Source organism: Lichenostomus cassidix, chromosome 2 (assembly GCF_008360975.1).
Source record: "Lichenostomus cassidix isolate B80296 chromosome 2, HeHo_3.0, whole genome shotgun sequence".
Taxonomy (NCBI): Eukaryota; Metazoa; Chordata; class Aves; order Passeriformes; family Meliphagidae; genus Lichenostomus; species Lichenostomus cassidix.
In genome coordinates this window covers 140065830-140307998 of record NC_139482.1, presented here as the reverse complement: position 1 = coordinate 140307998, position 242169 = coordinate 140065830, and the positions used below count along the sequence as shown (strand labels likewise).

At 43.0% G+C, this 242169-nt stretch overlaps 9 protein-coding genes, 1 long non-coding RNA gene and 1 other non-coding gene across 30 annotated transcripts; 7 read left to right on the top strand and 4 right to left on the bottom strand.

Moving 5' to 3' along the window:
- Window positions 1–5141: 5141 nt before the first annotated feature.
- On the top strand, window positions 5142–17889 carry KLHL38 (kelch like family member 38). Of its 6 annotated transcripts, none has more exons than XM_085053521.1 (4): window positions 5142–5401; window positions 5951–7426; window positions 8814–8919; window positions 14682–15018. In XM_085053521.1, the coding sequence occupies exons 2-4, from the start codon at window positions 6080–6082 to the stop codon at window positions 14774–14776; spliced, it is 1548 nt and encodes a 515-aa protein (XP_084909647.1). In that variant the 5' UTR covers window positions 5142–5401; window positions 5951–6079; the 3' UTR covers window positions 14777–15018. The 6 variants fall into 6 exon arrangements, with proteins under 6 accessions (XP_084909647.1, XP_084909649.1, XP_084909646.1 ...); XM_085053523.1 differs by lacking the exon at window positions 14682–15018 and adding an exon at window positions 16819–17889 and having other exon boundaries at window positions 5144–5401; XM_085053520.1 differs by having other exon boundaries at window positions 5149–5371; window positions 10451–15018.
- Window positions 17890–41628: 23739 nt separating this feature from the next.
- Window positions 41629–65266, top strand: FBXO32 (F-box protein 32). 2 transcript variants are annotated; one of them, XM_085053515.1, is made up of 9 exons: window positions 41629–41989; window positions 45057–45169; window positions 46879–46928; window positions 47595–47687; window positions 54692–54785; window positions 55622–55806; window positions 58036–58218; window positions 59354–59497; window positions 60170–65266. In XM_085053515.1, the coding sequence occupies exons 1-9, from the start codon at window positions 41874–41876 to the stop codon at window positions 60257–60259; spliced, it is 1068 nt and encodes a 355-aa protein (XP_084909641.1). In that variant the 5' UTR covers window positions 41629–41873; the 3' UTR covers window positions 60260–65266. The 2 variants fall into 2 exon arrangements, with proteins under 2 accessions (XP_084909641.1, XP_084909642.1); XM_085053516.1 differs by lacking the exon at window positions 41629–41989 and adding an exon at window positions 42144–42829.
- Window positions 65267–77976: 12710 nt separating this feature from the next.
- On the bottom strand, window positions 77977–90512 carry NTAQ1 (N-terminal glutamine amidase 1). Of its 3 annotated transcripts, XM_085053512.1 has the most exons (7): window positions 90371–90512; window positions 90230–90331; window positions 89957–90056; window positions 89225–89275; window positions 87035–87183; window positions 86575–86699; window positions 77977–78274 (listed from the first exon to the last, which is right to left on the bottom strand). In XM_085053512.1, exons 2-7 carry the CDS (start codon window positions 90301–90303, stop codon window positions 78141–78143), a joined length of 633 nt encoding a protein of 210 aa, XP_084909638.1. In that variant the 5' UTR covers window positions 90304–90331; window positions 90371–90512; the 3' UTR covers window positions 77977–78140. The 3 variants fall into 3 exon arrangements, with proteins under 3 accessions (XP_084909638.1, XP_084909640.1, XP_084909639.1); XM_085053514.1 differs by lacking the exons at window positions 90230–90331; window positions 90371–90512 and adding an exon at window positions 87638–87695 and having other exon boundaries at window positions 89887–90026; XM_085053513.1 differs by lacking the exon at window positions 77977–78274 and adding an exon at window positions 81844–83209 and having other exon boundaries at window positions 90230–90474.
- A 39-nt stretch (window positions 90513–90551) lies between these two features.
- Window positions 90552–121012, top strand: ATAD2 (ATPase family AAA domain containing 2). The gene is made up of 28 exons (XM_085053501.1): window positions 90552–90913; window positions 94946–95085; window positions 95597–95646; window positions 97030–97183; window positions 98492–98588; window positions 99029–99077; window positions 99418–99534; window positions 100004–100082; window positions 100860–100952; window positions 101880–101988; window positions 102188–102303; window positions 103022–103196; window positions 103829–103917; window positions 104264–104423; window positions 105790–105880; window positions 106306–106620; window positions 107587–107692; window positions 109008–109191; window positions 110694–110879; window positions 111843–111978; window positions 112126–112322; window positions 113569–113728; window positions 114090–114212; window positions 114307–114444; window positions 115629–115979; window positions 116640–116764; window positions 118460–118588; window positions 120067–121012. Exons 1-28 carry the CDS (start codon window positions 90707–90709, stop codon window positions 120103–120105), a joined length of 3915 nt encoding a protein of 1304 aa, XP_084909627.1. The 5' UTR covers window positions 90552–90706; the 3' UTR covers window positions 120106–121012.
- Window positions 121013–122083: 1071 nt separating this feature from the next.
- On the top strand, window positions 122084–151540 carry ZHX1 (zinc fingers and homeoboxes 1). 9 transcript variants are annotated; one of them, XR_014850242.1, is made up of 6 exons: window positions 122084–122384; window positions 123209–123314; window positions 140799–143214; window positions 144038–144205; window positions 146939–147043; window positions 150683–150704. XR_014850242.1 is itself a non-coding variant. In XM_085053508.1 (5 exons), exons 3-5 carry the CDS (start codon window positions 141041–141043, stop codon window positions 150696–150698), a joined length of 2295 nt encoding a protein of 764 aa, XP_084909634.1. In that variant the 5' UTR covers window positions 122084–122384; window positions 123209–123314; window positions 140799–141040; the 3' UTR covers window positions 150699–151540. The 9 variants fall into 9 exon arrangements, 8 of the variants coding, with proteins under 8 accessions (XP_084909634.1, XP_084909633.1, XP_084909636.1 ...); XM_085053508.1 differs by lacking the exon at window positions 144038–144205 and having other exon boundaries at window positions 150683–151540; XM_085053507.1 differs by lacking the exon at window positions 146939–147043 and having other exon boundaries at window positions 150683–151540.
- LOC146442391 (uncharacterized) lies at window positions 148180–157380 on the bottom strand. Of its 2 annotated transcripts, none has more exons than XR_014850244.1 (3): window positions 156908–157380; window positions 152878–154392; window positions 148180–152164 (listed from the first exon to the last, which is right to left on the bottom strand). It is a non-coding gene; the product is annotated as an uncharacterized LOC146442391 (long non-coding RNA). The 2 variants fall into 2 exon arrangements; XR_014850243.1 differs by having other exon boundaries at window positions 152878–154389.
- A 471-nt stretch (window positions 157381–157851) lies between these two features.
- C2H8orf76 (chromosome 2 C8orf76 homolog) lies at window positions 157852–166593 on the top strand. The gene is made up of 6 exons (XM_085053511.1): window positions 157852–158115; window positions 158499–158594; window positions 161263–161406; window positions 162190–162707; window positions 165075–165207; window positions 166311–166593. Exons 1-6 carry the CDS (start codon window positions 157996–157998, stop codon window positions 166503–166505), a joined length of 1206 nt encoding a protein of 401 aa, XP_084909637.1. The 5' UTR covers window positions 157852–157995; the 3' UTR covers window positions 166506–166593.
- Window positions 166594–172961: 6368 nt separating this feature from the next.
- On the bottom strand, window positions 172962–187697 carry SACK1A (scaffolding CK1 anchoring protein A). Of its 3 annotated transcripts, XM_085053498.1 has the most exons (7): window positions 187353–187697; window positions 186800–187082; window positions 185954–186138; window positions 185259–185868; window positions 182305–182472; window positions 180703–180827; window positions 172962–175770 (listed from the first exon to the last, which is right to left on the bottom strand). In XM_085053498.1, exons 4-7 carry the CDS (start codon window positions 185832–185834, stop codon window positions 175224–175226), a joined length of 1416 nt encoding a protein of 471 aa, XP_084909624.1. In that variant the 5' UTR covers window positions 185835–185868; window positions 185954–186138; window positions 186800–187082; window positions 187353–187697; the 3' UTR covers window positions 172962–175223. The 3 variants fall into 3 exon arrangements, with proteins under 3 accessions (XP_084909624.1, XP_084909623.1, XP_084909625.1); XM_085053497.1 differs by having other exon boundaries at window positions 185954–187082; XM_085053499.1 differs by having other exon boundaries at window positions 186057–187082.
- Window positions 187698–187731: 34 nt separating this feature from the next.
- Window positions 187732–187804, top strand: TRNAM-CAU (transfer RNA methionine (anticodon CAU)). Its single transcript has one exon. It is a non-coding gene; the product is annotated as a tRNA-Met (tRNA).
- A 1379-nt stretch (window positions 187805–189183) lies between these two features.
- Window positions 189184–214017, bottom strand: TBC1D31 (TBC1 domain family member 31). The gene is made up of 22 exons (XM_085053484.1): window positions 213495–214017; window positions 210987–211133; window positions 210314–210429; window positions 208250–208428; window positions 204700–204851; window positions 204116–204275; window positions 203679–203879; window positions 202315–202491; window positions 201406–201485; window positions 201160–201306; window positions 200756–200889; window positions 199645–199778; window positions 198887–199066; window positions 197679–197911; window positions 196917–197069; window positions 195697–195832; window positions 194688–194780; window positions 192821–192961; window positions 191809–192003; window positions 191243–191393; window positions 190222–190338; window positions 189184–189537 (listed from the first exon to the last, which is right to left on the bottom strand). Exons 1-22 carry the CDS (start codon window positions 213569–213571, stop codon window positions 189401–189403), a joined length of 3240 nt encoding a protein of 1079 aa, XP_084909610.1. The 5' UTR covers window positions 213572–214017; the 3' UTR covers window positions 189184–189400.
- A 31-nt stretch (window positions 214018–214048) lies between these two features.
- On the top strand, window positions 214049–230132 carry DERL1 (derlin 1). The gene is made up of 8 exons (XM_085053496.1): window positions 214049–214396; window positions 216412–216523; window positions 219680–219744; window positions 222286–222312; window positions 224321–224416; window positions 225080–225132; window positions 226293–226403; window positions 227476–230132. Exons 1-8 carry the CDS (start codon window positions 214244–214246, stop codon window positions 227612–227614), a joined length of 756 nt encoding a protein of 251 aa, XP_084909622.1. The 5' UTR covers window positions 214049–214243; the 3' UTR covers window positions 227615–230132.
- The last annotated feature ends 12037 nt before the right edge of the window (window positions 230133–242169 follow it).

The window sequence follows — 242169 nt, the reverse complement described above, 5'->3', positions numbered from 1 at the left end:
AAGCTGTATGAGTGGTTTCTGTGAAACCTCCAGAAGCTCAGCACTCTTTAAAACAGCTATGTCCTTATTTAATGTGAAGCACATAACTTTGGCAGCCAAATTTATTTTTGCCTGAAGACTGTTTTAATTAACGCTAGTAGGTCATTCTGACTAAAGAAGAGTACAATTGCTTTCATCTTAATCTTTCACTCTTTAATTAGAGATTGGCCTGAAACCAAGCCAGGAGCCCACACATCCTCACACCCACGTATACTGGGCCAAAGTCATTACTGAATTACATGCTATATCTATCTGTACAGAAAACAGTGATTCTTGGGAAATTGCTTTCTGACTCCAATGCTGTAAAACTTGTCCCCATGCCTCTATAAGTTTAGGTCAGGGGTTCAAGACCAGTATCTATGGATGTAGCCTGTAACCCTTGCCTACAAAATCAGAACCAAACCCAGATTCTTAAAATAAGTCTTAGTTCAGCATTAAGTATCATACCAATGTGAATGGAAGCTGTGGCAATAGCACTCAGGGAAATCATGTTTGCTGAGCAGCTAAATAGAAAATTGATAATGCAATAATTACAGAGGAATGAGAGAGAAGGATCATATGGATCTCTGGACTTGAAAGAATAGGAAGAAGATCAGATAGCTGGCAACTCACAGCAGCAGAAGGAAGTGAGCAGACTTTTCTGTGGGCAAAAGACAGCATTCACAAATTGCAACAAAGGAAATTCCTACAGATGTACGGAAGCAGGTTGTCCAGAGCAGTTGTGAAATCTCCATCCTTCGAGATTTCAAAAGTTCAACTGGGCAAGTCCCTGGGCAACCTAATGTAACTCTGAGGTTAGTGCTATTTATGAGCCGGAGGTTACACTGGAAGAGCTCCCAGGGTCTTCCCAAGCCAATCTTTGAATGGCTTGCAGAGAATTAAGTCGTTTGTGTGCAGGAGACCATTCCAATTTCCCATATTCACACTGAATGTCTTGTCCACTACTTCCTAAACTGGGGAGTTCTGTTGCCTTCAGGGAGTTTCAGGGCCTTCAGTGAATCTGAGATGTCATCCAGGGAGGTAGAAGAACAGAATCAAAGAGCCATTTTCCCAATCTGGTGAAGCAAACAGTAAATCCACACTGGGCTCCAGCTGAGCATGGACAGGAATCAGGGAGACTGCTGCACTGGCAAGTATCAGGATGAGCCCATATCTGCACATGTGGAGTTAGGTCTCCTGGTGGTGTTATCAGCTGGGTGAGATACAGACATATGTACTGAACAGAAAGGTCCCTATCTATGCTGTCTTTGTCATAATTTGCTTGTATAGACAGAGCTTTGCTCTTCCAAAGCACATATTCATTATGTATATTTACATGCATGTGTAAATATACAATACATAAATCTAATGATTCCCCAACACATTAGTCTTCCTTTCTGCTCCCATATTTCTTGCTTATAAGCAAAATGATGTTAAGTGCCCATCTTAACAAAATTATGTCAAGGCCCACCAACCAAGCTCCACACTGCCAGGGCACACAGTCTGCTGTCCCAGCCTGGGCTGGGGTGTCACCCCAACCAGTCACCACTGGTGCTTGAGGCATCTTCCCATCCACTCCACAGCATCTGATTAATTATGATCTCTGTACTGTAACTGTCTCTTCATACAATGAGGAATGTTAATCCTGGGTTTTGTTCCCTCTCCCAGTTTTATTAAGACCGTAATAAGGAATATTTTTTTCTTTTCCCCTGTCAATTTAGACTGAAAATTTGGGTAAAGGGATGATCTATCTCTTGATTACTGTGGGGGCTGGTAGTCATCAAGACAGCACACGTAACACTGAATAAGCTCAGTGAAGTCTCTGCCTTGAAAAATCCTTTTTCTTTATCCATATTTGTTCATTTTCACCTGAATTGTAATAGGATCAGTGTATGAGTTTTAGAAGTTGTCTGACATCACCAATCTCTGTGCACCTGCCTGCTGGCTGGTCAGATTACAGCTTTTTTCCGCTCTGTTGCTTAGTGCATGATAATAGACATTTCATCATCCCACTGCATTAAAACAGAAGAGCTGCTCTGGGTCAAATCAAAGATTCAATCACCATAATTCCAAAACTGAATGACCCTAAACACTTAAGGAGAAAGAGCAGAAGGAGCAGGTTCAGTATATAGCACTGCAACAACATGTTCATTCTTTGGTAGATGCTTCTATTTTCTCTAAATTGGCCAAGGCTGGAGTTTGTGCAGCAGCAATTGTAGAGAGACACAGTTTTTAACAGCCCCCAATGGCTCCAGCTCATCAAGGGCTATGGGGCACCTGCAGCATCACATCCCACGGTGCTGCTGGGTCACACACCCTGTGAATGAGCCCACTTTCCCATTTGCATATGGTGTTCAGACCAGACCATTATCTGTGCAAGATCTCACTCCCATGGTAATGCACTATTTTGTCCTCCCAAAAAAAAGACCATTCTGATCTGGTTCAGTCAGCAGCATACCTCCCTAGAAAACCTGCCTCAAGAACTCATTCAGAAACAGATTTTATCTGACAATTTAGACTGTCCCACTGCAGAAAAAGCTCAATCCTCTCAGAAGGGCTCATGCCATCCCCCCACCCCCATACAGTGCCAGCCATATAGGACATATTGTCTTTGGCATGAAAAATTATTTCTAGTCTATTTTTAAAGAAAATCCTAACTGAGCAGTGCTGATGTGCCCACTTGGTTGTAGTTGCGTCTGAAGCCATAATCTCTGGGGAAAATATGAAGAGAGTTTTGTAAAGCAGACAGCAGGAGCTTCATTGCTCAGAAGCCCTGGCCCCACATTGGCAGGGACCTGTGTGGGGATTCAGCAAGGAGCACCACCACCCTCCCCCCCCCCACTCTGAGCAACAAGCTATTTAAACAGCACACTCTGTGCTCCGGACTAGCAGGAATTTGTGTAACTGTGCAAAGCCATCGAGCTTGGGACCTTCTAAATAAATGCCACATCTATCAGTATCTAAAGCATAAAGAACATCCCACCTAGCCCTTCCCAACCCCATAACCAGTGTCATTAGTGAAATCAGCATCATCGGTTTCTTCAAGGGTTAAAAGAATAATCCACAGCTGCTGCCAGAAAGAGGCAGAACTAAACAGGCAGCAAAGATTTAGAGCCAGAAGAGAGATATAAAGCTAACTCAGTCATCAGAATGGACTGCAACAAGAGCATATACATACAGAGCAAGAAAGAAAGCGAGAGGGCGTTTTGTTTGGGTAGCTAATGTTCCCTGGACAAGGAGAGAGAGAAATTCTCCTTTGGGTTTTTAATGCCACTCTAAATATTTATAGCAAGATCACGTCCAGCTGGTGAGACAGAGGCGGCAGGGAGTAGGGAGGGAGGGCACATTTTCCCCAGCACCCCAACATCATTCTCTGGGTCGTTTCTTTATTTGAGAAGAGGGAAAAGGCTGTAGATTACCATGTTTACCCTCAGAGTGACTCAACTGCACAAATCAAGTCCAGCGGCTCCTGCTTTTCCTCTCCCTCACCTGGCCTCATACACGTGTGCATGCACACGCAAATTGTGTGGGCAGCCTCCAAAAAGCTGTGCCAGCCTGACTCCACCCTGTCTTTAACATGGGGCTGGGCCTTCAGGGTTTTGTCTGGCCTTCAGACATTTCACCACCTTGTTACGCTGCACTGAAAAGCCTCTTGGAAAGGCCATGCACGGCACAGCCATGATGCAGAGCTGCCAGTTTTAGAGGAACAGGCTGCCCACATCCCTGTGCTCTGCTGCTGCACTATGGATGCAGGGGCAGGAACACGTGGAGGACTGCAAACACCAGTGTGGCATGGGAGTTGTCATAAGGGCACTGTGGCTCCCAACGGTTTTTGCTCATCTGCGTTGCTGTGACTGAATGCAGTCATGACTCACCTGTGAGCTTTGGCTTTGAAAATATGAGAAGGACTTTTGCTTTAACATTGTGTTTCCCTGTTGTAGTGAGGTTTAGAAACTACATTTTAGATTCAACCCTACCCTAGAACAAAGGGAGAAATCTCAGCAGAGGTGAGGAGGCAAATCCAGTTACCCAGGCAAGGGCAGCCAATTCTATTACTCTTGAAACATCCAGGAACTTGGCATAGAGTTGTGACACATCACACTAGACCTGCTGGAGACCCCAGCAGGGGACCAGCTGGTGTTCTGGAGGATCCTTCACTGGCATAAGGTGTTTGACTGATCCTAGCCCTGTGGATGGATTTAGGCTCATCATCATAGATGCCTGCCATGGGAGTGTTAAATATGGGCACCTACCTGTGATTGAGGCAACTGAGCACTTGTGGACACCCAGCAGTGCCTAGAGGACTGTTCACCTGCTCAAGTACAGGTTGCACATACTGGTGACCTGAATTACTTGGCAGAGTCAGTTGTGTTGACTAGACCTCAGTTGCTGCAAAAGGAGCTTGGACATCTTGTTCATGAGCAGGCATCTGTAGTCAGGGAGCCCACAGAGATGTGTGACCTGGGGAGCTCTGTGCCACCCTGGGAATTGCCACTCCGGAACTTGGTTTCCAGCTTGCTGTGCTCACTGCAGCAACCTGCTCCAGCCTTCCCTGAGGTTCCTCAAGCCATCTGATTGAGAAGTTCTTTGCTAGGGGTTTCAGAGAGCTGCCATCCTTAGACAAAAGGCTACAACCTGGTGTTTTCTATATGAAATATCAAGCAGCATCATAAAGATAAACTGCTCAAAGAGTGAACTTCACTATGGGCTTGGCAAAGGTAGTTGTGCTTTCCCTGCCCACCTTGGAGCAGTGCTGGGTGCAGGGTCCCTGTGCATCAGCATCTCCCACCACACTGCAACAGGCTGATACTCCCCAGATCTCTCCATAAGGTGGAGACACGGTCCATCCCACCAGAGTCCCTGGAAGCCCTTCTCTCTCCACCTTTCTCCATGAAATGACGGTGACAGCGTAGTGCCTCGAGGCATTGCAGACTGTTTACAGGCTTCTAGAGTTCCCAGGCAATTTAGGACACAGTCCTGGCGCTGTTTCCAAATACACAGCCAGCACTTTTATAAGTGAACTTTCCTCTCCGTGTCTATTTATTATATGTAAACATTTGCCAGAAAAACACCACTCGGGCATGCTCAGAACCAGGCAGGTCACTGCAAAAGGCAGCGGCAGCGTCACATGTGATAAGAGCGCGGAGCCCGCGGGCGCCTATTCTTAGCGCTGGAATGTACACAATGCTCCTGCGCACAGCGCCCGGCCCCGCGGAACGGACTGCGCCACAAACACGGCCAGAAATCACCCTCTATGAATCACCTGCCTTCTGAAAGGAACCTCCTGTGGGTTTATAGGGTTTTGTCCACGCTCTAGCTGTGGAAAAACTCAGCAGAGAATAAACGGCAGAGAGTAAGTGCATGCAGTGAAGGACAGCAGAAGGTAAACGTTTCTACCCTTCCGTTCCACTGCAGGTTGAGCAGTTAAGCCATGACAGTAGATACTCATCATATTGTTCTGCCTGGCACTTAATTTAGTCATTGTGTGTCTGATTAACATAAAAAAACCACAGCTAAATGGAGTTAATAAATAACTTTTAATGCAGATTCCCAGTCTCTAGGGTTCTGTTTGCCCTGCTGCAGAGTTCAGCTCTGCCAGATTTGCATTCTTTGGGAATGACTAACTCTAGAGGAAAGAGGCACAAGCTACTAAACTGCTAATACTTTAAAATAGTGAATAAATGTCTAAGTGCATTTATTCAACATTATTAAAATGGACAAACCAATTGCTTCAGCCATCCAGCTTTAATTCAAAATCAGTGAGATAACTTCAGTGCTTTTGCTTCTTGCCAGGGACACAAGACAGTGCTGACCTCAGAGCTGCAACCTATCTGATAACTTTATGAAAATTTTAAAGGGTCTTAGCGACCTTTTGTCTTCTTTATTATTTTCCCACTGTGCTTAACCCATGTTCCATTTTTATGGGTAATAGTGAACGGATATTTAGAGCAACATCAAAGTCCCGACTTGTTCCCTTGGAGCTGGATATTTCAATAAAAGCTGCTAAGAATTTGAGGTTTTCTTCTGCCAAGTACAGAATCCATCTCTCTCCTATTTTGCTATGGAAGAGGGATCCACTGAAGAGTTTCTCTTCAAAGACCAGGACTTCTCCTCTGAACTGCTGAGGCAGCTGAATGCTCTGCGGCATAGCAAGATGCTGACTGATGTTACCCTCTGCTCCAGGGGCTTTGAAATCCCCTGCCACCGAAACGTGCTGGCTTCCAGCAGTCCATACTTCAAGGCAATGTTCTGTAACAACTTCAGGGAGAGTCACGAGGCTAAAGTCATCCTGAAGGGCATCGACGCCGATATTTTGGATCAGGTTATCCTTTACGTTTACACAGGGGAGATTCTTATATCCACTGAGAATGTCTTGTGCCTCTTGGAGACTGCCTCCATGCTGCAGTACACTAAGCTGTTTGAGGCCTGCTCTGCCTTCCTCCAAGACAAGCTGACTCCTGACAACTGCCTGAGTATGATCAGACTGGCAAAAATCTTGAACTGCCAAAGCCTGAATAAGAAAGCCAAGGCAATGGCTTTGAAATGCTTTCCTCTGGTGGCTTCTTCTGAGGACCTTAAGGACCTTTGTCCCATGGAGCTCATTGATTACCTTGGGGATGACGAACTCTGTGGGGAGGAGGAGCAGGTCTTTGAGGCACTGATGGTCTGGATCCGGCATGACCTCCAGGCACGACAAGGCTACATCCAAGAGTTGTTCAAGAAGGTCCGACTTCAGTACGTCCATCCAACTTTCCTCTTCCACTTCATTGCTAATGACTCACTCGTTCAGTCCTCACCCACCTGCAGGAGCATCCTGGAGTCAGCCCGGAGGCAGATGTTTTCCTTGTACAGCACCAACACGCCTGACATCAAACCCATGATGCATGTTCCTCGCAGGTACTCCAACCAAGAGTTCCTCGTCATCATTGGTGGCAGGAAGGACAGCCAGCAGACAAGGGATGTCCTGCTCTATGATGACAAGACGAACCAGTGGCTGAGCCTGGCCAAGCTTCCCTTGCGCCTGTACAAATCCTCTGCAGTGAGTTTACACAGCAATATTTATGTGCTCGGAGGGATGCCTGTTAGCAATAGGAAAAGCCTGGTCAGTGGTAATATTTACATTTACTCCCTCAAACTCAATCAGTGGAGGTTGATTGAGCACATGTTAGTTCCACGTTACTCCCACAGAAGCTTGGCATATAAAAATTATATTTTATCATTCGGTGGAATTGGCGAAAATCAGGAAATCCTGAATTCTGTGGAAAGATACGATAGTGTCTACAACACCTGTGAAAGCATGGCAAACATGCCTGTTGCTGTCCTTCACCCTGCTGTTGCTGTCAAAGATCAGAGGGTCTACCTCTTTGGGGGAGAAGATATTATGCAAAACCCTGTTCGGCTTATCCAGGTAATGGTCAATCCTGCTTGTCATAACCAATTTCTTCTAAAGTATTCAGCATTTCATCACCCACAGGAGAAAATCAAGCCACTCAAAAAACTTCATTGTGAATTGCAGCAAGAGGCAGGATGAGCTGATCCATGGCCTCAACGAGCATTGCAGCTCTTCCATTTTGCCCTTCTGAATGTTTTTCAGGCACTAGGGCGAGGCACTGCTTTGAGTGTCAGTCAGCTGTGCCGCTGGTGGGCACTAGGGTGAGGGCTGCTGCAGGTGATGCCACAGCAGGCAGCAGCAGCCCCCCTGCCTGGCTTCATGCCTGTAGCCAGTCTCACCAAAATCAGTGTTCTCCACTTGGCGCCGAGCTGGGGTCTCAGCCACACACCTGCTCACTCACAGCAAACACAAACACTTGCCATCATTAGAGCGATTAGATACTCACTCATCAAACGGCCAGAACCTAAAGTGACAGTCATTTTGTATAAACAGTTATGTTAAAAATGTGGGTTCTGCCACATGTTGCTGGCTCTCTGCCTGCTTTCAGCAGTTACACTCTGTTAGGAGGAAAAAATACATTAATTTTTTTCTTATCTGATTTGATGCTTTAGAGACATTGTAATGTTTCTTTTCCCATGAGTGTTTTTAACTGTTTGAGGTGCATTAAGTAAGAAGGATCATTAAGACTAAGATGGCAACAGGACATGAGCAATGCTTTATGGTTATAACGGTACTTCATTATCAGGGGAAGGAAATGTATTTATCAGTTAGTGGGGAGATGCCCTGGTGATATTTGCTATATTAAGAATTGGATAACGTGACATAAAAGTTTGTGCCACCCAGATGCAGATGATTGAATGATCATCATCTGGCAACAGCTCTTTTTCTCACATACATTGATGACTTAGTACCACTCTAAGTCCCTTTGCCAGTCTGAGTGCATACCAGTCACCAGCATAAATATAGCAGCTGGGCAAACATGGTGGCTGCCAGCAGAGCTAGGTGAAGCTGAGGTTTGTTTGCCCAGGAAATTGCTAAGGCTAATAAGGAATACAGAGAATAACTGGAAAATGAAATGAACCAGCTTGGCCTTTGGGAGAACAAGTTAGAGTGATTTAACGGCCATGCAAAGATTTACAGCCAAGAGACTTGTATATGGTAGATACACTGCCTTAGTGCTTGTGCTAGCATCTCCTGACCAGACAAGCTTGGGGAGCCAGAATGCTTTCCAAGGGGACATATTAGGAAGAACAGTGGGTACATTCCCAGATCTCCAGCAATTTGAGCCAAAGGATTGTATTTATTAAGGAAAAATGAAACCAAGAAGTTCCTCTGTAATTACAATTGTCAGTTAAAATGCAACATAAACAGCTGTGTGAGTATCTTCTTTTTTTTTTGTCAGGTTTACCATGTCTCCAGGAATACGTGGTTTCGGATGGAGACCAGAGTAGTGAAGAATGTTTGTGCACCAGCTGTCGTGATTGGAGACCAGATTATCATCGTAGGTGGTAAGGACTCTGTTTCACCTTCCCTCTGCCTCCCCCTGCCCAGATCCTGTGGGTTTTTGCAGCCTTCCTATTTGGGGTGCTACCTCAAAAAGCACCTGGAGCTTGGGAAGGAAAGGAGGACTGTGCCCACCCTTCACACACTTCTCTCATGGAGTCTCATGGCGATGGAAGCGGAGATAAGTTCTCCATGAGGCATTTTCTTACTCCAAGTAGCAGGACCTGGGTGGAAGAAACTGAGGAAAAGTTTAATCCATAATTGTAATTTGCATAATGCAAGTTAAGGCTCTGCAGAAGGGAGGAAGCCAAGAGCATGGGGGTCCTGTACCTCCCCTGCTGACTCACAGCCTGGTCCTCCCTCTCTGCTCTTCTTGAAGAATGGAAAGCATGGTTACCACAAGGGTCTGGATGGCTTTGTCAGGATGGGTGGGCTATAGATCTGTGAGGTGTTGGTTGGTCTTTTAGCTGCCTTCTGGCAGTAACTGTGAAATGTCCCAAAAAGGGTGTGAAACACTTGGAAAGAGGAAATTTGTCAGTGTCTTTTTCAACCTGAGGACCAGCCTCTGCCCATGGCAGTTGGGTGTATCATGTCATTGATAACTTGGCACTCTGCAGTCCTTAATACTGCTTCCCTGACCACCGACTGGCAGGAGGAAGCACGTGTTGAATTATTTAAGGGAAAATGGGACACACAGTGTCTTTAGCAAAGCAGAGGATTGAACCCAAACTGCACAGGACACAGTCGTGTCACCTCTCAGGGAGAGGCCACTGCTATCCTTTGCAGTGAGAACAGGGGAGAGCTGAGTCTGAAGGTCCAAGGCTCCTGTGGGGCAGATTGCTCTGGCCTCAGACCACACTTGTATTTTTCTACCATAGGCAAGGCTGGGTACCAAGCTTCCACACCTCCACTGCTCCAGGGCAATGGCCCTTTTATCAGCCCTTCCCTCTCAGCTGATACGAGGTTATATCACCCCCAGAGGGAGAACAGCTATCCACTAGGTCACTGGCTTGGTGGCCAACACAGATGTGGTGCCAAGGGCTGTAGGAGTGGAGTGAGCACTGGTGGCACTGTGCTGTTGAGTACCCAGCTGCAGTCAACAGACAGCTACAACTTACACTGGTTTCTGTGTTTGCAAGTCAAGCTCTAGGAGTCTGGTAAAAAGGAATATTTTGGGATGTTTGAAGGCACATGCAGATAACTGCAAGCTCCAGCTGTGTTTGACTGGTTGGTTGCCTGATTCAATGGGTTTTTTGGTGCTCATCAAGCCTTGGCTGCCAAGGGGCTATGAGACAGGGTGAGGACAAACAGAAAGGAAGAATAACAGGCTGGCATTCCTGTGACAGATCATCACATCCTAATTTAGATATCTTAATTCTGTCTAATTATGTACCAATATAATAGGTTTTACTGAACACTAGAGGGAAATATATTATTATTATTATTATTATTATTATTATTATTATTATTATTCCTTCTGCTGGCCATAAACTCTTAATTCCCATCTGTCTCTTCCACCTCTGGCTTTGCATTCAGGGTACACCAGGAGAATAATTGCTTATGATACAAAAGGCAACAAGTTTGTTAAATGTGCAGACATGAAGGACAGACGAATGCATCATGGGGCCACTGTCATCAAGAACAAGCTGTATGTCACAGGAGGACGATGTCTTACTTCAGACAATGTCATCAAGGACTTGGATTCTTTGGACTGCTATGATCCGGAGACTGACACATGGACACCAAAGGGAAAACTGCCACACAAACTCTTTGACCATGGGTGTCTTACACTCCAATGCGTCCCCAGTTCTAACCTTCTCTAAACAACTCTTGGTACTTCCTTGATATTTTGTGCTTTTCTTCTCAGAAAGGACCCACCTCACTCTGCAGAGAGCACATGGGGAATCTTCATGGAGTCACACAAACTCCTGACCTTGAAGGCACCAACAGCTCTAGTTCTTCCCAGACCCTGTGCCAGAAAGGTCATGAGCTTTGTGCTCACACTGTATTCACCTGGCTGATATTGCATGTGGTGCTGCTGAGTTCAGTCTGGAGGCCTTATCCAGCATCTCGGGAGGAAACAGGAAAAGGATACTGGGTAATAACCCAGTGTGGGACTTGTCCTTGTACAGACTTTACAATGAAGAGTGAACAGGTATCTCCAGGGAGAGTAAGATCTTTGTTTTCATGCAAACTCAGCTGCCTGCCGCAGCACTTTGCTGCTCAGTGCTGACCGAGCTTTCCTTTTCCAGTGGTGGGAGTGTTTACAATAGGAAGCCCCAAGCTCTGGTCTTGTAGCCAGCCCAGCAGCAGCTGCCTGAGTTCGCTGTGGTGCTCAGCTCATAAGAAATAAAATTTTAATGCTCCTAACAGCAAATTAGAAATTGGCAAAAGACTGATGCTTTGATCTGAACTCTCATATTGCAAGAAGATGCATATCTGACTTTTCTGAGTTAACACTCTTCCACAGTGCAGGGAAGTTTTTTGTTCTATCTGCCAGCCCTCTGAAGGAGCAGGAGAAGATTGGATGGAAATTAAGATTGTCTGCATCTTCTTTTTCAAGGGATCTTGTTTTGCAGGGATCTTCCTTCTCCTTTTGCATGAGGAATAGCAATGGAGTTAGTAAGGATGACTTTGGCTGATGGAGTTCCTGAAATCTGGAATAGCAGAGAGGACACATGCAGGAAAGAGGATGTAAAAGAGAAGAGGTATTTGGGAGGAACAATTTCTTTTTCCCTTTCTCCTCTCTCCAAACCACTGGAAAAAAGCCTATGAGACAAAGCCAGTGACAGGAAGCCAGCTTTCCAAGAAGAGCAAGTCTAAATCTGCCACTTGGCAAAACAGCTCTGGCTCCACCAATATTTTCGTGGGGTTCTGCCACTAAGTGCATAGTTTTAAAGGGAGGGGATTAATCATCAGACACTGAACAGGCTGTGAACTGCTGTTAAGTCACCAGGCTTGGTAATATTGCTGAGATAGCAAGGAGCTTTACAGATAACACTGATGACCACCATCCAGAGAAAGGATGGCAGAAACAACACCCCTTTTTCTTCATATTTGAAAGAAACTGGGACTTTTCAAAGGGTACAGGATGGTGTGAGGAAGCCACACTCAACCTGCCTCTTCACAAAAGGCTGCACAGCCATGTGGTCACCACCACATTGCAGGAAAACAGCTTCAGACACTGAGATCCCCTCCTGTAAACAGAGCAGAAGGGTGACAGAAATAGTTAACAAAGTGGAGGGCTGGAAGGAAGTATTTGGTATCAACTGCTGGTTTAACAATGCCAAATAAAAGGGCTATTATTGTTTGCATGAGCTTTGTGTTCAGGAGTCCCCATTGTTCCCTCCCTCTGTTGATAAAGGGAATTGTTTTTGCACCAGTGAGTATTGCCAGAGTTTCCTTCTAAGGTTCTGAGTAAACCTGCAAAAAATGAGTGGAAACCCAAACTCCTCTCCCAGCTCAGAAGCCTTTGGCTAGATTTCTTTTCAGTCTTGTAGTCTATATCATCATCTCCTCCCTGTGCAAAGCAGAACTAAATCATGGCACTTGCCAACTTGAGCCAGAGCAGTGATTCATCCTGCTTCCTCACAGACCAGCTCCAGCTCTCTGGAGAAAGAAGCTTTGTCATGGCCAATTATGGAAAGTCTGCCCCAGGGAGATGTTTATTCCTAACCCTGCAGTGCTGCCTTCCCAAACTCCTTCCTGTTGTGACCCCACTTAGCTCCAAACTCCGGGAGACACCAGTTGCTGCCATGCATTTTAGCTGACACGGATTCCTGCCAGGCTCGTGACTGTACCCAAAACTGAGGGAAAAAAAGTTGACTTGGGGCCATAATCCCATGTTTGCAAACCGTTGCCACAGTCCTTGGTTTACGGTTAGAAGCTAACAGATTTTTTTTAATTTCCATATCATATAACTAGCGATTTTCTCTGTGTTCATGTGGGACCAAGCAGTACCTTGCACAGCTGTAGCTGGGCAGGAAATGGAGAGTGCAAAGAAGAGGCAGGGTTGTGGCAGGATTGAGCACAGCATCTCTCTCCCATCTCTTGGGGAACCCTCTCTTCACCCCCAAGTCCTTGGAAATGCCAAGTGCTATGGCCAGCTCTGCTCTGGCTGCAACCCTGTGCTCCTTCTCTTCACAAACTTCTCACCTCATGCCCATAATTCAAGGAATTTGGGATTGCTGGGTAGTAAATTCAAAATGTGATTTCTGATAGACTTCTGTCTTGTGGTCAGTTTTGATGCAAACTCTGACCAAAGCTTTTGGGGCCCTTTGAAGAAGAAGGGCTGAAATCAGAGAACACTGTTGAGCCTTTCCAAGATAGATGAGGGATGGCAAAGTCACTCAGTCACAGGTAGGAAGCAGCACACGCAGCTACAGAATGGGAGCTCTGGGCAGGTGCCATGGGGAGAAGAGATGTTACTTTTCTAATCAAGTGCTGACCACCACCTGGCCCACCAAAACCACTACCTAATACCATCCTCACTGTTTTACAGTTGTTGTATCCAGTGGTAAAAGCACTCCTAGCAAAGGTTGGCCAAGGTACCTCTTTCTCCAGTGTCAGGAGGGGACTTTTTGGAGCAGGATCTGAAAGGTTGTCACTACCTGATACACTTTCACATGCTCTTTGAGAGGTCTCATTATCTAAATATTCAAGCATTTGAGTAATCACTTAGATGGAAATCCCCCATGGGAGAGCAGCAAGGTAGCTCACCAATACAATGATGGGCCCATGTAAACATGGGAATTTGTTGATGTTCATTTAATTACCATGGAAGCCATGGAAGATAGGCTTTTTGAAAAGATTTGTTGATTGACAGTCAACTTTTAGAAGGGTTGAGCACCTGCCAGAGTTTTTCCAATCAGGGAGTGCTCTAAAAGCTTATCACCTCCAAGGCCTTATTCTCAGGTGTCCTGACAAAGTCACAAGATCATGGAAACCATAGGACCACATGGCTGAAAGCAGCCTGTTCCATGAGACAGTGAGTTACCCAGTCCCTCATGGTACTTGTCCAAAACACTGAAAATCTCCCATGAGAGACTGTCTGATCCTTCTCCAAGTAACATACTTGAGGTGTTATTGGCCTCAGAGGTTTTAATGCTATCTATCTTCTTTGCTGTACCTTCTGCCACAGAGATAAAGGGCAATCGATTACCCTTTTAGATACCATATATTTTTAATATCTTTAAAGTTTATTAGGATGTTTCAAAGTCTGTAGACTAAACAAACCCAGCCCTTTCAATCTTTCTTCATAAGTCATGTTTTCTAGACCTCTGATCATTTTTGTTGCTCTCCTCTGGAAAATTTTCAGTTTGTCTGTTGGTGGTTTTTTATTTATTTAAGTGCAGGGCCATGGCTCAGTCTTGAAGTGCTGAGAAGGGCAATAAACCCTTTCTGCATCTTACCTACAGCATTCCTGGTCCCAGAGCCCAGAAGGATTTTGCTTTTCACAGCAGCAGCACATTACTGACTGGGGTTCAGCTGTCCTCACAGTTAAGGAATGCTTGCAAGTTTGGGCAAGGTCACATGGAAAGACTGCAGGACATCCAGAATCTCCCAGGGTTATTCCCTTACTCCATCTTTGCTTTGGCTCATCGAGATCCCAAGTCAGAACCCGTTGAAAACAATGTCTCTCCATGCCTTCAACAAAGGGCTTTGGACTTGGCCCTAATTATTGTGTTCTCAGCTAGGTTCATCACTAATTCTGTTAATTTTAACAGCAAATATTTAATGTTTGAATATTTTTTTTTTTTTTTGCTAGGGGAAAAGTTTCAGGCAAAAAAAGAAAAGGAAAGGAGAAGATGGCATTTTCTTTACAACTTTCTTCCACTTGCCTTGCTGCAAACCCAGAGCTGAGTCCTGCTGCACAGGCAGCCTGTGGCGGCAGCTTTGCTTTGATCTCAGCAGAGTCGTAGGTTAAGCCTGTTTTTTCTCACTGTAACCATTTATCAAACAATGCAGTGCTTTCCAAGGGCAGCCTTTTTCTTCTGCAGTAATATGTTTATAATTATAATGCATTTCCTGCTTCTTTTTGATTAAACACACCTGACAAAGTAGGAAAGATGTCAACGCATAAATAAACGGGCACACGGAGTTCATTGCTTTGTCAGTCCTCTTTTTCCAAATGCCAAGGAGTTCATTGCAAGGTGAATCCTCTAGCTGAGAAGGAAACAATTGGGTAGAGCATATATGAATAGCGTACAGGGTAATTTATCCCTGGCATTGTTCCCTAGCCTGACCTGAGAGCCATTAATAATTGACAGCAACAAAAACAATCCCTTTTTAAAAATATAAACATCCATACTTTTTTCCAGCTGCTTGAAAGCTCCCCCGCAGAAGTTGAACAGTCATATTCTCCATGGCACAACAAGCATGAATTCCTCAGTGCAAGGTTGCACCAGCAAAGGAGCTGAGATCTGCCAGTTAATGAGCTGCTAATAATGTTTTCAATAGCTAAATCTGATGAGTTTGCCCACAGTGTAAATGAAGCAGAGTTCATGTGGACAAACTGGTGTCTCAGGCTGCTGCCACCAATGTCCACAGGGCTCCTCAGGGTTTGTGTTGGAGCCCTGAGAGGCTGATCTGGCCTCTTCTGTTTATTGATGTTTCCAAAATAGTAGCAGAGTAGCGAGGAGCCCAACTGCTCTGTCACTCGGCAAGTCACCCAGTGGCTCCAGCTGCTGCCTGTCACTTCTCTCCCCAGGGCTCTTTGTTTGCCTGCACTTCTTTCATGTTGCAAGAACCTTTTCTGAGAAAAGCAAGCAGCAGCACATCTTGAGCAGCCCTGGGCCAATAGGCACATGTCTCATGACTGCTTTAAACACAAGGCATCCCCACAGCTGTTGGAGACTTTTGGCTTAAGGCTCAGGGTTGAGCCATGAGGTAAAACGCTGCTGGAGGTGGGAAACGGTGGAAGAATGTGGTCCACTGCTTCATCTGGTCAGGAAGATGTTTGTAACCCTCCTCCTATATCTAATCTTCCCACGTCTAATTCTCTGAAGTTTGTTTCTTGACCAGGCTGTGCCTTTTGATAAATAAGCCATGTCCCACCACCTCTCCTGAAAGCAGGCATGTTGGGACAAGGACAAAGGCATGTCTGCTTCCTCAGATCCTCCAGTGCCACATCAGTAATGACATCCCCTGAGTTTTGCCCTGGTCTGGGCACATTGCTGAGTTTTCTCTCAGCTCTTGCTCCTTAGTCTCTGTAGTTGCCCTGAACCAACATTTGGAAGTGGCAATGACTGCCCAGATCACCAGGAAGTGACACCAAGGACTCTCAAGTCCAAATTTTCAAGCTGTTGGAATGCTTCTGGTCTGGAAGATCAGCCCAAATCAATCTGAGCCTTAGAGCAGAACCCTGGCACCTCTCTGTAAGGGCTGGAGGACTGTAGGGGAATGTGTTCAGCCCTGAGGAGCAAAGAACAAACTTCATGGAGAGTGCTGCAATGTGAAACTTGGCTACAAAGCTGCAGTGCTGGGAAAGGGCAGTGTTTCATCCAGATCAGCAGCAAGCCCTGGAATTAATAGGCTTGATTAAACCATTTTGATGTGCATGGTATGTGGAGATAAGGGCCCAATTCCCTAGGGTTTCCAGTGAAAATGAGATGCTAACCATAACAGTACGTGACATTCCCTGACAGGGGTGAGGAACACTGCTGGAAATCAAGAGACAAGTACAGACCAAGGGGGCAAAAGAGGCAGCTTTTGGGAGGGCAAAGTTACCACGAACTTGCTGGATGTGTTTCAGTGCTGAAATGACGTGGACCCTGGCACCAGGCAGCTGAAAAGCAAGGAACTATGCCTGCTTTGTGTTGTTATGACACATACATTTCCCTGAAAATGACATTAAAGTGTACCAGAGGCTCAAACATTGTTCTGTTTATCTATTCCCCTGGTAGGATCTTAGAGACAGCTTGAGCACTGCAGAATATGGCCTCTGTCAAGAAAACTTTGCCTCTGGCGTGAGGACCAAGCAAACCAAGTGTGAAATGGGAAGCCAGGGCGTCAGGGCACACAGGACTGTTGCCCAGAGCCACCTGGGCAGGGCTGCATCCCTTGGAGACACACTGAGGTTTGCCAGATAGGAAGCAGATGGCATAGGATGATTCCTCCCCATCGTGTGGACTCTGCGTTCATCCTGTGCAGAAACATGGAAAGGCTCCTCATCACCCAGGCTGTGTCAATGGTGCCTCGATGAGCTTCAGGCCACATTTCAGCCCTGGCACTCCCTTGCAGTGGAATTTGCAGCTGAATTACCCATTAATTCATGGCATGGACTAACACATGCATGTGCACATAGAGCCATGGCATCCAACAGAGAAGAATCCCAGCAACTTAACCGCGTGCCATCTCCAGCCTTGACCAAGGAGGAAAGCAGAGAGGCCCTATGGATGTTCTTCAAGATGCTGTGATATTGAATGTATAATTCAGACCTTTTTAGAAGAAGGAAGTCTTTGGGCTTGGCAGGTTCTAACTAAAGGCTTCTGGCTGAGAGATCCTGTTCAGAGCCTACTGCTCACAACAACTTGGAACAAATGTCAGGAAACAGAGCCTGTTTCTTCTTCCGGGGAGCTCTGGAAATTTTCTCCGGAGAAAAGTAGCAATACACAGTGAAAGAAGTGGTGCAGGCAAACTGAACAACAAATGGCAGGGAAGCCAAAGGCATGTTTGCCCTTCCAACCTTGAGCATATGTTTTTTATGGCATGAAGTGTGACATGCACAGTCGATCATGTATATCAGACTGAGAGTCCGTTATTTGTGAAGGCAGCATAAAATACCCAGGCTCTCACTCCAAAGAGCTTGTGAGAAACTGGGAGCTGAGGACACAGGTGGCCCCTCAGAGCATCATCAGCTGGAGTTTCAAAGCATCCAGCTCATTCATTAGGCAAGAACAACACCTTATGCCATAATCTGGATAACTGAAGTAGAAATAAAATAAATAAAATAAAATAAAAGAAATAAAATAAAATTCAGCTCTTTCCTGTGGCTCCCTGGTCCGCAGATCAGCACACATATATGATCAAAAAGTGCCAAGGCCCAGGACTCTGCAGAAACTTGGGCAAAATTGGCTGCACCAGCCTCTTCTATCTCCAGGTGTCTCATAGCCAGAAGGGAACCATTACCCTAAAACCCACCTAAGAAAAGACGTTTTTTCCTCTGATTTTCCATGTCAGGATTTTTCCCTTCCCCAGGAAAGGTAGCAGAAGGGTTGGGACAGTTCTAGGAATGGACACACAACTGGGGAAGTGGATCCCTTCTGCTTTTAAGAACAAGTGATTTATAGAGTAAGGACAGAACATTCAGACAGCTCAGGGCACTCTGATTTGCAGAAACAAGCTATAAAAGCCATTTAGATTGTCTGAAAATACCCTGGAATTTCCCTTTCCTATTTCCTAAAGCAATTTCAAAGGTTGGGTAACAGGTAGTGCAGACCAATCTTCTAGGATTGCCACCAGTGAAGGGAAATGCAGCTGGGGAAATGATTACATGGATCAATAGGATTTTGCCTTTATCATATTTGTTTGACTCTAGAACACATTTACTGATTTGTGGCTGGACTACTGCAAATACAGCCATTTTCATGTAAGTACAACATACTGATTTGTGGCTGCAGGGTGTTGGTGAGCTCAGTTTGATCAGGAGAAAATCCCTGCCCAGGTTTTAGCAGAAACCTTCAGACACACTGATACTGCCAGGCTTAGTGGGATATGGCACTTGCAAACAGCATGAGTCATTTGCCCTGGAGCTGTAGGAGCAGAGAAGATCTGAAGATCTAGATCAAATTGGTGAATCTGCAGCATCTGACACAGTTTAAGAGGTTAAGCCTATTTATAGACAAATGAGAGTAATTTTCATAGCTGAAGGGACTGGGGTTTTTTTTTAATAAATTCATAATAAACTCTGGGGAGAAGAATACTGAGATCTGTACTCAGATAACTCTTTGGAGATGAGAGAAAGTTTGTCCAAGGATGGAGTTGAAGGAGGCAGTAACTCAAGAGTGCATTTCCCTCTCCCTGGATTAAGTTGTGCTTTCAGGACAGTACAAAGCATCCCTGTGGAGCCAGATCTTGATCTCCCTGCCTGGTGCATAGGTGGAACCCACACAAGTGAATTTGAAGCAGGAAACTTGGAGAGACAGAATGGATTTGCATCCACCAGGAAACAAATGGCATATTTTCAGAGGAATTTCTGTTACGGTTTATTGTCTTACTTCTTCTTTAGTAAAATATAATATTTATTATTAAAAGGGGACAGCATTTTGCTCTTTTAGTGACATAAAATTGAGTAAACATTCTTGAACAGACAAATTGTAAACTACTAGGCTTACAGTCCTGTGGTAGATCACACCCCTTCTTGTTCTGGTCATGTCATTTGCCTGTGGATTATGTCTCGCAGCAGAATCGGCTCAAAGCCTACTTCAAATTTTGCCTGAAGTCTAACTCCAAGAAACCCTCTTGGTTATCACTAATGGTGAAAATGAGAGATAGTTTGCTAGTGGGTATCAGCAGTGCAGTTATGTGGCATCACCAGTAAGTGAGAAAGGATGGGACTTGCCGAGTGATTGTGGGTAAAACATTGTTTCTTTCATGCATCCAATGCCATATCATTAAAATAACAATTATACCAACCCCACAAGGGCATTTCAAATGACTCTGCTGAAGCCTAAAAATGCTGCCTTTTGTGACTTGCCAAAGATTGCTTTTGTACAATCCTAATGCAGTTACTTGCTCTTTAGGAAGTAACCACACGTATAGAAACAGTGCTCTAATATAAATTTAATTATGATCTTAAATAAATGGGTAATCATCTGGATAAGCATGAACACTTATGAAATTAATATGGGACTGATTTTGACTGAGGCTACCCACTCCCCTCAGAAAAAAAAAAAAAAAAAAAGATAATAGGGCTGAAGTTTTTCAGCCCGACCTGCTTTTCTTAAAATGTAGGGGTTTTAACACTGTTTTCTGTAGAAATCAAAGATGGGCTGACTATGGACTTATAGACCCATGGGAAAAACAGGGCCTTATGAAAAGGACACAAACACTAGCAGGATTTTTAGGTGGATTGGGCCCATGGACTAGTGATGTTTTCACCTAAGCAAAGGCTCTCTTTCTTGGACGCAATCTCCTAAGTAAGCTTGAGGATTTGAAAATCATCCCATTGAGGTCACCCGAAACATTTTCCAAATTCAGTATAATGATCTATGGATGCATGCAGCACTCCATGCACTCAATTCGTTCCCAAGTCTGCAATTTCAGATCATGCCAAAACATGGCATTTCCATAACATGCATTTCTACATGCCAGGTCTGTAGAACCAGTTCCGTGCTTGTCTTCCTGGAAAAAGCAAGTTTCTCTGTTCTTTCAGTGTTTTTACACCAGCCTTTCAGAGATGCCTTCTTGTAACATCCCCTCAGCATCTGTTTTATTTTAAAAGGATAAAAATGCATCGAAGTCTCACACATTCTTGCTGCTTTCAAGCTCCTCCAATTACGTTATTTATATGAATCCATTCCCTTTTTTTGTTAGGCTTTTTTTTTTTTTTTTTAGTTTAAATTTCATATACCCAGTGGCAAGGACAGAGAGCCGTAGGGTGTGTTGTTTTTAAAAACCATTTTATTTTGTCTGCTCTCTGATGAAAACATCTCTGCAAATGTAGGATAGCAAGGATGTTTGGGCACCTGCCATCAGTCTATTAATTTTAAGCTGATCCTAGGAACTGGCAGTACTTGACTATCCGGTTCCCAAGTAGCATTTGTGAACTGCAGGAATCCTTCAATCTTGTCTTCCAAGAATGACTCCTTGGGTCCTTGCACTCACCACCTGTCTTTGTAAGCTCAACTCATCCTGAAATCTTACAGTTAACATGAGACATCTTCATTCTTTGGCCTCTGCATGTGTGTCTCAGTACAAAGGGGGACACGGTGTGACGATGCCCAAGCTGGCAACCCAGTTTATGCAACAGCATAAATTTCATCAACACTTGTGCAAGTCAGAATTCCTAATTTATGCCCTGGAGCTTGATCTGACAGTAGATGGGTCAAATGCTTCAAGGGAGCCTTGCAGCATTGGCTAAGTCCCCCATGACTAGCACAAGGCTCCCTGGTTCTCCTATTTTTCACACCTTCTCAAAAGCAGCTCCACTCAGTGTGCTTCAAGCGAGGCTAGCAAATCAATCAACTGCCTTTGAAAATTCTAGCCTTGGTCTTTGTGACCAGATCCTCTTGAGAACTGCACTGCCTGGAGTGAGCAAAGAGCTTTCCTTGTTTTCCTCAGACAGAATTCAAGCAAACTTCTGCTGACCTCTTCATTTTGGCCATTTGATTTCAATGGGAAATGGACTGCACAGGGAACTTGGACCTCAAGCCTTGTATATTTTCTCTAATATTCTTTCATCTTCACTAAAAAACATTTACTAATATATTAAGCTAATGTTTCTCTACAGAGGGTCACACACAGTTCAGCATGCATCTTGCATCCAAAGATTTCTCCAGGTCTCTAGTGTTAAGTTTTTCTAAACAGGTCAACTATTTACTTGCTGTTGCTGAAGGGAACAAGCAGAGCCCTTCTAGTTGACATCTAAAATAATGAAAGGAAAATCATATGTAAACCATACTTTCTGGAAATAAACTAACCCTTCTACATTTACAGGGTCAGGGGAGTACGAGTGACCCCAGATATCCCCATGTGACTGCCCAAGTTTCTACACAGCAGGAGAAAACAGGTCACAGAGATGTAGTTACAGAAGTTGAAATGGGGATGGAGGGGAGATGAGGAAACACTGCCAGATTTAGAGTAACAGGTGGTTCCTCTGCGGTATCCACAAAGAACGAGCGGTGCTGGGTGCTGAGAGCAACCTCTGCTGAGATGCCTGCACAACGTGGGGTGGAAAAGTGTCTGCAGGGATGGAGCACCATGGAAAATAAACAGAGGAACCAGCACATGTAGCGTCAGCCCTTTCCTAGAATTGGTCCTGCAAGGAGCTTTGGAGAAACCTGACCCTGTGATAAAGACTGTACCTTAGGACTTTGGAAAAATGGGATTTAGGCACCTGCTGTCCCAGACTGTGTCTGACTATCAACAAACAGCTTGGCCACGATGCATGGATCCCAGCAAGTGCTTAAATACCTTCACAGACATGGGTGTTGCTGTCTCAGTTCTCCTATTTCCTTTCCATGCTGAGCAAAAAATAGCTGGTCTCTGCTTCGCTTGATGGAGGAGACAAACACACTCTGCTGTGTCAAATGCTATTTGAAATGAGGCTCGCATTTTAGGGGCCCATTCAACTCAGAAGGAATGGCCCATTCCCACTTCCAGCCCAGCAGAGGCACCTCATGTGACCCTGCAAGTTTCTGCCCAGCAGAGGACAGGTCACACAGAGACAGTGACAGAAATCCAAGCAGAGCACTTTGATCCAGAGATTATCAAGCCCTGGCAACTATGGGAGTAAGCTCAGAGCAGTTGAGAAAACAATTAGCAAAAGGTTTGAAACACAGCCTCTAGGGAAGCTCAGAAAGATTGCCCCTATGCATTTCAGTGTCTCATATGGACACTGAGCTGGGTTTTCCACCATCCCACCCCTCATGTGAGCACTGGCACATAAAGTAAACATTAAATACTATAGTCATCATTTACCTCCAATTCATGTTCTTAAGCCTGTCCAAGAGAAGGAAGAGCCATATTTTAACATGCTAATCTTACAAGATTACACTGCTGCCATGTGCCCAGGGCTTTCAAAAGATGCAGCCAGACCCTCCCTAGTCCCACTGACCTTTTCCCATTGATGACTAACATCAGGCCTGCCTGTATGAGTAGAGAGCAAACGAGTCCACAGTGGCAATTCCTTGGCAGGGACTTTGTTCACCTTTTGGTGCCACATTTAATAACTCTGGGTGGCACTTATTGGAATACATTTTCCAGCAAGTGTCATGCCAAAGCCTTGATGAAATCAGGCCTTCTGTCTGATGTCAATCACCTACCCTTCGCCAGTTCAAAAGTGCTGTCCGTGATGGAAAGGCAAATCCTAAGGAGTGCTTCACCCCAGGGCCTGCAGCAAAACCTGTCCTAGCAATGTGCTGTAGTAAAAAATGTCAGTAGTCCATGGCCTTCGACCTGTTCTTCTACACTTTGTGTTGAACTACAGAGGCACCAATTAGAGGTACTCACTACATTGGAGATACTTCCACGTGTCTTCCTATCTGTTTTATGAGAAATCTTTCATGGACACTGGAGCTGGAATGTGCACAGGCATGAGTATCTACCGAGGGGCATCAAAGTGGAAATTCATTCACCACCTTACTTTGCAGAAATTACTTCATCTTTAAAATAGATTGACCCAAACAGCTGATTACAAAAATGTGAATATATGTTATGGTGTGGGCAAAGCTAAGTCTCATGGCCAAAGGTTATCCTTGCTAACTATGCAAAAGTAGACAGTGTTCTCACCCCAGATTAGGTTATACTTTCAGTTCTTGTTGTTCCCTGGTGTCAATAGGAAGTATGTTCTCTGGCATCTGTATCAGGCCCGTTTGCACCAGTCCCCAACGGCTGCAGATCTGCAAATTCTGCTTGTGGGTGGTGACTTTGCCTCCTGATCTTTTGTTTTCAAAATGCAGCTGCAGAGGAGAGGAACATGGCATCATTATTGCTATGAAAGGTCTTTTCATCCCCTGTGGTTTCCGGGTTAGAGCTGTGTTGGCTGAGGATTCCTCCCCCAGGGTGGAGGAGTAATGGAAACACAGCCTAAAAGAGGATCAGGAGGAAGATGTGAAAATGAGCACAAATTTACAGTGTATGAGTCAGTGCCACAAGGAATCTCTATCCTATAAGTCAAGATCACACCTCCTCTTGGTACAGCAGAGCTGTTCCCACACAAGGAGAAGGCATCCTGTGGTGTTCAGCATCTTAAAAAGGACTTGTGTCCTGACTGAAAGTTTAATGGTGGGAAAATATTTTCAGGTCAGTAAAACTGAAATTTCAGAGAAGGGCAGGAAAAGCAAGCATGACATGCTGCATTCACTATCTGCTGTAAAATAATACAGAGCAGGCACTGAGGCCAAATCCTATGCATCTGCAAATCAACAAAGCTGCACTGATGCTAAACTGATGCTGAACTGATTAACTCTGCTGATGAGCTGGCCTTTGTCATCAAAACCAGTTCTTGTACTGTAACGGGTCCCTCATGGGATATTGTATTTCAAAATTTTCATTAACAGCCTCACTTTAGATTGTTCAGAGGAATTAAACTGTAGCTCTAGCACAAGGAGTAGGCAAGATGGGTTGAGAAATACCCAAACCAATAAGTCCACTGTTGAGTGTCTCCAGACTGGCCCTATAAATCCACAGTTAATGGCAGACCGGGGCTGCTGGTGGCTGGAGCTCCAACCTGAGCCTGTGGGCTCTCCAAGGCAGATATGAAGTCCATCAGAGTGGGAAGAATTTGTTCCCTAAGGAAAGAGCCAAGGCCCAACAGAGAAAGACCTTCTCCTTTTTGGTAAGTGTGAATGGGGCAAAGCAGAGTGAAGCCCAAAGAGCAGGGCCAGGATTGAGCCCAGGCAGGATTAGGAGGTTGACACTCAAAGCAGCCATGAAGCAGACTAGACAAGCTGAAGTCTACTCTGAACTAAAGGTCCAAGGGACTGGCACAAGGTAAAAAAGCAATGTGGAAAGAGTTCTTTTTATTGCTGTGTATGTCTTGAGGACCAAACACTGAACTAAAGCAGAAATGGTATGTAAGAGAGCAGAGCAATAGTGGGTGGAACTGCTACATAGACCTGACCACTGGGCCATCCATCTAGACATGCTGCTCAACAGTAGCCCATTGCTTCTCCAGTGGGCCACACCAATGGCCAAAGAGCAGCCTCATGCCATGGCAATGGCCAAAGAGCAACCTCAGGGCCACACAGATGGCCAAAGAGCAGCCTCAGGGCCGCACTGATGGCCGAAGAGAAGCCTCAGGGCTGTACTGATGGCCGAAGAGAAGCCTCAGGGCCTCACCAACGGCCAAAGAGCAACCTCATGCCACAGCAATGGCCAAAGAGCAACCTCAGGCCCACACTGATGGCCAAAGAGCAACCTGAGGGCCACACAGATGGCTGAAGAACAGCCTAATGCCACACTGGCTGCTCACCTGTCACATGCAGGCAGAGCAATGCACTGTCTGTGCAGCAGCAGTGCCCAGCCTGCCCACAGGCAACCTCACAGCCCAGGGAGGCACCTCACATTCCTCTGCCATGAGTGTGGCTCCTCCTCACCCAGCTGCTGCCAAGTCACCACGTGTCCCTGTACCAACCCTCCAACCAGCAGCTCTCCGGGGCAATCCAGAAGGAGCTCCTCCAGGAGAGAAGGTGCTCACAGAGGTGGTGGACAGGCGGTATCACTCCTCATCTGTGGGCAGATGGTTTTGGGACAACTACTTCCAAGGAATTGCAAGATTAGGGTGACTCATGCTCGAGCATCTACCAGCCTGGGAGACATCCCAAGAAACCCAGGACAGAGGAAGCCCAGGACTCAGCCCAGACAGCAGCCTGGGCCATACCTGTGCCCTTGGCACCCATTTCGCAAGCAGTCCCTCACAGGTGTCCATGCAATGTGCACCTGCATGGGCAGAGGGGACACTTGTCATCCCCTGGATCAGTAGGACACGGCCAAAGGCAAGCCCTGACCCACAGAGGGTCCACTCTTGGTGTCTTCTGTTTTGGGAGGGGGCTGTGGTACTGTATTATGAAAGCCTGTGTGTAATTTCTCACAGTAGCTAGTCTCTGCTGCGCTCCATTTATAAGTGCAATGCCTTTTTCCTAATCACTGGACTGACAAATGCCACTGGCATCCGAAGTTCAGGATGTTCCCAAATAAAAATCATGTTTCCAAGGGCACGTGAGCATCTTCCTCTCTTCCATGAATTTGCATGGAGAGAACCTGGTGAACTGCTGACAAGGCACTAGGAGGAGCAGGATCAGGTCATCCTCTGGAATCCATCCTGGCTTATTTGAAAGCAGACATTGTTTCAAATACAAAATGCTGAGTAAAAGATGCCATTTGTCACTCTTGGGAGCAGATTTTCAGTGTAGAGGCCCCAGTCTTATTTGCAGTAGATTGCCTCGTAATGTGCGGGTAATTTATGCCATTCTTCAACTATAAATTATATTTACATGCACTCTGTGGTCTCTTTATATTGCTAAAGTGTGGTAATGTGACTGTAGAGTAAGTGATAGAGATAATTTGTCTGCAAGAAGAAATTAATCAGAATAAATGTGTGCATGAAGAAGAATCTTTTTCATCTTGGAAAATATTCTGTCTGGTTTCCTCATGTGAAAAAAACCATTCACAACACAGACTTGATCTGCAGGCGTTGTTTCCCGTGACCTGAACACCACAGATACGTGCTACATCTTCCTCTGAAATGGGGTCAGGAATTATGAATCTCTTCTGTAACTAACATCATTTTTATTCATAGTATTTACCCAAAGATACCAAGCAGAGTAAAAAGCAATCTAAATAGTGAATGAGGATAAATTTGTCCTGCTTGCCTTTTTTTATTTGCTTTTCCAGTATCCGGAGAACATATCTCTTCCTATTCTAAGCTATTTTTCCAGGGTGATTTTACTTACAGTCAAAAATGAGCATTGTGAAACCAAGTGTTAAATTTAGATCTTCAGGCTGTTTTCATCAGAACAAAAACACAGGGATTTGTAGCTGTCAGCTTCCCTAAAACTGTTTCACACAGAAAGACCAAATCCTGAGCTCAATTAACTTCAGGTGGTTTCCAGTGATGCCAGAGACCCAGGCATGAAACCAAGGTGCCTTTGGACCTCAGGATCTTTTGAGTATTTCAGGCAATGACCAGACTGGGAGAGGTAGCTGGGAGAGAGCCACTTTAGTGGTTTCTCACTGCTAGCTTCCTGCTAAAACTTATGAAAGAGGAAAACAACATTTCTGGTTTCTCATTTTTCTTTCTATTTTAGGATATTACTTTGGCTACAGTTGGAGCTTTCTAGCTTTGAGAGCCAAACTCTACCATTGCATCAGCACGACATTTTACCTGGGAGGGAATGAAAACTGTCTGAAACGTGTAATGGAGGACCAGCAGGATTCTTCTGCACTCCAAATACTGGTCTCAGTAGATCTGTGCAATTTTGTATTGGGCATAATGTTATATCTTCTTTGAGAGGGGACAGTTCTAGTGCTACCTGCACCACTAAAGCACACACCATGTTTGTCTGTAACAGGGGCTAAGTCCTCCCATGAACTGTCTGATGGCTTTTAAGCCCAGATTGCTTAATATGCTGAGTTACAGACAATTACCTTATTATTTTGGATAGAGCATTTTAGTCCAACATGTCAGGGAGATGAACACTGTATATAACACAATGCCTCTGAAGTTCACAGCAGTGTTTTCTGAGAAAAGATGTCTTTCTGGTTCACTAGTAAAAGCAATGTCTTTCCAGAACAAATCAACCAGTTACTGGATAAGCTCCTGCTTTCAGAACTGTATTTTACTCTTGAAATTTAGTCCAAGAACTACATTCTAGGCCAAAACTCTGGTATCTGCCACTCGAGTTTTTATCCTATTCTGTTAGTCCAGCAAACCAGAACAATGGTCTGACTGATACAGTTTATTTGCAGGAATCAGTTGCACCCCTTAAAATTTTTATGTGCAGGCTCATTTTTTATTGTTCTGAATATCCTTTACATCAGGTTAGTTTATCCCAGCCCTGTGTGTTATCTCTGTGTGGTTTTTCTGGGGGAAAGAACCTACAGCTTGCTACCAGACTGACTGCTGCTGATAGCCCGTACAGGACAAAGTAAATTAAAACCATGAATGTCATTGGTCAGAAAATTAGGTTTACATGTAAAGAGGCATAATTCCAGTGCTACCTTTTAGTATCCCCACTAAACATTACGGAACCTGTTGTTAATACATTTTATGTTGTCAACTGTGTGAGCCATTTCACTGGTAAAGACCAAAATCCCCAGGAAACACTGGAGTTGTCCTCCCAGAGAAGGAAAATGGTATGTTATGAGAGTCATTGATGCTGGTACACCACAGAAGACTTTCAGTAGCTCAGAAGGACAGCCCACAGAAAAGGATAGAAAAGCAGAGAAACAAAAACCCTGCCTTGTGGGGCACACTGAGTTAACATCACCATAGCAGCAGCCTCTTAATGTTTCTAACCCCAGAGCTTCCCTGGAAAGCAGGAACTTCATGAAAAATGTCATACAGTTGAATTTAACCTCTTCCTGGCAGAAACATTGCAACTAGACATTTTGTCTGCTGAGAGAATGCCTCTTTTCATTTTTCCTTTCTATTGTTAATGATAGAAATATTTAGGCACATTGTATAGACAACACATAGGCTGCAGATGGAGGAAAGAGAAAATCTGGGAGACGATGTCCTCTTCTGCCCTTTGTGATATCCGTGCCTGGGGAACAGGGGGATATTTTTGGAATATTATTTTAAAAAGCAGGGAGGGGCTATCAGGTTTCGTTTCATCTGTTGGTTCTGATCTGTGGTGCCAATCACACTATAATTTTAAATTATAAAATGAAGTCCTATGTGGTGAGAAGCAAAAAAAACAGACAATGCCCTTCTTCACAGCTGGGTTGTACCTGTGGCAATCTGTGCTTTCACCACTAAGCCCATGTTACTGCAATTACTGTCTGCCTCAGAATTACTGATGTGAAGCCTATTATGTCAGCTTAGTCAGACAGATCAGTGCAGGAATGCTCTGCTCTGCTCTCCATACCTCAGCCCCCAGCAGCACAGAAAATGGGTTCCTCTTTCTAGAGGGACTGTGGTCTTTCTAACAGTGTGTGATGGCACACAAATTCATGGCATAATTGACATTATCTAAATCCTCAAGTCTTTACCCAAGGCTCCCTCAGGAAGATCCATCCAGACCCCATATATCTCAGTAAAGAAGGATCAACATGGAGCACGAATTACCCCCCCACGCATTCCCCTCCTCTCTGGGAATAGCATCCATCTGTGCTTTGCATTTTGTCCCTTCTTTACAGCCTACCAATCTTTCAGCCATTTTGGGTTTACACCGATTTCTGCTGAAACAGCTGGTGATCCCGCAGTGTGACAATGTGGGGAAGATGGCCCAGAGATGCACTGAGTATATCTGTTCATATGCAGATAAGGCTGGGTATTGGGATGGGGAATGGCTTTGAAGGTCCATCAAGATAAGGGGGTTGAGTGGTATCTCCACTTGACTTTTCTTGAGAAACACATTTGACTGTAATCTTGCACAAATCCCAGTGCTGGGGAAGGGTGAAAAGGGATCAGCTGTTCCCATGGTATCCGTCATTGTTTAAGCTTTCAGCTACAGTGAAACCACACTAGAAGATAAGGTGACTTCCTGCTCTGATGGCATGAATGCTTTGGGGCTGATCTTGGGTCAGAAGATTTTAAGTTGAATTTACCTTCCCTTTCTTCAACTTAAATGCTCAAGTAGGCTTGCTCCAAAGACATTGTGAAATTGGTTTTATGGGGAAAGTAATAAATTTACATTCTGGCTTGGAGGGTTGTATATTGTCTACACTGCTACAGTGATTTAATTTAGCTGGAGGAGTTAGACTGCAAGATGATGACAAAGGCTGTTTTCTGCACAGGCTAAACAGTAACAGCTTGTACAAGGTAAGCAGCAGTGCTTGGGAAGTGTGGGGGGGGAAAACTGGGTTCAGGCAGCTTAAGGTAGCTGTCTTATGATGTATCTTTGCATATCAAATAGCTCAAAGAGATCCAAAACTTCAGCTGTTTAATCAGCTGTCACCTCTTCAAGGTTTCCTAATTCTCCTACGCTACACACGCTGCCTTGGATGATCTGTATTTTCCACAGACACATGATGAGACCTCTGTCAGGACCCATCTGTCTGTCATTACCCTCCCACACCAGAGCTAATGTCCTTCCCGTAAGGGATATTGATATATAGATACACGCAACACACCCCCTTCCAGAAAAGTTTTCCAGGCTTTTTCTCCATTAAGCTAACCTCAGTTGCATTATCTGAAATTAATTTTGCTGCAGTTCTTGCTGGATATTCAACTGAAAGGTCAATGCTATAAGCACTTACAGGAGTTTCATGCTCAATGGAATATCTGATCACTAAACTTGGATCTAGAAGTGTTTCCCTTCCCTGTGCTCCTGCTGGTGAACTTACAGAGGTCACGCTTTAAAAGTCAGCATACTCTGCACAGTGCTCAGCACTCTCCAATACATAGCACAATATCTTCTGGGAAATCTTTCTCTTGACCACCAGCTCTACCTCCAGGCAGCAGGGTTGGAGGAAGGGGATTGTAGCCATCAGCAAAAAGCCCCATTTGAACCACCACAGAGTTTCAAGCTAGAGTACTCTTTAGGGACACACACTGCAAATTTAAGATCAAAACCTGCTGCACTGATATCACTGGGAAAGTTGCCAACAGCAGGTGCAGATGCCAAATTAGCTGTTGTGGCAGCAAAAGAGGAAACTGTTTTGCACTTTTAGATGGATACAGATATTGTATCCCACCTTGCCTGGGTAAATGTCTGGTGAGTTAGAGCAGGAGAACCTTAAAATTAAATGCAAACTTACGAGATTTCACCTTTTTTTTTTGTTGCAATATGAGTGGGAAATCACTTTGGAAAATATAGCTCTGGAAAAAATCAACTCCTGCTCCCAGGAACCTGTAACCTAAAGAACAGGCTGGGACAGACTCAGCTGATAAATTTGTTCCTGAAGTTAATAACTGAAATTTAAGAATTTCCTGGCTGTGAGCTGAGTCAGGATAACTTCTGACTCCAGTGGAACCAAGGTAATCTGACCAATTCCATCTCTCTGCAGCTGGTGCACACAAGGAGCATGGAGCCACAGCCTTCTTGCAGCTCTCCTTGTGCCCAGGGACTTGTTAAACCCAGGCAATTGTGCATCTTGGCTACCATAAAACAGAAGAAAGGTCCTCTCCTGGGCCAGGTGATGCATTTTGGATCAGAGGAGCAAAATTTTCTCCCCAACTGGCCTTTAATTGTAAAGTGGCAGCTCACGTATCTTACCATGAGCCAAGGAAGGATGACAGGTAACTCTTTTGCCCTTTAGGATTGATTTGCAATGGCTGGGTAGATCACCTAACTGCTTCTGCAGAGCTCAAAGGCTCTTACTGTGCAGTAGCTCTTGCCAATAAAAAAGCCAAAATCGATGTCCCAGCCATGCAGGTGGCCTGGTTGGACTTCTGAATTACAAACCCACTAAATTTGCTGAATTACTCAGAGTCTTGAAGTCCTGTATCACAGTTTTATTATGGCTGGGACTAATAATTTTTTCCATCAACCCCAACCATCTAAATGCCTGCAGAATATAAAGGGGCCTTTTTGTGACCTTGAAATATTATCACAGCTAGTTCCTTAACCTTTGTGAAAGGAACCTGTGATATTCTGTAAAAAATGCTTCTGCCTATCAATCAAGTGTTGAGATGAACAACTCAGCACGATGCTGTATAGTTCCAGTAAGAGACAGAACTTGTCTTCTGAATGGGAAGACCCTCAAAGCAGCAGGTTTTTTATTTTCTGCACTTTTAATAATATTTGCAAATTTAAAAACAAGCCACTAGATACGAATTTATAAAGACAGATCAGGTACTACTTAGATCTCCTTTCTATTTCACAAAGAGGAGACTGCCTCTTACTCAGCCAAGTCTTGGAAAAGATTTTGCAGCCAAAGAAATACTTACTCTGAATTCTTTCCTCCTGTTGCAGGTACCAGCGTTGTGCCCTTTCTTTGCAGTGACCAGCCCTGGACTGATGAAAAACATCTTGGAGAGTATCTCTCTTGGGCTGTCTCTGGGCTGCCTTCCCTTTTCCAGCATCTTCCAGGAGTTGGGTTCCCACTGCGTGCAGAAAAACTAAGAGCTCCCAAAAATGCAGTAGCCACCCATCATCATTTCAGCACAGTGTGTGCTGAAAAATCCGTCCTTGTAATAACAGTGATGCTGCTGTGACTACTTGGCACTTTTCTCTGCAAATCCACTTGCTTCCTGGAAAAATCAAGCATGCTCAACTCCATGCCTGGCCAAGAAAGTCCAGATGCTTTATTGCTTCATTCTCATGCTGCGTTCAGATTTTTAATCTTTCATGTGAAAACACATGGGAACCCTAAGTCGAAACTCTATTTATTTCTTCTGCAAAGTCACTTCTTGTTGCGAGAGTTAAAGGTTACAAGGAGTGAATGGCTGTTGACTCCAGGGGTTACTCTTACAAAGCAAACCAACACTAATTTTTATTTCTGTTTGTCTGATGCTTGCAGAACACTACATGCTATGTAAACATCACAAGGCACTGAAGGGGAAGTTGAAAGCAAGAGCTGACCACTGTGGTTATGTCTGCACACGGCACAGAGAAGCACAAAATAAGTATTTAAAACAGTTGCTGAACCATAAAGCCTTTGCCTTTACTGGAGTAATATAAAGTCTGAGAGAGATGAAGCCAAAGCCCGTAAGTTGTGTCTTCAAAACCTACTGGAAGGGGAAAACTCAGATATGCAGGGGGCCTTCAGTAGGAGGTCTGGTAAGAAAAAAATCACTTTTCATGCAATTGTTCATAAAAAAAAGAAATGTATCATAAAAATATCTTACTTGTATGTATTCAGATTAAGAGTGCTGGCATTAAGGTTGCCTGTGGGCAGTGATAGGCAGAGCAAGGGAAAGGAGCCACCCCAGTATGATGCCTCCTTCCTGCTCCTCTAAAAGGTCCTGGGCATGAGAGGTGCCCACTGAGCAGCTGTGCCCTTCTAAGCATGGCCCAATAGTGAAGGGAAGAGTTTGTCACCTGTTCCAGGACACCTAAATCCCTGCAGTCCTGGTTCTCAAAATTATGCATAAGCTTCTCCGTAACAAAAAGACCCGATACACTGGCATCTCTCCCTGAGATTGCCAGTGCCAAGTACTCAAGGACCACTATGTAGCCTTAAAAAACATAATATTCTTTCTTGATTGTCTTCTTAACCAAAACACAAGGTAATTTGCCTTTTCTGAGTCATGGGAGCATGCTTGGAAGTTACTTTGTATCTTCTCTGCAATTGTCAGGGCTCCAAATGTGCATTCTGGATTTAAACTGAAAGCTGAGCTTCTCACCCCAAAACTATGCTCCAGATATTGGTGCTGTCAAAAGAAAGCCAGCTATGACAAGGCTTATGATAAAAATCAGAAAGCCAGCAACTCTCCTTCCAGCAAAGCATTCTTTGTGGCTACGAATAGCCGGCTGAATCTCAGCTATGTGGCTTTAGAGACAGAAATTAGTACCTCCAGCTGCACAACAAGCCTTAACTATATTAACTCAAGAAGGTGACTCCACCAGTGTCCCTGGCCACTGGGACCCATGCTGGCCCAAGGAGCAGCCCAATAGAGGGCAGTGATACAGAAAACAAAGCTGAAAGAGTTGTGGTGCTTATAAGTCATAGATGTGAGGGATAAAGAATAGAAGGCGTTGGGTAGAAAATGGCAAGAAAACCAGTGATTACAATACTGGTCCTGGTCTTAGTTCAAGCACATGGGCCAAGTGGCTCTGTTGAGTTAAAGATGTATTTGGGAGAGGTCCCACACAGAGCTGCAGTGCTATTCCTGGACACACTCTGGGTGAGCTGCACTGGCAAGGAATGTGTGCTTCAGGAATGCAGCTGGACAGGCTGTGTTTAGGAAAAGTTGTGTATCCTACCAACAGGGTGGAGGATCGGAACTCTCTAATAACCATGCTCCTCTCTCCACAGGGGTTTTTACACAACAAATCACCCTGCTGCCCCTTGCAACAAGCTCCTGTGGCTGCACTGGGCACTGGCCACCCTCGGGACCCAGCTACCCCGGAGCAGCTTTATACAGAACTCACTTGTCAGGCAGGGATGCTCACTGTATCCCACTGACACTGCCAGGGTGGTGTGGATGCAAGCAAAATGTAGAGCAACCCAGGCTGGAATTTTCTGCAGAAATGGAGGTGAGCATCCAGAAAAACTCCTGTGGGCTCTTCATTGAGAATGAGCGGTTGAAGGTCTGGCTTTCAGGGAAAGCACCTGCTGGTGCAGCAAAGGACTTTCTCACACATGGAAAAGTGAGCTGTTCTGTAAAACAGGTAATGCTGGGCTAGAAACATGTAAGGGACAAGAGGGTCAGCTAAGGGGCACCTTCGAAGCCAGCCAGGAACTACTTCTCAGGCTGCTTCCTCTGCACTATTTGCTGTAGCATGACCCTGAAATGTGCATTTGCACAGTGAGAGAAACAGCTCCTTTCAGAGCCCGTGAGGGAGGGTAGATGTGCTGTGTGGTCCAACAGCAAGGGGTTACCTTAGGATTTTCTCCCTCATCATGTTGAATGGAGGCCTGGAGTGGGCAACATGCCTGATGGGCAGGGCTGTAATGCCCTGGCACCTTCCCAGACCTCGCCTGGGGCCACCTCTCACCTTCAGAAACTGCCCTGCCCAGGGATGACTCTTCACACGATGGAAACAGCTGCTTTCTGCAGGCTGCTGGAGGGACAGAAGGGTGGAAATTTCACACTCCATTCCCTCCATCTGTGTTCCTACCTTCCCTTCCAGGGACATCTGTCCTCTGTAGCAGGCTTGCCCTTGGATTGCACCATCTTTCCACCTTGGAAGGCTCCAAATCACTTTAAGAGACAGGAAAATGAAGATGCAACAAGGCTGCAAAAAGGAGTGCTTGACATGAAACACCTCCCTGCAAAAGGCATCCAGAGAATACAAACAGTTGGGGGAAAAAATGGAGAATTTGGGTCACCAGACTGGGTGGCCTGAGGCTGCAGGGGCAACACAGGGGCCACAAAAGCCACAGATAACACTGCAGCACCGAGAACAAACTTCAGACTTACTGTAAGAGCCATAGTCATGACCTGCCACAGAGAGGACAGAAGAAATGAAAGGCATCACCACTATGTGATGTCCCCAGGAAAATTACAGGAGGTCTCTGATTATTCTAGGAAGTCAGCCATCACCTGCACTACAAAGCCAAGCCGAGCCAACTCCACCGCTGACTTGATCTCTGCAGGTGTGATACCCTCAAGCTTAGTGCCTCTCAGTGCCTTCTGCTTTCCCCAGCACTGGCAGTGCAGCACACACACTGCTGTGGACCTCAGGGAGGCCGTGGTGCTGATCCAGCTCTTGGCTTGGCTTGTTGCTGTCCCACAGAGAAACCTGCATCCTGCAGGACTGTTGCCACAGCCGGTTCAGACGCTGCTGGACTCTTGCCCACTGTAGCTCTGTACTCCCTGTCTTCTGTGTTGTGGAACTGAATGTCCAGCACTAACTGCTCCTGACTGCAAAATCCTGGGCTTAATGCAGTGGGCAGGGGGTGGGGACACCCTTTCACATGGAAAATATATGTATTTTCTGTGAAATCATATCCCAAAGCCTGTTGTCAGCTACATCGTGTACAGTTTACTATAAGCAAGAAATAATTCCCAGACATACTTCCAATTTGACAAGGTACAATTCCCTCAGGCTGCTCCTCTTCTCAATTGATTTGCTGGCATTAATTTGTTGCCAGCTTCCTGCCTCTTTTAGATCTACCTACGGCACGGGGGAGCGGGAGGATGGGCTGGCCCGTTGCGTGCGACGAACATGGAAGTTGGCTGGCAGACAACACCCTGCTGTTTGTCTTTTGTGCACAGAGAACTGCCAGTACTATTGTGGCTTTCTCCTCTCTATTATCTGTCCTAAGCACATCACCTCGTGTTTAGGGGTACGTTTCTGTGAACTGAGGTTCATAGGAGCATCGTTTTACTTCTCCTAAATACTTTGTATTTTCACACCAAACCCACTTGCAGGTATTTGCCCAGGAAAATGTATTCCTCTCCCTCTGGTTCCCAAGGAGCTGCTGCTCTGCACTGCTCCCATTTCAGTGTGGAGCAGGCTTCTCCCCCCTGAGATCAGGTAACTCACCCAAGGTACAGCAGCAGCTGTACCTGGTGCCAGTGTTCTGGCTTAAGTCCGTACTAGTGATTAACAAAAATGGCCCTCTCACCCCAATGTCAGCAGCCAAGATCCCATCCAGAGGGTTAAAATTTTAAGCTCAGACTTTCAAAGGCAACAAAGAAAATGTTTGGCATTCTGACCTTGCCCAGAGCTGCCTCCCTCAGCCTTTCAGCATCCTTTACTGAGTGCCCTTGCACTGCCAAGCCCTGGGAGTGAGTCACTGCAGGATGCACCCAGCGACTCCTCGACCTCATCTAGCACTGAAACCTGCTTTCAAAGGTGAGTCATAGCCCAGCACCTCCCCGTGGGCTGCACAACTTGCCTGGAGAGGAGAGGCTGGCTCCTGCACATCCTTGCATGCCAGCTACCTCCTTGATGAGTACATAAGGTCTAATGGTCACGGGATGGGCAGGCAGGAACTGCTGTGATTTCATCGCAGCTGTGACCTGATTCACCCTTCATCACATCATTTACTCTGCCTCTCTGTTGAGAGAGAGTCATGAGACTTGCCTGCCTGGTATGAGGATTAATTCCCACCAGCTAATGCTTTGAAGATGAGAAGAACAGCAGACATCACCGGGTGCCGCTATTGCTGTTAGACCTGTGCTCAGCCCAGTCTTGGGTAATGCTCAGTTCAGGATTCTGTGGTGAGAGGCACTTATGCCATTGGTGTCTGTTTGACATCCCTCTCCTGGAAGGATCCCAAAGGGATTCACTGTTGAGTGCTTCAAGGGACCCAGATCTCCAGGTAGTCTCCAGGAGGCTACTGGGCAGGGGCACGAGGGTCCTCTCCCATGCCCAAGGACAAAGGAAGGCCTGATTCAGGGTAGAGCTACTGAGTTTTTTGAAATATATGGCTCCACAGGACACCTCTGAGCATCCAGAGAGTCCCACGGTAAAACCAGCTCCCCTAAAGCATCCCTGGGGCACACAGGCCTGTGAGCCAAGCTGCTTTCTGGCATTTGCTCTGTGTCAGTGAGTTGCTACTTTCAGGGAACAGAGGTGTAGTAAAATAAAGCTTGGGCCATACCATGACTCACTGTCACCAAAGTTCATCATCACTGCATGGCTTTCCCAGATGGCAAACCCACCTGCAGCAGCATGAGCCACAGCACACTAACTCAGCTGCTGGCATGCCCAGCTGGGAATGACAGGGACATGGAGGCTATCAGATCTGTCTAAGAAAATACCTCTCAGCTGGATCATTTTTTAGGTAAGAGGAATATGGTTTGCTTTTGAAGTTTGAGAGCACAGGCTGCCACATCCAAACGTGGGTTCCTTACCTCTCTGCATCAGATGGTGGGAGTACATCTGGGATGGCCTGAGTCCTGCATGGGCAGGATCCTGTAAGATGTGGCAAATGAGGGTTTGCTGCCCAGAGTTTGCCCTGAGTTTCTGTCTTTATTCTCCTTTGGAAAATGCATCCTTTGATGCATACATTGATAATGCAATGACCACATTGATAATTCTCCCAATGTCCACTTACCTGTAGGAACCCACATGGTCACATCACCCATGGCCCTTCTTCAAACTAATGCTACCAGGTTTTGTTCTGCACTGCGGAGTGCAACACCCTTCACCCCCAGCCTCAGTGCCCATTTTCACAACTAATTTTCAGAGCTGATTTCCACAGTTAGCTTTGACCCATGGTATCTGTATGTGCTGACCATGAGTCTACAAAGGTTGAAGTTGAGATACTGCTGGAATAAAGTCCTCACCATACCCCCATGCAGAGTGACAGCACCAGGACTGTGTCCACTCCCAGCTGCAACCTGTGGCCACTTAGCAATGTCACCCTGAACCAGCTTGTCACAAAAGTAACAGGGTTTTGCGGGGGGTTGCCAGCTGTGAGGGACATGCTGCAGCAAGGGACCCAGAAGAGCCACCACACTGGTATAGGGCAGGGATGTTATCCTTTCACAGCTAAACATGGCACTTTTAACCCCTCTGCTGCTGATTCCCAGGTCTGTAAACACACAGCCATGATCAGTTACAGGTGTGCCCGCTTTGGACAAAACCTATGCTGATGCATCCACCAGTTCCTTTGCAAATCCCTGCACCTTTCCAGGCATGCACATGGGTTTGTCCCTGCTCGTTAACTCCTGCATACCAATGGTCTGCCGAGGACTGAGGGCAGAGTCTGAGCACCTGTGGTACCTGCTAAGTAAAGGCTGAAGTAAATAAAGGAGGCTGCTGCCCTGCAACACACCAGTATGGAAGCATGCTCTCAGAGAGGCCCTCAAAAAAGCCACCCCTCCATGACCTGCTCCTTGCAGACTTTTGCTACTATGCTCAGCAGGAGGAGGAGGAGGAGAAGCAGAGCAGCTCAGCCATGAGAGGATCTATTTTGGCCTGCGGGAAAAGGGTTCATGCTCTGGTGCAGTATCTCCAATTTCTGTCTGTGTCACCATTTCTACAATGTCAGTATTTGCAGTGGATTCAGCCTGGCTAACCCTGGCTCTGCATCTGTGTGTGTGCGCAGTAAGCTTCACTTTTGGGGTTTTTTTTGGTTTTTTTCAGTCATAAATTTTTTTTGCATTGATTCAGGCTGCGCTACAGTGGCAGTGGTGGCAGCTCTCCTGCCACAGCATGTTAAAATCTCCAAAGGTTTTAACACACCACCTGCTCGGTTGAACCCGTGGCTCTCACTGGCTCATGATCTGACACAGTGCTTTCAGTCAGCAGTCTACTGCCTGCTGCAGCCCACTGGCAGCTCCCTGGCTGCTCACAGGGCTGATGGTGTTTGTGGGTTTTCATGACCGATTACAATGGCTTTTAAAAGAGAAAGGAGAAATCAAAACCTGCATCTGCCTTCCCCAGCACTCATTTCTCTCTTTATCCCCTTCTGCAGACCAGACCCAACTGTGCTTCAGAGCTGCTAAGTGAGCCACGTTTTCAATGATGTGTATTTTCAGTGACAGTGACATGTGAAGTATTTTCAGTGATATGGATCTGCCTTGCTTAACCCACTGTCATGGTTTCACCCCAGCCAGAAACCAAGCCCCAGGCAGCTGCTCGGTCACTCCCCCACCAGCAGGATCAGGGAGAGGATTGGAAGGGTAAAAGCCAGAAAACTTGTGAGTTGAGATAGAGACAATTTAATAAAGAAAGCAAAAGCCATTCACACAAGCAAAGTAAAACAAAGAATTAATTTGCTGTTTCCAAAAGGCAGCCAGGTTTTCAGCCATCTCCAGGAGAGCAGAAATGTGTTTTCATCACACAAAACAGTTACTTGAGAAAACAAACACCATCACTCTGAACATTCCCCCCTTCCTCCTTCCCCCCCCCTTTTATTTATTAAGCATGATGTCATATGGTTTGGAATATCCCTTTGGTCAGTTTGGGTCACCTGTCCTGGCTGTGTTTCCCCCAAAACTCCCATGTACCCACAACTTCCTCGCCAGGGTGGCCATACAAAAAGCAGAAAAGGCCTTGGCTCTGTGTAAGTCTTGTTCACCAATAACAAAAACATCACTACATTATCAGCCCTGTGCTCAGCACAAATCCAAAACACAGCCCCAGATGAGCCACTGTGAAGCACATTAACTCTACCCCAGCCAAAATCAGCACACCCACTCTACAGGGCAGGACGTGGTGACAGGTGACCACAGCTGTTCAGGGACATGAGGTTCTCTCACCCCAAGCAGCTCCATTGCTGCAGACCTGGTCCCCTCTGGAGTCTCCTGATGTGTGGAGGGTGGTGTCACCAGCACTGTTGCTGTTGAAAAATGCTTGGGGTATTTAAATTGCAGAAGAAAAAAGCCAAAGATGATTTTGCAACTCAAAGCACTCTTGCAGCTCAAGCAGTATCTCCTGACACTCGAGAAATAGCTGGAACTGCCTGAAAGGGGAAACCTCTTTCTGTACAGGGGTGAATTAGATGGGCAGAAGGAAGAGACCTCAGCCCCAGGGCTCTGATAGCTGGATTTTAACTTGCCCATGCACTGTGGCTCACCACTGCTCCCAAGCACTTTCTGTGCCGTGGGGCTGCAAGAGCCCAGCTGTGGCTGCTTTTAGTGGCTGGGTTTTCCCTCTCCTACCCACTGACCCTCTTTAACACCCACACAGGTGAGCTACAGCAGGAGGTGGAGATGGGGTGCCAGGGGCAGCCAACACTCCTGGAGTGAAGCTTCCAGCATCAGTACACACCCCCAGGCACTCCTGCCTGCAGAGCTCCCATTCCCTGCCTTCAACCCCAGCAGCACTGCAGCTGCACCTTCAGCCTTTCCCGCACCTCCAGGGCTTGTTTTTATTAGGGGCTTTTTGGTTTTTTGAGGGTGAATTCGTCACACTGTCACTTGTGAGTGGCAGATGTTGCTGAAAGCCCCACGGCAGCAGCAGCACAGACAGAACGGCTGCAAGCTGACCGGATTAGGGCAGCTTATCCCCCCAGCTCGCTCACCATGTCTCTTCTCTTCAGCCCTCAGCCCCAAGCACAGGCCAGGCGATGCTGGAGGCTGCCTGTCCTGACATCCATCCACCCCATTCTGTGGGACTGGAGCTGCCCACAGACACCCAGAACACCTCATGCATGGTGTCCCCAAGTAACAGAGTCCTGGCAAAACCAAAATACATGTCTTGAGATACATATACCACAGTGCAGGGCAAATACGTCATAATCCTAATACAAAATGTCCTATATTTACGAAATGTGCCATAGCATATTGTTAGCTGAATATCACCCCCTCAGCCTGAGCTTGGATGCAAAAAAACCTGTGTTTTTAATGTTCAATAAATAACAGTTTTACCAAAAAATGCCAGCCAAATAAACTAGGTATATACAGCATACGTGTTTCATATATAATACTGTTTTTTATATATTTATATAGCTTTCTGTCATACATATTTATCTATAAAATATGAAAATAAATAGCAATGAATGTAAAACCATAGTGCATATAAACGCACAAGAATATGTAAATCATAGATACATAAAATGTTATTTACGCATGAAACACTACACAAGTATAAAATACATACATATAAAGCATACATTTAGAAAACACTCCATATATTATATTTTTATATCTATAGTGTTCTTTATATAGAACCAATATATAACATTATATTTATTCTGTATGTTTTCACGATGTTCTAAATTGAAGGCTTTTAAAAGAGGCAGGAGAAATCCTGTGTCTGCCTTCCCTAGCTCTTCTTTCTCTCTTCATCTGCTTCTGCAGATCGAACCCAACTGTGCTCCAGAGCTGCCGAGTGATCCTCATTAAAAGGATGACGGTATTTTCAGTGACATGGATCTGCCTGGCTTAACCCACTTTGCAGGGCAGGATTTTGATTCCATGTGTTCCTATAAAGACAACTTTGCAATACATCTATTATATGTTACCCTATTATATACTATTATATGATACAATATTGCAACACATAAATACCTAAAACATCTTTATAAGCCTATGACAACACGCCTGTATAAATATCGATATCATTTGTACCAGCCATTCCAATATGGGAGCTATATATGGCACTGCGATCTGCATACAGCACTCTTTTGCGGCACGTTCGTGTTCTACACCTAACGCTGGCAGTGCGGAACGACTCCCGCGCAGCGCGCAAACTCCGCACGCGCAAACTCCGCATGCGCGGGGCGCTGGGGCGCGCGCAGCCGGGCACGCGCAGCGCTGCTGACCCCGCCCCGTCAGCCCGGCCCCGCCCCTGACTCCGCCCTCTGTCTCCACCCCCTCAGCCCCGTGGGCGTGGCCTGCGCCGATAAACACGGCCACGTGCGCCTCGGGGCGGGGCCTGCCCGCGCTTCCGGCAACACGCGCCTGCCGCCGCCGCATAAATAGCGCGGAGCGGCGCCCGCAGCCACCGCACCGCTCCAGCCGCCGCTCCGGTTACTGCCCTTGTCTGCCCGGTGCCGCTCCGGGTACTGCCTCTGTCTGCCCCGCACCGCTCCGGGTACTGCCCCGGTCTGCCCCGCACCCCTCCAGTCGCCGCCGCCACCGCTGCCAGTCCCGGTGTTGATCCCGCTCCGTGCCGTCGCCATGCCGTTCCTGGGGCAGGACTGGCGCTCCCCCGGGCAGAACTGGGTGAAGACGGCCGACGGCTGGACGCGCTTCCTGGACGAGAAGAGCGGTGGCTTCGTGGGCGACATCAGCAGGTACCGGCGGCGGCGCGGTGCGGCCCCGCTGCCGGGCGGTGCCGCCAGGGGGCGCGGTGCCGGTGCCGGGGGAGCTGTGAGGGGCGCACGGGGCGCACGGCCGGGCCGGCTCGGGGGCAGCGGCGGTGTCTGTGGATCGGGGTCGTTGTGGGTGACCCCAGGCCTGCCGGAGAGAGGGCTCGGCGGCCCCTCCGGGCCTCCAGGAAGCCCCGAACGGGGGTCGCCCAGCCCCCGGAGGTGCCTTCACGTCCCTATGGAGGTTGTTTCTCCCGAGGCGGCCGGGCCGTCCTTACGTCTGTGGAGTGGAGCTAAAAATCGAGGAAAAGGTGAAACATTCACCTGCCCCGCCGCCAGAGGGATGTGCCCCGGGAAGCATCCCTGGGCTTCTCCCGGGGGCCCTGGAGGTGGCTGCCTACCCTCCCCCTCCAAAACAACCTTGCTCGGGGCTTCCCGGGCTCGGGCTGGGAAGAATGATGTGTCTGAAGCCATAAATCCTCCCCAGGCCATGAGTAATGTACCGTACGTGCTGCTTGACTAATCTGACTGCAAAACATCAACAAACCCCCAAGATGGTGCGGGCAGGAAGCTTTTGCAGCGCGTGGGTGTCGTGGGCTCGGGCCAGATCGCTGCTGTCAAAAGCAAACTTTTCTCCCAGAGCTGCATCTTCTCAGCGGTGTGCTGCCAGGGTTGGGGGTGCTGCCACCGGGCCTAGGGATGGGTCAGGAATACCCATGACAAAGGGACTTGGAATAAGCGGGGATTTGCTGTGAGCACTGCTAAGATGTTATTGTGCGAGGAAGCTTATGCAGCTGGTATCTCCTGCTCCCTTTCATCCAAGCTGTAAGTAAAAATCAAGTTTAGGTTTGTAATTTGTAAGTAGGTAGAAAAATGTCTGGCTGATGGTAGTGTGTTGAGGGTACTGAATTTAGCATGGGTTTATACATCCCTTTTGCCATTTAAAAGCAAGGAGGTGACATATTGGCCCCAGGCTGAGGTCCTTGCAGTGCCAGGTCCAGGTGCCCAACTGTTCAACCTGTCAAGATGCCCTGGAGAAGTGTGTGGAAACCTGGCAGTACATAAACAGGGAAATAATCTGCCTCCTATGCTGGAGTTGGTCCACTGCTGCTGTTATGGTGGTTTCAGATTACAGAGTCATTCAGTAGGAAGTCAACAGGCAAGGGTGTGCTGTTGACATGTGTGATTTAAAGCAGATCCATCTTGTGCTCTTGGGCTCAGATTCTGCCACTGCATAGGGCGTGTTAACCTGACCCCCTATTGATTTTGTGCAACCATGATAAAACATGAATTTGGATATCCCAAAACAGCTTCTTCCTTATTGACATTCTGTTCTCAGATTTCGGTGCCCCCAGCAGAAAGCAGCATGGGTGGGGTACATGAGCAGCTGAGGTGTTCTGCTCTCAGGTTTAGGTGGTTCTGAGCAAGCTGCAGCTGTCAGAAGTGTCTGGTTCCCCAAACTGTTGTTTCTGTGAAAATTGTCCACCTGCAGTGCTGCTGCTCTTCCCCTTCCGTGGTGTCGTGGTGGAGCCCACAGCAGTGGTGCCTTCTCCACAGCTCAGATGCCCTGCAAAGGGGATGTGGATAGGAAGGGGAAGCCAAGGGTCATGGTGTTCCAAAGCTGGGAGAGGTTTCTCCCACCTCTGGGTCCATGTACAGGTGTCAGACCAGAATACCCATCTGGGTCATGCTAGAGGAGGATCTGGGTTCCTCGTGGGGCTGAAACTCTGACTTGATCACTTGACTTTTGCATATGGTGGTGGTGTGGCCATGCAGACAGTGAACAGGGGAAACAAGAAGCCTTGTTGCATGGGTTTCATTCCTTTGCAGGAGATTGTGCTGAATGGCTGTCAGAGGTGTGTTTGGTATGGTGCTTGTGTTTGGGTTTTTTTTTTTTTTGAGATGAAGCAGCATAAATGCATGGTCTGTACAGGAAGCCTTGTGGCTGTGGCAGAGGAAGCTTGCCCAGAGCTGCAAGCCGCAGCAGCAGCATGCTTTGGCACCTGTCAGAGCTCCAGGGCTGTCTGAGCCACAGCAGCTGAGAGGTGCAGCGAGGTGCCTGGGACCCTTCTTTGAGTTTAGGCCTGCAGACAGCCACATTTCGTCCCTTGAGAGCTGCTAGAGCAGTGGGGGCAGCTCTGTTTTGTTCTCCTGGATGCATGGCCTGTCTTCTCCCTGGCACCTGGGAGGCACCCTGCAGCTCTGGGCAGCTGGCTGTGTTCTGGGACCTCTGCTGAGAGCCCCTGGTGGGTGCTGCCCTCCCCTGCCACCCCCAGGGATCTCTGCAGCAGGGCTGTGGCTGCCCAGGGGCTTCTCGGTTTCACTTTGTGGCTTGGATCTGTTGATTTGCAGGTCTGCAGAATGTGGGGATGTTGATGCACAGCTTCTTTATAGATAGCCTTTCATTGCCCTTGAAGGAACTAAGGGGTTATAGCTCCCTTCAGTAATAGTATAGTAATAATAGAGCTCCAGCAGAAGGAGACAATGGGCAGTCTTGGACATGAGATCCTAGCTGTTAACTTGTGTAGTCACCACTATGTGGGGTCTGGAAAACCATCAGATAAGTCTGAACCTCAGCTAAGCTTTTCCTGTAGGCTTGAAATAGTATTTTACAGAGACTCTTTTGTTAATAAATATTTTGAGTACATATATATGTCCTCAGGGATGTCTAAATATGTCCTTCCGTAGCAGTCTGACTGGCTCGGAGCAATCTCCTACCTACACTGGGAGGATATGGTGTTACTTAAGGATAGAAACAGGTTAAAGAGTGGGAAAGAACATTGCTCAGCAGTGTCCCAGCACTATCTGTGCAATCTGTGTTACCTGCTCCTTCTGTTACGGGTGTCTTGGCTAGCTTGAAGCACCAGAAGTTCCTTTAAAAATACCATTACTGGATGCTCAAACTGTGTGCAGACTTCTTCTCAAGGGCAGCCTGCAAGAAGGCAGCTTTGGGGGCCACAATGAAAACTTGTGTATTTTCTCTTCCTACAGGAAACATAGTGTTCAACAGACTGCAGAAATAAACAGAATCCTTGCTTTGTGTCATTCACAGCTTTTGTAAAAAAGATGATCACAACAAAGAGAATCTCTTCAACAGCATAAACTATGATGTTGCTGCCAAGAAGAGAAAAAAAGACCTGCTGAATAACAAAGCCAAGACTCAATGTAAGACATCTTTTTGGACTTCTTTTTAAACAAAAGTTGCTGCAGAAGAATGGAAAATGCTTCACATCTATGTTTTTTGCACTGTGCATGAAGAGCCTTCTGGAGTCTTGAAGGGCTTTGCGCCCATGCTTGACCTAAGTAGAGAACTTGGATACAGTTTAATGTGAAGATTTATGCCCCCGTTAGTAATCCCTGTTCTGAGGAGTTGTGCTTGTTGTGTTCAGATTTTTGTCATTTGTTTGTCAGGAGGGTAATTTTTTCCTATGGTACATTCAAAATGAACCATTTCCAGTTTTTTCCCCCGTAGACTTCCTCGTGCACAACAGGCTAAATTTATTCTTCCTTCCATATGCATGTTGAGCACGAATCTACATTACTGGAGGCTACAAGGCTGAATGTAAGCTTTGATGCTATCTCTGTGTGCGGAGTGCATGAAAAATGAAATAAGATTTCAGCTCGCTCAAAACAATAGAAGGCTTGAAATCTTTCTGTATGCACAGCAAGCAGCCTGGGTCTCTGATGGGGCACTGGGGGAGGACCCGGGGGAGCCTGCAGGGACAGCAAGGTCTGCGTTGGGCTGATTGCAAGATAGGTACTGGAGTTATATGTGAAGGCTACAAATGTAAACATACCCACAGGAAATGAGCTACAATTCCCACACTGCTATTAACTCATTGTGCATCCCCCAGGACTTTGGAAACTGTTGCCAAAAGTTGGCCCCTCAGTGTATTCATTTCTCTGAACAAACAAATGTTACCATGACAGTTTTTGGCTGGATTGTGCTGTGACCTACCATTAATAAGGGCTTGATGCAGGGTCAGCATGCCTGTAACTGAGACTGGGTCTGTCCTTGGACTTACAGTACCAGGCAGGAGTACATTCTGTAGCCTCAGTTCATTAATTTACAGGTTGTTCCAGGAGTCCAATATTTTCTTTATGGAAAGGAGTCCAGTGTGGGGGAGGAGAAGTTATTTTATACTAGCTCTTAAATTGCCAGTGTGTGGTGAAGTAGGGTCAAAAGCCCATGTGAAAATGAAGAGGGAGAAGGATTGAGCAGCAAAACTGCTTAGAGTACAGGCTCTTCTGCAAACAGGATTAGCACTGTGTGCTGGGTATAGGGAGGTTATTTTGGGGAGTGGATGGGACAACTCCCATTCTGAGGGAAGGGAGGGGCAATTAGAAATAGGAAAATTTTGGTCCCACATAGTTTTTTCTTTTTTAGCAAGTTAGCTGCAAGCATAAGCATGCTTCTATGAGCCTGACCTCACTGCTAAAAGCTCTCTCTTACATGCCTGGTGTCTCATGACATTTTTGCTCAATTTCAAATTTGACATACAATCCCAAGCCTGTAACCAAGGTAATAAATAGTTAATAAAATCAATAACAACAAAACCTGGCTGTCAGCCACACTTACTGTCTGGGACCAAAGAAGAGGAGGTGCTATGGTATATCTGTGGCTGGCAGATTAAACATTTACAGTCTTGAGCTGTGTCAATGAAACAGAAGCCCTTTCTAAGGCTTAGGGCCACAGTCTCAAATGAAGCTGTATAGAAACAAAGCAGCTCAGCAACTTGCTAGATTTGGTTTCAAGTGTGGTGGTGTAAACAATAAAACTTAATTTGTACTAAAAGACAGTAAATGTTATGAGCAGAACAGAGATACAGCTCTCTGTGGAAGATTAACTGAGCAAAATGTCTTTGTCCAAACAGATTTCCACCAGGAGAAGTGGATCTATGTTCACAAGGGAAGCACAAAAGAGGTGAGTGCCTCTATAAGTTCTTTGTTCTCTTTTCTACTGATTTTTACAAGCAGTGGAAGATCCTGTGCTGATATAAATCAGCAGAAACTCTTAAGAGATAAGTGGAAGATCTGGCTTGTTGTTGGAATTTCAGTAATGATTTTAAGCCCCTATCAGGGATCCAGGCCTTGATGTACAAGGCTTTGTACATGTGTTTAAAATATTACTTGTTTGCTTCCCTCAGTTAAAAACCAGCCATTTGCAGGCCAAGCCATAATACTGTTCTTGGCTTTCACCCAGTACAGTCCTAACATGGAAAATCATTGGAATTCATCACAACAGCTCTCTTGCACTCATGGAGAGAAGCGGCTGTATGAGACTGCTCTGAACTCACACTATATATTGAACCCCAGGAATGTGTGGCTGATTCTCACATGCAAATTCATGGGTCATGAGCAGAGCTTGGGTCACTCTTGGGAAACTACCATAATCTGCATTGGGCCATGCTAACTCTTGATGTCAGTAAGTTCAGCTCAGCGGGAGCCTGGCCTGCCTCCTCTGGCTGTGAGCTGCTCCCATGGTTTGCACCCATCAGCTTACTAAATTGAGTTGCCCTGAGTTACGTCTACCTGGTGCTGTCTTGACTCAAGTCTGCCAAAACATGACCCAGAGTGTTTTTCTTCTCAGCGCCATGGTTACTGCACCTTGGGAGAAGCCTTCAACCGGCTTGACTTCTCCAGTGCTATCCTGGATTCCAGGCGATTCAACTACGTTGTGAGGGTGAGTGAAAGTCCAGGGTTTGTTTTCCTGTGATGCTGCTGTAGGTTCTGAACTGAGTACCAGTTGGATAATGGGAAGCACTGGCAAAGAAGAGATGTCTGAGCATGCAAGTGGGTGTGTTGGGCTTTGCTGCATGAAGTAATTAATGGAAGTTGTGTGTGTGGATAGATGCCCAAAACCTTGTCTTTAGTCTGTTACAATGGAAAGGGAGGAAAGGGGTGATCATGTAAAAGATGAGCTGTCCTTAGCCTAACATTCTTATTTTTCGGTTGTATCATTCACTTTTGAAACCCAGAAAGCTTGGCTTCTAATTCCTGAGTTTTCAGTTCACCTTCTAAAAAAGATCATGGGCTCTCTGTAGAGGCCATAGGGCAGTGGAGACCTCTTTTCTCAGGAAGTTGCAGTCTGAGGGCTGTGGAGCTTTGCCTCCTTTGAGGTGATACAGGAGAGACTCAGGGGAGCTGAGCATTTTGGGAATGAGGGGATGATCTGAACCTCTTGGTGGCACTGATATTAACTTCTCTGTTAAGAATCATGGTTGCTCTTAATCCTTTGTGACTGGCAGTGGTTTCAGTGGGTGAAACATTTTAGTCCTGACACTATTAGTTGGTAGAAAGGAGTCATCAGCTTCAAGTTCCCCATACTCTGGTTTTGCATCATAGGTCAGGGTTTCTCTTTTGGCTCGGGGTGGCCAAGGAGGTGGTAGTGGTTGGGGGACCTACAGTCACGAGGGCTGGGGATGCTTGTGTGTTTATCCACATGTGATCTGCAAATTGATCTTGAATTTCAGAATGCTTAGCAAGGTTTAGAATTCAATAAGCTTTGAAAAAAAATCTGTTGTTAAGTTGAAGCTGTTTATGAACAGCTCCTTTTCATGTCTTGTGAGCAGCTGATCTCTGGTGAGGCAACAGCTGTTCAGGTTTTAGGTTCTGGAGTAAGCAGCATTGGTATTGCTTTCCCTTTGAGTCAAATGTCATGAAAAGCGTCTAAGGAAGAAATTATCTGAGCAGATTCACCTTGATTTGTGCACCTAAGTTGTCCAGGTGATAAGTCACCTGTGAAAACCTCTGTCACCCTGGGAAGGGTACAGGCATCAGGGGTGATGAGCCATTGGCTGTGGAGGAAGGACAATCACTCAGATGTCCCACTGAAGGAGTGCTGGCAGGGAGTGGGGATTCTGGGGGAGGCAAAGGAAGATCCAAGTCCCTGTAAACTCAGGCTGTCCTAGCTCTGCTGATCTTGGGACAACTTGTTTTCCTGCTTGTGCAGAGGTGATCACCAGAGCTGAGGTAGTTGGTGTTTCCTGATACTGGAGAGATATATATATACACACACACATGCAGCCTTGTCATCTTCAGGGGGATTACTGGGGAATTGGCAGACTTTGTCTTATGACAGTGAAGAACTCCAAAGACCTCTGCTAAGCATGGCCTCAGATCATGCTGTGCCACATGATGGGCTTCTGCTGCTTAGCCCAATGTGATGGGTGTCTCATATGGGACTGTAATGGTTGAGCTGAAGTCCCACTAAATTTTTTGAAGAGCAGACTTACATTTCAGTGAACTCAGTGTGGTCTGGTGGGGGAGCTCAGGCTGACCCTCTTCTCTCTTTTTCCCATGAGGGCTTCATATATAGCAGATTTGGGATGGTTTTACCAAAAACAACAGTTTTGAAAGCTATGGAAGCTGATGTGTGTCCTTGTTTCTACAAATTACCTCTCTTCTGAGCTTGTAAGAGTAGCTTTCCCCCAGCAGTTTTACAGATACAGCACCACTGAGAAGTATGAAGCTTTCGAATTGAGGTTGACTTGTGGTTTGGCAGTTTAAAGAAGATATTAAACCTGGTACCATGGATCAAATTGTAAAATTGACTTCTTAAAATGAAAGGCTTGTATCAGCCAACTCTCCAGTGCATAGTACTTCATAAAATGCCTTATGCCAGATTTACTCATGAAAAGCTCTGCCTAGAGGTAGATCATGTTTATAGTCCTTTGCAAGTCACAGGCCTCCTAGAGCACACAGATGGGCAATCTGTCACATGGAAAATGCCTTGACTATTGGCAGGCAAAGCATTTTTCCCTTCCTTCCCTCTCCTTGTTCTCTCTAGTTCCACTCCTTGCTCAGGGTATCTGATATTAATGTCACACTACTTAATTCATCAAGCAAATGCTTTTTTAGGAGGGGAGTTTGGAATTGGTGGCTGGGAAAGAATATGAGGATGTCTGTAGAGGAAGAAAGAAGGGAATCAACTCCAGGTTTGAGGTTCTGCTGGTTCAAGCTTTCCCTAGAGAGAAATAAGCTTCATCACTTGCAGCTCTTTTTTTTTTTTTTTTTTTTGTAGCAAAAAGAACTTTCCGGCTTAACATGAACTTGCCTTTCTAAATTTCTCTGAACTTAAGTGAATAGTGCTTAAGGGTCTTCAGTGCTTTCTTTCTTGTCACAGAAGTTTCTGCTTTAGATACACCTGAACTAAGTTCTTGGAGTTTCTAATAGTGCACAGATAAAATGGGCACCTCCTTCAAGTAGAGTGGAGGTATGAGCTGCAACAGGCTTGGCAGGTATTTTTCATGGGCAAACACCATCAGCTGGAGTTAGTGAGTTCATGTAACTGGAGCAGAAATATTCCTCCAACATCAATTTTGTCTTGAGGGTCTGCTGGTACAGCTCTGGAAGTGCCAGGTCTTAGCTATTGGTGCCATGACTTGGTCCTTGCTGATCTTTCAAATTAATACATCTGCCTATATGTTACAGAACAATCATCAATCAAACAGTTCCCTTTTTAGGGCTAATAAGGAAGTGTGTGATTGACCCAGAAGACCCAAACTGTTGTTGGTCTGAGGTAGTCCTGGTTTCTCTGGTCTTAAAGATTTAATGAAAAGACTGGAAGCATTCTGTAAGCGTAATTAATGGGAGCAGAGACAAAGGTGCCTGCAGCCCAGAAGTTGTTGGTTCTCCTTCAGGAACACTGTGTTCAGATGACAGGTTTTGCAGGCTGCTTCTTCAGAAAGATATTTCTCATATGATGGTTGTATAGTCTCAAGGGAAGGTGCTGTTTCTGATCATAAAAGCTTAGGTCAGGTTAAGCTGCCTGGGCACAGCTCTTCTGGAATAACATGATCTAGGCTGTGTGCAGCCTTCTAAAGTAGTCTCTTAAATTTGCTTCTTAAGTTTTGATAGTAGTTAGTTCCCGGAGTCCTGGATTTATGCTGTCCTGAAAGAATATCAGCTGGATGCTGTCTCATGGAGATCTGTCAGCACCTGCACTGTAAATCATTATAACTTGCCTTGCTCTCACTCCACCTGTCAGCTGACAGCCAGTGTGACATTTCAGTCACAGAAAGTGAAGGGCTGTGAGAGCAAGGTGGGGCTGGAGGAGGAATTCTTCATTATGATGCTTTTTTCTAAGCAGTCCAGATGTGAGGAGTCACATCCCCAATCATCAGGAACTTATGGATCCCCCCACAGTGCAGTCCAGCTTTCATATAGCTTGGTTTGAGGCTATATGGGGAATTTACACTTCAGTAGTTTAAGACTTGTGATTTTAATCACTACAGAGCATTTCCCTTTTTGAATCAAGATTTCTTTCAGCTTCCTGCTTAGCACAGCAGGACTGCTGAGGATTTTTTGGCTCTATGTGCTGTAAGCCCCTAGCCATGGTTATTTGGGGTATGGGTTGCCTGCACACCCCTGTGTTGAACCAAGACAGTGGCCAAAGTGCCATCTGGCTGTAGCAGGTCTAAGCAGTGCTGCACACAGCAGTCATGGGTGCACAGCAGTGTTTTCATGGCCCTGAAACAGGGGCCCTACTTCCCTGCCACATAGCACTGTTCTGTTTGCTATATCTTTTTTGTCATGTTCTTATGGGAGGAGAAGGATCTGCTCTGCTCCTGAAGCTGAGAGGCTTCATTGCACTGACTGCTCCAGACCGATGGCTGGTGGGCTTGAGCGGGAGCCCCACTGCGCTCAGGGAAAGTGAGGGGGTGACTGCCCTGTTGTGGAAGGTGCTGCCTCCTGCCAGCTTTGCAGAGTCTCTGGGACAGCCCACTGCATCTCTTGCCTTTTCTCTACAGTTCTGGCAGACCTCTGATGGCTAACAAAATAGGGGTAAGAGTGTGGGAAGGATTTTTTTTTTTTTTTTTTTGGGGGGGAGCTACCAGGTCACTTTTCTCAATTGCTGAGGAGTTGGAAGAGTGAATTTGGATCTAATGTCCTGTTTTTCAGAGGTGTTGCAGACTTCCCAGCTCCAGTTAAAATCTGCTGGAGTGCAATTACTTTGTGTATTTGAAAAGCAGACCTTTTAAAATTGCTCTTAACCTTTCCCTGTGCACTCTCTCCTACCATCTGTCCCGCTCAGTTGAGTGTGGGCTGGACTTAATACAGCCACATCATAACACACACTTGCAGCTCTCCAGTCTTTCTACCCTACTCAGCGTTAATCTGAATTCATTGGTCTGCTTTAGTCTGTATTATGCAAGTGGCAACATCAATTGATGTTGTTGTTGGTTGGTTTGATTTTTTTTTTTTTTTTTTTTTTTTTTTTTTTTTTTTTTTTTTTTTTTTACACTGCTGTAGACCCCAGTTTGGTAGTCCATTAACTGAGACCATACTCAGGGCCTCATACTTTTAGTGCCAGCACTAAAAGATAGCCAATGTACTGGAATACATGGGGCACAGATCAACTGTACTGCTTACCTATATTTTGTGTATTATATGAGCACAAAAGAATAAAAAAATCTTTTGCTTTGGAGAATTAGCTAGTTGCTTCAGTCAGAGGTCCCTGGGGAGTGGAGTAGCTCTAGAAGTATTCACAACATAGTTTTCATATGGAATTTCATCCTGTGTTTATTGCTGTAGGAGAAGGGAGGTGACACATGATATCTGAGCTGGTTCACTGAACATAAATTGAACCTTGATAAACACAGACAGGGAAAATTTGAATCTATTCCTTTGGCTAAATTAATTTTGTACCAATTTAGCATTCTTCAATGAACTGGGATTTTTGTCCTTCTTCTAAAAGAATGGCCCTGGTGTCTAACTCCTCTGGTGTTACATTACATTATGCTTATCACTGTATGCATTTTGGTGTTTTTTGTAATGGGCACAACATTGCTAACACCCAGCCTGGAGGAAGCTGTCTCTGTGCCAGTTGCAGAACAGTGCAATCTGGAGACAGCAGTTGTTTGTGCACAGAAGGGCTGATCTGGGTGCATGTGTGGCCAGTGTACAGATGGAGTCTGGCAAATTGATCACTGTAATCAAAGGTCTGAAGGCTAAACAGTTTAGGGTAAGCAGAGTATTACAGACTACTAGGGGACATTGGTTGGGTTTTTCCCTACTTATTCATCCAGTATTTCAAAGAATGAAGAAAAGCTTCATAAGCTTTTCAAGCATCTTGCAAGTTGCCTTGTTTTTAGGAGTATTTAGTTATTGTGGTCTTATTTAGCTGATACAGTGAGAAAATCCGCTGATGCCTGTGGACTGAGTATTACCCAACTCTCCTGCATCTCCTGTTTCCTCCAAACAAGCCAAAAAACCAAGCAGCCTGCCCTTCACAGGAGTTAGTGCAGGTCTTTTTTCATCTTGAGTTTTTTTGGTCATGTGAGGTTCAAGATATTAATAGAATGTAAACTCAAAGCCACCTGATGATGGTGTTGGCCTGGATATTAAACAGAAGAAGAGATTGGTCACTCTAGGCGACTTCACTGCTCCTAAGTGGCAGTCACATGCCAGTGCCCCAGATGAGCAGAGCAGGCGAATGGCTGCAGTAATACCTCTCCCTCAGCTCCTGCTTCATGGCAAGCTGCCGGTGACTTTTTGGATACATTCCTGTCATTCTTATAGCAGGGCAAACAGTTCAGCTCATGACTTATCAAGTCTAGTCAAAAGCCATCTTAGTTACTTGACACAAGTAGTTGCACCTTCTCTGGACTCTCTGTGGTGCCAGCAATGGGATACTGGAGCTGCAGATGATAAAGGATTAATAAGCTGGTCATGCGGCAATGTGTTGATTGATTTGTAGCATAAAAGGTTTTTCCTTTCCTTTCTAAATTAAAACAGAAGGCTATGTACATCCAAAACAAATGGACTGACACGTGGACAGTCTGCATTTATATAATGCTGGGGGAAGGGAGGAAGGCTTGTAAGATCACAGGCCACATATTCTGCAGAGAATGATCAATAGGAAACTTCCACAGCTGTTCTTGTGGCACAGAGGTGGGGAGGAGAGAGCATCCTTCCCTGTGGGAAATGCTTGCTTTAGCTACTGCAGCCCAAATTCAGTGCTCAGCTTGCTCAAGAGTCGGGAGATCAATGATGGGAAGCAAATCCTAATTGAAAGTAAAAGCAAGACTTTTGTTAGAGGAGGCTAGCAAGTAAACAGAGCAGACAGGGAAAGCTAGTTTGTTGTAGCTGTTAGAGCTGAATAGGGGAGGAAACCTTGGGGGAATAGGGATTGTTGTGGGGAGGGTTTTTGTGCTTCCTAAAGTACTTAACCTTTCTGTCGTGGCGACAGCACTCTGACAAAACCCGTGCAACCCAGGAATTGACGTAAATTGTGGAGTCTGATTCTCGTTAATGCTGCATCAATAATATCCCCATCCAAACAGGCATTTGCTCGTGTTCCCTTATGACACTGCTTGTTTATGCCCCAGTGAAGGATGGTGACGTTGTCCGTTCGCTGCTCCCTTGGTGTGAATAGCGGCTGTCAGTCCAAGCACCACTCTGTGGTTTCTCTGCATCTCTGAACCATGAAATCAAGTTTCCCCTCCCCGCTCACTGAAGATAATTAAAATGCCTTTTTTCCCCCCCACCTCTTTTGATGTGAGTTTAATTACTGGGCCTCTGTTGTCCTTCTCCTCTGCGTTACTTTGCTCTGTTGTTCTCTCCTTTTTAATTTCAAGCAGCAAACAAGTCTCTGGACTGTTTTGCTGTGTCATGTGACTAGGAGTCAAGATTAGAAAGGTATCTCTGTGCTCTAAGGCTTGCGACTTCTATTTTTATCCACAGCTGTTGGAGCTGATAGCAAAGTCTCAGCTGACGTCACTGAGTGGCATTGCCCAGAAAAACTACATGAACATTTTGGAAAAAGTGGTTCAGAAAGGTAAGAAATGGAAATAGTGAGGCGGAGTCTGATTTAATCTGATGTACTTTGTGTGAACCACATCCTTGAGAACAGTCAGGCAATGCAAAATGGGTGAAGAGGGACACCACTGCCTATTTCTGTAGTGCAGTTCTGCTTTCTTTTCCTTCAATGAAGGGCTTGGGGGAAGGGGAAGAAATGTTTCTAGTCTGGTGGGTATCTGAGAGGTGACTCCTTCCTTCTCCAGCTTTCCTCACTGCCACTCCATCTGCATCCTACTGAGTCCTATTTCTGACTGCAGAAGATCTGGCTGCTCCTGCCCTCGGCCTGGCATATCTGCAGGCTCTGCTGCTGCCTTGTTGGCAGTGTGCTGTACCTAGTGCTCCCACTGCTCTGGAGGGGTGTCTTCACCTGTTCAGGGGAATGAATTGTGGTTGAGATGTCGCACTTCCCTCATGGATGTTTAGCTGTGACTGAAGCCTGGGAGTTGAGAGCACCCTGTTATTGGACATAAGAAATGCACATTAAGTGGGGTATATGGGGAAGAGGTGCACACAGATAACCTCTTGATAACAGTATCAGAGGGGAAAACTGGCTGGTTGCCAGTGACTGGAATTGGGAAGTGCTGCAGAAACGGCAGATCTCATCTGCTTATCCTGGGAGGCTCTCTTTCCATCTGCTGTCTAACCTGCTGTGACTGTCTAATGTTTAAGTGCTTTCCTCTAAAAAGAAAAGCACAGGCTGGCTCTCTTGGCCTGTGAAATTATAGCAAATAACTTGACTTGCCTGAGAAACATGAGTCAGAGAAGAGCTTTGACCGTTCTTTAACCTTTTAAACCTTTCCTTTCCTTCCAAAGTCCTTGAAGATCAGCAGAACATCAGGCTAATACGGGAATTGCTGCAGACCCTCTACACATCCCTCTGCACATTAGTTCAACGAGTCGGCAAGTCTGTCTTGGTTGGAAACATCAACATGTGGGTGCACAGGATGGAGAGCATTCTCCACTGGCAGCAGCAACTGAACAACATTCAGATCACCAGGGTAAGCACAAATCCTGGAAGCTAAAAATATTGTCTCCTTTATGAAATCTTTTTGTGTTAACAGCTCTTGTTTGGGTGACTGCTTCCTACTGTACTACCAGTGAAAGCACAGAGTAGAAGGACCTGGAGTTGCCAAAATAACTGAATGCATTCCTAGAATTGAGTCCCTTAATTCAAACTCAACGTACATAACCCAGGATCATGCTTGAAGTTACTGGTCACAGACTGTGGCTTGACTCTATAATGGCTGTGAAGTGCTCTGTGAACACAGCTGGGCAGAAAACTATCTCCCCTTCTTCAGTCTTCAGAGGCCAGGCCTCAGTGTGAAAAGTCAACTCGGGCTTTCTCAAATTGAGCAATTGCCTTTAAAATATGTTTATCAGATTTTTGAGGTTTTTAGATTTATTTAATCTGTAAATTAAATGCAAATGTTCAAATAGATGCATAACTTCATGCTTTCTGGCTGAAAATATCAATGATTCTTCCAGTAGTCTGGAGCTACCTCTTCCAGCTGGATGAACCCTGCTTTCACAAGATCTGTTTTCTCAACAGCATCTGTGGGGATGGGAGGGATGTGTTAGATTATAAATTCCTAACCTGGTTTTATATGGGAGGCAAACTTTCCCCAGGGCTATAGGGTTTGCTTGAGTTTTTTCAGATTTGCACCATTTTTTTCAGAAAATGAGTTATAAGTGTGAGGTTTGGGGATTTTTTTTTTTTTGACCCAAGAGTCTCTGAGCTTACTCTTGCCTCTTGTGCTCTAGCAAAGCTTATATGTAGATAGAGTGCAGAATAATGCAAAATACAGCCTGGCAAGGAAGAGCAGTGGGACATGATCCAGGGATCCAGTATGTTTGTCCTACCCCAAAAAATCCTCCATGCTGTCATGGGAATGAATGTCCTCTGGAGATGGTAGAGACAGTTCACTCCTTCTGGAGTGATTGTGTCAGGTCTGCCTGGTAGGTGGCAATGCCAAAATGGATGTTTTGGTTGAAAATCTCCAGTCCTTGCAAGCACTGGGCAGTGTTGCTGGTCTGGGTAGGTTGGCTGGAGGGAAGGCAGGAGCTGCTGCTCTGCAGATGTACTTATTGTTCCTCTAGAGTCTCCCATGCCATGGGGCTGGAGATGGGTCCACATGATTAAAAGCAGCCTCATGCAGTATTCCCCTGCTGCTGGTGGGCTGTGTGCTGCTTGTTTGAAACAGTTAATAGCTCTGCCAGAGACGAGGCGGGTGCTGTGACTCTGCAACTTAAAATAGCAGCATCTCTGCGAGGGATAAAGGATGAACTTGGCACATCTGTCTAACATTGTTTCTTTGTTGGGGCCCAATCCTAGAAGCTGCTGTTTGCCTTAATAAGGCTGGGGCTGGTTTTGAAGCAGCTGGAGCTCAGGTTGTGGTCCTTTCTGATGCCTTGCTCCTGTGTATGCCTTGGATTTCCCCAGAGTGCAGGACATGCAGACCTACTGTAGTCAGTTTGTCCTGGAGCTGTGCCTCATGTGGACTTGTGAAACAATTCTGGACCCTGTGGAGGCTAAGCAAAGGTGGATAGGGGGTGCCTTTTGTGTGGCTGAACAGCCTGGAAAACCAGGGATGCAGCTGGTGCAAAAGGAGCAGCTCCTTGAAGTGTTCCCAGAGGAAAAGTTAGCCCTGCCAGCAGTGACCTGGGAAACCATAAAGTCATTCAGGGAAACATCCTGCTGTGGGTACTCACCAGTCGCTGCTGTGGTTGCAGCAGCATCCTGGGATGACATAAGCCAAAGCACATGTCAGAAGAGCATGAGATTCCCAGCAATGTGTGTAACCAGAGCTGAGCTTGAGAAGTAATGTCCATCTGCTTCATGGTGGAGAGACCTGGGTGGTCAATAGCAGATACCATGATACAGCTGATGTCCTGCTGTAGTGAAAGCTGATGGTGATACTTCTCATACTCATATTCTCTCACGAGTATGGATGTGGGGTAGACAAAAAGGAGAGAAGAAGGCTTGGACTGCAACTCTCCTTCTAATTATTATACTACAGATACATGTCCTTCTCATTGAGGTTGTCTCAAACTGTTCTGGGGCAGTAGTCAAATATTTCTATGTAAAATGTCTCCTTTATTCAGAAAAGGAAACTGCTGCTTTGTTCTCTGTGTGAAGAACAGTTCTTAAAACACAGTAGCTCTGCTGCAAGCTAGGATTTCTTAGGTTTTTAGCTTCATGGGAGCTCAGTTTTGTCTGTCCCTTCCAGCCTGCCTTTAAAGGAACCACTTTCACCGACCTGCCGTTGTGTTTACAACTGAACATCATGCAGCGACTGAGCGATGGGAGGGACCTGGTTAGCCTGGGTCAGGTGGCTCCTGACCTCCAGGTGCTCAGCGAAGACCGGCTGCTGTGGAAGAAACTCTGCCAGTACCACTTCACAGACAGACAGGTATGAGGAGGGGGCAAACTGCCATCAGTTCCTTGGTGTGCCCCACTAGAAAGAGAACATGCAGGGCAGACACTCTTACTTGGCTGCCTCTTGGATCTGAGCACTGTGCTGCAAACTGATAATATAGGCTGGCATGAGAATGGCGGTGAAGATGATTTATGTTGAGGGTTTGACATGCCACAGCAATGATTCCTGAAATAGGAGCTTGAGGAATTAATCATACAGTGAACTTCAGTCCTAATCCAGGTGGGAACAACTGCATGACTTGCAGTTGCTCCTTGCCCCACGTGTGCAGGGAAAACGTGCAGGCAAGCTCCAGCAATCACCCTGATATCTCAGGGACTGACACCCTTGCAGAGAATCTTTGTGGATGTGGTCCATGAGCTGTACTCTCTTGTCCTTCAGATCAAGAAATCCCCTCTGAGCTGTTTTGTGAGTGACAGGATGGTATGTGGAAAGCAGCCCTGCTGCTACCCACTTTGTACCTGTGTAAACATCTCTGGCAGGCCAGTAATCATCTGGGATCATCTAAACTTAAAAGCAAACAAACAAAAATCCCTCTCTGTTTATGGGTGGATGTCAGGGGTGTTTATACTAGACTTCTTTGCTTCAGGAACCTTGAGCCAGATTTCTCTGCTGACTTGGCTTTATTTACTCACTCTGAATCTGACTTTTGAAGTGACTCTGGAGAGGTTATTTCTATTAACAAGTAAATTCAAATCCAGCCTTTGCAACTAATGAGCCCTAAAAGAGAGACAGCTATCTCCTAAGTTAATGTGAAAAATCACTGACTCAGTCAATGAAGAAAAATACCTCAACTTTTAAAACTGTTAAATGCAAGTCTGCTTGCTGTGCTGCCAGCGAGAAACAGTGGCCAAAGCAGTACAAAAGAGCTCCCAGGGTTTCAGGTTTCCTACAGTGAAGTTCATGAAGTGGGAATAGACCCTCCTAATTGTGTTGGGTAAGGCTGTTCCCATCAGGAAAATGCTTATAGCTGGATATTCAAAGTAAGAGCTTTCTTGGTGTTGCAAGGGAACTGTTATGGGACTGAAAAGGTTGACATATGAGGGAGAGGATGTAATGAACTGAACAGAACAAATAATTTTTTGACCTGCTATAATTGTGTATCTTTAAGATTCGCAAACGTCTGATCTTATCTGACAAAGGACAGCTGGATTGGAAAAAGATGTACTTCAAGCTCATAAGGTGCTACCCACGGAAGGAGCAGTATGGTGACACACTGCAGCTCTGCAGGCACTGCCACATCCTCTCCTGGAAGGTACGAGGTGCTGGTGGGACAGACTTGATTGGGGCAGGAGCCATGGGGCACCCAGTGCTTCCTCTGATTGTAGCTATCTTAGGGTGCTGCAATTCCTTTGCCTGCATAACCTAGTGAATTCCTATGTCTTAATTCTCCCTCAGCTGTTCAGACCCTTTCTCCTCTGTGCTTCAGGGATCCCATCTTTATCTTGAACAAGACTAGTGTCCATCAGGGCCAGAAGGTTGGGAGATGGGCATGTTGTAGGGCTTCCTGCAAGAAGTCATTTTAGCACTGCCAGCAGCTTCCTCTATCTGTTACATGGAAATTGAGGTCTTGGCAACAGGATTAGCTGGAATGAAAGCTGATGGCTGCAAAACAGCCTGGGATAAAAATCTGCTGGCCACTGTGGTGATATCCAAGGCATGTCTTCTGGAGTTAGACTCCTGTAGCTGATGGTGGGCTCTAGCCTCTCTTCTCTCAGAAGAGGGGAAGAGAATCAGTTGGATCTTTGCTGGTACTTTTTCCCATAGCTTGCCCCTAAGATATGAAGCCCAGTTCTGAGCTATTATTCTGGGCTCTGCTCTATCTATTTGCACATGGGATGTCTGGCAGAGGGGCAGTGCTAAGTTGGCTGATGCTTTGGCACCCTTTCTGCAGCCTCTCTAAATAGAGTTGTTTTCTCCTTCCCAGGGTACTGATCACCCCTGCACAGCCAATAACCCAGAGACTTGCTCCACCTCTCTTTCACCGCAAGAGTTTATCAACTTGTTCAGGTTCTGAACTTGGGTCACCGCAGCTTATGCGATTCTTACAGGACACTTTGTCACAGAGCTTGGACACTCCATTTGTAAATAGTGTAAATATTCATGTTTGTTTGAAGCTCCTGAGTCAAGGAACAAGAGGATCTTGGAGATGAAAGGTGAAGTTGCTCACTGACATGCAGCACTTAAGGAATACAGGCTTCCATAGGACTGGTGTATAAATACAGCATGTTGTATAGAGTCCCTTTTTTATCATCAGAGTACAAGATACAGGGCAAAAAACTTTCATTTTTTGTTTTTTAGATGTTAAAAATGAATTTGCCCCGCAACCATTTGAGAACTCTTTTGGTTTGTTTCTAATAGGGAGAAAGCAATATGAGGCTAGGACTGTTGAACTGTTCCTCCATCTGGTTTTATTTAGCATACATATTTATAAATATGACGTTTTAAAAATATTTATGAAAAATATCCCTGTGACAAGTTTAATAATACTTTTGTGCTTTTAAAAGGACACATTCTGAAATACTTAGGATAGAACTCTAGCCTATTTGCGAGACAGAATCGCACCATACCACTTTCTACCTCTAATAGATTGAGTACCTTTCAAACAAAAATCCAGTGTACAATGTGAACTTTTGTATTTTGTACAATGATTTAAAGGGAAATGTTGTGATAGTAAGCATCTTTTCTTGTATTAATGCTTACCTCTTTACATTAGTTTTCTTGCTCTACTCAGTGCTTGAATGCCTAGATGATAGGCACCATATAAATACCTAAGACTTTACTCCATCCTCTTTTAATTTGTTGGTTTTATGAAAGACTAAGCAAATGGGAAAAGAGAAGCCACAAGGATGAGCATTATCTATAAGAGAGGAAGTTCTATGATAGGGAAACAAAGGACTGGATTTAATCTCACAAGGTAAATTCTTAGCTTCACTAGGTTAATTGCACTAGTTGAAATCCTAAATGAGGTTAGAATCCTTTTTAAAGCCCATGTTTTCCAACATATACAATGCTCTGTATTCCCACTGCTGTCAAGTGAATTCAGTCATCTTGGAGCTGGTAAAATATAGGGAGAACTGGGCCACTGAATCTCGTGAAATGATGCGGTTTTTATTCACTGGAAAACTGGCAGCAAGTGTTTTGTTTCAGAGACCTGGAGCTTAGGGAGATACTACTATTTAGCAGTCAGGATTGGGGGAAGCAAGGGATTTCCAACATGCCACTTGATAGCTTTGGTTCTTTCTCCATGCCAGGGGCAAAGACCCAAGGATCCTAACCCCTTCTGCTTCCAGTGCTGAGCTGCTTTATGGGATCTTTTAACCCTAACCTAGAGCTACATTTTCAGTCCTATGAAGTGGCCACTTCACTGTGGCTGTGATCTGGCTCATTGTGTCCTCTGTGGCATGCAATGCTTCACTTTTCTCTACAGTGGAGCTTGAAGAGTCCAACTCATACACAGCAATTTGAAAACCTGCAGTGGAAAGTTTTTGCTGTTTGCCGGTAGATTTCCTGTATAGCACTTTCTCTGTGCATGATGTAAGCAGGATACCTCGGAAGGGTATATATTTAGTGGGTTGTGTGTGACTATGTGCAAAAATTGTGAGGAAGAGGAGTACTCAGGACAATTCAGGAAGAACTACTTGAGTTAATTATTGTTAAATATGCTGTTCCTTTTTTTACATTTTTATAACTGACCTTCAACACTTTTCTGCAGCTGTTTGTATTTAAAAATGACAGTATTTGCATTTTTGCAAACTAAATCACTTTGCATACTCTTGGAAGAGATGCGAAAAGGGAAAAAAGCTGCCTCTAGATGGAGCAGTGGGAAGAGGGGAGGAAAACAAGGAAAATGCTGACAAGAACTTCCCTTCTCCAGCCGCCTAACAGCAAATCCCAAGTTTTTGCTCTCCCAGAGAGCTCTGTGAGCCTGTGCCACCCTTAGCCATGGCCCAGAGCTTGTCACTCTCCAGAGATGAGGGGAAAACACATGCAGGATAACAAGCTTTATCTTCATGTTGATGCCCCATTCATCAGTTCGACTGCTGGTGGAAAGCATAAGCCTGCTGATCATACTCATGTCAACTGAAAGTGATTTAATAACTGCTACCCTGGAAAAATACACTTGTGCTTGTTTGGGGGATGTTTGCAAGTAAAGGAGGCCGGTTTCTGTTTTCCTTCCTGCGTTGATGGCAGTGGGTAGACAAGGCTGAAATCTGGCTTCATGAGTGAGGACATTAAGGACAGAAACTTGCAAGTGAAGCGAGTGAAGCATTGCCACTGAATTTGGAGAGTCCTGTAGCTCCTTTTTCCAGAAGTGAGAAGACCTGTGCCCTTTGGCATCCTCTGTTTCCAGCTCTGACTTGGGGTTGGTTTGTTTTGTAGTTTTGCCTCTGCCACCCACAGTGAGCCAACCTGTTGTGATTGGGAGGCAACAGTATTTTGGTATGAAATGCTGCAGTATTCTGCCTACTCTGCATCTGTGCTTAGCACTTACCCTCTCTGAAATTGTGACACTGAGTGAATTTTAAGCCCAGGTTTGAATTTGGCCTGCTGCATTCCTTGCATAAGAAGATAGAAATTCTCAATGTTGAGCTGCGATTTGGGAATGTCTTGGTTCCAGCCATCGCCTCTATCAACCCTTCACTGGCCTCTTCTGCTCAGAGAGCATGGGTCATGCTGACAACAGATTTAAAGTGCAACTGAGGCTCCTATTTATAAAACTTACTTCAATTATTGTGTTTTTTATTTCTTAGCACTGTAAGGGTCAAAGTGCTAAAGATGATTTGTTATACATACACTTGTCTGTTGCTTGTGTGAGGTCTTGGGATATTGCTGTCAGCATCCAAACTAGCAGAAAACCAAGCAACTACTGCACAGAACAAAACAGACTAAACAAAAAGAAACAGAATAAGCCTTATTCAGTTACTGCCTCAGTCATTATCCTTCTGCTGCAGCAATTGTCAAAGATGGCCTTGGTCTCTTTGGAAACTCATTGTTTCTCAAGTGGCTGGTACAGGGAGATGTTGTAGTGAATTCAATACTCTTGGTTTGTATTTAAAACAAAATGCTGTTGCATCCAAATACCTTACTCTAACCATTTAGAAACAAAGCAATCACTATTTTAACAGTGCAAAGGCATCTGCTTGGCTGAGGATGGCAGAGTAACAAAACTGAGAGTGGTGTCAGGGCCTTCCAGGCGGGATGGTTTAAGGCTGCTCTCAGGCAAAAAGGACTTCTTTATTTTAAGACAAATGTGGCAAAGCTGTTGTGAAGGGGAAAAAGCACTTTTGCTTGTGTTTTGGAAATAGAATGTTCTTTTCAAATGACATTTCACCTTCCAGTTAATCGATGCATTTCCATTAGATATGCATCAGTTCTTATATTAGGAAGGGAGAGCTTTTCCTCTCTGCGGGGTTTTCTCTTGCCAGCATATTCAAGGAAATCTCATTATCTTTAGAGGATGTATTAACTAGTGCAACAGCACAGAACTTGGTGCTGTGAAGACAAATAGATCCATGCAAGGGGGAGGAGGCTTAGGAAGGGAGAGATCTCTGGGATCTCTGTTTCAGCTTTGTAGAAGAGGCCAGGGTTTTTGATGTGGTGGCCATTTCAAGAGGCACGATTTCAGCTGTACATACCTTAAGCCATTTATACTAACTATGGTATGCTGAAGTTTGATCATAAAGCGTGTGTACCTCCTCTTATGTTTTTTTGGATTTCTTTTTTTTAACTGTGGGAGTTTCTAGATCCTTTATTATGTAAAGTGATTAGGAAAATGTGTATTGCTCTGAAGACATTGCTTTGTATGTAAACATTTAATTGCACCCTGCCACTTTCTGTATATGGGAATATATTTTATATTTTTCTTTGCCCAAGGTTTTGAACTGTTTGTATTCCCATTTCTGTTTGACTTCAATTACTTTTGTGAAGCTGTCACCTTCTAGAACATACACAGGTACTAAACCAGTTTTTCCTGCCCAGAAAATTCCTTGGCCCTTAGTTGCTAAAATTTCATTTAAAGCAGGAACATTTCGAATCCTATGGTGTAGCAAATCAGATGTGCTTTTCACACTGATATCCTGCTTGGTACAGCAAACCAGCGCTGTCCTCTGCGGTTGTCCTTACAAACACATTGCGTAGCTTCCCCGTAGATCAACACCTTACCAAAAAGACATAGCTTTAAATTAAAATGCCCCTCTTTGTACCTGGCCTGTTTGCACAAGCATAGGCCCTGTGGAGCTGATGGCTGATCAGGCTGGTATAGACTCACTCCCTCCTTCTAGGTTTGGGACTCTGATGTTCTGCTTGTGCTGCTTTTCTCAGCTCATGGGTTGTACTGATGCTGGTTACAGGCTCTGAAGCCATGCTCAGCTATTCACACAGCTGTCAGCGTGTGGCTGCTGGGCTCTTGAGTCTTTACCAGCACCTCATTTCTATCCAGTGTCTTCCTCCACTGAGTCTGTTGGTAGCAAATCAGCTTTGCAGGATGTGGCCCTAGGGAGAACAAATCCATCTTGTCCTTGACACATGCAGTCTCTAGTATATTAATACTCTTAACACCAGAGATATTCCCTCTCTGTTGACCAAGTGTTGTTGCTTCTCCTCCTGGGAGGGCAACTGAGGGTGGAATTTGCCTTTCTTTAGCCATCTTATACTGCACAGAATGCTAACATGCCAGCTACCAAGAGAACATTTTAATTTGAAATAGCAAATATGCTAATCTTTGGGAACTAATCTACAATAATTATAAATACCTACTTATATAGGGAAGAGAGTGTGTGTTCTGTTTTATTTTTCCTTGAAGTTGTAACTAGAGATGATATGAAGTGAAAGGCATCCCTTATATAAGACTTCTGTTTAATATTATTGTGTGGTTAAAATCCTTCCATTATAAATTTGCACACTTTTTTCTTCTTCCCTTGCATGTTCAACTCTGATTTTTACAGCTGTTTGTGCAGACAGTAATGTATTTTTGTAAAACATTTTTGACACTGAATTGCAATAAATGTTCAAACAATGTGAACCAGAGAGTTGGTTGTCTCATTGCTTCCAAGGTGGTGACCTTATTGGCCTTGAGCTTCTGATGACTGTAAGCAAAGACTTCTGCAGGAACATCCAGAACTTGGCTTGTTGTCGCAGTAGAAGATCCCAGATATAATGAAGCAACAGCTCTATCTCAAAGGGAAATGAGCATTTGCTTCTAGCAGAAACAGTGCTCACATGGAGCTCCTGCTCATGAATCTGTAGTTGTCCAAAGCAGAGGAGTGATTGCTGCCTCTGAAGAGATTGCCAGTGCTCACATTGATCTGAGACCCTCAGTTCCAACTTGTGGCTTACACAACATTGGGGTTTTTTTTCCTAGACATATCACCTGTGTGATTTTTATTTTTTTAATTTTTTTTGTTGGGGGAACAATTGCATCTCGTTAGTGTCAGGACTGCACACAGTCTGACCCAGGCTCCTGCTCAGAGGGAATATGAGTAGAAACCAACTGAAAGGACTCTTAATAAATTGGGGGAAAGCAGTTGAGAAGACAAATGAACTGTGCCTCTGGTTGGAACAGGAAAAATTATCATGGTTAAACAGTATTACTTGCCTCATGAAAGCTATGCCAGCTATGGAAATAAGCACAAAATGCGGATGTTTTGTTTTCAATCTCATTTGCACTGTCATATAAGGTATGTTTGAGTGGTAGTTATGCTACCGTGACTTGGATCTACAGTTAGAGGACCCCCAGACACAAGTCTCTGGAAACATAGGATGGGACAAGATCACCAGAGCCTTTTAAACAAGAGAAAGATGTTAAGGCACATTTCTTTCTCAAACTTTTTTGAAAATAGTAAATTCTACTTATTTTAGTAGACTAAGTGTGCAAAGACAAAATCCTTTAAAAGGAATACTGGATCTTTTTAAGGGTATGGTGGGTTCCATTTCATGTTATTGCTGCTAATACCTCCACCCTTTTAAGTGCACTCAGGGATAGAGGGAGAGGCATCCTGAAACATGGATCAGGGCCTGCCTTGATCAATGATAACAAGTCCCCCTGTACACTTCCTTGGAGTGTCCTCACAGTCTGTCTCAGAGACTAATAAAAGAAGAACAGCTTATCAAAAAACATTTTGAAAACCTCTTACACAATGAATATTAAAATGATGACTCTGCTTTTCCCCACCTTTCCCTAATCCTCATTTCTGTTTCTCTGCATTACAAGGGTGAACCCCAGTGAACCATGTAGGGGATTGCTTTATTTTTGACAAAACCTCAGTTGTTCCTGTGATCAAAATTGCAGAAATTGGAAGTTGTTGTTTTCCAAAAAGCTCTATAAATAACTCATGTGGGTTCAAAGGCCTTCCCTAAGCTGGAAGAACACCAGTTCGCCCTTCACCATTCTTGATGCATAGTATACTGCACTTTTGAGTTGAAAACAAACACATGTCTTTTTAATATGTTTTCCTTGGATAATTTCAGTCCTGGTCAGAACAGACCTTGAATCCAGACAGCAGCACCCCCAGGTTTGCAGCTGAGGTGCCAGGTCCATCCTAGAGCTCCTGAAGGTGCTGCTGCTTTCATGCAATGGCTGGAAGTGGGTGGTGGGACAGGAAAGACACCCACTCCCAGCTTCACAGGATAAATAAACAAACCACCCCGTGGGATTTGTGTTTGTAGACAGAGAAACGCAGTCAGCGCAGGAAATGCGAGTTCCTCCTCGTCACAGCACACCAGGAATTCTGACTTATTTTAACACGGCTTTTGAGCATTGGGTTAAGTTAATTCTTACCAGCATTTATTTTTATTCTTGAAGTACATAAAATATGATGTCTCTGTGGGCAGTTGTTGATGTGAAAGGTGTGTGTAATAAACTGCCAAGAAGCTGCCTGCTCCCTGTCTGCACCATGTGCTAAGCTGGGGTGACGGTACAGTTTTGGTTTTTTCTTGCTTTTCCTCCACAGGCAAAACTCTCACTTTTGTGAGGGGTTTAGCTTGTGTTCCAAGCCAGAAATCTTTCTCTCCTTCCTCCCACTCCGGTGTGGCAGCCCATCTGGTGAGAAGTGTCAGAGGAGGCTGCACACCCACGGGGGGCAATTGCCTGGCTTAACCTGGGGCCAGCCTCCGGGCCAGCCTCCAGCCCAACCACGATCCAGCCTAAGCTGATGAGAGCCCCTCTGGGTGTACTCATGACTGCAAACATTCCAGTGCTGTGCTAGGCTGTGACCCAACACTCTGTGCTCTTGCCTTCCCAGCACGAGGTGCCTCTTGGTACCATAGCCATCACTTTTTCCCTTGGGGTTTGGGGCGCATTTTGTCCTTGGGTCTCCCACCAGAACCCAAAGCCTATGGTTTTCAACATAGGCTGTCTCTTAAACTACTTTCTCCCAATCTTTTTATAGCTCTCCGACTGAAGTGGAATTTGTTCTTTCTTTTTTTAATATAGCTGGAGGTGTAAATCCAGACAAATATAACTCCTGAGGGGAAATCAACCTGTCCGTGCCACAACTCAGCAGGGCCTGTGCTACTGCTGATATATATAAAGCAATGAGGAGCCTTTTTAAACCTCTGAAACTGAAGTAATGTTTTTTGTTACTTACAGCTAATTAAATGGTTCTCATTTAAAAGTGCTGTCTCCTGGTGGTAGGTAGAAACCTACAATCTCTCTCTTACCACACACTTTTATATTTAAAGCCTCTATTTTTAACCCAATGGTGGGATTCAGGGTTAATTCTTGTTAGATCTGTGTCTAGACAGTTGTGAAAAACAGGAAATGAATTACATTATAGTATGAAAGGAGAATTTAACCTTTTCTCTCCTCACTAACACATGTGACTGAGGAAAATATGCTACAGCAGAGTATTTTGGAAAGTTTAAGGAAGTAGAAAAATGAGAAAGAAAAAAAAAAAGCTGGATTTCCACAAGGCCTCATGAGAATTATTACACAGAAAATAATGCACCAGACTCTGCCCTCAGCTACACCCGGGCAGTAATTTGTTTCCTCTGGTCCCTGTGGAAAAATTGCATTTTATTATTCCCTGCTTGTGCTGAACATTCAGAAGATGGAAAAGACAAGTTAGCCCATCTCACACACACATGCATGAGCACGTGTGGCAGCTGCAAGAGAGCAGCCTCCACACAACACCCATCCTGCAGCATCATGAGCCACTCAGAGAGGTTTGTAACACCCCTGGGCATAACAGCACCTTGCACCCCTTCTCCTCAGGCTGCCTAAGGCCTCAAAGTATTTTTGAAATATTTGCAAAGTTATTTTTAGTTTATTTGAATTAGAAGCTGCAAAAATGCTAAATTCCTTTGCTTGGCCCTTCAGGAAAGTAAGAGCCCAAAGGCTTATTGGTCCCAGGCAGCAGCACAGCGATACTGCTGTGGCTGAGGACATACAGGGTAAGGCTCCAGCTTTAAAAGATTGTTGTAATGAGCCCAGAGCATGAATTAAGCCTGAACCAGTGTAGACAGCTGGCCTGCTCGGAAAGAGCTTGAAAGCTGAGGCCTGGGTGCTCTTCACCCACTATATCCCCCATTCCCTACAGAATGGCTGCTTTTCTGATGCAAAACACACCACAGTGGTACTGCAAGTATCTTCCATACTGCTTCTGAGCGCTTTCCTCAGCCCCCTAATGTGCTCCCGGTGGTGTATTTCCACAGTTTTTCAACCCTCTCTGGACCCCAGAAGGCTGCAGAAGCATCAAGCAAGTGCCTGCTCCACTACAAACCCTGGATGGCTGCATCTCACTCTGCCATGCCCCCTTCTCGTCCTGCTGTGGCCCTGGCACCAGATGTCACTCACACCCGCTGGACACAGCCTGTGGTGAGCTGGGTGCTGCAGCAAGGACCCTTTTTATCTTGCACAACTTGCCTCCCTCGTCTGCAACTCCTTGCTGGAACCAAATGTTTAGGCTCACCACACATGCTGTCAGCAGGCCAGAAACATTAATATCCCTATGGCAGAGCAACAAAGCCTTCCCAAGGATCCTCTGCGCCGCTCAGCCGGGCTCTGCCATTCCTGCCCTCCTGGGATCCCTGCTGGCTTTGGTGGCTGCTGGGAGCATGGAGGAAAGGGATTAGTCCTCCTCAAGACTATTTATTTGCTTAGTTTTATTATGATTTCTTTTAATTTTGAAGGCACATGAACATGCGGTGTACAAATCACTGGAATAATACTCTAGCTAATTTTATGGCGTCTTTAGCACCATCCAAAATGAAAAAAACCCAAGCAACAAACAACTCTCCCCACAATGGAGCAATCTAAATAAAGTTCTTTAAGCAATACAACATTTCCCTGTATAGCTGTCAATGTTTCCACTGCCAGTGGAACCAAGCTTTGGCACAGTTTATATCAGAAAAAATAACATATTCAAATGATTCCAAGGGAGTATGGGATGAGGGGGATTACAGAAGTTAAAATCACTAGAAGAGCTGTAAAATGTTGGCCTAAGGGTTTCAGAAAGGAGAGAGCCTCGCTTTATCCAGGGAGGGAGGGAGTGGAGCAGGAGCCCTTGCAGCATTTGCACCTGACTAGGCAGCAGCAGCCAAGATGTGGATCCTCCTCAGGAGGAGTGGTGAGCTAATAGGAGTGGTGAGTAAATAATTCAGTGTTGGCCATTGCTAATGCCAAAGTGAGCTTGGGAGCCTACACCCACTGCTGCTGTGGAAGGAGCTGTCTGTATCTCTGTACCCATAAGCATGGAGAGGTCCATGGGCACATGTGTGCAGAAGGACACACACAGAGTAAAAGCCTTGCTCTGCAGTGTAAAAAGTCAATAACTTTCTTGTCAGCAGCAGCTTTGCGTGAAGGAGAGGCTTTAGGACATGGCCTATCCTGGGTGGGGAGGGGGGAGATGTTTCTGCATTAATCACAAATCTCTTTTCTGCTTTTTTCATTAATATCTTCTGCTTGATGTCAGTGTAGTCTGCTTGACAATCTACTGCCACCAGAAATGGTGTTTTATTTACAGGAGAGGTGGAAAACTAAATAGAAAAGGATAGAGATATTCCAAGGATCCTCATCTTGGTCCCTGTCCATGACCACACTGGAAACTGATGGAGGAACCCCAAAGCTCCTCTTGCTGGCCAGGATGGGTTGCTGTGGTACCCTCTCAGGTATCTCAGGAAGCCACATTTACCTCCAGCCCATCCTCAGGTTACCAGATGAACTGCATCCACTGAGATCTTGCATCCCACTTAATATTTAATCACCCTTTGCCCTCATTTTCTTATACAGGCAGTGAAACCCTAGCTAGCCTGTGTGCCCCAACAGGGCTGTATTTTGTTACAGAAAGCTCAAAACAAAGCTTCCATTTGCTAATCCAGCCATTCCAGTGGCCATAGCACTGGAGCTCCATGGATCATTCTCCCAGTGGCATTAAGCAGCAGGGAGGAGCAGTTTTAACAGTATTTAGGAGCAGGCTCTCCTGCACTATGCAGGCTGGACAGAGGACCTTACTGTGAGACACAATGATGCCAGCTCAGAGAAGACCAAGTGTCAGTGAAGATGGTGACACCTCTTTGGACCCCACACGTGTACTTCTGTCACGTGTCAGGCTTCAGGTGTCTTCAGCACTGGGCAATCTCCACATGTGGTTTTCTGGTCTCCACAAGCTAAACCAAGGCATTTGCTTATTGAATGAGCACAAATAATCCCCATTTCTGAGGATGTCTATAAGCCCAGCAAGCATCCGTGCCAGGGTGGATGGCTCTGAGCAACCTGGACTACTGGAAGGTGTCCCTTCCAGCAGGGGGGTTGGAACTAGAGGATCTTTAAGGTCCCTTCCAACCCAAACCATTCTATGACTCTGTGAACTTTGAGTGGGGTAGTAATGTTCTGCAACCTCCACTGTCTGTGTTGGCCCTGCAGGCAGCCAGCAGTGGGGACCCCATGGTCCCTGGCAAAGGCTGGGGACCTGCACCCCTGTGGCCTGGGCCAGGCTGAGCCATTCCACAGCCATGGATGTCTGCAGTAGTTCAAAGCAGTAAGACCACAGAGAACACTGTCAGAAAGTTTCCATCAGGCTCTGTGCCCTGGGGAGGGTGCCCCTGCTCACACAGCAGCTCAGAGGAGGCTGGGGCTTTGCCTCTGTGCATGGATCTGACCTCAATGTGAGCATGGAAAGGCTGGCAAGCAGGAGATGCTGGGAATGTGTGTGGGTCTTCTTTGCTGGCAACAAAGTCCCTCACTTGGTCTTTCAGATGTCAAAAACACCCAACCTTGTGTGTTTTATTTAATAACTATCAAATAAGTTAAATGAGAATGACAATTAAGTAAACAATCTACCCTGTAAAGGATATCTGACAAATATGGCAGGCAGGGCACTGCAAATCTCCCAAATCCCTTCTTCCAAGCCTACTGCTGGGAACAAGGCAGGGGGAGCACCCTGCCGGTGACACCAGCAAGGAGAAAAGCTGGACTCCGCAGCCCTGGTTATTTTGCATCTCAGGACTGAGCTCCGTTTACTTTGTGGGAACTCCATGGACGATGCATTTGAAAACAACTTCTGGCCAGCCACATACCTTAGCATATTAAAAGGTATTTTTAGTACCTCTGGCAAAGCAGATTGAACTCCGATTTTAGCTGCACTAAGACAATGCCATGGACTTTGCTGGCAACCCTGCATATTCGTACTGAGGTAGCAACTGGTAGAGGTTACTCAACTAAATAGTTGCATTTCCTTCATGCAAGACAAAAACACAAGTGCAGATAAAAGCTGCTGGGACTCCTGATCTATAGTGGGGCTGTGTTTTCTTCCTAAGAGAGAGACTCTGCCCGATAAAAGTTTGAATTGCCAAAGAAGCAGCGTCACATAGCAAGGAAAAGTTACTCTGCATGTCGCCTCCTCAATTTGTGATGACTTTGTTTCTGTACTGGTATAAATATAACTGTGACCATTTCATACAGCAAAGTGCTCTGTGATGAGTACAGTATAAATAGTGGAACTGATTACGCCTGCTATAAACAAGGACTGGCAACCCTTGCTTCACCCCAGCAGTTCAGAACGGTGGAAGTGATGGGAGCTTTACAGCTAAATGGTTAAAAGCCGCAGCAGAACATTTTCTCGGGATGGCTCCAAGCATGGAGCTGGTGTGCTGCCATTTCAGCAGCCAGGCTGAGATGGGGGAAGCACGCCACCACAATTGCATACTAAAAAGAAGGGAAGGCTGAGATAACTACCATCTTCTTACTGTGTAGGCTGTTTGGAAAAAAATAACATATAATGATTCCTGCCTTATTGCAGTGTTTGGGTTCCAGATATAGCCTTGCATGGGAAGGCTGGTATGATGCTGAACCAAGCCAAATGAGCATTTCCTGCTTTTAAGTAATATAATGTCAGGAATCCAGCTCATTGGAAACACCCTGCTCATCTTCCAGAGCAGGAAGCAGACATTCGTCATGAGTATCAGGTGAATAATGTCACTTCAGTCAGACTTTGTGAGTGACAGTTCACAGCTCAGGTCCTTAATGCTTATTTTTATGACTATAAAATGAAGCTTGGTACACTCCATGCCTAGGAAGTGGCTTAGCTCACTCAGAAACTCAGGGACTTGCCAGAGGCCTTAGATAACTAAGTAAGATTTGTTTTAACTGCCCTCAGTATCCAAGGTATTTCCTACTGTAAGTATAAGGAAACATTGAGGATACTTAAACAACCATATTTGTTTATCTTAGGTCAAACTGAAGAGATTTTCCAGAACCACTGCTGCAGCTGCATTTAACTTGCTGAAAGGCTGCATTCGTATAGAGTGCTTCACTTCTGACTCCATGATCACAAAGGAGAACCTTCCCTGGGTGCTGACCTCCACAGGAAAGTGCGCATAAACCTGGGCAGATGTCTCCAGACACTCACTCCTCCAGTGCACTTCATTAATCTTGGCCTCAACTGGGCTAAGTCCTGCATAAGGAGGAAGCCAGAAGGCAGAAGAAAATCACCACCATTCTCTCCCTCAAATTTCTGAGAAGGTAATTACCTGAGAGAGACAGACGTCCAGACTGGTTTCACCTCAAGAGGAGATGAGATTCTCCAAGCCTGTGAATCCCAAGTGTCATAGGAGGGCAGCCCCACCAAACCTGGAGCCATCTGCTCTGCCGGGTGATGCATGAGGTGATGCTCTGCAGGTCCTCCCCTCTAGCAGTGTGGCTCATGCCAGGTGTGGGGGACAGCCACCACCTGGGTCAGGGACAGTGTCTTGGTAATGGTTCTGCAAGACACAGTGTGAGGTAACTGTGACTACTGTAGGGACATGGTGGCATTTTCACACCTCATTCCTATTCCCTGGTACAGCTTTCTCAAGTCATTCAGTTTACAACCCTTGCTTCCTGAAAAGGCAGGAGAAAAAAACATGAAAAATGAGAAAATTTGGACCAAACTCATTCTAACAAAAAGACCCAACCAACCAGAGATGGCCATTTTACAGTAGATGCTTGGAAAGCAATGGTGCTTCAGAGCATGAATGAGGCTTTGGCTGGACAATGAGGGTATGAGGAGAAAAGGCCACATATGTCAAAATGTCCTGACCAAGGCTCTCATCCTGGAATTTGATCCATACAAATGCACCCCAGGGCCCCTTTGCTTCCTGAATAGCCCAGATCAGATTGCAGCACCCCCAGGTATCTAAGTATAAATTCATAGCAAACCAATTGGTCTGACATCCTAAGGTGTCACACCCCCATTTTGGTAGGGATTGATCCCCCAAACTGGCAGGTGGTGTGACAATGCTGCCATAGAGCCCCTGGTGTGCAGGAAGGGCTTGCACTGACATTTAAGAGGCTCAGATAGTCAAGGGCAATACCTTGGCCTTCAGCCACAACCCTGCAAGATACAAATCACCTCTGCAATGCTGTCAGAATGACTCATTTTTTACTGTAACAGCTACTGGCAGGGCTGAGTGTGCTGGAGACCACCTCTGTCCATGTCCCAACCTGCACATCCACTGAATGCTGACTGCTCTCTCTGCTGGCCAACCGAGAAATGGGATTTTCTCAAGACAGACCTGGTCACATCTAAGTTTGCAAAAATGCAATGACCAAGCAAATGCATACCAGAAAAAAAGTTCCTTTTCTTCTAAAGCCACAAATAGGTGAATAAAAGAGGTTTGTTATCCAATAAACTACATTCTTATGTAAAAAGCAACAATAAAGAAGAGAAAAAGGCAGGAGAGATGGGTGTGTTCCATCTCATGCTGCAGCTCACTGCTCAGTAGCCTGATGGAGATGGGAGGAACCACCTGTGAGATGGGATATGCCCCCATTATAAGGCTATCAGGGTCTTGCCCTATGATGTCTAGAACTAAAAGTCTTGGAGAATTTCCAGTGATCCACAGAATACAGAAGATGGAAGACAGTGGGATCGTGAGTAACTGACCTGAGGGCAGGAGGGTTTCTCCTCACTTTCTTCAGTGCCTGGCACAAGGATCACCTAGTCCAAAAAGCCACCACGTAGGGACTCTCAGCACATAAAAACTGCAGTAACTGTAATGGACAAGACATCACTATGGGATGATGTAAAGACAAGGTAAAGAAGGTAGAAAGGGAATGGAAAGCTAAGCTGCACCAAGAAATTATTGTACTGAAAGTGCATAAGCAGCACATCTTTGTCCTGGACACATTGGGACAGCATCTGGACAAGGAGAAGAGTAAAAGTCTCAAGGGTTATGGAACAGCATGGAGTATGAGTGAGCATAGGCTGATGCTGCTGTGCCAGTGCACCCCAGACAATCAGCCATCAATGCTTTCCTACTATTTCCTATCTCACAGTGGCATGAGCCCAGCTCCCCTGAGTCAAGTGAGCCCACCTTCAGTGGGGTGGCTGCACTGGCCAGCCTGGAGCTGTACCTGAGGACCAGCAGTTGTGCTCTGCCATACGATGTACCCCACAGTATGTATGACTGTGGTATGAAGTTGCTTGAATCTTAGGTGTTTCAATACATCAGTGGTCACAGGGCTGACAGTTAGTGATGTCTGGCAGTGAAGTTGCCTCCTTCCATCAGCTTTACAGTGGCAGTTCTTTGCTTGTACTTCTGCAGGTACGTGGCAAAGTGGTTCTCAGCAAACTTTGCTTTTCTGTCTGCAACTTACTGTGGCGTTCATGCATGCCACCTCATGCATCAAATATGGGTTGACAGCAGAGGTCAAATACAGCAAGTTCCACAAAATAGCCAGGACTAGGGTTATGTGGAGAAAGGACCAAAGAGGGAAGGGAGTTCACTTAATACCTCTGATGGGACACCAGGACTAATCAGCATTAGAAAATGGCTGGTTTCTGCTAATTACAGTGAAGGAGCAGCTTTTCTTTGTATTTGGGGCCTGACACGAGCACTTGATGTATTCCTGAATTCTGTCCTTCTGATAGCATGCCTCCTGCAAGGTGATGAAATGCCCCCAGACTTGATGGGCTAGAGATACCACAGTATCACCATCCTCAGCACCGAATGAAATCATTCTCTGGCTTCTGCTGATCCCTCTTGAAGGGCAACTTTTTACAAGAGCCACAAAAAAGTTGTTAATTATAGAAAAGCCATAATCACACACACCCAGTCTGCTACCTGGAAAATTAAGCCCCTATTCAGAATGATCAGAGAGAAAAAGGACTAACTCTTCACATTGAGTTTTTTTTACACTTGCATATTCTGAATAATGGTTGTGACTGTTCTTCTTGACAGCCTTGATGCTGAAACTAGATTCAACCAGGCAGATTCTTGTGTCTGACCCCCACTAAAGGAGTGTGTCGCAGGTTTCAGGCACTGGAAACCAGCTGAGGTTAAATCAAATTACATAAGTAGGGATGGATGAGAATCTAATGTTCCGTAACAACCTAAAGGGCCTGTTGAACAATGCACAGGAACTCTGTGTCTATGAGATTCAATCACTTGAAGGGTAAGAAGTGCTTAACACCTGTTCATCTAAAACATGGATCTTTACATTCTCACTTCTCCTATGTCTAATCTGGGATCTACACGGAGTTGAGCAGGCAAACTGCTGCTGCTCTGCACTGTCACAGCCAGTCTTAACATCACTCAAAACCAGCAAGTAACAACATCTTCCTTCCCTCAGAGTGTGCCTGCTGATGTACAGCATCGAGCAGAAAGAGCTGCCATTTCATCCAAACACGGATACATCAGACCTTTTACACAGGAGTATCTTGTTAAATCCAGCTGTCACCTCTCGGGAGGGTTTTGTGCATCAGTTTATCAGAAACATCAAGTGTCATCTTAGTTTCTTCTGGTGAAGCTGGTTCAGAGTGACAGAAACTGCAGATCAACTGTCCCATTCCAGAGGAGGGTGTCCCAACAACCAGTCTCCTATCCATAGGACATGCTGGCATTCAAGGAATACATGTAGTGGCAGCCTATCTGCACAGGCAATCAACTGTGCTGCATCTGGCAACAGAAAGTTTAAGTTCCTATATTCAGCAGCCCTTGTGACACAGAAAGAAATGTCTGAATGAAGTGAATCAGTCCCACAGTTGTTCAATTGGCTGTCTCTGCTGTTAATAAGCTGAGTAAACTCCCTAGAACTGATGAGAGATACAGTAATACACTATGTATATAACAATGTACCTATGTAACATGATACACATACAAGACTTATACAAGTTTTAATATTTTTCTGTACTTTAAATAAAATGATCCCTTAATACTTAAAACTTTACTGTGCTTTTCTTTAACAGGAATGAAGTCCATCACAAATATTTCTTGTAGTCTCAATCCCAGTAGGTTTCCAACATCTGACTGGATAAAGCCCTGAGCAGCCTGGTCTGACCTGATTTGAACAGATTGGACTAGTGACTGCCTGACCCTTCTAATTGGAGTTCTTCTACCAACATGTGAGTCTGTGATGTGCTAGTGTGTAAAGTAGAAGAGGTCCAAAGCTGAGAATTAAAGACCTCACTTTAGCCTGTTTCTGCAATTCAATGTTAAGGGCATTCTTCTAGAAGTGTGAGACTGCTCCAAACCCTCAATCAGCATGATGGCTTTCCTGGGATGCCCTGCAGGGATGCAGCTTCATATCACCTCCAAGGATATTCAGCAGCAGGCAATCCTGAAGGGGGAGGCTTTCTCACTCCCTTCCCCCCAGCCATATGGCCCTGCTGATTTCCTTACCACCAGCAGGAGCAGCTGTCTGACCTCATGGCAGGCCAGTTCAAGGAACCAAGAGGCAGAAAAAAAAACCTCAACAAAACTTCCTGCTTTCTGTCAGAATGACCCTGAATTACTACGAGGCCAGAAAAACACCAAGTGCAAGAAGATGGGAGCAGGTGAGAACGCACAGCCAGCATGAGAAGCAAAAATAGCAATTGCATCTTCCAGGAACTGTCAGCACTAGAACATTAAACTGAAATGTCAGGATTTAATTCTCCCCTTGTACAGCACAGAAACCTGGATACTTACCTGGTTTTACATAGCGCATGGAAGTTCACAATTGAACTACTAAATCAATGTTCCCTTTACACTTCTGCCAAATAAGGACTAATCAGTAGAGCTAGTGAAGGAAACTGAGATGCACTGTCTGTTTATATAAATGACAGAAATCATAACATGAAGAAAACCGTATCTCACTTTCGAAATGTGACAACATGTAGCAATTTAGGCTACAATATTCAGTATTTTATGCATGTATTTTTCCAAAAGCTTTTTTTGCAGCTCTTTTCTTTTTGGGCACAGTAGCTGGAAAAGCAATATGCTTATGGTGAGATGTCTACCTTTGATTTGATATTAAAAACCAAGTGCATTCTTACATAATTAAAATAAAAGTTTTTATTCAGTTCATGGTATTTCTGACTGGGTGTTCTAGTTTTCCAGATATTTATTACATGTACAGAAATGTAAACCATAAATACAATGTAAGAGCAGCAAAACAAAACACATCCACTCAAAACAGAACTAGAAGAACTTTGTCCACTTCACTGTCCTTCCAAGGAATAGCTGTAATCAGTCTGACTGCCAAATCGATGTACAAAGTCTGAAAGGGAGAACACTGAGCCCCATCCCACTTCAGGATTCATACTGATGAAATCATCCAAGTTCATTTTAGAATCTAAAAAAAGACCAGAAAAGGGAAATATTTAAGTTCCTGATGCAGGTTCTGTAACACAGGTAAACGTCTTTCAAGAAAACATTCCAAACCCCTCTTCAGTAGGCCAGTTCACTCCAGCAAGATTCTGCAAATTGTATGGTGGTACACAAACATCTATTTCCAGGCTCTGAAACATTGCTTTTGCCCCGATTCCTCTCTCTGCCCATGGCAATAATCACACTACCGGATCAGAAAGCATCCAGTAAATCATTAGAAATTAGCATGTGTGGGTAAGATTTTTCCCTAGAACAGCAGTCTAGAAGGGTCAAGTAATGTCAGAGAACTGGAGTGCAAATAACAACCAACACACGGAACTGCAATGCAGTCTTCCTGCATTCACACCAATTCAATTACTCAAAAGCAGAGGAGATATTCACCCATTTAAGTTCTGAATCTAAGTCAACAGGGTCAACTTTTGCATTGACCACAGAAGAACAGGATCACAGCAGTGGTCAGAACTGCAAGTTGCTTATTGTCTCTCAGAAGTGATTAGCCTCTTGGCAAACCTACAGTTTGTTACTCCCCAGATTACAGTATTTGCTTTCCCTCCAGCCCTGAACTTTGTCCTCGCTGGACATGGGCCCACTGCAGGGCCACAATAAGCAGAAGGGAGGAGATGCATGACCTAACCCAGCCCCCCCAGCTAGAGGGATGCTCAGATGAAGAAGAGCACAAACCTAGGCTGGGAGCAAATACTTTTTGTGAATTGTGAACAACAGCATGAAGTCAGTGGGGGAAAAGTTTAACTGCCATGGTTTCAAGAGAAAAGTAACCATGACTGCTCCTTGCCAGGATTTTAATCTGCTCTGTTCCAGGCAGGAGAGGTAGTAACCATTCTATCCCATTTGTGGATCCCAGAGAGCTCACTGGAAAAGTGCTGGTGTGCAGTTTTGGGTTAGGTGCTTTATACATCCTTTTTCTGGAGCTGGCCTGGTACAAGCTTTGCTGACTCAGTACCATGCTGATCAGACGTTCAGTTTTGATGGCAAACATCTGTGGACTTGTTGTTTTATGTTCTCACTAATGATGTGCACAAATAATCTTTTAAAATGCCCATTAAAAGAAAACTGGTAGAGAATGAGTTTAAGGAACAGAATGGTAAAGCCACTGTTACAAGTTTACTTTACAGATTTACTGTTAACAGCTTTTCCACTGTATTAAGTATTTACTTTACCATGGATGATTCATGTGTGCATTTAAGGATTAAGAAACAAACAAGAGGAGGCTCTGATTAATAGATTATAAAATCCAAAGGATAAAATTTGCTTCAGCTGCAAAAAGCTTGTGTAACTAGGTTTGCCATTATGGACAGTGTAAGCAAGAAAGGGAAGATGATGTTCAGGAATCCCAGACCCAGGAGTCCCAGGCATAATCCAGCCCCTGAAGGCCTCTGTTTGCACCACATCTACACTGCAGCACATCTTTGTGATTCGCCTAATCCCAACTCTCACCCCTTCTGAGGTCTGGCCTCTAAATCTTTTCTTGTTAACCTGTTTGAACTCTGCATATAGAAAATTCTTATGTCCAGGCAAGCATGGTCCTACTGCTGAAGTGAGTCTGGCAGAACAGGCACAATTTCTACCTATGTGTAAATTTAAAATACCACAAGCTCAGAAATTTGCTGTTACAGCTCAAGAACAAATTAGTAGTGGATAACAGTTTTTGCTAGCTGGTAGACTGGTAAGTTTCCAGTTTCAAATTTATCTTTTCCTCTCAGATGCTCACATTAAAAATTAATGTGATTCTTCATATACTTTAGTATTAAATAAATAAATATTTACTTTATGTGCATTGAGCATAGCAAAATAATTTAATAGAACTGCTCTGTGAATGGTAAAGCAGTCCAAAGGGGATTGTTGCAGTAGTTACAAACACAGCTGCTGTTTGCAACTTGGAAATTGCTATCACAATGCTATAGGAAATGAAATATTCTCTTAAATTCAGAAGGATTGCGAAAGAGCATAACAGAGCCCATCAGAAAAATGTAGTGAAAGGAAAAATTGTTTTACTAAAGCAGACAAGTCCACTCCTATGAAGAGCGATGGCCTAAGAACCTTTGTCGGTAGATGGCACTACAGCAGCACGGGAGATACCCATAGGGAAAAACTCAGTGAGACCTCTCCCGTTTTATTCGTGTAATAACAGCCTCTCTGTGCTGCTCTTCTCTCATGGGCTCTAGCTAAAGGCCGTGCATGTCGTGTTAGACCTCATAGCTTTAGGAAGCAGCTCGGCAAAAATGCATGAGAATGCAACAAAGTCCTCTTCCAGAAGCAGATGTAGAGTGACAAACATCAGAATTTACAAAAGATACATCTGGCTGCTATAGCTGGCAAACCAAGATGATCTCTCCACAAATGCAAGGAACATGTATTCTACAACATTTTTACAAGACCAATAGCAGCAGAATTATTTTAAGATTTATATTACACTTGCAGTCCTCCTCAAGTGCTGTGACTGTTATAGTAGCTTGCATTTGTGCATGCTTAGAGCTCATCTTCCTCTTTGACCAAACATACTTTGTTTCACACACCCCCCCCCCCGGCAATGAGACCTATCTGGCCCATACTGAGATTCCTGCATAATTTTATTTTGTTTCAATCAAGTCTGACACCTTTACCTTGAGCAGGGGTGAAATGAAATGCCATGCAGTTAACTCATGCATTAAGTAATTCAGGCATTGTTAGCCATGATACTTGTGGCTTCTGCCAACAGCAGTCAGAAAGCAGCATTTAAGCCACGCTTCAGCTTGGCTCACAGACCTTGGACTAACTCGGCCTAAGGACAGCTGCCCAAGGGCTGCTGGAAGCGAGGAAATCTGGAACAAAGCCTCCAAGATCAGTTCTGTTGATGTCTAAAACCTTGGGGGTACCTAAAACACTTAGCAAGTTGGACTCTTTACAGACTTGTGCAAGTGTTTACAGTTCTCTTCAGATCCTCCTCCCCTGCCTGAGCAGGGAGATAAGTCAGAAGGACTCTTCCCACACTCAGCTGGGCTGCTGTCTCCACAGCTGAGATATAACTGACTGTGAAAACCATCCTGGTTGATCTCAGTGTAAAACACAGCTCACCACTTTAAATCATCTTTTACAGGAAGTGGTGTAACTTCAGTAAGCCACTCTGAGAATTTAAATACTTCTTACTTGTGTCTTTTATTGTATCTATCTGACTTGATTCGTTACTTCCACAAAAGCTTAAGAAGTAAGGACCTAACCTGACAGACTGGAGTTTTATTTTCAAATGAGTAGCAGAAGGTTCCCATGAAGTGCATAGGAGCTACTTTTATATGTATCATTGCCTTCCTTTTCATTTTCACTAGGATCCTGCCACCACTTCAGAGAGGAGATACAGAAAGCAACTGCAGACCTCTGCCTGGCCTCTGTCTAGCAGCTTTCCTGTTACATAGATGGTTGATATGGTGTCTCCAGAATTTCTCAGCTGTCCTACTCACAATCTTCAAAATTAAACAAACAAACAAACTAAAATCCGAACAACAACAAAACCAAAACAACAACCCGATCCAAACCCCATCATTATTGACTACCAGGGATTTTAATAGTAAGAACAAAAAACTTTTACAAATCAATCCAGCAAGTGTGCTACCCAACACCTTAGGAGAACTGAAATTCAAACCTGTGCTTTTCAGTGTTAGAGCTGCTGCTAACACTTGTACATAAGCCATATGACCATCTGTTCTGAGTAAATTTGAAATGCACTGTGCAAGCTGTATTTTACACAGGCTTGCAGTAAGGAGGGCTGATCTCATCCCAAGTCATAAACTAAGCAGAATCAGCAGAATCAGACCTCATTAATTTATGGAAAGAAAATTTAAAAGAAAAGCCCAGGTTGGTCTCACCAGCTTTATAATAATGAATCTGTTCACCAAATACAATTGTCTTAGTTTTTTTAATTTGAACAAAATACCCTGTTCTCTTTCAACAGGAAGTCACTGGCAAACAAGTGGGACCAGGGCAATCTGCTGCAGCTCAGGTATGTTTATTCCAGCAGAGCTGCCTTGAGAACAGGGCAGGGTGAGAAAGCACTGTGCAGCCAGTTAGGTTGGCCAGCTTCTCCTGGCATACGTGGCAGCAGAGAACAGAGGCCAGAGCAATGCCAGTAAAAAACACAGAGGCCTAACTCTGGAAAACAGCTAGAGCAGAGCCAGTTCCAAGAGGCTAATGCTTAGCATGTGAGTTCTGAGGAGATATGGAGGAGTTTGAGAGGGGAGTTTTTGTTGTTTTATTGGTTGGACTGGAGTTGTTTGTGTTTCAGAAAAACGCTTTAAAAAAATCAGCTTCAATTTTTTTTAAGCACAGACAGGAGTTTATGACTCCATGTAAGCTTATTTTTGATGGTGTATTTTGCAACCCCATGAATAGGACAAATACAGTTTAAGATTTATTCCCTTTGGGTTACTAGTAGGAGAAAAAATGCTTAATTTGTTACTGACAGAGATTCCTCAAATTAATTCCAAAAGTTTTTGGTAGCATGGGTGGCTTCTCTAGAAGCTTCCCCCACGTACAACAAAGCCAATGCCAGCCAGCTCCAGGATGGACCCACCTCTGGCAAAGACTGAGCCTGTCAGCAATGGTAGTAGCACCTCTTCCTTTAAGAAAGAAGAAAAGACCATTGCACGAAAGTAATTGTGAGAGAGGAGGAAGAACATGTGGGAGAAACAACTCTGCAGACACCAAGGTCAGTGAAGAATGAAGGGCAGAAGGTGCTCCAGATACCAGAGCAGAGATTCCCCTGCAGGCTGTGGTGGAGTTCATGGTGAGGCAGTTGTGTCCCTGCAGCCTGTGAAGGAGCCTCATGCTGGAGCAGGTGGATGCCCAAAAGGGGGCTGTGACGCCATGGAAAGCCCATGCTGGAGCAGGCTGCTGGCAGGAACCTGCAGACCTATGGAGAGAAGAGTCATGCTGGACGTTTGCTGGCAGGACTTGTGACCCCATGGGGGATCCACGCTGGAGCAGCCTGTTCCTGAAGGACTGCACCCTGTGGAAAGGGACAGCACTGGAGCAGCTCATGAAGATCTGCAGCCCGTGAGATGAGCTCATATTGGACAAGTTCATTAACTGTCTCCCACAGGAGGAATCCCACAGTGGAGCAGGGGAAGGACTCCTCTCCCTAAGCAGTGGCAGAAAAAACCTATGATGACTGCAATTCATGAGGGGGGAGGGAGGAGGTAGAGGATTGGGAATAAAGACTAGTAGAGGGAGGGGGGGAGGAAAGGTGGTTTTAGGATCTGTTTTGCTCCCCATTATCTTGCTCTGGTTTTGATTGGTAATAAATTCAACTCATTTTCCCAAGTCAAGTCTGTTTTGCCCATGACAGTAATCGGTGAGTGATCTCTCCCCATCCTTATTTCAACTCTTTTCAACAAGTTTTCATTATATTTTCTCTCTTCTGTACGGCTGAGGGTGAGAGTGATTGAGCAGCTTTGGTGGGCAGCTGGCATCCAGGCAGGGTAAAACTGCCACAAACATCAAAGAAGACATATAGGAAACAGAAAGCATATAAAAACCTTGCATCTTCTCAAAAGCTTAGGAATTTGGCTACTCTAAATGAAAGCAAAAAAACCCAAAAACCCAAAAACCCAAAACAAACCCACTCTGATAGAAATGTGCCTAGCAAATAAATTGGTAATAAAACAATATTTACTCAATTCTGTCAGCCATTACATTGCAGTCACCTCTAAAATGAAATATGGAAGTAATTTAATCTAATGCAAACACAAATCAACATAGAAAGCAGAGTGTTCTATCTAAGTGAAACGGCAGGGAGAAAACAGTTATCTGCAATGGAATTTGGCATGGGCAAGAACATAAATACCCCAGGCTCTTTAATGATAGCAAAAGGCCTGCCACCCAGTTTTCCACCAAGTTAAAAATAAGGCAGCTTTATGCCTGATAAAACTGTGCTGAGACATTACAGTTAAACCTAGACTCCTCACACACTCCCAGCACTGTGCACATTGAAGCATGCATCCTTATAAAGTACCTCAAGTGAATACAAAGGGAAGACAAAAAATAAGCCTGGAGGAACTGGTACTAAATGAAAGACAACTTGAACTAGATGTCGTAGATCTGAGACAATCTAGTCCTGTTCCAACTCAGACCTTGAAGCTCCCTAGTGAATGACTTTCCACCTTCAGTGGGTGGAGGATAACAAGTTTCTTTCAGTCAACTGACCAGGAAATCAGAGCACATCAGCACAGAGCTGGAACATTGTGTCCACTTGGAGTTCCTCACCACAAAAAAAACCCCAAAAACCAAAACATGGACAAGCTGGAGTGAGCCCAGAGTGAGAAGAAGAAAATCAAGTTGTTTGGTGCAGGACATTGTTCTATTCAAGGAAATGCTGAGAGAACTGAATCTGTTCAACCCTAAAAAGAGAAGATGAAGGGCTGACATTACTGCTGCCTACATCTACTTGATCAGAGAACACTAGACAAAGGAGTCAGAGTCTTCTTGGAGGAGCCTGGCAACAAGACCAGAAGTTAAAAAAGCAAATTGGAACATGGGAAATTCAGATTATATACTCAGATTTTTTATTCCTTTTTTTTTTTTACCATGACAGTTGTAAAATATTGGAACACTGTCCAGAAAGGTGGTGGAATCATCATCCCTGGAGATGATCAGGACCAGGCTAGACAGAGCCCTGAAGAATCCCTGTTTTGGGTACATATTGGACTGGATGACCTAAGGACGTTTCATTCAGCATGGCAAGGTATACAGCAAAGAATGAAAGTATAATAGGAAGTAAGAGCTATGTATCCTTCACTATCTACCAGCATCACAGAGACAATCTGGAGACTGGCCGAGGCCTGTGATGAGCTGCTGCTCATCAGTGAGGTAAAAGCTCAGCCAAACAAGACAGACAAGGGGAGAGTTACAGCACTTGCAGCTGTGGAGTCATTTACTTCAGCTAGAGATACATGTACACATCTGCAAGTGTTTGAGTCATTCTGTAACTTACTACCCACAAGTAATGGCTCTTACTCTTTTGAGTAGAATTTTTTGCTTTCCTGGTCTGACCTCATCTATATTCTTCACACTTTCATTAGCTCTCAGCTATCAAAACAACAAGGATTCCACAGGCAAAAAAGTTATCAGCACCTAAGAGGCTCCAGCCAACAGAGAACCATACCCTGTAGTTCAGGAATTCTACACTCCCTACAATACCTTGGTGTAAAACTTAGCTGAAGATAATAACCAAGAGTTAGAATTCAAGGCACTTCATAACCTGGATTGTCTGGAAAACACCAAAAGCTTCATAACAAAGACTACATCTGTGTTCCTGGTCACTCTCATGACTCATTTCTACCCTCACATAAAACACCAAGCTTCCTTAGAAGCCAAAGCAAAGACTGAGAATTAATTTCCCAGCAACTTGAAACCACAATACACTTTGACCTAAAGCTAAAACCTATTTCTTTAACCCTGCCTTCTCTAACATAAACACATAACAGTAATGCACTATTAAAAAATCAACAAAACCAAACATGCAGAGCAGTAACATGAAAACTCTTTCAAAGCAAAACTTCACCATACTTTCCTTGGAAGAAAATGAGAGAACAAACAAACACACAGCAAATTTAGTCAGTTTGCCAAACACATGATTAGAATAAGCTGAAGTGCTGTGTGATGAGAATGATTTAAGCAGCTCTATAGAATAGATAGCAGTCTTTAACTCTCTCTCTGCCTGGCCTAGAGGCTGTTAGCTAGGCTATCACTTAAAAGAGGCTGAAGGCTTAGGGAAAAACTTGCCAACTTACCAGTGACTTAAAACATCCTGGGGTCCATTCACCTGGTAGAGAAACCTCAAACATTTCATACAGGCAAATCCACCACACTGAGAGGAGCCTGAAAACTTTCTCCTGCCAACCCTACTTTGCCAGAATGGGATCTGTGTGCTAGAGTGTGGTATAATCAGTGAGTTAAAAACTTTGTGACCCCTAAGCAAGTTATTTGGCCTGTTTGCTTCAGTTCCCTACTCTAATGAGAGAACAGTATTACTTAGCTCTCACTCTCTGCTCAGTTTATGAAGATTAGTAATTAATGTTTGGTAACAGTAAATGCCAAAAGGCATGTTGCACTTCATTTTCAAAAAAGAGAGTACCAAATGCTTCATAGCCCTGTTTTTTCCCATATGAAGTAATAAGCTAGCTGGACAAATGTTATAGAAGTTATTTGTTTCCCATGTGCATCCTGGACTATCTCATTCAGCACTGTAAGCATGAAGAAGGAGTTCTGAGAGCTTACCTGCAGTTTCAATGCAAGGGTATGGAGGAGGAGGTTTCTGCCACTTCCCATTTGCATCCTTCATATGAGATCTGTCCGAAGCAAATGTCTTCAAGAACAAATCTGCTCGAATCATTCTGATTTTTCTAAAAAAAAAAAAAAAAAAGCAAAATTCTATCAAATGATGCATGTACACAATACTGCATTAGTCACTCAGAACAAGAGCACTTTCCTCTCATCAAGGAGCACTAATGTTATTAAATACACAAACCAGCAATGTTGGGCCAAGTCGTTAACAAGAAGCTACAGTAGCAAAGAAAAAGACTTGATGACTAAGGTAAAAAGCTTTAGAAAAATAACACAATGCATTTATTTTACTGGAGTATAGCAAAGAAACCTCTGTCCCTACACATACACAAAGAGAACTTCAACTTTGATTTCATGAAGTAACATCCATAGTCTTTATATTTTATGTCATCACCTGTGAAACTCTGGACGAAGGCTGTCATCCAACCTAAAGGCCTCCACACTGTACACATCAAAAGGACATGGAAATGGCAACACTGTGTCAAGATCATAAATGAAGTTCTGCTCCCCACTGGAAACATGAAGTAGAATAACGTGGTAGTCCTGGGAAGAAGGGTAATTGCCATCAGTTAAACAGCAATTAATGAGAAACCAGCACAGAGAGTGATTAAAAAAAAAAAAAAAGATTCCTAAAAGCGAAAGTTCAGATACATTTTTTAAAGCCTGCTTTCTGTCCTTGAATATTAAATCTGTAACATTTCTGGCACTAGGAAAGAGACTACCCAATGCCTATCTTGCCCATTGTGCTCTTTCAGAAACCTTGGTATTCTCCCCATTCCTTTGCAGCCTCCTTTGACTTAAGCCAAGAAAGCTAAACTAAAGTGTATGCTACTCCTAAGAAAACAGAAAATCTCTGTCATGTTCTACACGAAACCACAAAAGTTGTTTGGTTAAGCACTTTTTTCTTAGACCCAGTCATAAATAAAAACTCACAAGATATGATGATAGATTAGTGTTAAAGTTACCTAGTGATCTCTTCTAGTAAGAGATTTTGTACCTGTTGCAGTAACACGGTCTGTGAATTTGAGTGTCGAGCGTTCAGCTGCCAGAAGCACCTGAAAAACCAGCAAACCACTGAAAAACCAGTGAACAGCTCAGATCAGGAGGACCACAGGAATAAGACAATTTCCTGTAGCAGCTCTTGAAGCTGAGAAAAAACACCTGTGGGTACTCTATCACACTTTTTCAAGGCAACTATTTTATCAAAACATTTGGGCTATGCAGCGCAGTTTTATTACTTCCTGTAAGAAAAACAGGTGGAGGTCTGGGGACACTGCAGTTACTTATGTTAGGTGTCAGGTATGTTCTCAGCTTTTTTCCAAAATTAAATTGAATGTAGCCCTTAACAACTTACTTAAGTTCACATTGAACCCGTTCACAAAAAGGGTTGAGCACTGTCTTTTGACACTTTCAATATGAAACCCACAAAGAGATTTGAATGAAAAAGATTTGGGCAAGCTACTTCATCAGACCAATATATATACAACTGTATTCAACAATATTTAGAAAAACCTGTTAGAGAGTATAAGAAAAATTAACTTACAAGCTTTATACACCTATGATAGACTGAATTGTCACAGTTAAAACACCTTTCAATCCATAAATTTTTTTAAGAAATCCACATTCTGCCATGGCCTTTCCTGACTCTATTCCTTTTTTAGGTCATCTCTGTAACACTTGGGTCACTTTTTAAACAAATCCTTTTTTTTTTTTTTGTACTGTAAAGATACCTGTATTTTGGAAGAGAGTGAATGATTCAGAAATCAGAAAACTTCAGAAGTTTGCAGATTACTTTGCAGAATTTCAGAAACAGAAATTGTCACAAGAAATAGAGTTTTTTCTGTGCCAGATAATTTCAAGGACTCTGTAATGACACCAAGAAATTCTGTAGCAGCAAATACTGAACCATATTAATTGATCAAAGAATACTTCAAAGCCCTGGGTCAGTTTAACTGCTGATAGTTGAATACACATATAGCTTATATTTTTCTATCATCTGGCAGGCCTACATAAATATTTCATCCATCTGCTTCTTACAAGTACAGTCATCTACCTACAATTCTACAGAGCTGGCAGCCTTGATACCCAGATAATAATTTTCACCAATCTGTTATGCATTCTTATTAAGACTTATCACCTGTAGGTTTTACTGACTGTCTCGCTATTAATTTATGATGGATGGTGCAAAGGAGCACCAGATTTAGGCTATTTATAAATCTGTTGTAAAAAAATAATACATATTAATGCAAAACTATACAATGGGTGAAACTATACAATGGAACGGACTTCAGGAGGTCATCTGGTCCAACCTGTTGCCCAAGGAGGTACTCCCACAGCCAACTGCCCAGGACTGAGTCTGGACAGCTTCTAAAAATCCCCAAGGATGGAGACTCCACAACCCCTCTGAGCAACCTGCTCCAATGCTCTACCACCCTCAGAGTAAAAAAGTATTCCCTTATGTTCAGATGGAACAGTTTGTTCCATGCCCGTGTGTGATCCTGCAGCTATCAACTACAAAGGCACTGTAAATAGAGAGCTATCAACTCTCAGCACTCAAAATTACTGAGAGTAATGAATGCCTTACCCAGACAACAGGCTCATCTCCATGTCCAGATTTCTGCTTCCAGAGTGGAATCTGAAAGTTATAAGTGAACCTGAAGTGAATAAAATCTTTCAGGTTAACACAGATTCATTTCAGGTAAATTGGTTCTTTGCTAACCTATCAACTTCCTCAGCTTAAATCTGTGCTGCAGTAAGAAATTTTTTTCTAGTTTCTCTCTCAGGAACATGAAATTGGAGATACTATTCTGGTTCACATTAGAATAAACTGTCCAGAGAAGTGGTGGAATCACCATTTCCCAAAACATCCAAAAGGCTTGGGAATATGGTTTAGTGGTGAACACAGTGGTGCTGGATTAACAGTTGGACTTGATGGTCTCAGTCTTGATGGTCTCATAAGGTTCTCCAACCTTATGGTTACTAATGGCTCTATGATTTTATAAAGATAACCATTCTAAATTAACAAATTACAGACAGAATTACTCCCACAGCTCACAGAGCCACATGTCTCTTCCCACTGTCCTGAATGCAGTGGATGATTGAAAGATCTCACGTGGTGTGGTTGGCGCAGCTCTGAGCCAAAGTGAGGTACAAGACAGGTTTGGACTGCATCTCGCCTATAGGCTCGGCTAAAGGCTCACTCCCCAACACTGGACTGTGGCTGAAATCGCTCGGACTATGTCTCACCTACACTGGGCTGCAGTCTGAAGGCCCGAGCCTCTCCAGAGCTGACTCTGATCACATCCCATTGACTCACCATCCTCCGATCATTGGATATGAAAACAGCATAAAATTCTTCTAAAGGATACCGATCTTGACTCCTGATGCAGTCACAGAGCTTCCAAACATTTTCTTCGCTGCAAAACACAAAATCCATTATTTATTTGGTTTTCCTCCAACTTCCTTTCTCGTGCCGAGAAACGAGCCCAGGAGTGCGATCAGCCCGCAGCCGCGCCATCCCCGCCGGTGGTTCCGGCTGTCCCGGCGCCTCACGGCGCCGCGGGGCACTCGCCCGTCCCGTCCCCCTTACCAGTAGCAGCTAGTGTAGGTGCAGGCGGGGCGGGGAGGCACTGCCGCCTCATAGGCGGCCTCGGGCCGCGCCATGGCCGGTCTGAGCAGGGGTGAGGGCAGCGCAGGCAGCGCACGAAGCGCTGGGCCCGGCGGGGACAGCCGCTACGGCGTCCCCGAGGAAACCGCGGCCATCTCGGCTCGTTTCGAGCACTTCGCGGGCACGGCCGGACTAGCGGCCGGAGGTGCGGGAACCCCACCGGCGAGGCGGGACGAGGAGGAGCCGCCGAGCCGAGCCAACCCCGCCCCGCGCCGGCAGGCGCAGCGCTCCGAGTTTTCGGCGCCAAACGTGTGTGGCGAGCCGCAGAGCACCGCGTGTCCTTCCGCCGCGCGGGCCGGGAGTAGCGGCGCAGGGAAGAGCGGAGCGGGGGGGAGCGCGGCGGAGGGATCCGGGCGGAGGTCGCGGCCGGGCGGGCGCGGGTCTCTGTCGCTGCTCGCCATGGTGGTCCTGCGGAGCCGCCCCGCTCGCCCGCCCCGCATAGCCACCCGCGACAGCCGCTGTCGCCGGCCCCCCTTCGACTTGCTGGACTCCAGCTCCGAGTTCATCTCCCTGGAGTCGCCGGCGCTCAGGAGCCATCGCGTGTGGACGCGCTCCGGGTCCGCCAGGGCCGCGGTATCCAGGGGGACCAGGAGAGCCGAGGAGGCCGTGAGTGCCGGGTGGGGGTGGGGTGAGCAGGGCCTGGCGGGCAGCGCCGGGCTGTGGGCCCGGGGAGGCGGTGTGGGGGAGCTGGTGCTGGCCGGGAGCTGCTGGGAGGAGCTGAGAAAGCGCCGGGGAGCGGTGTTCCGTGGAGGAAAAAAGGGGAGAACCGAGTGTTTGGGGTAAGCGGCTGCGGCTGGGGTTGTGTTAAGAAGCATCTGTCCTGCCCCCCGTTCCCGGCCGCCCCGCGGCTCAGGGGGCTCGGCACCCACCGTGCTCCGGGGGCTGTGGCAGCCAGCTGAGAGCCAGCCGGTCCCTGGGAGTACAATCGTCCATCGCCTCAGGGTTTGGTGTGTTCTGGGTCTTTCCCCATGCCCGTTTGTTTTGGTTCAGTTCATTATCTGAAAAAGTTATCTTAAAAAGGTCTTCGAGACCTCTTTGCTTTAGTTGCGGTAAGGCTTACAGAGAGTTCTCAGTTTAGATGACAGAAATGCATCAAAACCGGCGCTCGACGCGAAACGTGTGACTTCCGAGTGCGTTCTGGTTGGCCCGAAGGGCCTGTGGAGTATCCTTAGTCCAGTGTATCCAAGTAGTACTTTGGATGCTCTAAAAACAAACTCAGTTTAGAAATCAGGGCTTATTTGTACTTAATTAAAGTGCATAACCTAAACCGGTAAAAATGTTACTTAAGCTTTCTATAATCTTGGTCTACCCTACTAGAAAAGAGACAAACAACTTGCATAGTGGTAAAGGATATGAAGTGGCCTGTGCTCTCTGCATCTCAGCATTGCAACTTTAGTAACTGAATCATTTCACTTTGAGAAGTTCATTATTTTTAACATAACCTTCAAAAACTCAAACTTTTCTCTGCTATTTCCAAGTCAGGCTCTTCTCTGCAGGCTGTCCTGCATTTCTGTGACAAATGCAGACCAGATCTGACTCAGAAGTGGTCTGCTCTTCAGGGGAGCCCTGTCTTGGAGTGATGCTTCTCATGAACTCTGTTTCCTTCCAGTAGAAGTCTTTTGGGAGTCTCAGTTGTATGGATTAATTTTATATTTTTATAATTTTTGCCGTTATACTCAAGACTACTGATTAAGAAGGAAAAGATCCTTGGGGTGGTGGGTTTTCCCCCACCAACAAAGAGTCATGGAATCAGTTTAAAGATCACTGTTTTGTTTTTGCAGTCTCCACTAGAAATGGTTTTCGGGGGCTGCGTTCAGCCGTTTCACAGGAGGGAAGGCTATGCAATGTTAGGCAGATAACACTGCTGGCATGTGTTCTCAGTGTGAAAAACAGGAATGAGGAAGCTAAATGTAAACTCATCCCTGGAACCAATGCAGAATCATTGTTATGAAACTGGTTGTACAGCTATTCTTTGGTTTGGGTTTGGTTTTGGGTTTTTTTTTCTTTTTTGTAGACCTTTCCCGTGCTTTGAGGCAGGGAGCAATTACCTCATTTGTAGGATGCTGGGCTCTGCTGGACGTTTTAACTGTAGCGATAATGTGGAAGTGCCCCATCTGACAGAGATCATGGGAACTGGTGCTGGCTTCATGTTCAGGTCCCAATGCCTCTTTCCTATTTTGTTGATGTGCAAGGACTTGGTGGCAGCTTTTGCTTTTTTTTTCTGATATCAGCATGTGGTTTATCTTTAGTTACACAGCTCATTTCATCCATAGACAGTAAGGAGCATACAGCAGGAGGTCTAAAGTAAACCAGTATCTGCTGTGTTTGTTATTCTCTCTCAAGTTTCCAGTTGCAGTAAGTTTCATGAATGAGTTTCCCAGTGAGATCCAAAGTGGCTGCTATCCCTTTGGAAGCTGTATATGTCCAAGTCTGTAGTCCTGGTGTAATTCCCCAAGCTGAAGAAGTTTGTTCCTGTGATCTACATTTGAATGTTCTCCTGAGTTCCCTTTTTGTGTGGGCATCCAGCCCTGTATCAGTAACAATATGGCCAGCAGGATGTGGGCAGTGATTGTCTGCTGTGCGTAGCAATGGTGAGGCCACACCTCAAATCCTGTGTCCAGTTCTGGCCCCTCATGCCAAAAAAGACATTGAGGTGCTGGAATGTGTCCTGAGAAAGACAACAGAGCTGGGGAAAGGTCTAGAAAGTCATATGAGGAGCAGCTGAGGGAGCTGGGGGTGTTCAGCCTGGAGCAAAGGAGAATCAGGGAAGGCCTTGTCACTCTCTGCAACTACCTGAAAGGAGGCTGTAGGGGATCAGTTCTCCCAGGTAACCTGTGACAGGACAAGAGGACCTACCTTCCAGGTATGCCGGAGGGTTCAGATTGGGCACCAGGAAGAACTTTTTCACGAAAAGGGTGGTTAAGTCTTGGGACAGGCTGTGCAGGGAGGTGTGGAATCACCACCCCTGGAAGTGTGCAGGAAACAACTGGATGTGGCACTCAGTAGTGTGGTTTTTTTCACAAGATGATCATCATTCAAAGGTTGGGCTTGATCTTGGAGGTCTTTCCCAACCTTAATGATTCTATGAAAGTGACTTGGCAAGGTCCTCTGCCAGCTCCCTCTGTACCCTTGGGTGGATCCTGTAGAACTGTGAGTGTCCAAGTAGTGTAGCAGGTCACTGACCATTTCCTCCCCATGTGGGGGCTTCATTCTGCTCTCTGTCCCTGTCTGGATACTGTGAGGATTGCTGGTCGTACTGTTATAGACTGAGGCAAAGTACCTCTGCCTTTTCCCCATCCCTTGTTACATGTTTGGCTGTGCATCAAGTGAAGTATGGAGATTCTCTTTACTCTTCTTTTTCTTGGTGATGTATTTGTAAAAATATTTTGTGTTGTCTTTTACAGCAGAAGCCAGATTAAGTTCTGTTTGGGCTTTGGCCCTTGTAATTTTCCCCCTGTATAACCTCCTTCCATCCTTGTAGTCATTTGTCAGTCATCATTGCCATCAATAAGTGAAATTACCTCTTGGTAACATTATTGTGAAGGTGTAGAATAATCTGGTCTGTTTTCTGCCCTTTTCAGTGTGGTAGTTACTTTGGCATATTCGCAGTGAGACCTTGTGTTGAAAATGGAACAAGCCCCTTGCTATGGTCATCACAGCTTTCCTCACACAGTGAAAGTCAATAGCATCCTCCTTGCAGAAACTGCAATATGAATAAGATGAACATCCATGAAGAACTGTATCTTCAGTTCCCTTTGATTTTCTGTGGATAAATGCTATCCTCCTGAAGAAAGTCCTTTTATCACTCTGAGTGCCATTATAAATGGAACAGAGACAGGAGAAAAGCTCTCCTAAAAAGATTTTAATCCCAGTACTAAGCATTTTTCTGTTGCATTAAAGATACAGAACTCTGGCAGAAAATTAAGCCTCTTGGGTTCCAGCTGGTCCTTAGAGGTCAGAGGAGCTGGGTGCAGCTGGGCCCAATTTGTGATTATACCCAATTTGCCATTATCAGCCTGGCCTAGATCAATAAGAATTTACAGGATCCAGATTCACAAATAGTGTGGGTAATTGAAGTGACAGGAAAGCAGATTCTGAATTGCTGGTGGTAAATGCACCAACCAACTACAGAGTGTTAATATGTGCTGCTGCAGAAGGAATAGTGACAGAGATCTATTAGCAATAGATCTAAGTGAATATTCCCAGGTCTGCTCCAAGACAGTTGGTAGGCACAAAGCTCACCTAAAAGTGTCCCTTCAGGGATGAGGAGTGACACAGTCCATCAACTGATCCAAGCAGAGGGGCTGCCCCCTCTACTGTGTTTTTTGTTTCTCACAAGCCCCTCCTTTTGTAGTATAATTTTTGACCCTTCCCAAGGGATAGAATAATTGTGTATTTTAGGTGAGATTTTGGTTACTGGAGTCACTGAACCAAGTTTGAAATCAAAGATTTTGGGTTTTATCTTTGAAATCTGGTGTGAATTTTTTTTTTTAATCAGAGCTACTTCTTGGTGCAGAAGTGGCTTGAGTACCTGCCTTTAGTTGCGTCGCTCTTGAGTCAGGAGTGTAACAGACTAAATTTGCCCAAATGAGGCCATATAAGTGGTTCAGATAAATACATTCTTCTTTCTTTTCCTAGGAATTTTCCTCTGGCAACATTGAATGTTTCAATGGACACTGTTTAAGATCGATGAGAAAAAACATGCCGTCCTGTTCAGACTCTAGCTTTGACAAAAGCATGGAAATACTAAGTGAAAATGTCAATCGACACTTTTCGAGGTATTGTATTTCTAGGTGTTCAATCTCTTTAAGTCATACAATGAAAAGGAAAAGTGAAAGCATACACAGTGAGTCACATCATGATAAATCTACAGCTAAAAATACACAGGGGAGGATGAGTATGTTAATGTCAGTGCCAGTGTCTTAGAACTAGAATCACTTTTCTTAGCAAAAGGCTTCTGCTTGTATAAAAGGCATGTATCTCTTTCCAGGTCCTTTGAGATCTCTCCTCCACTTTGGTTACTGAGATATTACCTGCCCTATTGAGACATTAAGATGAGCAAGTTAGGACATGTCTGTCCTTGGGGGACTGTGTGCATTATGGTACACAGCAGACTCAGGATCTGAATCCTCTCTGGAGGTCCCAGGTTTTTCTTTGCATGACATGGAGCACCAGATTAAAGTTCCCCAGTGTTCAGGGGGAACTGCAATGCAATGTTATTCAATACTTCTGTTCAGTACTTCTAATACAATTCTGTTCTCCTTTCTTCTGCTCTCTTTCTTAATGTAGGCAGTTGGCAAAGCCAAAATCAGGCGCAAAAAAGGAAGACTATAAAGAAGGTAAGTAGTGATAGTTCCTTAAGATTCCTTTTTAGCCAGGTTTCTGAGAAGGATTGCATTTGGTCACTTTGTCCATTTAATTTGGCCCCAAAAACTTTTGAACTCATTAGCCAAAATCACCTGAAGTGATGAGAATGGATATATCAAAGACAGGAATTTCCACTGAGTTTTATGAAAAGGGGTGTGTGCAAATAGGAGGAGGTGCTATTAATTCCTTTCAGGCTTGGGAAGAATGCAGCGGGAATTTCTGAATTTTTAGGCATCAGAGAATCTGTTTCTTAGCTCAGGTTTCTTTGTGTCAAGAATTTTCTGGAGTCTGCAGAACTGGTTAACTTTACAGGTTAACTGTAAATCAGTCTTGCAGGTAGGAGGGGATATTGCAGTATTGTAACACAAGTCAGTTAAAAAGTAATTCAGTAGTGAGATGCACTCTGGCATGGGGAAGGTGTCTCTGAAGTTGATCATTTCACCTTGGAACCGACTTGCCATGGCTGAGTACACAAGCGGGCTTGGTGCTGGGAAAGCTGGGAATATCCTTTAGCTCCAGGCAGTACTGTGCCAGCTACAGGCTGAATGTGGGAAGGGACCCAAAATGCACTTTGTGTGTAGTGACTTAAGTTCTTTTCATGCAATGTAAATTATTATTTACTAAGCTCAAAGTTAGTTTTATAGCTGGTGATGATGAGATCAAACCTTCCTATGTTTAAAGTAACATGGTAATACATACCTGTTCCTCTCTCACTGACCTCTGTTAACTGTTTTAATAATAGTACAAGCAATGAACCCGTGGTGAAGGGTGCTGTCTGGTAAATATTGGACAGATCTCTTTTAAAGCAAGCAAGCATTTTTGAGTTCTTTATATTTGTGAGTTTATCTTGAGGCGTTTCTCATCTTCTTGGGCTTTCGTGTCATGATGCAGAAATGAAAGTTATGCATGCTTAGACAGTGTACCAAAACTATGCATCTTTAGAAGAGACTTCCCACATAAGCAATTTTTAGAAAAAACTGTTAGATACAATTTAACATGAATGGAGGTAAAACACCTCAGAGGTAGGCATTTGTGGTTTTCACTTTCCCAGGGAGAAGTAACTGGAATAAATTTGCCTCCTACATGGAACAAAAGCTGGGTGTTTGTTTCCATCAGATTGGCTTTCCAGTTTACTAGAGAGCTGCTATACAAATCAGGTTTTTAAATTCGTCGTTTAAGCATAAGTACTATACATTGAATGCTGTGATCATGAAAATAACTTTCCGTTTACTATTTAAAGAAAAAAAATCAATTCATGGCAGAGGGGTTTACATTTTGCTAGAGCAAGAGTGAAACAAAGTGACTGACATATTTCCCATCTGAGAAAGGTTTATGTATTATTTTTTGCATTTTAGTGTCCAGAACACTGAAGACCAGAGCTGATGTAAAAGCTTCAGAGCAAGTCCACGAAGAAAATGGGGATTTAGAGGTTCGCCGCAGCTGCAGAGTTCGACAAAGCCGTTACAGCACTACAAATGAATCTGTTTTGTTTGACAAACTTATAACAAAGTAAGGAGGTTTTTCTCATCATCTTGCAAAGCTACTACAGTGAGCCTTATTAGCAACCCTTTGTACTATGACAAAATATTGGCTAGGGACTTTCCCCTTCTTTTGACAACAGGAAAAGGTATTGTTTTTCCAGGCAGCGAGAGCTATTTGCATTCACTGGTCAGGCTGAGACTTCCCTATGTGTTATATATGTGCTGTATCTGAGTGATTGGGTGTTAGGAAGAAATTGTTTACTGTGGGGGTGATGAGGTGTCGCTGTTGAGCAGCTAGCAGAGTAATGAATGCATCAGTTCTCAGTGGCAAGAAGGAATGACCTTTATTGTTTTAATTTCATTACATATGTAGAGTTCTCAAAAGTCACCCAGATTGGTCAGTCAGAAGCCTTCCCCCAGGCCTGATTGGCCAGGCCTGCACTGCCCAAGTTCTGGGACACTGTTCCAACAACATCCAAACTTTATCTTTATTTACAAAACACAAAAAAACTTCTCATGAGAAAAACCTGTGCTAGCCACAATGAGGCACTGGAATAGGTTGCCAGAGCAGCTGTGGATGCCCGAGCCCTGGAAGTGTTCAAGGTCAGGTCAGGGCTTTGAGCAATCTGGTCTGGTATGTGTGGGCTGGGTGGGTTTTTATGTTTTCTTGTGAACCAACACAATCAGTTTATGTTGTGACTTTCAGTAGATTTAACTTTAGATACTGCAGAAAGTTGAACAGTGGCAAAGTGAAGCAATCCTAATGTTTCTGCATGTCTGTGGCTTAATTCCTTCTGAAGACCAAACTGAAATTTGTTTTCTGAAAGGTTTGGAAAGTGTAACAGCAGTAAGATGTTGTGTCTAGCATAAGTAGTCATTGAAAATCAACACAAAACTTAAATAGCAGTGTAGAGAAGAATAAGCAATCTGTTGTCTGAAGAAGGCTGTGAACCAAGTGACTCAATGCTATCATGCATAGCAACCTAAGTGGTATGAAAAACTGCCATAATTTCTTTGCTATCTTACACTGATCTTCAGAATTCTTTTTTCCTGCTAAAATAGTTGGGGGTTTTTTTACTGTGTTTAGCAAGAGGGGAAAAGAAGCCAGAAAACAATGTATGTTTGCAAATCCTCAAAGATTTGTTCTTCATTCGCTCTATAAAAATGTAAAGATTTGACGTAATTTTTAAGTAGTGGTGAAAAACTTGGCTGTGTCAATGACTCTTGCATTGTGCACGCTGTATTTAAATGTCGTGATGATTATGTGTGTTGTTCTAAATGGGGTTTTTTTTGTGCTTGACTATTTTTGCTCTCATATGTCAACTTTGTATTTTAGTACTGCAGAAGCAGTCTTGCAAAAAATGGATGACATGGAGAAGATGCGTAGACGGCGAAGGATGGGAGACCTGGAGGAGTTCCATGACACAGAAGAAGTAGATACTAATTTATTTTGCTGTTATTGTATAAGTTGGGTATTTCTCATAGGGAAATTAGTTCCCTGTGCCCAGAGGAACTCATGTTAAAATTATAGACAGCAATCATATTTCCTCTGTTTTAGTTTTGCTTTATTAAATGGAGTTACTCAACTGCCTCTTTGAATAGTCACTTTATTTTTTAAACATCTTCATAGCCTGCTTTCATAGATTTTTTTTTTGTTTGGGTCTGGACTCCTATTTTAGAGCAAAAACCCTTGGTATTAATCTTATTAATCCTGGGTTCCAGAATGATTTTCCTGTTCTCTCCTGCTTTACAATAACTAAATCTTCTCTGTATATGGAGTGCCTTGATAATGATACTGTATAGGCACTAAATATACCCACAGGTTTTCTGTATGTTTGTGACTGGTCTTTCATATTTCTTTTTTTTTTTTAAGGAAAGCCTTGATACAGAAAGGACTGATGAAGAAATAGCTGATAATCAAGGTAGCATTGTTGGCTAATTCTGTTTTAAATTTTCTTGACTATGCTCTAGCCAAAAGTTTTGTCTTAAATAATTGAGAGGGGATGAACTACTGGGTATTTTTCACCTATTAAAAAGAATCTGTGCTGCTACTGACATTACAAGCCACAGCCACAGACTCTAGAGCTATACTGTAGTGAGCTCTGAACAGGTTTCAAGAGTAAAAAAGGAGTTGTTTTTCCAAAGCCCTTGTAAATAGAAAAGGTGTTGTGGACAAGTGAGAATACATGTGGTGTAGTGCATTTTGGATTTAATATAATTTCCAACAGTACATAAACAGTGTAACATAATGCTGATGTACAGGGGGTTCCTCAGAAGAAAGTGAAGCCAAAGAAGACGATGGTGAAGACACTCGAAAGCGAAAGCGTTATTCCTTTCGGCAGAGGAAAACTGTTGAGCGCTATCAAGCTCCATTGCAAAGTAGGTTATAGGCACAACTTCTCTTAAGAGCTAATTTCATGCATTAAAGTGGGAGTGTTATGGGGCTTTTTAGAATGCATATACGTACTCTCACTCAACTTCTATTTAAATGTCTTAACCTGCAGTTTTGTTGAGTGCATGTATCCTGTGCACATTCTACTAATTTGCCTTTTGGCATCCTTGTTGTTTTGTAGTAAAAATACTACCTGTGTATCCTTGAATGAGTAGTAATTAGACTTGATGATCTTACTCTTGTGGTTTTCAGTTCTTAAAAATCAGATGTGTGGTTTTTGTGTTTTTGCTGTGCACTGATTTAAAAAAAAAAAAAAACCCGTCACCCCACCCCCTCCTTGAAACTTGACTGGAACTTAGAGATGAGTGATACATATCCCATTTTCTGCCTCTTTCAGTATCCTGTTTTTTCTTAAACTTGTTTGTAACATTATTATAATTTTTTTGCTTTCAACAGAACCAAGACAACGTAAGATGTATTTTTCTGACCGGTCTTCACCTGTCAGACAGAGAGAGTCATGCAAGGGAACTAACAGGTATGAGTTTGAAAATACAGTTTTTGTGGTGATGATGAGGGTTATGGCTGAGGTTGTATAACTGCATTAATTTGTTCTGGAATTGAAGCCAAAATCTCCGTCTAAAAATCTCAGACTATTTTATCTTGCAGGATGCAAATTATTTTGTTGAAACAAAAGACAGTTTAGTTAGAGAGAGAGCCTATATGGAAGTTTTAATGATTTTTTTTTTTTTAATCACTCAGATACTGATTCTTGTTTCTCTTTGGAATCAGTTCAAGTTTCTGTATGAAACTGTACTTAAAACAAGAAAAATGAATTTAAATAGGAAATTCTAAATTACAAATTGCAGTAGTAATGACAAATAGGTTTAGGATCTTGCAAGTGTTGAGTGCCATTCCTTGCTAGATAGGAGCACTTTGTTAAGCATCCTTGAAAGTAGGCAGTTATGGAAGGGAGGGGGTTTTGAAACCAAATTTTGAGATTAAAAGGTTGATGTTTCACAGAGTGGGTACATAATGCTAAGTGAAATTTGATTTGTGTGTGAGAGAGAGTGGACAAAAAGATGAACTTGTTTAAGAAATTTGTTTGCACACTGGTTAAACATTTTACCTTCCTAATAAAACTCAAATTTTGCTGTCATGAGATAAATCACATGTACTTTAAAATCAGATTTGTTAGAAGTACAATAATCTGGAAACTTACTAGATCTCAAAGTAAACTGTGAAATAGTGTTCACTTTAATTTGGATATTAATGTTTATTTTATGTTTTTTTAATTTTTTTTGAATGTTTGCAGACAGAGACACACAGTCCCCAGCAGTGATTCCTCTTCCTCATCTGATGATGAAGAGGATTTTGAGAGGCAGAGGAAGAGCAGAACTTTAAGAAGGTCAGTGCAATTGTAGAGTAGGAGAGGAAGGAATCTACTTGGGCAGGCTTTACATCTTCCTAACTGTGAAGTGTTACCATCTTCGTCTTGTTCAGTTTCTAAATTCTGGCAGTTTTATCTGTTGATACAACTGTGACTGGGCTCCCTACGATTGGATTTTTAGAATTTATTTTAACATGTAATTTGATTTCTAGGTGGGAATGGTGATAAGACTTTTGATAAAACTTCTTAATGTGAAATTCTGCTGCTCCTGTGCTTTACAGTAGTTGATTCACAAAGAAAACCACCGTAACAGACGAGGTTATAAATAGAGGAAATGATGGAGATTTGGTTACTTAACAAATGCTCCAGAAAAACTATTTGAGTAACAGTGTAACAAATATGTTTTCTGCCTGACATCTCAGATGTCTCTCAGACTTGTCCTCTGGCACACAGGTTCCAAAAGCCTTGGGAAGGACTGACTGTAACAGGCAGCCTTTTTAATGTTAATATGAACTGAAATAAGTGTCCTCTTGGGTTGTAACTTGTTGAATATAGAAGTTTAAAGTATTTGAAAGGTATCAGTGTGTTTGGGGGTCAGGAGGGGCAGTTTTGTTTTTCACATGAATTACTGTCAGTCCATGGCCAGCACATAAGGAATAACTTGTTCTAAGCTTAAATTCCTATATATGCTGTGTTGACTGGCATGGATATTCATAAGTGCTAAGAGTTGTTAAAATAATTAACTGAGTTTAATATCTGGAGCAACCATTTTCCTTTCTTTACTCACAGACATTAAATATAAAACAGCTGGAACAAATATTTAACAATTCAGGAAGTTTACACTAATTTGTAAGATCTTCTTTATCCACTTGCTATTATTAGAAAATCTAAAATCCACATTGTAAGTTAGAAAGCACCTTTCTTTTTCTTCTTAATTCAAATCAGGTCTCTTCCTGTCAACTTTCGGAAAAGTGACTTAAAAGGAGTTCACAAAGATCGCATGAAAATCGGAGCGACTCTGGCTGATGTTGATCCAGTGCAAATAGATTGTTCAGTAAGTATTTTTACTTCATTGTGCCGGTGAGACATTTTCAGTAATGTGGTGTCTACAAATACCTTGGCTTAAAGTTTTCTTTCAAGCAGTTTGGAAATTGGCATGAATGTTTCCGTGGTGCTGACACCTAATTCTGATCAAAACTTATTGAGGGTGCAGCTTTAACATCTAAAATGTGTTCTCTTGACTTCATCTTTAGGTACGCTTTGATGGTGTGGGTGGTCTTTCTGACCACATTTCAGCTTTAAAAGAGATGGTCGTTTTTCCACTGCTTTATCCAGAAGTCTTTGAGAGGTTTAAAATTCAACCTCCAAGGTAAAGGATGCCATTTAAAACAGTAAATTCTAATTCACCTATTTTCAGGAAGATATTCAGCTGAGATATTGTTATGTTTCTACACTTCAGAATTTTAAGTGTTGATGGTTTTGGGGTTTTTCAGCAGTAGGAAAAAGTAATTTTTTTTAAATGGACAGAATCCAGCATACATGTAGGTTCAAAGACTTACAGTGTGGTGAGACTGTTTTAAAAGCATCTTGCCTTTAAAAGGAGGAGGTGGAGTGTTTTTCTATTGAGTTCTGTGTGCAAGTGGACTTGATCGGTTTGTAGTGGTCGTCAACTGCAGTTTGTTTTGTGGAAGTCCAGTTGTCTCTCTCACCAAGTGTATTTTTTTCAAGAGCTCCAGTATCAGTTTTACAATTGCTAGGACTTGGAACTAGAACCTTGCAGTGCTTGTTGTACTTGAGCTAAAAGAATCTGTCCGCTTTTTACACAGCTCAATGAGTTCTGTGTTATGAAATGCAATTATTAGAGGTTTAATTGTTAGCTTTATATATTGGTCAGCAAAAACATAGGATATTGAAATAGGACTTCAGATTTTTTGGTTTCAGTAACTTTAAAAGTATTACAATCAGTGAAGAGAAACCTTTGTTTAGGCGAGAACAGTTGTGTTCTTTAGGGATTGAGGTATTAATAAGTAATTTTCCATGATACTTTCCTTACGTGAATTTTTTTCACACTTTTTTGTTAATTGCAGAGGCTGTCTATTCTATGGCCCGCCAGGGACTGGAAAGACATTGGTTGCTCGTGCACTTGCTAATGAATGTAGCCAAGGTGACAGGAGAGTAGCCTTTTTCATGAGAAAAGGTGCTGACTGCCTGAGTAAATGGGTTGGGGAATCTGAACGACAGCTTCGTTTATTATTTGATCAGGTATGACTGAAATGTGTTATGTTCTGTCTGAATTGTAACTAACTTTCTGTGGTCAAGAATAACTCTTCCATGTTTAGTCAACTCCTTCCATTGAAATGGGATTGTCAGCGTTTCCTTTTTCAGTAAGATTTTTAGGGGGTTGAAGTCTTGAGATGCATTAGGAAAGATTAGTAAAGCAGTCAATAGACACTTGCAAAGCAATACACACCCCCAATTCCTTTCCTCAGGAAAGAAAAACCCAAAAAACACTCTCAAAAAAAGTTTCAAGAAGTGGTGACTTTTGATCAGAGAGAAACAGATGCAGGCTGAAAGCATGGTTATTTTTAATTTGGTAACAAAGGTTGCTTCCAGAACCTGTATTACAATTAAGTTCCAGCTCTGTTTTTGGTGGTTGCCAAGTAACTGTAAAAACCAGTGGTGTGATTTGTTTCTTGTCACCCATCTCAGTGGGTTGACCTAGGCTGCTGCCTTCTGTTACAACACTTAAGTACTTTAGATTGATGAGTAGAAATCCCTGATGCTGGTCTGGAAAATCTAGTTCCAGGGACTTTCCAACCACAATGTTGTTTGTGCATTTCTCCTCCAAGCAGTGCTGTTTTCCTGATGTCAGTTTTCCTTTGTTTTCCTTGTAGGCCTACCAGATGCGACCTTCAATTATTTTCTTTGATGAGATTGATGGTCTTGCTCCTGTACGGTCCAGTAAACAAGACCAAGTTCATAGGTAAGGCATGTGTTGTATCAACATAGAAGCTACTTGATCTTTGTGAAAAGAAGACCACAGCCTGTTTAACTTGATGTGACACATTCATTTATCCTGAAAACTGGTAATTCAGTAGTACTTAATTTCAGAGTATCTTTAAATAGTAATTAAAAACAATTCACTAAACTTGATACCAGCACAAGGTCTGTGTTACCTTATCTATTTTGTTATGTCTTAAAGTGATCTGTCTTTTTCTAGTCAGCATTTTATCAATAAGAGCTTGTCCTTTTTGAGTGAGCATTGGAGATTATGTGGAACTGAGGAAAAATAACTAAACTGCTGAGTGAAAACTGTATTCCTCTCTTAGCTCTGTTGTATCAACACTTCTGGCACTTATGGATGGCTTAGACAGCAGAGGAGAGGTTGTGGTAATTGGAGCCACTAACAGGCTGGATTCTATAGATCCTGCTTTACGAAGACCGGGACGCTTTGATCGAGAGTTCCTCTTCAGCTTGCCAAACAAAGAGGTCAGAACTTCAACTCAGTCTTAGTGCTTAGTGTGGCAGAGTCCATCTTTGTAACAAACCCTTGCAATACAGCAGGATTATGGACCAGTGAAAGTTTCCTCAGTATTATACTACTTGGACAAAAGAGGGCTCTCTGGAGAGACTGTGTTGTACTGTGGAGGGCAGACCTGGCACCAAATATACATATCATTAAGATGATCATGATTGTTAGTTAGTTCTTTAATTAGTTCTGGTTTCTCTGTGACCAGCAAAGAAAATGGGGTGCTGCTACTCACTGACATGTTTAAAAACTAATGTTTGTATTAGTTAAGAGCTACTGCTATAGCACTGTGAAATTGAAATAAATGGTGTGCAGACAAGAATTCTGGTTTTGGTAACAAAAACTTTGATCCAGGCTGGTGCTGCAACCAATTAAGTACGTGAGGAACTGATGTTCTTAGTGATACTTAGTAACAGGGACTTGGACAAAAATGTGAAGTCACTGCACAGGTGCAGGACTTGGGAAGCTTCTAGTTCAATGACAGCAAGCAATGAAAAAAAAATACTGTGGGTGGGGGTAGTGGGCAAAACTGGAATGCAGTTTTTGTGTTTTCTTTCTGACTATCACTCAGTTCTTTTGCGTAGCACTTTTTGGGAAGTGCTAGATGAGAGGCTAGTAAAAGTACACTATGTAGTGCATTTAACACAAACATTTTTCTCCAGTTTTTATCTGCTCTCAGGAACAGGAGAGGAGGTGCCATGAAACAGATCTAATGCTTCCTCACTGTGGAAGAATTTTAGAAATCTCTCATAATTAGTCTGTGTACCATGAAATACTTCAATGAAAGTCCTGCTAAGATCAGAGATGGGGATAGGCAACATTTGACATTTTCTGGATGAGTGACAATAATTTGACTCATAATTAGTGTTCTGCTTGGTAGTAACAGTAGCAATTAGAAGTGGAGTGCTAGGACTGTTTCCCTTGCGTGAGTTGGCAGAAGAGCAAATTTGATGAACTAATGAGACTGTCACTATGAAATTTTGCTGAATTTGGGAGAATTTTCTGTGAAAAATCTGTTTGCAGATAAGTTTGGGGGTTTTTACTACAGTTTTTAAATCAGTCTCACACTTGTGCAAACTCACTTTTTATGGAAGATGTAAATGCCTTTTATTTCACTGCAGCCTCCAGCAAGAGTTTAATGTAATAAATTCAGAATTATGGAATTTCCTTGAAAAAACAGAGCATATTAACTGACTTTTAAAATATTTCAAAGTTTAGCAGATAAGAAAAGTATTTGTATTAGTGTGAGGGTTTTGGGGGCTTTGTGTTGTGGTTGTTTTAAGAGAAAATCCAGGGCAAACTAAAATGCAAATGTTTTGTTTTCAGGCGAGAAAAGAGATTTTCAAAATTCACACACGAGACTGGACCCTGAAGCCATTAGACAAGTTTCTTGAAGAGCTGGCTGAGAAATGTGTTGGTGAGTTTGAACACAGTGTAGGTTACTGCACATGGCTTGAGTCATAGGGGACCAGAGCTTGTTCCAGGCAGTACTCGAGCTCTTGTACCTTGCTGTAGAGTGAGACAGTGAGGCATCTGGACTTGGGAGCAACCCAAATCACATGCTGCTTTCAGTTTTTTTTTTCTCAAAACACTGAATGGGTTTAGGCCATTTTTCCCAGGAGTAAGGTTTCGACTAGGAGGCTACTTCCTAAGTGCAGGATATCAGGCTGTGAGACACATAGCAAAACTTCTCTGCAGTGCAGTAATTCTTTAAATTATCTCTTACTCCGTTAATTTTTGGCTCTATGCAAAGTCTTTCATTTTTGTACTCTAGAAATCTTGGCCTTGACTTCAGTGTTACCTTAACCTGACATAATGTTTGATTCTTGTTTTGTTTGTTAGGATACTGTGGTGCTGATATTAAAGCTTTGTGTGCTGAAGCTGCCCTCTGTGCTTTGCGCCGCCGCTATCCTCAGATATATGAAAGGAGTGAGAAACTGCAGTTAGACATTGCTTCGATTAAAATAACAGCAAAGGATTTTGTCATGGCCATGCAGAAGACTGTTCCAGCTTCACAGAGGGCTGTGGCTTCACCTGGGCGAGCACTATCACCTATTTTAAAGCCACTGTTAGAAAACACACTGGAAAGAATTTTAGAAGCCTTGCAGAGAGTATTTCCCCATGCAGAGCTTGCACTGAAGAAGGACCAACAGCAAGGTATAACAATAACATCCACTTGTTTAAAATTCTACGAAAGCAAAAGCTTTTGATATGTGCAATGACACACACAAACCTCTTAGCCATAATGACAGTTCCGTTTTATAACCTGCATGTACACAGTGCTGGATGGGAGCTGTGAGTGGCTTGGAATATGCAGTGTTTTAGTAGTTGTACTTCAGGGCTTGGCTTCCATAGCATAAGTGAGTTCATGCTCCTCACTGCATCAGCCTTGATGAGGTTTAGTTTTACAGTTGGTGAGAACAAATCAATATTGATACACTCTCTCTCTTGATTAATGGAGGTCCATGAATAGTTAGTTACCATGCTAATCTCTGCAGAGTGATCTCCCAGTATCACTCCCAGTAGAGCTGGAATTGTTTGTATTGATAAAACAGAGGCAGGCAGAGATCCACCAACACAATTGAAAGCATTGGGGCTGGGTGATGGATAATTGTGTCCCCTCTCTGTTGTCCACTTCCTGTCATCTCCTCCTTCGGTGGTCTTTGAGGAGTCTTATTTAGAAATTGTGTGGGTCTTTATATTCTGACTGACTAGTTCTGGACAAATGAAAGTCTGTGGCCGTCACATTCACTTAATTTCCCCACATCTAGTGGGAGAACCTGTTCCAAAAAGAAGTGGCCTCATTGGATTTTTGAGGTGTCTAGGAACTACAGAAGTTGTTCCTAATCATCTTTATTCTAACGAAAAAAAGCCTGACAAGTTTTTGTCAACAGAGAAACCTGGTGCAAATCGTGGGACATAGGACAGCTTTGTAAAGACTGTGCAATCTCCTTAGTTCTGTGGTAGAATGAGCTCCGGAAAATAGCATTCAGTGTGTGCCCTCAAACGAAATATAAGAGAATGGTTTCCTGCACAGATTTTGAAGGTGTATTAATGCAATAGTGATACTTGGACTATTCAGGCAAATCAACAAAGCTCTCATTTCTTTAAATTCTATTTTAGGAAATGATGTGATTGACAGTGAAGAGGAATCACCATCAATCTTTGAAGAGAAGCCAACTCATAAAATTCCTGATCGTGAAAAGGCAGAATTCCTCACTTTAAACAGGTCCTTGTTTGTTCCCTTTATGTTTATATTTTTAAGATGGCCAGGACTGTAAACTGTTCTGTTGTGAGGGGTGCTAGATGGAGTGATGGGTACGTGGGGGTTGATCAATATTTGCAAGAAATAAGTGAAGATCCAACTGGGTACTAGTATTCTATCTGAGTACGCTGCCCTGATCCATCAAACTGACTGGCTGAGCCCTATTTGCCTAAGTCAGAGTGGTCCATAGATTATTAGAATGTGTTGATTTAATCCACAGTATTCTTTGAAAGATTCAAGACCCAAAAAATGCTCTGTCTGGCCTTCTAGCTTAAAAAAGCCCTAAGGATTTGTGTAGCCATCTTTTGCTCTTCTGCCTTCTAAGGTTGTTAAACCAGAAATAAAATTGAGAAATGGCTTATTAAAACACAGTGAGAAAAACATTAACAATGTCTGCATTTTGTACCTTTAACCTGAAGGGAGTTTGTTAATCTGATGTTTTATTGTGGAAGTTGTGTAAACCAACAGCTGAAGCAGTAGATTATTGTACCACTGTGGGGCAGTTATTCTTCTTCCTTTCTGTTGCCATGCTGTCCAGAAAATGTGACCTGCTGAGTTTGATCTCTAGGACCTTTGACTTTAGCAAGTAAAGGTGCAACAGTCTTGAGGTAGGAAAAACCCACAAACCTCTTCTCAAGTTTGTTTCATGCTCACAAAGTAAGATGATTAGGAAATTAAAAGACAATTCAAAGATTAAACCATTAGAAGTAATTTAACCAACCCATTTGTGTGCTTCTTCAGATACATCTGATGTGTTTCAGGGCCCATGTTTTTCTTTTCCTAGAAATGTTGGTTTGCTTCTTCCTTACCACTGTCTCTAGGCAGTATGGCCAAATTTTAGCTAAACTTGGCAGGTATAGAGATCTCAGTTACTTAAAGTCAAGACACACTAAAAATGGTTCTGTACATGGAGTGAAGAGACCCAGACTAGTTTGTGCTTAAAAAAGAGAGAGTTATTGTTCTGCCCTATATCAGGTTACTGACCAGTTGTGTGTGTATTTGGCTGGACAGTTTCCCTGAAGGATTTAAGGATGTTACTTAACCCAGCCAAAGGAATGGCAGATGTGCTGAGGGCTGGCAGAATTTCCTAGTGGAGATAGGATACCAATTTTGGGGAAAATAGGCTTTGATAGTCTTCCTGATCTAAATAATCAGACCAGCTTATTATTTGGTGGCACGTGGAGTGTATTTACAAAAAATAGCATATAGGAAAAAACTTCAGCATCTGTGTGCCTATTAATCATTTGTTTTTAAACTTGTTTTCTCTTTACTGTTGTAGAAATCCTCGTTGCCAGCCAACATCTTTCAGGCCACGGTTCTTACTAGTTGAAGATCCAGGGTGTGGGCAGGCTTTTCATCTGGCACCTGCAGTAATACATGCCCTGGAGAAGTTTCCTGTTTATACGCTAGACCTGCCTGCTTTGTTTGTTAGCACCACATCCCCAGAAGAAACATGTGCACAGGTATCTTCTCTTTCATCTGGTAGGACTAATGAACTGTATATAAACCAGTGAAAAAAGCAAAATTTATTGTTAATGGAGGAGTCCTGGTTGGAATATGCTGTTATGTTTACTTCTGTCTAGAAATCCACTTCTAGATGGAATGATGCTGTGTAAGGATGTTATACATAACCATGTTTTCCATTTGAAAGGAAGCAGCGAGGGTGTTGCTTGCAGCATGGGAAGATGGGAGGTGCTGCTAATAAAGCACTCTCTGTGGCAAGAAATCCTGCTGGTCTCAGTGGGATCCAAGAAGTTTTCATTGCTTCTTAAGGCTCTGTGTTCCCAGTAGATGGCTCTGCATCAGCCTGACGGCATCATGCATTTTCTGAAGCCCTGGTTTTCATTATATTCATAGGACAGTCAAGGTTTGGGGGAAAAGTGTTTCTGTTTTTACGTATACAGCTTGCAGTGCTGCAGTACATGCAGTAAAGGAATTAAAATTCTTGTAACACTTAGATTTTTACACTGGTATGCTTTCCGTAACTAGTAAAATTGAATATAAGCAGATTAGTGCTGGTTTCTTTTTCTTTTTTCTTTTTTTTTTTTTTTAGTTTTAGGCAGGGAATACATGTTGTTTATTAGGCATCGCTGTATTAAAATATTTTGACTTTTAGTAGCAGCATTTGAGATCTGTAGGAATCAGGACAGACATGTTCAATGGCTCATTTGTCACATAGGAGGAGCAATTCTTTTGTTGTGTGATGATTGCATCTGTGGACATGTAACTACCCTGTGTAGTCACTGACTGGCTGTACCATGTGTGCTTCCCGCCTTTTGACAGGAACTCTCTGAATATTGTTAATCTGGGAGGGTGCATGGAGAAATTTGTCACTTCCCTCTGGCAGTAGATGCATGTTGTCTTCTGTGATTGAGGTGCCATCTGTAAGCAGTGGCTTGTGCTCTTCCAAAGCATGTCATCTGGTCTGATCGAGCCGTTGGTAATAAGTTGTGATTTTGCTCTTCAAGCAGACAAAAGAATGGTCAACTCTTAGGAAATGTGCTTGAAATTATGAATTGTAAGCAGGCTTCTCACATAGGTCTTTGTTTTGTTGAGTCTGTGCTCCAGTCTGTTGGGTATGTGCCTGCTCTGAACTTAAATAGGTGTAGTTGCAGTTACGTGGCAATTTCTCCAGGGTAATACGTCTTGCTGAAGGGTTAGTCTGGTTGTTTTTTTTTTTAGACACACCACTACACTGGCTGAGTGCTGAGGCTCTTTAGGTGTTATCTTACAAAACTACCTAAGTAGTTTTGAAATTGAGCAGAGATTCAAGTCTGTGTAGCGATGTCTGTGTTTGAGTCAAAGTGAAAATTTTTACCTTATTAAGGAGTTGTTAATTTATTGGTTTGTCTTGATGTTTCAGCTTCACATACTCCTATTTTCATGTGATAGGTTGACTGATGCATAGTTATTTAGTATCCTGTTTTATGATGTAGTTTTCTTATACAAGCTTTGATTTTACTAGTTGATGCGAGAAGCTCAAAGGACAGCACCAAGTATCATTTATGTCCCACAAATCCCTTTGTGGTGGGAAACTGTTGGACCTACAGTGAAAGCTGTTTTTACAACACTACTGCAGAACATTCCAACTTTTGCTCCAGTTCTGCTCCTTGCAACATCTGATGTGAAACATGGAGATCTCCCGGAAGAGGTATTTATCAATGCTTTTTTTATGCTTCCTTTTTCCCTTGTTAATTTATAACTTCTTGAAGCATAGGAATATTGTGCCTCTCTAAAGCAAATTCATACTGTTATTACTTACACACCCAAACCCAGTCTCTTAAATTTTGCTTAGACAAAACAATGCTGAAAGCATTTGTCTGAAGTGTTTTCTGGGTAAAAAGATTGACTTCAACCCAACTCTTTCACCCTTCTCACACACTCATGCTTATCAGACAGATGTACAAATTTGCTTCAGGCAATCATTTTGGTGACTGCAAGATGATGAGGTGTGTGCTTAGTGAAGAATATACAGTGCTTGAGATGTAGCTAGGAAAAAGATAGTTTTACTGAGAAAGCACAGTGGTGACACTTACTGACAATAACAGTGTCAGTAATGTAATTTCAATTTGAATGTAATTTCAAATTTAAATAATTTCATTAATATTTCAGTTTCTTTTTACATCTAGGTGAAAACTTGATAAATTGGAAAGATAAGGGCTAACTTTTGTTTAAGTAACTTGGAAATTGATTTTTAGTTGTATTCCTTAACAAAATTCAGTCAGACTACATGCTGAACTTTCTAGACATTTGTGGTTTATGTTGAACCTTGCCTGTTCTTCTATAGCTGCCATAAAGATTCAAGCTAAAGAACAGAAGGGAGGTAAATACAAAATAACCAGCCTTGGAATGGCGACTGTCACCCCATTCTCAGTGGTTTATCACATGTTTTTTTTCATGGAGCCTAAACTCTAGAAGGTATTATTCCTCAGAGCAGGTGTTTTAATTTGTCATGCTATGAAAATCTAACATTTTAAAGCCAAGAAGATGACTTTAAATAGCTTGTCTTATGCAGATGAGTGTTCAGTTTAGTTTAGAAAGGTACTCGGGTTTTTGGAATAGAATATGAAAAATATGTGTAGCCTTATATCTGAAATACCTTCTCATGCTTTAGATAAAAGCTTTGTTTAATAATGATCATGAAGAAGTTTTCAAAATCCAGTGGCCTACCTGTGCTGAAAGAAGAAGTTTTTTTGAGGAGTTAGTTATGAAGCAAGCTGCTGAACCTCCTGCATCAAGAAACAACTCAGGTGAGGATATCCAAAGTATAAAACTTTGCTAGCTGTAAGTTAACAGCTAATACAGTGTTTCCTTTGGGGGTAATTTTCTATCAATTCTTTTTCATGTGTTTGTATTTGAATACCATCAATTGACTAAAATTTTCCAATTAATTTAAGCTCGGCGGCCGTTGGAAGATCTGCCTGTAGCACCACCACCTAAGCCTCGGCAGCTGACAGAGGAAGAAATCAGACAGCTGGAGGAGCAGGAGGAGGATACTTTGCGTGAACTGAGGATTTACTTAAGGGATGTGACTCACAGACTTGTCATTGACAGACGTTTCAGGGCATTCACCAAGCCTGTTGATCCAGCAGAGGTAAATGAGTGTTGATCTGCAATACCATTATAGCTGTGTGTATTCACAATTTCTCTGTGTATAAGTTCCTTGGTGTTTGTGTGTTCTTCCTACGAAGGTTTATCTTTGTCTTTAGGATCATAGAATAATGAATTTCCAGGAAACAGGAAGTGAATGTTTGTTTTGCTTTTACTTTTTTGACTCTTTAGGGCACTCAAATGTCTGTTATTTGAGTGTTTGCTGAAGTCCCTGTGTTCTTTCTAAACCCTCTTGAAAGCTTGAGAGTATTCCATTAGAAAGGGGCATCCAACAAGGATCATCTAATCCAAATGCAATTTGTATCAAATGCCAGCACAGATTACCCATGAAAAGGCTTTGATATGTAGGTGTATTACAGCACTAAAATGCAGAGATCTCTCTTTTTCTCTGTAATTATAAACAGTACTTCTAGGACTGTTTTAATAAAGCCTAAAGCTCTTCGGTTGTCTGTCAGTAGTTTCTGCAAGAACGGGAGTAGAAGCATCAGTTTGTCAAATGAATTCTCAGATTCTGTTCTCAGGGGGCTTTCTTTGGTATAAGATGAACTATAAAGGCTGTGTGGTTTTTTCTTCCTCCCATACACTTGTCATTTAATTTATTTAATAAGTGTAAGCTGGGCACATGCTTCCAAGTCAGCTCGAGATTTAAGTTAGTTTTGCATTTCAGCAAGGTCCTGTTCCCCAGACATCCACTGGCTTACTTCCTTTCCTTGTAGTTTCTAGATGTGAATAATCTAAACAAACATTGATTAGTCCTCCTCTAAACTAGCCATTAGGCTCCTTCTATTGTCTGAGTAAAGAACTTGGCACCTTGGGGTCCAGTTATCTCATCCTAGGTGCCTAGGACAGGTGCTTCAAAGGTGCAATTCCTGCAGCCTTTTCCTTGCTGCCAAGAACAAAGAGAATCTCAGGTGACTTTACTGAGAAAGGTTTCTTTGCTGTTATTTTCTGAAAGGAAGTGAAATGAGTCCCACTCTGGGTGCTGGTTCTGTTCTCTGCCCCTCACATTCTTCTGACCTCCTTGCTGCTTTGGTTTCCCCACTTCTAGGCTGTCTCTTCAAAGCCAGCTGAAATAGCCCTTCTATTTTCAGTAAACTAATTGGGTAATTTCTGCATCTTTGGATGTGTCATATTGGGGTTTTTAAGAAGTCCTTTACATGACTTTATGAAAATAATTACTTTTGGTAGCAACTATGTCAAATCTCTGAGCACGTATATTTCCTTTGTAGGTACCTGATTACAATGCTGTCATTAAACAACCCATGGACCTCTCCACAGTTCTCTCCAAGATTGACATGCACCAGTACCCAACTGCAGGAGATTTTCTAAAAGACATTGATCTAATCTGTAGCAATGCTTTAGAGTACAATCCAGTTAAAGATCCCGGAGGTGAGGATGTGGTTTTATCCCTAATTTGTAAACATTTTAAATATACCAATTGATAAATGTCATCTTTGGACAGTAGATGTGGGATTAGATAATTTAAAAGATGCTCAGAGAGCATTTCTGGCCAGGTTGTGAATGTTGCAGCATCAAATAAACTATTTGGGTATGAAATTTTGATAGACATGTTAATTGGTAAGTACTGCTTTTGCTTTAATAATTAACTTTCCTGTTGGTATGTTGATACTATTTACTGAGATAACCTTTCAGAACCTACCTATGAAAAGAGCAAAAACATTCTAAGCAAACAAAATAAAGGGATTCAATGGATGGTAGAAAGTACTCAATTCTGACTGTACAATTTCAGATCGTCTCCTTAGGCACAGAGCCTGTGCTCTGAGAGATACTGCCTATTCTATAGTGAGGGAGGAGATGGATGAAGATTTTGAACGACGCTGCCAAGAAATCAAAGAATCTCGTAAGCAAAGAGGTGTGTTTCTGGACACTTGAGGATTTAAAGACTTGTCTCAGTATTTGTATCCAGCCATGCAAGGTGCAATTCTTTGTTCTCTCTTTATTACAAGGTTCAGACTGTGCTTCCTCTTACTGTGTAATGCCAAAGGAGGACTCTGTTCCTGGGTGTAAGAAAACAGATCCAAAGTGTAATGAAAAACTGAAGATGCCAGCAGGGCCTGTGGATGCCAGTACCCCCTGCTCTAAAGGCAAGTTGTGTTTTATTCAGGCTTTCCTGGAGAAGGTGCTAACATCTCTGTTCTTGTGATCTAATAGCTTCCTGTGATGCCTGATTCTTCATGCCAGAGGCATTAAATTTTTTAATATGCTGCAAAACATGGGATAAATCCCAGAGGTCATTTATTCAGTGTGGTTGTGAAGTTCAAGTACAATGGCTGGTTGATGTTGTAAGACACTGCCCTTGGTAGCCCAACTGATATTTAATGGCTCCTACACTGCTACCTCTTGAAATAAAAAAAAGTTATACATGGCAGTTTCTGAATGCTTACATAGTTTTTAGTTATATGCAACAGTGCCTATAACTAAATAGTGCAAACTATGCCACCTCTTACTGTGATTTCTAATTGAAGGAGAAAGGGTTAAAAAAAGGGGAGCAATAATCATAGAAATGTAAAGGAAAGATCATTTTTTCTTGATGATTTATTTTTTTTTTCCGTGAGAAGGACGTGAAGGAAAAAAAAGGGCCTTGGGTTTTTTTCAGTTAAAATACATGACATGGTGTGACATTTCCTGGTCTTGCTGGCATGTCTGGGAATTTTGCCACTGACTTGACCCATTATTTTGCGAATACAAAGAATTTCTGGAAGGCAAAATGCCAAGTTTGTTTTGAACAAGGTTAACTGAATCAGAAAGCATATGAGGTATAAATCTCTATGGACAATTTTTTTCTCCAGCAAATATTCCCTTAAAAATGTCTCTTCAACTCTTCTCAACATGTGTCCAACTTGTGAAGTTCGCAGATTTAGATGCTTTTAGATGCTTTAGATGCATCTCCAAATGCTTTTCTGTTGTTCACATATATTAGATCACATACTAAGTCACCTAAAGTAACTTTGCTTTGGAGTAATACTTCCTATCTAAAGTAAGAATTTTGTGTTCATAACCTCTTGAAGCTGATGGTTTTGTGAATTAAATTCTGTAGCTGTTTTGGGTTTGGTTTTTTTTTTTGTTGTTGTGTTGTTTGGTTTTTTTTTTTTAATCTAGTAGCATTGAATTGCAACTTCTTCTGTAGACACATGTCTAGGGAGAGGAGCAGTGGTACTTGTTCTCCTTTGGTCATTTTCCTTGTCAGTCAAGTAAGATGAGGATACTTTCTGAAGGAAGAACTGTTTTGGTAATGTTTTGGATGACTTTTGCTTCTATCTCTTTGTAGATAAGTCAAAAAGAAAACGCAGAAGGAATAGAGAGTCTTCTAGTATCACAGCAAAGAGGAGGAATGTTCAGTTCAATAAAGAGAATAAAATTCCCGAAGACCAAAATGAAGTTGAGAGTAATGAAGAGTCTAACACGGATTGCACTGAATTTGCATCCTCTCAGGATACTCCTGTCGAAGAACATGAAAATGTACTTCAAGAACGACAGAAAAATGGGACAGAAAACGAAAGAGAGAGAGTTCTTGTGGGTAAATCACCTGGAAAAAGGAGAGAACATTCAGATGTAAGAGAGCAGAGTGAGATGCCAGATTGTCAAAAAGCTGGAACTTCAGAAGACAGAGGTTCAAATGGTAAGTGAAAAGTCAAAAAGGTCATTTATCCCCTTTTTCTTCCTGAGGAGGTTACATTACTTACCAGGTTTTAGCCTTCTTTATTTGTTTTCTCTGTTGTCTCTCTCAAATCAGTGCGCAGTGTTTCTTGCATAATGGTGCTGCTCCTCGAGTTATGCCAGCCAAACTTGTGTATTTCTGCAGCTGCTGGGTTTCTGAGTCTGCAGTTTGTTTTTCAAATGGTACCTAATTGAAAAATAATCATTGACATTCTTCTACTGCATGAGGATCTTTTCCAGCAATAAGAAGTTAAAAAGCTGTACTTCAAGCAGCATGGGCCTATGGTCGTGTGGAATAGAAGAGTTATGTCCTAGTGTTTGTAGTGTAAGATGTGTTTTCTAACCTAAATTACTTTGGAGTTTTACAGTGAAATGCTGTAATGGCAATATGATTTTTTTTTCCTGGTTTTACTCTGCCTTTTTGCCTAGTGTTGTTTTTTTGCGTCCAAGATTGTAGTTTTTATGGAGCAGTGGTTTTTGCCAGAAAGGAGGTAAAAGCATCAAGCACTTAACAGTGAAAAATGGTAACAGTTGTCTCTGCCATTGCAGAGAGGTTCTCTGTTCCAAGTACTGTATTCCAGACAAAGAGAAATCCTGACTTCAAAAATTTTTGTCATTCCAGATTTGTGGGTACACCGTATGACTCGTGCAAGATCTTCTCAGGTGGAAGAGAAACAGCTGGGATGTGTCGGGAAAACAATGAAAATTGGCGCACAGAGAGGGTTTGTGGATTACTGTGAGCTCAAAGTAAGTTTAAATTTTAATTTTGTTAATATCAAAGTAGGATGTTTTCTTGCTACATACAGAGTTGTCAATTAAGTCAGTTGTTATCCAATGCCAATTCAGACAATTTATGGGAAGGATATATAGCTTGTGAAATAATTCAACCTGTAATGGACCACAACTGTTGTTTCCACAGCTGGCGTAGACTGCTGTTCTTTCTTTTGGTGAACTAAATTTTAGGAGACTAGGTTCTCTCCTAATTTTTACTGCAAAAGGGCTTGTTAAATTTTTAAATAGTCCACTGACCAACTGCTAGTACTGACTGTTGCTTATTAGTGTCTTGGCAGTATTTATGATGGACTGGGGGGTTGTTTTGTTTGTTATTTGCATGCTTTCATTTATTAGGAACTGGAAGAGTACCTTGATTTTTAGCAGAGATGACTTTTACCTTGAAGTTAGCAGGTTGACTTAACTCATCCTGGATAAAATGCTAATACCTGCTCTTCTCAAATGCTTTCAAAATCCAGTGATAGAATTTTGCATTCATATAGGTACAGTGTTGCAAGGTTTTTTCTAGTCCTCTGTAGGAGAGACGTTTCTATCCTAGGATACAGTTGGGGAAAGGGTCAAAAATGTGCCTAGCTGCAAGGGATAAAAGAAGTTCCTCTGTGTGAATTGGAGAGGGTAGAAGGACTTGGCCTTCTTCAGGTGATGTTGTGAGGAGAATTCAGGAAATTGCTAGGTTGAGGTCCTGGAAGTTGGTCAAACCAGAGGGGGGTTGCTCTTTACCTGCCATGATAAGAAATGGAGTGAGGAGAGAGGAATTAACTTTTTAAGACTGGCTTCCTAAGCAAGAAAATTTCATGGAGTTTTGTTCATAGAATGATAGAATATCCTGAGTTGGAAGGGACCTACAAGGATAGAGTCCAACTCGTGGCCCTGTGCAGGGCACCCCCAACAATCCCACCATGTGCTTGAGAGCATTGTCTAAATGTTTCTTGAGCTCTGTCAAGCTTGGTGCTGTGGCCACTTTCCTGGGGAGCCTGTTCTACTGCCTGACCACCCTCTCAGTGAAAAACTTCTTCCTTGTATCCAACCTAAATTCCCCAACACAGCTTCATGCTGTTCCATTGGGTCCTGTCAGTGGTCAACAAAGAGCAGAGATCGATCAGTGCCTGCCCTCCACTTCCCCTTGTGAGGAAACTGTTGTTTATGTCTGCCTGTGTAGAGAATTGACATAGGTTTCTCTAGAGTCAGGGTGCCAACAGCATGTGCTCTGAAGGTACTGCCCACTGGAGAAATGGTATAGGAGAGCCCTTAAAGGTGTTTCAGCTGTGAGGACAGAGCTGCAGTCATGAAACACATATTTCAGAAAATTTGATTCCTTAACATGGGTGCCACTGGAACTTGCTGCTTATGCCAGAGCCTCTTTGGAACCCACCTGCAGGCAGTAGGCTGGTGAACCTCCAAACTGTAGCTGCTTGGTTTTGTTTGGGCTGGTTTTATTGTTTGGGGGTTTGGTTTTGTGTTTTCATTTATTTGCTTGGTAGTAGGCCTAGAATGTGATGAACACAGACAAGAGCATGCAGTCACCTATGTGGCTGCTATTAAAAAGTTTCACATGGGATGTCAGCCACACACCTGTGCCATGTCCTACCTTTTCTGTTTGCAGCTTATCTTGTGCTATTCTGAACTCTGGTTTCCGTTTTTTTTCTTCAGCAAGTGTTGCATTCTATCGCCGTGGTAACTGAGAACGTCAGTATATTTCGCATGGAAAAACTGTATGCTGTCCTTAGCCAGTGCATTTACCAACATCGGGAAGATGGTGACAAAAATGAATTACTGAAGGTAATTTCTTTTGTCTTGTAGCACTTTCCATCAGTATTACAGGGGAGTGTGTGTGTTATGCTCATGTATGTGTGCCCTGCAAACATCACAGTTATTTAGCATTACTCATTGCTGTTTAGTTGCCTGTATTACAAGATTTGTTCATTGCAGTCTGGAAGACATTGATCCATATTGCAAAACCATTGTTGCATTTGGCTTAATTGTTGGCAGTTTCAACAGGAAAAGGTTTGAAGACTATGGGTCCCCCCACAGAGCCCTCTCAGAGCAGTTAACCTCAGTCTGTCATTACTTCTGCTCCAGAACCTTTTCAGTGGGGGGGGTGGGCTGTGAAAGGAGGGTGCTTTTCTCAGTCTGTCACTTCCTCGTTCTCCTCTTGTGGGCAGTCACACATGGTAACACTTGTACAGTAGTCATTCCGTTCTTGAAAAGAAACTAAGTATGAGGCATAACAAGAATAAGAGACTTTAGTCTCACCAGACTTTATTTTTAACTAGAAGGCTCGAGCATCTTTAATTTCATATATGGGGAGCTTCCTGCCTATGCAGATTTAATGGTAATTAGTCAAATTCTCTAAACTTGTCCTCTAAGAGAGGGATTTCCAAGTCATCAGAACTTGGCAGAAATATTTCACAGGAACCCATGGTCCCAGTCCAGCATTCCCAGTGTTGAGTTGATTTAGATAGGTTGGCTATTCAGTTTTCAGCTTCAAGGTGCATGAATCCATTTGTCTTTCAGGTAGTCATGCATAAGAATAGATAAAATTCTTTGTGCCTCTCAGTCTTTCTTTAAAAACCCAGGAAGCCTCATCTCTTGGATCCTGGTCATCTTGATCTCTTCTTCCACATCTGATAAAGAGTCAGAACAGATGTTCTGCTCTGATTGTGCAACAGTGAGGATTATTTGGATTCAGGGATGCCATTCCTGAAAAATGTACCCTTCTGTCATCTATCATAATGATGTGTTTTAGCATGAGAAGGGATTTGTTTGTTATCCTGGGGCTTGTGAGCTTTTGTGGCAGAACTTGATTTCTTTGTTTACAGTTTTCTACTTCTTTGAACTTTAACCAAAGAATATCTCCTATTCAGAGTGACTGCACAAGTCAGTCCAGAAGCTAGTTCTACTGTGTGAAGACAGACTTTAACAAGTATTTATTCAGAGAGCAGAAAAGAACAGTTCAGCTTTTAGTTGTGGCTCTTTGGGAACAGTCTCCTCTCTAATTGTTGAAAGCACCACTGGTAGATGATCCATAGTCCCTTGATACAGATCCCTGCAGTCTTTCTGACCTACTCTCTGTTTTGGGTGCATAAGGATGTGTTGGAGCCAGTGAGTATAGAACAGTGATGGTGCTACCACATGTACTGGCTAAATCATTATTAACAATTGTATGCCCAGATCCTTACTTCTTTTGATGAAGAAGTAAACAGGGTTCTTAAGTCTGTATTCACACTGACTCATAATTTGTCTTTTTTACTTCTTAGGCAATGAAGAAAGAAATTACAGCCTTCAGTTATCCATGATACTTGATTTCAGCATACTTGACAATACTCTGTAATGTTTTCTTTTTATTGCATGCTGTTTTCTTTGCATAGTTCAATAAAAACGACTTCTACATATATATTTATACACATATTAAACAAGTTTATCTTAAGATTTATTAAGAAAGTGCAAGTAAAGTCATTTAATGACTTTTATTTGATATTTCACTTCTGGATCTGTATATTTTAATGTGACATACTGCTGTGATTGCCTTTGGAGCTCAGCAGATCTGAACAGATAATTTCAGTACCTCTCCTTAAAAGAAAACTTAACTTGAAACAAAGCAAGATTTACTACTGTAACTTTCTAAGGTAAAGTATAATCATGCTTGTAATAATGACAATCTTAATACTGGAGAAAAGCATCTTAATATAAATTGTTAGTTCATCAAATGGCCTGTAGTTGAATTAAGTTGTAAATAGTTTTCTAGTAACCTGGGAAGACTTGTATCTGTTTATTACATAAAAGTGAATATATTGTTGGCGATAAATATATTGAGGTAAAAGCAAAGTAGTACCCTAGTTTGAAGAACTATTTCTCTTCAAATCCACAGAGAAAATTTATCTGTTAATTTGTTAGTTATTTAAAAAAAAGAGAATAAGACAAAGTTTAACTATATGCGAGAATAAAATTTTATATAAATTGTGATAAAATATGTGGCATGACCCTTTGCTCTTCTGTTCTGTCACCTCACATATACAACATGTGGCAATACTGAACGCCGAACTGTGCAATCCCTCTTTGTGTGTTTTTGGTTTCTTACCTCTGTCAGTAGTGTTCTCATTGTCTGTCCTTTTAGTGTGTTTGTTCAAAGATTTGTGTGCTATACAGATTTTTTTTTCCTCTGTATTGTTTGGTGGGTATTAATAAAACATTCATCTCTTTTTAGTGGTGGATTGTCTGCTCTATTTGAATCACAGAATAATTTTGATCATTATTAATCCTGCACTAAGACACCAGCACAAAGACTAAGATTTTAAAATAAGAACTTCAGGTCATCAGCTTCTTCCCCACTCAGTGTATGGGTTATAGAGCAAACACAAGCTTAGGAGAATGAAAAAATATGTGGAGAAAAAAAAATATTGAGAAATTACATTTTTCACCAATGTTGGTGTGACTTGGGGCAGGCAGCTTGCTGAGTGCATCCCCTAAAAGAACTGTTTGGAAAACTGAACTGGAGTGACAGTGTAAAACTGAAGAACCAGAAACATTCCTAGGACCAAAACTTCTCTTCCACGTTTTGAGCAAGTCCCTTCCTGTCACTAGTCGCAACAGGATCCTGTACCTAGGCAGATTTTAAACAATGTTTCCAATTGTGTAAATCTTCCTCTTCCGTGACAAACTGAGAGTTAAGGGTTCCTACAGGCCACATCTTTTTTTTTATCTTTCTCACGGAAACTGTCACATTTTAGTGTCTGACCCAAACTAGCAGAGTGATGAGAGAAATAGTGTATGGAAACACAACAATTTTGAGACGGTTGCAGTGACTGTTAAACCCAAATACTGATTAGAATATTTCCTATGTGCTAAAGGGAGAGATGTCTCCTTTCTCCAAGTTCTCTAACTAACAAAAAACCCCCAACACAACAAGGTGCGGGAAGTGTCTTTTTCCTCAGAGACGTTACTTCTGTGTTCAGTCGCCCTGGTTTGGTTCTTGGGATGCTGCGGCCGTGTCCTCCCTCGGCGCCAGCTCCGGGCGGGGATGGCAGGAAAACCTTTCCCGGGCTGGGGACGCCGCTGTCCCTGCAACCCGTCCCGGGCGCGGCGGGAGGGCCAAGCGCGGAGCTGAAGTTTGCGGGCGGAGGAGCGGCTGCGGGGGCGCGGCTGCCGCCCGGGAGCTCCAACCCCGCCGCCCCCGCTCCTCCCGCCCGGCCGGGGAGCCGCCGGTGCCCCCGGGCTGCGGCGCTGCGGTGCCGGGGCAGCCCCCGCGCCCGGTGTCCGCCGCCTGACGGGCGGGGCGGCGGGAGCGGCTCCGCCCCCGCTCGCTGCCAGGGCGGCTGAGGCAGCGGCCGCGCCGTCCGCGCTCGCCGCGCTCCCGCCCCGGGGCAGCGCCGCGCCGGGAGGATGCGAGTGGGCGCCGCGGGGCGAGGCGAGGGCGCGGGCGGCCGCGGCGTTGGGAGCTCCCGGCCCATCCGCCGCCCCCCCGCCCCGAAAGAAGTGCAGTAGTTTGTGAAGCGCAAGATGGCGGCGCGGCCGTGAGCGCAGGCGGCGGGCGGGCGGCGGCGCGGGCTGAGGGGGCGAGGCGGAGCGGCGCCGGCAGGTAGGGGCTCGCTGAGGGGGGCTCTCGGCGCCGGGAGGCCGGAGGGCGACCCCGCTCCCCGGGGTGGCGCGCCCCGCGCCCGCCCCCGCTTCCCTCGGGAGCGGGCCGGGCGCTCCCCCGGCGGGCACGGGACAGCGCCGCCGCCCCGGGGCGAGGGCGGCTCCCGGCCGGCGGGGGCGGGCGGGTCGGGCCCGGCGGGGACGGCGCCCGCGGGGTGGGCGCGGTGGGGCGGCCGCGCCCCGCCCGCCTCCCCATTGTCTGGCGGCGGCGCTGCCCCCGCGGCCGGGGGTCATCGCCCGTCGGGGGCGGCGGGCTCCGGCCGGGCTGGGGGCGACAGAGCGGAGGCAGAGCGGTGGCATCCCTTGGAAGCGGACTGTGCGTGCCCCTCGCCCCGGCCCGCAGTGGGGTCAAGCCCCTCCGAGGACGAGCTCCTCTCCCCTTTCTTCCTTCCTCCGCCCCGTGCCGGGAACCTGTGCGGGGCTTTGCTCGCCACAGGGCGGAGGAAAATCCGTCTGACTTGTCAGTCAGAAAGGAGAGTTAAGAAGTTCAATCCTGGTGCGCCCAGAGGAGCCGTCGAGTTCCCGCCCGCTGTCACCGCGGGCTCTCAGGTGGACGGGCGGACGGACAGACTGACGGCAGGCAACGAGCCATGAAATTCTGGCTCCAGAGTTGTCTTGCATCCCGTGGCGTTGCGGCGCGGGGGCGAGCGTGGAGAAACAGTACCGTGTATGTGCAGTCAAAGTTGGGGAAGATGTCTGGTTTACTCCTCTGGGGGTGCCTGGGGTTTGGGGTACATTCTGATGCTCAGCTCTCCCCTATACCAGGATGTGCAGCACTGGAAACCAACACCAACTTCAGTAAACCACGTAATGGAGGCAGTTCTGGATCTCTGAAAGGGCTCAGAGTATCTGCAATAGTGAATGTTATCTGGTAGGTACTTGCACTTTATTTCTGAGCTGCTTGGTAGGTTAAATAGTTAATGGGAAGATGGAGAAGTTTTCTGTGCACAAATTGTCATGTAAAATAGCAAGGGCTGAGATGTCTCGGTCTGCAAGCTGGCATAGGTGTCACTTATTTTTAAAATAAGCCATATACAGAGGGTATATTGAGCATTTAAAGTGCATATGAACATTGTGTAAATAAAAAGTGGATTTTGTTATGAAACTTGGTAAATGAAAACAAGTATTCCCTCAAATGTAGGAATGAGAGAGGAATTTTAAAAGCTGTGCTCTTGGTTTTCACCAGCGGTCTGGTTTTTTTGTTTTTATTCAGAAGGATTTTACGCCAAAAAAAGCTTGTGAGTACTTAAAGAAACCTTCTTTGAAACAACCTGTGTGATGCAGACTAGAGGACTGCCCCAAATTAAGACCTCTTGGAGCAAAAATGCATCATTTAGAAACCCTTTTGTTATTTTCTTTAAACATTGCCAGCAACGCAGTCTATTTCACTCGTGTTGTTTAATGAATTCCCCTGAGCGGATTAGAAGTAGATGCCATTTTGTATAACTGAAATGATTTGCTTTTAATTTTAGGCTAGTGGTTCTTGTATCTTTGCTAGACTTAAAAGCCCTCTGCTATCACATTTGGATAACATGTGTGTATGTTTACTATGATTGTCCCCAAACTTGACTTTGTAAAACATAATACTTTGAGGTAAAGCTTTCCTTTGTGAGGCTTACTTTTCTACTTTCCTAATGTTTCTTACGGCTCTCTTCTGGATTATTTTCTCTCTTGCAGCACCTCTCTTGACGACCTGTTAGTGCTTTAGCTGGATCCAGTGTCCTGATACCTAGCCTTAATTGCTGTTATTTGTAACTGCTGTTTATTACAGACACAGACAATATTTATCACGAAGTTTGTCACTATACTTACTGTTGGAGACTTAGAGCTGTGTATTGAACAGCTCTCCCTTTTGTAGATTCTCCATACAGAAGAATTTCTATCAAGTAATGGACTTTGTAATATTTCTAGGATTCCTTTTGTTCCTTGTGTACCCAGAAGGCTGTTTCTTGTGTCTTTTGCTTCACTGGGCAGTCTGTAGCATTTCAGTTAGGCTTATTGCTATCACTGAGATTCCCCCCCATTTGTTTATCGGTGGTCTGAGGGAAAGGTTTAAATTTTGGGTTAATTTTTTCATTTCTTTCTGATCGGTGACCCATTGGTTTGTAGGTAACTTTAGAAGAGCCTTATCTGAAAAACAGTCATTCATCTTTGAAGTCAGATTCTTTCCTTAAGTCTGAGTTCAGGATTTTTTGCAGCTTTACGAAGCTGGAACTTTTAAAGAACCGAGTACACATAAATTGTGGGGTTTTTCTGTTTGTGCGTAATAAATACAACCAAGGCACAATTGCAGCTAAACTATGGCTAATCTTTATTTTGGTGATCAGTTTCTCTTTACCTGTCAAGTTGAGGTCCAGTAAAGATTTCACGGTATCAAATTCAGTATTTTTATGTATTCTGATTTTTGTAAATCCTGAGCCTGCTGTAAAATTTTCAGAATGATCAGTGTCTGTTAAAATCCTGTGTGATAACAGTTTTGGGGTCAGGGCGTGAGGGAATGTTCTGAACATTTTTAGCTGAGTGCATGGACATGCTGTTCTCTTCGGTGTATTAACGGTCAATATTCCCTCTCCTTGTGCTTTAGATGCGGGGTCATTGATCCATGAATGTCCAAGATGGTTTGCCTCTGAGTTGTCAGGGACTTGTAAACAAGTGATGCAATTTTCAGTATAGTCCCATTTTCCCTTTTGTTTGCTTCCTATTTCCTAAATAGGCAGCAATAGTGATTTTAGCATTCTGCTTGTGTAGCTCCCCACTACCTGTCAGTAGCATCGCCTTTGTTGGATATACACCTATAAGAACACAAGAATAAGAACACAATTTTCTGTTGTTGTTATTTAAGTTTCTAATATTGTCAAATTAGGTATTAAAAGGATGTGATTACTTATGTTTTCAGCATTATTCTGTTAATTCAAATTTACTGTCTTTTATTCCAATTAATCTTTTTTTTCTATCTCTTTTTAAATTTTTTTTACATTTTCATGGCTAGTTCAGGACTTTCCCAAACAGTCAAACCATTTTGCTGCATACATAGTTCTTTCTTTTTCTGTGGAGGTGGAAGCCACCAAAACGATACATTTCCCTGTCCTGTACCAACCCGATGGCATTTCATAATTCTGTGCTGTGCATCACTTTCAGTGATGGTTCATTTCCAGTTCTGTGGTCTTTCTGTCAAGGAACTGGATGGAACTTTAGGAGGTCTACTCAAGTATTTTTCATATCCTTCAGAGTTCAGTGAACTGTAATGTATTTCTTAGAACAGTGCCTCTGCCATCAGTGGAGTCTTTCTAACCAGCTTCAGAGATCAGCCCAAATTGAGCAAAAAACTGCTATTGTCACTTGTTGGAAGATGTGTACCACTCTTTTATCCTTAAGAGCTTTGAGATCATAGTAAATGTTACCGTTCAGTATAATTTACTGTAAAAGTATCATCTAAAGGGGCAGAAACTTGAATGTAGCACACATTTATTATGCCATTAAAATTATAAGACACATTGTCACACTAAAGCACAGAATATAACAAAACTGCTGATGACTAAAGGAGGAGCAGATGTCGCATGATAGGAGAACCTTTAGGAAAAATTGTAGAGAACTTTCAGTGTGCTACTTTTTGCACTCCTTAATTCACATTAAAAGTAGCAAAGAACTTAATGTTGCAGGCATTCTTTAGCATAACCTCTGCTTGTGCCTGACACGTATAAAGGAACTTGAATATATTCTACTTCAAACGAACAGGTTCCATATCATGTTTGGAGCCATTTAAGAAAGTGGCTTTGGTATTTTAGGTTCACTCCATGCAACTTGGCCTTCTGTGGTGGCGTTTTGCAATATGCTGCTCACCTTCCTTATCTCATAGTCTCACTTGGATTTGGAGGAACTTCACATGCTTCGAGGGGACCCACAATTTGAAGTCATTGCGCTAGCAAGACTTGAAGGCTGACAGTTTTGTTTAAAGAGTGGGCAGACAGAACTGTGTGATGCGGAGTGTGTAATGCCAGCCCTCGCTGCTTGGCAAAGCCAGCGTCGCTCTGCGAGCGCCAAATTCACCCCAGCAGACAGAAGGACAGAAATGAGCTTTTGAACTTTCTAATGGTTATGGTAAAAACTCCACATGTTCAGCACTCTGAATCTTCAAAGCATCTTCGAACCACATTTATTAGATGGAAAATAGCTGTTAGCTCACAATAAATTCTGTGAATTGGGCAATCATAGAGATTTTAGGACTTGAATCATTGGTTATAGGTTAGGACTGTGATTATTTTAACGTTGTCTTAGCTTAGAAAGGTGCTAAGAACTTCATAGTTGCAAATGCATGTTTGTGTAGTCCAAGGCAATCTTGGTAGAAGTCTCTAAGCTTGCCTTTCCTAAAGCTATGAAATAGATTAGCATACACAAAATATGGTACTAATGGGATTACTTTCCTACCTGTTATTAATGGAAAGACTTGGTTTGTATGTCAAAATGCTGTTGATTTTAAAACTCTCCTGCTGGCTCCGTCCATGGGTGTAAGGCTCTGTCTTGGTAATAAGGTCACTTGAGATCTAGGAATGTTGTATGTTCGAAAAAGAGTAAAGGGGAAGCAGTGGGGAAGGAATCAGGAGAGAACAGTTATTACTACTTGACTGTAGAAGACTGGTAGTAAAACTTTAGTTACAGCTGTGTGCTTCCTCAAAAAGTCCAGATTTCTACTTAATCTTTAGAATACATTTAAAGTAGAAAGATATGTCTTTTTATATATGGATCGGATGCCTTCAGCAAGTCAGTGGGAGCTGAGGGTGCTCTACAAATCCACGTTGTATCAGGAGGAGTTGGGCACTTGGCAGCAGCTGCCAAGTGAGTTAGATGGAGCAGTCATGAAAGCTCAGGGGTTTCCGTTTCTCAGTAGGATTTTCCACAGGGTGAAATGCATCTGTAGATTGAGTGGAATTTTTGGAGTGTTCAGCACCGCACAATGTTCAGCCTTGTTTGCTGTGTTAAATACTTAAATGGCTGTCTGTCCTCCAAACTTCTCAGGGGGCATCTGGTCTGACAAAAGGTTCACCACACCTAGAGTGTCATGTGAGCTTGGGTTTTTTGTTCATGAATCAGTTTGAGGAATTGATGCCCTTACAAGATCCCCGCTGGCATTGTAGGTGTCTGCTTAAACATGATGCAAATACACACAACTTCACTACTTGTATCTTATGAGTGTTCTTCAGATTTGACTTCTTAATATGTTTTACTTAAATTTGTTGGAGGAATTCATTGGTGAATAGAGAACTAGGTTTTTTTTATTGCATTGAAAGAAATTTGGCATGGAAGAGACTATCTTTAGTGACAGTTTTTTGTGAGATGACTACAACTTTGGGTGTTTTGTCAGTCCAACCCCCCCCTTCATTTTAACTCTGATTCTTGACAAGTGGCTTTTTTTTTTTTTTCCAACGCTTTTCTTCCTGGGTTCCTCCAGGGGAAATAAAAGGCCTTGCTAGTATCAGCTGTTTGTTTCATTTGGGGAAAAGGAGGGAAGAGATGGGAGAAAAAAGTAATATTGAAGAAAAGTAAGTTTACTCTTTCTGCACATAGTAAAGAAATAATCACAAGCACATATCCTTAGAAAGATGTATTGATTAGTCATTGTACATAATGTCCAGAGAGGGAGAAGTTTTACATCACTGCATACACTGAAATTACAGATCAGATTCCTTTGTTTTGAAAGCTTTCCAGTACATTAATATTTGCATGGATGATGACAGTGTGAGCACCATACTCTCACCATACTCTCACCACACTCACACACACTGACAAAGAGTGGGGAATACTTTGAATGCAGTTTAAGCCAGATGCATTTGGACACAAGGTAGTTCTAAGTGCAGAATTTGCAGCTATATTCTGTTCTATATGAGTGAATATCCTATTTCCAGATGTAATGCTCAATTACAGATAGTAATTACTGTCTGTGAATTACTGAACAGGAGCCCTCTTCTTCACCAGGCAACGTCTAAGCCCTCTTGCTGCAGAGAGCTGGCAAGAGAGACAGGCTGAGGGTGAGAGCTCACTGGAGGGTTGGGACTGAAGATTGCTTTGCACCAGAGCAGCTTCTTCAGCACTACTTTGTGTGGAAAGATTCATTCATTTCCACCTAAAGCAATGAAATAAAAAGCTCAGTCAGCCATTTCATCTTGAGATACCCTGCCCTCCGAAACAAATATTAAAAAGAAAATGCAGGTTTTGGCCCATGCATATCCTGCTGATTTCCACTGATTAAGCAGATGCTTGTAACTGGGGTCTAGACAGGCTGTGTTTTGCAAAATATATTTTTAAAATTTCTGTAGAAAGAGTTACAAGATTTATGTAATCCCTTTGACATTATATTTAACCCAATAACAGCTTGAAAAGGAAAGAGTCTGTTCAGTTTACCTTTGCCCTAGATTCAGTTTTAATACCTAATGTTTAAATGGAGGGGGGAATTGATCTTTATTCTTAATGATTCGTGCTGCCTCAAAGCACAGTGGTTTCTAGTTGTGTGCTGCCTTTCCCACTGGGGGATGCAAACAAAAGAACAATAATTTCAGACTCCTCCTTCAGTTTCCAAGAGAACCTTAGCTGCTCAGGGATAGCTTTGAATTTTAAAAGCATTTTTCTTCCAAATTATGTATTGATTGCACACAAAATAGCAGTGCTCTAATATGCAATTTAAAACAAATGCATGATGGTGCTCATTTGCTTTTAATGCTGCTTTTTCCAGCAGAAAAACAAAAAGGAGATTCTGTTCCCATAAACAAGTATTGCAAAATCCTTACAAACATTTATTAGTCTAGACACAAAATATTCTCACCCAGCCTCAGCTTGAGCATGACAAAAAAAGAAAAAAAGGAAAAGAAAAAAAGCAAGCTAATATTGTATTTGGCTGTCAAAAAGGGAAAAGAAGTAAAAAAGAAAAAGCTTGCCCCAGGCCAGTGAACCAGTAACATTTTGCTGGGGCTGCCTACAACAACAGATGCATCTTACTCCGTTGGGTTTCCAGGCCTGCCTATTCTCTGTGCTAAACTTGGACACTCTTACAAACATTCTCTCCGAGTACCACACCCCAACTGTATCCTGGGCTCTTCTGATTTGGTTGATTTAATAATGATACCAGTTCATCATACCTCTCCTGACCAGTCTTTGTATTCCCCTATCTCCCCCAGATATCATTTAACTAATGCATTAATTCACAAACAGTCCTAATGTATGGGACTCAGAACAATAGAAATAGGTGATTTGATCACAGCTTGAATCTGAATGTAGGGAACCCTGATATAAATGATCTCTCCTAATCTTGATTTGAATTTACACTTTTGATAATTTTCATAAATGGCAAGTGATTCTCATTGTTTGATATTGTAGTAATTCGTTAGAGGGTTTTTTTCTGTAAAGGGATATATCAGGGAGTGTTTACTTTATCAGTCTGTTATTTCAACATACAGAGTACTAATTTTGACTTCTGTTATTTTCGCAGAAAACTGTGAATTATGCATATCTTGGTTTTCAGTTAATGATTAGTTCATGTTATTCCAAATTTATGTCAAACTACATTTGACTGGAAATTAAAATTTAATTTAAAATGCACCTTGATGGCATAACATGTCTGTATTATTAAACTGCTGTAAATATGTAGCATATCTAAGAATACATTTATTCAAACATGACTTTTTTTTTAAACCTACTGATTTGTGAGACAAAATATGATACTTTTTTGTGCTCCCTAGATTAAATTTATTGTTTCTATGATGATGTATCTGTGTCTGTTAAGGTTTCAGCCCTGGCAGAGCTTATCTTTGAGCCTGAATTAGAGATCTTATGCAGAAAAAAACCTGTCCTGCTTCTTAAAGTTTGAGGCAGGAACTTCTGTCATTCAGGAAGTCATTTTTACCTTCACTCAGTGCAGATGTCTACAAAGTGAATTTCTGTGTACAAGGTTAGTTGTTAACTGCCAATAATTTGGTATTTTCACTGAGAATTTTCAATTTAGTTAAAACAGTAGTGATATGAACTAAAACTACCTATTGTAATACTGATTTTTTAAAAGTCTTTAATTTCGTTAATGAAAACATAGCTGTTGACCAAACAGAACTTCAGGCAGTAATTGGTGCTCTTAGTGAGTACGTCTGGTTTAATGTTGGTGAATAAGATAGGGGTTTCTCAAATGAGGCAATGTGTTCAGTGTGTTCTTGAAAAAGTAATGTAAATTAACAAAATCTTTTGATTAAAACTTTTTTTGATTATCCTAGTCTAAAAAACAGGTGGTTTAAACATAATACTGATTTTTCTCTTCTTTCCCCGCCCAACTCTGATGCTGTTTTGTGCTGTGTAATGTTTTTTAGGCTTTTCTGTTACCTCTTACATGTGTTTTTATTAACACATACAGTATTTCTTTAAAAAAACTTACTGCTCATTCTCATTTAAGCCAGTGAGAGTATGATTTTGACCCTAGGATATTTATGCAGTTTTATGCTACCTTTATTTTTAAAAACAGAACTAATCAATTTTTTTTGGATGGTGTTTAATGCAAAAAATAAAAAAGCAGCTCCACAGCTATTAATTTTAAGGACAGTGTTTTAGTTAACTCCGTATTTTCCACTTAAATCCTGTTGTGCTAATTTTCCACCATTATCCTTGCACTTGAGAGGCATAAAGTGAAAGTGGGCAGTCTGTTTTCAGTGATCTGCTCTGTTACTTCCCTGCCAGGACTGAACATGGGAGGTTTGTGTTTCTCCTGCAGGAGTGACTCACATGACAGGCAGCTCCAACAGAGCAGGGCAAAAGGTGCAGCTTCCAGCTTTGCTCAGCCAGTGGCTCCCAAACTGGGGGTTGTCCTCTCCAGGCTCTGAGCAGTGACCAGAGGGGTCACGAGTCTGGCACAGAGTAAGTCACAGAGGTCAGGTTCATAGTCAAAGTTTAGGGCATCACCCTGGGAAACAGTGGAACAGGGAACCAGCCTGGTGAAAGACTTGTTGATTCTTTGCTGCTGCATTGAAGGCCTTTGTTCAGGTGAACTGGGAGCAACGTGGGACTGCTGGGTGCCAGGTCCAGCAGTGCCTGGGAAGTGGAGCCTGTGAAACATGGTAACTGCAAACCTCCTGCTCCCCTGTGCTGTGGGCTGAGATGCTTGTTCTGATCTGCTGACTCTTCAGGACTCTTCATTCCCCCGTGGTAACCTGAGTACACAGTCATCTCTCTGACTTCTGCAGTGACTGTGCTTCAGATTCAGCTTTCCAGTCCACACATTGTACTTGAAAGGCTCTGTAGTTCCCTGTCTTTTACCTTTTTTGTCACTGGGCTGATAGGCAATAAACAATGTTTATCCACATTGTGGATGAATGATGGGGGCATGGGGTGAGGGGCAAGGGAATTGGTCTTGTCACACACAGAATAAGATTATCTCCCACAGAAATCAGCAGGAGTATCTAAGGAATACAGTACAGTACGCAGCAGGGGTGTGGAGTCACGTCACTGTTGCAAATAAAAACGCTTTGCTTTTCACAAAGGTTAACTTGGTACACAGTGGTATTTTACTAGATAGTTGAGACCTGCAGAGAGTGTTTATGCAGGGAGCTTGGACTATCCTCTTTTTTCTTTGCTATAAGCTCAAACAACTCAAAATCCTGAGGAGAAACATTAGAGTAGAAGGGGCTTTTGAAAATTGTTTAGTTCAGCCTCCTGCTCAAAGCAAAGTTGTCTGTGATGGTAGATAGGGCTGTTCAGGCTCTTAGCAAGTTTTGAAAACTTGCAAGGATGGAAATTGCTTCAAAGTTCCAAGCAGATTTTTACAAACTCTCCAGACAACTGGTTACAGCTCCTTACCAGTGCTGAAGTGCTGTTGCTCCACCATCACTATGCCCCTGAAGTGATCTGCAGCAGACATAGACAATGTTGGTGTTGCAGGGAAAGGCAAACCTGAGTTAGCTTGATGGTCTCACCCTGGTCCTGGCAGTAATTTAGCGCTCCCCTGGGAATACTTGCACTTGAACCAGGTACTCTGAATACAGAGAAGGGAACTTTCATGATGTATTTGATTTGTGAATCTGCTGCTCTGTGACCAGTGTTGGCTGGATTAGGTTAGAGGATAACATCACAGAGATTCTATAAGATCAGCTGTGCTTGCAAGTATGAACACAAAATTCTTTTGCAGTTTTCCCCTACGGAGGAGTCTGTCAGTAAGGACTTGGTCAGTTCTTTGGTTTTTTGTTCTTAACTTATATTACTCAGTTTACAATTGTAAAGCTGTTATATGACACTGGAAACACTCTGGGGCACCTTGAAAAGAACCTTATAAAATATCAGCCCTGAAGTCACATTTTTTGCTTCCAAAGTGGAGATGCAAATCATGTGCCACAGAACATAAAGGACTTTTTATGCACTCTGCACTCATTGACCTTCTCACAAAGTGGAAGCAGATCTGCAAGGCTGGAGGAGGCTTTAAGGAGGGTATGGGGTGGGAAGCAGGTGGATCCAAGGCACACAGGAAAGGTTCTGTGCAAGCACATTTGAGCAAAAGCTCATAGTGGAGCAAGTGGTAGAGCAGGCTCTAAAGAGTAGTTGAAGCCTTGAAAATGTGCCTTATAGTCTTCACCTGGACATAGGATTGCCAAGGTCCATGCAATAGAATTTATCTTTTTTGCTTTTCAAGTGACGCTCCAAGTTGTTGCTTTCTCCTTGTTCATAAAACACTGGGTCTATTTTTTTTTTCAAGTATTTTGGGATCCTTAACAAGTTACTTATGAGTCTGTGTTCTGGTGTATGCAAGTCTGTGTGCATATGTGGAGCACCTAGTAGTGTGTATTAATGTCACCTGGTCAGTACACTGTAAGTCCTTGTTTTCAGTTTTTTACGATGGTTGAAATGAGATTTTCTCACACATTGTTTCTGTCTTGAGGCTGCTTTTGTTCTCTGTTCATTGAGTTTTGGGGGAACATTCAGCTGCTTCAAGAGTAAAATTAACAGAGTGAGGAGGGAAGTAAGGGGAGGAAGAGAGGCAATCTCCATGTAAAATTCCATATTATCTTTCTTTTTCTGAGCAGCTCTGTGCCTCAGGGATTTGACACAGGAACTTGAAATTTGGCAAGGATCTGGCCTTGAGGTCTGAGAAATGCATTCCACTGTTAAAAAAAAAACAAACCAGAATTATAAGTCATCATGTATCACTATCTTTTTGTATCCAAGGTAGAATTGCAGGATGTTTTATTACCTCCTCTTGATCATGCTTTTAAGCCTGTCATGCAGACTGCTTTAAACCACCTATATTAAACGGATTCTCCTTCTCTGTGTAAGCTCTTGTATTGTCATGTATCAGGGTAGTCCTTAACCTGCAGCTGCTCCCCGGGCTTCTGCAAATGCCACTAACCTAGCAGAAGGTATAAAAGCATTGGGAGCTGGTAAGGCCTTAGACCCAGTCATACTTTTTACTGGTAGAGTGCTGCTAATACTCTTAATTGCTGTTGCGAAGTAGCATTTTGAATGGTGACAGTCAAATATTAATGAAAGCAGAAAGCAGCTGATGTGAAATCTGGTTTCCAATGTGACGAGGGCATGTATGGTTTGATGGAAACAGTGGAGGAGGGGGAGAGGAGAGCGAGACAATCTGTGCTGGGCTGTGTCACCTCAAAATTGTGGGGGTTCCTGCACAGCACCAGGGATGACTCGGGAATGAGTCGGGCTGTCTAGCGAGGAGACCATCTGTAGGACTGCAGCTTGGGTCTCTAGAGAAGCTGAAAGGTGTCTGGGAACATGAACTCCAGGAAGTCCAAGGAAGGTCTTGTGCTTGCAGCACTGGACTAGGGCCTGGGAAAATCAATGTCTCTAAAAATTTTTTCATCTGGGAGAAGGAAAAAAAAAGAATCAAGTTGAAAGGGACATTTTGTGAAGTCATATGTGTGCCAGATTGTTTCATTTTAAAGAAGGAAATCGCATAAGAATAAAACCTTTTGTTTTGGTATTTTAAGGAGAAACTTTTTTGATAAACAATTTTTAAAATTAATAATTTCTTACTGTTCTACTTTTTTAAAGACAATATGAACATTTGGAGGGTTGAATTAAATGTTTATTCAATGCAGAACACACTAAAATTTCTCTTCATGTCAGTTTATTTCTTCATCCTTTCTTTTTTCTATGTAATAGCACGGCAATCAAAACAAAACAGCTGTAACTATGCAGAAAAAAAAATTCCTCGACTCTGCTGCCATTTTATTGGGTATGATAAGCATTTACACAAGTCTGATACTCACTTTCAAAAACAGTCATGCAGAGATGTGTGACATTAAAAGTACTGAGTGCTCACAGTTTGAACTGGACACCAGATTCAATGAAATAAAGGTCTGCCTGTGCAAGGTGCAGCTGCCACGGTGTCTGTATCACGTAGAAAATACCCACCTCTGTGACTGAGGAGCAGAGACATGTGCCATTCATGTTAAAGGTACCTCTTTGTCAGTGCACCCCTGGTTGGTAAGTACTTGAGATGTTTGGTCACTAGCTTTATATGATCAGATACAAAATGTGGTTATGGCTTTCTGTATCAAAAGCAGTGGCACAAGTTACTGTGCTCTCCATAGAGGTACCTGGGGTATATTGTGTAATAGGGAAAGATAATGTAGGTCACTTAGCGGTCGCTCCTGGCATGAAATTCGGACGTTTACTTTGATAAGACTGCTTGTTACCCATTAAAACCAGCACTGAGAGGAAGTAGCTTGGAAAGTCTGGTCACATGTCTTGTAGCAGGCTCCCTTCGGCCTCTGCTGGGCTTTGTGTCAGCTTTCCAGTGCTCCATCACGGGTCTGGCTTTGGCACAGCCTGCAGCTCTGGGAAGTACAGTAGCTTTTGGTCCTTGCCTCCCTCATTACCAGTCCTAATGCAAAGACCCTAAGTGGGCCTTATCTTTGTAATACGTGACAAGTTCTGCTGAAATCAGTTTGACAAGTTTGACTCTCATGTTGGATTAGTACCAGACCTTATTTTAAAAGAGGAATCAAATGTGAATATTGCAGGATTTACACAGAGATACAGCTTTTTTTTGGAGTTAGAAGCAGTAATGCCCTCTGAACTCTGAAGATAATGAGCAACTGAAGAAAATGGCACTCTACAACAAAGTCCTTCATCCTTCTTGCTGAGAGGCAGCATAGATCAGAGTATATTAGCCTATGCTGAGCTCTCTCCAGAATAGTTTCTGACATGGATGCATCTACTCTGAATAAATGGTAACAGAAGGAAGCTAAACAAAGAATCAACAACTGCATATTATCATGGGTTATAAGATGGCAGGATTTTCTGTGTTGAGAGAGGTCGTAGGCAATTCGTAATCTAGGTGGATTTAAAAGTTAGAAGCAGGTTCTATTGCTTCATCTTCTCCTGAGCCACTCTGGGCATATTCTTAAAACAACATTACACGGGGTTGGATTTTTTGTTGGCACGTTTTTCCTGCACGCTGAATGGAAGTGTCATATAGCAAGCAGGGAGCAATGCCTTTCCAAAGTGTACACCCTGAACAATACAAAGTGTATACCCTGAACACACAGGGAACGTTTTCTGTAAAATCATTTATTTTCTTTTCTTGCTGCATCAGCTACTCCTGTTTGGGGAAGGGAAGGAGGAAGTGAGTAAAATAATTTTTCTGGAAGCAGGTTCTTTTATGTGTGTCTTCTGTGGTCAGCTCTTTTATGTGTGCCTTCTCAAACTGTAATCAAATCGGCAGTTTCTGTCTCCATTTAGAAAATATTTATATAAGTCTTCATTGAAATCTGCTATAAAGACAACTTTAAATGTTGAATTCCACTCTGGAATGAATCTATCTTAATGTAATTATTAAATAAGTGGAATTGCTAACTGTTTATGGTCTGTTTCTGAAGAACAGTGTCCTGAGAAATTGTCTGCTGAAAGAGAAAATATCTGATCCTGGACTTTCAGAAAAGTATGCCTGTACTTGCTGGTTTATGTTCCTAGAAAAACATCTGTTTTGTGGGCTGATTTGCTAGGAATGTCAATTCTATGAAAATCTGAGGTGAAATTACAGAAGGGGATTGCAGTGTAAATAATTGAAAGTTTTTCTTCAGATTCTTTTATTTAAAAAATGCTGCTTTTGACATAAAATAAACACCTGGATTATTTTATTGCAAACCAAATTGCACGATATAATGTCAATATTCACAGCAAGGGATAAAAAGATAAAATATTTAGCAATATTCTATCACATATTTGACCTTAAGGTATGTAAGGGACAAGCAAAAGCAATCTCTGAACCATTAGTGATGACCTTCAGGAATTCATGGTTATGGGGGAGGTCTCAGTGGGCTTGACACAGGCAAGCACAAGACCGGGCACAAGACTGCACAGTCTTAACCAAGGGAGATACTTGAGCAGATGAGCAGAACACATAGTGAATCACAGGTCAATTAAAGGGATCCTCATTCCCAGCTCAATACAGGAAGAATTTACTGAAAAACAGTCTATAAAAACCTAAAGAATTGTAACAAGGTTCTCAAAAAGGTGGATTTGTCAAAACTACATTGTCAAGCCAATCTGATTTCATTTTTTGTTGGAGTCATTGGTCTACTGGAACAGACCTTACTGAAGTCGAGCCACATGGCAAGGTCCCACACACTTCTGTAGCAGAACAGGAGAGGTATTCTAGAGGAGCTGAAGATTCCGAGGGTGATGCATAATTGGTTTGATAAACTGCACAACTGTGAGTTTTCATAATACCCTGCTAAATTGAGAGAACATGTCAGGCAGGGTGCTACAGGTGGAATAATCACATTAGCACCAAGGAGGAGGGAATGGAGGTTTCTGTAAAATCTGTAGAGAAAAAGAGGCTGGGAAGGGTTGCAGGCATCTCACTTTGTTGAGATTTTAGTGGATGCAGTCATAGCTCTTCATAGCTGTGAATTATACAGGGTTTTGACATCACAACATCCTTTAAAAAAAACCCCATCTTACATAGTGTAGCCAGAAGAGCACAGATGCAACTTTCTTTTTCTGAGACCTGTTTGCATCAAAGAAACATGTTCCTCTCCTGGTAAACAGAGGAGGGACAAGATAATCTGCCTATGCACCGTAAGCAAAACTCAACCACAGCAGAGATGCAATACAGAGATTTAGCTAAAAGGCTGCAGGTGATGCAATTGATCATAGACCTGTTGGCTTACAGGCACTGTGAAGACTGTTGGGTACACGAGGAGACTGAAGAAAAGTATTTATTGATTTGTTCAGGTTTCCCATTTTATTCCTTATCTCCAGCCTTGCCTTGAGCATGCTTCAGTGCTGCATGTCAGATCAAATGTTGCTTTCACTTGCACTCTAGGCCATCCCAGAATGGGACCCTTGGCAAGCCCCTAAGCTCACTCAGAGTGCCCTGTGTGCAGTTCCTGTGTGCTGTGCTAGGGGTGAGGCACTGCAGAGTACCACAACCACTTCTCAAAATGCAACTTCAATCAGCAAAATTAGCTGTTAAATTGCTTTTGAAAATAGGCATTTCTGGCATTTCTGAAATTTTACTCAAGATCGCAGAAACATTAGGTAATACCACCCAGCTCTTCCCCCAGAGCATTGCTCAACGTTGTCTTGGCAGTTGTCTTCCCTTTTGTCGAGAGCCCTCCAGCCCCACAGAGAAGCAGCACAGTTAATAATGCTCTACCTCTTGTCCCTCAGGACACTGAGACAAATGGATCCATTTAGCTTTGCTTCATGGTTCTCTCACTGCAAAGAGAAATGAGGTGGCCTGCAATACGTACTTTGTACATACATTAAAATAAATATCTTTTGCGCTTCTGCACTCAGTTCTACAGACTGCCACTATTAACTTGTGGAAGAAGGATATCTTTCTACTCCAGTACCATTAAATAATTGTCATCCTGGAATGATGATTATCCAAGATTTATTGAGCATTTTCAATGTCCTTAATGCCATGTAACCATATCCTTGGCATAAAAAGCATATCACATGAGGCTGTGCACTTTGGATGTAGTCACAGATGCAGTGCAGAGAGTGACTGTTAAAAACATTTAAGGAGGATATTTATGAAGCCGTAAGGTGACACACAGTTTCAAAACCAGAGCTTATGGAGCAGCACTGGGCGGCAGCTCTGGATGAACACTTTTGTCTTTTGCCTAAAGAAAAAAATGGGAAGCTAAGGATTATTTATCTTCCTTCCTACTCACAGCCTCTGCCCTATGTTGAAGGCTGGGGGGGGTGGGGTTTCTCCATTTCTATTACTAGGAAACCACGACGACCAGGTACTCAAGGACCATTAACTCTTTTTGTAAACGACAAAGGCTGTGGCTGGTGCGGCTGGGCGTGGTGCGGGGAGGAGGGCTGTGGCCGCTGGCACTTCACTTGCTCGCTGGGCACCGCAGGGGGAAGAGGGAAGCTTCTGCCTTCCTTTCGCTGTGACCGCGGAAAGTCCAGCTCTGCACTGCCTTCTCTTCCTTGCTGGGTGAGCTTTGGTTTGGGTAAATGCACGCGATTCCGATCCTTTTCCCCGCCGGAGCGCGCCTCCCCGGCTGCGTTTTGGAGCAACTGCATAGCAGCCCGGCTGTCGCTGCCCCTGCCCCCCGCCTGTTGGGACGCACCGCGGCTTCTGCCACAGCTGCGGAGTTGCTGCCACCTTTGCTGGCCAGCCCGGGAGAGCCATCGCTGCCGCTGCAGCTCGCTGCTCCGAGCTCTGCTGCGCGGCTTGGCGCCCAGCCCGGCCGCCATTACCAACCGTGTGGGACACCCCTGACCCTGCGCCACAGCGCCCCCTGCCGGCTGTGACCGTAACTGCACCGAAGGGAAGGTGCTTGGCAGCCCAGAGCGAGCTGCCACCGGGTTTCTGCTTTTGTTTGTTGGTGCTACTGTTGTTGTTGCTTGTTTGCTTCGTTACAGATACTAGTAAAGAACTGTTATTCTTTTCCCATATCTTTGCCTGAAAGCCCTTGATTCCAAAGTTATAGTAATTCGGAGGGAAGGGGGGGTCACATTCTCTATTCTAAGGGAGGTTTCCACCTTCCTTAGCAGACACCTGTCTTTCAAACCGTGACACGCTACCATAATCAAAATAGAAAAAATCATCACGTCATATAGCGAAAAACAGTATTTCTTTTCCCATTTCTTGTATCTGCCTTTCTTCATTTAACTGTGCTTTTTCCTTTAAGACTTTGTCACACAGAGATGGCTTTTGGTTTTTAACCAGTTACATGTTGTTCCCTTTCTAAACCTTCTGAAACAGCTATGTGGGGATGCATTCCTCTTGAACTTGAAGATGCCCACTCTTAGGGTAGTTGACCATGTTCCACTGTCTAAAAATTCACATACCTATGGGTTTTCTGGTATGAGAAATCAGTGTCTGATTTTCTGTCAAGAAAACTGTTACAGAGTTTATAACCCTCTGCAGAAGTCTGTGCATCATTTCCAGCAGATTGTTGTGGTCCCTGTGGGTCCCTGTGGGATAAAATTCAATCTGTGCTATTCTAGAATATATTTGTTCTCCAAATTTCTATAGGCTTCAGCATTATTTGGTGGTGCTTTAGTTTTACTTAGAAATGGACAAAGAATTCTAAACAGAGAATACATAACTTTGTTTGACTTCTGCTTGAGATATCAGTCTTTAATGCTTTTTCTCTCTCCGTGACAGTTTACACAGTCATGTCTCCGTTAATGCATAGAGGCATGAAAACAGATTTTAGTTAATTGTCATGTGCTAGCAATCAACTTCTATTGGTTTGGGATTGGTCTTCAATTGGAGAATGACATTTGGGAAGCTAGGAAGAAAGGACAGTTGTCTTTTGTCTGTCAAAGTGCCTTAAAAAGACATTGTTATTCCTGTTTTCAGACATGGAAGAAAGGCCTTGCACGTGATTTTGCTTGCATGTATAATGCAATAGAAAAACACTCTAAACCTGCCTTTTCTGGGACACTTCACAGCCTCTAGCATGAAAGACATGACAGAGCCAGTAGTGGAGATGTCATTCTGGGCTCAAGTTAGTGATAGAATGAACTCACAGAACAGTTGAGAGAAGTTGTCCTAGCTTAGGCAAAGCAGTCCAAGAGCAAGACTAACCTCAGCACTGTGCCAAGAAAAAGGCTTCTGAAGAAAGGGAAACAGTCAGGAAGTTACCTGTTTTACACCATTCTGTTGTTTATGTCTGTCACTACATTGACGTGAACTGAAACAAGTTTCAGTCTGTAAGTGGATTGGGTTTTGCCTTTCTTAGCTTCAGTTATCTCCTCTTGGAATGGGTCTGCTGGTTTCAGGGGATGAACAGTGGCACACTAAATCCCAAATGACTGAGTTACCTTAAAGCATAATATGTAGCAAAATAGATGTTATTCTTTAAAGTGAACTAATTCCACTGTTTCTTCTTTGCTACAGGTGGTGGATGTGGACTTTAAAGCAGTGTGTCTCAACATCTCATCCTCAACTATCTGTTTTTAATCTGATTGCACTACGAAAGAAAAGCTGCTAATGGGATAAATGTTGAGGCTTTACAAGAACTGACTTGAAGTACCGAAAGCCATTATTAATATTATTATTATTATTACTATTACTAATCAAGAAGAGCTTGAAGCTAAGTCTGTATCTGACCAGTCATTATCATTTTCACAGTAACAGTCATGGCAAGTAAACGAAAATCAACAACACCTTGCATGGTCTTAGCCAATGAGCAGGATCCAGATCTAGAAATGGTATCAGACTTGGAGGAAGGACCGCCTGTGCTCACGCCAGCAGATAACCCTACAGCAGAAAGTGTAACAAGTGATGAGGATGTTCATGAGCATGTGGATTCAGACAATCAGAAAACTACAAATAAAGTAGAAGGTGGTTATGAGTGTAAATACTGTACTTTTCAGACTCCAGATCTCAATATGTTTACTTTCCATGTGGATTCAGAACACCCTAATGTAGTATTAAATTCATCCTACGTTTGTTTAGAATGTAATTTCCTTACCAAAAGATATGATGCCCTCTCAGAGCATAATTTGAAGCACCACCCTGGAGAGGAAAATTTTAAATTGACCATGGTGAAACGTAATAACCAGACAATCTTTGAACAAACAGTAAATGATCTCACTTTTGATGGGAGTTTTGTTAGAGAAGAAAATGCTGGACAGGCCGACTCTTCTGAGGTCCCCTCATCAGGGATCTCAATTAGCAAAACTCCTATCATGAAAATGATGAAAAACAAAACTGAGACTAAACGTATTGCTGTTTTCCACAATGTAGTTGATGACATTCCTGGTGAAGAAAAGGGAACTGAAAATGTGCCAAACTCTGAAGAAGTAGTAGAAACCCCCCCGGCGGCAGTTTCTGAATCAAAACCAAGCCATTCAGCTGTTTGCAGTGCAGCAGATGTGGCTGGTGCAGTAGTGACCCCAGCACCAGTGCTTCAGCCTGGGGTGGCACAGGTTATAACAGCTGTTACAGCTCCACAGAACTCAAACCTGATTCCAAAAGTACTAATACCTGTAAATAGCATTCCAGCCTATAACACTGCTTTGGATAACAATCCTCTTTTGCTTAACACCTACAACAAATTCCCATATCCAACCATGTCGGAAATCACTGTTCTTTCCACTCAAGCTAAGTACACAGAAGAGCAGATTAAAATATGGTTTTCTGCCCAGCGTCTGAAACACGGTGTGAGTTGGACACCAGAGGAGGTGGAGGAGGCAAGGAGGAAACAATTTAATGGCACAGTGCATACTGTGCCACAGACCATTACCGTTATTCCAGCACACATTTCTGCCAGTAGCAATGGTTTACCTTCAATTTTACAGACATGCCAAATAGTTGGTCAGCCAGGACTTGTTCTCACTCAAGTTGCAGGTACAAATACATTACCAGTAACAGCCCCAATAGCTTTGACTGTAGCGGGAGTCCCAAACCAAACACAGTTACAGAAGAGTCAGATTCACAGTTCTCAGCCTATTGCAGAAACCAAACAAGTAGCTGCCATTCCAGCCCCTCAGCCTATCAAAAATGAATCCACGCTGATGAACCCTGACTCTTTTGGGATCCGAGCAAAAAAAACTAAGGAACAGCTGGCAGAGTTGAAAGTCAGCTACCTTAAAAATCAGTTTCCTCAAGACTCAGAAATAGTTAGACTTATGAAAATAACAGGCCTTACTAAAGGAGAGATCAAAAAGTGGTTCAGTGACACACGCTACAATCAGAGAAACTCAAAGAATAATCATGGGATTCATCTCAACAGTGATTCATGTGCCACCATTGTTATTGATTCAAGTGATGAAATGAATGAGTCTCCAACAGGAGTCACTCCACAGAGCAAGTCATCTTGGAGTACTTTTCCTGATTTTACCCCACAGAAATTCAAAGACAAGACTGCTGAACAGCTGCAAGTCCTCCAAGCAAGTTTTCTTAATAACCCTGTCCTTACTGAGGAAGAGATGAATAGGTTAAGAGCCCAAACAAAACTGACCAGGAGAGAGATTGATGCCTGGTTTGCAGAAAAAAGGAAATCAAGCATCTTGAAGGAAGAAGGAGCTGACACGAATGAAACCAATGCTGGCAGCTCAAAAGAGGAGTCTGGAGAAACATCTGTGGGAGATGGAGCAGCAGGAGCAAAATCAGGGTGTTCCACTTCAAGCAAAATGGGCAAAAAGTCACCAGAGCAGTTGCACATGCTCAAAAGTTCCTTTGTCCGTACTCAGTGGCCATCTCCACAAGAATATAACAAGCTGGCAGAAGAAACTGGGCTTCCAAGATCAGAAATTGTGAGCTGGTTTGGAGATACTCGCTATGCGTGGAAAAATGGTGGATTGAAATGGTATTACTACTACCAGAGCGCCAATGCAAACAGTCTGAATGGCCAAGGCTTTGCAAGGAAGAGAGGGAGAGGAAGACCAAAAGGGAGGGGGAGAGGGAGGCCTCGGGGGAGGCCTCGGGGAAGCAAGAGGTTAAATTGCTGGGACAGAGGTGTGTCTGTCATAAAATTTAAAACTGGAACAGCAATCCTGAAGGACTATTACATGAAGCACAAATTTCTTAATGAGCAAGACCTTGATGAATTGGTAGCCAAATCTCACATGGGATATGAGCAGGTCAGAGAATGGTTTGCAGAAAGGCAAAGAAGATTAGAACTTGGAATAGAGCTGTTTGATGAGAATGAGGAGGAAGATGAAATGCTGGATGATCAGGAGGATGAGGAAGAAACAGATGATAGTGATACTTGGGAACCTCCCAGACATGTTAAACGTAAACTTTCAAAAACAGACTGATGTGCAATTTGGAATTTGGGGCCCAAAAGCCTATGAATTAAGTTTAATGTTGTAGTGAAGAGCCAAATGATTTTTCATGGCCTTCTGTTTAGCAAGCAGCTGTTAAGCATCTTTCTTCCACCTAAGAGTGTAAGGGCAAGATGCTGCCTGTGCAGGCAAGAACTGTTTGCTTCGTTGCTCCAAGAGATGAACATCCTCAGGCCTGGCCTAGGACAGGGGGTTGCAAATCAGAACAAGTTCAGCTCCTCCTTTTCCACATTACCAATGGGAAGGTTCATGTTCATCATACACGTGACTGCTTCTCAATATTTAATTGCCTTATGTTGTTTAAATCCAAAAAAACACAGACACTTTTTTTTTTTGTTGCTGTAGGAGAACATTGCCTGCTCATGAAGGAGGAAAACACAAAAACCTTAGATGTCATTTTGCAAACATCACTTCATCTGAAAGGTTTCAAGGCCTGGGTTTATTTCTTAAGGAAAGCATTGAAAACAAAAGAGAAGGGGAAAAGTGTGACAAAAGGAATCAATGAACCTAGGGGTGAGGATTGATTGGTTTAAGAAAATATGGTGGTATCTGCGCCTTTTGCGTATCTTCAGAGTGTTTTGGGTTTACAGAACTTTGGCTAAAATGTTCCTTGTTGATAATACTGAGCTAACTGAATGAGTCTGATGCTAGAAGATGCTTTTTGTTACAGTTAATCAGTATATCTTACATCAATATAATTTAAATGCCTGACAGACTTGATGCAGTTAGTAGTAACACTCACTTCTGCCTTGTGCATTCTTTCCTTTGTTGGAAATGGTAAAAGAAGTGTCTGTATTTCTAGCAAAGAAGAGTAATTCCTTGAAATCTGACACTGAGTTTTAGGGTTAACATAAGGCAGAAACTGCCTAAAAGTTGTTCAGAGTTGCTTAGGGGTTTGTAAAAATACACAGATACAGAGATGAAAAGTGTCTTTTGGTGCTAATAAGAAAGGTTTCCAAGTAAGTTGTGGTAATGACATGGTGTTAAATTCACAAACAAAATAAAGTTATATGGCTTTTAGATGCTTAGGAATTATGAACAGTTAGTGTTGAATTGTTCTTCAGTGATAGCCCAGTTGAGTGATTTGTGTGCAGGTTTAACTGTAAAACATCCTAATTATTGAACTCACCACTGTCCTGATTGCTCTTAAGACTGCTGGGTGAATGCACTTATTTCTAGAGGTGGTTTGATCTAACTGAACTCCAGAAGTAGTTTAATCTGATATAAAACATCCACATCTTAAATAAATGTATATAAAATAGAAAAAAAACGTATTTGGTCTCAAGACAGTGAAGTCATAGTGCAGTTTGAATTAGCAACTTAAAAACAATGGCCCAGATTCACACAAGTTAGTTTAGGCAGATGTTTGGCATCCTAGAACTTTGGCATCCTAGAGAACATCCTAGAGAACTCTGAGGAAGAGCAGTTTGTATTCTTGCTACTGCCAGTCTGCATTTTTAGGGATAAGGTACTTTATGTTTAGATGTCAAAAGCTGATGATGAATTGGTGCTGCTGTCACCAGCATTGCCTGCTTTTACATTGGCAGTAATGGGATGGATAGTAGCAATCTCCTTCTGCGCATCTGTCAGCATCTTCTCTGTAGGCTTCTGCATCTGATGACTAATGAGGACAAATCAGTGCAGAGAAAATGGGTCCTAATGTCCCCCCATCTCCAAGAACCTGTTGTAGAATTCTAGAATTATTCTTTCTTCTGGTTTGTGATAAATGTCAAAAAAACCCAAAAAAGCCCTTTTAGTCATGATTTTCTGAAGCAGAGGAGTCTGTGTTATATCTGTTTTCATACCTGATTGTGGGTGAAGCCAAGGTATGAAGGCCAAAGTAAGAAAAGGAATAGTGTCTGACAAAAGCTATTTTTAACCTCCCAAACCTTCCTCTCTGGACTCTTGCAACTGCCCTTCTGCTCACATGCTGAGCAGGCTCCCTGAGCTGCAGAAGGATGTTCTGTTACGAAAGTCATTTTCTGGGGTGACCTCTTCTGACTGTTTGAGATTATTGGAGACAAAAGGGCAATAGCTTATGGTATGTGTCATGAATTTGATGATGAAACTGTTCCCTGACTTCTAAGACTCAAACTGGTGTGGCACAGTTTGAGTGTGGCCAGCATTGCTGGAGAGGACTAGCCAAGAATCCCTCAATTGAACTTTGGAGTGGAGCAGAAGCAAACCCATTTTGTCAACATGTTTCATGGGAGCGTTTATGACTCTGGATGTGAAGTGGTACAAGAGAGATCAGGATCTGGCCTTTTCAGCATTGACTGCTGCATGGGGTTGGTAGGGATTCTTGTTTGTCTGGTAATGATGTGGATGAGGCTGTTGTAGATGCCAGCAGATAAAAGAAAAACTCACGCTAGCTTCAAGCTCTCTTGGGAATACATGGTCAAAAATCTGTGCTTGCTGAGTAGGAAAGGACAAAGCTAGAAGGAAAAGAGATGCTATTTTTAAGTTTCCAGAAATATTAAACCAAATCCTTGGGAATTTGCCTCTAGCAAGCAAAATCTGGAGTTGTCTTAATCCTTGAAGTTGACCCAGAATTAATTTTCTTTTAAAAAAAAAGCAACAGAAAAAACCAAAACCCTAAACAACCAAGCAGCCTGTCCAAATAAATATCTCCATTTTTGTTAGCAGAGACTTATTTAGGTTAGCTAGGAATCCCATCTTCTTTAAAAAACGGGGGAAAAAATAAAGATCAAAGTTAATTACGTGATTAAACTGGGATATTTTCCACTTTGGCAGTGTTCTATTAAATAACTCAGCTACAATGGTAGGCCTTAGCACATCTGGTCTGAAAAACACAGGAAGAGGAAATACATTGTTTATCAGACTAAATATAGTTGGATTGGAGGTCTTCTTTCAGTAGAATGGTCAGAGACAGTGGCTGATATATACTGGGCCAGATTTTCGGTTGTTGTAAATATTAAGAGTTCCATGTATTCCACTGGTTATAACAGTATTTACAGCCCAGTGAGAAAATTGTCTCTTTGCAGAATATAAAATTTAAATTGAACCATGTGCTGTGGATCAGCTAATGAGAGGTGCAGAATCTGCACGTTTCCTTTTGGGCTATATGCACATTTTAAGCTTGTCAGTTGTGCCAAGGATGAGGAACATCTGGGTGGGTTCAGGTTCAGCTTGAAGGCAGAAGTTGCATGCATTATTGCCCGTAGTCTGACTGTTACTTGTGTTTGAACAGAGTCCGTTAATTCCCAGTCTGTTTTGTGTTTACAGCATGTGTATATTTGTACTGCATACTGGGACAGAGGCAAACTCCTTCCAGAGGCCTCCTACATCAGGACTGACAGGGGAAACATTGCAAAGGGCTGTCAGCATGGGGTCAGTTGTATCTCTGAAGTGTGGTCATGGCTTGTGGGAACTCAAAGCTACAGTAACATGGTTTAGCCCAGGTTCATCTCAGCCACCCTTAGGCTGCTGTGGACACTGTGCAGTCACGTGAGAGAAACAGAAATGGCCTGGTGGGTGGAAAGGATAAGACACTTTCTCATTTCCCCAGCCACATACAGGAAACTCCCTGAACTTAAGCACATCAGCATCTTAATGATTCCAAGCGCCTCTGTGCTCATCAGCAGTGCACCCCTGCAAGTCTTGGCTTCCTGTTGTAGATTATACACACCTGCAAGGTGTTTTGGAAACCATTTGTACTGAGTTATATTGGCAATGGGAAAGGGCAAGAAAATACATCTACCAAGGGGTGAGTGTCCATGTGACTTCTTGTTGATTTTCCTGCATGGTAAGGACTCTGTCTAGATGAACCTGTGGTATGTCTTCTGTATTTCTGTGGAGCTTCACTTCTTACGTTTGAGCTCATTATGAGCCAGGCTTCATTGATTGTCATTGACATTGAGATGAAGCAGCTCTGATCTTGCTTAGATCTTACCTCTGGGTGGCTGGTTTCTCAGTCTTTGTTGGGATCACTATATCAGAATTCAGTTGTGAGCATCAGTTCCTTTAGACCTAAGCTGGTGCATTCCTCTTCATCTACTCTTTCTGCCAGGAATAGGTGCTCTGATGATGAGAGTTGTGCTGTCTCTGGAATTCAGCTAAAGAGAGAATACAGATAATCCTGTGCCAGAACGGAGAGGGAAAAGAGTTAAAAGAAAGACAGCAGTGTTACAACCAGGGGAGACATCCACCATCACAGTATCATCCTTCTTCATGGCATGTTTCGCCCTTGCTTCCGAGTGCAGTGAAAGAGCACAGTTCCATCTTAAACAGTACTGTCTTCCTAGTATCAACCTCTCAGTGACCCCAAAGTTAGTGTTGTTAAAAAAAAAAAAAAAGTCAGACCTATTTCCCCCTGGAGGTTTGAATGAACTAACAGTGCTGGCTTGTAAGAAGTGAAAAGAAGGGAAAATGTAGAAGCTTGAAGGTTCTGACTTTTGCCTGCCCTGCAGAATTTACTTTCCTAGAAGTTGATAAGCAAAACAAGTTTAACTCTTTTTGTTCTGACAGAAAGAGTAAATTATTACACTCATTTTTAGCACATAGAAATCTCTGCTGTGTTTCAAAACAAAGGAAAGATACCTAGTACCTCATTATTTGCATTTAGTGTATTATCTCTAATACACTATAGTAAATGAGACCCTGCCCATTTTTTAACCTTGTCTAGTACCATGTTGAAAACTGTTTTTTCATTATGTTATATGTAATATGTGTCTGACCGTAACTTTGATTATTAAGAGAGAAACTCGTGCAATGCCCACACATGACATGAAATAATTTTCTAATGGACTATTTGCTTACCTTGGACAAAAGCAGATTTTCTTTTGCTCTCCAAAAAACACTCAAGGCAGGCAAATACACTCCCTTCCCCTCTACAGCGCAAAGAAAGGATTTCTGGATCCCATACAAAGTGATTCATGGCTGTACACAGTCCCCGTAGGCCAGAAAGCCCAAAGATGCAGACATTCTCCTCCTCCGTTTTCCTCTGAAATGAGAGCACAGCAGTAACTCTGACAAGTGATCTCTGGCTGCTGAGTAACCAGGCTGTGGTTTAAGGTGGGGAGCGTTTTCCCTTTTGCACTTAACGGAGTACTGTGTATTCAGGCTGGATGTCAGTATTTGCTTCTGTAAATATGGTAGTACCGATTTGCGTCCTCCACCTGAGTCCAATACCTGTCTATATTCATATCTCCCAAGGAGAGAAGATAATCTTTAAGCTTCTATAGTGTTAAATATCCCTGCCCTAACCTGAAGGCACAAACGTAGAGTGCAATGAAATATAGCTATTTTCTTTGATTTAATTTATTTTTTTCTTTGAAAACAGTTTTGCTTGCATTCAGTAGTAATGGAGTGATAGTATCAATGATCAGAGAACAGTAAAACTTTTGAGAGTTGTTTATAATGCCTGGAATGATTGTGTAAAAAGATGGGAAGGGCTAATAGAGGATTCAGTTCCCTACACTGAACAGTGCTGGGTTACACCTGTATTCTCCATCCAGCTTGTGATATCCTAGGATAACTAGATTTACCAAGAAGCATGACACAAACTTACCAGGTCAAGTTACTTGAGGTTTGCTGATGTATTAAAATTCTGTAGGAAAATAATTTGAAATGAAAGTTTCAACAGAAAGTGAAAAATCCCCTTAATAGCTACTAACACACAATAGTTCCAATTTCTGCATTATTTCCCCACTTCTAAAAAGGGAGATTTTGAAGCACAGGTGGGTTATAGCCAGTATTTCCAAGTTTAATGGTTGGAGTTATTGGGGATTTTTCTCTTTCTGTGATGAAGAGCATCTGCACCTTTTCAGTGAACAGTCATTGCAAAACCAACCCACACAACATTATAAAACATAGACTGGTAACTGAGTATCCTGTAGCACTTTTCATGAATTGAGGTGGGATTTGTTTGATGCATGTTGATGTCTGTACTGGGGCAAGACACCACAGGTAGTCAGAACAGCAAGGAATGCAAACCTGCCCATCCTGCATGCCTGGAGTCGCTCAGATGAACTGCACCCCAGCTCCAGTGACTTACCCTGGCTTGCAGGCAGCCACTGGCACTGCAGACATCTGATATTGTAGGGATGGATCTTCTGGCTGGATTGCAGCACTGAGCTTTGTGTTGTGGTTAGCAATGGTACTAACCTCTGCTTCCAACTTGATACTTGTTGGGAAATGAAGCCTTTTTTTCCTTTTTTTATTTAGAACAGGTAGCACTACAGTGGTGGATAAAGTAACTGATCCTTGGTTATAATACTGTGGCATAAAAATGCTTTGGGTTTTCTCAAGTATTTTAGAGATAACGTTGCTGTGTGAACATTGGACTGTGCATAACCTAGAATGTGTTAGGGCACATAATATTTGTGTCCAGGTTGATGAAAGTATTTCCTTATGTTAATTCAATACTAGATACCTATCATGAAGCTGTCCCTAAAGAATCTGCTAGAATGACAGAAGATTCAAGTCTTCATCTATGCTACGAAATGATCAACCACAAGAGCTCTGCTATGATTTTGGAACATTCCCCCCATCTTCCAGTTTCAGCTTACAAAAGTATTTCCAACCCTGCATAGTTGGCTATCTGCGTGTATGCTTACAGTCTGTACAGAAATGCACTAAAATGAGTTGCCCTACCTGGGAAGGCTTTATATTGTATAGAAAATGTGGCACTAGGTACTGCTCTTCATGTGCACAGGAGAGTTAACAGGTGTCAGTCTCGTTTACAGAAATGATGGCGCTTTGCAATTTTCTATAATATATTGCAATATATTTAAATGTCCTGTTTGACATGTGAAATGAAATTAAGTTAATGCATTGTTATGTATTTGAAGTATGAGGAAGATGATTCACTAACGACCAGCAAGGTTTTTAGAAAGGTGTCCAGTATGTAGCTGTCTGTGTGATCTGTCTGGTGTATGTGATATTAAAGGAAGCAACAATACTGTCACTGTTTAGAATGAAGAGTTTCTTTTGAATGATGCAATAGCTTACAATGTCTTTCCTTTGTAGCTGCCCAGTGTGGTGAAGGGGAAGCAATTCTTGAAAAATTTCAAGATAACTGGTTAACTGTGAATGGGCCTAATCTTTCGTGAAACCAAGAAAATTTTTGGACACACACAGGACTTGAATACTCAAAAGGATTGGAACTTAGTGTTGTGCCAAAGTTAAACTACTGCAGTTGGCAGTTCTGCACTGTAAATAGAAGACTGATTAAAAGACAGCTTGTAAAAAAATTTTCAAATTTTAATACAGTACGTTTTTATTCTGATACATGATGGAAGCATTCTGTTTTAGACCTTTTCTGAAGAGGCTTCAGTGACCACTAGATTTTGTCCTCTTATATTTTGTTTGGCCTAATACTATATGTTTTAGTAAGATGGGCTTTATTGCCTGTGTTCTTTGATATGTGATTAAGCTTATAGCTTTGAGTGACCAAACATTTTACAGAGTAAAAGTTCTTAGAAACCGTATAATGTAACTGATATTTCTGTGTCTTATTTATCAGGCTCTGCACAAACTTGGAAAGTTGTGCTGGACTTTTACAACTCATATATGGGAACGCAGCATACATCTGGATATTACAAATCTAAGCCTTTGTGGCTGTATGGATCTTGTCTTTGGATTTATTTTTGTTATTTTTTTGAGGCAAAGAAACAAATGGATGCTGCTGTAAAATATTTGTAATATTGCCATTATTGCTTTCTGTAGCAATTACTGCTTTTGCTTCAACAGATAAAGAAAATAAATCAGAGAGAGAAAAATCCTAAAAGATGCTGGTAGAAGAAAGGATCATGTGACAACTTCTGAAAATAAACTTTGTACCAAAAATTTGAAAACAGAAATAATGGAATAAATGTCTCTTACTGTGTGTGTGTGGTTTTAAGAGGTGGTGTGGAAACCAGGAATCATGTCTGGAATCATCATCTGTATGAAAATGTCATAAACCAGATCTCCTCAAATGTCTTTTTCCCTGTTACACAAAACAGAATTTCACCAATTCTTCAGATGCATTAAGTTTAGAGAACTGACTTGGCTGAACAGCCAGTGTGAGGTCAGCTTCACATGTGAGTCAGTACAGCTGCTTGTTGCTGCACTGTTCTGCCATGTCAGCAGCACAGGGACGTTCACGTGATTTTTCTTAATAAGGCAGATGCTTTTTATTATGGCATTTAAAATATTCAGGGTGGGAAGAGTAGGGATGAGTAGGAGCCACCTCCTCACTGAAGTCCCTGTCCCTGTTGGACAGGCTGCTTGAACATGTGCCTTTTCCTGAGATGAGAAGGGTCTGAGATAAGAGCTGCTGTGGAGCTCTGCCCTTCTCCCGTGAGCCTCACCTGCCATCGCTCACAGCCGCTCCCTGCCGGAGGCAGTGCCCTTCTTGCATTGCTGTGACTCTTCACACCCATCTATTCCAGCTGTTGAGCTGCAACTGGAGGAGTTTGAGACTGAGCTTTTCCTGCAGGACCTGGCATTGTACCTACAGATGTATCCCTAGCAAAGAAAAAGATGTGCTGTAGCTAGTGCTAGTCTGAAAAATGACATCTCGAGCTGAAGTAGTGACCTAAGCACAGGACTGGAGATGAGCACAAGTAGTCACTACAGCTTGGTGTTTGGCCAAATAGTTTTACTCAGTTCGGTAAAAGAAAAGAATGCTTATTCAAGAATCCATCAGCTAATGAGGGAGTTACAAGAAGCACTGGATTATGCATGCAGTCACCTTTTTTTAAGGTACATTTTTTGTTTATAGTGTTATCAGCAATTCCAAAATGCTGCAATTCAGTAGATATTTTCCCAAGAGATCAGCTGGCCTTATGGGTTGTTTGCCCTCTCCCAGCCCCCTCTTCCCATAATCTTTCAGCTTGCATTTGTTTTCATAACAATACTATAAAATATTTTTGTGAATTTAAAATACCAAGCCACTTTGTGTGCTACTTTTTCTCCTTTGTATGCCAGAAAGTCCCCTCTACAAACTGTTCCCTGTAAGCTTGGCCTTGTTTTGAAATATTGCTGGTGGAGGTCCTTAGTCTCAGATGGTGGTTTCTAAAACTTTGGTGGTTAAATGACTTGTTGCACTTCAAATACTGTAAAATGAAATATTTGAATATATGTTTCTACTGCTATAACATTGAACTACTAGCATTGTGACTAATTCCTCTCCCATGTGCGCTTCTTTACAGGTTCAGTGCTGAGCTGATCTTCATTACCTTGAAATATCTGGTAGAAGAAAGAAAAGATGGAAAAAGGACATGAAAGTGTGTGTCACACCTAGTTGATTTGTGACTTTGGTGAAAATAAAGGTCAGTGCTGGCAGTAATTCTCCTCTCAGTGATCTTCAGTTTTCCTAAATGAGAGCCAAAGAGGAAAAAACCATAGTTTCAGTAAAGCCTGTCTTAAGGGACTAACAGGGAAGAGAGCCCACAAAATAGCCTGTAATAATGACGTGTTCTGAACCAGAGATGGTACAAATAATACTGCAATTTCAACTGCTCTCAGTTCTGAAGTTTCTTTCCTGCAGCTGGCCAGAGCCTCCAGATGAAGTCCAGCTGCAAGGATTTCTGTGCAAATATCATGCTTGGCACCCACAACATGCAAAACTGGCACCCCACAGATGCTCTGTTATGGAAATGGTTCATCATTTATTCTAGAGATACCACAGTTTAAAACTGCATCACTGATGTATGTTTTATAGTTTTCTTTGCTCTACATTCATTTCATGTCCAATAACTGGGGGAAGGGAGCAATGTTGGGCAAAGTCCATTCTGGATTTCTGCATTTTGTTTGCATGTGTTCATTGAGCAGTGCTTTCCCTCTGCTGTGCCTCATGCTTTCTGCAGGCACTGCTACTTGTACAAGGCAAATGTGAAGACATAGAAGCTAAATTTAATAGCAGTTTCCACTAGTCCTCTCCAGGACTGCAAAAGCTGTATGTGAAACGAGACACTGCAGAATCAACAGTTTGGTTGTTTCCCATGTGGAGGCAGCTTCCATATAGAAGAAGAGAGCAAGGACTGAAAAAAACTCAGTTGTGAGGGTCGCTGAAGGCTGGCCTGAAGCCCTGAATATATTTTTTCAATGTAGCGTAGTTTTTTTCTAATTATTTTGATTTGGTTCTCTGTTCTTGCAAGACAACAATATTGTAGTAAGTCAGATCAGTTTATTCAATGTTGTTACAAGAAAGGTCTTAAATGGTGTCCTAGAGGAGTTGCCACCAGCGTTGCTTAGTCCTGCCCGGTCCCTCCTGAACCTAGAGAAGTAACAAATCTACTGTGGTCTCTGTGGCCTGCTTTCATCACAAGTAGCAATTAAGCAACAAGCATAACAGTGGCCAGGGCAGGTTAATGAGTTTTCAGAAAAACTGATAAAACTGAAAGAAGGGCATAGAAGGAGGCATACAAACCTCACCATGCCCAACTCTGTTGCTTTCCCAGTTAGAGCAGAAGATTGGAGATATGCTTTGTCATGACTTTTGTATTCACAGATCATCAAGGTACAACTTCAGTGCTTCTACTACATGGCTGAGTGAAACAGTTCAGACACATCATCTCATCAGTACTGGAAATGTGTTAGCTTGCCTGGGAAAATCACTGCTTTAGGATTCCTTCTAGCACTTGATCACTTTCTTCCTTCTATCTTTCCAGAAAGCTTTTTTTCCTCTTCTCTTTTCAACAGCTTTATGGTCAAACCTAAGGGCATACTCATTTTGCTCATCATTTATCCTGCTAGACAGAAACTAGTTGCAAAACCCATTAATAGCTGAACACATCTGTGTGCAGTGCACCCTTTTGGCAATAACAACTTTATTGGGTTTTGTGAGGCCTGAGGGGGATGGATTATGGTCTAGTTAATATGGCTTACCAGGGGTTTGAAAAGTTGGACTGTCTTAAGGTAGAGCAGGCAAATGAACGATCTTTTGGGGGCTGCATCTTCTGTCTGTCCTAAGGACCCCTAAAAAGCTTTTGGTTTCTATTAACAACAGTTTGTACTCTGATTTCCACAATACACCCCTCACCTCCCCACTCAATTTCTGTTGTGTCTAACTAGAACTAGAACTTACTGCCATCACTGTAAGATATGCTAGAGTTCATCTGAGCTCATCAGAGCTTTTTTGTTTGCAATTTGTAATAGTGATAACCTCTGTCTGCCCCAAGCCATGAAATGTTATTTGTATTACCCTCCTGGTAGTCATGGACAGTATCCCCTTATGTGTGGCACCATGTAAAGAAGATAAAAGATGGTTTCTGCTGTAAAGAACTTGCAATCTAAATAAAAGGCAAGAGACAAGGACACAGCAAGACAATGCCAACAAATAAAGAGCTGCTCCTCTTTTTGTGAGTGTGTTTAGGGAAGAGCCTATGTTATGACTATCTGAAAACTAATCTTCCCTCTGGGTATGAATATTTCAAAATGTGTGGAAGAATCCACTAAACAGTTCAGGAGCCACCCCATCCTTTGAGGAATGCTGCCTGTGGGCCTTATTGGCCTCTTCACTACAGGCTGCTCTTTTGCTTTGAGGAGAGAACTACTCTCTCTTCTGCTTTCTTCCAAAGGCAGCTGCTTCCCAGTGTATTTTAATAAAGCCATGTGAGAGCTGCATTATTCCTGGCCGATGTGTGTGGGTAGTGCCTACCAAGACAGGGCCCTAGTTGCCGACTGAGGTTTCTTGTTTCTGCTGTGTGTGCTTGATGGTCTCTGAAACCTTTGTGGTGTGTGTGTGCTGGCACAAGAGTTGCTGGACTGTGGCGAGGACCCATGGAGGCCATCACAGTACAAATAATAACATCAGTAAATAAAGAAGCACTGGAGAACAATTCTTCTGAATTGATTTTGCTTCAGAGCAGACAGGGAAACCGTAAGAAGAAGGGCTTTAACAAACTCTGTCTTCCATGCTGCATTTGCTTTTCCTGGCCAGAAGACTCAGGCAAATAGGACAGTGTAACAAACTCCTGCCTGTCACTGAAGTTGTGTTCACAACCTGGGCTGTCTCTGGGCTCACCCTGACTGCAAGATGAAGCACACTGGCCTGCCCCCTGCTCGCCCAGGGTGAAGCTGGGTCACAGCCCTTCACCGCTGCTGCAACAAGGCATGCTCGTGTGAACAGCCACAATGGCTTTGCTGATGCGCAGGAACTCGCTTGGAGAGCACAACTTACTGGAGCCCATTTCTATTGGTCCAATGGTCATGTGCCAAGCTGGTGGCTGGCAGTGGAGTAAGACCTTTGCTGCCTTTAGGGAGAGATTCATCTACAGCTTCTTTTCATCCCTGAAGCTGCCTACACAGAGCAGCTGCAGCAGCATAGGCTCTTGTAGGGCTCATGTATCTGAGCCACTCAAAGCTGCCTCTTCCAGGGATGATGTTTTCTCCTGTGTGAAGCCAAGGCTAACAGCACTAAGGCAAATCATGCCATGCAAACTCGGGCGAACAGCTTTACTTAAGTACCGTGAGAATTTGTATTGTGGCAGCTACACTGATGACTTGGATTTTAGGGGAGAAATTGAGCAAACCTCTGGTGCTGACAAGGCTGAGGAATTTCTTAAAGTTGCATTTTTTCATTTCTGTAACTAATATATGAGGAGCTTTTTAAATGTCTTGAGGGGAGGCAGGGGCATGGGAGAGCCAGGCAAAGAAGAAATAAAGAAGAGAGGCAATACTTTGCCCATGACTTATGACTGAAACCACACAGTCAGCTGCTAAGCCCCCTGTGTGGCACTTGGGAATCGTGGCTCTCCTATCACTGATTTAGCAGACAAAGGCATTCTCTGCATTGCAACACACAGCCTTTTGTAGACCATGTTCATATCCTCAGAAGAAATGATGGTTGAAACCCCCAGCCTTGAAGGACTGTGCAATCCAAGCTGGCAGCCAACCAGCTGCTGTGGGATTTGCCCCTGGGAATGCCTTGCACTTTGTGTTTTACTTTGAGCTGGGGCTACATTCCACTTTGATTACTCATGTTTCTTTTTTTGGATTTTCTTATTTTTGATTTGTGCTTATTCGTCCTGGATTTTTGTGCCTTGTTCATCAAACTGGTGTGTTGCAGCGTGACCTGCAGTGCTGGCGTTGGGAGAAAGGGAATGTGTGTGTCCAGCGTATGCAAGGAGCACTACAGGTGCTGTAACTGTTCATACACTTGTGCAAACCTCCACAGTCTGACCCCCATGTGCTTTGCCTGCCCTGGCCTGCAGGCAGGAGGGAGCCAGACAGCTTTTTTGTGCACATAAAAACGACTGTCCTCACCTGCCTGGATAGTTGTAACAGAAAGACTGAAGCAGGACAAGCAAACTCCTGGTTCTCTCCAGATTAACTTGCTGAACAGTTGCTTCTGTGCTGGAGGGCTTGTTTGCCAAACAGCAAGTTTAAAAGTGAAAGAGACATCAATCTGCTTTTATTTTTCTGATCAAATCCAACTACCAAAGTTGAGTTTCTACCCTGGCATTTATGTAAGGTCATGCTACATTCAGACACAGCTATGCTGGTATGGAAGGGTATTTTAAGCACATAAAAAGAAAAAAATACCTTGACAAAATCAAACCACATGTTTTACATGTCCACTAGAAAGAAACGTTTAAAATTGTCCATACAAGCACTACTTTGGCCTCAAAAGCTTTTCTGCTATAAACAAATTCATTAGTCCATTTTGCAGGCTACGGAAGTAAAAGGATGACTTTTCAGCTCACCTTCTCCAAACCTGTGTGGTCATTAGATGGACAAAATGGACCTTCCTGGATGGACAGACTGGCAAGGCGGAGGGAGGAAACAGCACAGCAGTACACCTAAAACAGCACACCGTGCACAGCAGTGCCATGGGGCAGGGCAGGCAGCTGGGGCATGCACAGCCTCAGCTGGTGCTCTCAATGAGCAGCCCTGTGCCACAGTGTTGACATCGTGAAGGTCTAGCATCATTCGTCACTTTGTTGTGTCCCCATTTCCCACGGCACAGGGTACGGTGCTCGGGGAAAGCCTGTCGTGGAAAGCCTGGAATTTCACAGAATCGCAGAATTTTTAAGGTTGGAAGGAACCCCTGAAGATCATCTAGTCCAACCCCCTGCCAAGGCAGGGTCACCTAGAGCACGTTACACACCAGCTTCGCCTTCTGCTTTGTGACAGAACTGAAACAAATGGAAAAGTTACCAAAACACACTCCCACTCACCGCTGCACAGTGACTGGGACGAGATACTGACAGAGCACCTCTAGAGTGACGCAGTTAATTGATCAAGGCGCGGGGCTGTGGTTCATCTCTTCAGGAGAAGCTGTCCCAGCACTCCCCCTTCGCTGAGGGCTGACAGATCTCCTCCCCCCGCGGGGGCTGGCGGGAGCGGCGGCAATGGCGATGGAGCCGGAGCTGGGCTCGGAGTTCGAGGATTCGCTGTTCGCGCCCAGCCGGGAGCGGCGCTCGGGCGGCGGGGATGGAGCTCCGTGCGGCGCCAGGCACTGCGAGCCCCGCGTGAGGAGCCGGGGCGGCGGGAGGGCCGGGCGGGGCGGGCCGTGACGGCTCTGTGTGTGCTCTGTGTGCCCGCAGGGGTTCCGGGCCCCGTTGGGGTCTGTGGGCTCAGTGTGTGCTCTGTGTATGCTCTCTGTGCCCGCAGTGGTTCCGAGCCCCTTTGGGGTCTGTGGGGTCAGTGTGTGCTCTGTGTGCCCGCAGTGGTTCCACAGCGCGGCCCGTGACGGGTCTGTGGGCTCACTGTGTGCTCAGTGTATGCTCTCTGTGCCCGCAGTGGTTCTGGGCCCGTGATGGCTCTGTGGGCTCAGTGTGTGCTCTGTGTGCCCGCAGTGGTTCTGGGCCCGTGATGGCTCTGTGGGCTCAGTGTGTGCTCTCTGTGCCCGCAGTGGTTCCACAGTGCGGCCGACGGCGGGGAAGGCGCCGGCGAGGTCACGGGCAGCAAGTTCCGGGCGGACTGGGCGTTCCGGCAGCGGGACTTCGAGGTATTTCCAGGGCGCTCGCACGGGCCGGGGAAGTTGCGGGGACATGAACTGGGGCGGTCCTGCAGTCCCCGGTGTGCTGCTCCAGGGTGAATGTCCATGATGTAGCGCGGCCTGCGGCTCTGGCGGCTGTGCCGCGCTTAATCCCGCTGTGGTTCGTGCTGAACGCGCGGCAGCCCCGGGCAGGGTCGGGCCGGGCCGCGGTGGAGCTCTGTTCTGTGTTCTGCCGCGATCCGTGCAGGAGTCTGCCTGGAGCAAAGCGGGCAGGAACGCGGCGCTGCCCCGGAACTGATCGCAGGCAGGCGGGCACATCGCAGCAGCTGAGCCGTGAGCAGAGCTGGTGTCTGTGGTCGGGGAAGTCACGGTCAGAGTTTGGCATGTGGGGTTCTCAGCTCCTGGGGATAATGCAGTGTCCCACAAAGGCTGTCAGATCGCTGGCACACGTGGCTGCGGCTCACCTTTCTCAGAGCTCCCCCCGCTGTCCGATGAAAACTGTCGTGTCCGTCAGGCTCCTGCCGGTGGCGGAGCAGCCTCTCCGTGACTTGTCCCAGCTCTCCGCTCCCTGCTCCCTCCGGAAGGCTGACTGTGCCTTTGCCGTGCGTGGATGCTGCCCGTGTCTGTTCCTGCCCGCTGTGGTCCTAGAGCTCTCCTCACTCTGTCCGTCCTGAGTCCATTCCTCATCAGCGGTGCTCCCCTGCCTTTTGCAGCCCTAGTTGCAGGATCCAGTCTTTCATTACTTTGTTTACTTGTTGAAATCAGCATCTCCAGCCCTTGTTTCAGGTGTAGCTTCTTGTTCCAGCCTTTGGTTTGCATTACAGACTCACTGATTTCAAAGCTCTCCAGCTGACTTCTGACTCTACTCCTTCTGCTTTGCCCATTGGATTTGTGGATTTTTTTGTACCTCAGTTGGCACTGATCCTAATGTTATTCCAGCATCACTGCAGCCTTGTGTATACCTGATAGATGTTTTCTAGTCCCAGCTGAGATGCCCTGAAGGGATTCATAAAAGTGTGCTGAGAGCAAAGATGCCTCAGGCTGTGGTCAGACGTAGCTGCTGACCCTCAGGAAAAGCAGATTTCTCCTTGCTGTGGTTCCCAGTCAGGAAAGAGTAACACCTCCTCTGATCTGCTAAATGGAACAGACCATTGCTTCCAAAAGCTTATCTGTTGCAGTGATTTATGTTAGAAATGTTTTCAGTTTTATTGCTAACCTAGATCACTAGTGGAACAAGAATGAGATCTAGACTGCACATAAAATTACAGATTTGGAAGCACTGACCTTAGAAAGGGGGCTGGAAATATGTAAATGGGTGTAGTAATCTCTTCTCTCATTGTCAATAGTTTTTTTCTGCAGGATAGGCCACTTGATAGGAAATGCCAAGGACAGCAGTGATCTAAGCTGTGCCCGTTTTTAGGATATAGATGACTGCAGAATCTGCTTGGGATTCATAATGCCTGAACCTTGCCAGGTTATATCCCTTTGTCACATAACAAGTCAAACAGGGTTGTCCTCAACCCTGTGATCCATTTTCACCAGTGGCTGCTGCATGCACTGGGCAGAAGGGAGCTCCCTCTTTTGCTTAAGAAGGAATGTGAGCTCAGCATCAGGAAAAAAAAATTTCAGCCATTTTGCTAGGAAGTATTTAGGGTGTGTCTCCTGGAAGCTCTTTCTGTTAGAACCATTAAAGTTTGGAAGAAATAATTAAATAGTCATTTTGAGAGATGGGAGAATGAGCACTGCTCTTTAGTCTTCTCTCTGAGCACTTACACAAAGAGAGAGAAATCAAGATTCCAGACTTTGCTTCACTGAATAGTTAATTTAATGTATTTAAATGTTAATTGGAGTCCTGGTGAGTGCCCTGAGCATTAAGCTGCAGAAGTGTTGCTCATTCTTGCCTTTTTCCTTAGCCCAATTAATATTTATTTCATGTACATTACAACCAGCCTGCAGGAACGATGGAGATTCACCTTCCTTGTGGTATTCTCTGACTTACTGATTGTGTGAGGTGAGGTACTGGCAGGTTCAAACCTTCCCATGGAGAATGTCACGGTTTTGAAGCAGATCTAGGATAAGTGCTCAGATCATTGAGCTGGGGGGAAAGATGCCTTGTGTCACATATTACCCAGGTCAGTAGATGATCCCTTCTGGATCAAGCCTGGTGGGAGAGAGGTGGGCAGGTGTGTGGTGAATCCTGCGCGGCTTAAACATGAGTTAGCACTGAGGCTGCTCATCACCATCTAGACTTGTCTGTGTACTACTGGGGCCTTGTCGCTTGCTGGCACAGGTAGTAGCAAAGTCTGGAGAAACAAAAATGTGGACTTCTGTCGCCGTTGAGCCGCCAGCAGAGAAAGGACCCGGGTTCTCAGTGTGGCAAGAAAAGAGACCTTTATTATTTTGATTTCAGTTTATATAGACTTTTCAGCGGTCACCAGATTGGTCAGCCAGAAACCTCCCCCTAGGCCTGACTGGCCAGGCCTGAACTGTCCAAATCTCGAGACACTGTTTTAACAGCATCCAAACTTTATCTTTGTTTATAAAACACAGGAGAAAGTTCTCATGGGAAAGACCTGTGCTAGCCACAGACTTTAGGTTCTGAAACACGCTGTCAGGCTTGCTTTTAAATGCAAACCTCTCCCTGTTTTGTTGGTTTTTCTTCTGTGGACACTCCTAGAAAGCCCTGTGTGAATACTCAGACTGCTTGCTACTCTTACCTGCCAGCAACATTGCAATGAGACGGGATGTCCAGGAGGGCCAAGCTCGGTGTTTATGTCGCCTAGGAAGGCACAAGGAGGCTCTGGATATTGCAGAAAAAATGGTAAATAATGCAGTCTTTCTTTTAGGCTTTGAACATGAAAACATTGCCAGTAGTTCTTTTATACGGACCATTTTCTGGAAAAATAATTTTCATGTGTATAATCCTTCAGGATGTTCAGTGCTCAGAGTATTTGGTAAACAGAGGGTAACTGTCACTGCAGATATAATCACTCTTTAGAAATTGGAACACCCTGTACCACAATGAGCTCCCTGTGCAGGGAAACTGGTAGTCCTGGAAGGGACTAAATATCATGCTCTGCCAGGCAGAATTAATGCAATGTAATAGGAATTATAAGAAAGGGAATAAATGAGTGCTTAAATCTTTCCACTATACAAGTGACAGTTCAAAACTCCCTTTTATTTCCATATACTTGCTGCCAAACTGCCACCAAGAAGAGTATCTAGCCACAGACTGAGTTTTTCCCATAAAGGAAAAAGTCCAGAGGCTCTGAAGTCTTCTAGAGTATTATTTATGCTTTTTATTTTATATAAAATGTATTTATACTGCAAAGAAAGGCAGCTGTAGAACACGATGAAGGCAAATAAACAAGTGACAACATTTAGGAACTTCCTGCCTCTCAGGCTTCGTCAAGAGAGCTAGGGGGAATGCTGTCAGCTTGATCCTGCAAGATCTGTATCCCAGTGTATAATTTTAAATTAAGAGCACCATTTTGTACAGTTTAAAAATTACCTTGTGATACTTATATGTCATTATTTAGGGAGACATTTTTTGGGCTCTGAAGGATGATTGTTCTGTTTTCAATCTATTGTCTTCTGTTTCTAGAGAAACAACGCTACTAACACAGATCACTTAACGACGGTTCTCAACCTGCAGTTTTCCATTTACCAGGGTCTGGAAAATGTAGAAAAAAAGATCATGTGTCTGCAGCAACTGATCTGCTTACATCCTTTCAATCCCTGGTTCTGGAAGTTACTTGCTGAAGCTTATATCAGCATCTTACAGAATTTCTCTCCATTAGTCATTTCAGAAGTAAATCTAAATCAGTCTGAAGAGGTTTGTGTAAGTAATAGCTGTTTCAAAACATCGACTGGCAGAGAGATTAATTTGCAACCTCACAGATCTGAAGGCCAGAAAGAAGGCCCTGGGTTCAGCCTTGCTGCAGAAACTAAGGCGCAGAATGTAGTGACTTGTCCCAGCAGCCAAGTGGTGAAAGAATTCCTCTGCACTTCAGGAGATCTGGAAAGGATGGACAAAGAGAAATGCATAGACTCCAAGTCCTGGAAGCAGAACACGTCAAAGAAAGTTGGGATAAAAGCATGTGCCTCGTTTATTAGAGCAAGGTAACTGTATATATTCTTAGAATAATGTCAAGAACAATGTAAAGCATGTTTTTCCCAGTTGTTGTTTCAGTTTGCATTTTCAATTTAAATGTTTGTTTCAGAGATGGCAACACTAAGAAGCACTCTACTATTGCTTCAGATCTAAAAATCAAAATCTGCTTAGTGTGGTGGCTGTGAAGGGTCTAAATCTGAGTGGAATGAGTAAACCAGTGTCATGCACAGTTGAGAAGTAAAGAGTTTTTTAATGGGCTTATAATGTGAATCTTTTCAAGTAATTATATACAAAAGGGTCTGTTCTTTAGCAAATGCTCCTGCTAGACTATAGCTGTTCCCTGGTCTGGTATTAAAGATGCAGCAGCAGAAGTGCCCCAAAGGGAAGGCATAGCCAGTCTTCCTTCTGCGAGTGCCACCTGTCTTATTTGCTTGAAGCCTCATGCTTGAGTGAAAATGTATTTTATAATAATACCCCAATCTGCATAATGGATGAGGGTGGAAAATGAACTCCGTGACAACTGATTGGCAGGGCTGCATTAAAATGCTCTTGCCTTTTCTTTCCCCTCTTCCTAAAACTCTTGCATACAGCAGAAATCCCCAAAACATAATCTTTCAAAGAGATAATTAGGAACTGGTTTTGTTAAAATAATCTTGGATTGTTTTTCCCCCTCTTGCCTCTCAGTAATGTGTTAGTCACTGAATGTTTTTAAAAGCCTCTTATGAATGTCCAGAAATGTTTACAGAGAACACTTTATAACTGCCCTGTTGGAGCAAGATTTAAGAAATGAAAAAACCCCAAATAGTTGCTTTTAACTGTACTCAGACTAAGAGATGAAGACTTTTAATTGCTACTCAGAAGAAGTTAATTGATATAGTACTGATATTGACTACTGAAGCTACATTTTTATTAATAATTTGTGTTGCTTGTTTCAGTGTGTATGGTTCAGAACTGAGACAGTTATAAATGGTGGCACTTCCTTGCTTGGCTGCACAGTTTCACAGAGTGTTACTGTGGTTTATATTTGCAGATACACTTGTCCAGGATAAGCTTCTCCCCTGTCCAAGGCTTATGCAGGTTGTCTAATATTTTCAGGTCTGTTGGATTTTAAGTGGGATGTAGATGTTGTATAAACGTATGTGCAAGATAAGCTGCACCTTGAAAAGGGATGTTAATATTGCTTTTTGTAGGAAATACGGTTCTCTGTTAATGCATCATGAATATTTGACTCCCATAGTTTTGGAAAAAAAGGGAGTATTTTTTTGTTATTTTCATTGAGATTTCATTCTTTTTGATACTACTTTGATGCAAATTTTGAAACAAAAATGCTTTATAAATTAAAAATACTTTCCAATTTTACTTGGAACCAACAAACTATCTGTAAATTCAGTAAAGTTTTGACTGGGAAATTCAGACCTGTAAATTTTGATGTTTATAGTGTTCAAATGAAAGTTTTCATCTAAGATCTTGAGTCTGTTCCTTAAAAATGCACACCATTATTTTAACACCAGCTTCATTTAACTTCAGTAAGTGGGATAAAAAAAATTGGACCCTAATAAATTCTCTAAAACTGAATATTTATCTCTACAATAAAGCCCATTGTGAATTTCAGTGAGTTCACAGTAGATAATGTAATATGTCTCTCTGTTCCTGAAAGTGTAAAATAAGCATAATACCTGTTAATCTATCTGTCAGTGGATTTGAGACAAATGTATAGATACCTGAATATTTCCTCTGCTGACCTGTTTTACAGTCCTTGTGTGAAGAGGACTCTGGAAACTGCCACTGTTCTTGCTGGTCAAGCAGTTGGTGATGAGGCTCGGCCTGACATCAACTCCTGTCATGAGCACAGCATGTAACCTTCACCAGTTCATGGTTATGACTTCTGGGGCACTGCCTGGAACATAAAACTGGTGAACACTTTTAGAAGATATTCCAGGCCTGTGTGGGGAGGATGTTGATATTTGTCCAAATCCCCACATTTCTAGCTTTTCTGTTTACATAGGCAAAAATGTGCTGCTGTCTTGTAAGGCCATAGTAAGGACATGGGACACCTGATGACTCACAGGTCCGAGCCTCACTTTTGAATGTGGGACAAATATATGGGGACAAAAATGTTTGCACAGAGTAACCAGGGCTATTGGCATTTTGGTTTTCAAAAATACTTCTCGGTGGTTCTGTCATAGCACAGATATACAATATCCATGGTTGATTGATACACATGTATTGACTTCTTTGCAGTAGGCAAAAATCAGGAAGAGCACTTTTAAAGTATTAAAGTACTAAAAGTGTTAATAACCTTTTGGTTGTTTTTAGGTCTGCTGATTTACTCTTTTTCCAGCTGTGCCAATTTCTAACTGCCTTTCTCATTCCAGGCTTTTGCTTCAGCTTACCCAGTCACAACAGTCATCCTTTGTGCTAGAGAATAACAGAAAAGCTCAAAAAGAAATTGATGACAAAGTGGCTCGACTTGGTTTCGATGAAAACTCCTTGCTGTTGATGACCAGAGTAAGAGGATGTTACATTGTGTGCAGGGTCTCAGTTCTCTGTGTAGACTGGTTGTCCTCTAAGCATGACACTCCCCTGAGCTAATTAACTGTGCCAGGAAGCAATGGGAATTAGCTGGGATGGGCTGCTGGCAGTGTGTTATCTGGAACTGACAGAAGTGCTTGTAGAGCCCTGGCCAAGTCATGCAGGTGGATCTCTGATCTGCTGAGATGCTTCTTTCAGGAATGTGCAGCGTTGTTAAGTTTCTCACTGGACTTGTATTTACAGATGCATCATCACTGTGCATTTCCTGGCATGCACATTTTATCTCAGGAATTTTAGATGCTCCAGAGTGAATCACTAGTTTGAAATGGACGTGAAGATTACTTTGATGGCCACAGCAGAATTAAACACTTGCATTAAAAGTATTAAATATTTTCAGAAAAAGCCAGCAACATTCTTTCACATTTCTGTGTTCTGTTTAAATGTACTAGGTGCTAGTTTTAAAGAAATATAGATCAGAGCAATATTGCATTTAATATCTTCATATGGATTAAACCTTTTTAGTGCTATTTAAAGAGCTTCTGACTTTTATCTTAAGGAGCAAAAGGAAGCTAGTGAGATTCTAACTCAGCTGTCAGCACTGTAGCTTTAAGGCAGTGACTGCAGGCTGCAGGCAGTCGGAGCGATGGCATCCTGGAGAGGGCAGTAGCACACAGGCTGTCTCAGGGTTGGGAAGGACTGAGAAAAGAAGCTTCTCTCCTTGCTTCCCTCGCTCGGACATGCCCCAGGAGGAGTTCAGTGTTGATGCTGATGCAAGGCGAGCACTGAATGCAGAGCTGGCACTGAGATTTCTGCTGCTATTCAGAGTGAAACCCTCCTGTGCAAGTGCAGCCAGAAGCTGGATGGACCGTGCAGCTCTGAGGCTTGGGGTCAGCTCTTCCTGAATGCAGAATGCCAAGGCAGGCAGCTTGGTCATGGCCTGGAAACTTCCCCAGGATGGTGTGGGGTTCACATAACAAGGGCTTTGCCTGTAAATATCTGTTATTAATGCCATGTTTGATGGGGGTTTTCCCTGCAAGTTATTTTCTTGATTCCCATCTTCTTTCTTACTCTTTTTGCAGGTTATGGGGCAAGATCTTATACCAGAAAAACTAAAAGAGGAGTTTCAGGGTGAGGTAAAATGCATAGGCCCTTCAGCATTGTCATCACTGGTAACTGCTTCTGTCATGGAATTTGAAATCAAATGGTTTGGTAATCTCCAAGATGATTTATGTCACTTGGACAGACAATTTTATTCAGATATTTATCTTCAGTAACCTAGAGGTTTTGTTGTATTTATTCTTGTATCTCCAAATGATTATGGCATGATACATGCAATAAAGTTTATATTAATTTTTTTAAGAATTGTATTGTTTTAAGAATAGATATAAATCTCTGTATTTAAACTCTTAACCTTGCATCCTTTTCTTTGTTCACTGATACTTTCATTTTTAAAATTATAAGGAACACAGTATTAAATCAAGTTTTCAGCTTTCAGAGGTAGCTTTCCATCATAATCCTCACCAATTTGTGCTTGAAGTGCCTGGTTTTTTTTTTGAGGCCTGCAGTGCTGGTGGGATGGAAGCTGCCTTTCTCATATCCAGTTTGAAAGTTTCTTGGTATCAGATTTAATGTCATTGCATTTAGAGCCATAGAATTAGCCATTTTCTTAAGTAATTTTTAAAATATTTCTTGATTAACATTATAATGATTTCCTGTTCAGAGATGGATAACTAGAAATCTCAAATATATTTATGCTAAGAAACTGTCAATAACAATAATTCCATATCTTTTAGGAAAGAAATATAAGTAGTAAATATTTAAATTAGAACTAAGAGATTTTCTCTTTTTGAAGCCAAGTATTTGTTGCAAGTGTAGAACAAACTATAGTCTTGTGTTCAGTGTGCTTAGATGAGAGAGGAGAAAAACTGACAATGTTGTTTATAAGTACTGATGTTTAGTCACATCCTTTGTGAAAGCCTGCAAGGAAGATCTTTGCTGTGAAAACTGGCAGTGTTGTTTCTGTTTCATCCAGCTCCTTCTGTTGTGCTTTCAGTTGATAGTGACACCCCTTTGCTTTGCTTTCTGAAGCACTGGTGCTCTGTGTTTTGGGCTTCTAGAAGAGGGCAAAGATCCTCCTATAGTTTCTTTCACTTGAAATAGTTTATAGTTCAGACATACATGGTGTGCTCTTCTTTCATCTTAAACTGTGAGACTTAATTTTTTTTGTAGCTTTTTGTAAAAGTGTTCTAAAATGTATGTAGTTTAAAACTAGGAGTCTCTTAGACATATTTTGCTGCCCCTTTTCTTCATGTGTTCCTGTGTTTTCTCTCTGGAGTACTGAAGAGTGCCAAAACCTTAAATAATTCACAACTGAATGGTGATTCACCATGTGTGAATTGTATCTGCTACTTTTAGGTGAATTTTAAAGCTTTAACATACTGATTAGGAAACCTATCACTAATCATGGAATGGTTTGAATTGGAAGGGATATTAAAGATATCTAATTCCAACCCCACTGCCACAGGCAGGAACACCTTCCACTAGACCTCTCTGGGCAACCTGTTCTAATGTCTCACCATTCTCACAGCAAAGAATTTCTTCTTAATCTAAATCTGCCCTTGTTAAGTTTGAATCTATTCCCCCTTGCCCTGTGACCACAGGCCCTTTTAAAAAGTCCCTCTCCAGCTCTCTTGTATCCTCCTTTATGTACTGGAAGGCCCCAATAAGATTTCTCCAGAGCATTCTCCAGGCTGCAGAGCACCACCTCTCTCAGCCTTTCCTCACAGGAGAGGTGCTCCATCCCTCTGAACATCTCTGTGGCCTCATCTGGGCTCACTTCCACAGATCCATGTCCTTCCTGTGCTGGGGACCTCAGAGCTGGATGCAGCACTGCAGGAGGAATCTGACTGGAGCAGAGAAGAGCAGAGCAGAGGGGCAGAATCTCCTCCCTTGCCCTGCTGCCCACAGGGCTTTGGATGCAGCCCAGGACATGTCTGGCTTTCTGGGCTGCAGGTGCCCATTGCTGGGTCATGCCCAGCCTCTCATCCAGCAGTACCCCCAAGTCTCAGCAGGGCTACTTGATCTGTTCATCCCCCAGCCTGGATTGATACCAGGAGTTCTCCTGACACAGGTGCAGCACCTTGCACTTGGTCTTGTTAAACCTCGTGAGATTCTTCGTGAGCCTGTCCAGGTCCCTCTGGATGGCATCCCATCCTCCAGGTGTGTCAGCTGCACCACTCAGCTTGGTGTCATCTGCAAACTTGCTGAGGGTGCACTCAATGGTCCCTTTGTGTCATTGATGAAGAGATTGAATCCTTGGTGTGGTTTAGCCCTCTGCTAAGTTGACTGAAACTTCTCCAGAAAAATGGAGTATTGCCTTCAGCCATGTCAAATTACCTTTGATAGTTTGGTGAGTTAATGCGATTAAACCACATCCTGGTCAGCTTGTTACAAAAGATGATGACTTGGCAAGTATACTTGGGTAAGCATTAGTGCACTCATGATGTACCACAGAAGATTTGGTTTAGTCATGCGTGTGCTTTGCTAGGTGGAAATTTTTGCGTGCGTTTGTGCAGCGCTGTAGTCAGGTGACACTGAAGCTCTCTTGAAGGGCTGGGGATGCTTTTAAGACTAAGAGGTGTTGTAATTTTTCGGAAGAGACTGTCCACAATGTGTTGTAAATTAATTACAATGTTGGCATCAACAGGAGAATCTTACAGCAAAGACAGCAAACATGGAAAGCTTAATGCTAAATATGTCAGCAAAAAAATGAAACGCGGACATCTCCCCCTTTCTTCTTAAACTCAAGGTCATTAGCCACATTAAAAGGCTGTAATTTTTTTTAAGTTGGCTGTTAGGACATCAGAACACAGCTTCTGTAGAACCAGGTCTGTATAGACATTTAATGGAAACTCACCAGATTATTTGGCTCCACAAATAGCATTGGAACTGTTTTAGCAGCAAATTAAATACTTGCCAAATGTTGTCATTTTGCGACTGAGTTGTCCAAAATACACAGCAGCTAGCCAAGGTGATTTGGAAACTTTCTGGTTTCTGTGCAGATTGTTTGACTTGACATTGTCTCTTAGGCTGGGAACACAAAGGTTAACTGCCCACTGGCCCCAAGAGTTAAAGGCAAGGCATAGCTCTTCAGAACAGTCAGTATTTTCTAAAACATAACAAGCAAAAATGTTGGTTTTAATTACTGCAAAGAAAACAAAATTAATGTTGTTCTGAATGTGTCACATAGTTACTGTTCCAAATAAGCAGTGTTCATTGCACTGGGGCTATAAAATGTTTCTTTGTCCCACTTTTGCCTGGCTATCTCTCATCTCAGCTACTTCAGTTCCTCCTTTTTTGGCCTGCCTCTTCATTTCTTGTGCCTCTTCTAACTCCAGCTTTCTGTTTCTGATCGTGTCTCAGGAGGGGCTTTGCATTTCCATTTTGCATTGAATGCCTCATTGTTGCTTCTACCTTCTGCATAATTTCACATCTGCCTGTAATAGATTTCTTCATGATTTCACTTTTATGATATTATTGTTGGTATTAGTACATGCATCAGGTACTCCATTCTGAGTTAAACAGCAAATTTTAGTATTGCATATTGCAAGAATCCACTAACAGTTACTGAGGTTTGATTTTTGTTATTTTAACACTTGCTTGTGGTACAGGTGCTTTGGGAAGGACCCTCTGTACCTGGTTCCAGTGCTCCTGAAATTATTGCTGTCTACAAATACAATCTTAATTATGTGTCTTGCTATTGAGTGTTTGAATGCTGCTGGCTTTGAGGTGAGGGAACATGTTAGCGCTGTAATTAGTAGCATTAACACAGTTTTCATCACAGAATCATTGAATGGTTTGGGTTGGAATGGAACTTCAAAGGTCATCCTGTTCTAACCTTCCTGCCTGGGGGGTTGGCAGGGAACCTTCCACTAGACCAGGTTGCTCAAAGCCCCATCCAACCTGACCTTGAACACTGCCAATGGTGGTGCATCCACAACTTCTCTGGGCAGCCTGTTCCAGTGCCTCAGCACCCTAACCATAAAATATGTCTTCCTTGTGTCCAGTCTAAATCTACCTTCTTTCAGTTTAAAGCTGTTAGCCATCATGCAGTCACTGGGTGGGGAGTTCACCTTAGCCTGCGGCCAGGTGCCACCCCGATGCTCTATCACCACCTCTTTCCCCAGGCCGACACAGAAGGAGAAAATAAGATGGGAAGAAAAAAGACCTGTGGTTCACAATAAAGGCAGCTTAATAGAGAAAAAGCAAAGGCTGCCCAAGGAAACAAAGGAAAACAAAGATTTATTTATTCTCTATTTTCCATCAGCATGAAGTAATTGTAAAAATGAGGAATCAAGTGTTGTAATATGGGGTCCTGCTTGTGCTCCCTGCTTAGAGGCACCTTTATTGTTGGCAGTAGCAAAGTGGTTTTTGGTAGTGCCAACTTCTGCTACCTTCTGGTACACATAGACAAGCTGGATGAAAAATGCAAGCACACCCATTTTGATAGCAGTTTGGGAATCCAGGTGGGACTCTGCGGGCTCCCCACCTGGTGAGCGTGGTGATGGCATATGACACAGCCAGTACTGGGGGAGTTCACCCAACTCTCCTTGCAAGATCTACATTCCCTGGGACGGTACTAAAACTGGGAGCAGCATCAGTCATTGGCAGGGTTCAAAAGTAAGATAAAATGGGGGTCACTGGTGACAGAAATTCTGGGAAACTAGAAGAACACTGACAGTACTTCAGGACACATACCAAGGACGTAATTCTGTGTCAGGATGAGGGGCTGGAGCTCTGGAGGGGAGACCTCTGAGCACTGGCCTTGGGGAACTCCTTTTGATATGAGTCAGTTGACCTTCCTGCCTCATATGTGATATAATGTAAGGTAGAACTGCCTCATACGGCAAATCCCTGCTCACTACTCCCCATCACCTTCTTGTCCATCACAGGACAAGTGGGAAATAATTTCCAAGATCTGTTCCTCCATCACCTCCCCTGGAATGGAGGTGCAGCTGGCAGGCCCAGTGAGGGTCTTGGAAGAGGAGAATGGAGTATGGTGCACAATGGTTGTGGAAGGAGAAAAAACAGGGCAAGACCAGGGGACAGGCGGCCTGTGGAAGAACTGGCAAACTGATAACAATGGACAAGGAGAAGACTGAGGTACTCAATGAATTTTCTGCCTCAGTTTTCACCAGCAGCCTCTTCTCCCACACCTCTTGAATGGATGGCTCTCAAGGCAGGTACAGGGGAAGGAAAGTCCCTCCCACTGTAAGAGAAGATCAGGTTTGAGAGCACCTGAGGAACCTGAACAGACCCAAGTCTATGGGCCCTGGTGAGATGTGTCGCAGCATCCTGAAGGAATTGGCTGCTGTAGTTGCCAAGCCACTCTCCATGGCATCTGAAGTCATGGAAGTCAGGTGAAGTCCCAGGTGACTGGGAGCAGCTTGTGGGGGAAACAATCACTGAAATGCTCCAGGGTGCACAGGCAGCAAGCACAGGGAGTGTCCTCGAGCACAGGCTCCTCTGGGTGCTTCCAGTGCTTGCAGCAGTTGCCGGTGGGATCCGGTGGGAGTCATACAGCTGGGCACCAGGATGCACATTCCAAGCCACCTTAATGGGCAGCACTTGCTCGCAGGGCATCAGCTGAAAGACCTGCAGGGCTAGTTCTGTCTGGGGAAGGGATGTGGGAACACTCTGGAAAACCCTGGCCAAGCCCAGCCTATTCATCCAGCTTAGTTCCAGGGTGTGAACACAGGGGCAGCCGTGGGTTCTTGGTGCCCCGCAAACATCCTTGACAGTCCCTTGGGGAGTGGCACTTGCCTGCTCTCTGCTCCCCATGGTGAGGACATGCACAGAACCAGCCCTGACAGGAGTGTCCCCATTGCTGCCACCACCAGTGGTGCTCTGACATGGCAGAGATGCCCTGCAGAAAGCCCTGGGGCTTTTCTTGGACTCTGCAGGAGCCCACATGGGAACTTAATTGCCCTCTGGAGTGCTCTGAGGCCTCACCTGGGTTTGCAGGGATCCACTGGAGGCCCCTGCTGCCCTCCAAAGGTCCTCACATTCTAAAAAAGTCTAAACATCCCCAAAAATCACTTTTAATTAGAAATTCACTTCTGTAGATAATCTGGAGGTTGGTATAGCCTACATTTATTTAATCTTTTTAGCCACACCGAGATAATTTTCCCTCAAAATAGGACTAAATAAGACAAAATAGGAGGGCAGCAAGGGAATCCAGCAGGCCTCAGCAAAGCCCTGATAAGATCCTGAGTCACTGTGGAGAGTAATTAATGGCCTTTGCAGGCTGTGTACCCAGAGCTAGGTGCAGCACTGCAGGTAGGGTCTCACCAGAGCAAAATAGAGGGGCAGAATTCCCTCTCTCCCCTGCTGCCCACAGAGCTTTGGATGCAGCCCAGGGCACATTTGGCTTTCTAGGCTGCACATGCACGGTGACAGTTCTTGTCCAGTACACCACCCACCAGTATTCCCAAGTCCTCCTCTGGTCTACTCTCCATCCATTCATCCCCCACGCTGCACAGGTACTGTGGATTACCCAAGCCCAGGTGCAGGACCTTGCACTTGGCCTTGTTGAACTTCATGGGCTTCACGTGAGCCTCCAGCCTGTCCAGTTCCATCTGGACAACATCTCTTCCCTGAAATGACTCACCTGCAGCACTCAGCTGGGTGTCATCCTCAGACTCGAGGAGGGTGCACGGCGTGGTAGCAGAGTTTATCAGAGCCCTTCCCTTGCCAGATGGACAGGGCAGGTCAGCACCTGCCATGGCCTTCACAACATTCTTCAGCTGCCTATAAACGTGTTGCCCTTTATCACTAAGTGATCATGCTTGTAGGGGCCTGTTGGGATTTTTGGCATAACTCATTGCTGAAATTGTAAACTGACTGCTTTCCATCAAAACTGAAATTTCATTGATTCAATGTTCACATTCAGATGTTGTCTGAACCAACACAAGCTGTTTTCCTGATCTAGCTCAAACAAACTCTTAACTCCCAGTGGTCCTTTTGGATTAGTAGCTTGACCCTTATCCAGTTTTCATTAGCTGTGTTTGCCAAAACTTTTGTAGGCAAACTGTCTTGCACCACAGAGATGAAAAGAGCTCCTTCATGGACTTCACAGGTCCTGGCCTGAGGAAATGAAGGTCTACAAACTTCTCCCCACAATCCCCCTTTGTACCACCCCAGCTGAGCCACAACAGGATCCGTGAACCGAACCACATTTAGAAGGAAAATCTCAATTTGTCTGTTAGGACACCTTAATTCTGTTCTTGTTGATTTCAGAAGAAACAAAATATGTTTCCTCTTCATCTGGGCTTAGACTGCATGAGACTCATTCAGCTTTTGGAAGAGAAGAGAGTAAGGTGTGCAGGGCAAGAGGATATGAAGAAACAAAAGTCTTCTCTTTTATTTGAATGGTTGCTATATTCAGATAATTAAGTAGAATTATCATAGGAATGAAAATCAAATTTCCCTTCTTCCCAAGGAATCCAAAAATGTTGCTATGTACAGAATTTACAATTATATGCAATAGTTGATTATTATTCTGGACTCCAAAATTTGATATTACTGGTTAAAACACCCACACTGAAGCTAGAGCAGGACGTGTCCATCCTGTACTTTTCATAATGTCCTTTAAACATTACTGGTATGCTTCCAAAATGATTGCTCTTCCAAAGATGAGAAACATTCTTCACCTCCATACAATTTTCATCACTCAGAGTCTACATTAATTAAATTGTATTCCTTTTTGAGCGGGTGAGAAGTCAGGGAAAACAAGCCAGAAATGCAAGTGTCTTTAGGGTTCTGTTTTCTATTGGAGGCAGATGCAAGATGGTACAATGCAGGTGTGAAAAAAATAATTACTGATAAATCAACAGCTGTCAGGCATCTTGGTAACTTTGGATAGAAATCCTTTGTTTCATGAATTTTCTTACTTTTGCTTAGAGAAGCTTCCTTAGTTTTCATGGATTATTTGGCAGAAAGTTCTTCTGGTTTGGTTCAAGCTGCTGAACCTCTGTAGCTCCCTTTATAACTGTAGTCCATGGGCACTACAGACACCCAGTTTATCTTTAAAAATTAGAGACCCTGAAGAACTTGGCAATATCTCTAACTTCATGTTCAATCAAATGACCACAAAGAGGATTTCAAAGATCCATGTGCAATTAAATGAATTGGAACTGAGTCCTGGTGTGTTGCTAGTAGGACTTTGCTTCTTAATTCAGCTTCATTTTCCAGTCTGAACCTTCACAGGTGCTCTGCAAGGAGGAAAGTTGCCCTGAGCTGGTAGGATTGGAAGTTTGTAACCAAGTGTACTGGGACACACCTGTGTTGCTGGTGAGTGGAAATGAACATACAATGAATGTGTCTTCTGTAACTGGAACTGTCAGTCTGAGTCCATGTCATGGGTACCAGGCCCCTTCCTAAGAATCCTTGGAAACAGCCATCCCTTCTGTGAAGCTCAAGCACAGAGCTCTGAGACAGTGCTGGGGCAGGACCTGTGCTTCCTGGCCAGCCTGAAGGGAGTCCCACAAAATCAAGATTAAGGTTTGATGACAGCACAAAGGTCAGCATTGCCTCTGTTTGCCACGGAAATAGCAGTCTTCAGTCTCCTTATTAAAGTCCATAAAATGCATAGTAATAAACTGTGCCTTTCCCCCTTTCAGTTGCCTGGACATCAGGAAAACAGTTACTGTACTTCTGGTACAGAAATACACTGCCACGGGCAGGTGATAGGCAGCAGTAGTGTTCTACTGTGAGCAGCATTATTCAGATGTGTTCTTCCTGGGATCCTGATAAATCTGAGGTTCACACATTAGCAGGCTAGGGTTTTTAATCAGGGAAATGAAGCATCCATAAGCAGCAAGAGGCTTGAAATCTCATTTTGTATTATACAGAATTTCTATATTCATCAGTACACAAGTGATTGCTAAACAGGTCCTCACTACATTTACTTGCATTTCCAAACAAGGTGGTTATTATGCAAACAGGTTAGCTTTGTGGAGGCATCTCCAGGAGGAGCTTAACCCTGTCCTGTTCTGTTCCTCTTGCCTGAGTCTTATAGGTCTGTAAATGTTCATGTTGTTATAGGGAACAGTGGCATTTTCGGCCATGTATTGTGGCTGATAGTAGTTAGGCTGGATGGCCTTCTGTGGAGGCGGAGGTGTGAAGGAGACATAGCTGTGGAAAGAATTGACTCGCTGGAGAGGTGACTGGGGGGTGAAGTTGCTGTTGAACATGAGAGTTCTCGGGGTCTGCTTATTCTGGTGGTTGCTGCCAGCCGAGAGGCTGCTGAAGGGGTCGGAAAGGGTGTTGGCGCTCTCCTCGTCGCTGTAGGGGAGGCTGCGCGGGGGAGCCCAGCTCCGGCTGAACAGGAAGGGGAGGCTGCGCGGGGGGGACTTGGGGCCTCTCACGGGCTTGGACAGCGCGTACAGGTGCCGGAACTCCTCGTCAAACAGCTCCACAACCTGCCCCGTGAACTTGGAGAGGAGGTTGCGGTGAACCTGGCCACACAGCCACGTGAAGCTGCAGGGAGAGACAAGGTAAGGGTTAGAGTTAACTCTCGCCATCAGCAACTGCAGATCCCCCGCAGGGGTGATGTGAAAGGCAAATGTGTTTTACTGCTGAAGCTTCTTGTCTAAACACAGGATGAAGATGGTGCGGCAGTTGAATTTCAGGTCAGTTCACATCAGTGCTCTTGACTTGGATCAATCTTTGTTATTGCAGCTGCCTCTAAAACCTTCAAGAAACCTTGTAAAGTTATGCAACCTCCTAAAGGGCGTGGTGATCCAGACCCACTGCAGGGATAAATGTCAGATACTATACCCAAAGTTTGGCTGTCTGTTCCATGGAAAGGAGTTTAGATTCCTCTTCTGGTACCTCTTTTCCATGAACAATGCTTAAATTCAGGTTTTGCCATGTCTTATCTGTACACACATAAATTGTACCCTGCAACATGCCATGCCACTTGGTAACTCTCAACCACTCTAAGTGACATCAAAAAGACTAGGAAAGAAGAACCATCCTTTGTTTTCCTTTTTCCATAATCTTTCTGCACTGGTCAAGAGAAACACATAAAACCCCAACCTTGCTGTCACGTCCCACACCACAAAACAAGCTGCCACACCTGACAAATGTTTGTTTTCTTCACTGTAGAGAAAACGAAATTATAAATATTTCCTACAGCACTTCCAGAAATAAATGTAATACTATAAGGTAAGAGAGAAACACTACAATAGTTTTAATTCTGGTAGTCCAGAGACACACCTTAGGAAAACCCACAGCTTTTAAATTATTTTTCTTTTATGTGCTTCCCTAATCCACTCAGCAAACATAAATTTGTGCTTTTACAAAACCACAAGCCAGCTTGATTGTGTTGTGCAGGCTGCCGTGTCTGAGCAGCAGCAGCACCAATAAAACACGCAGTTGAGAGAAATGTAATTACTCCCTGAGCTGACCAGGGCTTGAGCTGTGCAGCAGAAGATACAGAGCAGTGGTGGATTTGAACCTGAGGTTATTCTGTGTTGGCAAAACTCTGCCATGGTTATTCCTGCGTGACGTTATTAGCTACGCTGGATTTGCGCAAGGACTGCTGAGAGCCAGATTTGTTGGTAGGTGTGTGCACTTAAAATCTTATTCTCGTCAGGTTTTGATAAAACTCCTGTGCAGCTACGTGGGACTGACAGCCTGAGCTAATACTGAGGCAGTAAGACAGACAATTTACATCTGCTTGTCCAGAGCATTCCTAAAGAGGGTTGGGTTTGAGGTATACAGTGGTTTCATACTGTTGCTTCAGGAGCAGGGGGAGGAGTGAAGAAATCAATAGTTCAGTGTGACCCCCATACAATATATACTGTATTTTTTATGATTGGACATGAAAACACACAGTAAGTTACCAGAATACAGGTATTTCTCATCCACTGAGATCAAGTCAGTCTAAATACAGATAGAACCTTGGGAGCCAAGGGAAAGAGCACAGCTAGCTAACTCCCTGCTGGATACATAATATCTGCTGTGCCAGCTCAACATTGCCTTTATTCATTAAGCAGTGCTCTCTAAACCATTGTATGTCCTTCACCTAATTGTTAAGGAGACAGTAAGTCAGGAATAAATAGAAAAATGTACACAATTAGTCTAGGATATCTACATTGAAGGTTACAAACTCATGAAAGGGTTAAGGTCTAAAGTGGCATGTTTATGTGCTAGAGATACATCTAGTTTATAAAAGAAAATTTAGACAGAAATAAAAATCAATTACACTTGTAAATAGCTTTTAAAAGCCTAACAAAAACAGAGGAAAAAAACTGTTCTGCCCAATTTTGCTAATTTACTCCCACATGTAACTTCCTGGAGTACCTGAGGGACAGATACTAGTTTGTGAATCATTGATGTTATCTGTAACCCTTGCAAACAGAGAAAATCAGATCAAATTAATAGCCCAGAGATTCTCCAAGAACTGATGGCAAATCGGTCAGCTTGAAGTTACAAGGTAAGATCTTTGTGATTTTAAACAAATGCTTGTGGACTTGTGTAGTGAATCACAGCAACTTACATTCTGTGCACTTCGCTGAAGAACAAAACAGAACTTGGCATAAAAGACTTAACAGGTTTTCACTGGCTTAATTCTAAGAGAAAACACATTGTTTAGGTTTTAGGTCCCGTTTTGCTTCTTAGTTTACAATTCTGAGTGCTCATAGAAGTCTGTTATTGTCACCACCTGCCCAGAGGGATTGTTTTTATCCCTTTTTTTTTTTTTTGAGTGAGGCCCATCAAAAGAAGAGAAAGCATAGCGAAGCGATGCTTGGCTTGGGACAAACTCTGGATCGCAAATTCAGTCATTGATAGATACTTCTCAGCCAACTTTCCAGGGCTTTGTCCTATGTCCTGTTACAAACCCTCTCATCTATGACTGTCTCAATTAAAGCCCACTTCTCCTGTTCAGCATTGGACTTGTTTTACATTGAGTTTCCCCTCTGCATTGCTGGAGCTGCAGTTCACTAGGGGTGTTCTCTTCCCTGTGTTTGCAGTGCTGCAGCAATGTGCAGCACAACATACATGGAATCTGAAAGGGAAGGAAGGACTGGGTTTGGGTTAACCTACATGTTGGTGTTGCTGGTGGATAAGCTGTGTGTGAGAAACCTGCCCCACCTGAACTGATGCTCTTGGCAAAGCATATCCGTGTTAGTTGTTAGATCCTGACTCTGAAGAGGCCAGTGGTTTTCACAGTGGCAGTCAGGGAGATACTCAGCTGCCCCAGGGGATAAAGGTCTGTGCTTTCTGCTGTTTTCATTTTGCCTTCTTTAGGAAAACTGAGTTCATGCACTATCTAATTTCATATTCATTTAAAAAATGGAATAACAGTTATCACAGGATGGGGTAGAGTGACTCAGAGACAGCAAAAATAAATACTGCATCCTAACCCCTCACCATAGACACTGGCAATAAAAATTGAGAGTAAAAGTGTAATTTAAACCACTCATGCCTGCACTTGTGCTGATGTGTGCAAACAGCCTTCAGAAGCTTCTCAGCTCCAGTCTACCCCACTCAGCAGGACCACACTTACCCAGACTGACCCAAGCAGTGATATTTTTAATGTTCTTTCAAAAAAAAACACTCCAGTGCTGGAGATGTCACAGACTTGGAGGTTGTTTCTTTGCCTCTAACTAATTGCCCGCTTCAGTCTTGGTTATCCATTAGGCTAGTATACTGTGTCCTGAAAAACTCTGTGAAACAGCAAGCCAGAGCCCCTTTTAGAGCAGTATGTCCTGAAGGGCTATTTTATTTCCTCAGCCTGTTCCCCCCCCAACTATTATAACATCATACAGAGCACAGCACTTAGGTGAAATCTAGTGTTGTATTTTAAAATCTATATCAGTTCTAAGATCTACTCCGATTTGATTTCCAGCAAATGCATTGCAGAAGAATTTGGGTCTGTTTCACTCAACATGATTCTTGTTCACACCGGAAGAGGTTGGTAGATAAGATTTAGGCATAACAAAAATCTTTCAAATTAATAAAGTGAGAGCTAGCAAGAAATGCCTCATACTGATAGCCAGCTCTAACCCATGTGAATTGCAAACTGATGCAGACCATGCTGAAGTTAAATAGTGAAGTTAGTAGATTTGTTCCTTGCCACTGTCTCTGCTTGCTGGATACAGAATTGCATACTTTGACAAGGTTCTTGAGAGAGTATTTTCAACAGCAGTAGAGAAAGACAGAAGTGACTGCACAGGACTTGGAGGTTTTTTTAAAGTTTTTTTAGTATTGAATGATAAGCCAAAAGGAAGCATCTTGGCCAAATAAAGTAGATCTTGTTCTGTCCTTCTCCCACACAACTTTCTTCTCTATACAAATCTGCTGTTGCATTTCTACACATCTTTGATGAGGAATTAAAAAACACCCAAAGTAACAAGAAAACAAAACAGCAGTCAATAAAAAAAGTAAACCCTGAGTGTCCACTTATTTTTGTCTGATGGTTCATTTGGAAATGGAATAAAAAGTGCCTGTCTCTGTGTACATCTGAGTTCCTGAAGCCCATCCCCACATATTCACCTTTTCCTTCATTACTGCAGTTCTGTAATCTTCCTGGTGGCACAGTTTTATCAGACCAGAGGCATTTAAGCTTCCAAATCACTAACTGGGATTAAGAAAAAGATTCCCATCCTTTAAATTAAATAATCACCTCTTGTATTTGTATCTGGATCTCTAGGATGCACTTGGATTTGTGAAACTTATCTATGTAGCCATGATGCTTAGAAACTTCATTTATTTGATGCAAGCTCAGAGTCTCCTGAAATTCCCTGACCAGAGGATCTAGGATCTTAATTAAAAATCCGTTATTGAGATGCTATATCCACTACCTGAAAAAGATTATGACAGCACAAACAAAACAAACAAACAAAAAAGAAAAATTTTTAAAAGGGAAAAAGAAGTGGAGGTGCAGCAATTATGTAGATATATACTGCCTACCTATTAATGAAACACAGGGAAAACCAGTAAGTCTCTGAAGTATTTCTGTTTTACCTTTAATCACTAAATTTGTCATGTGAAGAACAAATCCTCAGATAAGCTGAGTGACATATGCTACATTAAGGATCCTGAGGGAGACAGAAATGTATCATGTCTCATGATCGCAGCACCTGAGAACCCAAACAATGACGAAAGCATAATATTAAGCTGTACACATTTCTAGTTTTGCCCCAGGGCTGCACTGGCAAAGTTGTTTACAATAGCTTCTGAACACTTAAATTAAAACCCAGGCTCCATAAAGAACTAATAGCAGCTTTAAAGCAAATTAGGTGGATTTTTGAACAATGGCACATATTTGAAAATATAAGGTGTTTTTTGTTAAATAAAAACTTCTTACCTTGTACAAAAATTTCCATTGCACTTTTTTGGAAAGAAGTATTAAAAATCATAAAAGGGTACCTAGACATGAACTGCAATGGCTTATCTCACCTGTAAGATCCAGAGAGCACGTATCTCCAGTCAGAGATAAGAAATTTTTCTCGTATTTGTCCTGAAAATTTCCTGCCTGATTTGGCACAGTAAACCTCCCCAGTAACACTGCGGACTGAAATATTCTGTAAATAAAAATAAAATTGAGTGAATTACATTTCATTTTCATTAAAAATCAGACAGGGTGGACCCTTTTCCCCCACTGCCTTTAGCTCTTCACTGCCCCAGTGTCAGATTTCTTCATGGGTTCTCCGATGTGATATTTGAAGGTTTTCGTCCAGAGGAAACCTAGCCAAGTTCTCTCACTTGCCACACTTGTTTCTTGGTTACTTGTTTCACTGGGGATATAAACCTGCATGGAAGCTCGTGCAGGTGGAGCTGTGCTGTGTGACAGGAAATGACCCTACCCCAGCCAAAAGGATCATGGGATGTGTCCATAGCTGGGAGCAGCCTACACTGACACCCCAGGAACAATTTGCTGTAGCTGTACTCCCTTGATTTACATTGGCTGTAGCACAACACAGCAGGGCAAAACCTCTGCTCCTCCAGTCCATCTGGGCCTGCAAGGACACAGGTGTTGCTCTTCTGGAGCAGCCCAGACAAATGCTGTCCTTTGGGAGCAGATGCAGTACACATGTGAGGGGAGAAGCAGGTCAGTTTGGCATGTGGGATGCTCTGCATTGTCCTTGTACCTGAGCAAGTGCCTTTCAGGGCCTGACTGCGGTCCATACACACATTTTGCAGAATCAAGGCTTTAGTAAATGAGTGGCACCAAGGATTTGACCTGCACATTGCGAAAGTCTATGTGTTGTAGCAGCAGACTTAAAATAAATAGCACAGGCTTGTTCTTTAGGAATGAGGGTTTACAGAAGTGCAAGCAGTTATGAACATGCTTTATTAATTTCAGCTTCTTGATATATATGGGATGGAATGCAGCTGTGGAAAAACAGGTGTTCAATGCATGTAAGATGCCCTCAGGTCTCCTGCCCAAAGCTGCTGTTCCAGAGGTCTGTGGTCTCTGCAGTATCACTCGGGGGGATGTCACAGGTGCTCTACAGCATCTCAAGCAACAACTGAAACGATCCCTAGGAGGGGTTCTTTTAAAGCCAGTTCCCTCTGACAGAGATAAAGCAGATTAAACTAACAGCCAGCTAAATTTGAAGCATTATCTTTAAAGGACAGCTTTAACACATTTTATCAGAAACCAGCCACTGCAACCAAGCTATAGCCATACAAAATACTTTTGTACACCTGTCCCTGTGGCTGCCAGACCACAGCTGTTGCAGAGCTATTAAACAGAAGCAGCTCTAATGTTTATGTTAGATAATTCCACTAGGAAACTTAAGCTCTGTTTTAAGACTTCAGGGCCAAGATTAGTTTCATCTAGGGACCTAATGGAAATGCCTTATCTTCTTATAATATCCACGGGAAAATGTAGGCATCTTCAAAGAGGAACTGGGTGTGCTAATGCAACCCCAGGAAATCTCTTACTCCCTTTTAATTAGAAGGTAGATTGACCCTAGCATAACCATGCTTCTAGCTCAGAGTGCCTGAAGTTAGGCACACAAATCTCAGCCTAAGAGCTTCACAGAGCCACAGTACCTTGAAGAGATCCTCAGCAATTTGCAACTTGTCGCACATCTCCGTGAAAAGATCTATACTGCCATGATCGAGCAACAGGTAGACAAAGACCATGCGCTTGTTAGCTGCTTCCAGGAGGTCACAAAGAATCTCGGTGTCTGTGAACACATCCATCACGATAGCTAAAACCTTCAGAAAAAGAGCAGAGGCATTAGCCGAGTCAATTTACACAACTTGAGGGTGCTGTGAGGACACTGCGATGTAGTTTATTTGTTTTAAAAAATATTCCAACAAACACAATTTATTCAGTTATATACGGATTTTTTTCCCAGTTTTCTCCCTTAGTGCCTGAATCACTAAGTTGATGGAACACGTTTTGTTGTTTTATTGCTCATATAAAGCAAATATAACACACAACATATAATCCAAGATGACCCACGAATTTTTAGGTGAGATTTCAGCACTAGGAAATAGATTGAAATCTTAATCGGAAAATGATAAGGATGAAGCTAAAATAAAAGACCATAGCCCTTGCCAAATGGCTGACAAGGTTTCATAAGCCACATGCATTCAACAAGAATCCCTGGATGATGCTTTCTCTTTTATGACTTACACCTGGACAGCCCTGGCTTGCAAGCCTCACCCTGTTGTTGGTGGCACGACAGACTCCAACAGCTCCATCTGTTACTTTTCAAAAACATAAATTTATAAACTAACTGTTACAATATGACCACACATCAATGCTCCCCAATTCGCAGCTGGCAGAACAGTGTGTAAAAGTCTCAAGACTGGGCATAAAAGCCCTGACAGCTATTTAAATGCACAGCCTGCAGCCAGTGTGGATCAAGGGAACTGTATATGAGATATAAAACCACTTCTGTACTAGAGAGTGCTGGTCTTGTCTGATGTCTGCTATTGCCCATGGACAGGGTCAATTCAGCCCAGCTATTACCTGACTTATCTTCAGGAGGTTCTTGTTTCTTCACTGACTGGAGAGGGAACTTTTGATAACCGTGCTCATGGGATATCACCTTCAATCAAAACAAACTTTACAGCATCTCTGCAGATCTGTCTTACTAACTGCTTCCAGCTTGCACTGAACCTTACTCCAAAGCCTATGCCCACACCTAACAGCAAGCTTATTCCCCTCACCACCATGAGGATATCCTACAAGACCAGGCACATCCTGTGCAGCCAGCATCCTCTTCAGGCAGCCAAACTATTTGTGGAGCAGTGAGGATCCCACACCTTCCTCCTGCTGCCAAAGCCTGGTAATTCAGAAGGAGCTTTGCCATGGCTTGGTAAGCACAATTATGTCCACTATCTCCCATCCATACTTCCTGTTAATGCCCCAGCTCCAGACCATTCTCTCTGGTTCTGCTTTTCACCACCTGTTCCTCGTTTATATTTCTGCACCTAACTTTCCTCTCTTTTTTGCAAGACTTTTTGCTTCTTTAGCCCAAATTTTATTTTATGATTTGCACCAATTCCACAAATGTGTTAATATTATAGTATCACTTGGAAATCCCTTGCAGTCTGAGATCATCCATAAACACAGTCTTTATTCTGTTATTTGTTAATGTATATATCAAATACTAGGCTATCCAGGATGGACCCTTACCACATACTAATTAATAAATGTTGCCTTTGGAAAACTGTGCTCAAAAAGCAGTTGACAAATTTATACTGTTAGTGTGGCTTCAGCACACTTTTGTAATGTAAATAAGATGATTAAGAAGGTCATGTGAACCATAGGATTTTATTACATTTTCCAATTTTTCCCCTACAAGTTTCCTCTTGTTGGGACAGAAAACAGGTCTGAGTCAATGTTTTACCTGATACCTATTATTCCAGAGACATTTCTCCTGTTTCTACATCTTTCTGATGCCTCCAACTTAAAAGGACTGATCTGTAATTCCCCTGATGTGGTAAGCACTTGTAGGCTTTGACAGAGCAGTTGCCAAGGGGGATCCTTCTCCCCTGCCATTACACTCCGTGTTATCAGGCCCAGCACCTGCCCTTGCAGGGGAATAACAAAGCGGAAGGAATCCTGTGGCTCCCAAGGGCTCAGAAGTCTGTGCTGGGCATTGTTATTACATCCTGGCTTGGCTCCTGACCGTTCCTGGGTGAAACGCCTGGTGCTCTTTCAAATTTATATAAGGGCAAAACTCCTGGATGATGGTAAATACAGGACCTGAGGTATCAATTTTTTTCCCAGGAAGACAAGAGAGCTGCTAGAACACACGTGACAGCAGCTTTCTGTCCCCCCTCCAGCTGCTCAGTTTCTGGTTTCCCAGAGTGTGGGCAGCCTGTCTTCAGCTTGTGGCTGTCACTTCTGTGGCCCCATCACCTATATGCAATTGTGGCATCATATGTACTTTTCCCACATGCCAAGTTACACTGCAGAGTCTCTTTATGGAGCCCACATGACATTTTAACTGATAACAGGCAACATACTAGGGATGAAAGGTCTATTTTCTGAATAATTTCCTTCCTCTGGGGATGGCAGCTGATATACCAGATGCACCTGCCTTTCTTCGGCCTCCCCTTCACTCACATCTCCCACAAATCCCCTCAAACAATTCCTAATGGCTGAGAGATCTCTTAGGCTTAATGCTCATTAATGTTGTAGTGGTCTGAACAGATCAAACCATCCTGCTGGGGATACATGAGAAGGGACAGAGCCAAGCTGCCTTTTCTATAGCACATTCAATCCACTGGGTTTATGGGAGGTTAGAAGAGAGAAAAGGGAACGCTTTATTTTAAGCCACCAAGATAAAAAATATTGGTGTGAGTTAAAAGAAAAATAAAAAAAGAAAAGCACTGCCTGTGTTCAACAACAGGTTCTTCACAGCCAGTTTCTAGAGCAAAGCTACACTGCAATGCACAAGGCTGCCTTGGATTAAACACCATGTTCACCTGACCTTTTTAAGAACAACAAGAGTGCAGAGGGAACAGCAATTCTCTCCCCATACCTGAGTGGTCTTGTGGATGTACCGGCGTATGATGTCCCTAATGTTGCTGTTTTTCTCTGTTTGGAAATACACAGTGGCAGTGGATTTTTCCTTTAAATAGGGCTTCTCCGCTGTAATCCACGTGTGGAGCAGAGCCGACTCAGCGCTGTCAGAAATGGTGGGGAAATAGGTCCCTGAAGGGAGTGACCCGGCATCGTTCTGCTTTGGCACAGCCGCCCCGTCGGCAGCTGGGGACTCCTGGGCATAGTAAGACTCCCTGGCGTTATCCTTGATGTACTGAGCTTCCACCGAGGAGAGGAAATCCACCTCTCCCTCTTTGTTTAGAGTTTCGAGGTAAGAGTCCGTCCCACCATCCAAGAAGGCGTCGGTAGCCAATCTTATGCTTTCGTTGTGGCTGAAATCCACTTTTGTCAACTTCGGGGACTGGTTCTTGATATCCTCCAGCCTTTTCCTTATCTTGCCCATGTGTCTGGGATGGTTCATGGCTCTTTGTCGCAGCAGCCGATCTGCCGGGCAGGCACCATGCATATGCGTGCCACAGGCAATGCAATCGTCCTTCTTGTTCAGGGACTGCATTCTGGCATGAAATCGCCTCGGCTGAACGAATTAACTATGAATAAAAATAAAGAGATCTTATTACCGCAGGCAAATTCACACTCCCTGAATTCGTCTGTACAATTATCTTCAAAACAAACCTGAAACTTGCTTCTCAGGTGGTGGTGTATTCCGGCAACAATCTGTTTCCAGATGGGACACAAGTGCAAAGCTGATTAGATTGCTTATCTGAGAGGCACCCACCTCAGCCCCAGGGCATACGAAGGATTCGAGTCCAATTTACCACGGCCGTCGGATTCGATTGTTTGTCCCTTCCTGTCGCATCCTGTGAAATATGAGTGAGGAAAGCACTCAAGCAAAAGCAGGTAGGCTCCCAAGCATCATTGCACAATCTTCAGAACAGCTTGAGGCTCCTCTCTCTTCCCATAGTATTCGTTAAGGAGAAAAAACAGCTCTGGTGTTGAACTGGAACAAAGACAGCAGCCATGTCCATGGCTTCAAAACAGCAAAAAGGGTCATGGGCTCTCTTCTGCACCTACATGCTGCCAGGCAGGCTTAAAAATAGATGTGAACTTCGTCACTGTGCCATGTCCGGAGTATGTTGCTATTACCATAGACGATTCACTCAGTCACTTCTTTAAAGCTTTGTGACTACGCCATCCTATTAAAAGAAAAATACCCCTTCCCAAACATCCTGAATATTACGTGGAGGGAGGGTTGTGAGCTGGCCTCAAAGCATCAGAAATACAAACACTCATCACTTGATTGTGCACATTTAGGGCTGTTTGGTTGGGTTGGTTTCTTTTTTTTTTTTTTTTCCCAGGCTGCAGCTTCTGGAGTCACGTTGTCCCCGTGGCAGGTCTCTGCTGTGTCATTAGGCGGATGGGTTGCAGCGGGGTGACAGGCAGGAGCCTGGGGGCAGCCGGGGCGGCTGGGCTGATGGAGGAGAGGCGGGGCGGGAGGGCAGCTGCCCGAGGTGTCCATACCTGTGTGCGTGCCTGCCTGCAGAGCCACGTGTGACACACTTCCCTCCACGGGCTGGGCTGGCCCTCGCCCCGCGCAGCTCTGTGCCCATGCCCCGCTGTGCTGCAGAGGGGATCGAGGCGGTGTGCCGGCCTGGGCTCTGCCAAGGGCCGAGGGCTGCTGAAGCCGTGTGTGGGCAGCGAAAGGCTCCTGCCGCCCCGGCCTCGGGAGCACGGGTGTCTGCAGGGACGCACAGGGACAGCTTGTCAGGGCAGCTTCACAGATTCTGGGTCTACGTCAGGTGCCCTATGGGGTGGGGGGAAAAAAGTAATTACATGTAAGGATTAGGCAAACAAATATGCACGAAAAGAGAGAAGGGTATGCAAAGGCTCGGATATGAAACCCGCAGGATGGGGGCAGGACACACCCCCGTGGGGCCGAGGCGGGGCGGTGAGGGGCTGTCCTGGGATCCTGGGGTGGTTTTAAAAACTACCCCATCCCTGCCTCCCTCCCTCCGCCCCCAACATCCGCCCGCAGCTGCCAGACGCGGCCGAAAGTCACTAATTATCTCCTGACCTGTTCTGCGCAATTAGGCCGAAAATGATGCCATCTAATTACCCTGACACGCAGGACTGTGCCCTGCCAAGGCCGATCGGGGCCAGGATCTCACATGGCCACCCCGGTGTCCCTCAGGGTCACCCTGATCCCCCCCATGGTCACGGCGGGGCTCCTCACAGGTTATCCCACGGGGCCTCACACTGTCACCCTGGCTAAGGCCCGCTGTCACCCTGCTCTCCCACACGATCACTCCGGCCAGCAAAAGGCCCCGGCCGGTGGCAGCGGTGTGGGCGGAGGAGGGGCCGAGCCGGGCTGAGCCAGGCCGTGTCCTCCCGCGGCCCGGGGAGTGAGGCCGCCGCTAGGATCGAGAGCCCTCACGGAGCTCTTTGGAGCAGCCGCCTCGTTAGCGCAGTAGGTAGCGCGTCAGTCTCATAATCTGAAGGTCGTGAGTTCGATCCTCACACGGGGCAAAGGCGGGCAGGACTTTTGCTTGCCGCCGCCTCCCCCGCGCTTTTGGAGGCGACAAACCCGCACGACACCGCGCTGTCGGTCCGTCGATGATTTCCACGGCGTGCCTGTCGTGATTTCCGAAGCGGCAGTGCCAGCTCAAGGGCCTGTCAGTGCCGGTGCTCGTGGGAATAACTTCTGCAATTGTTCTACCTTTTGGCAGACGGTTTTCAGCCTCGGAGCTGTCGGCGATCCCGTACAGGGATGTGGGGATGGGGAAGTGGCTCCTGCGGTGGGCAGCGCACAGCCCGGGTCACACTGCGCCCGGGAGCTGCTGTGGGGACACGGCAGGACACCGGCTCTGCCCCAGGGAAACACTCCAGTGCGTGCACATTCACAGCTTTAGCGTTTTTACAAACCATAAGCACATACATATATGGCCCAAGGTGCAGGCCAAAACCTCAGTGGGTTTATTATTTCCCTTTACATATAGAAATAATCATATGTAAACTCCAAGACAATAATCAGAAAAGGACAATTTTTCTCTTCTACTCCTGCTTCCAAGATGATTCTGGCCTGTTGCGTTTTTCTCCCTTTGAAAAGGAATAATGCCTCTTTTTCACACTCTGCTGATGGCTGCAGTGAGATTTCCATGGATCCTGGTTCCTGCTAATGTGGCTATTTCTAGTTCCAGATGCAAAGGATGCTAAGGCAAGTACCTTTGTGCATTTAGGTCTTCAAGTAGTTTAATGAGAAGCAGAGAGGCTGTTCCCAGCCCCAGGTGACAAAAAGCTGCTGGTTAGAGGTATCATCCTGGGTCTGCCCAGTGTATCAGCCCTCAGGGCCACCATGAACAGTCCCACTCTGATACTGCTGCCCCAAAGAGCATCAGCAAAACCCGAGGGGAAGCACAACAAATTAAGATCTCAGTCCTCGTATTTTTGCAGGGCCAAGTCTACCCCTGTATCAGTATTGTGTGTAGCAATTATGAATGATTCACTTTAATTTACTTTGCCCTTTTCTTTTTCACTCTAACACCACATAATGTTCTTGACTCTTGGGTCAAAAGCATTAGCCATCAGTCCCACAAGCACTATGAAGAGCAAGGTATTTATTTAGATCCTCTCTCCCCTTCTTTCTCATGAAATGAACCTGCTAATATGCAGAACAACTACATTCATCCCCAGCAGCAGGTGCTCCATGCCCTCTCTGGGCCTTGGTTTCAGTGTCTGACTCTCACTGGAAAGGATTTTTTTCTCTAATTGCAAATTTCCCTGCTGCAACTTGTAGAATCCACTTATACATCACTGACAAAACCAACATTTTAACAGTGGTTTATTTCTTCAAGTCAGGGCAGCCACCAGAAAAAACAAAGTATACAAATACCTGCTCACGCAGTAACTTAATGGTAAAAACTGAGTTTATTTTAGAAGTAAAAAATAACAAGAAGGTTACAAACAACAGACATATTTGTTAGCTAGCATTTTATTCTTATATAAAAAATATTTCCAAAAGTCTTTAATAAACAGTCTATGATCCATCCTGAATCATACTATATACATTTACCTTTTCACTGATTACTAATCTGAAAGTCCAACTAAGGTCCAGAGCAAACTATCTCAAGGTGACCACATTGTAGCTGGGACACGAGTGGGAGGGTGTCTGCTCTGGGCCTGTGAGGTGAGCCTCTGTCTGAGCCGCCGCACTTCTGCCATCAGCTCGCGCTCCTGGCGGGCCAGCTCTGCTCGTCTTCTGTCTAGAGAAGTGCAAGAAACTTGGACTTAACATTGCAACTATTGCTTTTCCATAAACACTACAGAAATCTTGGAAAACAGGTATCTCTGGCAGAGAAATGCTGGGTGTCAGTCCCACTGTATGTGAGGCAGCCCTCAGACTGGTAAGGGCAAGTTCTTTGAAAGCAGTGCCTCTGGCTACCAGGTCAGATACTAATGGGGGCTACAGCAGGTCCAGAGATTCCCACTGCCTGCAGACTTTTGTATTTAAAGTGCATAGGATTTTAAACTGTGCTTTCATTGCCAGAGTGCCTAGAACAGACCAGAGGAAATTATTACACTAATTCTTCACTTCACTAATTCTTCACCAGTCAGATTTTGATGAAAGAAAGCTCTACATCTTCTCAACATTCACAAATCATACCCAGCTATTAAGACAGGAAAAGCATAGGCAAGATGATCAGGTGACAAAAATAGGCTGAGGTTTACTAGGACCACTCTCATAATGTGACACACTTCAGGCACTTCCTACTTGTGCTGCCTCTGGTAGCAAAGACATTTTCTGCAGGTGTGAAACAGAACACAACAATAAACTGGTTTACTATCCACTAAACACCTACACAACTAATGACTCAATCACACAGCCAGGTGTTCCAATAATACTCTTAAAAGTGCATGTGAAAGAGAGTCCTAACTTGGAAACTTACAGCGTGCTGATGGTGTTAATGCAGACAAATCATTGAGACAGATGTTTCCAGACCTTGGCACCTGCTGGACTTCCACCTCTCTTTCTGTACACCTGGCCTTTAAATTGTGCAGTCTCTCTGTGGGAAATCGAAAGAAGGATTTTTTGTAAATCAAAAATATTTAAGTTTCTAGTGAACTTTTCTAGCTGGAGGTAAAACAGTTTTTCTCTAGGAACCAAAGCTAGAACAATCACCCACTCCAGCTAATGGCAAGTACAATTTGCTCAGAATTAGAGATCCATGTTTCTGCTCTTTGGGTCAAAGCTATGCATCACTGCATTTCATTTTAAGAAATTACAGCTCTGTAATTTCATTAATTTCTTAACATTCCCTTTAAGAAATTACAGCTCTTTAAGAAATTGCATGTGCTCTTTCTTCCTGTATAATTAATCTTCTGACAAATGGGCCACTAAGATCATATGGAATATGGCTACTCATGCTAGCAGTTTTAGGAGCCACCCATTTTAATTATGTGCAGTTGCAAATTACTCCATACTAAAACATTAAGTAAATAAGGACAAAGGCTGAAAAAGTTTGCCCAAAGCAATACTAATCACCTAACCTTAATATTAATCACTAATTTTATGTGAGCCTTGGAAACATGGTGGGGGGGATAGGAGAAATACCTGCAGAAACACACAGATGCAGCACTCAAGAAGGATGTAAAAAAGTCACTTCCTGGTACAATACTGTTTGTCATCACAGGACAACATTATTTGACATAAAATTTCTTACAGATGCAATTTTACAATTGTCTTATGATGAGCTAAACCTGTGCTCCTCCCAAAAATGCCATTTATATTGCTGCATCTGATAGATATCAAATGGAAATTACTTTCCAAGTCTGGCCTGACATACCTGTTTCATGAAAGAATATTGCCAAAAAGCACTTATGCTTAAGTTTATGCCCAGTTCATTTGTATTCAGTTGTTGAATGCTTCATGCCAGTGTCCACACAGAACTGTATTATCTACATACTCACCAAAATTCCCATCTTCCCTTTGCAGCTTTTCAGCCAATTCTAATGCATCATTCATTCTGTCATCTAAGAACTGCTTCCTGTGCTCATCTGCAGCAGCAGCCGCCTTCTGCTCTTCCTCCACTTGAGCTTTTTTGTGTACAACGTCTTCCCACTGTGCAACAGAGATATTAAATGTCTTCAGTAGATGTGTTGCAAAGAAAAAGCAGCAAACAGAACCATCTGGATTATTACAGATTATACTTCACCCTAAAATCAAAATATGTTATTAAGATGTGTGAATGTGTCATTTTGAAAAATGTCTCATTCAAACACCTGGAGAAAGGTAAAAGTCTTGCATCAGAGAAAAAAAAAGAGAGTAACTTACAGAAAGAGGAATATGCTTTCCTAAGTCTAAAACACCCTTACCACTTCACTCTAGTGCTTCCAAAAACTTCAGTCAAAACTGAAAAGGAGATTTCTAAAAAAATATTTCTCTAATACCTTTCAGCTTTATGCTCACCCCGTTACAGGCAAAAGACAGTTACATTTTTGCCAGTCCCACTTGGAAAAAGAAATTATGCAAATACCTTTTTTTCTTCTGTCTCCTTCATGGCCTTCAGCAGTTCAGCTTCTTTCACCCTGTTGTCATGCAGGAACTTGAGTATCTCTTCATAGCACTTCTCCCTGTCCTGGTCATCACGCCTGAGTCTCCGCTGTGCTTGCAGCCTCCAGTTGGTGTCAATGTGCTTCTGCTCAGCTTTGGCTAAATTTTCTTCAGCCACCTAATAAAACACCTTTCTTACCAGAAATTCAGTCTAATCCAACTGCACAGCCTTACCTACAGACCAGGCAAGTCAAACTGAGGTGTTCTCCAGTATCACTGTCAGATGTCCCTGCTAGAGCCACTCACAAACAGGTGCAGCTGACATAAGATTGACACCTGAATGCCAATACTTTCACCCACATCCATCTGCTTCCAAAAATCAAATGCTGTTTACAAAAATTCAGACCCATATGTTTATTTCTAGACAATATACAAATGCAGATGCCAAGCATATGGGCAGTGGGATAGCTGCAACTATTTTTCCAACTGTGCAGTTACAAGTTCTGAGCTTGAAAATCTGAGCAATTCCTAATGTCAAACTACACACATTCATTACTGTGATATAGAAGACAGCTTCTACAGCTGAATTTCCAGCCAAGTACTACCAACTGAAATCTCCTTTGAGGCTTTTGTTTCATTATGGTTACAAACAAAACATGTTCCTTAAAAGGAGTATGACTTATTTTAAAAAGCACTTTTGAGTCTTACATGCTTTCTAAGTGAGGCAAAAAAATTTAGTATTTCTGGCAGGTCCAGAGAATTTCAATATTATATAGCTGTTTGGACACTTCAGTCATATGTCTGAAAACCTCAAAACTTTAAACATAGAATCTTAATCTATTAATGATAGGAATCTAGAAATTAGATTTCTTTAGAAAAGATATTAATATTAAATTGAACTAGTTAATTGCTACCAAAATGCTATTAATGAGTACTACTTTTATAAATTAGCATACTGACTCCCCGAAACACATTTTAAGATCCAATCATCTTACTGTATGAGCTTTCTGTATTTCTTCTCTATCTATTTCTATCAATCTCTGAATATGTCGATCTTCCAAATCCACCTTTCTTCGATGGACATCCACCTCTTCCTTCATTTCCTTTGTAACTGCCTCTTGGTCTTTGATTAGATGCTGCCAAGCACACAAACAGAAATTATTGTTGCTAAGCTACTAGCTCACATTCGTAATTCCATCTCTTTAACATTTATTAAAATTTCATTAAACTAGCATTTTAATATATCCACACGTCTCATCCCACTACATATCATAACTGTCCAAGAAAGTCATAGTCCCTGCTGTTTTATCCACTTGGAATTAGATGAAGCATGAATCATAACAGTGGCCTGAGTCATGACAGGGGATGTAATTCTACCCTCTGTATTACTCTGGAGAATAAAAGCAGAATTTCAGCCTAAATGAACTAGATTCATCATGAAAATATTCTGCATTTTATGGCAAATTTTAGCCAAAACCCAAAAATGTTTCAGAAGTATAAACTGTGTTTCATGGTACTGGGACTTGTAATAAACACATCTGCAGCTTGAACGCAGAGACAATTTGCCAAAGAAGTGCAAAACCCAGCAGCAGATCTAGAAACAAATTTTTAGCTCATCACCATTTCTTCCCATTCACCAGGGCACATCTACACAATTTTCTGGAAAAGTCATAACCCCTTCCCAGGCCTGTTGGAATCTATTGAGCAACTGAGGCAAAGTCAACATACACAGCCTTCGAAGCTGGACCCTTACTGATGTCAGTGAGGCAGTGCAGGGAAAGCCAGTCTGCACAGACTCTTGTGGGCAAACAGACATCCTCAGCTAGTTAAATAATTGCTACCTTTCTAGCCTAGAGAGGATGATCACTGTAGAATTAGTTTCCTTAGAGAGCTGACTTTACACGTACTGGAATACAAATGAGCTTAGCCACAATACAGTTGGCTGTGTATTGAATAAATAAATGCTAACAGAAATTTAGCCCAGTCACACTCAGTATGGATTAAAGAAAATATATGACCAAAAGCTTTAAAAAACCCAAATATAAGCTGACACATGTTTCAAAGTAACGGTCAGATAGCTGGATGTCTAGTTCTGCTTTATTCCACTGGATTGACACATACTCAAGATGGGCACATGTAGCTGTGATTTCTAAACACTTAACTTAGTATTTTTAACCAAAACAAACATTTCTAAAGCCTTCCATTGGCATTCTTGCTTTCCAGTAATTAGTAATAATTATTTATAATAATTAACTAATATTTAACTTTAAACAGAATTACTGATTAAAGCCCTTTATTACTAAATAGCCATATTCCTGAATAAATAAGTAATTTCAGAAAGGAACTGCACATTCCTGATGAACCATCCACTCCTTTTTCCTTAATGATGTTGTTGGCAACTAGACATTTTTTCATCACCTACATCAATCTGCTATACTTTTCTCTCCAGAAAATGTAGATATGTCCAGATATGTCTGGATTTCACAGATGAAAAGGTGGGAGTTTCTGGGATGAGGAACACATTGTTATAGACTTATTTCTTATTTACACATTCCTCACTTCCCTCAAGCAGCTGAGCACACAGCTAAACACTGCAGCAAGCAAATGATACCCTGTCACAGGAGGAGAATAAAATGGGGAGGATATGAGTGTTTTCAACCCAAAACTCCCCAAGATAAAAGTGAGTTCTGCTAATGCTTTTATCAACAGTGGGTTTATTAAAAAAAAAAAGTATGAAATAGGAAAAAGAAAAAAAGGCCGCCTTTTTCCTCAAAGTCTGGCTGAATGGACACAATCAAATCCAAGAACTTCAAAGGCAGAACCATTACATGTTTATATTTAGTATAGTTCCTTAATAATTACCTGTTCAAAAAGCTGTTTTTGTGATTCAAGTTCCATCCATCGTAGTTCAATATCTTGAACAGCAGCAGCTGTTTCCTGCTCTCTGATAAATGCCTTGTGGAGAAGAGAAACACGTGAAAATACAGCAAAGAAATTATTCTGCTTTAACAAAACATTATCAAGAAGAATGTCCAAACCCCCACACCCCTAAGTTCTAGTTGACTTTCTGTCATATGAAGAATGGAAAATATTGCATAGCAAAAGCACAGGGCAAGGTGGACAAGAGGCATAGGAAGAGTTTTGCATTCAGCCAAGCTATGTCAGGGACATATCAGTCTTGAACTAATGCTAATAACCTGCCAGATGCAGCTGTGAATCCAGTAAGGAGTCTCTGAAGCCAGAATGCTGTGGAGGACAGCAGGCAGAAGAAGTGACCACTTTGCACCTGCAGAACTTGTGCTGAGCTGGAGCTAACGAGTGTTACAGTGCCCTGACCGTGGAAACCACTACACAGCTGCACTGTGCTCTGCAATGTGTATTGCTGAGACACAAGGAATAGCCCTGCAAAGGCTCAATTTGTGCCCATGAATTGCAAAAGCTTCCATTCTCAGCATGTGTAGGCCATGGTGCTCAAGTTAGTAACTCAGAAGCAGAGCTAGGCCTGGACAGAGGCCACTGCAGAGCCTCTCAATCAATGGCAGAGTTAATTTACAATCTGGACATATAGCCCTCAGACAGCTGAGAATTCACTAGTCCTTTAAGGAACTCATTACATTTTTCAACACTGCCAATAATCAGGTGAATCTGGCTTTTCTCAGGAATTCTGCCAGTTAAAGCGAGCCAATGAACATACTAAGTACCAAACAAAACTTAAATTATGCATTTACCACTTAAAGCAGTTCACCTCACCCTAAATACACCTCTGGGGCACAAATCACAGTATATCAACTAAAATTTTAGTTACACGTTTTTCCTTGTTTATTTTCACTACTACACCTTATAGAAAAGAATTGCTTGAGCAATACTCAACCTTTCTTGCAATTTCATCGTCGAGACGTCTCAGTTCCATTTGAAGCTGATCTTGCTGGTAGTTCAGAAAACGCCTTCTTGAAGCATCTAGAAGTTGCAGTTCCTTTACTTTCAGTTTTCTTTTCTCAACAGCAAACCTTCAAAGCCAAAATAAACAGAAACAAGGGAACTAGTATATATGAAAGGTCAGTAACAAAGAGCACAAACTCTCAATGCAGTTAGCCATTAGTTACTATAAGCTCATCTCCAACTTACAAATCTTAGGACAGTTGCTTTCATTGCTGTAAATTGTCCAGTTTTCATTTATGAGACAAAATTAAATTCACAGACACACAAACATCTTCTAGTGGCAATGTCTCCAGTTAAGCTTTGAGGTCCTGTGCCCTGTTTCTGTTCCATTTTAATAAGTACTAGTTTAATGATGCAATGATCCAAAACTGGAAACTACTTAGAATAACTGCCAGTGTCCTGGTACCTCTCGCTGCACAAAATTAGTCCCAAGTTTATTTGGTATATATCAAACTCTTTCAAGGAACAAAACCACAAACTCAAGAATTAGTTTGTAAATAAAGGCTAGCTGTCCTCTTTTTAAAAAACTCTGTAGGTTACAGAGGTTTAGGAGACATGCTCAAAAATGTGGTGGTTAGGCACGTGGTAGAGTTGGCAGTGCTGGGTTAACAGACTTGATGATCTTAAAGGTAATTTCCAACTTAAATGATTCTATGATTACATGTAGTTGATCTAAGAAACTATGGAGATGTTGAAATTCTCTGAACCTTCACAACTGCAAAATGTACAAACCAACAGTTCAGTCCTTTTTCTAGATCCACTAGAAATACAAGACTGTAGAGTCACTGATGCTATAAGCAACTCTCATGTCTGCCATGTGAGTCTGCCCACAGTGCAAGTCTGAAGACACACAGCAACTGACTGTTTAAAAGACTTCCCAATCTGAAGGAACCAGACAAATGGCTGGGAGCTGAGACAAAAATATGAAGTGACTTGACCTCTAATCTACTGTATTCCCTCAAGGGATTAACAGGCGAGACAGTAATACAACCCAGATCACTTAATTCCCACACCAAAATATGACCCACCAGACCACAGATATCCCACATTACAGGTAATACAAATTAGTGGTTATTTCTCCCTTACTCATGGTTAAAAATGTAATAGCAGGATACAGTAGCTAGACCCCTAATGCTTCTTATATTCTAATACCTCTGCCTCTGTTCTGCCAACCTCTCTTCTTCTTGCAGTAGGATTTTTCGCCTCTGTTCTTCAGCTTCTCGTAGTAATTTCTGCTTTTGATACCAGGCTTCATCTTTTGCTTTCTGTTCCTGTGCTTTGGCTTCTGCTTCATGTGCTAATTGTCTAACAGAAGGAGGTAACGTTAATAATTCAAGCCAAATATCAAGACATTACTTGATTACTTTGAAATTGATGACTGTACTAGCAAAGAACTGCTGAAATGAGATGACATGAAAGAATATGGCATCCTCTTTGTACCAATAAAGTACATAAAGAAGATTTACAATATTGACTGTTGGAGACAACAGGGCATTACAGCTGAGTGCAGATATTTTCTTCCTTGCATTTCTAACAAAAACTAGTTTCTAAGGGTGCCTTGGCATCATGGTACCCACTGATTTCAATAGCAAGCCAAGAACTCCTGGCCCTTCAAAAGTTGGACTCCACAAAGTCAACAGAGGTTTAGGCTCTGGCTGTGAGCTTTCAGGTTTGGTGACTTGTGGTCCAGTATTTTCTGCTAATTAGCAAAAAATTTTTATTTAAGATAAGACCGACGATTTAACTTTAAAACGTGTCAAACCAAGTAACTCTCAACATTTAGTAGCTATTTAAAGTCCTTTTCCTGAATTTTCTAGTCTCTCTTCTCAAGCACACACATCACAACATACAAAGGCATAATTATGTCCACCTGTCCTTCCCAGTCTGAGACTGTCTTCAATTCCCCAGTAATACCTCTCTCGCAAGTATTCAATTTCATCCCGTCTGATCTTCTCTCGTTCCTGAGCTTGATAATGCACAATGAACGTGGGATATTTATTAAATACAGGGTACTGTCCTTTTGTAAGTGGTATGAAGTCATCAAGCATACGCTGCGGATGGATATCCACTGGTGTAGCCTCCATAAGATGATAGGCTTCCTTAATCACAGCATTAATGTCCAGGTTGTTACGATGATGGAAGAAATACTGTAAGAGACATGCTGCCATTTACATTCTACAAAAGATTATGCACTTTTATGTATTTTCACATAAATACATATTATTTTTTAATACACATATTTGGAAATAATTAGGAAAATTAGCAAGCTCTATATTTCAGCAGTTAATTTTAAAAGAGTATTTTAGGTTTTTCTACCAATTCACTTCTTCAAGGTGTCAAAGTTCACTCTGGTTCTTTTCCTTCTCTTCAAATGGCAGCTGTGTAAGGGATCTGGGAAGCTAGGTGTCAATTGGGACTGTCGAACAGCCCACACAGTGACTCCTACCACTGGATAAACCTGCCTCGACTTTTGGTGTTCAACCATGAAGCTCGTAAGTTTCTCTCCTTGCAGGACTATTCTTCCTGTCAAAGATCTTATCTACCAAGGAAATCTCTAAATTGGTCATTATTAAACATGGCAATATTGTTATCTGTTTGATGTCAGTTAAATTGACTGCTCATAAGCACATCCTAGAGGTGGAAACCTTTGTTTGCCTACAGAGATATTTTCATAAGAAAAAACTCCTCTTCCCATGTAATGTTAAACATAAGGAAACATTTTAATTTAGCTTCAGAGAACATCCAAAAATACTGCCTAATTTTGAAGATCTGACAAGAGGATAATAAAACAACATAAGAGAATTATTGTGTATTGTCTCCAGAGACAGAAGTCCATACTAGACCCTCAAAAAAGAGACAGAATTGTTTTGTGGTTGATGAACGACTGAAATTTAAAATATGGCTTTTAGTGACATTATAGAGCTTATGAAAGCTTTTAAAGTTCTCCTTGCATGAAACTGCAGGAAACTGCTCAATGTTTTACTCATTTATTGTATATTTGTCAAATATCAGATGATGTATTAATATGTTAACGTGGAAATGGATCTCCTTGTATTCTAACAACAGATACAATGTTTTGTACATCTTTTCCTCATGATTTACTTATATATGAAGATGTTTACCTCAAAATCTGCTGCTTGATTACAGTGTAGCAAGGGAACTCTGGAACATATAATATAGGCAACAACAATCATTAGAAAGTACGAAGGATGGTTGGAGAAAATATTGTCAAAGACTTTCAGCCATTCTTCTCTTGTTAGAACCTCAGATAACAGTGTTTCTAGGAGAGGCCAAGCGTAAACCTAAATTATTTGGGAAAATTGACAAAATAATCCATTAGTCCAATTTTACCCTCCCTTTTAAAGAAATAATATGTTTTTTCTTGCCTTATAACAAGAATTTATTAATTTATGAAAGAAGGAGGAAATAAACCAGAACATTTCAAGATAAGTTTCATCACCAACAATAAACATTCAAAGTTAATATGGGGTGATTATAAATACATTTCTTATTTCACTGGATGTCTAAATGTTAGATTTGTCAAGCTGAAATCATCCCTAATGATAAATAAGGATTACAAAATTAATTCATCACACCTATGTCCATGTGGAAAAAAAGTACACTTGTAATTTGATGAGTAGATTTTTAAGAAATGTGGACTCAAAAGCCAAGAACTTTTGAAGAACTACAGTAGTATATGTATGATCATGGACAAGAAAAAAAAAACCAGGAAAGCAGTGATACATTCTTTACTCTCCCATATAATTCACTGTTATTTAATGAAAACTCCCCCAAACTAGAACTACATCAAAATAAAAGACTGATGCAATATTATTCACTGCCATACATTTTTGTATACAAAAGCTGGCTAGAATATTACCTGTGAAGTCACTTTGTATTTTATTAAATGCTGAAGTAGTTCTTTGTCATGATGTGCCAAAACATTTTCCATCATACCAAGGACATTAACTGGAGGATTGGGAAAGTAGTCAAACCAGTGCTGACAAAAATTAACTGAAAGAGAGTAAGAAGCAGAACACAATCCATTGTAATCCAGGGTGAAAGACTCATGACAACCTTAAAGTTTGGTTGTAAACGTGATGAATTTCAGGATTTGTTTCAGGCAGCAAAACCTGTTTAAGATATTCCCGTATCTTATCTTTCCTAGTATTCCTAAACCATTCCCACAGCACACTGCTCCTCCAGCTGCACTGGCATGAGTTTTTGTGTTAGTACAGTGTGAACCAGACTGAAGAATTAATATGGCTTAAATATAAAATGAAAAAAAGTCTCTGAGCTGTGGGACTAAGGCATGGGAGGCAGTTTTTCTGTCTCACAAAACTACAGCCTAGATCAAGTAATTTTTAACATACTAAGAATAATTCCTGTAAACTTGGATACTTACTCACCAACACCATGTGTTTGCAAAGTGGGTATCTATGCTTGGCAGCACATTTCTTCTATAGACTTAGCAGCAGCTGCAACAACTTATTTAAGTATAAAGCACTTTAATTTAGAATGTTTCCTCAGAAGACAGCCCCAGCAAGTGTTCAGACAAATGTCTAGTTTTGAGTTACTACATGCTCAGGACAACTAAACACAGTAAAACCTTGAAAAAGATCATTCCCTTTTGACTGGGAGCGGGTGAGGGGTGGGGTGGGTGGCTGTGACTATTTTTCCTATGTCTCAGAGACTTAATTATTGATATAATTATGCTAGATACATTTGGGTTTGCAGATGCTAGATACATTACAATTAGACTTTACAAATACTGTTAAAACTGCTAACTTTTTGCTAGAAACACTGCAAAAGGAAGTCTAGTATCTCAAGGTTTTTGTTTTAAGCTCCATATTAATTCCTGGTAATACCTTTAGAAAAGAGTCTGGTGACCTCTTAGGAAATACTTCATTCATTTCAGCAGGAAAAGCTCTTTTGCATTGGAAAGCTTAAACATGTTGCAGCATATTTGAGTTTTTGAAGTCATTGCTTACCTACTACTGTAGCAACAACTTCAAAGCAGATCAGCTGGTTGTTCTGGAATAATTTTACAAATGGGAATGCTAGCAAAGGCATGTAAGGTGTCTCAGCAAAGATAGCAGACCAGTGAGCTAGAGCTGACAAGGTCCTGTACACAAAGGCAAACAAAGGTGTAGAAAACATTGATCTAAAACCAAACAAAAATACAGTATGTATTTTACAACCACAACATAGAAAGATTGTGATCTTTGAGACAGATGTCAGATTGTATGAGTTACCAATACAAAACTGCATGAGGGCACTACTATTTGATTTTGGAATTTTCCTTACAGCTGATTCCAGCTACTGGATACATTTCAGATCACTATATGAAAATAAAAATCTGCAATATTTAAATAAATACAAATATATATTTTACCTCTGTAGAACTCTCAGCAGTTTCCTACTTTTGATGGGATACTGTTTCTGAATATTTATGAATGCACTGTGGATTCCCCTATCTATGAGGCTACTGAATGCCAAGTGGTTTTCAGGAAGTTGTAATAAGGAACGCCAAACAAACATCCTGCAATTAAAATGCAGCCTTAGTCAAGCACTTCTTTCATAGGCGGTAAACACAAGCAATTTTATTTTGTGCAAGCATGAACATGCACACCAAAAATACCTGTACTTTGCTGGATATTCCCCAAATCCTTTCAATAAGGCCCGCAGACGTTTCTTGTTTAATCCACCTGGCAATTCGTTCTACAAAACAGGAGATCAATAATAAATGTATCCATTGTCTGTTTCTTTGCACTCCAGTTAATGAGAGTGGCTAAATACTGAAGTTCCTGACATAGTGTCAAAAAAAAAAAATCAACCATGTATTGCTATCAGTTACATAGTTCTAGGTACTTCAACAACAAAAAGATAATTCAAAACATCATTTATTGTCCCCTGAACTCAAAAAACAGCTGCCACTGATTTCAGTCAGAAACAGATCAGACTCAAATTGACAAAACTATGTACTATTAAATGATTGATATAGCAAACCACAAAGAATACTGACATAAGAAATAGACATATGAAAACACATAAACAGGAAGATATATATATATAGAGGTGTATAGTCATATAGATATATAAATATACATATACATATATATGTACACACATATAAAGACAGAGAAAATGGCACAGTGATGACAGAGGGAAATAAATGTAACAGTAATTAATCTTCTAAATAATTAAGAAAAAAAGGAAATGGATTCTAGGCAAACATTTCAGAGGTGCCAGTTTGCTTTCTGCAGGGAAGCAGATCAGATCTAGCAAATATCCAAATGTGTCACAAGTTGCTTGAACAACTGCAGAGGTACCCCAAGCTCATTGGAGGCAGTTTTGGCTGTGTCACTTACTGTAGGAGCATTGGCTAAATAGAGAGAGAAAATGGTACTGAAATTTCGGTACTGAAATGGTACTGAAAACTGCTCAAATATCCAAGTGCATCAGTATCTGAATTTATTTTTTAAAGCAAATCGCAATGAAATATATATGCTGCAGACTGAAGGGCAAAATATTTGGAACTTCTTCCTACCTCTTTATTTTCAAGTGATGTACTTGCTTGCAGTTTTAGCAATCTGCTTTGAATTTTGCTTCCTTTGGATTTCAATGGCCTCTCTGACCTGCCTGAAGTCACTTTCTTTATCAGTTTATTTGCCTCTGGTGTGTACTTGGGCCCATCTTCTACCACTCTGAACTTGGATGGTGGAGGCTAGTATTAAGTGCAAATACCTTGGTTAAAATCTTGTAAGACAGATTACACAGAATATAACTTGTTGTTTACTCTATTTTCTATGCCACAGTTTTTAGTCTGATGGCCACAGAAAGTAGAAACAGAAACACATTTATACTGTAAACAAATATATACAGATATTCCTGAAAAAGAATGTCCATGAATAAAACTGCTGTAACTATGAGAAGGTTTATGTAGCTTCCAAGCTAACTCAAACATCATGTTATTTCCTTGCTTAGCAAACAGTAAAATATAATTGGGATAGTACAGATGTGTATCATGCACTGTCCAGGTTATTTACTTTAGTGTGATTCTCAATGTCATTAAAATACTTTGCATTTCTATAGCACCAGTTAAAAGAATACAGAAGATCTTTACAAACTCTAATTAGTCCTCAGTGTAGGCAGGTATTAATTAATTCAGTGCTGGAGATTGTGAAAGCAAGTGACAAAGTGGATATCCCAGTTCGTGTCAAACCGTCAGCAAAAGTGCAAATGGAATGCATGTAACATCTTTACACATCCTTCCTCAACTCCAACTCCATCATTACCCAGAGCTGGTTACTGTTTACTTCAAAGACATGGTGATTAAAGATACATGGAATTCTGTATTTAGAAACCTGACTCCCATTAATAAATTAATGTAATAAAATAAGAACTGGTATTTAGAATGTTTGTTATTTAGGAAGGATTAGGAGTGTATGATTGTGCCAGAAATGATGGGTGCTGGTATCCAATAACACAGTAAGAAGAACAAAATCATAGTAACAAAAGCACCATTTATGGCCACAGTTTAAGACAGCATCAGTTGCAAAACATTTCATACAGGAAATGGAACAGAAGCAGCACAATTATTCTGTTTCCATCTCCCCCAAAACACCATTACAAAAAGAAGTTGATGCACACAAATTGCTGTAGAAAGAAATACCATCTCCCAATACTTCCAACACCAGTAACACAGTGATATAGATACACTAAAAACATCAAATTACCCAACAGATTGGAGGAACTATGAAGGAAACTGTACAAATCACTTTTTCGTTATTTGTATTGTTAAAATACAGCACTTCAAAACGTCTGCAAACTAATGCTGATGCAAAAGATATGCACACAAATAGCAATTTTAAGGGAACTTACTGCTGTTTTAAGAAATGTGAAATGCTCTACCTTATTTCCTTCTTGAGTCAAAGCTTGGACACTGTATAAGTTGAGGCTTCCATTTTCCATTACTGAGGCAATGTACCGTCCATTGGGGCTAATCACTGCTGTACTAATTCCCTCTTCAGGACTCCCAATGTCAAAAAGAAGTTTGCATGTTTCTATATTGACAAATCTCATAATATTATCTTGACTTAACACTCCAAGGACCTGTAAGTTAAAAGGAGTCATCCATTAATACTGCCAGTGTAAAACAAAGTGGAATATCCAATTCAGCAATAACATTCCATTAATCTAAAGGAGCAACTGAGCAATGATTCAGCACAGTAACTTCCCTTTTGAATTGTGTGGGTCCATATCCCCAGTGCCCCCCAAGAGCCCTCAAAGTACTAGTGTTGAATCAACTAACCAAATACTCCTGTCTTAAGCTTTAGGAAAAAACTGACCTGATTGGAGCCCCCATCAAAACTGTCAGGAAGGAATTCCAGATGACGGACAGCTCGCACTTTCTCAGGCATCTGGATTATTCTTATCAACTGCTTTGATTCTAAACACCAGAAGTGGAGATGATTTGATTTTCCACCAGCTACCAAAGTCTGGCCATCCCTGGATCACAGATGAGGTAAAGTTCCCATCAGTATACTATAATTTAAATTAGTCTTAGCTAAAGAAAGAGATTGAACATTTTGTTCTATGCCCTCAAATTACTTTTGAATCTGCCATTATTCCTGTGATACTCTCCTGAAAGAGCAAAATAGCTCCTAAATAATAAAATTAGTTTTAGTAAAGGATAGTTTAAACCTTATTTTAGTGGTCACTAAAAACCAACCAAATTTATTTCAAGTGCTATGGGACTATAATAAAAACTGTTATTGATCCTTGCTGAAAGGATCAGTCACAGCAGAATTGAAAAGCTTATCATAGTATATAGCTCAATACTTTCATAAAATATTACAAACAAAGAAAGAGAACCTGTTTAAAACCATGAATTTTTTGGTTTGCCTTTAGAACATTTAAAATAGCAATTTACCTGGTAACTGCAAACACCTTATAAAATAATACAGAACTTTCTACAGGAGTTGGCAACTGGTATTTACAGTGAAGAGTATCAAATTCCCATGCAAAAATGGAATTATCTTTGAAACAGCTGAGAATGGTGTTACTCAATGGAAGAAAAAAAACCTGGAAGAATATGGAAAAGAAAAAAAAATTGGGATGTTGTCAAGGAAGTACATTTTAAATTAACCAAAGTGCATGGCAAAATAAAACATGGCAGGTGTGGCTATTACTGTAACTGTGCAAGGCTTGGATCCAATGCCGGTCTCTGTTCCCTGTGAAAGCCTAGAGAGGAGTAGGCTTGCTGTCCTTGCACTGGTTAAAACTTGTTGTACCCCTTGCTAAGCCAGTCTAACTCACTGAAATAACTACTAAATTCTATCTGTCTTATTTTTATGACTGTTAAGCTGTATTGCTCCTGATGAGTACCAGAGAAGATGCAATATAAATGCTGGGGACATGAACCTAGGAGCAGCAGGCGATGGGAGACATGAGCCAGAACTGCTCAGTGAACAACTGCCTGCTGCATGTTCTACAGACTAGCTTCAGCACTCAAATAGTACTAGAGCCTGCAAATGCACTCTGTGAAGCATTCACCTTTAGACTTAAACTCCTTAGTTTTACATAGAACTATTAAAAGTAAAAAATATTGTAGAAAAATTGGCAATGTATCTTCTGACTAAGAAACGAAGATTTTACTGTGAGGATGAATGAAGATGACAAAAAGGCTGTAAATATGTATTATTTTCAATTACTCTGAACAGATCTATTGTTTATAAGTAATCTGTTCCAAAAAAGAGAAAAAAGAGGAATATTTATATTTTTGAATGTCATCAGAAACATTCTTGCTTAATGACAAATTACTGGTTGAGATCAGAGGTTCTGTTTTGGCAGCAGCATGTGTATCTTCAGCAAATTCCCTATATTTATATCTACAATTTTGAAGGTAAAACTGAAAAGGTCTTCTGGTATGTGATCATTGAGGGACTACCCAAAGAACTCACTGGCTAAGATTAACAGTCAGTGCTACAAAGTTCATATTTTTGGTCTGAATGGTCTCCTGGGGCCTTGAAAATCTGGAAATCTGGATATGAGGTATGGGTTTCATCTTAGTGATTGAAATTTAGATATTCAGGCCAAATGAGTCACTTGACAGTGAGCAAAAGTTACCTGTGGGGAGAAGAGTCATCTCAGCTACCAGATTAATTTATCTTCAGACAGACTGAGATGTCTGTCCTCCTTCAGGGACCCCGAGGAAGACCAGACAATGAATTGAGAGCAGATGAATGAAGTTTAAATTTTGGTAAACTGGAGTACTGCATAGTTGCTACTTTTCTGCTTTGCCATAGAAAAATACCACAGGACAGTCACAAGCAGCTGTTGAATAAGCAGTGTAGCTTTGGAAGTGGTCATTGTAGATGTGTTGTCTTCCTCTCATTTGTCTCATCGGCTGTCTATTCACTGTGCAACTCTGTCTCTTTAAATTAGCTTTGCCCCACACCAACCTAACAGAAGGTGTATGTTGGAGTGCAACTGGGCTTAAGAGGCTAGAAAAAGCACACAGATTGGTGTGACACTACTACACTGGCTTAGAGAGCAAGCAAGAATGCAGCTTTGCACACTGAGTGTCAGGCCTTTGGTCTAATAACAAATCTGAACTTCAGTAAATGACTTATTTATCTGTATGTCTTAGATCATGGCATGAGAGATAAGTACCATTATTCTAAAGACAGGAAAATGAAATCTAGATCATTTGCATAATGCCCTATCAGAAATGTAAAACCAAACCAAGAGAGCAGGATCTTGATTCCCAAATGCAATCTATTAATTCAGTCATAATCACTACTGTTTGGCTTTAAAGGTTGTTTCCATACTGCAATATCCTGATCCTACCAAATTCCCAGAGCCTTTTACCTGTAAGAAGTCCCTATGCATAGCCTACACAAAGAAAGATACTGAGCAATAGAAAAATCTTGTGTCCACTACAGATGATGCCTTAAAAAGCTGATAAAAAATAAGACGCAGATATAGTGAAAAAGGATATTACCTTGGTTTAATAGGATCCCAGGTGCACCATCATCAAAGGTGGAACCATACCGACCAAGCACCCCGGGTACAATGTGTATACCATTTTATGGACCTCCCAAATTAGCATATCTGTCTAAAATTCCCCAATAAGAAACTTAACAAATGAAGTAATTGTCCCCCTATTCTAATTTTCCCCTACCAAATGAGGCTACAACTTAGTTTACAAAAACATGTTCCAGAGAGGAGGTTCTGTCCAAGGTTGGTGCCTCTAGTTTTGAGAAAAGTAGGGATGTTTTGTCTTCCCCAGAGAACCCCGAAGTATGCTAATATCAGAGTGCAAGGGTTATAAACATGTAGGGCAGAGGTACAGGGAATAATAGGTACATGGAATGGGAAAAGGTATAATGTATATAAAAAGGGTATAAAAGTATAAAGAAAAAGGACAAAAAACCCATCAGGCATCACAGAAATGCATCCCTATTTGGAGGGAAGATGTTATAATTATTTTAGTACACAACAGTTTTAATAAAACAAACAAAAATTTATGGATAATCTTTCACAGTAATTGCTAGGTGACTATATTAAGGTGACAGAATTTCTGCCTGACCCAGAACTGGGTGAGGACACTCAAATGAATAGCCTTGTTCTCTGCAAAAGCAGCATGGCTTTTTAGTGACCAGCCTAACGAGAACCTTGGTTTGAAGTGGTGTTTGTCAGACTATTCACTGCAGGGCAGCACGTGTGCAAGCCATGCTCAGGCACTGTGTCAGGCTGTTCTGTAGTACAGACCAAAGTGTGACATTTGGTGGCGCAGGCAGACCTGTTTAAAGCAGCATAATGCTAAGGAAGACCTGCTTAAACCACTCCCTGACACAAACATGTCATCCTCTCATCCCATGCTGTTCCAGTGTGTCTGTGCAGCAAACAGAAGCAAAGAAACCACTCAGCTGGAAAGCAGCAATTTCTTTTTGCTGAGTTCCTTTTCAGCCTCATTTGTTCCCACATTCAGTGCTTTGCATGCACAGGGAGAAGAGCAGCTTTGGAATAAGAAGCTGAATGGGGCAGGTAGTGGTGACTGTTTGAAGTTACCATTATGACACCAAAACTGTTTTTTTTAACAACACCCTTAAATCCCACTATCATTCAGGTTGGAATCAATCTACACATGTCCTCTGAGCCCACCCTAGGCCAAAGAAAGGTCAACCTGGAAGATGGATACAATTTCCAAATTAAACTGGATTATTCAAGGTCATATCCAAGCAAGTTTTGAGTAGCTCTAAAGATGGAGGCTTCTTAAAGTTCCCAGCAACTACTGAGTCATGATTTCAGTGGTCTGGGTGATGTGATAGGATGCCATTTAAGATGGTATGGCCAAAGAAGACAAAAAACATTCAGTGGTATTTCAAAGATTATTTACAAATAACATGATTTTAATATGTGATGTTACACCTACTGTGGTGTGCTTGTTCACTCTTTAGCAATTGCTCTTTACTCACGTTTTGTATACCCACAGACTGACGAACATTCAGCTTTCTTATTCTTTGAAAGGTGTCCAAGTCCCACAGTTGTGCTGTATCAGTGGAAGTAGTGATGGCATACTTGCCCGAGCAATGGACAGAGATGGAAGTCACTGAAGAATCATGGCCTTTCATCCAGCTAACTAGCTCCTGGCTTTCTGCAGAAGTTGATGAAAAAAATAAAAAACATAGAAAAGTCACTCAAAGTGGAACAACTACTACTTTAGTCTTTATTGTCAACACTATGCTGTGAAACAGACTTTTAAGCATAACTAGTATGTAACCATTTACTATCACAGCCCAAGAACAAGAAATGAAGATATCAGTCTTCACATAGCTATTATATCTTAGACAGTCACAAGCTTCTCCTCATCTCCAAATAACAGATTTCATAAGTTATGCTCAGTTCTGCACATTAAACAAGTTCTGCAGAGACTTGTTTAATTTAGCCTAAAAATCAATCTTAAAAAAGTCATGAACAACGTGATCAGTTAAGTTCAGCATGCTTCATAGAATATGTGATGTGAACACCCACAGAAGCTGAGACTGAATGTTCTAGCTAGAATTCTGCACTTGTTTTTACTTGTGGACAGAATGTGTGAATGATTACACAACTATTTACAGGTGCAAAGAAGAAAGCTTTAATGACAATGGGCTATGACTGTAGAAAGGCAGAGTCAGAAAGAAACACCTCATTAATTCTTTTAGAATCCAGAACATTTTTATGCTGCACACTGCATTCTAAAGAAATGGTTCCTCTGACTACAATGTTTCCCACTTGTGACTGCATGACCACTAATCTTCCCTCAGCAACCAAACTGCACTTGTGGCAATTACATTGTTTACATTGGGTGGTTTGCCTGGCAGCCCATGGGGTGGTTCCAGCTACTGCTGTGGCATCAAAGATAGGAAATGGCTATAAAGCAGCTCATAAAGACTAACAGTCAAACTTTCTGCTGTGCTTACAGACAATGGAGTGCTTAAAGCTATCATCACCTGAGAGGTGACGTGGAATTAGAGAGTATGTCTTCTAAAGAAGGGGATGGAGCCCAGCAGCTAAGTACTGTCTAACACCCTTCTAAGGATAGTTCACCCAATACTGACTTAGGTGAGTACCATTTATGTTTTTGAACATTCTTCAGTATGACTTGATATCTGGAAACAGCACCATATACACATGCAGTACTCTATGGAGTAATGAAGATTCCTCTACGTGCATCCAAACATCTAAGTTTGGTTTCACTGTTGGTGAAAGGAAGAGAAAAAGTGAAGAGGATTTCAGACCTTAACTCTGACTCTTCCTCTATTTTGAGGAACATTGTGTTATATTAAAATCTTCACAGATAATCTCAAACTCAAACCCTAAAACTGTAGATGAGTGATTCCTACAGCTTTTAAAAAAGACTTAAATCCAGATTATATTTGGATATAATGGAGACATTAGAACTGCATTTTCTGATAGGTAAAGAATAATTAAAGAATGAATTGTCACAGCCCTTCACCATTTAACTCCTAATCAAGACAGAAACACATAGCTAGCCTGTGAAGTTAATTTTTAATATTGCTTTTGGGTAGGGATATAGAACTACTTGAATATTCAAAAGTAATGACATTTCTTTTACTGTACATTGTCACTTTGTTCAAATATTTTACTGTAAATATAGTGAAGAACTTGTGCAGTTGCAAACTAACATACTGTGAACTGGTTTTGGTTTAATAGAGTATTACATGCTAAGTAAACATGAAAAGCTGCTTTTAAAAAAAGGTAACATACATAACTACAATCCTGTGGTGGACTTAGTTGAACAGATGCCCGTGTGACTCAGTGGGAATAAAGAACTGGCAAAACAAAGGGTTCATTTAGGTTCATTTACCCACAGGACTATAACCAACATGGGCCCAAAATTTTATTTTTCAGACAGATGGCATGAAATACATAGTATTTCCACAAAACAAAGTATCCAAAAATTTAAGATCAAAACTAAAATTATACAAGTTTTCATGCCAGAACAGATAGCATTAAGCCTTGAAATTTCTCCTTACCTGTATCAAAGCACTTGACAGAATCATCTGCCAAAGCCACAAGGAACTCCGTCTTTCTGCGAAGATTAAATGCCAAAGCAGTGCAAGCTTGCATTGTTCTCTGAACAAGGTTGAACCTAATTAAAAATACACATTCTCATTGTGTTGGTTCATTTGATATCAAGTGACATAATAACTTAATCAGTTTCAATATATTTCACTGAGAGAAAAAGTAATCAGCTCAAAAGAAGGGAGTAAGTAAATCATAACCAGTTATAACAGATCTAAAAATCAGTGCTAGTATTTTAAAACTCAGTAGTGAGAAGATGAAAGACTGGTTGATTAATTTCTGCAAACAAAAACACTACATCTAGTCTACTGTAATTCATGGCTTATTCACTGATCCATACTGACCAAAGAATAACTTCTGGTGGTAACATTTAAGTTCTACGGCATTACTGTTCAGATTACAGTTACAAGCCTCTGATCTTTTTGCATACCTAAACTAATGAAAAAATATTTAGGGATCCTACATGAGACACTGGGTTGAAGTTTCAGCCTTGAGCAAACTATTATCTATTTTAAACTATCTAGTTAAAACCTGACCTGTGGGATCCTGTCCAGGCAAGTTCCACACCCCTGAATGCTACACATGTCTCAGACAATTAAAATGTCTCGATAGAAATATTCTTACCTGTTCCCATTCAAGTCAAAAACATATATATTCCCTTGGCGGTCTCCAGCGAGGAGAGAATCCCCGAAACTGTCGAAAGCCACATTCAGAAAATGTACTGTCTTGGAATGGTACCCTTGGACACTATGAATGATGTTTACTATAACTCTGTGAACAAAGCCAGCAAAACAACCATGCTGAGAATCATTTTATTACCATGTATATCTACAAGACATAGGATTAAAATGTTTCTATCTTGTGATTTTACAATTCTGATATTCTGTGTTCTATGAAAAATCTTCCATGAAAACCACATATTTCTAATACAAAAAATATACTCAAAGGAGGTAATTCACTGAGTTGGAAGCTAAGTAGGAGACATGCAAAGCAGATGGGGGAAAGTCACCATTCATGATCCCTTTGTGTGGTTCCTGGTTACCTGATTTCCATTATGAATGAGTAACACTAATATATGCTGATGTATCATCTATGAATGAATCTGAAAGTCCAGTTCAGCACTCAGTAAGGAACCTGGCTCATTATTAGCACTACAAAAGAAACGTGCCAGAAAACTGAGAAGCTGTGCATTACTGTAAGAAACCACTCTGATTAGGTGTGGGGAAAATCAGTTTTAATATCACTTCTTTTCACAGTCTTCAAAATCATTGGGATTGCTCAGCCTGGAAAAGAGAAGGCTCTGAGGTAACATAATTGTGGCCTTCCAGTGCCTGAAGGGAGCCTATGAGAAAGGTGGAGAGAGACTTTTTACAGGGGCCTGCAGTGACAGGATAAGGGAGAATGGCTACAAAGTGAGAGTAGGTTTGTATTAGACATTAGGAAAAAATTCTTTACTGTTAAGAGTGGTGAGATACTGAATCAGGCTCTCCAGAGTGGTTCTGGATGCTCCATCCCTGGAAGTGTTCAAGGCCAGGCTGGATGGTGCTCTGAGCAACCTGGTCTAGTGGAAGGTGTCCCTGCCGATGGCATGAGGGTTAGAACTAGAGGATCTTTAAAGTCCCTTCCAACCTAAACCAGGCAATGATTCTATGAAAAAAGCCCTTATTTACTATTATTCATCTGAGATATTATAGAACAAAAGTTTTTGCTTTTCCATTTCTATCCTTCTACGGTGCTGTCCATACAAAATGGAGCCTGATGCAGAAATGTGCAGAATAGGCTGTAAGAAGGTGGTTTTTCCGGGAAGCAAGACATCAAGATTTGGGAGACCTGCTACTCCTGGATTTATTGTCTAACACTAAGAAAACCAATTATTTTCTATTATCACTTGGATGTAAAATCACAGTCACACTAAACACCTAAAACTGTGCAGGATATTGGCAAGCTGATTTAAGACTGCAGAGCACTCACAGAATGCTCTGACTATGGTTACATAAGATGCTGATAGCTCTCTGAGACACAGAATATGCTACCCAGCACTTGCATGGGGCTGTGGGGCTATATTACAAAGTCTGAGTGAACACCAGAAGAAGGGTCTTACAGCCATGGTGTAGACTAGAGACAAAACTAATTGCACCCCACTGTTAAGCCCATTCTTTTCCTCAATAAAAGGGCCACAAAAATGAAACTACAAAGGTATTTAAAATTATAATGAAAATCTAGTGATGGGGGGGAAGGTCTTTATGACATTAAGTACCCTAACAAATGAAGTATTGACTTCTGCTTCTAAAACCACCCTGAAACACAAGAACTCATCACTGCAGCTACAGCACCTCTCATAACCTTCTCAACGTCGCTCTCTGCCTTTCAAAAGTTTCCCTACCACTAAACTACACCAGGAGAACAGAGTTAGGAGTTCAGGGGACTGCACCCAGAGACCCTAGGGCAGAGGAACCCAAAGCAGCATATGTGCTGCTGCTGCTCTTCAGCTTGGACCAGGCAGTATTTACACAGCATACCACACTGCAATTAAACTCTGGGAATTTCCCCATGGCATTTTATTCAATACAACTCAAACCGAATCACTAAACTGGGGTAAGTGCCCAGCCGAGCTGTGAGCAGCCTAAGCACGGAGCTTTCAGCCTCCTTAGGGACCTGCTCTGCCTTCAAGAGGACATCTCTTTAATGCACACAAGTATCTCCAAGGCGGGTGCCAAGGGGATGCTGCCAGACTCTTTCCTGTGGTGCACAGAGACAGGACGAGGGGCAATGGCTTTAAACTAAAACAGAAGTTTCACCTCAACACGAGGGGGAACTTTACGTGGAAGGTGGCAGAACACCGAACAGACTACCCAGGGAGGTCACGGAGTCTCCCTTTCTGGAGACACTCCGATGTAACCTGCTCTAGGAGACCCAGCCTTGGCAGCGGGGATAGACTGGGTGAGCTCCAGAGGTCCCTTCTAACCCTAACGATTCTGCAATTCAAGGGGAACGTGCTCCTTCGTTATCCAACAAGGTATCTCCGGGCTGCCCCTTCAACCACCCTGCAGAGGCTCAGGTGGGCCCGGGCCGGCCCTGCCCCATCCGCCCGCTCCTCTCGGGCAGCCGCTCCCCCCGGCCCGGCCCCGTTACCCCCGCGGTGCGGTGGCCGCGGCCCTGCGGGTCCAGAGGGGCCCCCGCCGCCGCTCGCCCAGATCGCAGCGCTCCATCCCCGCCCGGCGCCGTCGCTCCCGCGCAGCCCTCAGGACTCCGCCCACGCTCCGCGCCGGGGGTCGCCGCACGCGTGGTACAGCCCACTCCCGCTTCACCAATGGAGGGGAGCCGGAAGGGGGACGAGGGCTCCCCCCATAGAGATCGGGAAATACAACCAGCCCAACTGCGGCCTCGGGGGCTGCTGGGAATTGTAGTTTTCCTCACGGACGTCGCGCGGGGTCTGGGTAGGAACGGGGAGCGGAGCGCGGCCAGCGCCGAGCAATGAATAAAGTGGAGTGAAAACGTCGCGTCCTCGCAGGCAAATGTGCTTATAACGCAGTGCAACAGGTCACTCAGAACGCGGCTTCAGCACGCTTTGGCGGGCGCAGGACTTGCTGCCGGTTCCCTCCTGTTTCCCGCGCGCTCGCCTTCCAAGCGCCTCTCGGGGAAGGGGCGGCTGCCTGGCCCGACGGCTCGCTCCCCGCTCCACCCCGAGGCGGGACTCCCGGCGGCCGGGGCGGGGCCGGAAGCGGCGGCGGCGGCTCGGCCGAATTCGGTGGCGCCACGTCTGGCGCGGGGCCCCTAGGTGAGCGGGCGGCGGCGGGAGCGGCTGAACCCTCGCCTCGTCTCTTCCTCAGCGGCCGGTTCGTGGCGAGGCCTCGGCGGCGGCGGCCAGACGCGGCGGCGACATGTCGGACCTCGGAGACTGGTTCCGAAGTATCCCTCTGATCACCCGCTACTGGTTCGCCGGGTCCATCGCGGTGCCGCTCGTGGGCAAGCTGGGCCTCGTCAGCCCCGTCAACCTCTTCCTCTGGCCTGACGCCTTCATCCACCGCTTCCAGGTACGGGCCGCACTACTGTTCCCGGCGTGCCCCGCGGCGCCCGCGTCGTGGCTCAGCGTGGCTCGCTGCGCGCGCGGCCTTCTGGGAGCTGTAGTGCACGGCGCGCTGCGGGGCCTCGCAGGGTGCGCGCGGGGCTGGCCGCTCCCCCGGCCGCGCTGGAGGAGCCGCGCAGCGAAACAGCACGCAGGGGTACCGGGCTGACCAGAGCCCCTCCGGCGGGAGTCGAGCCGCCTTCCCGCTCAACCTGGACAGGGCCTGCGGGCTGGGCCCGGATTTAGCCGGTGCTCTGCCCGCAGGCCCCGGGCGCCCATCGCGGTGACGGGCTGCGCGTCCCTGCCAGAGTGACGGAAGGAGGGATGTTGGCCCTGGCAGCCGTGTAGTTCGTCTTGTGTGTTTTTTCCTAAATTTTCTGTGGGAGTTGTTCTGGCGGGTACTGGCTGTTGTGCCAAGGAGCTCTATGGCTGTGACTACAGGCGACTTGGCCAGCTCTCTGTCATCGTGTAGCCGTGACTTTGGGAGCTGTGTCTGGGGTTACAGGCTGTGCAAACATCCCAAACTGCAGGTGGCCCAGGAGCTTTTGAGGCAGAGCTACATGACAGACATGGAGCTCCTGGGGCAGGTCCAGCGGAGGGCAGCAAAAGGTGATCAAGGAACTGGAGCATCTGTCTAATGAGGAATGGCTGAGGGAGCTGGGCCTCGAGAAGAGACAACTGAGAGGGGACCTCATCAATTTCTGTCAGTATTGGAAGGGAGGTGTCAGAGGATGGAGAAGCAGCAACGGGCAGAAACTGATGCACAGGAAGTTCCACCTGAACTGAGTGACTATGCACTGGAATGGATTGATCAGGGGGGCTGTGGAATCTCCCTCAATGAAGATATTAATGGACTGTCTATGTGCAATTCTGTGTCTTGTGCTCTAGGATGACCCTGCTGGAGCAGGGAGGTTGGCCCAGATGATCCACTGTGGTCACTTTTAACGTGACCTATTCTGTGAATCTGTAAAGAAGTGCATCTTTTGCACCTTCTGGTTTGGAATTTGAAAAAGCTTTTGTTTGGGATTGTCAACTTGTGTGCTTAGGTATGGTCCATGTAAACTAACAACTAATGCCTTGAGGTGTCAGACAGGCAGTGTTTCTGGTGTATTAGCAATATCAAAAGTGGTCACAAGCTGGACATATTTTTCCTTGCACTGTGACATTACAGGTTCAGTGTTGGGGAAGAGCACTCATTGGATTAGCTGAAAATGAAGGAAGAGATTTCAGTCTTTAAGTTTCTATTATATTTTCTCATTATGTCTTCACTGAAGAAGGCTCACTACAAGAAAAATAAATTAAAGCCATGACTCTATCTGTACCTTGATTCATGTATTGTCTCCAAAATTTAGTAGCATAAATGACTATTTTTTTCATCTAGTTCTGTTATTCTTTCTTGAGCTGTGATGTTCAGGATCCTAATACTCAGTTTGGAGATGCAGCTGCTTAAAGAGCTCATTCATGAATGACCAGACATTTTCTGTCCATGCTACGTGCTGCCATGCAGTTGGCTATTCCCAATATTCATTGCTGGGAGACTGTCTTAGAGCAGATCCAAAATGCTCAGAGTGGCACGTGCTGTCTGGAATGGTACACTAAAGGCTGTGAATTCCTTGGCCTCTGTTCAAAGGGAAGAGTGGGTTTTGTATGGTTGTTTTTAAAACAGGGAAGCATCCTTGCTAGTATATCCCTTTTGCACTGCATTAAAGACTCATTGCTGCAAAGATGTGATGGAAAGCAGTTTGGAAAGTTGTGTGTTATTTCTGGTGTAGTCTTAATGGCTTTGTTTATCAGATTGAAATAAAAAGCCATAACTATAAAAGCTGCTGAAGCAGCAGCAGTTGATACTTGGGCTATTTTTAATCTTCTTCTTGATGTTCCAAGTTTTCATTCATTATCAAGTAATGAATGTAAACAAAAAGCTTGTGTATATGAGTTCATTCTGCAGTTTCTAAATATATCTTCCTCTTTTGATTTGGACAGATCTGGCGGCCGATAACAGCAACTTTCTTCTTCCCGGTGGGACCTGGAACGGGATTTCTCTACTTGGTGAATTTGTATTTCTTGTATCAATATTCGTCAAGATTAGAAACAGGTATGTTATCCATGAAATTGTATTCACCTGGTGGATCCTGCCTGGAGCTGATAAGAGATGGCTTATCTCTGTGCCAGCTTGTGTTGGTCAGCATGAAACTGCTCTGAAAACTGATTTTCTGTAGCTTGCTCCTTCCCATTGGCCATTTAGGATCTGAACTTGATATTTGTTTCAGAAGGAGGGCCTGGTCTTTTTAGGTGTTGGATTTCAGGAAGTGAATGAGACAGACTAAAAGATGACGTTTACCTCTGTTTTTTTTTTTTCTGATGTCTTTTATCAGTGAAGGATGATAGAGCATAATATAATAACGAGTCTATCCACTGGGAGGAAATACTGTCAGTTTTTTCTTGTTGTAACAGGGATGCTTACTTGTGTTATTCTGTTGTTTGTGTTAAATTGAGAGATGCCTCCTACAAAGGAAGTCTACCCCTCTGCCTAACAGATATGTGGAAAAGCTAAGAGACTAGGAGGCTTTTCAGTTAAGGAGAAAAATTAAATGAAAAAAAGGAGATCAAAGAGTGGATCATTTCATACAAAAAAAAGGGATTGTTGGTACAAGCTAGCTTCAAAACTGGTTTCCTTTTGCACTGCCCAGTTCATTAAAGCTAGACAAAAAGTGGTTCAATTGATGTAAATAATTAAAGTATTTGCAAAGCCAGACTCTTCCCAAAAGCCTTTGTGAACAAGAATTTCAGTATAGTTCTAGTGGAGTCTTAGAACTTAGAACTGATGGTGTAAAAGGGAATGCACTGTAAGGTGATGTTTGGGTAATCCCACAAGAGAGAAGAGATCCCTTGTAGACGTGCCATGCAGAGTATTGTGGAATCATGTTTAAGTCTTAAGAAGAGTAGCAGGGAAAGGGAGGAGTGGTGCCAGATTATATTTGTTTTTTTTTCTTATGGAAAGTTAAGTAGCAGTTTAATAGCTAGAAATGGTTCCTGCTTCTCTTTGAGCCTTTCTGTAGTTTGTGAGCACATGAGAGTGCTGGCAGTTCTGATTGGGCAAAGGTAGGTGTAGTAAGAGTTCCTGGTTAATTGTGCAAACTGAAAGACCTCACTGCTTATAGATCTACTTACAAAATGCTCTAGTTGTCTGTGCTGTGGCATGAATCTTGAAAGGGAGTAAATTTCTGCTGTACAATGCATATGGATTTTGAAACTGGGAAGTCAGCTGGAAACAATGCATTTCTTTTATATTACAGTAATTTTTCTGGGTATAGATGAAGTCCTTGGTTAGGCTGGCCCTTCTTTCTGTGAAAAAGGCTTGATTCCTTCTACAGTTGGAAGATGTATACATTGCTGATGTTTACAAGTGGAAGTCAGCATTGGTCTATGCCTCCTTTTGTCTGTGAAACTGAGAAAGTGAAACTTTTGTTTTCAGCATTGTGCATGGTTTCTGAGCTTACACTGTTAATGCATGCCAGCTTCAAATTCAGCTGTCAGAAATACCCGTATGGTTTTGTACTTTCCTAACGGGCTGACCTGTAACTTCCAAAGGGAAGAGAGATTAATGTGTTTTTGTTGTACTTTGGTTAGAGAAGAACATAACAAATATCAACAGAGTGAGCAGAATATACAGAGTTCAATCCCCAGCAGTATGAATGATGAGATTATGGGTCTGCAGCTCTTCCCAGATGACTGGTTTATATCCCAGGCTTAACAAAAGGACCCGTGGAATAGAGCTCATCCCACACCTGTGCTGAGCTTTCTGGCAGTTTGTAGTTCACTTTCCTTAGATGTTCATCAAAAAGTCATTTTAAATGGTTTGGCTAATATTCTCATTAACAATCTCCTAGATAATGAGAAGTGAAAAGATTTAAAGGAATAATAATGGCTTCGATTTCTTCCTGTTTTGGAAGGATTCCTGAGCTGGCGTTTCTACAGCCTTAGTCAGTGTCTTCTCTTTATTTGTTTCTATTTGTTGTATGGCAACAGTAAGGAAAAAAAACTTCAGTTTATGTAGTTTTTCAACTTTAAAACTTTCTGATATATTTTTCAAAGCGTTTTATTTTCCTGTCATGTAATTTGCATGGCTGAACTTAAATAATAAAATCGGTATTTTAGTGATTTTGTTTTGCATTGGCTATTCCAAAAAGCTAATGCTTGAAAATAGATTTTCTTCCTTTAGAAATACTTGTATAAAGCTGAGCAGAGCTAACATTAAACAGTAGCATTCTTTCTAGGCATTTTGATGTTTAATTATGGGCATGTGATTCAGCTTGTCCATGATGTGCTGAATGTGTCACTGTCATTCCCGCTGTCACTGTGTTTCACCCCACCAGTCTGGGTCTTTTTCAGCAATATTCTCAGGCTTTCCTTGCCTGCCTGGGTTTATATGAAAATTGATGGGAGTCTTGCACAGATACTGAGTTCTCTGTCAGCCTTTTGCCACAGTTAGCAAGCATGAGAGCCTGAGATTTTCGTGTTTGCAAGGAGTTGTTCGGGGGTTATTTATTAATCAATATCCCTGTCAGGTCTCAAACTCAACTGAGCAATTGGAGATAATTTAATTTAATATGACCTGCAGGGAATGTTACTGTATTATTTTTGTTTCCAGTGTCCTGAAAAAATTGACACATATTTGAAATGGTGAATTAGACAAGCAGTACAGCTTAGAAGAAGGAACAGAATGTGCTGCACACGTGTACCCTCCTCACCATGTGCGCTAATTTTTTCTGGAGTATAAAAACCATTGCATCTCTTGAGTCTGACTAGATGATGCAAAGAGAATGCAATTTGCCTAAGTAAGGGCTGGTTTCACGTGACTCAGTCATGAAATTTGGTGTTTCTGCTTTTGCTGTGCACGTGTATTTCCTTATTCTGCGCTTCTAACCAGCAGTTTCATGTGAAGGATGGAGTCCAACTCCATTTTGAAGTCTTAATGTAGTTAAAACTACTTATCTCCAGAGTCAGTGTGTTCTTTTTTAAGTATAGACACTGCTTGTGCTCTAATGCAGTAGGCTGAATGTCTTATTTTTCAGCCTGTAGGTTGTTCTATTCTAAGGCTTTTTAAAATTAAAAAGAGAAAACATAGACCACAGACTGCATATAAAGCAACTGTTATTAACTGAGCTTTCTTAGACTTTGAAAAATAAAAGTTGTCTTAGTTTTTTATCAAAATTTCAGTACCTCTCATAATAATTCTTTTTATTTTCAGGGGCTTTTGATGGAAGGCCAGCTGATTACATGTTCATGCTCCTGTTTAACTGGATCTGCATTGTTGTATCCTTCTCATCATCAAACTGAGAAATATTTTGCTTCTCCTGTTTTTGCCTAAAATGTGTTCAAAAGTCCAGGTTTTATCAAGGAACAGTTTTAAAATGTAGCAGATGTTCCCGGATGAGTTTGTAGAGTTTCTAAGTGTGTAACCTTTCTGAAAATGAGTGGCTTGCAGGAAGGACTCAAATGTGCTCACAGAGGTGTGCAATGTGGGGCCTCAGGTTCTGCCTGTGCAGAGCTCAGTGCGTGCTTGGTGAGCATCCCTGGTGTTTGCTGGGTTCCTTCACTGGGCTGCTCTTGTGTGGGCTAAGACTGACTTTAGTGTATTCAAGCTGCCACGTGCAAAAAGAACTAATCATTGCCATTCCCTTAAAATTATGGAGGGATCCTTTACCTGCTGAGTACAAGTCATCTGAGTCTGTGGAAGCAGTGTTGTGATATCTGCACTGAGACAACTTCCTGAGGAAGCTGGGCTTCTTGGTTTGAGAATGCCGGGAAACACTTTTTCCATGAGCTGTGCTGTTCCACCTGAATTTTCTTGAACACAAAACTGGCAGGAGTTGTTGATAAACCAGATGGTTGTGCCACCATTCAGAGGGATCTTTAGATGCTGGATAAATGGGCTGGTCAGTAATGAAGCTCAGCAAAGGGAAGTGCAGAGTCCTGCTCTTGGCAAGGAACAGCCTCAAGCACCAGGACAGACCAGGGACTCTCAGTCTGCAAAGCATCTTCCAGGAAAGGTCCCGGTGTCCTGCGGGACACCAAGTTGACCATGAGCCAGCAATGTGCCATTATGGCCAAAGTGGCCACCAACCTCCAGAGCATTGCCTGCAGGTTGAGGCAGGCGATTGCTCCTCTCTGCTCAGCCTTTGAGAAATGTATGGGGGCTGCATGCAGCTCTGGATTCCCAAGTACAAGGGAGACATGGACATACTGGAGAGAGTCCAGTGAAGGGTCACAAAGATTATTAAAAGGTTGGAGCATCTGTCACATGAGAAGCTGGGAGAGCTGGGATGGTGCAGCTTGGGGTGTCATCATAGAATCATGTAGTAGATTGAATTGGAAGTGACCTTGAAAGGTTGTCAACCCACTTGCAATGAGCAGGGACACCTTCAACTAAACCAGGTTGCTCAGAGCCCTGTTATCTGACCTTGAATGTTTCCAGGGTTGGAGCATCCACCACTTCTCTGGGCAACCTGTGGCAGTGTTTCCCCACCTTCACTGTAAAAAATTTCTTTCTTACATCTAGTCTGAATCAACATTTTTTAGTTTAAACCATTACTACTTGTCCTATTGCAAAAGGCCTTACTAAAAAATTTGTCCCCAGGCCTCTCAGCCTTTCCCTATGGGAGAGGTATTCCTCCAATAATTTGTATGGGCTTCCTCTGGTCCCACTCCAGCAGATCCATGTCTTTTCTGTGCTGAGGACTCTGGAGCTGGACAACCATTTCCACAAAATAGTGCAAAGGAAATTCCATTTAGTGTAACAAAGATGATTTTTACTGCAAGGGCAGCAAAACACTGACATGATTGGCAAGAGAGGGTGTGGAACCTCCATCCTTGGAGGTGCTCCCATTCTGTCTGTGTTCTTGCTGCCTCCTTGTAGCAATTTGTGGTGGCACAGCACGTGGGAAAAAGGGAGTGGTGACATCGGTGTGAACCAGATACAGCCAGGAGAGCTGGTGTGTAAAGCTTTATCAATGGATAATCTCTAGTTGCATTCCACTATATGAAGGGAATTGCTATTCCTGCTTGTCCTGTCAAGCCACAGTTGTAACAAGGTGCATTTAGTTATGTTGTTATGAAGATGATGATTTTCTTTATGATTGCAGGTTGTTTGCTGTGAGCATTTAATTAATCTAATTGTGACTTGACTTTCAAACTGGTCATTTAAAAGCATCTAGTTGCTTGTTCCCTATATGATGTAAGGACCAACTTGAATGCATGATTTGGGGAAATGTTGGGTGTCATTTCATATGTATTCGTGATCTGTTAAAAGCTGATCGTATTAAAAAAAATCCTGATCGTATTAAAATCATTCAGTGGTTATTTCTACTCAGCAGTTACTACAACAGATTCTTTGAGCTCCAAGGTGGGAGCCTGCATTGGTGCACTTCAACAAGTTGCTTCTTTTCTATGACTCATTGGCAATATCTTGGTATTTTTTTAAATGATTTAGTATTTCTTCAGTTAGAAAACTAAAAAGTCAGTGTTAAACTAATGAAAGAATCCAGCTGTTAAACTTTAATGTCTATGCAAGGACTGATTGAGTCTGTAGCTAGCCAGTTTCATCAGGGAGGAAAAGCCAGTGCACCCATCAGGCCTTGGGGTAATGACTTGAGGTGGGAACTTGAAAGGCTGCCATAAAGCAGTTATTAAAACAAAGTTTGTACATCTCTAGATCATTGGAAATTTTAACTTAAAACAGTGTAGTATTGATTTTGAACATTGAAGATCTTTGCATGTGGGTCCTATGTATCTGCAGTTTTTTATTGTTGTAGTCTGCTAGGTTTTTCTGCATTTTCCTTCATGGTGTGATGACAGATAACTGGCTTGGTAATGGACATGCAGGTAAGTGTGGTGCAATTCCTTAGATAATAATTTTACAAAACTTTATGACTACTTAATGACTTCATAGAGAGCATTATTGACTTAACTGCAGAACATAGTTAAGCTAGGCTGTTCAGATTGTATCAGCCTAGATACAATCTGTATCAGATTGTTGTTCAGAATGGACTGCTGTGTGTGTATTGTTAGTTTTTTTAGTTTGGGTTAGCCTCAGCTGAAGGCATAAGCTTGGATCTGACTGCCACACCTAACCCAGTTAGGGAGTCAAGAAATAAAAATTAGCTTTGTGCAGTCAGGCAGTGCTCAGACTTTTACTAAAATGGACACAAGATGTCACCTATGCACTATTTCTTTCAATGAATGTGGATCTGCTTTCTTGTTTTTCTACTTAAATGTTATTCTTGGGTTCATTAATCTTCTCAAATTTAGTTTATGTGCCTTTTACTTGCCAACAGAGGATTTTTTTGTGAAAAACACAACTTCAGTTTGAGACCAGAACTGTGAAGTGCAAAATCCTCACAGAAATGATTCAGACAGTGGTCTTAAGATCCTATTTCAATGAAATAATTCTTATCTCCCCAGCTATTTAGGGTGAAAATTGAGAAGTGTTTTGTGGACAGAACAAGGTGTCAGATAACTGCATGTCTTCAGTCTGCTTCTGCCATTCTCATCTGTCTCCAACACCTAAAGATTGCACCAATATCTGTAGTATTCTGTACAGAATTATCTTAGCATTTATTAGATCACTTCTCTGGCTCCCTGGTAGACAAAACCAGCGATTATGCATCTCTGGTCAGGAGTGAATTTTATTAAGAGCTGTCCATAACTTTACACTTACACTTTTCTGTGGGGAAGAAACCACAAAATTTTAGAAAAGCATGCTGGAGTCACCCACACATTATACAAATTTTAGACTGATTGTGTTGATCTGTATATTTTTAGAGAGGTACTTAATTTTTTTTTATCTGCACACAAAGTATTGCTTAAAGAAGAATCAGTTGTTTGATGTAAAAGTGTGTTTTCTCTTGAAAATAAGGGGGATTTTGCTTGTCTTGAGTGGTCTTTGTTGAAATTCAGAAGATAGAGTAGGATAGCTAGGTCTCTATTCCTAAGTCAGATACTTTAAGATATTAGATACTGCTTTTTTTTTTTTTCTTCAGTAAATTTAAAAGGGTTTTAATAAAGACCCTAAGGTTCTTCTGTGGGGAGTCAGAGTGCTGGTGCACCATGGGGCTTGTGGAAGGCTGGACTGATGCCAGCTTTAATGTGGAACCTGTTGAATAGCAGCACCCCAGAAGGGATGAGTTTTAACCTCTTTTCCAAACACAGGAGCTGGTTCACAGCAAATGTTGCTGATGCAATCTGCCTTCAGTTCAGAAATCAGCAGATAGCTAAAGCAGTGCTTTGTATTTCTTTCACTAGAACTAGTCCAAGCAGCTAATACAGAGTCAAAGTAAAGTACTTGAAACAACCTCATCTCCTGGCATGGATCACAGGTTAACTCCAAGCTCTACCAAGGAGGCTGTGCCAAGGCTGGCTGTGGTACTCTGAAATGGGGATTGACTGGAGCACCTCCCCCCGTGCTGCTCTCAGGAGGATGGGGACATAGGTGGCAGTTGGATAGATAACATTTCATCTGACCCCAGATGGGTGTGTTTGGCTCAGTGCCCTGGAAATGATTGTGACACTGGTACAGGGCTGACTCTGCTGTAGGTGTAGGTGGGATCAGAAGAGTTCCCCACAGCTGCTCTTTTACTTGGCACAGGCTGGAGCCCTTTGCTTTGGCATGGTCCTGCAAAAGAGAATTACCAAGTAGGTTCTCCTTAACTCTCCTAAACTGAGTAGTTTTTGAGCAGATCCATGGCATGTGGTAGAAAAGATTCTGGGGCAATCTGTAAACACTTTAGTGATGCACCATGCTTACAAACCACTTTTGAAACATAGCTCTTGCTCCCTGAGTTTCTTGTGCTTCTGTGAAAGTAATGGTAACTCCTTTTTTTTTAAATTGCAGTTGCTGATGATTCCACTCATCATGTCAGTACTTTATGTGTGGGCCCAGCTGAACAGAGACATGATTGTATCGTTTTGGTTTGGAACAAGATTTAAGGTATGTTAGACAGGATATTGGAAAGATTTCTGCCCACAAGGAGCATGTGTAGTGGTTGAGGGGTGAAATATAAATATTTTCTCCTGTTAAAGGTGTCCTGTACTCTCACATAGCTGAATACTCCTTGAGATGCAGCAAAGACAAATTTCTTCATAGTCTTCTGTGTGGTGTCACTCAGTGCGACTCTGCTGAAAACATGTCCTGACAATTCACTGTTCTGAAAAAAAGGAAAAAATTCCTGATAAGCATTAGCCTGGATAAAAGCTGAATGTAATGACAAAATGTTGGTGGTTTAAATTGTTTTTTTCTTTGTGACCTTGTCTGTTTCTGCCAGATCTTGTAGTGAAGACTGTTTTGATAATTTCCAGACCTTTTCAAAACTGAAAACTTTAGGAGTTTGTTCCAGATGCAAACTTGCTGTGGAACGTAGGGTGCAGAAGGCATGTTTGCTTATAATGTTTGAGTGTGTTTTCTCTAAATTTGTTAGTGATTGCTCAGTTTGGAGTAACCTTGTTAGGTTGAATCTGCTTAGGTTAATAGATCAGGACATGTGTAATGCCTAAAGCATTGAGATTGTGATCGTGCTTATTAGTGCAGTGGGAAGTTGAGAGCAAGTTTGCATGCTTAACTTGTACTTACTGTCCCCACTCCTCTTTTTTTCAGGCTTGCTACCTTCCATGGGTTATTCTGGGATTCAACTACATCATTGGTGGATCGTATGTATTTACTTTTATGGCCAATTTGAAGTTATAAAAGCTTTTACAGCTATTTAACTTGCTGCTGAATTTAGGAGTAATATTAAAATAAGAAGCTTAAAACTGTATAATCTGGCTGATAATGCTCAGTGTCACATGGTGTTCATTTAACATAAAAGCAAAGAGATGTGCATGTGAGAACTAGAGAATAGCATATAGGTGAGAGGAAGGTAATGAGGGTTTGGTGTATTTTCTAGTAGCTCTATGCATTGGGCCTTCTCCATACTAAAAAAGTAACACACACTAAAGAAAGATGTCATCCCCTGGGACCAGCCATCATTACTGGTTTTAGAAACAAATTTAACTTGACTCTGATAGTGCTGTTACTTCCTTTCCCTCACAAACTTGTCCAACCTGATCCTTTTTCTCAGTTTGTTAAACAAGAGAAAATGGCGGTAAGCCCACAGAGTGCCATATCAGCACTTGTTGAAATTTTTGGTCTCTCTTGGTTTTTTTTTGACTAAACCCTGTGATGCAGAAATCCCCTCTGTGCACAGTCTGCCTCACTGGGCCCTGCATTGACTGGGGCCTCTTGGTGCCACTGTAACATAATTAGTGACAGTAACAAGTTTCTGGTTGGGTTATAAAAGGAAGAGATACTACAGCAAAACCAAATTCCCTTTTCTGGCTGTGCCTCCTACTGACTCATCTGTCACTTGTGGAAACTGCTTGCTGTTAGATACTTGCTGTTTCTATGCATGACAGAAGATACTCAAGGGCCTCCAGTCAGCAGTGTTTTTGCAAAACTGGGAACAAAACAGTTCAGTACAGCAGGAGACAGGTTGTCCAGTGAAAACAGCCGTAACTTCTCCAGCTCTGCAGATGATTGTTTTGGGCGCTAATCACTATACGGTCTAATTCCCCAATGTAAACAAGTATTTAATTGTGTTTTCAGTACAGAGTGTAGAGAAGGCTTGGAAGGGAGGGTGGAACAGACTATTGATGTGTTGGCACAGGAGGTTGGCCCTTCTAAAGAAGTGGCTGCAAAATGCTAAGGGAAGGGAAATTTCCCGTGTGTCATGACCCTGACAAAGCCTGGTGGCAGGTGAACAGAAGATTGTCACTCCTTTATTTTCTGAGAAGACAGCATGTGAAACCATTCTTTCTCTTTTGCTTTACAGAGTCATCAATGAGTTGATAGGAAATCTGGTTGGACACCTGTATTTCTTCTTAATGTTTAAATATCCAATGGATTTGGGAGGAAGGAATTTTCTGTCCACACCTCAGTTCCTGTAAGCTGACTTTTTTTTGCCTCACTGTTTGTTTGGTCCAAATTTTTGTATGGTTTATCAGACATATATTTGGTGGGATTGTAAAGTGTAAAATACTTTGCTAAGTCAACCTGCTTCAGACTCTCATATTTACTGAGCTGAGGAGTCATAAAACACGGTGAGTTAACTTTTAAATGGCCCATGTTAGAGTTCTTTGTTGTGCCTTGGGATAACTTATGTCTTTACCCACTCTTAAGAGTGAATGTCATAGTTCTGCTATTGAATTGAGCTGCAGTAAAGAGAACTCCTTAACAGTTATCAGAAATCATTATAAAGGAAGTTTTATCCTGTAAATTATCTGTTTTCTATATCCCCATGCATCATTACAGTAGCTACCAGTTCAGCAATGTGTAACAGTAATAGTCAGTTGTAGACTTGTTCAGGGCTAGGACATGATTCTGCTTTGCAGTCTGTACCACTCACCCTGACAGAGATTGCAGGTCTTGGTTTCTGAAGTATTTTTCTTGAGATAAGTTCATTGTTTTGGCAGTGAAGTACTATGATCAAAAGCCAAAGTTTGTAGCTTCGGTTGCCCTTGTTCTCATCCTTTTGGGTTGTAAATATTCCTCCTCTGTCAAACTTTAGTTAGCAACTCAGTTAACCGTTTTCATAGCATAAAGTGTTGAATTACAATTACACTTTCTGTACAAGTTTCAGTGAATAGGGAAGCTTTATATTCTAATTCTGTGCTTGCAAGCCCATCTGGTAAACATAATTTTTCATAAAGATTAGATGACAATATTGTTTTTAAAAATATCTTTCAAGGTGGTAGCAGCTCTGAAAATGACATCAGTCTTGTTGGTTCTGTATGATTCTCTTGTTACCGTACACATCCCAGAGATGGAAGTTTCCCCGTATTTCCATTTCTCAGTGTGTACTGAGGGTCTAGATTTGGAAAGAATTCTTTGAAGTTCTACTGTGGAAGGCCAGTTCTATTGCAAAGTGTATCAGCTAACAGGAAGTGCGTGGAAAAGTAGTCTGGCATTTACCCCCAAGCTTTTTCTCTAACTCCCTCTCCTCTGGTTTGTCCTAGTTACCGCTGGCTGCCAAATAGGAGAGGAGGTGTGTCAGGCTTTGGTGTCCCTCCTGCCAGCATGAGAAGGGCTGCAGAGGATCAGCAGGGTGGTGGAAGACACAACTGGGGCCAAGGTTTCCGGCTAGGGGACCAGTGAAGAATTCCTGCCCTTGGAAAACAGCAACTCTTCGGTTTCAATTGGACGAAGAACCAACCGTTCCTGGTGCAGAGCATGCTTAAGAACTGAGCTCTCTGTAGTGCTCTTGGATTTAACTGATTAGCAAGAAAGAATGTTTCCGGTTCAAGAGTAAATTAAAAACTCCAGAAGGAAAAAATGTAGATCTTGCTCGAGGTTAGCCAGTAGTATCCAGTGTGATTCTGCCATTAAAAATACGCCTTCTTTATACAGTATTGTCTGTCACAACAGGATCCATTGGCTGTCCTGTTCCATGATGGAACAAGCTAGTGGTGTTCTGTCTTGCCTGGTATGTTAAAAGCTTTGTTGACCACAGTTAAGTAAGAATTTCATGTGAGGCAGATGTCTCAAACAAGCCCCCAAGTTTAGGAAGCTGACTTTTTCTATAGCTGTGCTTAAGTCCCACGGAAACATTATTTAAGCGGTATCTCTGCTGCATTCATAAAGCAAATTGCAAACGTTTCATTTCTGTTCTTAAGCTGTGTTTTGAGCAGAGCTTTTTCTTGCCACGCAGCATTTGTCCTACCTGCTACATCCTGGGCTGGGCAAGGTTAAGAATTAGAGAGCTTTTGTTTGAAATGGCAATAACAGACACTCACAGAATTGAAATCTCTGAACTCGTGACATGTTCCAAAGTTTGTTCTGGTGAAACTGAAGTTGTCTGGCTTGTTTTTTCCCCCCCCAGATCTGTGAATTCTTGGCTTCAAGGTTTCTCTTTTGATTGCCAAATTGGGTAGCATAAATACTGCTTAAACTAGAAAATGTAACATTGTTGTGGTTAATATAAAGGGTACTGACTGCAGCGTTGTTTAACTGGATCTTCAACTTTGTCTTAAAAGCTTTAAGATGGTAAAGAATCAAAGCTGGAAATAATCTTTTGCAGGGTGAAGATACAATATAACAGGTTACTGCAGGACTCTCTCATTGTCAAATAAGAAATTGTGTACACTGTTTATTAGTATCTGTACTTTTTTTTGGTAAAAAGTTTTGACATGGCAAAGGGAATGATTCTGTACAGTAGTTTTTCTTGCACTGGGCTTCCATGGGCAGAGCACGTGGATAAGATGCAGGAAGCTGTAATGCCAGCTTGTTACTGACTCACTGCATGCTCTTGAGCAAACTTCTTACTTATCTCAGTTTTCCCAGCTGTAAGGAGGAGTTCTGCATGTCTCACAGCATTCTTACAAGACAGCTGTCCCTGACCTCCCTACCTGGGAGCTGCTAGTGAGCAAGTAAGGCTTAGGTTTACATAAATCCAACACTTCAGCTAGGAACACAATTACTCTAAGCTTAACCAATACTTCTACGTCAGAATGTAGTTGCTCTCTTTTTGTTTTATAGTTGGAGGAAGAAGAGCATTGTTGCTAGGATAAGTTTCAAGTCTGACTGAATTGCCCTTTAGTGTTTGTCTGTAGTTTTACTGGGTAGTTGAGGCACAGAAAGCTGTTCTGCCCCAACTTAGGTATCTCAGGTAACTGTAAGTAGGTGAAGTGAATCTGGGCTGATACATTTTTATTACCGCTTTGTTTCTTCACTAAACTTGGGTTCTGAAGGTGTAAAAACTTGTAAATACTAAGTGATGCAAAGCTGAGTGGAAAACAAGCAATTAGACTGGAAATTTTAAAACATGCATGTTCCATGTTTTCACTGCAACTTGATTGTATTGATTTGGCTCATGGAAAAACGTAGAAAACTGGTAATGATCATACTGTGGGCTTAAGTTTTTTTCAAGAACTTGGAGTTTAGAAATCACCTGCCATTTTTGTCTATCCAGTGATGAGTTCTAAAGATGCTCTTGTCTCTTTCTTAGTACAAAATGGTCGGTAGAAAAGAGGAGTGCAGTGTTGTAAATACAAATATTATCATTGACCAACAGCAGATATTTGATGTGGACTTGAACAGTCTGAAAATCATTGTTATGATAGGAGTCTTTTTAGTCATAGGAATATCGCTGTCTGCAAAGCATTTGTATTCATTTTGAGTCAGGACCCAACTTTTCAGTGAAGATGCAATAGTTTGTGACTCAGTTAAACCCCTGGCACTCTCAAACTGCAGAATATCTCTGTATCGAAGGCCCAAAGGAAGGCATGAGTGAGAGAAAGCACAGCAAAAGTCATTGTACTGGCCCACTGCACTGCACAGGGTCTTTCTTTCTAGTATGTCCTCCTCCTCTAAATTAAGAGGAAAAGGTTTGTAAAGAAAATAGACTTCTAATAAACCTTGATTAGCTTCTGAGCTGCTTCAGGTCAATTTACTTTGTTTATGGAAAATTTGCTTCAGAATTCCATATTACAAGCTCAGTTTGTTTGTTTCTCACTTTGTCACTTGACCTGAACTGCTGTTTGTCCTCCCACGTACATTGATAATGGCAGTCTCTTGTTAAAATGAGTACCTCCTTTCTTATTTTGTACAGATAATTTCCCTTTTTGTAATCAATTTTTGTTGGCAAAGTTTTAAATTAAAATTTTAATCTCTGTTACTGTCTTTGTTTTGCTAAATCGTATTTCAGCTTAAGACAAGCCTTGTGATCTTCAGGTCCCCAGGTATAGTCTGACAGCTGCACTGTGACACCATCTCCTGCTATTGATAAAAATACTCAAGAAAATGACCTGCTTTTGGGTGGGAGTCTTCTCTGATCAGTTGCAAAATCATGAAACCATTTTCTTTGTCTCTGTTTATACCATGAGTTTTGACAGACCGTGTCCTTCGTGTACTATTACCATTTTACAGCTGGTTTTTTAATACTTGATTATTAATCCTTTGTTCTCTGGGAGAAAGCATTCTTGTTCTTGCCCTCAAACTTTATGGGATTGATACAGATCATTTACTTTTCCAGGGGTAAGCTTGGAATTCTGCAATACACTCTATCCAGAGTGATGTGCACCACTGCCAGAATTTCTTTTGAGGCTCTTACCTTAACTGATTTGGAGATGGACACATTGGGCATCCTCTGAATGACTCTTCTGGCCGTCAGCATTCATCTGACTGCACTTTTCCTGTTTGTTACCATATTGGCTTTTTGGTTTGTTACCATTGCCACCAAAGAAAATCATGGACTTGGTACATAAAGCACTTTATGAATTAGTTGTGCTCCTTGAACTGGAAAACTTGGGTCCATACTAAATAGAACAGTGTGGCAAATGTGTGCCTTTTGATTTTGCTCCAGCTGCATAAAGAGTCAGCAGAAGAGCCAAGAATATGAAATCAAATGCTTCATCTTTCATTCCTTTCGCTTTGTCTTGGCGACAGCTCCTCTCAGCACAGCTCAGTGATGTGGTATTCAGTGACTTAATGAGAAATGATCTGTTGTCATCCAATGGTTGCGCTAGGAAAACTGAGAGTCTTTCATTTTCAGAGGAGCATATTGTTTGCACTACAACATAAGATTCTTTCTGTGTTTATGTATCGCTGTGTAACATATCCGGGAGGAAGACTGCTTTGCTTTGGTGGTTCAGGTGGTGAGCTGGAAAGATACTCACCAATTTACAGTCTGAAGCTTCTGATACAAGAAGTCACTTTGTAATGACTTTGTAATCCTGTTCTGCATCCATAAAATTAAGATGATTCATACTCTCCCTTGTTTTGTGCTAGACTTAGGATGATGGATCAATCTGTACTTGCCATAGTATGACAGAGCGCTAATTTTGGTGTTCTTAGCATTGCCATTGCCTGCACTAGTAAATGGGTTTTCTTGTTCTAAGCATCCCTGGATTCTTATTTTGCCATGGATGATAGTAACAGTGTGAAGTTTAGAATTTCGTCTGTTGTCATGATTTGATTAATTAAGCAAAATACTGTAATATGTGCATATTTAGCAGAAGTACTTACATCTAAAAGGTAGTATTGTGCTGTTCTCTGGAACTGAAAAGATGAGAACACTTTAGCTGCTTGTGTTTTTCAAGCACACCGTTCAGGTGATGAAAGGAGGTCCATTTGCAGTCATGGCTCACCCTTTCATCAGCTAGAACAGGATCTAGGAGTGATTGCACTGTTTGGGAGCAAAAGTGCATGAAAGAGCTGTAGCTGTGGGATGTTGGCAAGGCTGCTGTGGAATCTTGTTGATGTTGGGGATGGTGGTGGGGGGAAAGTGCTGATGAAACCTTAATTCTGGTGCTTCATTTTTTTTATTTTGCCCCTTTTCCAAAGGACAAAGCACTTCCAAAATGCCATTAGAATCAAATCAGATTTTAAGGCCACATTTCTCTGACTACCAGAACAATCCTAACCCTTCGTGATGAGGATCATGGCCACTGGAGGTAGTGTTTAAAATCAAAACCATTGGAAGTAGTCCTCTTGCATCAGAATATTTACAAGTATTTCTTAAGAGGATGTGTATATTTAGTCCTTGGACTGGCTGTGGATTAAAGGACAGCAGGTGGATCCCTCTATTAATGGTTTCATTGACTTGTCATTGTCCCTGGATGTGTGAGGAAACCTGTGCCAGGCCTTGGGCTCATCAGGCTGCTTGGTAGATGTCTTCACACTGCGGAGTTCAGGTCACCTTGTGTATTTAGTTAAATGGAGGAAGTTTCTTTGCAGTTTACTTCCCTTTGCTTTCTAGTTGTGTATCAATTAACCCTCCCTAATGAACTCCTTGACTGGTTAGTAGTTAACCCTAACAGACCCCTCAGCCTGTTTTAAAATCAAAGCTGCCTCACTTTCTCAACTGGAAAGGCTTTTGTAGCACTTGTCTTCATTAGGACTGACTTGCTGAGTGCACTGACTGCTGATGGTGGTGCTGTAAGACCTCCCTCGGGCCATGGGTATGGAGGTCACTCACAGAGGGAACACACGGGAGCAATCATCCTGTTGCCCATCCCTCCTCTTGGGTTAGGCTGCAGAGGCTGCTGCCCTCCTTTGCAGCCTGTAGAGTGCCTTTCCTACACAGTGTCATTCCTGTAGAACAGAGGGTCTTGGATCAGTGCAGTCCAAACTGCTTGTGCAGGTGTGTGCTCAAAGCCCCAGGCTGTGGGGAGCAGATATTGTGATGGAGAAATGCAATTTGGGTTACATCGTGGCTTTTTTTTTCATAAAAGTAGTTTATGTGTGGCATTGGTGGATGAATGAGGTGAAGAAGCCTAGGGTACCATTTTTTGGGTGAAAAAATATTTTTAATCAGTCAGGAAGAGATCTAAAGTTGCTGAGAAGTTGCTTTCTTAACTGGACTTGAGAATGGGAAGAAAAAACAATCAGTGATTGTATTCATTGATCAAAGAATGTTTTTCAAAGTGCTTTTTTAACTGCAATACAGGCTCAGAAAGTGGCAGTGTCTGTTCAGACTGCAAAGATAAGCAGCACCTATATCTGTCCTTATCTGCTGAATCCATAACCCCCAAGGGGGTGCAGGGGCAAAGAGAGACACTGCCTGGTATTTGTGGCCCAGCTGGTCTCAGGGATGAGCCTTTGGCTGGAAGGAAGCCTTGATTATGTGCCTTGAACGCCCCTTTACCTGTCTTTATAAGCAGTTGTTCATTGACTGTGAACTGCCTGTGCTTATTGCTGTTAAGAATTTAAGCAACTGCAAAAAGAAAATGGCATGTGTGTGCCTTGGGCATTGGCCTTATTTGTTGTAGGGGCTTAAGCTAAGGAGTTAACAGCTAATGTTAACTTACGTTAGCTAAGTTAACTAATGTTAATGTTTTGGTATTTTCACTCTGGAGCTTTTACATACAGAGTAATTTTCTTAAAAGCTGATTCAAAGCTCGGCTGCCAGAGTGTTTGGGGTTTTGAATGGATAAATGTGTAGGAAAGTTAATCTTGTCATGTTTTCTGTCTCGCTCTTCTTACCCAAGGTGTGTAAGATCAAAATCCAATTAATGTTGAAAAAGTAAAGTAAAGATTCTGGGGCAGCTTCAAGAATCTTGAAGACCCCAAAGCTTTATGCAACTGATGGCATAAAGAGCTTTTATTGTTCTTTCAGCCCTTGTGTTGTGTAAATTCAGAAACCAGATTACATCTTTAGGGATTATTTTTCTTAGAAGACCCTGGTCAGAATTTACAAGCAGAAGTGCAAAAATTTTGTAAGAGTTCAAACTCTGTAATTAGAAGTGCTCTGGATCATCCAGCCCAGCAATATTTGGGGTTTTTTCCTACTCTACAGTTCTGTCTTAGCAATATTCAAACTGAAGTGCAGCCCTTGGCTTGTTCATAGGGACGAGAGTTCCTCTCTAGCTGTATCAACATCTGCCTTGGCTTTGGTAGCACAAAATGAACATAGCCAGGGGCAGGGGCTCCCCAGGGAGACCAGCACATCTAAACATGCAAAAAACCCCCCAAAAAATCCATGGGAGCTAAGAGGAAGGGGAATGGTGGGAGGTGTGACCTGAGAGTAAGTTTGATTTATTTGACTTTCTTTAGTTGGCTGGGTTGAACTGGTGGGGTTGTACAACCCAGGAGAGAATAGGACAGAGAAGGATGAAGAAGTGGCCATGTCATTTTGAGGAGGTCCTGGTTTGGTACCTCATGCGCACGGCCTTTTCCAGGGTATTTCAGTAAAGTCTCTTGAGATGAAAACTGCTCTTCCTGAAGGCTGTAGAAGAGAAGGCTCCTAATCTGAAAATAAAGGGGCAAAGCCTCAGTGTGTGTGTAGAGGGGAGGTTCTTAGCTGGAGATCAGACTTGTGTGTGCCTGCAGCATGTACAGGTTTCACTGGAACAGGATTGCAAAGAAATTGTGCATGGGGGTGGTGGGGTGACAACATGAGAGTATTTTATTTGGGTGATACTGATAAAAATGAAATGCCTCAGGTTTTTATTTCTAAAATGACATTTCAGTTAGCTTAGGAGATATGATGGGTTTTCTGTTTTGCTTTTAAAGTTCAAGTCAATCCTTAAAACCTGAAATCAGAGCCTGGTTTTTTGATTGGGGCAAAACATTTCTGCAGCCTTTGTTTCCAGAAGTGTTATGGTGGTAGCAGCTTTTCACTGCAATTAAAAAAAAAAAAATTATGACTCTTGTCTGTGATGAGACTTGCATGTTGGAAAAAAGACCTCACTTGAATCATTGTCAGTGGGTTTCTATCTTGTTTGCTCTCTGAGCAGGGGAGTACCTGGAGGGGTTAAGAACCTGTAGCTTCAGGGCAGAGAGTTTCTGCATTAATGCTGAAAGCTTCCTAGCATGTCTGCTGCTCTCATTGGGGGGAATTACAATCTGATTTTTAGTTTTCCTGTATATTCTAGTTAGAGCAGTGTTGTTTCATTTAAATCTACCTTCTTTCTTTTTAATCTGAAACTGCACTCAATGCATTAGGGCCAAATTTAATGCTTCACAAGAGCACAGGAGGAAGAGGAGGGATATTCTGAGCTCTACTGCATTGGACCCATATGCACTGCCTACATTTTGCAGAGGCAGGCAAGACTTACATGAGCATCAGATGCACCTGCAGAATGTAAATCCTCATCAGTTTAGAAAGCCTGAGCAGGCTGTAACAGGTACTCCTCACCCATTGCCTGCTATGACAGCCACCATTTATAAAGAACTCTAAACCGTTTTCAGAAGTTGAGTCCTGATACTTAAAATCATGTGCCCAGTAGCAATATTGGTTTTATAGCAATTTATAATCTTTTCTTACCTCCTCTGCTGGCTGTCATGCTGGCAGTAAATTACCAATCTCTCTATTTTTTTCTCCCCTGTAGGTGATAACCAGTTCAATCCCTCTTCCTTACTTACATCCATCTCTGTTTTCCATATATCAGCTACTTGTTCTCTCAGATGGTCTGATGAATGTAACTGCTTTAACTCAAGAGTTCTTGTCCTTGCCACACGAGCTTTTGGAGCTGCTACTTCAGAAGATGAGTTTTTGTGCTTTTTGTCTTGCCCATTCTTTTTCTAGCTGTTGTACCTGAACATCTAATGGTTTCTCCAGACCTTCTCCTTGTTTCTGTACTTCAAAGCCACCCCATGCAGATATGCATGACTTTTGGGAGCAGAGGACAGTGTGCAGTCATTGCAGACATATCACTCTTCCCAAACAGAAGGGAAGCTGTGATTAACCAGATGCTGAGCTGTGCTTGCTTCTCACCTGGACTGTGACACTGGGAGGTCTCACCAGGCTGTGAGTCCTTGCATGAACCATTGCCTTCACAAGAGATGGATTTGTGGGGTTCACAGAGCCATTTGTTGAGAAACTACTTTCTCATTTCTAACAAAGCATTTCCCCCTCTCTTGCACCCATCATTCAGTCCTTTTCAAATACTGAATTCCTCTGTGTAATGTATTTTTTAAAGAAAAGAAGAAATATAAGAGCAAATTATGCAAGTTGATGTCATTTAAGCTTCCTGGGCAAGGTGATAGTAGAATTAAAAATCCACTGTTGGAGGTGCAGGAGTGGTGATACTGCACTTGAAGGTCTGGTAAATCTCTAGGAACTGTATCAGTCTAATTTCTTGAAAACAGACAGGCAACAACAGGCCCTAGAGTAACATCATCTGGTTGAGTAGCTAAGTGGGCAGGGGGATGCTTTAGCTGGATGCAATCCCTGTGCTGAAGGATCTCAGACAGCTCTGTAGCTGCTATTAGAGCACAGCTCATCAGGTCCAAAGATTTACTGTGTAATTTAATACAACATAAGCTAATGTGTCTGCTCCCCTATAGAAAGTCTTTGTCCTCTAAATCTGCTCCTGCCAGTTCCTCAAAGTCATCCTAGAGCTTTCTGTTTCCCCTTGTGCATCTTGAATGGGATTGATGACTTCCTAGGCTGGCTCTAGTGGGGTGGCTCATTCCACAGAGCTGCCCTCTGAAGCCACAAGGAAATCCTGCTGAATAAGGAGAATTTCTGTTAATGTGTAATCGAGTTGTGATAAGACCAGCTAATAAAGATAAGGTTCCCAACAAGTGGCACGGGACAATGAGCAGGGAAGTGGAGTATGGAAAACTCTGTGACTAATCATGACCCCTGGCTGCATTGTTTAAAGGAAAAACCATGCTGAAGAGGATGCATAGGCATGTTACTGAAGGGGAGGGAAGGAAGGAGGAATCTAGGGAAAATAGTAGGAAGCAGGAAAGTGATTGTACCTCTATGACCATGAAGGCAGCACTTTGACCCTGGGGAAGGCTGTCTAAGGGCGGTTTGGGCCTAATGCCCTCATAGCTGAAAGGCCAGAGGGAATTCAGTTGCACTGTATGGGTTGATCTGGTTTATAATTCACGGAGAAGGGCTCATTCCTGCTCACTCTGGGGACCTCAGTGGAACACCCTGCCCTGGTCCAGTTGGTCAGCAGGGTCTGGGACAGTGGGGTAGGGCTGTGTGTCCCCTCCAGTCAGGGGAGGGGCAGGACAACACATGGCATCTCCCTCACATCTGGTGATCTCTAACTCAATGCTGAATCATTTATGCTGGATACATAACCTCACTGTATCACTGCTTTACTTTTCTTTTTTTTGGCCCAAGGTGTAAATTAATCTGTGGGTCAAATCACTTGCTATCTGACCTATGAAAATTTAATTTTTTCCCTTTCAGAGTAGTATCTTAAAATTGCAAGCTTTGTTAAATAAATGCCAAAAGGTAAGCTTGCTCTTAGATGTTCCTTGCTGGGCAGGGAGCAACTGTAAAGCCCAGAAATGAGGGCAGTTTTGTGGACTTGCATTTTTCTCTGAGTATGCCACTGTGTGTCAGGCTTCAGCTTTGCTATGTTTGCCAGAAAAACAGCCACTGACTGGCACTGCAGCCCCGGTAAAGAGCTGGGGGAAAAGGGTGGGAAGGGACTTGAAAGCAAAATTATATTGGTCCCTTGGACCTGCAGTTCCTCTTTTTGAATAGCAGTTACAACAGAGACCATTTGGGCATAACTATTCTTTTCCCCACCCCTGTACATCTGTCTTGCAGCCTGAATGGTGCTGGGTTTAAGAAGCTGTTAACCTGGGTCATATTTGAAGGACTGATTTAGTGTTGAACAAGCATGAGTGTCAATTAAAAAATTACCTGCACATGATAATTCAGGGAGAACATGACTCAAAAGAAGTGATTTTTCTTGTCTGTCAGCTTGATCCTTGACTTGCTTAGGTGCTGGTGACCGTGGTTCAGTAGCATCAAATTAATATAAGTTATGCAAGGCATGGAAATAAGGCATGGAGCTGGCATCAAGAAATGGTTGATGAAACCTCATAAGCTCCAAGTAGCTTTTGTATTTAGTCTTATGTTTGGCATGTTGGTTTCTTCTTAAAAATTATTAATGCTGTGGCTGTGAAGATGAATTGAGAACTTCAGTGTGCAGGGTGCTGAGGAGACTTTGGTTTTGGGTCTACAGAGAACTGGGATGAGGTTCACTGGGTATTGCTGGAAGAGTCAGTTTACAGCAGGCCAGCAGGAGCTGTTAGTATCAAAACTGCCCCATGCCTGTGTCCTTTGGTTCTTTGGCAACTGTTTAGGTAAATCAACAGCTTTTGCAAAAAAAAAGCTGGGATCGGGAGGAGCACTAGGAGTTATAACTCTGGCAGGCTGAAGCTGCAGATGGCCACAAACAGTGGCTTTGGGAGAGGTGGGAACTGCCTTTTTTCAGAAAGGGTGTCAACACTACAGTGAAGATTTAAACACTCTGTAATTTTGCCTGATGAAGGTCAGTGCAGCAGCGTCTGCAGCTACCCTGAATTAGTGGGTGGTGCTTTTATGGAGTGAAAACATTCCTCTCCTGCCAAGGGCCACCTGGAAGTTATTTGTAAGTAAAGGAGGAAAGCTTTGTCAACCTGTATGACTTCAGTTCCCAAGTAACTTGTGTTAAAAAAAAGAAAAAAGCTCACCTTCTAAGGGAATAAGCAGGAGAGGGAGGTGTAAGAGACTCAAGAAAATAATTCAACAACCTGAAAGGCCAAACACATTTTCAATAAGCCTATTCTGCTGCTGCCTAGTTGAGGACAAAGTGCTGAAGACATCGTTCAGTGCCACCTTCTGCTCCCTCAGTGAGAGGTGTACTTCACTTGTGTTTAGATGCTGAAATGCCCTTGAAAGTCAGGCACAGGGTGTGATTCTTGGGGTGTCCTGTGCAAGGCCAGGAATTGGACTCAATGATCCTGATAGGTTCCTTCCAACTCAGCATATTCTGTGATTCCATGAAAGCAAAATCCTGCAAGAGGAGGTGGTTTGGAGATAAATTTGTGTTTGGCAAAGCCTCATCTGGGCTGTGGGGCTGTGATGTGCCCTGGTGGCAGCAGCCACACCCTGGGGCAGTGATGAACACAGTGACACTATGGCACTCTGGGGACAGTACTGGTGCTCGGTCCAGTGTCCTTCCCTCAGATGGCACAAAATTGCTCTCTATGAGTCCAAAAAGAGAGTGGTTATGTCCAGGTTCAAGTGCAGGCCAAGTATGAAGAAAACAAAACAAAGATTCAGCAGCCTCATGTGATTTAGATGGGCAAAACTCCCACGCTGGAGGACAAAACTGCGCTCTTTGGATAAACGCTTATCATTCTTGAAGCTGGCACAGCAGAGCAGAGCAGTCCATGCTTCAAAAAGCAAAGTAATTAATTCTCCTTGCTCTCTGCCGCAGCAGTCTCCGATGTGCAATGCTGCACTGCAACCAGGCATGGAGAAACTTTCTTCCCAGTCAAAATGAGTATTCATTTATTTGCTCTGATACAGCAGGGTTGGTCTTCCCTTTAATATTACTGAAGACAATGTCTTCCTTGCCTTCCCATGACCTTCAGTGTTTGTGCTTTGTGTTAAAATTTCCATTCCCCCTCCCTCTTCAAAAGCTGGCATTAAAAAGAAAAAAAAAAAAGATTAAAATTCCTTTTGTTTAAATCCCTAATAAGGGAGCCTTAGAGCATGCCAGCCTTCAGATGCAGGGATAGGTCTTGGCTTGCACTCCTGGCTCTGGACTCTTCACCTGGGCCATGTTGGGTCAGACCTCTGGATTCTCAGCCCAACACAGGTGCTCTTTGCCTGCTGTTTGCTCACTTGTGGTTGGTCTGGTGGTAGCTGTCTGGGCTTGAGAAGAGGTTTGGAGCTGTGCTTCCCAATCTGGGGTATTTCTACTCACCCTCTGGATAATGGGGCTGACAGTGCCAAAACCTCTGGCATCCTATTTCTGCTGCAGATGCTCCGGTTGTGTCCCCTTGCTCTTAGCATGTGCAGTGGCCATCTCCAAATGTGTCACAAATAATAATGAGTAACTACACCAATCAATCAAAATTAGTGCTGATTTAAATTCCTGCTTGCATGGAGTCTCCCTGAGTTTCCACAGCCAGCTCTCCTGCTTACTTGGGGGCAGTTCTGGAGGGAACATGGCCCCACAGGTGAGGTAGCAGCCAACCCATGGGGCTCAAAAGCTGGAGCAATGACCAGTGAAAGTGAAGGTAAATGTTCCAAAGTGCCTTGGGAGAACCTGGAGCAGAGCTGTAGACAGCAGACCATAAGGTCAAGTAACAGCCAAATAAGCTGTGTTTGTGTGAAACCCCAGCTACAATGAATAGGCACTGAGGAAGATCCCTTTATGAAGAGGTTTAACAGTCAGGTGATGAGACATGCTGCTGCTGTTTAATATTGGTCTTGGGAACACATCAAGGCAGGAGGAAAAGTAAAATATTTCCACCTCACTGAAGAGCTGCAGCATCATTCACCAGCATTGGCTGACAGCCCCAACGCTGAGATGAGAGGGACTGCTGGGGCTATGGGAGGACTTAAAAAGCAAAATATGTCAAATTTGAACATTTAGGTACAGATATATGTTACATGCCACCACATGGCAAAATGCCTTTTGGTATTAATGATTTGGTGTGAGTGGTTCAGAGAGGCCAAAGAGGCTGAATGGTTCTATTCCTCTTGGTCTGAGGAGATAACAGTGCTCTTTAAACCATGAGGGATTTAATCACATGTGCTGGTATGTTTATAAAGCACCCCCTGGCAAGCTGTGACCTCATTCTATAAAGGAAGAAGAAACTCCCCTCCATGAGAATAAAGAACAGCAGCAGTGGCCAGAAATGCTAACCAGGCTGGGGGGAGCAGCTGGCACTTCTCCCCTGGGCTCCCTGTGCTGGTTTTGGCTGCAGTAGAGTTAATTAGCTTCACAGTGCCTGGTACAGGGGTATGTTTTGGATTTGTGCTTCATGGAGTTCAATACGGCAAGGTCCCTTCCAACCCAAAATACTCTATAATTCTGTAATATCCCAGACCACTGGTCATCCTCAGCAATAAAAGTTGGGGAACAAGAAGGAAGAGTGGAATGTTTGGAGTGATGGTGTTTGTTTCCCCAAGTCACCATTACTTATGATTGGGCCCTGCTCTCCTGGGGATGACTGAACACTACCTCCCCATGAGATGTGGTTAATGAATTTCTGGTTTGCTTTGCTTGTGGATTTAGCTTTACCTATTAAACTGTCTTTATCTATACACATGAAGTTTCCCCCTTTTACCCTCCTAATTCTCTTCCCCATCCAGCTGAGGGGGAGTGAGTGAGCAGCTGTGTGGGGCTGAGGTGTCAGCTGGGGCTAAACCACAACAAATGAGTCTGTGGGAAAGGAAGGTGGATGGAGGGTGTTTAGGAAGAGACTTTATGGTGGAAGGAATGAAGGCAGGAACGTGAAAGCTCTGACTGGAGAGTTGAGCTGGAGAAGAGGGATGTCCTAGCTGGACTGTGTGGGATGAGGGTCTCTGAGAAGCCCCAGTCCCAGCCTGCTCATTTCTGTCCTTGGGTCTTTGCCTCTTGTAGAGGGAAAGGCTTTGGGTGAAAGGCTTAGAAATGCCAATGAAACAGCAATGATTTGATACAAATGTAAAATGAAGCTTCCTTGCTGAGGAGTCAAGACAAGGCCAAGCTGAACTCAGCTCTTGCCTTTAGCACATTTATTCAGCAGTCTTCTGAATACCTACATGCATCTCAGTTTCTGTCCATAAATGTGGGTTCATGCTATTATTCCTTTAACTGTCTTACAGATGTTTGCAAAACTAATTATTTTTTAGATTAAAATTGTCGCACACTGAATTTTACACACTATATTGCACTGGGACGAGCTAGATTTTAAGAAAGTTTAAAAAAAAGAGGACGGTGAGGGTGAGTTAGTGTGCTGAGGAAGCTACAAAGATGTCCCACTTACTGTGCCTGGGCCAGCTTGCTGGATATGTTAAGTACATGTAAATTATGAGAATTTTAATATAATTGTAACTACCATTTTGGTGCATCAGTTGGATGGAAATAAGAAAACACTAGAACCCCCTGCCTTTGCTTGCTGTGCTCAAGACATGCTGTGTGATTTGCTCTGACAATTACCCGGTCACTCAGCTCTTACCTCTGTCCTCACCAGTGCTTGCAATAATCTGATTGGGATATGGTTCAACTGCATAACACCCAAGAAACCCTGCCTGGTGCTTTTTATGCTGCTTTTTCAGTCCTTCATATCTCACATTCTCTTCCTTTCACTCAATACCTTCACTTTTCCTGCTGTATTATGAATATTTTTAGTGTTACGCTCAAGAGCCATAGGACCCATTCATAACTGCTTTCTGTTAGTCTCTGACCAAATGAGTACACATTTCCCTCTCAGGTCTCTCTTCCTACCCAGCAGACAGTAAAAAATTTCATTTC

Bases quoted from the DNA above. Each gene is read 5' to 3' on its own strand.
- KLHL38 (XM_085053520.1), top strand. From the start codon at position 6,080: ATGGAAGAGGGATCCACTGAAGAGTTTCTCTTCAAAGACCAGGACTTC. The intron at 7,427-8,813 runs GTAATGGTCAAT...TTTTTTTGTCAG, and splicing joins ACCCTGTTCGGCTTATCCAG to GTTTACCATGTCTCCAGGAA. The intron at 8,920-10,450 runs GTAAGGACTCTG...CTTTGCATTCAG, and splicing joins CCAGATTATCATCGTAGGTG to GGTACACCAGGAGAATAATT.
- DERL1 (XM_085053496.1), top strand. From the start codon at position 214,244: ATGTCGGACCTCGGAGACTGGTTCCGAAGTATCCCTCTGATCACCCGC. The intron at 214,397-216,411 runs GTACGGGCCGCA...TGATTTGGACAG, and splicing joins CCTTCATCCACCGCTTCCAG to ATCTGGCGGCCGATAACAGC. The intron at 224,417-225,079 runs GTATGTTAGACA...TCTTTTTTTCAG, and splicing joins GGTTTGGAACAAGATTTAAG to GCTTGCTACCTTCCATGGGT.
- ATAD2 (XM_085053501.1), top strand. From the start codon at position 90,707: ATGGTGGTCCTGCGGAGCCGCCCCGCTCGCCCGCCCCGCATAGCCACC. The intron at 109,192-110,693 runs GTATCTTCTCTT...TGATTTTACTAG, and splicing joins CAGAAGAAACATGTGCACAG to TTGATGCGAGAAGCTCAAAG. The intron at 111,979-112,125 runs GTGAGGATATCC...AATTAATTTAAG, and splicing joins TGCATCAAGAAACAACTCAG to CTCGGCGGCCGTTGGAAGAT.
- FBXO32 (XM_085053515.1), top strand. From the start codon at position 41,874: ATGCCGTTCCTGGGGCAGGACTGGCGCTCCCCCGGGCAGAACTGGGTG. The intron at 41,990-45,056 runs GTACCGGCGGCG...TGTCATTCACAG, and splicing joins TTCGTGGGCGACATCAGCAG to CTTTTGTAAAAAAGATGATC. The intron at 54,786-55,621 runs GTAAGAAATGGA...TTCCTTCCAAAG, and splicing joins GGAAAAAGTGGTTCAGAAAG to TCCTTGAAGATCAGCAGAAC.
- C2H8orf76 (XM_085053511.1), top strand. From the start codon at position 157,996: ATGGCGATGGAGCCGGAGCTGGGCTCGGAGTTCGAGGATTCGCTGTTC. The intron at 158,595-161,262 runs GTATTTCCAGGG...GGACACTCCTAG, and splicing joins TCCGGCAGCGGGACTTCGAG to AAAGCCCTGTGTGAATACTC. The intron at 162,708-165,074 runs GTAACTGTATAT...TTCTCATTCCAG, and splicing joins GCCTCGTTTATTAGAGCAAG to GCTTTTGCTTCAGCTTACCC.
- TBC1D31 (XM_085053484.1), bottom strand. From the start codon at position 213,571: ATGGAGCGCTGCGATCTGGGCGAGCGGCGGCGGGGGCCCCTCTGGACC. The intron at 202,492-203,678 runs GTAGAGCATTTC...ACTTAATACTAG, and splicing joins TGACTCAAGAAGGAAATAAG to CCTCCACCATCCAAGTTCAG. The intron at 195,833-196,916 runs GTATTAGAATAT...TTGGCTTTGAAG, and splicing joins TTGGCAGAACAGAGGCAGAG to GTTTGCTGTTGAGAAAAGAA.
- SACK1A (XM_085053497.1), bottom strand. From the start codon at position 185,834: ATGCAGTCCCTGAACAAGAAGGACGATTGCATTGCCTGTGGCACGCAT. The intron at 182,473-185,258 runs GTATGGGGAGAG...CTTTTTCTGAAG, and splicing joins ACATCCACAAGACCACTCAG to GTTTTAGCTATCGTGATGGA. The intron at 175,771-180,702 runs GTGAGATAAGCC...CTCTCCCTGCAG, and splicing joins GTGCTCTCTGGATCTTACAG to CTTCACGTGGCTGTGTGGCC.
- ZHX1 (XM_085053505.1), top strand. From the start codon at position 141,041: ATGGCAAGTAAACGAAAATCAACAACACCTTGCATGGTCTTAGCCAAT.
- NTAQ1 (XM_085053512.1), bottom strand. From the start codon at position 90,303: ATGGCGCGGCCCGAGGCCGCCTATGAGGCGGCAGTGCCTCCCCGCCCC. The intron at 90,057-90,229 runs GTAAGGGGGACG...TGTGTTTTGCAG, and splicing joins ACCTACACTAGCTGCTACTG to CGAAGAAAATGTTTGGAAGC. The intron at 87,184-89,224 runs GTAAGGCATTCA...CCTTCTTCCCAG, and splicing joins GAGATGAGCCTGTTGTCTGG to GACTACCACGTTATTCTACT.